Source organism: Hermetia illucens, chromosome 4 (genome assembly GCF_905115235.1).
Source record: "Hermetia illucens chromosome 4, iHerIll2.2.curated.20191125, whole genome shotgun sequence".
NCBI lineage: Eukaryota > Metazoa > Arthropoda > Insecta > Diptera > Stratiomyidae > Hermetia > Hermetia illucens.
Genome location: NC_051852.1, coordinates 67771551 through 68059908, shown reverse-complemented (window position 1 = coordinate 68059908; position 288358 = coordinate 67771551). Strand labels below are relative to the sequence as shown.

The window sequence follows — 288358 nt, the reverse complement described above, 5'->3', positions numbered from 1 at the left end:
ACAATTCAAAATCAGTTTTGCCGCCGCTCGCTTTCCAGAATTTTTCTTTATATTGTCTATATCCAGTTTAATACTTTCACGCTCTTCAAATTTTTTCAAGAAATTCTCTTTATCTACTTCTGTTTTACATTCTCTACTCCAACCGCTAGCTTCTTGCTTGATTTTAAAAAATGTGTTTACATATTCGGTGAATAGCCCACCATTTTGCGTTTTTGGGTCAAATATTGTGTAATCATATTTCCACACTTCAAAAACCTTAAGTATTTTATAACCTTGCTTAACTGCCAAGGCTACTTCAGGGATCACCCATGTGCCGGTAATTTGTCTTTCACATTCTTCGTGTATACATCTAAAGACATTATTATTTTCTGCACATTTTCTACAAAGTGGGAAATATAATTTATTGTCATATTTGTAAGGTAAAACGGGTAAGAAGAGATTATCAGGAGGGAGAACAGAGCAAGAAATAAATCCATGCATTTCTAAAATTTCAGAAATTGGTGGAGTTTGGTTTCTGAATATTATTGGATGCCCAATGGGGTATGGTGCGTATTTATTGATGTATGGATACAGACTTGTAAAATCTAAATAACGAATTATTTCATTTTCAGCATTAATTTTTGCATAAGTCCTAAATACTTCTGTTCTTCCCCCATAAATGGCGTCGCGGGGGGTCAAAGGTAAAGTAAAATATGCGAAATCTTCGGTTATTTGTTTGTCTACCGCGGGGTTCCTTTTTAAAAAGTCTTTAAAATCGCATTCCCAAATGTATTCCAAATTATAACCATTCTTCCTAATAGCGGAATTTTTTTTCATGACTTAACGTGTCACACTTACTACCCTTAATAATATCTGACGAATTGAATTTGAAACAGTCTAGGCATCCATGGTAAAAACAACCAAAAAATTCGTAAACAGTGTTTGTTTTTGGGTCAAACCCATCGACGAAGAGTCCGCCTTTCTCTAATTTCACTTCACCTGTATTTCAGCTTACAAAGACTGTTCCGCTCGAAACGTCTCACCATAGGGTCAAAGCTCTTACTGTACAAGACTATGATCTTGCCAGTCCTCATGTATTCTTCGGAAACTTGGGTTCTTAGCAAGAAAAATTGCGAACTCTTGGCCGCGTTCGAGAGAAGAATCCTCCGAAGAATTTTTGGCCCCCTACGTGAGGATGGACGATTCTGTAGCCTACACAATGACGAAATCTATGAGCGATACCATGACCGTCCGGTTGTGGATAAAATCCGGCTCAATAGGTTACGGTGGGCGGGTCACTTAATCCGTATGGATGAGGATGATCCCACCCGGAAAGTCTATAAGGGCAATATCTATGGTAGAAAAAGAAGACGAGGTCAGGGCGCCAGACAGCCGGAATGTCTGGAGTTCCTTATTGGGGCAGGCCTAGACCGGATACCGGTTGTTGCGCCGTTGATGATGATGATGTATTTAGTGCGGATAAAATTCCAACTGTAGTATTCATGCCTTTGAAATGTAGCCATTTGAGTGAAGCAAATGAAAATTGTTTTCCTTTCAAATATTTATTTTTTGCCATGATAGCCAAGGTTTGAGCTTTTAAGAAATTTTTTCGAAATACCAGCATGCAGGCAGATGCTATTGTTAAGGATTCTGTGAAAGGGTTAACCGCAGTTATTTCCAGAAATTCTTTCATAAATGATAAGCATCCTAAACGTAAAATAGTGACATCATTGATAGGGTACTTTAACATTTCATTTTTATTATCAAACATTTTTGTACAATTTGAACTGTACCATTCTAAGAATTTCTGTCTCTCTTTTTGCTTCATTGAATTGTAACCATATATTTTTGGTGTCGGGTATTTCCCAATATAATTAAAATTTTCCTTTGTATTGAAAAAGTATGGGTAGTAACCCTTATTATGATTTTCAAATCCAAACACATCAGAAAATTTGGATGAAGGAAATGGCAGAAAATTTAAAGAGTCAATAAAACTAACATTTTTACAAGTTAGTTTCATTATTTTAATGCCATTCATTACAGGATTAATGGCGAATTTTCTGTTCAAAAGTTCTAATATTAGAAAGTGTCCATCGAAGCCTTGAAAATTATGCGCAACGCAAATAATGTTTGTCACATAAGATCGCGTCATAAACACGTAATTGATAAATTGCTTCACAACATCGATGTCTTCATTATATTGGAAGATATGCTCTCTTTTACCACAATTGACACAATCATTTGATATCTCAGAGTCATTATAACATGAAAAACACACTTGATGGGCAGTTATTAAATTTACAATATGTAAATGTGTATCTGGAGATGCACCGTAAATAGTATCTTGTGTGGTTTCGCAGTCGAAAAAAATAATTAGAAAACGTGAATTACCTTTCCCCCGGTATGGTTGAATGTAACATAGATGTTCTTGTGGAACTACTTTATAACATGTTTGGCAATAGTACTCATTACATGTATGATCTCTTTTACCTCTAATAACAAAGTTCAAGAACTTGTTACATATCTTACAGATTTGTAAGGAGTCACAAACACTATCTTTACGAATTTTATTCTGAATATGCTGTAGATAACAGTGTTCTCCTCTAAACGATCGATTACACTTTAGGCAATCCCTCAATGTAGAAGTAAATTGGCAAGGAGGATAGCAATAACAGTATGGACACTTCATTGCACATTTATGAAATCTGTAATTGCTGACATTATCGCAATAATTGCAGGTATAATTCTTATTAAAAAAGTCTGTAAGCGATTTGATAACGTAGTAATGGTTTTGTAATGCGGAATAATACAGGTAAATTTTTTTTATTTCGGTCATAAAAAAATTATATGGAATTTTAAATAGTATAGAATTTGGATCAGTGATATCATTGTTTAGAATATAATCAGAATAAGTCTTTTTAAGAAATATAACACATACTTTATCTAGAGTATAATATTAACTCGCAATAATTGCATGCAAGGTATTAGTTTCGATTGTCAACAACGATGGTAAAGAACTCGCGTTAAAAATGTATTGAACAAAATCAGCGAAAAATACATTGCATGAGAAATTGGTTGACATAGCGTTTTTTTTTGTAATATTCGTACCTACGGCTTTTTAGTCTACTAAGAATTTTACCTGTAAGCAAAAATTTTGTATATAATAAATGTTCAAATGCAATAAAATTTCAATATGGTTCAAGCACACAAGCCTTTAATTTGTTTAAAGCTTAGGTGAGACTGCCTAAGCACTTGGCCATATTCAGTTTGATTTTTTTTTAGAAAAGTCAACATTTTCTGGTCCGTCGAGCCGGATACTGAACGAGTTGGAGAAATTGTTCTCTACCGCAATCTTTGCGCTCAATATTTTCCACCGTGTAAATTGAACAAATCAATTTGGTGCAAAAGAGTGGCAAGACTCCGGTGCTAGAGAGCTTAAAAGTACCCATCCGTCAGTATCCTTGTAGATCCGTGACGTCACAAGATGACCAAGGAGGTGATCTTAGTACAGCGGGATAATTTCGCCAGTCTGAACAGACTGAGCCGAAATCATTTGAAGGACAGAAAGGAGAGGCATTCCCTTGGCTATTTCCAAGCCAGAACACAACGTCTGGAGGAACTGTGGCAGGCTTGCCAGGAACGACATGGAGCAGTCCTGGATGACCTTTCAGGAGATTCCAGTAAACAGAAGTCCTACTTGGAAGACTATGAGAGCGCCGAAGAAACGTATTTGGATTTGCTTACTCGTTTCAAGTCGGGCTTGGCGGCATACCAGCCAACCACGCAACATATGAACAGCAGCGGTTCAGTGGCGACGAACCGGGTGCAATTGGAAAGATTGACTATCCCGAAGTTTGATGGGAACTACAGTCAGTGGCGCATGTTCAATGACATGTTCAATTCGTTAATTCACTGCAACGAGACGCTGTCTGCGGTTGAAAAGATGCAGTACTTGAAAACTCATGTTCAAGGTAATGCTGCAAGAGTCATTCAACATCTGGATGTGAACAACGAAAATTACGAGGCAGCAAGGCAGATGCTGCGAGAACGGTATGACAACAAGCGAGCCATGGCATGGAATTACTTGCACAAGTTCCACAACTTGCCAATGGCAAAGGAAGATTCTGATTCCTCTATCAAACGAGTAATGGACGCCACCGCAGAGTTCATCGCTAATATGAATAGCATCGGCGTCAACACTGAGCATTGGGACTTATTGGTCATTTTCGAAACAACTCAGAAATTGGACCAACAATCTCGACGATTATGGGAGGCATCACTGGGTGCTAACGCAGAGTTACCCACCTTGAAATCGTTTTTGGAGTTCCTGACGAGTCGGTTCAGGGCACTCGAGGCGTTGAACATTCCTCGGAAAACTTCTAAGGGTGACTCACTGACGACTACAACGACAAAGGCATGCAGCATTTGCACCAAGGACCACTACGTGAATCAGTGCGACAAGTTCAGAGAGATGGCCGAGCAACAACGGAAAAATGAAGCAAGAAAACTAAACTTGTGCTTTAACTGCTTGAGGAAGGGACATGGCGTCAACCAATGCCCCTCGAGTGGCAGGTGCCGAACATGTTCGAAGAAGCACCATTCGTTACTACATAACAGTGAAATCACAAGCATCTCAAAAAAATTGACAGTTGATGCTAAACCGTTCATCCCGACTACCCAAACGTTGTTGGCTGGAGATGGAACGCTGGATCAAACAGTACTACTCGGAACCGCTCGAGTTGATGTACAGAGTGTTTCGGGCGAATTTGTGACTTTGAGAGCTTTAATAGATTCTGGGTCGCAAAGGAGTTTCATCACGGAATCAGCGGTTCAATTGCTTGGTCTACGAAGGCGATTCTCAAAGATACATATATGCGGAGTCGGAGCAAGTACAAGACTGCAGACCAGAGGCAGTGTGGAGTTAGTGATCAAGGCAAAGTATGGGGACTTCACAACCAATGTGTCAACTTTAGTACTACCGACCATAACGAACTTGCATTCGTCAACCGAAACCCCAGTCAAGCTACCAGCGGGACTATCAGTCAAAAAATTAGCTGATCCCCAATACGGAACTCCAGGGCGAATCGACATTCTGCTTGGAGCAGACATCTACAACGAGATCGTGTTAGCAGGGTTCAAAAGGGGATCTCCTTGTGTAGTGAATACCAGATTTGGCTGGATTTTACTCGGTCCGACTTTTGCTCGAAACAATCAAGAGGGAATATTGACATTTATCGCTACTGAAGACAGCACGATAGGCTGGTCAAGAGGTTTTGGGAAATCAACGAGATACCGAGCGAACAGCCGGTAATAAGGGACGAGCAGGCAGCTATGGAATGGTATCAGCAGACCACCAGGAGGGACGAGTCTGGCAGATACATTGTTCGGCTCCCGTTTAAGCAAAATGAGGATCCCGGAAAAAACCGTGTGCAACTCGCAGCAAAAGGCGTATATTCGTTTCTCGCAATAGGAAAAACGATTGAACAACGACGATGACTTAAGGAATCAATACGTAGCATTCATGGAGGAATACCTTGAGCTAGGCCACATGGTGGAAGTGCCAGTCGCAGATAAGTTTACAAAACAGACATATTACTTGCCTCACCATGCCGTACGCAAGGATGACAGTACCACCACAGAGCTTCGAGTCGTTTTCAATGCGTCTCAAGCAACACCAAGAGGCAAGTCACTCAACGATATCTTGCTCGTCGGTCCCAACATTCAGAATAGCATCACTCATGTATTGATGAGATGGAGAACGCATCGATACGTGATAGCAGCTGACATAGAAAAGATGTACCGACAGATAAGTATACATCCTCAGGATCAGGACTATCAACGAATCCTGTGGCGAAGTCATCCATCCGAACCGATTAAACATTTTAAGTTAACAACAGTTACATATGGCACGGCCAGCGCCCCGTACTTGGCGATGCGCACTTTGCATCAGCTATCGGATGACGAAAGGATGCACTATCCAAAAGCGTGTCGAGCCATTAAAGAAGACTTTTTTGTGGATGATGTCCTAACAGGCGGAGATACAATCAAGGAAGCGCAAACCTTACAGCAAGACCTTATCAAAGTGCTACAAAAGGGAGGGTTTAAATTAAGGAAATGGGCAGCAAATCACGATAGTCTGTTGGAGTCAATTCCTGTTTCCGATAGAGAAGCGAACCCACCGTTAAGCATCGACAACGAAGATCACATCAAGACGCTAGGACTACGATGGCATTCAGCAAGGGATTGCTTCTTCTTCAAGGTTACCTTAGAGGAGATCACAGGTACTGTGCTCACGAAACGACAATTGCTTTCTGAGGTAGCCAAATTATTCGATCCAATGGGATGGTTGCAGCCGTGTATTGTCGTAGGGAAAATAATGATGCAGCAGTTGTGGTTACAACACAGAACCTGGGATGAACCAATCACAGAAGAACTTGATGCGAAATGGCGAAACTTCCGTTCACAGTTGCCGGTTCTCCAGGAAATTACTATTCCAAGATGGCTACACTGTAGTGATACTGTAACTATTCAAGTCCATGGATTTTGTGACGCCTCAGAAGCAGCATATGCGGTAGTCATCTATGTACGCATTGAGGAACATGACGGTTCCACAACTGTTCAACTCATAACGTCGAAGTCCAAAGTCGCACCGTTAAAGGTCCAATCGATTCCACGGTTGGAGCTGTGCAGCGCTGCGCTCTTGTGCGACCTGATGTCAACTACGTTAGAAGCCCATAGTTGGAAGGATGTCATTCCCTATTATTGGACAGATTCGATGATCGTACTACAATGGCTCCAAAGTCCAGCAGCTAAATGGAAAGTGTTTATCACCAATAGAGCCAGCCACATTCATTCCTCCTCCGATTCCAAACAATGGCGACATATAAATAGCAAAGCAAACCCCGCAGATGTCGCATCCCGTGGAATTTTCCCTAACTTTTTAAAAAATCATGTACAGTGGTGGAACGACCCGGACTGGTTAAAGGAACATCAAGACAAATGGCCAAAATCCAGATTCATATGCAACAAAGCAGTCACCAATTTAGAAGTACGACAAAAGGCAGTATGCTTCACAACTATTAAGGCAAAAGAAAAGGAGAATTTAACGCAACGATTCTCATCATTCACGAAACTCGTAAGAGGATGACTCTTACTGCTTACTGCAGAAGATGGAGGTCTAACTCTCACAACCCATTTTTAAAGTCAGATGAGCTCCGACAAGCGGAAACCGCTCTCATTAGGATGATTCAGCGAGAGGCATTTGCAGATGATATCAGTCTACTCAACACCAACAAACCCTTGGCCAAGACTAGTTCGCTGATTAGGTTAACACCGTTCCTCGATTCAGACCAGATCTTGCGGGTTGGTGGGTGCAGCAGAGTGCTGCAAATTTCGATACAAAACACCCTATACTACTACCCCGAGGACATATGGCTAATCTGGTCATAAAACATTACCATCATCTAATGCTGCATGGTCCTGCTCAGCTAGTACACTCGACGATTCGTACGAAGTACTGGATCATTGACGGGCTCACGGCCGTGAAACAATTCGGGAGGAAATGTACCCATTGTTTCAGAATGAACGCCAAACCGAGTCAACAACTGATGGGAATACTGCCTCAGGAACGAGTACGGCCAGGAAAACCTTTTGCTCGGACAGGAATTGATTACGCTGGGCCAATCACAATTAAATGGAGTAACGGTAGAGGGACCAAGACCACCAAAGCATACATAGTTGTGTTCGTATGTCTACCTACAAAGGCGGTACATCTTGAGCTCGCTAGCGATCTAACAGCGAAAACATGCATTGCAGCAATCAGACGGTTCATTGCAAGGAGGGGTATGTGTCACACCTTGATAAGCGACAACGGCACCAATTTTGTAGGGGCTGACAAACTGTTGCGTGAGACAGTACGAAAGATGATTGAGGAAGCACAAGGAAAACTAGCTGTAAACAACATCAACTGGAAGTTTATTCCACCGGGAAGTCCTCACTTTGGAGGGATCTGGGAGGCAGCAGTCAAAAGTATGAAGCGCCATTTGATCAAAACCATCGGTGCGCACTTGTTAAACGTGGAAGAAATGTTCACGCTGCTAGCACAGATCGAAGCATGTATGAACTCGAGGCCCTTGACACCATTGAGCACTGATCCACATGACCTTACCGCTTTGACTCCTGGACACTTCTTGACGGGGGAACATCTGTTTGAACTGCCGGATGGAAATACAGAAGACAATGTTACAAAAAAGTGGCAACTAGTACAAAGGCTCAAACAACAGTTCTGGCATCGATGGAGTTTGGAGTATTTGACACAGTTGCAGCAACGAGCAAAGTGGTTTAGTGAGAATCGAAAAATAAACGTGGATGATCTAGTCCTCATTAAATGCGAAAATCAACCGTCTGGCCGATGGCCTCTAGGAAGAATTGTGGCAGTTCATCCTGGAAATGATGGAATAACTAGAGTAGTCACGCTGAAGACCGAAAATAACATAATCAAACGACCTATTTCGAAGATTTGTCCTTTGCCAAACAACGGGGAACGTACAGTAGAGCCAACGATAGCTGACATTGGTATCCACCCAAATCGGCAAAAAAGGAAACAAGAATCCCGGTCTGGGGGAAAGACATAAAAAATGTCCTAACTGATGATAAATTTAATCGCTTTATTAGTTTGTGTCACAGGGGCAAAAAGCAACTATACCATCAAGCACCCTGAACCAGGGATATATGTCGAGCATTTGGGTCAGGTCCGACTAATAAAGGGACAATTCCGGTTAGACGTCAATATCTCTAGTGAAGAGATCATGTCTGACCTAGAGCACACTCGACAGATATATCAGAATATGTCCAATATCTGTAGAGAAGGCCTACTATTACACCCAGATATACGGTGTGCGGAGCTTGTGACTCAACTTGAACATGAAGTCAACATAACAATAGACGCTATCAGTCCATGGGTTACAGTGAGGAGTCAACGCGGTTTCCTAGGAAATCTACTGCAAGGAATCTTCGGAGTGAACGACGAAGTCTACGCAGACATCGACAAACTGGATGAAAATCAAAGGCAGGTCATCAAGACTTTGGAACACCACGGCAACCTGTTGTTAAGCACTACCGCACTTGTGAAAGAGACACGGCAAGCTCTTACCACTAAATTACACCTCATCGCTAGGAAAGTAGATCACGCCTATAAGACAATGGCAGAAATGGCCACCTGGTACACCAATCACAACAGAATCAATATTCAACTCTTGGCAGCGTATCAGGCAGCATTCACTTGGCTGGAGCACACTCAGAAGCATTATGAAGCGATTTACAAAATTAAATCAGGAACAGGAAGCTTTTCGGTAATACTACCAGCATTAACCATAGTGACTACCCTCTCTCGGATGCAAGAAAAGCTAGGAGGTGAACTGATCATAGTTTCACAAGAAGTAGGCAAACCTGGCATTTCTACCCAGGGAAACGGAATTACGATTTCCGGCTGGTTCCACATCGTTGAATGAAAGAAATTCGAGCTCACGCATTTCACCGGAATTCCACAATTTAGGAAATGGAAAATTTTCAGTTCCCGATATCGCTCAAAATTATCTTGGAGTGAGGTATGACGACCAAACGTACTTCACGCTGACTCCGGAACAATTTAATCAATGCTTTTTGCATTGATTGAGCAAGTAACTGAATTTCATTGTTCAGTCACCATATTGTCGAGCATCGATGACCACCCGAATTGCATCTTGGACGAGATCTACAACAGATTCAATAAGACACCATGCCCGCAGCACATCATTCATGTGAAGAACATGTTGTGGAAACAGTTAATACGACCCAACACTTGGCTGTTTCTTGCTTCCACCACGAATCCTGTCGTCCTCACTTGCAAGGGACAAAGACAATACCTAGAACTCGAAGGCGTAGGCATCTTAGAAATGGACCCAAGTTGCAGTCTGAACAGTTCTACAGTTATTCTTCGAACCACTCCCACCGATATCAACAACGCCATGGTCCAGTACACCTACGTGAAACCCGTCATCATCCAACGACTTGACACAATCAACACGACAGTTGTGTACGTACCATCAAAGACAATTCTCGAACGAGACGACAACTTCATTGAGGAGACTCAACATCAAGAAGCCCAACTTCGAGCCGATATGAAGACTACTACTTGGCACCATCTTAGGCATCAGACCATCGTATTAGGGTCCGGGCTCGGTTTCGGGTTCCTGATTACCAGCATCATCATCACGGCGCTCCTTTGCAAATTCTGCAAGTCACAAAGCTTTCAGTCAACTTCATCACCCAGAACATCTCCTGAATCCACGGTCCAGTGGTACGACCACGATAAATAGAAGAACCAGTGGTTCTTAGCTGGACAGAATATTTAGAATATAATCAGAATAAGTCTTTTTAAGAAATATAACACATACTTTATCTAGAGTATAATATTAACTCGCAATAATTGCATGCAAGGTATTAGTTTCGATTGTCAACAACGATGGTAAAGAACTCGCGTTAAAAATGTATTGAACAAAATCAGCTAAAAATACATTGCATGAGAAATTGGTTGACATAGCGTTTTTTTTTGTAATATTCGTACCTACGGTTTTTTAGTCTACTAAGAATTTTACCTGTAAGCAAAAATTGTGTATATAATAAGTGTTCAAATGCAATAAAATTTCAATATGGTTCAAGCATACAAGCCTTTAATTTGTTTAAAGCTTAGGTGAGACTGCCTAAGCACTTGGCCATATTCAGTTTGATTTTTTTTTAGAAAAGTCAACAATCATTGAACACAACAATCTGATAATTGTTGAGATACTTTTGAAATTTGTACAGATCTAGTAAGCTACAGCCATTTATTTCACTCACATTTACATTTGCAAGTTTACAAAGTTTTTTAGCTGCCTTGCTTAAACTATTTTTTGCTATTTCACTATCCAAAACATAGCAAATACTTCTCGAAAGACAATGGACATCCCCTTCTTTGCCAACATCTACAACGCTAGTTTTTTTCAATAGGACGTCAGCTTCACTTAGCATTTTTGGATTAATTCTACCCTTCCCAAATGGAAAATTGACGATATTTGCATCAATCTGTATAATATCGTCTGAAAGAAATGTTGAATTTGACTGATTAATGCTTGATATTAATGATAGAATGTGTTCGCCATTTAGCTCGCTTACAGGTCTTAAACTAGACCATATAGGTTTCTCGTGCGGCGAGTTTGGCAATGAAATATACATTGAAATTTTACTACCCTCCTTAGAATTTTTCACGATTTCATTTACAACTTCGTTAAAGGTATTTCTAAGACCTTCCAAAATATTTTCCTCAGGATCTTTAAACTCATTCAGTCGGAAAACCATTTTTACTCCCATCACATTAAATTTGTCACTTTTTTTGAAATTAGTTCAATTTTTTCTTTTAATCCTGAACCGACTTGATAATTTTGATTATTGCTATTACTACGCGCATTCGTAACAGTAGTAGCTACAGATATCGATGAAGTGGAAACTGCTGGTGTATTTATACTATTGCTTATAGTTGAACAATCTGACAATTTTACACACTCATCTATAATTCTGAAAAATTTATGAAAAACTACGTCATCCTGATTTATTTTAAACTCCTTGGAACATTCAAGAAGAATCTTGAAAAATGAATTCTTTTCTTGCACTGTTATTGAAACTTTTTGTTTCTCCAGGTAACTAATAACAGTGTTCATCACCTCAAAGCAAAACTCTTTACCCAAAGCAACAGAATTTTGTAACAGCTGAATTAAATTAAAAGTGAAAGACATTTTTAGAAAATTTTATTTTACTGTATGCTTCTTTTATTTTTGTTTCTGTTTTCTCCTAATCTATACTATAATCTATTTCTCCTAATCTATACAATAATCTATACAATCCAGAGCAATAAAACAAGCTATATTAATTTCTTTTTTTTTCAGGCTGGGCATTTTTTTTTGAGAGATCGATGTAATCGTCTCTCTTCTTTTAGCTTGTTTATTTTCTTTAGAATTTCTACTTTATTTCCCTTTTCGGCAATGGCTGCGAATCTGTACAAATCAGCCAGCTCACGCCTTATTCTATGGTGAAGACCGGTTCGAAGGGGCTTCTCCTTAGCCTCTGCAAAAGCAGCTGGTTGCGTTGGAGGCTTTTGCAGGTTCCTTGCCCGGTACTCCTCAATACAAATTGGTCTGGGACCCGCCCCGCAGTTTTATCCTTGAGTGCTTCTTGGAGACTCATCTATATAAATAAATATTTATATATATATGAAAAGCTCATTATCATTCAAATACTTTAGCTAATAAGCCAACGGTACTGTTTCTCTATTTTATTATTGGTTTTATCTGAATCTGAAATAAAGTTAGAAAACCTGTTAATAATTGTTAAATAAATTTTACGAAAGACTCTTACCCACTGCTACCTTCCTTCCTGATAAAAGAATAAAAGATCAAACTATACTGGATAAATCAAATCATAATGTTCACAAGCAACAAATCTTCATTATCGCAATCTCTTGGTTCCGTGTATTTTTTCATGGGAAATATTGCAATAAATCAACAGACAAATGAAATTGTAAGGAGTTTACATTCGCAGATGCTGGGTAAATTAATTGTGGACTTAGGATCCCTCACTTATCCTAAACAATTAATTTAGCTTTAGCCAGTTCAGGCTCAAACTATCGGTTTCTACTGGATATAATTCGCACCCTTGGCGTGTTTTCCTAAACATATAAATGGAGCGTTTTCCATCCGATGCCACTCACGGTCACGCTGCTCCCAGGGCAGAGGTGAGGCAGCGTCTGAAGAGTTGCCTCTGCCCTGGACGAAACCGTTTGTCCTACAATTGTGAAATAAATTTCTAGAGTCATTGTTTGATATCGAGAAAGATATATAAATAAGTGTACACATATTGTTAATTCTAAAGAATATTGAATGTATGTATGTATGTGCAAATAAGTATAATAAAATAAATATTTGAACTTTAACGAACTTTTTCATTTAAACTTAATCCCAAGTCCCAAGTCAGCAATGATAACCGCAAAATCTGCATCGGCCAGCCAACCACCTCAAGCCCGCGGCGAAGCCTACCACCTAAAGCCCGCACCATAGCCACCCGCCGTGAACCCCACAAACCCCACTTTAACTAAGCCACTCACTGAAAAGGCCGATACCCAGGCAAATACATCGAAACAGCTTAATAACCCACAAAAAGATCGATACCCCATAAAGGCACCAAATAAAACTTAACACTCCCCGAAAACACTTGAAAAAGATCGCTATCTCAGAAACACACCAAAACATACCCAAGACACACATCAAAAACAAGAAAAACAGCAATAGAGCTTAATATCCCCAAGACACAAACCACCCACCCCAAGACAGGACCCCGACAAAAGCACAGGCCCCCCACGCAAAGCAACACCCCGTTCCCAAGTCGCAAACCCAAAGGTTCCAAAGCACGCCCCTCACCCAAGGCACACACCCAGAGCCCCCACTAAAAGCACACAGCCCAAAGCCCCCAGCACAGGCACACACCCAGAGCCCCCCACTAAAAGCACACAGCCCAAAGCACCCAGCACAGGCACACACCCAGGGCCTCAATAAAAGCACACTCCTTATCCAAGGCACACACCCCTTACCCAAGGCGCGCACCCAAAAGCTCATAGTGCGAAAGAGACGGAGCGAGCGAGATAGCATGAAAGCTTAAAAGCTCTATCATGTTATCTCCCTCTAACACACAGAGCCTATGGGGAGGGTACATCCCTTACTACTGCGATGGTCCAACGTCTCACACGCCGAACCACACATTCTGCACTGGTCGTTCTCCACCCGTCCTTTCATGATGAGCTTTTTATCAGGGGTCGTTAGCGATGTTTAAACGGGTCGCTTACGATACGGGGTATGACGTCCCCGAGGTGTCCAAGTAAGTAGTTCTGCCCCCTAGCTGGCAGTATACCTGCGTCCTAGATAGTAGCCTCGAGAAAGCTTCTCGGTGAAGAACGAACCGCGAATGACCGGTACACGTCGGGACACACTGGGAGTCTCCGGAGCCGTCGACAACTCTTTGTCGGCATCCACGGGGTGATGTGGGCGTAGCTCTGCCAAGGTGGTAGTTGCGACGTGTATCAGGAGCCAGCCCCTTCGGGACCCTGGTCGGGAAGTGTGCATTGAACCGGTGTTAGTAGACCGCGTTGCCCCGAGTGAGCGCTGATATGACCGTGCGGAAATGGCAACTCCAATACCTTGCAGTGCCCCTGTTCTGGAAGTAGGCTCAGTTAGAATCGCTAGTCCTGAGCAGATGGATTTCGGCACAAATAGAGCGCATTCGACCGTCCTCGCTAGAGCCGAAGAGGAAAGGCTCATCGGAAAGTGCGCAGCAGTGGTGAAACGTATGCGGTCGGCAACGTTCCTTCAGAGGAACGTCAGCAAAGGCGTCAAAAACGGGCTGATGGAATTGGAGGAACCACTGGACCGCATTTCCTCTTATAGACGAACGTGGAGAGCAGCGGAAGACGATTGTTGAGCAGAAACAGTCGCACTCCCCGCTGAGAATGCTGCTTGCGTCAAACGGACCGCAGATAGCCCTCTGCAAAGTGAACTGGGGAAACAGCGCAAAGAGGACGACGTGCTTGAAGGAGATTTTATCGAAGTAGTCTCCAGGGCCCAAAATAAGAAGGCGAAAAAGGAAAAAAAGAAACAACGGACTCCGTCGCCAGAGACACGTCTGTCCAAAAACAAGAGGCTGCCAACCAAAAGCCAGGAGCGGAAAAAAACGAGGAAACGAAGAAGGACTAGACCGTCGGCTATGCTCATTAAGCCGACGGAAGGCAAGACATTTGCGGAAGTCCTTAATGAAATCCACTACAGGATGAAACCCGAAGAGAACGGAGCAGAGGTGTCTTCGATACGGAAAACGAGGAGTGGTGGAGTTCTCGTCGAACTGGGCCCAAAGACGACCAACACGAGCACGTTCTGCGAAGCGGTCAAGGGGCTATTGGGGAAGAAGGCTCTTGTTTCCAGCCTAGAACCCATGTGCTCTCTAGAAATACGGGATCTTGACTGCCTCACAGAAAAGGCCGAAGTAGAGGAGGCGCTAAAGCGTCAATGTCCAGAGGTGAATAATGCCCGGGTAGGTATTACCTCTGTAAATGCTCGAGGCCAAAAGCTCGGTGTGGTGGAAGTCCCCGAGCAATATGCAAGGAAACTCCTTAACAGCGGGAGAATCAAAATCGGATGGGTAGTATGCAGGGTGCGAATAGTCGCCACGGATAGTCCCCACCAAGTGCTACAGGTGTCTGGGCTATGGACACACGTCAGCAGCTTGCAAGGGTCGGGACAGGAGGACAGCATGCCGGAGATGCGGCCAAGCGGGTCATCAAGCGAAGACTTGCAAGGAAAGCGAGAGTTGTGTTCTCTGCAGGGATCGTGGCGCGTCTGGCGAAAGCGTCGCACACACTGCGGGCTCGGGACGGTGTCCGATCTTCGGGGCAGAATTGGAGAGGACTAGGGTGCGAGTGCCATGATCCGCATTTTGCAAATTAACATGCACCGGAGTGCAACCGCTCACCAGTTGCTAGCACAGTTCGCTGCGGAAGTAAATGCTGATCTAGTGCTGATTAGCGAGCAATACCGAAACAAGGACCCGTCCTCATGGTATCTCGACTTATCGGGCACCGCTGCCATCTGGGTTCGGGACGACGTTCGACTTCGGGTTCTTGCCGAAGGCCGGGGGACGGATTTGTCTGGATCCGGTGTTTAGGGATAACGTTTTTTAGCGTTTACCTGACGCCGAATGAGTCGATTCCGGACTTTCAGCGCCGGCTTGATGCTCTGGAGGATGCCGTTTCGAGCACGGAGGGACGCATCCTGGTTGGCGGTGATATTAATGCCAGAGCTCTTGAATGGGGCATGCCTCAATCAGACTCCAGAGGGAAACGGATTCTGGAAATGGCGGCGAGAACCGGGCTCGTAATTTTAAACACCGGATCCACGCCAACGTTTCGGCGCCCAGGTTGTGAAGGAAGCATTCCTGACATCACTTTTGCGTCGGAATCTCTAGCATCATCGGTGGACGGGTGGCGAGTACTAGAAGACTTCTCGGCAAGTGGTCATCAGTACATTGCGTTCGAAGTGTTTGACGCTACTTGCCGGCGAGTACCAACACGACGTTCCCCTGCGTGTGGAATGTCGCGAGGGTGAACATCGGAAGGTTCGTCGAAGCTCTTGGAGCAGGTAGGGCCGCGCTGGGGGGCACTCCGGGGGGTGGTGGTGTCGCAGCTGACACCGTTGTAAATTCAGAGATGAATCTGATAACGACGGCGTGTGAGGCTTTCATGCCCCGGAGAGGCCCCAGGCGCGACAAGCCTTCTATGTACTAGTGGACGGCGGAAGTTGCCGACCTACGGAAGGAGTGTCATAAGCTTCGCCGTTTGGCACAACATTTGTACGCCAACGAGGAGGCATGTGCCATAAAGGCACAATATAGATCAGCAAAAAGGAGACTCCGCAGCGCTATAAATAAAAGCAAAACTCGCGGCTGGCAAAATCTTGTTAATGAGGTGAATGATGACTCGTGGGGACTTGGCTATAAGCTTGGCACTCGGAAAATCGGGGCTCTGCATATTGAGCACCGACCAGATGGACCGCATTGTGCGGGAATTGTTCCCCAGACACCCTGTACGGGTTGATGTGAATAGCGCGGAAAACGCCGTGGATTGCCCCTTTTTCACAATGGGAGAACTCGAAGAAGAGACTCTCACTATGAAAAACAGGAAGGTGCCAGGTCCTGATGGCATCCCGGCGGAAGTTTACAAACTGGTGTTCCACCAACGGCCAGAATTGCTGCTCGAAGCGTTCAACGCCTGCTTGAAGGAGGGCATTTTTCCTTGTCGCTGGAAAGTGGTCAGACTCGCGTTGATCAGTAAGGGTAAAGGAGACCCGGAGCTCCCGTCTGCATATCGACCGCTGTGTATGCTTGACACGGCCGGAAAAGTGCTCGAGAAGCTCATCAGAGGTAGACTCGCTGAAGCGATCCGTGCTGCTGGGGACTTATCCACAAGGCAGTTCGGGTTCAGAACAGGGAAATCTACAGTGGATGCTGTTATGGAGGTCGTAGATGCGTTTAATCGAGCCGGGGCACACAGCCGCCGATCTCGACGGATAGTGCCCCTCATAACGCTTGATGTCAGAAATGCCTTCAATTCTGTAAGATGGACAGATATGCTAGGCACACTAGAGAACTCCTTTCACGTGCCAAGCTATCTCTTGCGGGTATTGAGGGATTATCTGAAGGACCGCTCTCTGTTCTATGAGACGCTAGAGGGCCAGAGGAGGATGGAAATCACGTCGGGAGTAGCGCAGGGATCCATCCTAGGGCCGGACCTCTGAAATGCTTCCTACGATAGTCTGCTGAGACTCGATATGCCCGAAGAGTCGCGTCTGGTCGGTTATGCAGACGACGTTGTGGCACTTGTTGCCGGACGCACTGTTGAACAGGCGCAAAGCAGACTTGGCATATTGATACGACGGGTAAGCGGATGGATGACTGCTCACGGTTTCAACCTTGCGCTGGAAAAACCAAAGTAGTCATCCTGACCAGAAGGAGAATCCCGACCTTGCGCCCCATATCGATCGGCGAGTTGACTATAGAGACAAAACCAGCGATTAAATACCTTGGTTTAATGCTCGACTCGAAGATGAGCTTCTTCGAGCAAATCAAAGCAGCAGCCGACAGGGCTGCAGCAGGAGTCGCGGCCTTGAGTCGGCTAATGGCGAATGTCGGTGGCCCTATATCAACTAGGAGACGTCTCCTCATGGGAGCAACGCAGTCCGTCCTTCTCTATGGTGCAGAGGTATGGGCTGATGCCCTTGACAAGGAGGTGCATCGTAAACGCCTCGCTCAAGTGCAGAGGCGGGGAGCTTTGCGAGTGGCGTCTGCTTATCGCACCGTCTTCGAACCGGCTGTGATGGTGATTGCGGGAGTGATCCCCGTTGCCCTCCTTGCCAAGGAGCGCAAAGCTATCTATCGCCGTAAGGGCGAAAACTTAAGAGAAGTGGTTGCCCGTGAAGAACATCAACGCACCCTTAACGAGTGGCAACTTTCTTGGCAAAATTAGCCAAGGGGCAAGTGGACTGCGCGGCTCATCGACAAATTAGACCCATGGTTGAACAGAAAGCACGGTGAGATTGATTACTTCCTTACCTGCACAGGATTGGGAAGGCGCGATCTCCTGATTGTGTATTCTGCAATAGAGTGGCGGATGACGCTGAACACACCTTTTTCTCTTGCGAGAGGTGGGACGGCCTCCGCCAGCAGTTTTATGCAGACACAGGGGACAGACAACATTGTCAGAGAGATGATGAAGAGTGCTGGCAGCTGGAATCGTATTGCGCATTATGTTCGGGCTCTTCTTACTACGAAGAAGATTGAACTCGACCGGCTGAGGGATCGGACGGTAAGGGGTTCCCTGAACTAGCAACTCCCTTCCTCCCCTCCCCTCCCGTTGGTGAAAGGAATTCCCTGACTTGAAGGCTCCCAAAGCCGGGAGAGCGGGAGGGCTAGCCCGAAGTAATGTGTCAAACGGTTCCAGGCTAGTTCTCTGATGACAGGGAGGTGTTTAGTTGGTAGTCCGCCAGCGTGCTGTTGCGGGAGTCCAACACTCTGTGCGTAAAATCATTCACCTACCCTACTCCCAAAAAAAAAAAAAAAATGATGAGCTTTTTTTAAGCACGGGTGGCGACGACGCGTCCTGAATGGCACACATGAACCCCTTCGTCTCAGCAAGGAGCTCGCCAGCACACAGTCATCTGTTCGACAAATTGCTGCCAAAGACAATTCACGTGTTTACCGTGCATTGCCTGCGATCCGCTCTTGGTCGGACTTCAACCCACTCAGAAGATTGAAAAATCGTTCCTTCAAGTTAAGTGGAATCAGTATACAGTCTGCCTTACAGACAGCCGCATGCAAGGTATAATTAAAACAACGTGTCTCAGTGAAGACGAAGAAAAGACTGTCGAATTTATTTTCATAGACAAAGGTGTAAAGAACGCAGACAACTTCAGTACACATATTTTATACAAGATGGCGCTAGTAGTAGATACACATCTATATTTTCCTACTACAATACTCCCACTCAAAATATATATAAGGACAATGAAAAAAAAAACAGATTACAATTTAACAATTCCTAAAGCGTTTAAATGCTTATAATGTTTAACACCTGGTAAACTTTTGGTAAACAAATCAGGAGGATATTTAACACTTACAATGTTTTCATTATTATTATCATTATGGAATACAGGGTTCAACAATAATTTCTGTGCGCTCACAGATGGGAACTATGAAATCTCACGCATACAGCGAGTGGCATAAATTTAGGTGGAGTTTAAAGGGGGCTCCCCATACATGCAAAGGGCATTAGTTTTGGCGTGAGTAAGGAGTCAAAATGCACGCATTTTCGGAAACTACCCAACCTAAAAATCCGAAAAAAATCAGGGTGATGCGCTTAGATGAAATCTAGGCCTCAAAATATATCCCATTCCGATATCTGCTCAAATAAACTTACTAATAGTATATTACTACTTTTTAGAAATTTACTGAAAACCCCCCCTTAAATTCATCCTAGGACTTCCGAATTTTGCACCAGCATAGGGGACAATATTTCGAATATACGTGCTAAATTTCATGGAAATCAGGCCATTAATGCCAAAGTTTAACTCCTTCCAAAGCCATGCAAATAAGATGCTCACGACATAATTAACGGGAATAATTGACATTCGCGTGAAATATTAAAGTCGCATTTATGAGGAATCTACTTATTAGCAGCCCTTTTTAAGGTTTTGTGTAAAATTCTTATGTGAAATCTAATCTTCGTGAGATGTCCCATTCCGGTATCTGTTCAAATAAATTTACTAGTATACTATCAACTTTTAGAAACTGACTAAAAAACTTCCCTTTAGTTCATCCTAGGTATACTAAATTTTGCACCGACATAGAGGACAGCGTGCATACACGTGCCAAGCTTCATGAAAATCCAACTATTAGCGCCAAATTCATAGCAGTTCAAACTTATCAATTTCGTGCGAATTACCAGCATCCTAAGCCATACAATAATTAATTATTATTATTAATTATATTAATTATAATTAATTATGCTGACGTCATAATTAACGAGAATAATCGACATTCCAGAGAAATATTAAAATTCCATTCAATTTTAATTCTCCCCAGCCTTTTTTAAGGTTTTGTGTGAAACAAAACCTTATCAGAATCGATTCGATCCCTGTGTGTCCGTCTGTCTGTCTGTTTGTTTGTCTGTCTGTCTGTCTGTCACAGCCGATTTAGTCGGAAACGGCTGGACCGATTGTCACGAAAATTGGTAGGGGTATGTGATCTGCGGTTCCCTTTACATTCAGTAAGTGGCGCCATCTTGTGTTAAGTTTAAGGGTTTTTTCACAGAATGTAGCCATGTGGGGTATCAAATGAAAGGTCTCAATTAGTACTTTTTGAAACTGGTTCGATATTTGATATTGGGTGAAACATAGGGGAGTGAGGGCTCAAAGTATGACCATCAAAAAGTGTAACAGGTCTCGTTCTCAGAACCTATCCAACCGAAAAATCTGAAAAAAATCTCAGTAGTGCATCTCTATAAAATCTAGGCCTCAAAATATATCTGGTTCCGATACCTGCACAAATAAAGTTAATAATGGTATATTTCCACATTTTAGAAATTTATCCGGCACCCCCCTTATGTTCATCCCAGAAGTAGAAAATTGGCATGCGTATAAAGACGAACATAATGCACAATTTGGCCAAGTTTGAAGAACATCAAACTATTATTAACAAAGTAATAGGGGGTAAAACTTCACAATTTTTTGTGAATTTCGTGCACTCTACAACCTGCATGACGTCATCATCACATATCAATTCGTCAATACCACACGAAGTAAGTTCGTATGAATTGGGTGGAAAAGAATTATTTTGTTTGAGTTTTTTAATCATATCAATTATTCCAACGAGACATGTGTGTATGAAGGTATATAGTATATGCGTGCTAATGGAGTTCGCGGGTAGTGCCTAATTCAGATAGGTATAAGAAGTAAATCGGAAATATGGGTACGATCAATTTATATATAATACACGCCTATATGTGTACAGTATTCGAAAATATGCAGTTTGTTTGTTTAGGGTGAGCGTAACATCTACGGCTGTAATATGTACGTATGTCTCGTAACTTTGTAGCTGTATACGGATAGAAAAATGTTAGTTGAAATTTCTTAGATAAGATGAACACAAAACCTTTCTACTCGAAGCGCGAGCTTCCGGTATTCCGACTTGTTTATATTTGATGTAGGTTACATTCTTGGCATTTGCCAATAATATTAAACTCAGAGCATGAAGCGTATGAGGTTCACTATTATCAATACAGGGGTTTCCATCAAATGGTTTATTTAAATCGCTTTCTAAAAAATAGAGGGCAACGGAATTTTTAACTATGTGACACGGAGCTGTCGTGCACTCGTCGCTCCTCACATCTTTTTCTTTTTCTTCAGCGTTTGTTACGTTCACAAGCTGACTTCAATGTTCAGACCAATAGTGGTAAATGCATTCTCGTTAGTGTGAATTACGTGACCACACCATCGAAAACGCCTCTCTCGCAGTTTTTCCACGATCGGTGCAAACCCATATCGATCGAGGATATCATCATTTCAGATGTAATCAAAACGTGTCCAACGCAACATCTTCGTCTCCATTACCGCAAGACGTCGTTCATTGTCTTTTATATTCGGCCAACATTCTGAACTATAGAGAGCAGCAGACGGGCGACATTGCGGTCAATTTTGGATTTGAGACGTCGATCATAGAGAACAGCAGTTGTGGATTGTCACTTCATCCAGGTCGCCTTAATGCGTGAAGCAAATTCATTACGCAGTTCTCCATTGACTGATAGCGTTGACCCGAGATACTTAATGCGCTCAGTACTGGGCAGGTTAGTGAAGCTGGCAGCACTGAGCAATTTAAATATCTGTAGTCAATGTCGTCAGCCAATGGAGAACTGCGTTATGCTCCTCACATAGGGAAACACAAAACCTTTTATACCTGAAGCGTTTAGCTTCCGGTTTCCCGACTTGTTTTGATTTATGAAGATAACATCTCGACTGGTTAAAATGGCCTTTATTGAACGATTATGTAACCTGTACCCTTTGACATCCTCAGGGTAACCAACCAGTATGCATTGTTCTGACTTCTTATCCCACTTATGTCTTCTTTCTTTGGGTATATGTCTCATGACAGTACTACCAAATATCCTTAAATGACTGAGGTTAGGTTTCCCTCCAGTCCATAACTCATACGGTGTACAGTCGATCAATCTTTTCTATTCTACTTCTAAAGACATCTGGATTTTTCTATCAGAGTTCTATTCATGCGCCCACAAAGCCCGTTTTGTTCAGGAGTGTAAGGATTTGATTTTTGATTAATTATACCCATATGCTTCAAATAACCATCAAAATCTCTATTATAGAACTCTCTGCCATTATCACTTCTCAGTACTTGTATTTTATTTGATGTCAAGTTTAACTCTTGCTTTATATTGTTTAAAATATTGTAAAGCCTAATTTTTATTTTTCAAAAAATAAACATATGCCATGCGGCTGTGATCATCAACAAAGATGAGAAAATACTCCGATCCTCCTAAGGATAGATTCTCCATTGGGCCACATATATCACTGTGTACTATTTCTAATAGCTTTTCTTTACAGCACACTAAACAGTTAGACTTGTTAATGTCTGCCTTCGCAGTTAATTTGACCCTCTCCACAGCATCGTGCCTTTTATTCATGTTATAACTGTTGACGTGCCTCAATCTACGATGCCAAACCTCTGGAGATTCTGCTACTACTGCCACCAAACAAGTGGAAGTATTCAGTTTATAAACTCCATTTACAAGTGATGCAGTGACTACTAGAGTGTACGGTTTATGAAACATCTAGTATCTTTCGCTTGTAAAATGGACCCTGTTCCCCTACCTTATCAACTGGCTTACTGACAATAGGTTAGTAGATAACTTGGGCACACAAAAAACGTTTTTCACAGTTATGTTATAGTCACAGTCTTTCTGACGTTTTTAGGTTTATGTTTCCACAACATACCACTGGAATTTTATTCTGGTTAGCCACCACGATTTCGTTCGTAAACCCAGAATAACATTCGTCAATCATCCAATCTTTATTGCTCGTCAAATGCGAACTAGCGCCGGAGTCGACATACCAATCATTCTTGTGAAATATTCTGTTAAAAAACATGGCGCTAACTGCCTTACTCGTTTTTGACGATTTATTTTCTGGATCCTTGTTGCATTTAAAAGTGCACTGATTGCGATAGTGGCCATGTTGTTTGCAATTATAATTCTTACGGAAACAAGCAAACACATTGTTGGCATCACTGTCTTCCAGTTCCACATCCATTAATTTCCCTTTAATGGCGTCGGTCATGATTACCATGCCGGAAAGCTCGATTGCAATTATCATCGGTATATACTTTTCAGATAATCCAGCCAACATGATCGAACCAATCCACTCGTCGTTTATGCCAAATCCCGTGTGTTAGGTATGCTGTAATCGAAGTGGAATTTTCTAATCGAATAGATATTAAATTCCTCAGACAACTTATTTTTCTTGTAAATCCCGGCTCATAGAATAACATCTTCAATTTATTCTACAATTCTTTCGATGCTGCGATGTTCTTTATATGTATATAAAGAGCCGGGTCGATTGTTAGGATCAACATCGCTTTTGTTTTTGCAGCGTCTGGAGCTGCTGGAGTACCATTGTGTTCAACTTTGATACATCCAACCATTTCCTCTAATACAAGGAAATGTTTAGCTGCGAAACACAATTCGCCGTAATTTTCGGCCCCTTCAATTTCGGCACACTGATGAGTTAGTTCGAACTGGACGCCATTATTTTAGATGCCACACGATAACACAAGAACAAAACAAAATTGCTCAACTAACACACATTTCTATTCTGCCACGAATTATATCATTTATTTTACAACGGATTATCCCGAATTGTCGCGAGAACATTAAAACAACGTGTCTCAGTGAAGACGAAGAAAAGACTATCAAATTTATTTTCATAGACAAAGGTGTAAAGCACATTATTCAGATCACCAAATCGAGCAGGCTCCTTGTAGAATTCTTAGGTACTTCTAGAAGTCTATCCCGTACTTTATTGCAAAACCATCCCCTCTAGCATCATTCAGTAGCATGAAAGGGGGTTCAATGCCGTGCAAAACCAAGGGGAACTCAACGAATCCACCTGGAAGATGCCCCTCCGTATACGAATGGGCTCTGAGGGATTAGCACCCTCAGATGTACGGACTGATAAGGTGGTAAGCAAGTAATCACTACTAGCGACTAAAGAGGTTTCTTTGGGATCTAGTTACTTGTCCTACAACTATCGAGTAGATAACGAGGTGCTCTTTGTAACCCCTTGACTCAACTCGACAGCGCTTCTGCTCCTCGGAGAGAAGGTTGGTGGTCTCGTGGTGTGTATTGATCTTTACACTAATAATGGACGTTATGAAGTTGTAGAGGATTGGTAAGCAACTAATCGGTCTTGTGTCAGCGGAGTCCTGCACCGTGGCCTTCTTACGGATAAGGTAGGCAATCCCCGCAATGGGGAAGGGTGAGAATTCCTCCGGCCGACTCATGATCTGATTTATGCTCGCTTGTGCCAAGCAACCATGTTTAGGGGTGAACTTTTTGTTCCAGAAGTTCTGCACCCGATCCAGGCCTCGGGTCCTCCAGCTGTTCGAGATATTTATGGATTGTCGAACTTCCTCTTCGGTAACATCCGCAAAATTCATGCCAAGCGTATTGGTATGGTGGGTGCCTTTGGCGATGATCCACTAAGCATGCTGGGCAGGTAACCCCCAAAGTCCACTCCAATATTCTCTCGCTCCCGTCCTCGAGGACTGTACTGTCTGGACGCTCTGTTGAGATTCGTTCAGAGATCTGGAAAAGTTCCGCTGATTCCTCGCGTATGTTGCATTTTGGACCAGTCTGGAGTGACTTTCACCATATCGTCGTAACCGACTGCATTCGATAGAAAGTTGCTGCTTTAGTGTGTCCAGAATTTCAACTATGGGTTTCTCACTAGTTCCTGTGTTTACAGGGACTCACTTTATTTCTCACACATCTGTTGGCATTGCCAGTGCTGAACTGAATCAGTCTAGCAATGTCTGCCTTGGCGAGTCCCGCCGATGTTCCAGAAGAATTCTCCATGGTGGATCTCTTCGGTAACTCAGACCAATAACGCGGAAGCGAATACATAAGTGATTGTAGTTGCAGCAACGACATAGCAGCACACAGTCGAGATGCATTGATTTGAGATACAATTCTGGGAGTTGCTGGGGTTGCATACAGCCAGGGAATATCTGGTCTATTGAAAGGATCCATTTTCGAGAATTTTACACACGCCCTTTGCAATTCGTCCCAAACCTCATCGGCAACCTCAGTTGGACGGTGGGGAAGAATGCTTCGGCGAGTATTGAAACTGTTGCCTGCAGTGCGGTGTGGTGTTGTTGATACCGCCGCCTCTGTCCCATCGACTATTAGTTTCGGATCAATGCAATACAGATGTAGGATATCGATTATCCAGGTATGCAGAACGCTATCAAAGCCCTTGGCGTAATCGATATAGCAACTAAAGAGGTTTCTTTGGCCTCTAGTTGCTTATCTTACAACTACCGAGTTGATAATGAGTTGATCTTTGCAAACCCTTGATCCAACTCGGCAGCCCTTCTGCTCCTCGGACAGAATGTTGGTGGTCTCGAGGTGCGCATTGATCTTTCCACTAATAATGGACATTACGAATTTGTAGAGAGTTGGTAAGCAAGTAATCGGTCTTGTGTCTGCGGGGTCCTGCACCGTGTCCTTCTTAGGGATAAGGTAGGCAATCCCCACAGTGGGGAAGGGTGGAAATTCCTCCGGCCGACTCATGACCTCATTTATACTGCGTGCTAACCGACTGTGTACGCTGGTAAATTTCTTATACCAGAAATTCTGCACCCGATCCAGACCTGGGCCCCTCCAGTTCTTCGAGCTGTTTATGGCTCATCGAACTTCCTCTTCGGTAACATCCGCAAAATTCATGCCAGGCGTATTGGCATGGCGGGTGCCTTCGGCGGTGATCCACTCAGCATGCTCAGCATGTTGGGCGAGTAACCCCCAAAGTCCACCCTAATACTCTTTCGCTTCCGTTACCGAAAATTGCACTGTCAGAGCGTCCGTTGGGATTCGTTGAGAGATCTTAAAAAGCTCCGCTGGTTCCTCGTGTATGTTGCATTCTAGACACGTCTGGAATGACTTTTGCCATACCGTCGTAACCGACTGCATATGACAGAAAGTTTCTGTTTTAGTGTGTCCAGAATTTCAACTACAGGTGCCTCACTGGTAGTTACGGTAAACCCTCTGCACCTTATTTCTCAGCCGTCTGCTGACATTGCCACTGCTGATCTGCCAGATGGAGAAGAGTGGTTCGGCGAGTACTGAAACTGTTACCTGCCGTGCGGTGTGGTGTTGTTAATGTCACCGCCTTTGCTCCCATCGACTCTCGGTCACCAATATCCCCGTGGTGGCCGGGATTGTGTCGCTGCGAGAAATAAAGCGGTACTGGTCTCCGACTCGCTGCACAGTCACGTGCGCGAATTGCGGGAAACGCTCGACGAATCTCAGGTGCAAGAAGGAGCGGTAAGATGTTGTACCCGCCTCCGCCGTTATTTCGTAGTAGGAGCGGATGATGAAGAGGTTCATCTCTTCAGTCCATTTCATCCGTTGCCTACCCGAACCTGCTGAAGTGGTCGCCACAGATTGTGGCGAAACAGCTGCAGCGGACGGAGCTGTGCTCCTGGTCATCGTAGCGCCTAGACGTCGAACCGCCCCACAACTAGCGGTTACGACGCCGTGCTGTCCATTATGGGAGCCCGACCCAGTCACCAAGTCAGACGACTCAGCCTTAAATTTCTTCTCCTTGTCATATATGGATTTGCATTTTAAAGCTATGAAGCTACCAATCCCTCCTCCTTTCACAACCAGCCTTGGGAACGGCCGCACCGGAGTTATTTTATTTATGTTTTTTTATTATATATATTATATATATTTTAGTATATCCTTTTCATTTATTCCCTTTCTTATAACTTATACTTATTCTTCTTTTTCAATTGAATTGAATATAGCATTTTTTTTTCGTTAATTGTTGAGAATATATTGTTTAGCATAAATCTCATTTAAATTCGCACCCCACCATACATCTAGGGCAGGAGGAACATTAATCAAGGATGTGATTCAAGTTTGCCTGGCGTGAAGTCTGTTCGGTAGGTTCGCGTGAATCCCCTTGTTTGTTTATTTTTCATAATCAGGTGCGGACCCACGTATCGGAATAGGCACGTGCATTTTTGTACAAGTGACGGATCGAATTGCTCATGCTGCATACGAACTCCATATTGTGGTATTGTCGTCATATTTTGTTGATGTTGATTGCAAACGAATATGTAAGCATATTGATGATTTTGAAACTCTGAACAATAATGTTATATGTGTGACGACGAAGGTTACCACCCTGTTCCCTCACCACGAAAATAGGGGAAGGCGAATGGTTAGCTCAAAGGAATATTCCCTGTCCAGTGGAAAAAGCAAAAGTTGGTGTTGCTTTCGAAACCTGGCAAACGACCTGGAAACCCACCATCGTATCGTCCTATGTGCCTGTTGGATACAATTGGGAAGATGATGGAGAGAGTCATCTACAACATACTCCTACCCATCGTCGAAGCCAGCACTGGTTTGTCGGAACGCTAGTTTGGTTTCTGACGTGATTTCTGCCGGCTGCTGTTCGCGCTGGATGTCAAAAACGCATTCAACTCGGTGTTGGCTGACATAAGTGTCCCTGGATACTTCGCCAATTTGGTGAAAAATTACCTCTCAGAGAGGACTTTCTGGTACGGGATGGATGAGGGCCCCAAAGAGTACATTGTTCAGCTGGGGTACCACAGGGATCGGTACTTGGTCCCCTGTTGTGGAGTATCATGCATAATGGGGTGCTTGTTCTTCTCGTTGATCGCATATCAAAGCCAGCTATAAAATACTTGGGAGTAATAGTTGACACCAAATTGAGTTTTAGGGAGCACCTAGAGTATGCATGCCAAAAGGAAGCCAGTGCCACTACGAACTTGCAATAATGTTGCCAAATATTGGTGGGCCGAAACACTACGGAGGTTGGTGTTAACTGGAATGGTGCGCTCTATCCAGCTCTACTCGTCACTTGTGTGGGCAGAGGCGCTTGCAAACTCTCAGAGACGGAAGCAGGTGAACTCAGTTTACCGGCGGATGGCTTTGAGGGTTTGCAGTTCTGGTAGTGGCAGGCATGATCCCTGTTGACATTCTGGCTAAAGAAATGAGTGTGCTGTATCATATGTACGGAGGGGAACGCAGAAATGCGGCAAGGTTAGAGTCGCATGATCTCTGGCAAAGCAGATGGGACGAGTCTACGAAAGGTCGGTGGACGCACAGGTTCATTCTCAACAATAGGGTGTGGTTTGAGCGGAAACATGGGGAGACCAACTACCGAAACTGCGGATAAGGTAATGCTCAGCGAATGTGTCATGGCCATGCACATGCACGCATCCGGAGATGTGCGTGTATGGGCATGTTTATGCGCAGGCCGGGTAGGTGGGAAGTAAACGCCCACCCGTGGATAAAAATTGGCTATGGGAAGGATACCCAGAAATAAAACCAAACATGGAGGAGCAGAAGAAGAATGGGTTTTGGGAGTGAGCAAGCGGGCTCCCGGCCGTTGATATCTAACGACCGCAGTGCCTCAGTAGTGGGAACCTTGGCCACTGTGGCATCTAATGTTACAAGCGTACGGGAGGAACTTGACCTGACTCTAGTGACGGACCCGTTCAGAAGGAGCTCGATTTTTCGCAGATCCCCTCCCACACGGGCACAAGCCTCCACAATCGTTACCCCCAGTGGGAAGCGTATAGCGGGAGTCTTCGATGAGGAAGAATCACTGACGCCGATTTACCCGAGCGATATTTTGGGCAATGACCAGTCTGGAGCTGCCTTTACTGCCCTCGGTAAAAAGATCATGGAGCTGTGTGAGTTTATAAAGGAGCGCAGGAAGATTCACTAAATTACAGGGTGCGGCAGCATAACTTCCTTTTTTCAAAACTCAATAAAAACTATTGTATGCATCGGAAAATATTTATTTATTTTTTATAGTGTAGGTACATGTCTAAAGTTTTTATTTACATTGTTTTGAAGGTCAAATCTGTTAGGTGACGTCCACCATTCTCCATACATTGCGTAAACCGATTTCTGGCGTTTGTCATGACTCTTATTAGCATAGCAGGTGTTATGTTGGCAATTTCTTCTTGGATGTTGGTCTTCAAATCTTGTAGGGTTCTTGGACGGTTCACATAAACACGGGATTTCAAAAAACCCCATAGAAGAAAATCACAAGGGGACAGATCGGGAGAGCGTGCCGGCCATTCCAAATCGCCTGTAATTGAGACAAGGCGCTCTGGAAAGTGTTCCCTCAAAACAGCCATCCATGCTCTTGAAGTGTGTGCTGTTGCACCGTTTTGTTGTTCTGAAAGTTCCTGCACTATCGCCATCTTATAGGGATGAAAATGAAGATCATCACGAAGAATTCTTCTCACAGAACGATCGGATAGTCCAAGGGAAGATGCGTGTTTGCGCGCAGAACGCCGTGGCGATCGCAACATTGACGCTCTCACTGCTTCAATGTTCTCAGGTGATCTAACGGGCCGAGGGACTCCAGTTCTTCCTTTTGTCCCACTTGCAGTTTGTCTGAATATAGTGGAGTTCGGTTGCAATAACCGAACATCCGCTTGAAAAGTAAACCTCAATGGCAAAGGCACGCTCCTCACTATTCCAACGCATGATGGCGACTGAACCGTGTCGGGACAAAACTTTACAGTATCCCCTCTTGAACGAGACCACTAGCGCTCCGCTATGATATCAACTAACTGAGTGGCGGGTATTTTAAAAAAGGAAGTTATGCTGCCGCACCCTATAACTATAAGCGCCATGATAAGAGGCATCCGTTTGACGTACGGCAAGGCCCAGGATGAACGAGTAGTGAAGTCGCCGATTGGAAAAGTGAACCAGGCAACTCAAGTAACGCCGGTTCAAAACACAAAAGGGGAGAAACCGGGGAAGAGGCTGTGCGAGAAACTGAATGACTCAACAGGCCAGCAAACCCCGAAAAGAAAAAAGGACTCAACTCCCAAAAAGGCGGAGTTCATGAAAAGTACGTCTGAAGCTGCCAGTGGAAATACTGCAGTGGCTACTTCAAGAAAAGGAATCAAACCTTCAAAGGTGGATGCGGAAGCTTGGAGGAAGATAGAACCCCGGAAAAGAAATGATCGGAGGAAGATAAGACCGGAGGTGATTTTCATTTCCAAACGAGGCGAAGGGTCATACGCCGACATTCTCAGGAAAGTGAAGGCAGACCCCGAACTCACCAATTTGGGAGACAACGTCAGCTGCATTTGACGGTCGCAGAAGGGAGATCTTGTGTTGGAACTTAAGAAATCCAAGGATGTAACCGCGGACAAATTCTTAAGCCAAATCGGGAAGACTTTAGGGCAGGAAGCCGACATAAGAGCTAGCAGGCCAGAGATCACTATAATCTGCAAAGATATGGATGAAATCACGACGAAGGAGGAGGTTCGCGAAGCGTTGGAGAAACAGTTCGATCTTGCCGGACTACAAGATTCAGTGGTGAAAACGCTAAGGAAAACCTATGGGGGAACACAAACCGCCATCATCAGCCTACCAGTGGAGAACGCACTCAAACTGTTAGCAGCAGGGAGAGTGAGAATAGGCTGGGTTATGTGTCGCCTTAGGGAACAGGTGGCGTTAAAACGGTGCTTTAGATGCCTTGGCTTTGGTCACATTGTGAAGGCATGCACTAGTCCAAATGACAGGTCAAAGCAATGCAGGAGATACGGAGTGGAAGGCCATATCAGCAAGGACTGCGGAGCTGACCCAAATTGTCTACTGTGCATAGGAAAGGAGAGTGTGGACCATCGATACATTGCAGGCAGTAGCCCGGAATACAGGAGAGCCCATAGCACAAATCGCAGATGAGGTTGATACAAATCAACCTCAACCACTGCGAGGCGGCTCAGCATCTACTCGCGCAAACCATCCGCGAGAAAAACATCGATGTGGCCATACTAAGCGAACCATACCGAAACCACGGTGGTAGAGTTTGGGTAAAAGACCAAAGGGGCCAAGCAGCGTGGAGAACAACCCTTCTATGAAATAATGGAGCACCCGGAGGAGGGCTTCATCAGAGCGAAGGTGAAGGGCATAAACATCTACAGTTGCTATGCTCCACCCAGCGCTACACTCGTCGAGTATGAGCGGATGCTTGCCGCTCTTGTTTTAGATGCAAGAGGACGTTGGCCGATTATAATAGGAGGCGATTTAAATGCGTGGGCTCTTGAATGGGGCAGCCGGATAACTAATGCCAGGGGACGTGTTCTCCTCGAAGCATTCGCGGAGCTAGACGTGGTACTGGTGAATGTTGGGTCTTCGTACACTTTCGGGGGAAGGGGCCTGGGGTCTATAGTGGACCTGACATACTATGCCCAGAAGGCAACCCAACTACTGGTGGAACAACGGAATCGCAAGTTTGCGAGCCGCATGTTTTCGGCCAAGGAGGCTTTGCCAGAGGTTTAAGGGAAAACCCGATGGCGACGGTTGAGAGGAGGCACACAAGCAATTGCGTGGCCGCCTAAAGGAAGCCATTCGGAGGAGGAAAAAGAACTGCTTCAAACAGCTGTGCGAACATGCCGACATAAACCCTTGGGGCGACGCTTACAGAGTGGTGATGAAAAGGCTGCGGAAATCACCCCAGGTGACCTGTCCGCGTCTCTTGAAACAGATTGTTACCACTCTGTTCCCTCACCACGAAAATAGTCCAGCTAAATGACGGCATAATACTGCCTGTTACTGTGGAGGAGCTGCGGGAAATATGTGGTAGTTCGGTGACAACAAGGCCCCAGGTCTGGATGGTATCCCCAACCGAGCTTTGAAACTGGCTAGGCCCAACCTTTTCGCCAACACCTTCGAGGCGTGCCTAAAAGAGGTTATATTCCCTGCCCAGTGAAAAAAGCAAAAGTTGGTGTTGTTTCCGAAGCCTGGCAAGCCACCTGGAAACCCAGCGTCGTATCGTCCTATCTGTTGGATACAATGCCTGTTGGATACAATGGGGAAGATGATGGAAAGAGTCATCTACAACAGAATCCTGCCCATCGTCGAAGCCAGCAATGGTTTGTCGGAACGCCAGTTTGGTTTACGACGCGCCCACTCTACGGTGGACGTAATTAACATGGTGGTAAACCTGGCAAAAGGTGCACTGATTTCTGGCAGCTGCTGTCGCGATGTCGTCAGAATATGCTCATGTGTGTCCATCACCGGTACTGTGGTGCTGGTGACGACATAGCTTGAAAAACAAGCCGGAACACGGAATCGCTTGCAAAGTGGGACATTAGCACATGGACAAGGTTACTAATGTTTGTTTTGAAATTGGAGCAGTCTGCGACGTACGCTGACCTTGCAGCAATTACTGCCGATGATTGCTGACAATGTTGACACGGACTTAGTCGGTCGATGGCTTGTGGTAAATCGCTCAAACAGGAGTATCTGCGGGAAGAGTGTCCTCAATTGCCGGGTTGATTTTTAGCTTAGAGGACGGTTCAAGCGTGGAAACGAAGGCGCCGGTAGTCAAGCGAGTTACCAAAGGAGTCTTACTCGTCCACCTAGGGGCATTAGTTCATTGTTCCCAGTGAGGGGGCTGGCAGATCCGGTTTCAGATCATGTTTCGCATGTTCCGGTTCTTCTAGGTTCCAATGTCCTTGCTCAATTATTTCTGGAAGGAGTGTAAGTTGTGGAAGGATTTGTAGCTCAAAATACTCGACTTGGTTGGGTAGTATCTGGTTCTGCAGCACTGCCTGCTTCTAAAGTTACAGCATCATATGTCTCCTTGGAGGAACTTGATCAAAACCTAAGGTTTTTTTGGGACATGCCAATTGACAAAAATGAGAGGGTTGAACTGAATGAGGAGCTATGTGAACATCTATTCCAATCACAGCACTATCGAGCTGAGGACGGTCGGTATGTTCTACCAACCCCGGGGCGTCAGGACGATATTCAGTTGGGAAACCCGTTTAGCAAGGCAGTTCAGTATTTTCTCGGCGAAGAGAAACGGTGGTTAAAGAACGCCCAACTCAAAACGAAATCGGGCGAGTTCATGTCAGAATATCGTGACTTGGGCCATATAGAAGAGGTCCCTACAGCACTCCGAGGTGGAGACGTTTACTATATACAATATCTGAGTGTGATCCGCAAGGATGCCACCACATCGAAGCTCAGGAATGTTTTTAACGCCTCCAGTCAGAAGTCTAATCGCATTAGTCTTCATCAAACAATTCTTCCTGGGCCAATTCTTCCTGGGTTGCAAACCCACATCTTTGACATTGTTACCCGTAGGCGGAAATTTGAGTTTGTTTTCTCCAGTGATATTTCCAAAATGTATCGCCAGATTTTGCTAAGACCATGCTGTGTCAAGGTTGAGGGGAAAAGAGCGTTCGGGGCACCTGCGGCTAAGGGGAAACCGAAGCGGCAGCAGTCCTCGGACAATCTTAACTCTTCGACGCAAAAGGCAGCAAAGAGGGCTCGGCCGACAACGGTTAGGCCTTCATTTGCAGTCAAAGCTATCGAAGCCGATGGATGGGTCCTGTATGACGACTCTAATCCATCCGGCTACGATACTGAGCAGTGCGAACAGCTTAGGAAGACACTCCTCCTAGCTGTAAGGACTGCGTCTGCGCAAGGCATTAAGCTTTGCTTTGAGTCGGTAGGTGTATACCGTAAAATGTTACGGATGCACTTTGCCGACGAAGACACGAAAGAGTGGCTCAGGCAGTACTGCTCCTCCCTTAACGATGTGTGGGAGGGTGCGCGACTAACCTTGAAAAGGGTCTCTGAGCTTCCGTCGATCAAAAAGTGCTTTCTCTGGCTTCCAGGAGAAGAGCGAAATGGTGTTGGGATTGTGGATGTTCAGAACAACCTCTCTCCTGGTTACTGCTAGGAAATAGAAGGAAACAGGAGAGAGAACCGATAGGCCGGGAACTTTTCTCACTATCGGCGTTCCCGAACCCGATGTTAAGAAGATTCGGGAAAAATCGGGTTGCCGGCTCTACTATGGGCTGGAGACCGTCACGTTACAAGTGTCGGCTCCTAAAACCATTGAAGGGGACATGCAGCCCCCGGCATCTACATTTGAAACGTAGACGAGGTGCCACATTTCCCAAGTAAATTTGCAGCATTGTAAAGCGGCGACTGCACTTATCAGTCGTCGGATCAATAGCTGCAAGACATTTATATACCACATGCAAGAACCGTGGGTTGTTGGTGGGGCAGTCAGGAGCCTAAACTTCCAACATGCTGACCTATTGTATGCCAATGGAAGCGATCGACCCCGCACCTGCATGGTAGTCTCCAAAGACTTCCAGGCTAACCCGGTTAACAACCTATGTGATGGCGACACCACATCGGCTAAGCTAACCATAAAAAGTCAACAGGGAGATAAAGAGATACTATGGTGTTCTGCATATTTCCCCTGACATCGCGGCTCTGATCGGAGAGTGGAGAGTATCAAACGACATCACACTCTCGGATCACAGACGCATTGATTTCGTTATGGGCATGGATCCACCTCCACCAACTCCATTTCAGAATCTGAGGAAAACAGATTGGGTAATGTATCAAACAGAATTGAGCGCCCGGGTCACGATCCCTGGGAAGCGCATCAAATATATTGCTGGAATTGAGAAGATAACCCAGATGATCACAACTAGCATGAGAGAAGCTTTCGAAGAAAGCTGTCGACTCAAGATGGCAAAGAAGGGTAAAACACCATGGTGGAACTCGGATTTGGCAAAACAGAGGAGAACGACAAGGATGCTCCTCAATCGTGCTCTGAAGGGTGAATCAAGCACTAGCTGGAATCGCTATAAAGAGGCGCAGAAGGCTGTAAAGAAGAGCATAAGGTCGGCTAAACGATCATCTTGGAGACGCTTTTGCGAAGAGACTAACTCTCTTGAGGCAACCTCAAAGCTGAAGCGGATTCTGCTCAAAGAACGTAGCCAGAAACTGGGTTATTTACGTTTACAGAATGGGAAGTACACAGAAAGAGATGAAGAAACGGCAAACCATTTGCTTGAAGTACACTCCCCAGGCAGCATCCAAAATCTAATCTCGGGGCCAACAGGTGAATACAGTCCTCAACCGAAACACTGGAATCTGGCATGCAAAGTAGTATCACTGGGGCGAGTGAAATGGGCATTTAACTAGTAGTAGTAGTAGTAATAGAAAGAATGGATGCCCTGGGTCTACACATTCGGAATATATATCGTGCATGCCTAGCACACGCCTATATTCCAATTAAATGGCGAGGTGTTGTTCATTCGCAAACCAGGAAAACCCACCTACACAGACGCAAAAAGCTTTCGACCGATCAGCCTAACGTCCTTTCTGCTAAAAGGACTAGAAAGACTAGTAGATCGGTTCATAAGGGATACACACATTCCTAAGTGGCCACTTCACCCTAGGCAACATGCCTACCAGAAAAGGAAATCCACAGAGACAGCTCTCCATGAACTTACGGCAAAAATTGAAAAGGCGATGTCCGAAAAAGAATACGCCTTAGGCGCATTCATGGACATCGAAGGCGCCTTCAATTATGCTTCATTCGCGGCAATTTGTGATGCGACAAGACAGCATGGAATCGAACCGCTGCTAATTAGTTGGATCCTTCACATGCTAGAGTGGAGGCAAATCGACATATCGGTCGGCCAGAAGTCTATTGAAGCAGGATGCCTCAGGGGCTACCCACAGGGAGGAGTTCTCTCTCCACTGTTATGGCTCTTGGTAATGGATACCTTGCTGTGGTTCCTGGAGAACAAAAAAGTTTTCGCACAAGCAATTGCCGTCAAGCGGCCAACGACGCATATAGGTTCGATACCATTGGGGCGTGGAAAGTCGGCCAATCAAACGGTCATGCGTCTATCTGGAAATTCCTTGAAAAACATCCGGTAGTCCTGATGCCGACCGATCATATGGTTTCCAGATTCGTCTTTGAAAAGACATATACTGTCGTAATCACCCAAATTGAAGAATGGTCGATAAGTGGCCATGACTCTTTTCAGATTACAGACATAATAATCTTCACCGACAGGTCGGTCATGGAGGATGGATCGGGCACAGGGGTGTTCTCGGAGAATCCGATTATAGAACTGGCCCGACCCCTCGGAAAAATGACGACCATATTCCTGGCGGAGATATATGCCATTTCATTGGCAGCAGAAGAATGTCTGCGACAAAAATGGAGCGGTCGCACCATTCAAATCTGTTCCGACAGTCGGGCTGCATTATCAGCACTAAATGGCAACAATGGAAAAGATTGGGGTAGTGGTTTCGGCTGTGTGCAGCCAATGTGAGGAGGAGGAGGAGACGGCCCTGCACTTTTTATGCAGCTGCCCGGCATCCTCAGATCTCAGACGAACACACCTTGGCACCTCTGGAGAATGTTCTAAGATCCGCTAAAGCCTACGAACACCGTATGTGGGAAGCCATTGAATAGGCAACTTATGGAGATAGTACAATGGGCCTTACAATGCCCGGAGTGCTCGGAGCTGCGGCTCCCCCCAGTTAACCAAACTAAAACTAAAAACGCCTTCTATATGGATGACTTGTTGTATGGGACAACAAGCGTTGGTGCTGCCAAGGATATGATTAAAAAACTTTCGGTAACGTTGGAGAAAGGGAAGATGTCCCTAGCGAAGTGGGCCAGTAACCATAGGGAGGTGTTGGAAAACATAGATATACCGCGGCAAATTAATTCCTTTGTAGAGTTGCAAAAGGCCGAGGGTGATTTAAAGATCCGGGGGTTGCACTACAATCCTCAAAAGGATTGTTTTCAGTATAGTATCAAAGAGAGAAAAATTATTACGTTCCTAAAAGAAAAATCCTGAGTGTGAGTGCATTTCTGTTTGATCCCATCGGCTGGCAACTGCCCGTTATTATGAAACCGCTAGGTTGTGGCTAGAAGGGTTTGGGTGGGATGAAGAGATTTCAGGAGTTGCCCAAGAACAAATAACAAAAGTGTTTTCTTCATTAGGGGATTTGAATCAGGTCCAGAACCCTAGGTGGACTGGGTACGGTAATGAGAGCCACGTAACAGAGTTAGTTGGTTTCAGTGATGTGTCGGGGGATGGATACGCTGCCGTTATTTATAGCAGAGTCAAGACACATCGTGGGTATGTCGTCCGTCGTATTGTATCAAGGGGGCGAGTTACCCCCCTGAAGGCCCGGGTTGGCCAAGTCGAAGGGCTTTGTACCATTTCCAAGCTCGAACTGGAAAGCGTGGTATTATTAGCCGAATTATTAAGGGATGTTAAAAAAAGCTTAGGGGCAATTCCCCCTTCCGGAGTCAGAAGGAAATTGAAAATAAGGCTGTGAAGCGTAGAGTCGCGTCAATTCAAAAGGTTCTCGCTCCTTTCGAAATTCATCATGTACAGTCGAAGTGGAACGCGGCTGATTGCGCATCAAGAGAAATGCACCCCCGAAAATTTATCAACCATGGGTTATGGTTTGAGGGTCCTCCTTTTTTGCAGGGGGATATACCCGTCACTCCCTTTGTGATAAAAAATTCAACAATAAATTGCGTCGCTTTAGATCATGGGGAGCCGTTGCGTGGTGCCTGAGGTGGAGAAACAGGAAGCCAGGCTTTCTTTTGGCCATGAAGTTACAGCAAGCGGAAGTCGCGGCGACTAAATGGCAGCAAATGAAGCTATTTGGAAAGCAAATTGCTAGGTTGACGCACAGGAAGGAAGTGGTCTTCTCAGGGTGGGAGAACGGTTGAGTAACGCTCGATTACCATTTGAGCAGCGGCACCCCTTCATTTTGAGGAAATACCATTTGCTGGATTTCCTCATCAGATAGGTTAATGAGGGCAATGATCATTGTGGGATTGGACTCACCATGACTATAACTTGAGAAATTTATTATATACCTGCCTTATAATAAAGAGTTAAGAAATGGATAAGGGCGTGTAGCAGGGCGGTAGCAGTAGCATTCTGGTTTTAGGGTACTGCCTCTCCATTTCTTCGCGCTCTTCTTGCACGTGCTTTTCTCAGGAGCTGGGTTTGTATCCACACAATTGTGTGGATGACCGAAGCCTAGTTTCCCTTCGACCTTAGCATTTCCCGGATTAAATTTTGGGGGCTCCCGGTTCAGGCTTCTTCTCTCCTCCCGGTATCTCGGGCACTCAAACAGCACATGCTCCGGATTCTCTGGGATCCCACGATATCTGCAGATACGTTCGGCAGCAACCACCGTATCCAGTAGGAAACTGCGTGAGGTGATAGTCTACCTCCCCGTACTGTCAGTCAAACCTTTCCCTAACATCAGGGATAAGCTTGTATGTCCATCGACCTTTCGAAGACTCGTTCCACAGTCACTACCAGAGTCTATGCGTCTCCTCTCTTTCCGTTCCCCGGTGATCTGCTTCATGGTGATCTGATAGACTCGCCTGCCTCCGTCCATACAGGCATCGCATCTCTCTTGCTAACAGGGCAATAGGGACCATCGATTACGAGCACCGCATCACCCGAACTAGTTCGAAATACGCTGCATACCCTCAGTGCAATCAGACGGTAAGCAGAATTTATCTTCCTCCAATTCTGTACGTTATCCAAAGCCTTCACCCACAGAGGCGACGCGTACAACAATATGGAATGCACCACCCCAGCTATCAGCCGCCTGCTATACTGTTTTGGCTCATCTACGTTCGGCATCATCCTGGGAAGGGCCGTGGTGGCCTTTGCAGCTTTTTCACAGCCGTACGATATACGACCTTTGAAACTCAACTTGGTATCGAGAGTCAAGCCAAGGTATTTGATGGTCGGCTTTGAGACGATCATATGGTTTCCGACCTGCAGACTGATCGTATTTCTCCGTCTTTTCCTCCACCATGCGCTTGGCGGAAGGCACGCACGCCTCGAAGGTATTTATGAACCAATCAGGATGATACCTGCTCCCCGTATGGTGAGGAAAGAACCTGGTTATAATTTTTTCTAGAAGCCGTGGACAGCCTCATGCAACTTATTCACAACCAGCCTGAAGGCCATGCCCCAGGGGTTTATGTTCGCATCCACACACAGTCGCCTAAAGCAATCTCTTTTGCTCTCACGAATGGCCTCCTTTATTCTGCCACGCAACGTCCTATAATCTCGTTCGCACTTCTCGCTATCGGGTCTTCCTCTGGATCGCTGTAACTGCCTTCTTGCTCGATGGCATGCCGATCTTAGCTCCGCGATTTCGCTATTCCACCAACAGATTGTCTGTTGCTTGCAAACTCTCGCCTCCGGGGCATAGCAGCTTCGCATGCCTCAGTCACCCATCGCGTAATTCTCGATGTCATTTCGATCGTCGTGCCATTCAGGTCGTCATGATCCGCCAGAGCTTCAGAGAACGTATCCTGCTTGAACGTCCTCGTTGTCCAGCCCGGCATCCCTACTCGCTTTCTGCGAGCATTCAACCCGCAACTTAGTCCACTAGCGACTTTAATAAAGATCGTCTGGTGGTAACTGTGGGTGTAATGCTCACTGGCATTCCAAGTTCCCCTTGCCAATTCGGTGCTCACGTACGTGAAGTTGACGATAGAGCCCAGGCCCCATCGTACCACTCAACACCTTAGCCATTCGCGTTCTTCTATTGACTTTCGGTGTTATACAGTGAAGTAATACGGATTTAGAGAGAGAAACGCATTCACGGAGGTCACATTGAAAATTTGTTGTTGTCAGGCATTGACATCGAAGCCTCCAACAAATGGTTGACAGATGATGTACTTTTCTATGAGACCGAAGCATTCCTAACTACAATTCAGGATGATTCGCTCCTAATAGAAAATTTGAAACGGCACATCCCTCAGAACTCCTCAATCACAAACTCCAGTTGTAGGTTATGCAACTGTGAAGAGGAGACTAACCAGTGCATAACATCAGCGTGTAGGATGTTGAGCAGTACGGAGGACACCAATCGTCATAGCTCCGCCTGCGAGATTCTCCATCAAAACCTTGCGTTGAAGTATAACATAGTGGCAACCTTCCATCCTTATTATAAGTACACTCCGCGGGGAATCTCGGAAAATGATCGAGTCAAACTATTGTGCCACCACACTATTGCCACCGACCACAGTGTTAGCAGACTCGATCTGGTTCTGCTTCTCAAGGAAAAACGAGTGCAACCGCACCGTTGGACCGGAACACTGTTGAAAAACAGCAAGAAAAAATCCGGAACTACGGCTCTTTGGCGGACGCTATCAAGCAAACTTGGAGTAGTAAGCAGACTTGAAGTAGTCCCAGTATTTATTTCAGCGACGGGATTAGTCCTGCAGAATTTACATAAACCGCTTCAAACATGGAGATGCAAACAGCAGTTATCCTTGCAGCCTGTGCTATAGTCCAAAGAGTCCTGTCCGGTAACAATATGACCTAGTGGGCTTCAGTTTTGATTCGTACTGTCTTCCATTTAAGATCTATGTCTCTGTAGTATAGAATTACCACGTCACTGCTTGAAGTGTTCGGGATGTAGTAATACATTTTCGCATGGTCGTACACACTTTGCATTGAAACGCATCATCGCCGTGATGTTGGCCTTTGGATGTTGCATTCAGCTCATCTCTCGGTAGGTCGCCCCTCGGTCTGGTTGGACGGGAAGAGCGTCCGTGGGCTTTTTTAGCGTTATGTATGGCATGGTATATGTAGATATTTTTTTTTCTTCTTACAAATTCTTAGAAAGAGACATCCAGCTCCGTCTGGTGTCATCAGCTTACCGGACTGAATAAACTGAATACTCGACCTATAAGGTGCTCCATGAACTCAGTGATCAGGAGAAGCTTTTCTATAATAAGGCTTTGCCCTCATTCCAGGTCGCATTCAGAGAATATGCTGCCATTCTCCTTGACGCTAGGCCAAAGATCCCAAAACTAAAGTTGACTTCAACACATTACAACAACTACGAATATCATTGCTGCCGTTGACTGAATTTTATTGATCGTTTGGCTAGTGAGATTACTGCGATAGAAGTTCACAGCCTGGTCTACGTTCAAGCTGCCACGGTGATTCGCCTCCATAATCAATAACTTGGAGCGAATAACAGAGGTATGTGCACGAGGAATTTATAGTGCAGTGTATTGCGGCTCAACAAAAGGATCGAAAAGTTGAGAAAGGAGATTGGTCGTGTAATCTAAGCACTTCTTGGAAATCCATCTCCAAGAGTGCCCAGATTCGTTGCAAACACCATTGGAAAGTATCATCTGTCCAATGATATGCCAATCGAAGAAATCCTCGAGGTGCTGAAGCAGAAACTTGCGGTATGTTCCAATCGCATCCGTGGGTATCAAAAAAACTTTCACCGAAGAACAGACAACACCTTGTTCTTCCAAAATCAACGGCGATTCTATAAAAATCTCACTAACTCAAGTCGTGAAAATAGCCTCGATCTGGATCAGACTTTTGGAAAAGTGTTTGAAACGAACCCAGCCGTTACAATTTAGAAGCAGCGTGGCTCCCTCACCTTATGCGTTCATGCTCTCCCCGAAATAAGCATGCCTGACATAACTGAAGTTGATGTAGAAGCAGCAGCGATTCAAGAGCACTCACAGGGTATTTGCAAATCATTTTAAATGGATGATTGTCGATCCGAAATAAGTTCCACAATTTTTCAGCAAGGGGATAACTTTTCTCATCCCTAAGGAAGAGAGTGCCTCTTGCCCTTCAAAATGTCGATAAATTATTTGTCTTCCTACCATCTACAAGGTCTTGACTTCAGTCCTGTCCGCGAACATCTCAAAATATTTTGATTCATAAATTGATAGCTGAGGAGCAACAAGAATGCCCAAAAGGCTCCCGAGGCTGTAAAGAACACCTTATAATCGATATGGTCGCTGTAAAGCAGGCCGTCCACCAAAGGCAAAATATCTCGATAGCCTACATCGATTATAAACTAGCTTCTGATTCCATATCCAATTCGTGGTTACTACAAGTATTCCGCTTGTACAAAATTAATCTGAATGTGGTTCTTCTCCTGAGAACTGTAAACATCAGGAGGGATACCGATCAGTCGTGGCATCTTCCAAGGCGACTCTTTAAGCCGACTATGGTTTGTTTGGCTTTGAATTCACTATCCCAACTTCTTCCAAGTCAAACATGGCATATTGTCGAAATGTACATTAAGCCATTTATTGTATAGTGACGACATCAAATTGTATGCCAAAAAGGTAAACCAACTTCATTCCGTGCGGGACATCACCATCCTTTTCAAGGATATCGGCATGCAGTTGGGTTTGGAAAATGTCGCATAAAAACAATTGTTCGGGGAAAACACACCGACAACGAAGGACACAGCCAGAATAACATCCAACATATGGATTCGGACAACGTCAACAAATACGTCAGCATATTGCAAGCAACAATACCTGCTGTGGGAATAATTAAAACTAAATTGCTGGGGGAATTTGAACAGCTTTGGGATCCTGTCATTAAAATTGAGCTGTTCGAGAAAAATAAAGGCATGTCGATCAACACTTTCGCCATTCCCGTCCTTCTTTATACTTTCGGTGTGATACAGTGGAGCAATACGGATTTAGAATCTGTCAATACACGGGTAAGGGTAGTTCTTGCAAATAACAACATGCACAATGGAGGTGTCGAAAAACTGAGGACCACTATCCCATGTCACCAGGCAGGACATTGCACTAACTAAATTATCTCCTTTGAACTTGAAAAGCAGAGAATGGGATCCCATGTTGAATATTACTTCGTCCATCAGAAAATCGGCATGTGGAAAGAGAAACCCATTCTCGGAGGTCATATATAAAATTTGTTGATTTTTTGCAAATTTTTCACTGTCCTAGGTTCTAGTCGCCGATTTCTCTTGACATTACTGCACCTAGTGGTGTAGCATGTCCTCATTTCCAAGGAGCTTCGCCTTCCTTTGAAGTTCCTTCTTCGGCTGCTGGCTTGAAGCCTTCTCATGTTTCCAGGCACTAAATGTAAACTTTCCATTGAGTCCGAAAGCATGCCTTTTACAGATTTTTCCGTAGGGGGATTTAGTGAGGCGCCTCGGCTGCGATTCGAAGTCTGTGACTTCTTACCACTTGGTGAGTTAAAATCCGTAGCATCAATATTCATGTTTGGACGCCGTTAGTGTAGTAGTAAACTACTCCAAACTTCCCCACCAGACAAAGTGGTGAACAAGAAACATTAAACTAAAATATGAAATAGGAATAGTACGATCGGGTAGAATTGAATTAGATTGAAATCAGAAGCACGACAGAGAACCATAGAGGGGGACAATGTAAACGACATTGCGCTAAATATTAGACTTTAGACATTCATTGATACAATAATCTCAAATAACGCCATATGTGGAACGCCACTTCATTCAAGTTGCGCTGATTTGTGAAGCAATTTGATAACGCAGTTCACCATTGCCTGATAACATTGACCCGAGATATTTATATTGCTCAGTTCTGCGAAATCATCAAAAGACACTCGCCTGGAAACACCAGTGTGTGGAATTTTTACCCACTAAAACCATTCCCGACTCTCTCTCTGCCCCGCGCAATCACCATAAGGTATTACATCACAGGGTTCAGTCACCTTTCTTCTATATGCGTCGTAAACAACCGCACTTTTCTCCTCTCCTCTGCCTTTTGCAGCTTGTTTTGGATAGATCCAATCGTGGAGTTGACCGCATCTCAATTCTCTTGATGTGCTACCATTTTGGGCACCAGATTTTCTGGTACCTCTCCTAGAGTCTCCACTAGATGTTTCCTTTCTTCCACAAATCTCGGACAGTGGAAGAATACATGCTCTGGGTCCACTGGGACTCCGTCGCAATTTGGACAGTCGGGTGAGGTCTCCAATTTAAACCTGTGTAGGTATTGCCGATATCTTCCGTGCCCCGTGAGAAACTGGGTGAGATTATAATTAATCTCATCGTATCGTCTCTCCAACTACTCCTTGATGGTAGGAGTGAGCCTGTGAGTCCACCGACCCTTCCCCGAATGTTCCAGCCGCTCTAGATGGATCTCTGCCTCTAACAGAGAAACTGGCATGGCATTGTATATGTTCGCCATATCATATGCCAATATGTCAATCTGGTGAGAGCGTCGCACACACTGCGGGGTCGGGAGGCCATGATCCGCATTTTACAAATTAACATGCACCGGAGTGCAACCGCTCACCAGTTGATAGTATAGTTCACTGCGGAAATAAATGCTGATCAAGTGCTAATTAGCGAGCAATAACGAAACAAGGACCCGTCCTCATAGCGTCTCGACTTATCGGGCACCGCTGCCATCTGAATTTGGGACGACGTTCCGCTTCGTGTTCTTGCCGAAGGCCGAGGGAGGGGGGGTTTGTCTAGATCCGGTGTTGAGGGATAATGTTTTTTAATATTTACCTGACGGCGAACGAGACGATGCCGGAATTTCGGCGCCGGCTTGATGCCCGGGAGGACGCCGTTTCGAGCACGGAGGGACGAATCCTGGTAGGCCGAATCCTGGTGATTTTAATGCCAGGGCCCTTGAATGGGGCTTGCCTCAGCCAGAATCCAGAGGGAATCGGATTCTGGAAATGGCGGCGGGAACCGGGCTCGTAGTTTCAAATACCGAACCGCCAACGCTTCGGCGTCCAGGCTGTGAAGGAAGCATTCGTGACATCACTTTTGCGTCGGAATCTCTTGAATCATCGGTGGACGGGTGGCGAGTCCTAGAAGACTTATCGGCGAATGATCGCCAGTACATTGCGTTCGAAGAGGTTGACGCTACTTACCGGCGAACACCAACGCGAGGCTCCCCCTGCCTGTGGAATGTCGCGAGGGTGAACTTCGGGAAGTTCGTCGAATATCTTGGAGCAGGCAGGGCCGCGTTGGAGGGCGCTCCGGGGGGTGGTAGTGTCAAAGCTGACACCGCCGTAAATTCAGTGGTGAACCTGATAACGACGGCGCGTGAGGCTTCCATGCCAGATTCGCGCTGATCAGCAAGGGTAAAGGAGATCCGGAGTTCCTGCCTGCATACCGACCGCTGTGTATACTTGCCACGGCCGGAAAAGTGCTCGAGAAGCTCATTAGGAGTATTTTCGCTGAAGCGATCCGCGCTGCCGGGGACTTATCCCCAAGGTAGTTCGGGTTCAGAACAGGGAGACCCAGAGTGGATTCTATTATGGAGATAGTAGATGCGGTTCCTCAAGCCGAAGCACACAGCCGCAGATCAATTCCGTAAGATAGGCGGATATGCTAGGTACATTAGAAAAATCATTTCACGGGCCAAGCTATCTCTTGCGACGAAGTTGCGGTAATTGTTGCTGGACGCACTATTCAACAGACGCAAAGCAGACTTGGCATATTGATGCGACGGGTAAGCGGATGGATGGCTACTCACGGTTTCAGCCTTGCGCTGGAGAAAACCGAAGTAGTCATCTTGACTAGAAGGAGAATCCCGACCCTGCGTCCCATGTCGATCGGCGAATTGACTATGGAGCCAAAACCAGGGGTTAAATACCTTGGTTTAATGCTCGACTCGAAGATGAGCTTCTTCGAGCAAATCAAAGCAGCAGCGGCAAGGGACGTTTCCTTATGGGAGCAACGTAGTCAGTTCTGCTCTATGGCGCGGAGGTATGGTATGATACCCTTGACAAGGAGGTTCATGGTAAGCGCCTTGCTCAAGTGCAGAGGCGGGGAACTTTGAGAGTGGCGTCTGCTTCCCGCACCGTCTCCGAACCGGCTGTGATGGTGATTGCGGGAGTGATCCGCATTGCCCTCCTTGCCGAGGAGTGCAAAGCTATCTACCGGCGTAAGGGCGAGAACTTAAGAGAGATGGTTGCCCGTGAAGAACGTTGGAGGTTTTCAGTCTTACCTGCGCAGGATTAGGAAGAGGCGATCTCCTGATTGTGTGTTCTGCAATGGAGTAGCGGACGACGCGGAAGACACTTTTTTCTTTTGTGAGAGGTGGGATAGCTTTCGTCAGCAGCTTTAGACAGATACATTGGAGCTCTCTCCAGACAACTTTGTCAGAGAGATGCTGAAGAACGCTGGCCCCTGGAATGGTATTGGGTATTAAGTTTGGGCCTTTCTTGCGAAGAAGCTTGAACTCGACCGGCGGAGGGATCGGACGATAAGGGGTTCCCTGAACTCCCTTTCTCCCCTCCCCTCTCGTTGGTGAAAGAAATTCCCTGATTTGAAAGCACCCAAAGCCGGGAAAACGGGAAGGCTAGCCGAATTAATGTGTCAAACGGTTCCAGGCTAATTCTCTGATGACAGGGAGGTGTTTAGTTGGTTGTCAGATAGCGTACTCTTGCGAAAGTCCAACTGTCTGTGCGTAAACGCATTCACATACCCTACTGACACAAAAAAAAAGATGTCAATCGGCAACATTACAGAGATAACGAACGTTGCATCATCTGATACCGTCCTGAAGGCAGAGCATGCCCTCAGGGCTGTCATCCTGTAGACTGCCCTCAATTTATTAGCGGTCACTAATATCCGCAACGCCTCCCTCCAAACTGGGGTCGCATAGAGCATGATTGAGTTCACCACCCTGGCTATGAGCAACCTAGATATATACCATAGCCCTCCCACGTCCGGCATCATCCTTGCCAGGACCATACCTGCAGTGGATGGTTTGTCGCAAATATATTGCACGCGTTGCCTATAGCTGAGCTTCCTTGCAATCACCACTCCCAAGTATTTGATGGTTAGCTTGGAAGTGATGATATGATTTCTGATTCCAATACAAGCGTAATTTCTCTTGCGGCGCTTAGTGGCGAGGATCGCTTCCATTTTTTCCTCCGAAAGTGTCAGACCAGAGCTCTCTAGCCAACTTAGTACTGGTTGCCTCGCCTGAGAATATTCAGCATCTTCGAAATGCTTTGCGACAGCAACTAGCGCTATGTCGTCAGTGTAACGCACCATCGTGGCTTCCCTCGGAAGCACAATATGTTCCACAGTAGTGGGCCCAATACGGAGCCCTGCTGCGCATCCGCGGAAACAACGAGCTCCTGCGGTCCACCATCGGTGTTATACTAGAGCCTTCTTTTAGCTAAATAACTATCGACGATATCAGCGAAATAGGCGGGAGTGTCAACCTTCGCCTGGGATTCCGGTATTAGATTCCAATTGGTCGTATTGAATGCATTTCTCACGTCCGGGGTTACGCAATATTTGCTGGTACTACCCTTTCCGTGAATTGCATCTTCGTCCAAGTCAGTAACCAATTTAATAACATCAGTGGTTGATCTGCCTTTACGGAACCCATACGGCCGGACATCCGAACAGCTCAGTGGTTAGAGCACTAGGCTGTCATACGGAAGATCGCGGTTCAAATCTCACTGGTGGCAGTGGAATTTGTATCGTGATTTGACGTCGGATACCAGTCGACTCAGCTGTGAATGAGTACCTGAGTCAAATCAGGGTAATAATCTCGGGCGAGCGCAATGCTAACCACATTGCCTCCTATAGTGTTCTGTAGTGTACCGTTACGGTCTTGAATGAAGTGCTCTAACACACTTCAAGGCCCCGATCCAATATGGATTGTTGCGCCAACGATTATTATTATACGGCCGACCTGAAAGGCCGCCTTGGCTCTCAACAACCGGGAGCAATCTGTTACAAATTACCAGCTCTAACATTTTCCCCACAGGAGGTTACCAGGTTAAGGCAGAAGTACCAACTTCTGCTGCTCCCATGCCGCTGGAAATATTCCCTCGGACATGCACGTTTATCTGTTTCCGTTTTCCGTTTATCCTCTGACGGTAACAGGTGCCATGGGGGAAAGGGGTTCGGAGCGCGCAATGAAGCTGGCGAGCGTATAATCGATTTTGCGGACATCCATGACCTTGTACTTATGAATACATGGTTCATCAAACGATAGCATTTATAGTGGGAACAATAAAACGCAAATCGACTATATTCTCATAAGACGCCAACATTTTACCACTGTCACTGATTGCAAAGTCGTTCCCTATGAGACCATCGCACCTCAACATCGGCCGTTGATTGCTGTCTTGCGAATTAAGCCACCGATAAAACAGCGTGAGGAACGCACTGGCCCGCCGCGCATTAAATAGTGGCGATTTGGTGAGAAGAAAGAAGAAACAATCTCACTCATACGATTGCCAACCATTACGAATGTGGAAGAATCATGGAACCAAATGAAAGACACGATCCACAAAGCGGCCTCTGCAACCTTCAGGGTCACCAAGCCGGGTAAGCGGTACATCAACCGAGATACTTGGCTTTGGAATGATGATATTGAAATGAAGGTCCGTGAAAAGAAACGCCTCTACCACAAATTTCTCGACGATAAAACGCCTGCTAATTGGCAAATTTATAAGAATGCCAACCGGGAAGCAAAGAAAGCGGTTTCAAAAATCTTTACGATAAACTGGACACTCGGGATGGCGAGAGAGATCTGCATCGACTTGCTAAAAGCCGTGATGAACGCATACAGGATATCGAATACTTCTGTTGCGTTAATGTCAAGAACGGTACTTTGCTTACTGATAGTCGAGCCTGCTCATCCTCCACTTCCACAATCATTGCCGACATTTGGAGCAGTTCCACCAGTCAGCGCAACTGAAGTCGAGGAGGCAATAAAACAAATGAAATCGGGGAAAGAAACAGGACCCGACGACATCGTATCAGAGCTCTGGAAAGCGAAGAGCTGGGACCCAACACTGTGGCTCAGTGAATTCTTTAACCGGGTTATTCAGGAAGGAAGAACACCATCTGACTGGCAAGAAAGTACCACTGTTGTACCATGTACCAATATGGAAAAAGAAAGGCAGCCCAGCAGAATGTTCAAATTACCGTCCGAACCGGTTACTTTCCCATACCATGAAGATTTTTGAACGCATTCTTGACAACCGTATTCGCGAAATCGTTGAAATAACCGTGAATCAAGCCGGATTTGTCAAGAACTGCGGAACTACTGACGCAACACGCTGCGCGGTTACTCATGGAGAAACACCGTGAGAAGCATCGCCCTCTTTACATTACCTTTCTGGATCTAGAGAAAGCGTTTGACCGTGTACCACACGAACTCATCTGGTATGCTTTACGACAACACTTGGTGCCAGAAGAACTCGTGCGCTGGGTTCAATTGCTCTACCACGATCCGAAAAGTAAAGTTCGAAGTATGGCGGGTGTATCAAAACCGCTTCGTGTCTCTGTTGGAGTTCATCAAGAAAGTGCCCTCTCATCACTCCTCTTTGTCCTTGTTATGGACACCGTCACACGGGATATCCAACGTCCAGCGCCCTACACACTGCTTTATGCAGATGATGTTTTCCTAGCATCTGATAGCAAAAATGATCTCGAGCAACTTGTTCAAAAATGGAACGATCGCCTCATACAACACGGTCTCAGATTGAATTTAAACAAAACTGAATTTTTGACGACCGATCCCCATGAAACAGGCACAATCACTGTCAGCGGCAGTGATCTGCCCAGAACTGAACGATTTAAATACCTCGGGTCAACGCTATCAGCCAATGGAGAGCTGCGTTATGAAATTGCTTCACGCATTAACGCAACCTGGATGAAGTGGCGTCCCACAACTGGTGTCCTTTGCCATCGACGTATCAACGAACGTCTCAAATTTAAAATTTACCGCAATGTCGCCCGTTCTGTCGCCCTCTATGGTTCTGAGTGTTGGCCGACCATAAAAGACAATGAACGGCGTCTTGTGGTAATGGAGACGAAGATGCTACGTTGGACTAGTGGCGTCACACGTTTAGATCACATCCGAAATGAGGATATCCGCGATCGTTATGGGGTTGCACCGATCGTGGAAAAGTTGCGAGAGAGGCGTCTTCGATGGTATGGTCACGCAATTCGTGCAAACGAGAATTCACTTGCAAAGATTGGTCTGAACATCGAAGTCGATGGTAAACGACCAAAAGACAGACCTAAGCAACGGTGGCTTGATACGCTGGATGGGGATTTGAAAGCCTCGAGATTGCACCCAGATCAGGCATTCGATAGAGCCAAATGGCGAAGCCGATTACGACGAGCCGACCCCGCTTGTGAACGGGACAAAGGCTGAAGAAAAAGAAGTTTTCCGTTTATCCTCTCCTTCTATTACTTCGCACAATAGGCATCCAACGTCCTACGCCCTACACACTGCTTTATGCAGATGATGTTTTCTAAGCATCTGATGGCAGAAAGATGTCGAGCAACTTGTTCAAAAATGGAATGATAACCTCATGCAACACGATCTCAGATTGAATTTAAACAAAACTGAATTTTTGACGACCGATCTTTATGAAACAGGAATAATCACTGTCGGCAGTGATCTGCCCAGAACTGAGCGATTTAAATACCTCGGGTTAACGCTATCAGCCAATGGAGAACTGTGTTATGAAATTGCTTCATGCACGCAACCTGGATGAAGTGGCGTTCCACAACTGGTGTCCTTTGTGATCGACTTATCAACGAACGTTTCAAATCGAAAATTTACCGCAATGTTATCTGTCCTGTCGTTCTCTATGGGTATTGGCCAACTATAAAAGACAATGAACGGCGTCTTGCGGTAATGGAGACGAAGATGTTACGTTGGACTAGTGGCGTCACACGTTTAGATCACATCCGAAATGAGGATATCCGCGATCGTTATGGGGTTGCACCGATCGTGGAAAAGTAGCGAGAGAGGCGTCTTTGGCAGATCTAAACAACGGTGACTTGATACGCTAGATGGGGATTTGAAAGCCTCGAGATTGCACCCAGATCAGGCATTCGATAGAACCAAATGGCGAAGCCGATCACGACGACAAAGGTTGAAGAAAAAGAAGAAGAGTAGGCATTTGGGGTCCTATTGCACTCCCTGGCAATATGGCCTTTCTCCCCACACCTCCGCATCGACTGGATCGATCAATGCTATTGGTGCGTGCCTTCGCGAAGTGTCCAAAAATGAGGCGCTTAAAGCACCTGTTTAATGTAGTTTGTTCTCTTAAACGGCAGACTACCCATACAATCCGAACTTTTCCGGCCGCCAACAACATCTGCGCTGCCTATGGTACTCGTATTTTGGGCGCTTGAGTACCGCCATAGGCTTTGCGTAAACCTACAACAGACTCCTCGGTAGGTTCTTCCAACTTGAATTGCTTTTTCAAAGCAGTGCAAATTTCTCCTTTCGATGTCACTTCATCAAGATCCTTACATTGTATGTATGTCTGTCTGTCCGTTTATCGGTCACATCTGATTTATTCGGAAACGGCTGGACCGATTGTCAGAAAAATTGGTGAGGTCTATTGTTCCCTTTACATATAATAAGTGGCGAATTTTTTTCATAGTATATGGCATGTGGGGTATCAAATGAAAGGGCTCAATTAGTATTTTTGGAAACTGGTCCAACATCGGGTGAAACGTAGGAGAGTGTGAGCTCAACATATGAATCTCAAAAAGAGAAACAGGTTTCGTTCTCAAAACCGATCTAACCGAAAAATCTGAAATCTAGGCCTCAAAATACATCCCGTTCCGATATCTGCTTAAATAAAGTTAATAATAGTTTATTTCCACATTTTATAAATTTGACCGGAAACCCCCTTAAATTCATGCTAGAAGTACAAAATTTGGCATTGAAATAAGGGATAATATAAGGCATAACTTTGGGAAGTTTGAACGAAACTATTATTGACAAAGTTATTAAAGATCAAACTTTTGCATTTTGTGTGAATTTTGTTCATTCTAAAACGTGTATGACGTCATCATAACGTATCAATTTGTCAATACTACAACAACGTGAGCTCACATGAATCAAAATCCTATGTGTGTATTTCTTGTAGTTTGAAAAAATATGAAGGACTATTTTGGGTCTTTAACCATATACGAATGGATAAATGTGCCTAGAAAGTTTCTGACATAATCATCAAAACCTCTATACCCGAAGGACCGACTTGTTTCTATTTTCAACCTCCTCTCCCAATTAATTTTCAAAGACACAATTTCTGAAGCGCTAAGAGCCGATGGAATTACAGCCGAATTGGTTAAATATGGAGGCGACCAGTTACACCAAGTGGATCATCAACTTGTGCTCAAGGTTTCAGACAGCAAATCAATGCCTGACGACTGGCAACGAGGCATTATCTGTCCCATACATGAAAAGGAAGATATCACACAGTGCAGCAATTATAGAGGCATCACGTTGCTGAGTACCATCTATAAGATATTTTCCTCTACCTTGCTAGGCCGGATAGCCACATACGCCCAGAACATCATTGGCCCATACCAAAGAGGCTTCACTGCAGGTAAATTAGCAACAGATCAGATTCTCTCTTTGCAACTGTTGGAATATGGACAACAGTTGCACCATCTATTCATCGACTTTAGAGCCGCCTATGATAGCACAGCCAGGGTAAAACTGTACACGGCCATGAGAGAATTCGGTATCCCGACGAAATTGATAAGACTGACTAGACTGACCCTGGCCAATATGCGAGGCCACATAAAAGCAGCAGTATCACTCTCAGGACCATTCGACATCAACAACGGTCTAAGGCAAGGGGATGCCCTATCATACGTCCTCTTTAATTTGGCCCTCGAGAAAGTGATTCGTGATGCTGAGGTACGATCCTCTTTAAGTCCATGCAACTACTGGCCTATGCTGACGATACAAACTGCCTTCATCCTGATCGAGAAGGCGGCACAAGATCTTGGACTGCACATCAATGAAGACAAGACAAAGTATATGGTGGTAACGTCAGCACCGAAAAACCACCAGCCAACAACATCAAACCGCACTGGCCAAACGGGAAGAATAAAGATAGGAGAATACAACTTTGAGACCGTTGATTCTTCAATCTAGGGTAGAAAATCACTACCGATAACAACTGCGATGACGAAATCCGCGCACGGTTGTTGTCAGCCAACAGAGCCTATTCCAGCTTACAAAACCTGTTTCGCTCAAAACATTTCGTCATAGGGTCAAACCTCTTACTGTACAAGACAATGATCTTGCCAGTCCTCATGTATTCCTCGGAAACTTGGGTTCTTAGCAAGAAGAATTGCCAACTCTTGGCCACGTTCGAGAGAAGAATCCTCCGAAGAATGTTTGGCCCCCTACATGAGGATGGACGATTCCGTAGCCTACCTAACGACGAAATCTATGAGCGATACCATGACCGTGGGGTTGTGGATAAAATCGGGCTCAATAGGTTACGGTGGGTGGGTCACTTAATCCGCATGAGGATGATCAAGCCGGGAAAGTCTATAAGGGCAATATCTATGGTAGAAAAAGAAGACAAGGCAGACCCTGCCTAAGGTGGAGCGATGGCGTAGGTCAGGACGCCAGACAGCTTTTAGTGATATCGAATTGGTGGACTTCGGCGCAAAACTGGGGATATCTGGAGTTCCTTATTAAGACAGACCCACACCGGATACCGGTTGTTGCGCCGTTGATAATGATGATGATGAATTTTCGTTATGAATATTTTGTCTATACTGGTTATTATTGGCATTGTTATTGCTATTATTGCCATTGTTGTAATTGCTATGTTTATAACCGTTGCTGTTATTGTACTTTTTAAGGTTTTGTTTGTAAAACAAAACCTTATTAAAATCGGTTTACTGTCTGTCTGTCCGTCTGTCTGTCTGTCTGTCTGTCTGTCCGTCACACGCATTTTTCTCGGAACCGAACTATAACCGATTGACACCAAATTTGGTAGAAAGGTGGGAACTGTGAACGCTCATGCATATAGTGAGTTACATCCTCTTACGACGAATTCAAGGGGGGGTCCCCATACATGCAAAAGGTGGGTGTAAATTTTTTTCTCATCAAATATAGTCATGTGGGGTATCAAATTAAAGGTCTCGGTTAGTACTTTTCGAAGCCGGTATTAGTTTTGACTTTTGCTGAAAAGGTGGGGAGTGCGGGGGGTTGAAAGTGGTCATTTTTTTAACGAACCCATTCTCAGGAACCACCCAACGGAAAAATCTGGAAAAAATCAGGGAGCTGCCACTATATAGTGCCGAGGCTCCGAAATACCCTCTATATCGATACCTGTTCAAATAATAGTATATTACTATAATTTTTAGTAATTGACAGGAAAACCCCCCTTAAGTTCACCCTAGAATCACATCCACGGCGACGCCTGTTTTTAAGGTTTCGTTCACCCTAGACTCACGAAATTTTGCAACAATGTAGGCTACGGTATAGATCATGATCCTGCCAAATTTGGTGAAAGTCGCACTATTACTAACAAAGTTATACTAGGTCAAATCTGCATTTCTCTGCAAATTCAAGACTATGAATGTCAATATCACTTGAAAGTGGCTATTTTCACATAATATATGCATATTTTACTTGCTACATGCTAATGGGACAAATACACACCCAAATCTCTTTATAAAAGGAATACACAAAACCTTTCATACCTGAAGCGTCTAGCTTCCGGTTTCCCGACTTGTTTATTATAGCGCTTATTACGCCTTTTATTGTTCTTGCTATAGGTATCACTGTTGCTGTTATTACAGTCCTTGTTGTGATTGTTATATTTATATTTATTTTGTTTTTTGCTCCAGTTGCCCTTGATGTGCAACATATTGGATGCGGATAGTGTAGTATTTTCCAATTCCTGGGCATGTGATACAGCGTCTAATAAAGTACTTGGTCTTGCCGAAAGCAAATGTTTTGTTCATGGGCGGAATTATCATACTTTTTTGTCGGTTTCAGATGCCTGTGTACCACGCTCTTGTATTTGAAACTGGTTTAATTCATCGACTAAACGTAAAATTTTGCCTTTATAAACGGTGATATTTAATTTTCTCTGATACATGTTGTTCAGCAGGGTATGTATTTGAGGTACTGTTGTTTTGGTATTTTTGAATTTATTTATAATTCAGTCTTAAGATCATTGAAACTAGATATGGATGAACTCCATATGGATAACCTAACAGTAGCACTCAATTTACATTGGTGATAAAGTCTATTAGCAGTGGTTTTGCCGTGGTAGTCAAAGTGGAATACAAAATTTCAACGATTTTTGGGAATGAATCCAATTTCTTGTATTTTCCATCATAGATGGGAACTATTTGCATAGCTGTTTCTAAGTTGAGTTCAGCCATGTTGAAATCCGTATGAAGAGCAGGTAAACAGGTTTCTAATTCTTCACTTATACTGTCTTGTAATATCCCTTCTTCATAAAATCAGTATTTCCCAAGCTGTAACCAAAGCTGTCCTTCAATGATAGATGATTCTGCGTTGAAGTTTAGTTTAAAATCAAGTAGTTCCGGATTTTCTTCACCTAATAAGTTCAGGAATCTATTGAATTTTTCTTTCCTGTCCTTTAACTCATTCAATTAAGCAGTGAGGGTTTCAAAAGTGTACTTTGAACTTTTTTTTAAAATTGGTTTTCAATTACCAAATCCTCTAAAAGATCCGTCCAGGACGAGAGAAATAATTCGAATGAAAAGACATGCTTATTGCCCTAGTAATTTTTTGGCAATGTATTTCTTATTATTTCCGAGTTATCACAATCTCGGTAGATGCCGGATTTTTCCCTAATACTAGCACTAAGTGCCAAGCATTTAGGTTCGGATGATCCTACCTACTTAAAAACTAAAGGGGCGCTGGTGGTAGTGGCCGGTGGTAGGTCAATGGGAGAAACCGTCCAGTACTCCCCGCAACATCGAGCACGTATGCAGAATGGTGTACTTCTGCATGGTTTGAAGCAGACTGTGCGAAAGTCTCAGGACATCAAGGGAAGCCGTGAGTGATTTAGGTACAATACCTATAGCTGACAATATTATGGGAACTACAACCACCCGCTTGAGATGCCAAATTTCTTTGATTTCCCGAGTCAATGGCTCATAGTTCACTTTCTTCTTCACGTTCCGATCAATGTTGCTCTAATGGGGGATAGCAACATCAATAACATATGCGGAGCGACCCGTCTTGTCAACTAACAGTACGTCGGGCTTGTTGTGTAGAGTATGGCGATCAGTCAGAACTTGCCCGTCTCAATACATGCTGCAAGCAGAACTATCAAGTACTGCTTCCGGCTCATATCGGTAAACCGGACATGTTTCCGTGATCAGCCCATGCTTGTTTGCAAAGTTTTGATGGATAAACTTACATGCAGCATTATGCCTGGCGGTGCCATAACTGTATAGATAGAAATGAGATGGTCCAACGTCTCTAACGCCGAACCACACATTCTACACTGGTCATTCTCCACCCGTTCTTTCATGATGAGCTTTTTAAAAGCTCGGGTGGCGACCACGCCACCCTGAATCCCTTCGTCTCAGCAAAGAGCACACCAGCACACAGCCATCTGTTCGAGAAATGCAAATCGACAAATGGTTGCCGAAGATAATTCACGTGTTTACCGTGCATTGCCTTCGACTTCCATTCATCGATCCGCTCTTGGTCCGACTTCACCCCACTCAGAGGATTGAAAGATCGATCCTTCAAGTTAATTGGGGTGCAGTCTGCCTTACAGACAGCCGCATGCAAGGGACTCGCCTGCTCTTTGCTGTAAAAATATTGGGTGAAAGAGAAATTTACACCGCTCTTTTTCATATATGATGACTCCACCTTAAATTTCACATTTCCACTTGCTCAGCGAATTTGATGTCAATCGGTATAAACGTTTCTGAGAAAGTGCATTTGACAGACGGACCGAGAAACAGACAGACGGACGGACAGACAGTAAACGGATATTACACAAAACCTTAAAAATACCAATTTAAATTTTTTTTATTTAAATAATAAATAATTATTTAAATAATAAATAACTTTAAAATGTTCAGCGTCACACTATATAACTACCTCAAATAAAAGTATGAGCAATTTATAAATAATAAAATTTATTTTTTCATATGAATGCATAATATGTTTACCCTACATAAAGCAAAACATGCGGAACCATTATTACAAAATATTACAGAGTGCTTAATAGTTGGAGCAAATGCACACTGTTGTTTTGAAGATTCTAAAATCAGTAATCAATGTTTTTTAATTGAGTTTATGGCACAAACTGGATCGGAGGAATAACGTGTAATGCCCTTGCTGTAGTTGAACCAGGATTTTCCAAATCTGAAATTACAACGGAAAGAATAAATTAGATAAAACCACAAATAGCAAAATCGAAGATAAACGCTGCAAAATATTGGACATTGCGTGTTTGTTGCAGCCGATTTAGTAGCTTAAGCCATTAAACTTATTGTAAGCGAGCGAAGCTTGTTTTCGTTTGGAAATTCCAAATATCATGCAACCGCTCCAAATGGTGATATGATGGAAAAGGATTTTGATATCCTTAATGATTGTAGAAAAATATCAGATTGTGGGCAAAAGATAGCAGTTGAGAGGCAATTATCAAACCACATGGTTACTGATTGTTGTTTATTTGAAACAACCTTACTTAAATGATGCAAAATATGAATATGACTCGTGAGCTACGATTAATTAATTTTATTTATTTTATTTTAATTGATAGCCCACATATTCCCAGATTTGACATGTGCAAGCTTCTTCTCGGGCCCAGAGTTTTCTTAAGGAGGTCAGAATGGAGACTTGAACAAAATTAGGTCAATTGTTCAGTTTAAAATAGGGCCCCAAAATGTTCACTTCAGATCTGGATTTTCTGCCTTTTACCACGATCTAACTACAAAATTTAATAAATTACTTACGTACGTATATTTAACCTGGGTAATATGGTTTTTGTTTGTTGGAAGTTAAGCCAAGGAGGTTGTAAATTGAAGCAATCTTGACATACCGAAAACAAACCCAAACAACGATTTATAAGTTATTTTCCGCCCAACCGTCCGGAGGTGCGACCAATCTAAGTGAGTGTGGGTTGAAGGCATGCGACCATGCGAAAATGTATTGCTTCATCCCGATTGTCGCAAACATTTCAAGCAGTGACGCGGTGATTGTAAACTATAGACAAATATTGATGTTAAATGAGAGACAGTACGAATCAAGACGGGAGCTCACTAGGTCAGACCCTTAAACGACAAGACTCTTCGGACTACAGCACAGGTTACAAGGATGACCGCTCTTTGCACCTCCATGTATAGTCCAGCTCATAGATAGGTCGTCAGTGCTTTATGTAAATTTTTCGGGACTAATCTCGACGCTGAAAGTACGATTCGGACTATCTCGATTTTTATAGTCTCTAAGTTTGCTTCATATCGTCCGCCAAAAAGGCCGTAGTTTCGGATTTTTTCTAGCTGCTTTTCAACAGTATTCCGGTCCAACAGTACGGCTACATCGATTATGAAGCACACCCGTTCTTCATTGAGAACCAGAACTAGATCGGGTCTATTGTAATTAACACTGTGGTCGGTGGCGATCATTTTCTAAGATTTTCTGCGAAGTGTACGTATAATAAGAATATTAATGTTCCACTGCGATATATTGTACTTTAATGCAAGGTTTTGATGGAGAATCTTGCAGATGGACGGCTGGTGCGCTCGGTACTGCTCAACATCCTGCATGCAGATGTTATATGCTGGATGGTCTCCTCTTCACAATTGCCTAACCTACAACTGGAGTTGGTGATTGAGGAGTCGTGAAAAATGTACCGTTCATGGTTTTTTGTAGGGAGTGCAGCATTGTGAATTGAAGTTAGCAATGTTTCCGCCTCATAGAATAGTACACCATTAGCCAGCCAATTGTTGGAGGCTTCGATGTCAATCTTTGGTAAAAACGAATTTTTCATATGACCTCCTTGAACATTCGGCGTTAGATCTCATTATTATTATTATTCTGATAAGGGGAAGTCGCGCTGCGTCCTTAAAGAACTATTGTGTCCCTTTTATTAGTTATAGTGTATCTATTAACTATATAATGTCAAGCGAGCCTACTATAGCCGTTTAGAATTTGTGTATATTCCCTACTTCCAAGTGCTTCAACTTTGCATCTGGTATTAAGTATTCGCCCACGTGCCTTAACCTACTTCGCACAAGTGCCGGGAATTGTCCCACAACGTTTATAGAAGTTTCGATACACTCCGCGCAGAACCTGCAGGCAGTGCCCGTAGATACCATTAACTTGCGTAGGTGATAATTTAGTCAGCAGTGACCAGTGAAAATTCCCACTATGATTCGCAGGTTCTTCTTGGTGAGCTTTAAGCAGTCCTTTGTGCGTATGGGATCGTATCCCCCAATTAGCACTCTTGACTGCTCCATTCCTGGTAGGCGCACCCAGTATAATTCCCTCAGCCGCTTCCCTTAATTTTGTAAATATCATGGCCATGAACCCGCTTCCAATTCCACAGAAGAGTTCTGGCCCGTGTAAACGCGTCCCTACTCCCTCCTTGGCCAGTTCGTCCGCTGCCTCATTTCCTTTCAACCCAATATGGCCTGGACCCCAGAGACCTTATTATGCGAGCCGAGCGTATTTAATCTCTCAAGGCATTCCAATACTAGTTCACCTAGTTGGACTCAAAAGGGTCATTTCGTGTGAAGGCCGTTTTTTTTGCCTTTTTTGAAAGATTATTTTGGAGGAATCGATAAAGATAGAAACGTGATTTTTTCACCATATGGTTATTGATATCTCTAGTATATGTGATAAATTTTTCAGCTCGATATCGTAGCAAGTTTTTAGAAGACGTGTCAATTTCTGCACCTATTTCCAAAAAAAGGTGTTTTTCTGTTGCCACGCTGGAGGGCGCTGTGTTCATCTTAGGAAAAAAACTAAACGGCACTTTAATGTGGACAATATTCCACGGTCCGCAAACTCGGATAATTAGAAATTATTAAAAGGTAAATTAACTTAATTTTTTGGATTTTGGTGGTTTGTTATGGCTTTTTTATGGATAAAAAAAACGACCCGTCCGATTGCAATTATCCTAGTTTGCGGACCGTAGAAATATGTATTAAAGAAGTCGCAAAAATTTCAAAGAATTTGGTTGGATAGATTTTGAGCTATGGTGGCAGCCGATTTTCAAGATGCAGTTTCGAGAAAAACGCATTTGAAAATTTAAATGTGATTATCAACAGTAAAATTTTAACTCACCATTAATCTGCTGTACCTGGTCCATAGAGAGCACCCTCCGTTTCTTCAAAAAAGTCTTGTAAGGCCGATTGTTGCTCTCTGGTTTCAATTCTGGCTCTTTTAGCGAGGGTCAGTCGTTCGGACAGCCAAATTCGCGCTTCATTAAGACGGTCGGCACAAACCTGACATATGTGACCAAATTGACATCCCATTATCACTAGGATTTTGAGAATGCCATTGAATCCTTCATTGAAAATAATTACAGCCAGAAAAGTGGCTATTTCTACGACCTTGGCCCCAGAATGAAGGAGCGAAAGTCCAGATCAATGCATTTAACGACTCATTGTTATTCTGGGTCTCTGCTCCTAAACATCTGTTCAAGAGATCATCTCGTGACAAATCTTCGTAGATTGGTTTGATGACTGCTTGAACTTCTTCAGTCAAAGATGCTTTCTCGTGGTGGAAACTATCCAGTTCTACTTTAGCTTCCGCTTTGCGCCATTTGCATCAACTGTCCTCGGCTGCTGGACAATTTTGATGTTGAGGATTTTCGTCTGTAGAACATTTATGGAAGAAAGTTTCCCAAATTTCTTACTTCATTCCTTCTATCGCATTTGCGTGTCGACGAATAGCTAGCCCAAAATATGTAGTGAGGTCGTTAATAACCTTATCAGTAAGTTTTCCAGCCCCTTCTCCACCAATGCCTTTGTGATTCTTCTTTGCATTTCTAAGCCGCGTTCCCATTTCTTTCTCGACATGTCTTACGCATTGTTTGTAAAACAAAACCTTATTAAAATCGGTTCAATGTCTGTCCGTCTGTCTGTCTGCCTGTTTGTCACAGGCATTTTTCTCAGAAACGGCTATACCGATTAACACGAAATTTGGTGAGAAGGTGGGAACTGTGGACCCCCAGACATGCAGTGAGTAATATCCTCGTACGTTGAGATTTAGGGGGGTCCCCATACATGTAAAAGGGGCGTGTAAAATTTTTTTTCACCAAATATAGTAATGGGGGGTATCAACTGAAAGGTCTTGATTAGTACTTTTCGAAGCGGGTCTTGGTTTTGAGATTTGTTAAAAAGGCGGGGAGTGGGAGAAGTGCAAAGTGATGATTTCTTAAACGGAGCCATTCTCGAAAACTACTCAACCGAAAAATCTGAAAAAAATCACGAACCTGCCTCTATACGGTATCAAGGCCTCAAAATACTCTCCATATCGATATCTGTTCAAATTAAGTTAATAATAGTATATTACCGTATTTTTGGGAAAATTGATGAAAACCCCCCTTAAGTTTATGTTAGAATTATACAAGTTGGTAATAGTATAAAATATAATATGAAGCATATTATCTCCAAGTTTGATCAAAATCATACTATTAGTAACAAAGTTACAGTAGCTCAAAGTTGCCTTACCGCGTAAATTTACAACCCGAAGTACTATTCTTAACGGGCTACGTACAAATGGGATAGTTTTAGACTCAAATATACTCACACAAGAAACAAACAAAACCTTTCATACCTGAAGCGCCCAGCTTCCCGTTTCCCGACTTGTTTACTACTACGTATATTGTATTATTTGCAGAAATTTGCAGAAATACCGAAGAAAACTCCAGCGAAATCCAATATACAATATACAAAACTTGTCGTAATTGGAACACCCATCTTCATGCTTGCTAAAAGTTTCTTTGCTGATGTTGAGGCGAAGTCCTTTTTCTTCTCTGAAAAGTATCGATTCCCATGAAATACTCGTTTTTTTGTGCAAGCATGATGTTGAATGTTAAAGCGATCTTCCTTCGTACGATCCATTAAAAAAATCACTGAACACACAAACAGCACAATACTTACAGCAAAATATAACTGAGTATAGCTTGAAAGCCTTTCAGTGCTCACTCTAGACTGGATTATCCTTTTTATTCCAAACAGCAAATAAGTTTAGACAATTGATTGGTTTTCCATCTTTTTATATTTATACCTGTGTTCGAATTTATAAGGCTCAGGTAAAAAACTAACAGGTAAAAAAAAGATTCGATGCTCTTTCTCATCGCGTACTCTAGCCGCGGCTGCAAACTTCTTACCTGTTTAACACTGTAATTTCTGAACGACTCGGAATATCGGAAAATCCCTTTGCCCACATATTCTTAAAAAAATCGATTTCTCCAACCCGACACACGGGATCACCCCCTTAAGTGCCTTGCTCGCCGCTTGCCTGTCAGTCAGAATAGCAATATTCTACCCCCTGTTATTCTTGATCTTTAAAGCAGGCACATCCGCCTGTTGCATATATTTCCACCTGGAATATGCTAGTGTGGTTACCCATTAGCCCCAAGCACATTTTCCTTGGGTCGATGACCCCGGTGCCCGCTCCCTCTGGTGTGAGCAATCCGTCAGTCTACCATGTAATCAGTTGCAGGTTCAAACCGTATATCATTGCCACGTTCTTCCAGTTTGCTTTGTTACTCCAATGTGTTTCAAAGTTCTTATCGAAGTGAAACCTAGTTGTCATGTTAACCCTTGGTATCAATAATCCGGGGTACATTCTAGAGAGAATTCCTTTGATTTGGGCAGCTCACCGCCCCTCCCCCCCCCCCGCCATCCTGAAGATTGCCATCCTTTTTTTTTCCTGCCTGCAATGTCCAGTTGGAGATGATTTAATTACGGAAGGACCCCCAAGGATGCCATTGGGCATGTCCTCATTGCCCCACTGTCCCCCAGGGATCGTCAACGATCCTTCACGGGTCGTTTACGATTCGGGGAGTGGCGTCCCCGATGTGCCCGAGCAAGTAGTTCTGAGCCCCTAGCTGGCATAATACTTGCATCCTAGGTGTAGCCTCGAGAAAGTTGCTCGGTGAAGAGCGAACTGCTAATGACCGATACATGCCGGGCCACACTGGGAGTCCCCGGAGCCGTCGACAACTCCCTGTCGACGTCGATGGGGTGATGTGAGCGTAGCTCTGCCAAGGTGGTAGTTGTGGCGTGTATCAGGAGCCAGCCCCTTCGGGACCCTGGTCGGGTAGTGTGCATCGAACCGGTGTTAGTAAACCGCGTTGCCCCGAGCGAGCGCTGATCAAGGCCTAAGGGAACTGGGGTAGGGGCTGTGCCCCCGAGGGTATACCCGTTCTTGATTATTGCGGCCCGTTCTCTTGCACACGATGCGCTGGTAAACAATTCAAATGGAGAATAAAAACGAACGAAACGAGGAGATAGTAGAAATGTAGAGTGAGCTGGCTGCGTTTATTCGGAGCACGAAAATGCGCCGTTCGCCCCAGCGCCCAGCGAAGGACGCAACAAGGACTGAAATACCCGACGAGACATCGGGAGGCGCAGACGGAGGGAAAGACTCGCAAAGTGAGGCGGCACCTACAAAGCAGATAGGAACCCAGACCATACCGCACAGTGCTATATAATTGCGGAAAGAGGCATAGTGAAAACTGCCGAAACTAATCAAATAGTTTCGAATATAAGCCGAGTGGGAGGACTGTCGACTACTCTGGTGCAAGCTGAAGAGGAAAGGCTTATTAAGAAATGCACCGCAGTTGTGAAGCACATGCGATCTTCGACGTTCATCCAGAAAAACGTCGGAAAGGGAGTGAAAAACGGGCTAATGGAACTGGAAGAGCTCCTGGACAGGATTTCATACTATAGACGAACATGGAAAGTAAGACAAAACAGAAACAACCGCGTTTCCCGAGGAGAATACCACGAATACCAAACGGATCGCTGACAGCCCACTGCAGAGCGAACTTGGTAAAAAACGAAAGGAGGAAGAGACACCTGAAGGAGACTTCACTCAGGTACTCTCCAAAGCTGAAAAGAAGAAGGCAAAGAGGAACAAAAGACAACAACACGTCGCGTCATTAGAAAAACCTCTGCCTAAAACTAAGGCGGACACGAAGGACGGAGTACCAAAATAAAAGGTGGGGAGACGAAGGAGGAATAGACCGCCAGCTTTGCTTATTAAGCCGACGGAAGGCAAGATTTTGCGGAAGTCCTCAGCGAAATCCGTTACAAAATTAAACTCGAAGACAACGGAGCGGAAGTGTCTTCCATACGTAAAACGAAGGGTGGTGGAGTCTTAGTCGAACTAGGCCCGAAGACCATAAATAAAAGCACGTCACGGAAAAGAACTAGGTAGAAAAGGCCACCAAACGCGAATGCCCGGAGGTAACCAATGTCCGGATTGGTATCACCTCGGCGAACTCCCGAGGCCACAAACTCGCTGTGGTGGAAGTTGCCGAGCAATACGCGAGGAAGTTTCTAAACAGCGGGAAAATTGGTTGGATAGTGTGTAGGATATGAATTCGGGCCGCCCCAACCAAATGTTACAGATGTTTGGATTGGGGGGGCACACATCTGCAAACTGTCGGGGACCTGACAGAAAGGCAACATGTCGTAAATGCGGTCAAGCAGGCCATAAAGCGAACACCTGCAATGAAAAGGAAAGCTGCGTCCTATGCAGGGATCGTGAAGTGACTGATGAGAGCGTTGCGCACACTGCGGGATCGGGGTGGTGTCCCGTTTTCAGAGCAGAACTGGAAAGAGCTAGGATACGGTCAACATGATTCGCATCCTACAAATCAATATGCACCGGAGTGCAACCGCTCACGAGTTGCTAGCGCAGTTCGCTGCGAAAACCAAACCTGATTTAGTACTCATCAGTGAGCAGTACCGAAACAAGGGCCCAGTTTCATGGCACCCAGACATATCAGGTACCGCTGCCATCTGGGTTCGGGACGGCACCCTCCTTAGGGTTCTTGCCCAAGGCCGAGGGGATGGCTTCATCTGGATTCGGTGTTCAGGGATAACGTTTTTTAGTGTCTATCTTACGCCGAATGAGACGATGCAGGACTTTCGTCGGAGGCTTTATGCTTTGGAGGACGCTATCTTAAGCACGGATGGGCGGATCCTGGTCGGGGGTGACTTCAATGCTAAGTCATTTGAATGGGGCATGCCTCACACAGATTCCAGAGGGAAACGAATTCTGGAAATGGCGGCGAGAACAGGACTGGTAGTTCTAAACACCGGATCCACCCCAACGTTCCGGCGCCCGGGCTGCGAACGAAGCATTCCAGACGTAACCTTCACGTCGGAATCACTGGTGGACGGGTGGCGAGTTCTGGAAGGCTTCTCGGCAAGTGACCACCAATACATTGCTTTCGAAGTGGTGGACACAAACTCCCGGTGTGTGCCACCCCAGCGATCTTTCTGTGCATGGAACATCGCGAAAGTGAAGACCGGGAAGTTTGTAGAAACTCTGGGAACAGGTGGGGCACCCTGGAGGGTACTCCTGGAGGCAGTGGCGCGGCAGCTGATACTGTTGTAAATTCAGTTATGAACCTGATAACGACGGTCTGCGGAGCCTCCATGTCCAGGAAGACATCGAGGTGCGGCAAACCTTCCATGTACTGGTAGACAGTGGAAATCGCAGAGCTCCGGAAGGAGTGTCACAGGCTCCGCCGCTTAACACAACGTCTAGGCGACCGGAAGGAGGCATGTACCATAATGATGGAGTACAAATCAGCCAGAAGGAGACTCCGCAGCGCAATAAACAAAAGCAAAGCTCGCTGCTGGCAAGATCTGGTCGACGAGGTGAACGGGGATTCGTGGCGACTCGGTTACAAACTGGTAACCCGAAAAATCGGGGCTCTGCGGAAACCCTGTTCGCTTAAGGCCAAGCAGATGGACCGCATTGTAAGGGCATTCTTCTCTCCGTACCCCCTATGGAATGGTGATTTCGGCGCGGAGAGCGCAGAGGGCTGTCCACTTTTCTCTATAAAAGAGTTGGAACAGGCAATCCTCTCTATGAAAAATAAGAAGGCAACAGGACCCGATGGCATTTCAGCAGAGGTATACAAACTGGTATTCCAACACCGGCCAGACCTACTGCTCGGCGCATTCAACGCTTGCCTGAAAGAGGGCATTTTCCCTGCTCGTTGGAAAGTTGCGAGACTTGCGCTGATCCATAAAGGGAAAGGCGACCCCGAATTGCCATCTTCATAGCGCCCACTATGTATGCTTGACACTGCTAGGAAAGTGTTCGAAAAGCTCATCAGAGGTAGACTCGCCGAAGCGATACGCGCTGCCGGAAATTTATCTCCCCGGCAGTTTGGTTTTAGAGCAGGGAGATCAACAATTGATGCTGTCATGCAAGTCGTGAACGCCGTTCGACGAGTAGAGGCACATAACCGCCGAACTCGACGCCTTTACTTCCGTAAGATGGAAAGACATTTCAGGCACACTAGACAATACTTTCTTACGGATTTTGAGGGACTATCTGAGGAACCGCTCCCTGCTCTATGAAACACTAGAGGGTCAAAGGAGGATGGAGGTCACGTCGGGGCTAGCACAGGGATCCATCCTAGGTCCGAACCTCCGGAACGCTACCTATAACAGTCTGCTTAAACTCGACATGCCAGAAGAGTCGCGCCTGGTCGGCTACGCAGATGATGTCGCAGCGCTTATTGCTGGACGCACTGTCGAACAGGCGCAAAGCAGATTCGGCATATTGATGCGACGGGTAAGCGGATGGATGACTACTCATGGTTTCAACCTTGCACTGAAAAAAACCGAAGTAGTCATCCTGACTAAAAGGAAAATTCCGACCCTGCGTCCCATATCGTTCGGCGGGTCGATAATCGAGTCAAAATCAGCGGTAAAGTACCTCGGGTTGACTCTTGACTCAAAGATGAGCTTTTTTGAGCAAATCAAAGCAGCAGCGAACAAGGCTGCGGCTGGAGTTTCGGCGTTAAGTAGGCTAATGGCAAACATTGGGGGTCCTACGTCTCGTAGGCGACGTCTCCTGATGAGTTCAACGCAGTCTGTCCTGCTCTACGGCGCAGAGGTATGGGCTGGCGCTCTTAAATCGTAAACGCCTCGCACAAGTACAGAGACGGGGAGCTTTACGGGTGGCGTCTGCGTACCGCACTGTCTCTGAACCGGCCGTGATGGTGATCGCGGGAGTGATCCCCGTTACCCTTCTTGCTGAGGAGCGCCAGGCCATATACAAGCGCAAGGGAGATGAGCCAAGGGAGGTGGTTGCTCGCGAAGAACGGCAACACACTCTAGAAGAGTGGCAGCTCTATTGGCAAAATGAAACTAGCGACTCATCGGCAACTTAGTTGCGTGGCTGAATCGGAAGCATGGTGAGACTGACTATTCCCTTATTCAATTTTTAATTGCGCATGGAAGTTTTCAGTTTTACCTGCACAAGAATGGAAAAGCGCGTTCTCCGGATTGCGTGTTTTGCAATGGAGTTGTGGACGACGAACACCACACTTTTTTTTGTGGAAGGTGGGATAGGGTTCGTCAGCAGCTCTATTTAAACACAGGGGATCTCTCTCCAGACAACATTGTCGAAGAGATGCTGAGGACTGCTGACAGGTAGAACCGTGTTGCCCATTACGTTCGGGCCCTTCTCATTGCTAAGAAGATAGAACTCGACCGGTGGAGGAGCCGGATGGCAGGGGGTTCCTTGAACTGACAGTTCCCTTCCTCCTCTCCCCTCCATTGGTGAAAAGAATTCCCTGATTTGAAGGCTCCGTAAGGCGGGAGAGTTCGGGGACTAGCCCGAAGTAATGTGACAAACGGTTCCAGGCTAGCTCTCTGACGATGGGGAGGTGTTTAGTTGGTAGTCCGACGACGAACCGAATCGGGAGTCCAACACTGTGTGCGTAAATGCATTCATCTACCCTACCCCAGAAAAAAAAGATTGCCCCACTGATGCGCACACAAGCCAGTCTTTTGGAGTTCTCCCTCCCTGGCTAGTATACCGAGTTCAGTTCTTTCTGTCCAGATTACCGCCCCATAGGTAATCACTGGCCTTACTATTACAATCTATATCCAAGTCATCAGAGCCCTCGTAGCTTTCCGACAAGCGTTTCCGACATGCATCTTCCAGAGTAATTTTTTGGTCTTTCGTAATTCCCAAGTTTTTATTTCACTTCCATGCCATGTAACCTTATAGCTCTCAGGTGATCAAGTTAAGCTTTCCTAGTGAATGGTACTAAGGTAGTTTTGGCTGGATTGATATGCAGCCCCGCCAACCTGCACAAGATACTAGTTACTCTTAATCCAGTCCGCATTGTATCTAATAGGGTATCCTCATATTTGCCCCTACAGATTAAAACAATATCATCAGTGGAACCCTCGACCTGTATTACAGTATTTGTTAGCTCGACCAGGAGTTCGTCCACTACCACACTCCACAAAGCGCTGATAGTACCCTGCCCTGTGGACAACCTTGAGTAGTATTCATGGCAATGAAATTCGCGCCTGTCGGTAATTCTATTTGCCTACTTTCTAATGTTTTGCCCATCCAGAAAGCCAGGGCGTTTCCCACTACCTTGCGGATCAAGGCATCTTATATTTCTGTGTGCGATGTGTCATCGAATGTTCTTGCGATATCCAAAAACGCACGTAGTGCTATTTCTTTTGCTTCTATGGAATCCTGTAATACATCCGCCAGCTGATACAAAGCGGTTCTGGCTAACTGCCCCTCCCGGTAAGCGTGTTGACACTGATATAAGGGATTATCCATAAGAATGTTAGTTCTAATATAGTTGTTTATGACCTTCTCCACCGTTTTGAGTACGAAAGATGTTAGGCAAATTGCTCTGAAAGATTTAGGGTGGAAAGGATCCTTTTTACCCGCTTTCGGAATAAAGACCACTTTCCATGCCTCCATGCCCTTGGTATATATTCCAGAACTATGCAGCCCTTTACCACCTTTAGAAGAGATTCTAGGATGATTTCTAAGCCTCTTTCGACCCCAATCTCTGCTTCTCAAATTCACATTATTTATTATCTGCTATGACGCTAGCCTGATGTAATTGGCTAGAGGATTGTTTCTGGAAGAAAAACTCACGAAGAGAATGCATTCGATTGTAGTGCATTGTTGTTAACTCAAGCACCCCCTTCCTCCCTGATGATTTTGTACAAGCGTAAAACCTGTAGTAACCACGAATGGGATATGGAGTCAAAGGCTCATTCATAATCAATGCAGGCTGTCCAAATATTTCGTTTTTGGTGGACAGCCATAGCTTCACAGAGCTGCTTTATGAGCTGCTCCTAAAGCTTCGAGAGCGTTTTGCGCATCCTTTTTACTTTTCAGCTATCAATTTACGCACATCAAGATGTTTTGAGATGTTCGCGAACAGAACTGAAGTGAAGACCTTGTAGATGGTAGGGAGAGAAGCAATTGGTCGACATTTTGAAGAGCAAGAGGCACCCTGTTCCTGGGAAGGAGCAAAGTTGATGCCTTGGTGAAAAATTGTCAAACTAATTTTTAATCATCTGATTAAAATAATTTGCCAATACCCTATGAGTTTTCTCAAACCGCTTTAGCTAAAAGTTATGAATTTTATCCCCCAGGAAGAAGGAAAGGCTTTAGCAAGACAAAAACAGACAAAATGGAAACGTTCTTCTTGTCTTCGCCTATTTATTTATAAGATTAACTAGTGAAATTCGTAGCTAACCCAATGGGTCATGTCATTATCCACAACCCACGACACATGCCTGGTCAACACCCGACGCGTTCCAATTACCGGTCTTTTCAAGGGCTGCTTCTACGTCGACTTCAGTTACATCAGGCATGGTTATTTCAGGGAAAGCCTCGCATGAACGCCTAAGGTATGGAGGCCACACTGCCTCTACATTACGACCACTGGGATCGCTCCAAACATTTTTCCAGACTACTGCATGATTTAGGCCTGAGGTGCTCATACTTTTAAAAAATTCCCTTTGGTTCTGGATCCTTCATCGTTGTTCTCAGAAGAAGAACAAACATTCGGGTTGATTTTATATAAGCGTAATACTTGTTGGAACCTCGAATGTGATATGCGGGCAAAGGCTGATTTATAGTCGATGAAGGCTGTCGAAATATTCCATTTTTGGTGGACAGCCTGTTTCATTGCTACTGTATTGATTATGAGCAGCCTCGAGAACCTTTTGCGCATCCTTTTTACTTCGCAACTGTCACTTTATGAACATTAAGATTTTCTGAGATGTTCGCGCACAGAACTGAAATGAAGACCTTGGCATTAAGACAATTAATTGGTGGACATTTTGAAGGGCAAGAGCCACCCTGTTCCTTGGGGGTGAGAAAAGTTATCCCTTTGGTGAAAAATTGTAGAACTAATTTCGGATCGACAATCATCTGATTAAAATGATTTGCAAATACCCTGTGAGTGCTCTTGAACCGCTTTAGCCAGAAGTTGTGAATCTTATCAAATCCTGGCGTTTTCGAATTACCTGCCTTTTCAAGGGCTGCTTCTACGTTGACTTGACTTATGTTAGGCATGGTCATTTCAGGGAGGACCCCGCATGAACGCATAAGGTGTAAGAGTCACGCTGCTTCTAAATTGCAACGACTGGGTTCGTTTCTAACAATTTTCAAGAAGTCTTCTGCCTAATCTAGATCGAGATTACTTTTACAACTTGCATTGGTTAGATTTTTATAAAATCTCTGGTTCTGGAAGAACAAGATGCTGTCTGTTCTTCGCTGAAAGATTTTTTGATAATTACGGATGCAATGGTAACATACCGCAAGTTCTTGTTTCAATACCTCGAGGATTTCTTCGACTGGCATATCATTGGACAGATGGTAGTTTCCAATGATATTGGCAACGCATTTGTGCGCTCTTGATGATAGACTTCTAAGAAGTAGTTATTGTTTCGATGCTTGTAGTTCTTCTAAATAAAAATAAAACTAGGTAGCTTGCTCCTACTACAAGCTTAAGTACTGAGGAAGAGAGTAAGTAGCTTTCGAAATACGTATCTATTAACTATTAAAATATATTGTAGTAGGAGCAAGCTACCTAGTTTTATTTTTATTCTAAGAAGTGTTTAGGTGACACGACCAATCTCCTTTCTCAACTTTTCGACTCTTTTGTTGAGTCCTCCTCTGCATACCTCTGTTGTTCGCTCCAATATGTTGATTGCTGAGACGAAAAACTGTGACAGCTACAATGTAAACCAGGCTGTAAACCTCCGCCGCAGTAACCTTTCCAGCCAACGATCAGCCAAAATTCTATCAAAAGCAGGAAGGATGTTGGTAGTTGCCGAAATAAACTTTAGTTTTGTGATCTTTGGCCTAGCGTCTGGGAGAATTTCAGCATATTCTGTGAATGCGACCTGGGATGAGGTCAAAGTTTCATTATGAATTGGGTCGACATCCCCAGTTACTAAGCTTCTCCTGACTAATGGGTTCATAGAATGCCTTACAGGTGGAGTACTTGAATTGCTCCATTGACTAGTCCGATAAGTTTATAACTCAACACCAAACTCCAATGAAACATCGTCAAAAATTTGCTTCCCAGTTGGAAGGGCAGCTTGGTTGTTATCTATTATCACCCGGTGCTGGTTGATGACGTTTTGCCCCGTAACATGACTTTCTTCGAATTTTCCCACGTCCATGTTAAAAAAAAATATACTTAACGCGCCGGGTTAATCTCGACCTAAGTGGCAAATGCAGGCCGACAGGTGACCAGGCATGTGTCATGGGTTGTGGATAATGGCATGACCCATTGGGCTACGAATTTCACTAGTTAATCTTGTAAATAACTAGGCGAAGACAAGAAGAACGTTTCAATTTTGTCTGTTTTTGTCTTGCTAAAGCCTTTCCTTCTTCCTGGAGGAGTAAACCTGCTTTAAAAATCCGTAATCTGGGATGATAGAATCGACGTGCCTATCGGATGAATTGTAGTGACGTTACATTGTATTTCACGGCTCTCCTCCAAAACTATCAATAACTTTGGAGGTAACCATAAGGAATTCTAATATTGGGGCTCTGTTGCAGGATTTGCTGTTTCCCCAATACTCATGGTAAAAAATTGAACGCATTTTAAATAATTTTAGTGGGACACGGAGGTAGTACCCAACACGGTTAAGAGTCGCTCAACAATATCAGAGCGGCCCTTTGCTCTTGGACGTTTTGGCCCCACCAGGGGCGGTAGACCTAGGCGTTGTATGGTTTGGGCGAACCAACTCAATGAATTTATTGTCCGCGCGTATTAACGTGTCACAGATTCGGAACGGAATCCATCAGGGTGCAGACACCGGCTACATGCTTTCCGTAACTAAGTCATATTCCCGAACAGAACGTCTTCAACCAATACCGGTTGACAGTGAATAACAACCGAGTTGCCCTACCACTTACGCAACAAATCTTTCAAGAATTTTCACTTGAGCTCATACGGTTACTGCAACGTGTCCGTCCCAATTAGGACATGCATATAGGATTTGAAATCCCTGGGTATGTCAGGCACGGTTTTCGCATGGTTGGCGGAAGGGGGCGGCTTCAGCATTGCATCCTTGAGCAGACGCCACAGATTAAGTCCTGATCAGATGTCGAGAATAGGGTCACTGGTTCTCGCCGTATACCGCTCAGCGGCACATGCAGCAAATTCTTTTCAATTGGCTGCCTGGAGGCCAAGTAGAACGAGTGGGGGGACCTGCGACCAAAAAGGGTCATATTGGGTCATTAAAGCCGCCTTCAGCGTCCTGTGCCATTTTTCGAGCATCCTATTGAACTGCGGGTGGTAAGCGGTTGTCCGGTGGCGTTTTAAGTCGAGAAATTTTCCCAACTGTGAGAAAAGGGAGGACTCAAACTGCATTTCCCGGTCTGTTATTATAATTACCGGCACATCAAAGTGTGGAAGCACGAGATTGTGAAGCGATGTATTTCAGAGTTATCGCATAAGGCCATCATGTGAATCTTTCCATAATTGTGAAACAATACCTGAACCGTGCGAGTCTCGCAAAGGGTCAATGATGTCGAGGTGGATTTTGTGGAAACGCTTGGTGGACCGAGGTAACACTCTTTCCTCACAGGATTTGTAGTCTTGCACTTTTGCATGTGATCCACTGCGTGTTCATAGGCGACCAGAAGAATTTTGCGGTAACCGATTCGTTGTCTGAATGCCAGAGTACCAGAGTACCAGATGATGAACGGTCGGATATGGATTTTGAGCCAAAGATAGAAAAGTTCCTTAATATGTATTTGGAGTTGGTTCTCAAGCTTTGAAGAACTGCGTCATCCTTCTTCGCCTCCACGATTGCCGGAAAATCCATAGTGGCGGAAACCTTGACCTCTGCAACACGTGACAAAGCATCAGCAATAACGTTATCATTTGAAGATACTCGTTGAATGTCGTAATTGGACTGACCGAAGTTGGCAAGCGTCCCGGTCGAGCTTTTGCTTCAAAGCAAAAGTGAGTGACTTATTGTCCGCGAACACTGTGAACGACCTGTCTTCAAGGGAATACCGAAAGTATTTAATTGCGAGGTACGCCGCTAATAACTCACGATTATAGGTGCTGTAGTTCCGTTGAGTGGAATTCAGCTGTTTGAAAAAGAAGCTCAACGGCAGCCAAATTTCTTTCAGTTTTTTTGTGAAGAGCAGTACCAACGGCAATATCGGAGGCTAGGGGAGCATCTTGCTGAGCGGATGCCAGAAGTATAATATCCATCACCTGTTGCTTGATAGTCCCAAAGGCCTGGACAGCTCCTGGGAACCACACAATCAAGTAGTCGTCTTTGGTATTCGGCTCAGACAGGGTGTTAAGGATCGACCGATGGTGGGCGGCCGTAGACAAGAAATGACGATAGAAGTTTAACTGCCCAAAAGCCTTCGCTGATCCTTAACAGTTTTTGGAAAGGGGAAGCTCGAAGTCGTTTGCATCTTGACTGGGTCCGATTGGATGCTTTCAAGGGTAATGAGGTGCCCAAGGAATCTCACCCAGCCCAAAAGTCATTCTTGTGAACTCAAAGAATTTGAAAACTGTGCATCTCACCGCTTCCGGAACGTCTTCGGGAGCTACAGGGGTCTGATGGTATGCCTTGACTAAATCCAAGGTCGAGAAAACACGGCACGGTGGTATGAGGTAGCCATCTGGAATGGTCAGAGCATTCAGACGTATATAAACCAACAACTGTTTGAAGGTCTGCAAATACCCTGCTTAAGAAGTTCTTCGAACTTTTTCCGCGCAATTGCGAACTTCTGCGGTGGTAGTGGACGCAATTTAGAAAAGAATGGGGGCCAGTAGTGTTGATGTGGTGCTGAACATCATGTTTAACGGGCTTAGAGAGACTACGCTTGGCAGTGATCTTGGGGATTTTTTAAAGAAGTGCGCGAATAAGTGGGTCGAAAACGTCTTCAAAAACGATGGAAAGAGTGTTGGGTGAGCAGGATGAGGTTTTTCCTGATGACCTATGGGAAGTTGTGAGGCCAAAGAGGCGCCTTTTGTGTAGATCCAATCCCAATACATAGTGGAACAGCTGAGCTATTTGGCTTGAGTTATTGCGGGAGGCCTCACCAACTATGCGTCGCACGTTGACCTTATGAGTATTACCCGTGGTGGCGGCTAATGTGTTCACAGACCTCGAATCCGCACATTCCAGGATGGCCTCTGTGCTCTCTGGGATCCCATACATCATCAATATCTTAGAGTAAATAACAGAGGTATACGCAGAAGGACTTTACTGTTCTGAGTGTTCCGACTCAAGAAACGATTCGTAAAGTTGAGAAAGGAGATTAGCCGTGTCACGAAATCCACCACCAAGAGTGCACAAATGCGTTGGCAACATCATTAGAAACTATTATCTGTCCAATGACAAACCAATAGAAGAAATCCTCGAGTTGCTGAAGCAGAAACTTGCGGTGCATTTGCAGGTACCAAAAGGGTTTTCCGCGAAGGACAGACAACATCCTGTTCTTCCAGAACCAAAGGCGATGTTATAAAAATCGCAGCAACTCAAGTCGAGAAAGTAACCCCGATCTGGATCATGCAGAAGGCTTCTGGAGAAGTCTTTGGAGCGAACCCAGCCCCTATATATGTGTGGAGTTGCCAAGTATCCCATTAGGCGCATTCCTTAGCGCGAAAAAGGGAAGGCTCGCGGATGTTCATCGGTATATGCACTCATCCAGAGATGTGCGTGTACGGGCATGCTTATGCGCAGGTTGGGTAGGTGGGAACAAAAAGCATACCCGTGGATAAAAATCGGCTATGGGAAGGATCATCATCATCAACGGCGCAACAACCGGTATCCGGTCTAGGCTTGCCTTAATAAGGAACTCCAGGCATCCCGGTTTTGCGCCGAGGACCACCAATTCGACATCCCCAAAAGCTGTCTGGCGTCCTGACCTACACCATCGCCCCATCTTAGGCAGGGCCTACCTCGTCTTCTTTTTCTACCATAGATATTGCCCTTATGGACTTTCCGAGTGAGATCATCCTCATCCACACGGATTAAGTGACCCGCCCACCGTAACCTATTGAGCCGGATTTTATCCACAACCGGACGGTCATAGTATCGCTCATAGATTTCGTCATTGTGTAGGCTACGGAATCGTCCATCCTCATGTAGGGGGCCAAAAATTCTTCGGAGGATTCTTCTCTCGAACGCGGCCAAGAGTTCGCAATTTTTTTTGCTAAGAACACAAGATTCCGAGGAATACATGAGGACTGGCAAGATCATAGTCGTGTACAGTAAGAGCTTTGACCCTATGGTGAGACGTTTCGAGCGGAACAGTTTTTGTAAGCTGAAATAGGCTCTGTTGGCTGACAACAACCGTGCCGGGATTTCATCATCGTAGCTATTATCGGTTGTGATTTTTGACCCTAGCTCAGCTATCAGTTCAGATGTTTCGAGATGTCCGCGCACAGAACTGAAGTGACCTTATAGATGGTAGCAGGACAAGTAATTGGTCGACATTTTGAAGGGCAAGGGGCATACTGTTGCTTCCGGATCAGGAGAGTTGTCTCCTTGATGGAAAATTCTGGAACTAATTCAGGATCGGCAATTATCTGATTAAAATGATTTGCCAATACATTTAGAGTGCTCTTGAACCGCCTTAGCCAGAATCTTATCAACTCATGGCACCCTTAAAGTGTCTGCCTTTTCGACGACTTAAGTCACGTCAGGCATGGTTATTTTGGGGAGGGCCTCGCATGAACGCATAAGGTGTGGAAGCCATATCCAAACATTTCTCTAGGAGTCTTATGCCTGATCCAGATCGAGATGACTTTCACGGCTTGAGTTGGTGAGATTCTTATTAAATCTCCCTTTAGAAGGATATGGCTGTGGCGCAGCAGGATTCGCGGCATTCGAAATTTATTTCGAATGTTGCGAATGCGAACAAATAGATGGCGTGGAACTCTCCACTTTTAGAACTCGCCACGGGAGTGGAGGACTAGCGGTGAGAAAGTGCCGTTGGTTGGGACAGGGAAAGACCGCATGGAAATAAGCCGATCTTTTCTGTCTCAACCACCAAGAAGGATAGGTGTTAGCTATTGCGGTGCTGCGCCTCATAATTTCTTTACATTATTAACACAGCAATATCATCCAATCTAGTCAGAATGGACAATGCCACTTATCACAAAAAGAATTGCAGTTGGATGAAGTTCACGAATTGACGGCGGGACTTGTTGGACTTAGATTCCCACGTCGTTTCACTTTAATTTGGCTCGTGATACTCCACGTCTTTATACGTGGCTCAGATAACAGCTCTATTGTAGCGAACTAGCATATGTGTAATTAAACATAAAATGGCTTTGTCTGTCCTTCGCTGAAAGCTCTTTGGATACATACGGATGCGATTGGGGCATACCCCACGTTTCTGCTTCAACACCTCGAAGATTTCTTCGATTGGCATATCATTAGATAGAGATCTGTAAAAACACCTGGAGCGGTAAATTTCTCCTGCACGTATCTCTGCAAGATTTTGATTATTAAGAGGAATAACCGTGCCAGTTACAGCGTCGACCAGACTATGAATCGCTTTCGCAGTAATCTACAGCAGCAATAATGCTCGTAGTTGCCGAAGTAAACTTTAGTTTTGGGATCCTTGGCCTAGTGTCTTGGAGAATCTCAGCATATTCTGTGAATGCGATCTCCAAGGTGGTCTAAGTGAATTGGGTCGACATCCCCAGTTACTAAACTTCCCCTGACTCCTGGTTTGTTAAAAACACCACACCCAGCTCAAATGAAACTTCGTGCAAATTTTATTTGCCTAGTTGGTAGAGCCCTCCGATTATTGTTTACTCTCACCCGGTATTCATTGTCAACGTTCTGTTCAGAAACATTACTCAGTTCTGCAAAGCAGGTTACAAACGCGTCATGGAGTCAGTGTCTCCACCCTGATGGATTCCAAAATCAGTGACACGTTAATAGGCGGGGACGATAAATTCGTTGAGTTGCTTCCTCCAAACCATACGACGCCTAGGCCTCCCTGGGCCCTGGCCTCCCTATATATATAGTTAAAGAAGCCCACGGACCCTTTTCCCGCCCAATCGAACTGAGGGGAGACTAACCTAAGGATGGGCTGAAGGTAACATCCAAAGGCCCGCATCACAGCGATGATGTGTTTTAACGCAAACTGTGTGCGATCATGCAAAAATGTATTACTACATCCCGGTTGTGGCAAACCCTTCAAACAATGACGCGGTGGTTCTAATCTACAGAGCCTTGGATCTTAAATGGAAGACAGTCCGAATCAAGACTGAAGTCCACGAGGACAGATTGTTACCGGACAAGACTCTTCGGACTATACCACAGGTTGCAAGGATAACCGCTTTTTGGATCTCCATATATAGTCCAGCCCTAAGATCGAACGTTTTCAGCGCTTTATGCAAAGTTTACGGGACTAATCCCGTCGCTGAAATTACCACTGGGACTACTTAGATCTTTTGTAGTCTCCAAGACTGCTTCATAATGTCTGCCAAGGGACCGCAGTTCCGGATTTTCTCGTGCTGTTTTTCAACAGTGTTCCGGTCCAACGGTACGGCTACATCGATTATGAAGCACGCTCGTTCTTCCTTCAGAAGCAGAACGAGATCGAGCCGTTTGTGATTAACACTGTGGTCGGTGGCACAAGTGTGATCCCACAGTAGTTTCACCCAATCATTTTCCAAGTTTCTCTGTGGAGTATACTTATAATAAGGATGGTAGGTTGCCACTAAGTTATACTTCAACGCAAAGTTTTGATGGAGAATCTTGTAGACGGAGTTATGACGATTGGTGTACTATGTACTACTCAACATCCTATACGCAAATGTTATGTGCTGGATGGTCTCCTCTTCACAGTTGCATAACCTATAACTGGAGTTGATGATTGAGGAGTCGTCAAGAGTGTACCGTTTATAAGTTTTTGTTGGGAGCGAAGCATCCTAAATTGAAGTTAGGAATGCTTCGGTCTCATAGAAAATTACACCATTATGTGTGGGATACCGCACTCCAAGTCGCATTCGCAGAATATGCTGAGATTCTCCCGGACGCTAGGCCAAAGATCCCAAAACTGAAGTTTACTTCGGCAACTACTAACATCATTGCTGCTGTGGACAGAATTTTGGCTGATCGGTTGGCTAGCGAGGTTACTGCATACAGAGGTTCACAGCCTGATCTACTTTGCAGGTGCCATGGTTATTCGTCTCCATAATCAACATCTTAGAGCGAATAACGGAGGTATGCGCAGGAGCACTTCACCGTTCAGGGTATTTCGACTCAACAAAAGATTCGGAAAGTTGAGAAAGGAGATTGGTCGCGTGACGTAAGCACTCCTTGGAAATCCATCACCAAAGGTGCACAAATGCGTTACGAACATCATTGGAAACTACCATCTGTCGAATAATGTGCCAATCGAAGAAATCCTCGAGATGCTGAAGCAGAAAATTGCGATATGTTCCAATCGCATCCGTAGGTACCATAAAAGGGTTTCAGCGAAGGACAGGCAACACCTTGTTCTTCCAACGGGGATTCTATAAAAAGCTCACCAACTCAAAGCGGCAAAGTAACCTCGATCTGGATCAGGTAGAAGACTTCTGGAGAAGTGTTTTTCGGAGCGAATCCAGACGTTGCAACTTAGAAGCAGCGCAACTCCCACACCTTATGCGTTCATGCGAGGCCCTCCCCGAACTGACCATGCCTGACGTAACTGAAGGCGATGTAGAAATAGCACTTGACAAGCCAAGTAACTGGAAGACGCCAGGAGTTGCCAGGATTCATAACTTCTGGCTGAAGCGGTTCAAGAGCACTCACAGGATATTGGCAAATCAATTCAATCAGATGATTGCCGATCCTGATTTAGTTCCACCATTTTTCACCAAGGGGATAAATTTCCTCATCCTCAAGGAACAGGGTGCCTCTTGCCCTTCAAAATGTCGACCAATTACTTGTCTTCCTACCATCTACAAAGTCTCCACTTCAGTTCTGTGCGCGAACACCTCAAAACATCTTGATGTTCATAAATTGATAGCTGAGGAGCAAAAAGGATGCACAAAAGGCTCCCGAGGCTGCAAAGAACAGTTTATAATCGATAGGGTAGCTGTAAAGCAGGTTGTCCATCAGAAACGAAATATCTCGACAGCCTACATCGGTTAAGAATCAGCCTTTGACTCCATATCACATTCGTAGTTACTACAAGTGTTACGCTTGTATAAAATCAACCCGAATGTCGTTCTTCTTCTAAGAACAGTAATGAAGAATTGGAGTACGAAGCTATCGGTATCCTCACAAACATCAGGAGAGATACCAACCAGGCGTGGCATTTTCCAAGGCGACTCTCTAAGCCCACTGTGGTTTTGTTTGGCTTTGAATCCGCTATCCCATCTTTTGCATGAAAACAAATACGGGTTCCATTAAGCCATTTAATGTACATTGACGACATCAAATTGTATGCCAAAGACGACAACCAACTTCGCTCCTTGCTGGACATCATCATCCAGTTCAGCAGGGATATCGGCACGCAGTTGGGTTTGGAAAAATGTCGCATAAAAACAATTGTTCGGGGAAAGCATACCGACAACGAAGGATACAGCCAAAATAACATCCGAATTGAGGGTATGAATTCGGACGACGTCTACAAATACCTCGCCATATTACAAGCAACAACACCTGCTGTGGAAATAATGAAATTTAACTTGCTGTGGGAATTTGAACGGTGTCTGGAACTGTTCGGGAAAAATAAAATCATGGCAACACCTAAGTCATTCCCGTCCTTCTATATACTTTCGATGTGATACAGTTGAGTAATACGGATTTAGAATCTGTCAATAGGCGAGTAAGGTTAGTTCTTGCAAACAACAACATGCACAATAGAGCTGCCGAAAAATTGAGGATCACCATTCCACGTCATCAAGGAGGAAGGTGGGTACTTGATTTAAAAACATCGCAGTACAATCAAGTGCATTTCCTCTCTTTTCTATGAGAAACAATCCTCCAGCCAAATACATCAGGCTGCCGTCATGGCAAATAATAAATTATCTTTTTTGAACTTGCGGAGCAGAGAATGAAATCCCATGTCGAATGTTACTTCAGTCCAACAGAAAGCCAACAGGTGGAAAGAGAAACCCATTCACAGAGATCATATAAAAAAGTTGTTCTTGTCAGGCATTGACATCGAAGCCTCCAACAAATGGTTTACTAATGGTGTACTTTTCTATGACACTGAAGCATTCCTAACTTTAATTCAGGATGATTCGCTCCCAACCAAAAATTATAAACGGTACATTCTTCACGACTCCTCAATCACACAGCTCCAGTTGTAGGTTATGCAACTATGAAGAGGAGACCATACAGCATATAACATCTGCGTATAGAATGTTGAGCAGTACCGAGTACACCAATCGCCATAACTCCGTCTGCAAGATTTTCCATCAAAACCTTCCGTTCAAGTATAACTTAGTGGCAACTTACCATCCTTACTATAAGTATACTCTGCAAAGAATCTTGGAAAATGATCGGGTCAAACTATTGTGCCATCATACGATTGCCACCGACCACAGTGTTAATCACAATAGACCCGATGTTGCTCTGCTTCTCAAGGAAGAACGAGCGCGGTTCGTAATCGATGTAGCCGTACCGTTCGACCGGAAAACTTTTTAGGAACAGCAAGAAAAATTAAAACGACGGACCCGGCAACGACAACGGATCAATAATTTGCGCATTTTCTCATGGAACGTGCGCTCCCTGTACAGAGATAAAGCTGATGAGCAGCTAGCCGATACCCTGTCCCAATATAGGGCTGATATAACAGCGTTACAAGAGATGCGATGGACAGGGATCGGTTTCCTGGAGAAGAGCCACTACACCATATATTATAGCGGTCATCCAGTAAACCATGTGCTCGGAGTAGGTTTCTTAGTCAGCCGAAAAATGAAACCTGCTATTATCGGCTTTGAAAACATAAGCGAACGGCTATGCACTCTGCGCTTGCGAGGCAAGTTTAGAAATATAAGCCTCATTAACGTTCACGCCCCTACAGAGGAGACTGCAGAGTCGGAGAAGGATATCTTCTACGAGGCAGTAGAACGAACCCTCGAAGCCTGTCCCAGATATGATATGAAAATCATACTTGGGGATTTTAACAGCCAAGTAGGGAAGGAGCACGTATTCAGGCGATACGTTGATTCCCATAGCTTACACGAAAAAACAAATGATAACGGACTGCGGATTATTCAATTAGCAGGGTCACACGAAATGATTGTTGGAAGTACCTGGTTTGCGCGGAAAGCGGTCCACAGACATACGTGGGCCTCTCCAGACGGGACCACTTTCAACCAAATTGACCCCGTGTTGATCGAACACCGCCACCTCTCAGCCTTGATGAATGTCAGAACATATAGGGGGGCCAATATAGACTCGGATCACAATCCCGTTGGCATGGTGCCCCGGGCTCGAATAACAATACCCCCTAGAATCCCCTCTGACAATCAGGTGAGAGTGAACACTGAAGCCATCCACAACACGACCCTCCGCGACACCTATTAGAGGGAAATGGATGCCGCAATAACCGCAGTCAACAGAGGACCTCAACAAATGATCTTCACAATCACCTGAAGAACGTTATCACGGCCACAAACATACTTGGTTCCAGCCGCAAAAGGAGTCGGAACGGCTGATTTGACGATAAATGTAAGCTAGCAACGGAACGGAAGAATTTTTAGCCCCCTACATGAGGATGGACGATTCTGTAGCCTACACAATGACGAAATCTATGAGCGATACTATGACCGTCCGGTTGTTGATAAAATCCGGCTGAATAGGTTACGGTGGGCGGGTCACTTAATCCGTATGGATGAGGATGATTCCACCCACTATGGTAGAAAAAGAAGACGAGGTAGACCCTGCCTAAGATGAAGCGATGGCGTAGGTTAGGGCGCCAGACAGCTTTTAGGGATATCGAATTGGAGTTCCTTATTAAGGCAGGCCTAGACCGGATACCGGTTGTTGCACCGTTGATGATGATGATGATGAAGAAAAATTCATAACTACGGCCCTTTGGCAGACAATATGAAGCAGACTTCGAGACTACAAAAGATCGAAGTGGTCCCAGTGGTAATTTCAGCGACGGGATTAGTCACGGAAAATTTACATAAAGCGTTGAAAAGGCTCGATCTTAAGACTGGACTATACATGGAGATCTAAAAAGCAGCTGTCCTTGCAACCTGTGGTATAGTCCGAAGAGTCCTGTCCGGTAACAATTTAACCTAGCGGGGTAGTGGGGACTGTCTTCCATTTAAGATCTATGTCTCTGCAGTATAGAAACACCGCGTCATTGTTTGAAGGGTTTGCGACAATCGGGATGTAGCAATAGATTTTCGCATAGCCGCACACACCTTGGGTTGAAACGCACCATCACTGTGATGCGGGCCTTTGGATGTTACCTTCAACAAATTCTTAAGTTGGCCGCCACTCGGTTCGGTTAAGCGGTAATAGGGCTTTTTAACTATATATATATAGCCGGGGAACGGGCAGGTTAATCCCGACCTGAGTGGTAAATGCAGAGCTGTATGCAACCAGGCGCGTGTCGCGGGTTGGGGATAAATACATGGCCACCGGGTCAGCTACAAACATCGCAAGTTAACCGTGTAAATAAGCAGCCGCGGACAAACAGAGTGTTTTCATTTGCGTTCCTTGTGGGGGAGTAGTCCGTAAACCGGGGCGAAGGAATCGACGCGCCTATCGGATGAATTGCCATGACGTTGCACTATATTTCAGTGGCTCCCCTCCAAATACCTTCCCTACCTTTCGGGGTAACTATGGGGCATTGTAACATTGGTGTTCTGTTGCAGGGTTGACTGCTTCGCAAATTCTCTTGAAAATAAAATTGGAGACATTGTAGATAATTTTAATAGGACCCCAGGGTCACGAAGGCAGTACTCGACATGGTGGAGAGTCGCTCTACAACATCAGAAAGCCCAGGGGTCGTATGGTCTGGACGAACTTGAAACGGAATCTATCCAGGTGCAGACACCGACTCTATGACGCGTTCATAACCAGATTTCCGGAACTAAGTCATGTTCCGGAGCAGAACGTCGTCAACCAGTACCGGGTGGTAGTGAATAACAACCGATTTGTCTTACTATCTAGGCAACAAATCTTTCAAGAGGTTTCACTTGAGCTCGGTGTGGAGTCATCAACTTACCGGACTAGGCAAAGGAGCAGTACAAGTACTCCATCTGTGAGGGACCCCATGAACCCAGTAGGCAGCAGAAGCTTAGTAACTGAGGGTCTCGTTCGCATTCACTAATTATGCTGAGATTGTCCAGACACTAGGGCTAGGATCCCAAACCTAAAGTGTACTTCGCCAACTACTTACATCACTGCTGCGTTGGCTGAATTTTGTCTGATCGTTTTACCAGCGGGATTACTACTACATGGGTTTACAGGCTGATCTACGTTGCAGCTGCCACGGTTATTCGCCTCCATAATCAACATCTTGGAGCGAATAATAAAGGTATGTGCACGAGCAATTTACCGTTCTGGGTATTCCGGTTTAACAAAAGATTCGAAAAGTTGAGAAAGGAGATTGATCATGCCACGAAGGACTTCTTGGAAATCCATCACCAAGAGTGCACAGATGCGTTGCCAACATTATTGGAAACTACTAACTCTCCAATGATATGCCAATCGAAGAAATCCTCGATGTGCTGACGCAGAAACTTTCCGAATGCTCCAATCGCATCCGTAGGTATCAAAAACGCTTTCACCGAAGGACGGAAGAATTTTTCACCAAGAGGATAACTTCTCTCATCCCCAAGGAACAGGGTGCCTCTTGCCCTTCAAAATGTTGACGAATTACTTCTCTTCCAAGCATCTACAAGATCTTCACTTCAGTGCTCTAACACACTTCAAGGCCCTGATCCTGATCTGGAGAAATGTCGCATCAAAACAATTGTTCGGGGAAAACACATCAACAACGAAGGATACTACCATAATAACACCCAAATATGGATTCGGACGACGTCTGCAAATACCTTGGCATATTGCAATTAACAACCCGTGCTGTGTGTAATAATGAAATCTAAGTTGTTTGTTACCGGACAGGACTCTTCGGACTATGACGCAGGTTGCAAGGATAACCTCTTTTTGCATCTCCATATATACTCTAGCCCCAAGATAGAGCGTTTTCAGCACTTTGTGTGAATTTTACGAGACTAATCCCATCGCTGAAATTACCACTGCGTTTTGCTTCATATCGTCCGCCAAATTGTTGTAGCTCCGGATATTATCTTACTGTTTTTCAACGGTTTTCGGGTCCAAAGGTGCGGTTACATCGATTGTTGGTGATAGCAATTGTGTGATCCCGCAGTAGTTTGGCCCAATAATTTTCCAAGATTCTCTGTGGAATAAACTTATAATAAGGATGCCACTAAATTACGCTTCAACGTAAAGTTTTGATGGAGACATGGAGAGGGAATTATGGTGATTGGTGTAATCGGTACTGCTCAACATCCTGTATATTTATAGTGCGGATGGTAGGTTGCCGGTGTCCGGATAGTTGAGTGGTTTTAGGACAAGGCTATCATACGGAAGGTGGCGGTTCAAATTTCATTGATGGCAGTAGGATTTGTATCGTGATTTCATGTCAGATACCAGTTGACTTAGCTGTAAATGAGTACCTGAGTCAAATCAGGATAATAATCTCGGGCGAGCGCAATGCTGACCACATTGCCCCTTACGGTGTTACTGTAGTGTACTGTTACGGTGTTCACTGAAGTGCTCTAACACACTTCAAGGCCTGATACAATATGGATTGTTGCGCCAATGATTATTATTTCCGAGTTACCGCAATCTCGACAGATGCCGGTGGTAGGACAATCAGAGAATTCGTCGGGTACTCCCCGCAACATCGAGCACATATGCAGAATGGTGTATTTCTGCATGGTTTGTAGCAAACTGTGTGAAAGTGCTAGGACATCAAGGGAAGCCGTGAGGGATTTAGTTAAGGTACCTACAGCTAAGAATATTATGGGAACTACAACCACCCGCTCGAGATGCCAAATTTCTTTAATTTTCCGAGGTAGTGACTGATAGTTCACATCCTTCTCCAAGTATTTCCATTCGATGTCGCTGTTATGGGGGATATGTATTGTACCACCTTATATGTATTGTACCGGTGCCATAAAAGTAACAGTACAGCAAGAAATGAGATGGTCCGACGTCTCTTACGCCTATCCACACATTCTGCACCGGTCATTCTCCATCCGTTCTTTCATGATGAGCTCAGCAAAGAGCTCCCCAGCACACAGTCATCTGTTCGACAAATGCAAATCGACAAATGACTGCCAAAGACAATTCACGTGTTTATCGTGCATTGCCTTCGACTTCCATTAATCGATCCGCTCTTGGTCCGACTTCACCCCACTCAGAGGATTGAAAGATCGATTCTTCAAGATAAGTGGATTCAGCCCACAGTCTGCCTTACAGACAGCCGCATGCAACGGCTCGTCTGGTCTTTGCTGTAAAAATAAGCGCGCAGCGAGTCGACTTGGCGATGATGCTGTGCCGCCACGTTAACCACGCCCCTACCTCCGATGTCACGACGCAGGTTCATCCGCTCCACGGCAGAGTTTTGATGATGCATTCGGAATTTGGACATAGTTGTCCGTATCCGCCGCTGGACGTTTTCCAGATCGGTCTTCGTCCACGGCAATATTCCGAATGCATAAGCCAGTGAAGGGATAGCGAATACTTTCAATGCTGAACATGTCTATTATTCGCAACAGACTTCTAAGATGGTCGTCAGTACCAGCATACAGCTGGTGTGTCAGTTCGTACTTAGCACGTAGGCCATACTTTGTTGCAAAACCGTGCCCTCTAGCTTCATTCAGTAGCCATGAAAGGGGTTTCAGTGCCATACAAAACCAAAGGGGACTAAGCGAATCCCCCTGGAAGATGCCTCTCTGTATGCGTATGGGCTCTGAGGCATTAGCACCCTCAGATGTACACACTGATAAGTTGGTATGCCACCCTTCCATGACTGTCGCAAAAAAACTTATTAGTTTTGGATCAATGCGATACAGATGTAGGATATCGATTAGCCAGGTATGCGGAACGCTGTCAAAAGCCTTGGCATATTCGATATAGCAACAAAAGAGGTTCCTTTTGCCTTTAGTTACTTGTCCTACAACTATCGAGTCGATAATGAGTTACTCTTTGCAAACCCTTGACCCAACTCATGAATTTGTAGAGGGTCGGTAAGCAAGTAATCGGTCTTGTGTCTGCGGGGTCCTGCACCGTGTCCTTCTTAGGGATAAGGTAGGTAATCCCCGCAGTGAGGAAGAGTGGGAATTCATACGGCCGAGTTATGACCTCATTTATACTGCGTGCCAATCGACTGTGTATGCTGGTAAATTTCTTATACCAGAAATTCTGCACCCGATCCAGACCTGGGCCCCTCCAGTTCTTCGAGCTGTTTATGGCTCATCGAATTTCCTCTTCGGTAACATCCGCAAAATTCATGCCAGGCGTATTGGCATGGCGGGTGCCTTCGGCGGGGATCCACTCAGGATGCTCAGCATGCTGGGCGGGTAACCCCCAAAGCCCACCCCAATACTCTTTCGCTTCCGTTACCGAAAACTGCACTGTCTGGACGCTCTGTTGGGATTCGTTCAGAAATCTGAAAAAGTTCCGCTGGTTCGTCGCGTATGTTGCATTCTGGACACGTCTGGAATGACTTTCGCCATACCTTCGTAACCGACTGCATATAACAGAAAGTTTCTGCTTTAGTGTGTCCACAATTTCAGCAATGACATAGTTCCGGTAAACCCTCTGCATTTTATTTCTTACCCTTCTGCTGGCATTGCCAGTGCTGATCTGAATCAGTCTAGCAATGTCCTGCCTTAATGAGTCACGTCGACGTCCAGACGAATTTTCCATGGTGGATCTCTTTGGTCATTGAAACCAATAACACGAAAGCGAATCTTCTGACCGTGCAATCTGATAGCCGCAACTGCACCACAATACACAAGTGATTGTAGTTGCGGCAGCGGCATATCAACACACAACCAAGATGCAATCTCATCATTGATTTGAGATAGAATTCCCGGAGTTGTTGAAGATGCATAGAACCAAAGAATACCTGATCTATGCAAAGGATCCATATCCGAAAATTATATACACACTCTTTGGAATTCGTTCTGGACCTCAGCGGAAACTTTAACTGGACGGTGGAGAAGAGTACTTAGGCAAGTACTGAAAGTGTCGCTTGCAGTGCGGCGTGGTGTTGTTGATGCCGCCGCCTCTGCCCCCATCGACTCTTGGTCACCAATTTCCCTGATGACCTCAAGTCGAACACGCCCTTTGATGATGGTCGGGATTGTATCGCTGCGAGTAATAAAGCGGTACTGGTCTGCGACTCGTTGCGCATTCATGTGTGCGATTTGCAGGAAACGCTCGACGAATGTGTAGTGCAAGAAGGGCCGGTAACATGTTGTAGCCATTGCCCCCGTTATTTCGTAATACGAGTGGATTCATTTCTTCAGTCCATTTCATCTGCTGCCTACGCGAACCTGCTGAAGTGGTTGCCACAGGTTGTGGCCTAGACGTTGAATCGCCCTACGAACAGTGGTTTCGGCGCCATGCTGACGTCAGACGACTCCCGCCGGTTATCCGTACCGGACCTCAAATTTCTCCTGCTGCTCATTTCATGCATTTGCATTTTATACCTAACTACCAGATGTGGGGATAGCTTTCTCAGTGAGTAATCTGCAAAACTGCAAAGTTCCTGAACTTTCCTCACCTACCCCCTGAGACGCTGCGGTAGCTATCCATCCTTCCTCCTTTCACAACCGGGCTTGGGAGCAGGTACGGCGGAATTATCATTGTTATTATGGTACATTGCGGGTTATAATTATTATTATGGTACGTTACCACGATTCGTGTACTCAGTACTGCTCAACATTCTGCACGCAGATGTTAGGTGCAGGAAGGTCTGCTTTTCACAGTTGCATAACCTACAACTGGAGTTGATGAGGTGATTGAGGAGTCGTGAAGAATGCAACATTTATAATTTTTTGTTGGAAGCGATGCATCCTGAACTGAAGTCAGAAATGCTTCGGTGTCATAGGGAGGTACACCATTAGTCAACCATTTGTTAAAAGCTTCGATGTCAATGCCTGGCAACAACAAATTTTTGATATGACCTCGGTGAATGGGTTTCTGTGTCCACATGTCGATCTTATGTTTAACTAAAGAAACATTCGACATGGGATCCCATTCTCTGCTTTTCAAGTTGAAGAGAAACAATTTAATATCTGCCATGACGGTAGGTTGATGTAATTGGCTAGAAGATTGTGTCCTAGAGAAAAACTCACGAGAGAATGCATTTAATTATACGACAACGTTTTTATGTCAAGTACTCCTTTCATCTCTGCTGGCGTAAGATAGTGATTTTCAATTTTTCGGCACTCTATTGTGCATATTGTTGTTTGCAAGAACTACCCTTACCCACCTATTGACAGATTCTAAATTCGTATTACTCCACTGTATCACACCGAAAGTATATAGAAGGATGGGAATGACGTAGGTGTTGATCGCCATGATTTTATTTTTCCCGAACAGCTCTCTTTTCAGGACAAGATCCAAACACCGTTCAAATTCCCCCAACAACGCAGATTTCATTATTGCCACAGCGGGTGTTGTTGCTTGCAATATGCCGAGGTATTTGTAGACGTCGTCCGAATCCATACAGTCAATTTGGATGTTGTTATGGCTGTACCCTTCATTGTCGGTGTTTTTCTCCCGAGCAATTGTTTTCATGCGATATTTCTCTAAACCCAACTGCATGTCGATATCCGTGCTGAACTGGATGGTGCAACAAGGAGCTAAGTTGGTTCTCGTCTTTGGCATACAATTTGATATAATCAACATACGTTAAATGGTTCAATGTACATTTTGATAATATGCCATGTTTGACTAGGAACCCGTATTTGCTTTCATGCACAGGAGTTGTATTTGGACGCGAAAGATAATAATAGGATTTCCACCAAACGTTCCAGCGTGATACTTCCGATACAAGGCTACCCTACGTTATGGTGATGCTTCCGATGCAAGTCTATCCTACGTTATGGTGAACTTAACAGGGGCTCGCATTAAATTTGCAAAATATAGGAATATACTATTATTAAGTTGATTGGAGCAAATACAGAAATTTTGAGGCCGTGGTATCTAGGCATGGACCACCATGATATTTTCAAATTTTTAATTTAAGTAGTTTTTGAGAATGGGTCCTTGAAATAATTAATGTTTTTCGGACCCCCGCACTCATCCTGTTTCCAACCAATGTTGAAATTAATATCTGACTCAAAAAGTGCCAATTGAGGCCTTTCTTTTGGTACATGACATGACATGTTGTATGCATGGGGTAAGGGCGATGTTTATTATATTATAAAACAGAAGAAAAATATAGGATTGTATCTGGAACGTGCGGTCGGTCCGGAATTCAAGGAATTTATTAGTTTTTAAAGTTTTTCACTTTTATTTTACAGTGCCAAGATCTAGGCAGACGATGTAATTAATATTATAAATGAACTTTCCAGCAAAGCCATTACTTCATAGAGTTTCTTTAATCTCATCCAAATCGACATCAGGCTCAATGCGTTTCATTACCATACCTGTGTAGATATTTATTCTTGTAAGACTTGTTAGCACTGATGAAGGGAACAAGTGGTTCCCGAAATATCGGTATTTGCAAGAATAAATATCTACACCAACGAAAAAGAAACAACATTTTTTAAGGTTTTGTGTGAAACAAAACCTTATTAGAATCGATTCGATGTCTGTCTTTTTTTTTTTTTTTTTATGGATGGAGGTGGAAATCTTAGAAAGACACTGCCGCGCCAGGTTGCAGCAGTGTGTGGGATTCTCACCCACTAAAACTTTCTCCTTTTTCCTTCCCCGCGGGACCGCCGCAAAGCATTACTTCGCGGGGTGGATTGCGCTTTACGCGACCACGCCTTCCGTTCTTCGCGTCCTCCTTGCGCGCTCCGCTCTTGCCAATTCCTCTTGTATTCGTTTGATGGCGGTGTTCACCGCACACCAGTTTCCCTCCGATTTCAACATTTCCATACCATACCATACCATTTCCAACCGACGATGTTCTGCGGGCTTAGAGTGGTTTTCAGGGAGTTTTTCTCCAGCGACTCTCGCCTTGCCGCTTTTCGGCATTCTGCATCCTTTTCAAGAGGATTCATTTTCCTTGTCTCGTACAGGCAGCGTGTCTCACTTGCCAGAATGTCTATCGGGATCATTCCCGCAATAACACACGCTGCCTCGCCTGATATTGTTCTGAAGGCGCTGCACACCCTTAGCGCCACTAAGCGGTAAGTCATATTCACTCTCCTACGATTACTCTCACACGCTAATGTTTCCTCCCAAACTGGTGCCGCGTATAATAGTGTAGAGCGAACCACTCCGGCTACAAGTAATCTGCGACTGTACCTTGGACCTCCAATGTTAGGCATCATCCGCGCTAATGATACGCTGATATTTGCCGCTTTCTCACAGGCATAGTCCAGATGTCCCTTGAAATTGATTTTAGCGTCAATCATCACCCCTAGGTATTTGATATCCGGCTTCGAAATGATGACGTGACCACCAACACGAATATTAATCGTATTCCTCTTCCTACGATTGGTAATCAAGACCGCCTCCGTCTTTCGTTCCGCAAGGTCAAGCTGAACCATCTCCAGCCACGCTTTTATGGCGCTAATGGTTCCGTTAGCGCACATTTCAACGTCTTCAGGTTCTTTCACGACGACAACCACAGCTAGATCATCTGCGAAACCGATTATCGTGGCCTCCTTTGGCACGGGAAAGACAAGGACCCCATTGTACATGACGTTCCACAGGAGAGGACCCAACACTGAGCCCTGTGGTGCTCCTGCGGTGACGGTGTACTGCTTGGATCCCTCATTCGTGTCGTACCACAGTGTCCTCTCCGAAAGGTAACTGTTGAGGAGCTTAGTCAAGTAACTAGGGACACCCGTTTTAGCCAGTGAACTTTTTATCCACTCCCAGCTTGCGGAATTGAACGCATTTTTGATGTCCAACGTCACTACGGCACAGCATTTTTTAGACGACATAGCGTCTCGAGCCAGCTTCAAAACAACGTCTACGGCGTCGATCGTCGATGTCTGCCTGTCTGTCTGTTTGCCGTCTGTCTGTCTGTCACATCCAATTTATTCGGAAACGGCTGGACCGATTGTTCCGAAAATTGGTGAGAGTATGTAATCTTGTGTTCCCTTTACATGCAGTGAGAGGCACCATCTTGTGTTAAGTTTAAGGGGGGCTCCCCATACATGTGAATGGAGGGTGCACATTTTTTTTACACAGAATGTAGCCATATGGGGTATCAAATGAAAGGTTTCAATTAGTACTTTTCGGAACTGGATCAATATATGATATTGGGTGAAACATAGGGAAGTGAGGGCTCAAAATATGACCCCCAAAAAGTGCAACAGGTCTCGTTCTCAGAACCTATCCAACCGAAAAATCTGAAAAAAATCACAGTGGTGCATCTGTACGAAATCTAGGCCTCAAAATATATTCGGTTCAGATATCTGCACAAATAAAGGTAATAATAGTATATTTGCACATTTTAGAAATTTACTCGGCACCCTCCTTATGTTCATCCCAGAAGTGCAAAATTTGGCATGCGTGTAATGAAGAACATAATGCACAGTTTGGTCAAGTTTGAAAAAATCCAACTATTATTAACAAAGTTATAGGAGGTGAAACTTTACAATTTTTTGTGAATTTCGTGCACTCCACAACCTGCATGACGTCATCATCACCACAACGAAATGAGTTCTTATGAATTGGGTCGCAGAGAATTATTTTGTTTTAGTTTTTTAGTTATTTGTCAACCAGACATTGTGTATGTAGTTATATAATATATGCGTGCTAATGAACTTTGCGGGTAGTGCCTAATTCAAATAGATATAAGAAATCGGAAATATGGGTACGATAAATTTATATATTTGCATATATGTGTACAGTGTTCGGAAATAGGCAGTTTGTTTGTTTAGGGTGAGCGTAATATCTAAGGTTGTAATATGTACGTATGTCTCGTAGTTTGGAAAAATATGAAGGATTATGTTGGATTTGTAGCTATATACGGATAGAAAAATGTGCGTTGAAATTTCTTACATAAGATGAACGCAAAACCTTTATACCTGAAGCGCGAGCTTCCGGTATTCCGACTTGTTCAAGTTTAGGTTTCCCGGGTTTTTTCACCAGGAGAAAGTGCTCCTTCGCTACATTTTCCTGCCCCACTTTGTAGAGTTTCATGTCCTATCCTCGGTAGTATACTTCAAGAGTTGATAATTTCTTGTGTTTGTCTTTGAGACTTAGCGATTGCATTCCTCTGTATCTACGAACCTTTGCAGCTATATGCTGAAAGGTATTGCCGTCCGAGCTTCTGAGAAGTGTCCTTCCCTACCTGTTAAACGGTTGTTAATTTTGCTTCCGCCAAGCAGACATTGAATTTGAAGTTGAAGGCCAGTGTCGGTGGAATCAGAAATGAATGGAACCGGGGCCGGCTGACTGGGTGGACAGCTGATTAGCTGGACACAAGCGATTGTTTTGATTCTTCGAATCATGATGACGGAAGAAGCCGCTGGTGCGGTGGAGTCGATTTTAATTGGTTGCTTCACGTCCTTTTCAAGTGGTAGCGTTTATTTTTACCGGTAATTCGTGCATATGTTTTGGATCCTCTTTTCTCCCGGAACAATTCTCTTAAGACGAAAGTCGGTCTGTATTTAGATTCACTTCTTTTGCTGGCATTGAGGATAACCTCTCTGGATTCATTTGCTAAAGCAACGACAACAATTCTGGGCCAGAAGATAAGAATCTGTCGTTGAAGAAGGCGAAGTCATCAAATGAACCAAAGAAAACAGACAGCAAAGATTGAGTGAATTTCTGGCGGCTGAAGTGGATTGAAGTGCTTCGATCCCATAATTGAATTGGGTGACCGATTGTGAAGAAATTGCAACTGGCACTTTGGTTTCTCCTGAATTCCTGGTGCGGCGAAAACTCAATTCAATCTTGAATTTCTTTTGCGCATGTGTGCTTGATATTATCGCATAAAATCACATATCACACAACATCACATATATTCAATGATGAACCGTGTGCCCCAATGACTAATGTTTTTGTGAGCGGATAAGTTTTTTTACTGGGGCTGAGTAAAAAAGAAGATTTATCACTTGATTTGGGCGCAATAGTTTGTGAAGCGTATGAGTTATTTGTGGTCTCAATTTACCACCATAACATATTTCAACCTAAAAACCTTAGGATTATAAAACCAAATTAAGTAAGAAAGTGAGTCGTGGAAGATGCGTAACTGAATTTTTGACGTTTTCAAATAATTCGTGGAAAATCGGAAAACATTTGGGCATTTTTGCCTAAAATGTAAACATTCCTAGCAATAAATTGATATGAAATTATATAAATTATAAATAATTTATATATTTTGATTTTTTTTATGAATTTAGTAATTCCTTGTACCAAACCCTTCAAGGGCGCGGAGAATGTTTTCAATCGAAAAATTCCTAGAGATTTTTATTATATTTTTATTTTATTATTTTTATATTCTTCTCATTTCTTTGCTTGACTTGAGAATCTTGGAGGGGGAGGAACATTGATCGAGGACCTTGTTTACGGCATTACGAAAGTTAAATCAATCGTCAAGATTTCAATCAATCATCTCTATTCATCTCGAAAATTTGCACGAGAGCATCACTTTTCATGATATAACATTCGAAGTTTACAATATAGTTACCACCTTCAATAATTAAAAGCGACCGCATATAATCGCCCAACTCAACAACATTGTGAATAACTGCTGAAAGTTATTTCCGCAAAATGTACGAACTTTCTTCCGTGCATGGAGGAAATGAGCAAATAATTGTGTAGGCAGAACATCAAGCAAATATAAAGTTTGGGCCATGTGTGCTACGGTTTGCTGTCCACCTGGAAACCAACACCCAACAAGTTATCGAAGCAAAGGTCCGTTAGTGGTATAGTATGATTAAGTGTACATGTTAGAGTTAACAATTTTGTCAATAAATATTTCAATTTAACTGTTGCAGCAATTTCAGGTGGCAGTATTTGGGAGGAGCAGCCAGAGAAAAGTCTTTTCGCACTAGCACGAGCGAGCCAGGTAACCAGAGGCAGATGATTCCCCCAAACAGATGTGATTCGTCGTGGATCCTCCCTTCCATTCGCAGCACTCAGGTCCGGAGTTTTAAGGCTCTACACGTACATTCGAGCCGTTACTTTTTTAAGGTTTTGTTTGTAAAACAAAACCTTATTAAAATCGATTTACTGTCTGTCTGTCTGTCCGTCTGTCTGTCTGTCTGTCCGTCACACGCATTTTTCTCGGAGACGGTTGTAGCGATTGGCACCAAATTTGGTAGAAAGGTGGAAACTGTGAACGCTCACGCATATAGTGAGTTACATCCTTTTACGTCGAATTTAAGGGGGGGTCCCCATACATGCAAAGGGAGGGTGTAAATTTTTTTTTCATCAAATATAGTCTATACTATCAAACTAAAGGTCTCGATTAGTACTTTTCGAAGCCAGTCTTAGTTTTGACATTTGTTGAAAAGGTGGGGGGTGCGGGGGGTTGAAAGTGGTCATTTTTTTAACGAACCCATTCTCAGAAACTACCAAACCGAAAAATCTGAAAAAAATCAGGGGGCTGTCACTATATGGTGCCTAGGCTCCGAAATACGCTCCATACCAATACTTGTTCAAATAAAGTTAATAATAGTACATTACTATAATTTTTAGTAATTGACAGGAAAACCCCCCTTAAGTTCACTCTAGAATCACAAAATTTTGCAGCAATATAGGCTACAGCATAGAGCATAATCCTGCCAAATTTGGCGAAAATCGCAAAGTAATACTAGGTCAAAGCTGCGCTTCTCTGAAAATTCGAGACTATGAATGTCAATATCACTTGAAAGTGGCTATTTTCACATAATATATGCATATTTTACGTGCTACATGCTAATGGGACAAATGCACACCCAAATCCCTTTATAAAAGAAACACACAAAACCTTTCATACCTGAAGCGACTAGCTTCCGGTTTCCCGACTTGTTTACTTTCTAGTTTAGCTCGTATGATGCTATTTCGTTAGGTGCAAGCGAATATCCCTGCTTGTATATTTCTCAGGATCTCGTGCTGGCCCACGCATCGAAAAAGATTCGTGCATTTTTGGGCAGTGACACGTGAAGGTTGGAAGGAACCCCCCTCCACAGTCCCGAGCCTGGCTAGAACAAAGGCGTGGCATGTATCTATGGAGCACTTCGATGGAACTTCAATATTTATGGGCGGACCTCTATGATCAATTTCGCCATCTTTTTAGGTTTTTGGGAAGGATCTTCTCTCTTGCTCACCTCCGGTCATTATCTTTATACCATCGCAATGCATTCTGTCATTAAAAATCCTTGTACATGTGTCCGAATAGTTGAGTGGCTAGATTACAAGGCTATCGTAAGGAAAGTCCCGGTTCAAATCTCACTGGTGGCAGTAGGAGTTATATCGTGATTTGACGTCGGATACCCATGGACTCAGCTGTGAATGAGTACCTATGTAAGTCAAATCAGGGTAATAATTTAGGGTGACTGCAATGATAGCCACATTGCTTCCTACAGGGTGTTGTTACATTACAAGTGTGTGTCTTGAAATGCTCTAATACACTTCAAGCCCCTGATCTATTGATTGCTGCGTCAACGATTATTATTCTCCCGAGTTGTCAAAATCTCGGCAGATGCCGGATTTTACCTAATACTAGCACTAAGTGCCAAGCATTTGGGCTCGGACGATCCTAGCTATCTAAACGACAAAGAGGACAAAGGGGCGGTGGTGGTGGCCGATGGTAGGCTAATGGGAGAATCCGTCGGGAACTGCCCGCAACATGAGCACGCATGCAGAATAGTGTACTTCTGCATGGGTTGAACCAGACTTTGTGAGATTCCCAGGACATCAATTGAAGTCGTGAGAGATTTAGGCACAATACCTATAGCTGACAATATTATGGGAACTACAACCACCGATTTGAGACGCCAAATTTCTTTGATTTCCCAAGTCAGTGGCTTATAGATCACCTTCTTCTCCACGTACATCCGTTCAATGTTGCTATTATTATTATTAAATCATAAGACTGCAATATTAGTAAGAACTTGCGGACTATATCGACGATACGCTTCGCGAAGGTTCCCTTTCGGGCAAAAAATACTTGATGCCACTTCTTGTCGAATAATGGAGAAAAATTTCAGCCGAAAATATCAAACATTTAGTCAAATCCGGGCCACCGAGTATAAACTAGTATTTTTTTTTCAAGTTTTTAGTTGTAGCTGTTAGTGTAAGAGCTCCTTATCCCCTTTCTGAACATTGTCTGGATTTTAATATTCTTAACTGTTGTACAGAAAAAAATGGAATTGCGTGAACATGCCTTAGATCAATTTCGATGAGAAAACGACATGTTTGAACATGAAAAACTCGAAAATTACCACTTCTATGGAAAATCTGCATAAAGCATATTTTGCTTAGAATTGACCATTAAATCTATTGTGTCGCCCCTCTAAATTCAATTAAATAATTTAAGTTAAGTTCAAAAAATAAAAATAATCAATATATTTAAAACTAATAAAATAAGCGCGGAATAACATCCAGATACAACCGTATTGATAATAAAAATTAATAATTTTCTAATTCTGAATAAATAAAGTCAGATAAAAAGCATCTAACAAAACCTCCCTCGACGATTACCTACCTTGTCGTGGTGAGGGAGCTCAGTAAGGAAGATCCTCCAGGAAACGAGAGGTAACACCTGAAGCCAAGCGGTAATCAAAACCCCAAGCCAAGGTGTGACTACCGTGCCGAGGGCTGAATGGTCCCAGGGGTTAAGATGTAGCCGTAAACGGTGAACTCTGGGTACCAGGCGACCCCCAGTTTCAACTAGCCTTGTCTCGGCAAAAAGGGGCTCTGCCGAGATACTTACTTTCCCCGGAAAAATCTAGGCCATGGCAGCCAACTATGAAAAAACAAAAAAAAACATAAACCTATTAAGCAAACACAGTTGAACTTCGATCGTGACGATCCAACCCCGAGTGAAGGGGCAACCCTGAGCTCATCAATGGAGAACCTGAGTCTAGACTCGGATTCCCCACTTATTCAAGTGGGAACCAATTCAATTGGGACCTAGCTCCTAACGGACGAGCCGAAGCAGGCTCCTTCTGTCAGTACTCCTAACCCCAGGCTCCAATCGGCGCTACCTGCTGAGGCTAAAGTCTTGTCCATGGGTAAGCACCTGTCCACGGACAGCAAACTGCCTTCGGGCAAACAGCCTCCGGGCAAACCGCCTTCGGGCAAACCGCCTCCGGGCAAACCGCCTCCGGGCAACGCACAACCAAAGAGCTGTGCCAAGGTTGAGGGGAAAGAACCATTCGGGGCACCTGCGGCTAAGGGAAACCGAAGCGGCAGCGGTCCTCGGACGATCCTAACTCTTCGACACAAAAGGCAGCAAAGAGGGCTCGGTCGGGAACGGCTAGGCCTTCATTTGCAGTCAAGGCTATCGAACCCGATGAATGGGTCCTGTATTACGACTCTAATCCATCCGGCTACGATACTGAGCAGTGCGAACAGCTTAGGAGGAAACTCCTCCTAGCTGTAAGGACTGCGTCCGCGCAAGGTATTAAGCTTTGCTTTGAGTCGGTAGGTGTATACCGTAAAATGTTACGGATGTACTTTGCCGACGAAGGCACGAACGAGTGGCTCAGGCAGTACTGCTCCTCCCTTAACGATGTGTGTGAGGGTGCGCGACTAACCTTGAAAAAGGTCTCTGAGCTTCCATCGATCAAAAAGTGCTTTCTCTGGCTTCCAAGAGAAGAGCGAAATGGTGTCGGGGTTCTAGAACAACTTGGTGTACAGAAAAACCTTAACACTTCTACCTGGCTGCTGCTAGGCAGCAAAACAGGAGAGAGAACCGATAGGCCGGGAACTTTTCTCACTATCGGCGTTCCCGAACCTGATGTTAAGAAGGTTCGGGAAAAATCGGGTTGCCGGCTTTACTATGGGCTGGAGTGTCGCCTCCTAAAATCATTGAAGGGGACATGCAGCCCCCGGCATCTACATCTGAAACGTAGATGAGGTGCCACATTTCCCAAGTAAATTTGCAGCATTGTAAAGCGGCGACTGCACTTATCAGTCGTCGGATCAATAGCTACAAGACATTTGTATACCTCATACAAGAACCGTGGGTTGTTGGTGGGGCAGTCAGGGGCCTAAACTTCCAGCATGCTGACCTATTGTATGCCAATGGAAGCGATCGACCCCGCACCTGCATGGTAGTCTCCACAGACTTCGAGGCTAACTTGGTTAACGACCTATGTGATGGCGACACCACATCGCCTAAGCTAACCATAAAAGTCAACAGGGAGATAAAGAGATACTATGGTCCTCTGCATATTTCCCCTACGACGCAGAAGACGTTCCCAATGGAACATTCATCAGAGCTATCCAATATGCCAAAAAGAGAGGCATGGGGATGGGCATGGTAAGAGCAGGATGTGATGTCAACGCTCACCACATATGCTGAGGAAGTTCGAATATAAATGCAAGAGGATCGAAACTACTGGCGTATCTAGTAGGAACCGATTTGCAGATCCTAAATGTGGGTAATGAACCCACTTTCCTCAACATGATCAGGCGAGAGGTCATCGACATCACGGTGCCATCTCCTGACATTGCGGCTCTGATCGGAGAGTGGAGAGTATCAAACGATATCACACTCTCGGATCACAGACGCATTGATTTCGTTATGGGCATGGATCCATCTCCACCCACTCCATTTCGGAATCCGAGGAAGACAGATTGGGTAATGTATCAAACAGAATTGAGCGCCCGAGTCACGATCCCTGGGAAGCGCATCAAATCCATTGCTGGAATTGAGAAGACAACCCAGATGATCACAACTAGCATGAGAGAAGCTTTCGAGCGGGAAGACAGCATGGAATCGAACCGCTGCTAATCAGTTGGATCCTTCACATGCTAGAGTGGAGAAAAATCCACATATCGGTCGGCCAGAAGTCTATTGAAGCAGGATGTCTCAGAGGCTGCCCACAGGGAGGGGTTTTCTCCCACTGTTATGGCCCTTGGTGATGGATACCCTGCTGTGGCTCCTGGAGGACAAAAAAGTCTTCGCGCAAGCATTTGCGGACGACCTAGCCGTAATAATTACCGGCAAGTTTGCGGACACAGTATGCGACCGCTTGAATGCAACTCTGCATGTAATCCACAGCTGGTGCCTCCACAATGGACTCACGGTGAACGCTAGGAAGACTGGACTAGTTATGTTCACTAGGAACATCAGGTGCTACCCACCTTAGCAGGGGCGGAAATCCAGCTGGCATAAACAGTCAAATACTTAGGAGTACATTTCGACTCCAAGTTAACGTGGAAGCATCATATCCAGGAACAATATCAAAAATCCTGCAGATTGCTCTGGTGCTGTAGGAATGCGATAGGTAAGACCTGGGGACTTTCACCTGAACGGATATACTGGATGTATACATCCATAATAAAACCCATTTTGATGTATGCATGCATCGTCTGGTGGCCAAGACTGAACTTTGCTAACAGTAGGAAGCTGCTAACGCAGATTCAGAGACTTGGTTGCCTAAATATTACTGGAGCAATGAGTACTACGCCGACTGTGGCACTTGAAGCTATCCTAAATTTACCCCCCATTCACTTGGAGGTGAAACGGAAAGCGGCCAACGACGCATATAGGCTCGATACCATTGGGGCGTGGAAAGGCGGCCAGTCCAACGGGCATGCGTGTATCTGGAAATTCCTTGAAAAACATCCGGTAGCCCTGATGCCGACCGATCATATGGTTTCCAGATTCGTCTTTGAAAAGACATACACTGTCGTAATCACCGAAAGAGAAGAATGGTCGACAAGTGGCCATGAGTCTTTTCAGATTACAGACCTAATAATCTTCACCGACGGGTCAGTCATGGAGGATGGATCGGGTGCAGGTGTGTTCTCGGAGAATCCGATTATAGAACTGGCCCGACCCCTCGGAAAAATGACGACCATATTCCTGGCGGAGATATATGCCATTTCATTGGCAGCAGAAGAATGTCTGCGACAAAAATGGAGGGGTCGCACCATTCGAATCTGTTCCGACAGTCGGGCGGCATTATCAGCGCTAAATGGCAACAACATATCAAGCTAGTTGGTATGGAGTTGTCATCAGGTGCTGCTGAAACTTGGCCGACTGAACGAAACATTCCTGCTGTGGGTGCCGGGGCACTCTAATATCGCCGGTAATGAGGAGGCTGTTAGGCTGGCTCGCCGAGGGTCTGAGTCCACAATGGTGGGGCCAGAACCAGCTCTTGGAATCCGACCATCTACTGTCAAGTCTACTCTGAAAGGTGAAATTGCAAGGATTCACGCAACCGAGTGGAAAAATTTGGACTCTTGCCGACAAGCGAAAATCCTTGTGAAAGAGCCTAGGGCCACTAGAGCGGCATTTTTGTTGTCCCTTAAGAAGTGGGACATGAAAACCCTAGTAGGGCTTTTGACGGGACACTGCCCCTTAAACTAGCATATGGAAAAGATTGGGGTAGTGGTTTCGGCTGTGTGCAGCCAATGTGAGGAGGAGGAGGAAACTGCACTTTTTATACAGCTGCCCGGCATCCTCAGATCTCAGACGAAGACACCTTGGCAAGGTTTTCTTCAATGAAGAATCTGCACACTCTCTGCCTCTTGAGAATGTTCTCAGATTCGCTAAAGCCTGCGAACACCGTAGGCCGGAAGCCATTGAATAGGCAACTTACGGGGATACTACAATGGGCCTAATAACGGCCTGAGTGCTCGGAGCTGCGGCTCCCCCCAGTTAACTAAACTAACTAACTAATCTGACAAAAATAAAAGAAAACAGTTTTCTAATTATCTTTTCCTTTCGTTCGGCTTTTAATTTATTTCGTTTTAATTTAAAAAGGAAATTACTTAAATCGCTAACTCAAAAACTACATTGAAGAGAAAATCAACTGCTTGTCTCTGGTTTTTGCACGCGGAAAGTAAGAAATGTGGTATTCCACTGAGCAATGGCAAGTCTGCAAATCACCCAAGTCACTGGACGAGTCACCTTCGTCATTGTCCAATTCAGGTTAAGAGTCCAGAATGGTAGATTTAAATCAAGAAACAGCATTCTTTGATTGAAACCTAACTTTCGGTAGCGCCTATATTCACAAGAAAAGAAAGCTAAAGGAAAGGAAAGGAAGAAAAACAAAATTCTCAGATCCCATTACTTTTTTGACCGAGAGCAGTTCCTTTCCAGTGACCGAGGGCGTTCAACAGGTGGCGAACGCGAAAATTGAAAGTGTCGCCTATTCGCACCGTCAGAAGAGTCTACCACCGTTGTTGCAATTCTCACTCACAGCAGCGAACCTGCCAGGAAATCCAACGAGTGCGACCACTAATCAACATTCGCAGGAGAGTATCCCAAGGTTTTGTGTTCATATTATTTGAAGAAGTCCCTGTGAATGGTTTTCTATTGGTACATAGCTAAAAACTCTAAATTTTCCTTCATTAATTGCTAAACTCATCACACACACATTAATATTTTGCTAATACCACTGACATGTACTAACCTACACACATGCCTATTTTATTGGGCAATATCGGCAAACTTAATAAGCACTTTCATATCCATACGCAGGTCTGCCTCGTATAATTGATACTGATATACAAATAACTAAAAGAGGAAAATTAAAATGTTCCAATGGATCCCGCCGTTCATATAACTTCACTTCTCTTTACATGCAAACGTTTCAACGCCAATAACTTTGTTAATAATATTTGCTTTTCATTTAACCTCCCCAAACATACAATAATGCCACTTGTCATATGTAAAGGGGTTCCTTCTCACCAAATTTCGTGACAATTGGTTCAGCCATTTCCGATTAAATGCATGTGAGAGTCAGACAGATAGACAAACATTGAATCGATTTTAAAAAGGTTTTGTTTCACATAAAATCTTAAAAAGGGGGCAGAAGCAAAACATGTATTTTGCCCACTAGATGATGCGATGGCGTAGTTTGTTTGAGTAATGTACAAAGAGAGTCTGTAATGACAGCAACCTTCTCCTCACCCATCCTGAAAGTTGATGGCCTGAAGCAAAAGGTTCAGCCGTCAATACCGAACTAACATCCAAAAATGTGAGACTTGCGATCGGACCAACCACCGCGCAGGCAGACCAACCACACATGAACGCAACATAAGACGATTGCTACCACAGTAGATCTACTATAGGCAGTACCCTTACAAAAATGACCCCACTTGCGAATGTGCTTGCAGAAGCTTATCTGTACACATCAGATAGTTGAATAGTTGAAATTCTAGGCACACTAAGCAGAAACTTTCTGTCATGTTACGGCGGTATGGCGAAAGTCACCCCAGACATGTTCAGAATGTAATGTACGCGAGTAACCAGCGGAGTTTTTTTCAAATCCCAAGAGTGTCCAGACACTAAAGTTTTCGGGAACGAAAGCGAGACAATATTAGGGTGGTCTCTACCGCCCAGTATGTTAAGCATTCTGGGTGGATCGCCGCCAAAGGCAAATGCCATGCCATGAATTTTATGGATGTTACCGAAGAGGAAGTTCGACGGGCCATAAATAGTTCGAAGAACTGGAAAGGCCCTGTTTTGGATCGGGTGCAGAATTTCTGGTATACGAAATTTACCAGTATACACAGTCGGTTGGCACACAGCATAAATTAGTTCCTTAGTCACTGGAAGAAATTTTTACCCTACCTCACTGCGGGATTTACCGTTTCCCTAAAAGGGCACGGTGCGGGACTTTGCGGACACAATACCGATTACTTGCTTACCAACCCCCTATAAATTCATAACGTCCATTATTAGTGGAAGGGTTAATGCACACCGTTGAGCCCCTTTAGTTTTGCATGGCGCTGAACCACCTCTCATGGCTACAGAATAATGCTAGAGGGCATGGTGTGTAATAAAATATAGCCTATGTGCTAAGTGCGAGTTGAAACACTCACTGTACTTAGATGACGTCAAGCTGTATGCTGGTACTGGAAAGCACCTTAGAAGTCTTTTCGGAAGTAGACATATTCAGTCGTGATATTCGCACGGAGTTTGGATTAAACAAGTAAAGAAGAGATGAATTTATAAGGTCTGCAGTCCGGAATATGAAAAAGTGTATATTAGTCAGAGTAAAAGGCTAGTGACCACAAGATTCAAGGGACACATAAGAGAATATACCAAATAAATAAGGAACGACGCTCGAAACTTTAAGTCAATGGTAGAAAGGATCATGGTGAAAGAGGGTTATACTACAACGATGGATAATGTGCATGTTATAAAGCGGGTGTGAAAATCCCGTATTTTTTGATGCAGTGGAAAGCATATGCATCATCAAAGGGAGGAGGTGGATACCCCTGAATCACGACGAAGGAAACTGAGCAATTAGTTTAGTAAAGAAGGCATGCACACAAGAGAGTAGCAGGTAATAAAAATTGAAGAAAAAACTGTGGGTCAAAAATGTAACAATTATATGGTAATTAGTATGCTTAGAAGCTACGGTATAGATGGGCATAGTTTAATACAGATCATTTAATTAGGTATTAGCACTGGTCCCCGAATCAATTGTAGGCTATAAAAAATAAAAAAAATACAAAATAAGGAAAAGACCCAGTCCTTTTTCAATCTATATATAGTCGTTTTCTAACGTGGGGAGTCTATTCTTCGAGAATACAATGTTCCTATTCTCGAATTAAATTGACGAAAGGGAGGACACTTTTAAATGATTGTGAGGAGAGTTAAGGACTCATAAAGGATCACAAACAAAAAAAACGTATGGCATACGGATCACACCCAAGATTGCACATATCATACTGACCATAAATGACCAACCGAGATAAGAAGAATCCCAAAGCAAAAGCATAACAAAACAATATAAGATAAGCATGTAACTTACGTAGGCATAAGATAAACGGAGAGTATAAATACACTGAATACGAAACGGACATTAGTCGTTCTGCTTGACTAGTATAATCTTAACATAGTTATGCTTGGCTAGTATAATCTTAAACAACAATATTGTAACAATATCAGAAAGTCTACAGCGCAATATCTATCATCATCATCGTCAACGGCGCAACAACCGGTATCTGGTCTAGGCCTACTTTAGTAAGGAACTGCAGACATCCCGGCTTTGCGCTGCGGACCACCAGTTCGATAACCCCAGAAGCTGTCTGGCGTCCTGATCTGCACCATCGCTCCATCTCAAGCAGTGTCTGCCTCGTCTTCTTTTTCTACCATAGATATTCCCCTATAGACTTTGCGGGCCAGGGGATTCTTCTTTTGAACGCGGCCAAGAGTTCGCAATTTTTCTTGCTAAGAAACCAGGTCTCCAAAAAAACATAAGGACTGGCAAGATCATAATTTGTACAGTAAGAACGTTTTTGTTAGCTGAAATAGGCTCTGTTGACTGACAACAACCTTGCGCGAATTTCATCGTCATAGCTGTTATCGGTTATGATTTTTGACCCTATATAGGAGAAATTATCAAGTTGAAGTCTCCTATCTTTTTCCTTCCCGTTTGACCAGTGCGGTTTGATGTTATTGATTGGTTGGTTTTTGGTGCTGACGTTGCCACCATATATTTTGTCTTGCCTTCATTGATGTGCAGCCCAAGATCTCTCGCTGCCTGCTCGATCTCTCCTCTCCTCCTATCTTTATTGTTTTCGTTTGACCAGTGCGATTCCATGTTGTTCGTTCTTTGTTCTTTGGTGATGATGTTCCCATTGTCCTGCCTTCATTAATGTGTAGCCCGAGATCTCGCCCCACCTGCCCGATCTGGATGAAGGTAGACTGTACATCTCGGGTTGTTCTTGCCATGATGTCAATATCATCAGCGTAGGCCAGTAGTTGGGTGAACTTGAAGAGGCTGGTGCCTTTTGCATTGGCACCTGCATCGTGAATCAGTTTTTTCCAGGGCCACATGATAGGGTATCCCCCCGTCTTACACCGTTGTTGATGCTGAATGGTCTCGAGAGTGATCCTGTTGGTTTTATCTGGCCTCGCACATATTGGTCAGGATACCGAATTCTCTCATGGTCGTATACAGTTCTAAGACCCAAACGCAATAGCGGAGTAACTGCGTCCGTTCGGAGTGAGTGAGCTGTCACGGACTTGTATGAGGCAATATACAAGTCCAAAGCACAATGCGGCACACAAAAAGGTACGGAAAATTAAACTTTCGCGATGCGTGCCAGATAATTGTTTGTTGCGCCATAGATAACTATGTTACACCGTCTTCCGAGCAACTAACCAACATTCGCCATTTTTTCTCTATCACCTATAAGTTTATCGTCACATAATTTCTACCGAAGACATTGTCGCTCTCGAAATCAAACTTATCTTCCAGAAATAAATTTACTTTCATAACATTTTTACGTCAAGTTAATTAAGTTTAAAAATATAAATATTGAAGCAAAAATGAGGAGAGCGAGGTCCGTTTTACCCCATAGTCCCAGTAGTCTTAATAGGAGCCACTTATCAACAATGGATGAAATTAGATTCCATATGAAATCGTCATCAAATATTACAAAGCTGATCATTATCAAGAATAAGAAAATTATTTGAAGACGACTGTGTTACTAATAGTGATTTATTTTTAACCAACTGTGCCTGTCTGTTTGTAAACAGAATTGTTAGTTAAACTTACCTTTTATAATTGATTTAATTCTTGAAGTGACATCGTTTCGTTTGACTTCTTTTTGTTCCAGCATCCGAGTCATTAGAATATGCAGCTGTATCTCCGCTGATCGTTTTGAAGTCGCAGATAATTCTTCAATCATTTTTTCACTGTATCCCTAAGAAATTTTTTTTATTAAAATAGGAAATTCAAGTTAGAAAACATACTTCGTATATAGTTAGATTCAGCGATTTAGCTTCCCGTTTCAGCAAGTCGTAAAGCATAAGGAATTCCACATATGGTTTCGTTGGTGGAATCCGTTTTTTGCCACTGATGGGATGATATCTACCGTATGAATCATCATACACCTTTAGAAATTCGTTCACATTATCAATATCTCGCAATGCTGGTAACTCTGATTTTTCCTTCAAGATATCGTGAATTAAGTTTCCGGGGTATGGGTCGAGCATAGAGAAATCGTATTCTGTCGTGATGAAATTTTTGGGTAAGTTGCTATCTTTCAAAATTAGTTTTTCGTTGTCTTACCAATATCGTTTGGAATTACTTTTGATTTTCCTTGCAATAACCAATCTAAGAAGTTGGTATCGGCCGCTAGAGAAGGTGTATCAAAAGGCCAATTAGAATCTTTACGAGTTGTAGAGGATTCCTTTCTGGTTGTTAAAGGAGGCGCGGCAGTAATAGTGTAAACTTCGTTGCCTTCAGCGTCATTATCGGTATCATCCACACTTTGAGTCAAATATTCGTTCAGGAGAGCGTTGTGAGATTGTGCAGGGGCGAAGTTTCCAGGAAAATGAAATGGAGTTGTTTCTACCAGACCAACTCCATTGGTTGTATACAACGTAGGTTTTGAAACCGGTTTATTGTTACTAGCAACGAAAGATGGAGAGTTCCACCAAATCGATGTGATAGGTTTTCTGGTGGTTGTTGTGTACCACCACGGCTTGTCAACTGATGACGAGGCTTGCCACCAGGGTTTTTGTGTAGACTGCCAAGATACTTGAACGCTTGGACGCTTAGTTGTAGATTGTTGCCACCACTGAGTTGATGGTCTGCTGCTGTTCCACCAGTTCTGTGTTGTTTTGGTCGACGACCACCATCCTGTTAGCGGCTTCTTTGTACTCGTAGTTGATGGAAAAATATCTCCTGGTCGGCTTCCCCACCATGGTTTTTTAGTTGCGGTAGTTGTCGAAAATTGTAGCCACCATGGTTTCTGAGTTGAACTAAAATGAATGGGCTCAGCAGTACTTTGCCATGGAGCAGATGAAGTTGGTTTAGTGAAACTGGGTTTGGAGGAAGTTTGCCACCACAATGTTGACGACGGTGGCTTCGTAGAGGTTGATTGCACTTGAACCCACGATGAACTTGGCTTTCCATTTGTCAGCCCCCACCAAATTGCGGATGTAGGCGGTTTTCCAGTTGTAGTGACCTGCCACCAGGGCTTCCGAGTAGTGGGTGTAGTTGTACGAACTGGCTTTGGAGTTGTGGGCCACCATGTAGCTGAAGTTTTCGATGTTGAAGTTGATAAATGTGTTGTGCTCGATTGCCACCAAGGGATAGATGCATTTGGAGGCCCTTTCGTCGACGTGCTTGTTTGCCACCAAGGGGTTGATGTCGTTGAAATTGTTGCTGTGGAGGTCCCGTTTACTTGCCACCACGGTTGAGATGGTGTCGTTGTCGTGACAGATGTTGGCTTCCACCATACACTAGAAGATGGCTTTTGTGTTGAACTTGTAGAAATTTCTCCGGGTTTTTGTATTACTATTGTCGCGCTGCTAGTTGTTGTTGGCTTTTGCCACCAAGGCATTGAAGTAGGTTTTTGCGTTGTAAGTAATATTTCAGGTTTTTTGGTTGTAGACGGCTGCCACCAAACGTTAACCGTAGTAGAAGGCGTTTGTGTTATTGATGAACTAATAGGATAGGGAGTTGTGGAACTTACTCCTAATGATTCGGCACCTTGAAAAGGTGGCTCGATTGTGGTTCCAGCAAGAGGTTCATATTGAAGTAACTCTATATGATATGCTAAAGCTTGCATTACGGGTGCCAAATAACTATCCAGCAATTTCGGCCGGCTCGGTAATAATTGGTTCCCAGCAGAAAAATGTATATGAGCAGCGATATCAGCGTTGTTAAGGAATCCCGACGTCGATTTTAACTCTAATCCACGTGAGTTCAACTGCGTCTGAAAGTTGAGTATTTTATTAAAAGCAAAAGCATTCTTTAATTGGGGAAACAAATATTTGGTTATGCGATATATTTGCTTAATATCACTAACTAGCTCATTAATTTTTTTTCCACAAAATCCTAAAAACTGCTAGTGCTACACTTTTATGATAGACGTAGGTTAATGTAGACTCGTCGAAAACAGCGAGCATGTTTTCAAAATGGTGCATTTTTATATGGTTTAGACCATTACTGTACAAGAGGTGAAAGGGATCTGGAGAAGCTGGTGTTATACATATGATGAGTGGCAAGTTTGCCATGTATTAAATGTTAAGATGCAGGGTCATTTTGCGTATGTCGGTCAAGGCTCTCGATCTCTATTTCAAACGAAAGGAATAAATCTTTCCATGGTCCATGTTCTCGGATAACAGGACTGAAAGATTTCTTGCGAAATGTTCACGCAAAAGTTGTATTTACCAAAATTTATACCTAACCAAACGGTTGGGCCGATGATATGATGGTTTCCTGCGAGTTGCTGAAGGCAGCTTGCTTCTGTCGTGGTTCTTAAATTAAGCACCGCGCAAGTATGGATTCGAGGAAGTTGATCCTATCAACCTCTGGCGCCAGAATATGCCGTTGCAACTTGCAATGACTCATAAGAGGGGGGGGGGGTTTGACATACCGCCCGGACTTGCCAATGTATTGGTGAGATTGGCAAGTTTTTGTCTATGGATAAGTGAATCCGTGAAACAACTTTTTGCTATATGGGTGAGCACGCCGTAGTACCAGAATAGCAAAAGCTCACCGATCTCTTCCTTACCAATACGATTTGACGAAGATTATGCCTTTTCCTTGTTTAGCGTCTCTGATATGTACAGATAAGCTTCTGCAAGTACATTTGCAAGTGGGGTCATTTTTGTAAGGGTACTGCCTATAGTAGATCTACTGTGGCTTTTGCTATTCTGGTACTACGGCGTGCTCTCCCATATAGCAAAAAGTTGTTTCACGTATTCACTTATACATAAGCAAAAACTTGCCAATCTCACCAATGCATTGGCAAGTCGGGGCGGTATGTCAAACACAGCTGATCGGGTTTTCGGTACATCTCGCTCATGCTCAAGGGCAAAACAATTTGAAATCGTGTGTATTCGCACTGATTTCCCCCCTTGAGGGGCAAGGGGGAGTAAGGTAGCTGTCTAGTATCTAACTGTGATCCTTTATGCAATGCATGAGAGTCAATAGAACCCTAAGCGATAAGCCGAGCGGAGCCGGGAGCTGAAAAACAAACTAAAGAAGGCTTCAGGCATCATGCGTAATCATCTATGGACCTTGCATCGATGATTCAGTGTGAGCTAAGCCGATAAACTCGCTTGTGAGCTTTTCAATCCAAATTTTTTGGCGTTCAAAACTTCAAAGCGTTTTTCCTACAACTGACGTTTTCAAAGCCGGTGCCCCTAACAGTTCTAAAATTACTGAACCGATTCTTTTGAAATTTTGAATACTATTTCTGTGGCAGTGAGATTTGTATCGTGATTTGGTGTCGGATACTAGTCGACTCAGCCGAGAATGTGTACCTGAGTCAAATCAGGGTAATAATTTCGGGCGATCGCAATGCTGACCACATTGCCTCTTACGGTATAGTGTAGTGTACCGTTACGGTCTTGAATGAAGTGCTCTAACACACTTCAATGCCTGATCCAATATGGATTGTTGCGCCAACGATTATTATTATTATTTCTGTACATAATTTACGAGGTAACGCTGCAGAGTTTTTTGAATTTTTTGATTTCGGTTGATCCAGTGCCGAGTTATGAGTGCACCGCAATTTTCCGGGGATGCCTTCGAATAATTGCTGCCATTTCCTTATTATTCTTACTACCTTAAAGGTTTTAATGAATACATTTTTGATTTTTTATTTATTTAACGGACAACAAACAGAGTAAACTCCAATTACTTATTGTCCTCAGGAGGAGGAGAAAGCAATAATCTTATCCTATGCTTAAAACTACTTAAAGTAGAGAAGTTAGAAGGACCAAGCTGTTGTGCGTTGCATTTTTGGCAAAGCCTAGGGACCAGCAAATGGAAGTACACTTCGAGTTTTACGAAGGGCACGTTGAAAATATCTGCGTTACGTATGTTATAAGACCCAGGACGGCAGGTGATCTCGTTAGCGGGGGAGCAGTCCATCAGCAGACCCGAGGAAAGTTTAAAAAATGTGCATAGATTCAGATCGGATCTACGCAGTTGTACGAAGGGAAGTTTCAAAAAGCGGAGGTAGGAGGGGTAGTTCGCACCAGGGCAGCTTTTCTTAAAGAAGAGGGAACGGATGAATTTACGTTGCACATTTTCAAGGACTAGACAATCACAGTTACGGGAAGGTGACCAGATACCGGAACAGTACTCGAGGGTATTCCTCACGAGGGAGTTGGATGGGGTCAAAATCAGAGGAGCGAAGTATAAAGCCTGACAATTTTGCTGCTCGATTGGTGACTTCGAGGCAATGGGGGTCAAAGCGGAGCTTATTGTCGAAAGTGACTCCGAGGTCTTGAGTGGAATTTAAGCATGATAAGGAATGCCCGTTAAGAGAGCAGGAGAAAGAGTCAGCTGAGGTGAGGATTTAAGCCAGTAACACATAGAATGACACTTTCTGACGTTTACGGCTAATCATTAGTCGAGCACCAACGAACCAGAGTGTCTAGGTTAGATTGAAGGGAAACTCAGTCCATAGGCGACGATATAGCGGAAAACAGCTTAAGGCCGTCGGTATAGAGCAAACAAGGAAAAGTAAGGAACGTGGAAGGTCGTTAATAAAAAAAGAAAAAGGGAGGGGAAGAAGGACCGGGAAGTGCAGCCTTCAAAAGAGACGCGGCAGGATCGGTTGGAGAGGTATGAGGCAAGTTATAAAACAAGTCGTGTGGGAACGCTTGAAGACTAGAGTTTGGATAGAAGTAACTTGTGATTTAGAGTGTCGAAGGCTTTAGAAATTAGACATTTGGGGACAAAGTTGGTTAAGTCTAGCAGGTTGGAGGCAGTAGGCCTACGCTTAACAAAGCCTCTTTCACTATGTGGTGGCCAAAGTGGGCGGACAACCAATCTCTAAAATACTTTTCCAGAATTTTGGAACAAGACGAGAGGAAGGAAATGGGACGGTAATTCTCGGCAAGCGTACGATCTCCATTTTTCTGTATGGGAATGATGAGAACCTCTTTCCACAAGCCTGAAAAGGATTCTCTTCGAGGTTTTTGTTGAAAATAAGAGATAGGGGAAGGGAGATGGACTTACCAGTTTTGAACAAAAAAAGTTTTTGAAGACCATCGTCGCCAGGTCCGATATTGACATCAAGTTTGCCAATGAGGTACTCAGCAAGGAGGGGAGTAATAAGGGGAATGGTAGGCGATGCGGGGCTGGCTATATCCACTAGCGGGGGGGGTTGGGAGGAAGGAGGGGGAACATAGACTGAGGAAAAGTAGCGGCAGAGTAAATGACATGATAGTTGGAAGGAGTTAGCTGAGGAAGCAGAGAATTTAATGGAGGGAGGGGATAGCTGAGAAGGACAGCGGGAGTTGCGAATGTGGGATCAGAAAATTTTCAGGTTTGCGCGCTTTAGTGAGTCTTCCACTTTGGTCAAATATTTGTTTCTGGGTTTACATATTAAGGATTTGACCGAGGAACGTAGAGATTTGAAAAAAAAGCTAAGTCAGCATAGGTTCTAGAAGAGAGGAATTTTTTCCTCGCAATGTCTTTTTGACGTAGTCTTTTATGGATTTTTATGGAGAACCAGACAGGAGAAGTGCGTAAGCACGTTGGAGAGGAGGGGACGTAACAAGGAAGAAGATCAGATAAAATGGTATAGAAAGTGTTGAGTGCTGGGTCACACGTAAATAGAGAGAGGAGGGAAACCCAGTTGTTTGCAACCAGGGGCGAGCGCAGACCTTCGAAGTTCACCTTACGAAAGTTGAACTTGGTAGGCTTGCGAGCGACAGGAGAGTGGAGTCGGGATATCTGAGCATCGAACTCAAGAGCAGGATGATGTTCGTCATGGGTAACGTAAGACAGGGTACGAGGGGATTGGGAAAGACAACGTAAAGGAAGGTTAGAGAGGACAAAGTCAAGAGTGCGATCTAAGTGATTTCTAGAAAGGTTAAACTGGAGTGCGGAACAGGTGTACATGAAAGTGGACAGAGGAAGGGAAGTGTGAGTGGAGTTATTAGAGAGGAAGAGAAGATGATTTCAGCACGGAAAGGGGACTTAACAGCTATTAGGACACCACCGCCGGTTGTCTTGCCAAGCGCAGCGCAGTCTCTGTCACAGCGAAAGGCAGAGTAACCTCCGAGGAGCTCGAAATCTAAAATCCTGTCAGTCAGCCAGGTTTTAAAAATGCAGATGACGTGATGTTGCAATGCTAAGGCAGACAGTTTGAGATCCGACAGCTTGGTCCTTAGACCCCTTACATTTTAATAAAACAGTGTAAAATTTTCAGCACCATTTAAGCTCGGCGAGGCAGGCGGGCGGGCCGGAAATTTTTACGAAGCTTAGTCCTCTGATAAGGCTTGACGAAGACCCCCTTTGGTCAAAAGAAAGATTGGACGATAGCATCGAAGTCGTGGGGAATACATCACTTTGAAGGAAACTATCATTCGTTCAGGAGAGCCATTCTTCGTCGGGTTGGCACATGAAAGAAGTGACAAAGTTGAGTTGGATTATCTTCTGATATAGATCAGAAATTCGTCGGATGTGGTGGAATACGTTAGCCTTGGCACGAACAGCTGTTTCGGCGGCAAGACGACAATTGGAGGGAGCGTGTAGTGGTGCTACATAATGCAGCAACAGTAGGACAATGGTCAGAAGTGCGCAGTGTAGCCGATGCTGAGTAGAAAACCTGTCCCTCGGATGGAGGATGATTGTTAAGTTGATTAACGGACATCGTCGGGTATAAGCAGAGCCAGTCAGGCGACCCAGAAGTTGAGGCTACACTGGAGCTTCATGAAGCAGCAGCTTGGGGGAGCAGAATTGACGGTGATTTTGAAACTGCATGTTGAATCGACGCTAAAGTCACCGTGTGTTGATGCAGGAGTTGAATTGCATCAGATAGCATGGTACAGCAGCAGGCGTTACAAGGATAGGTAACGCCAGAAAATGTTACGCGTATTTCTATCAAAGCCGAGGGAATTCCCAAACATTTGGCATGGAAGGTCGTACCACAGTACCCATCGCAGTCTAAAAATTTGTACACAGAATACCATAAATCGTCGAGGAATTTGCCATAATAAATTTGAAAAATCGATTGAGATACACAACCACGGAAACTAATGATGCACCATGTAGCCACTATAGTTTATCGTTGGCAAAATGAAATAGAATTGAAATCACGCGCACTCAGTATATGATAGATTCGGCAACAGTATATGTTATTAGCGGGAAAAAGTGGAAACCGCTACGCCGCGGAACGGAACTCAGCACCTAATGTACAATAGGCAAGCGTGTTGTCACAGTACCAGACAACATTTATTGTCTACTGGACTGCGGGGAAACAGGAATTTAGTATCGAAGTTCGCCCAAATATATGCAAAGAAAGTCAGATTTGTTTACAAATCATTGCACTTGCAACACTTTAATGTAATTGACCGGGGAACAGTAATTACCAAGTTGAATGCAAAATATTGTCGCCGGAACAAGATTGTAAGTCTGAGAAAGCATACAAGAAGCGCGAAAATTAGCCGTTTCACATGCGTGAGGTATTGACACAACGCACAGCACCAGATTAATCGGAAAAGGCTCAAAGAACAAGGTAAAGGGAAACTGCAGAATATTCGCGATAAAAGTCCGTGTAACACGTCCGTTCGACTCGAAGTTCGTCAAACTGTGTCTTAAAAAAATCCCAAAATTGTGCCTTTTTCCGCCAATTAACGACCTCCTCCCCCCTCGATACCTCAACCCTTAAACCTATTTATTCAGTAATTAATTTCCCGTGGTCAAATGATATATTCTTCAATATCTGTTCAAATATAGTTAATAATAGTATATAATTGTAAAATTTTGCAGAAATATAGTCTACTATATACCAATATACTCCGCGTTCGGTGAAGTTTCTACTATTGCTTACGAAGTTATAAATTTACTCCAACCCAAGGCATTTAATGTCAATCTCACACAAAAGTGAGTCATCTGATATCATCGTCATCAACGGGCCAACAACCGGTATCTGGTCTAGGTCCGCCCTAATAAGGAACTCCAGACATCCCGATTTTAAGCCGATGTCCACCATTTCGATATCCCTAAAAGCTGTCTGTCGTCCTGACCTACGCTATCGATCCATCTTAGGCAGGGTCTCCCTCGTTTTCTTTTTCAACCATAGATATTGCCCTTATAGACTTTCCGGGCTGGAGCATCCTTATCCATACGGGTTAAGTGACCCGCCCACCGGTCATGTTATCGCTCATAGATTTCGTCGTTATGTAGGCTACGGAATCGTCCATCCTCATGTAAGGGGCCAAAATTCTCTCGAACGCGGCCAAGAGTTCGCAATTCTTCTTGCTAAGAACCCTATTTTCCGAGAAATACATGAGGACTGGCAAGATCATTGTCTTGTTCAGTAAGAACTTTGACCCTATGGTGAGACGTTTCGAGCGGAACAATTTTTGTAAGCTGAAATAGGCACAACTATAGGCTGACAACAACCTTGAGCGGATTTCGTCATCGTAGCTGTTATCGATTGTGATTTTCGACCCTAGATAGGAGAAATTATCAATGGTCTCAAAGTTGTAGTCTGCTATCCTTATTCTTCTCGTTTGACCAGTGCGGTTTGATACTGTTGATTGCTTGGGTTTTGGTGCTGACGTTGCCACCACTTATTTTGTCTTGCCTTGACTGATGTGCAGCCTAAGATCTGGATAAAGGCAGTTTGTACGTCTCGGGTCAGCATAGGCCAGTAGTTGGGTGGACTTAAAGAGGATCGTACCTCTTGCATTTACTTCAGTACACCTGGATCACGGATCACTTTCTCAAGGGCCAGGTTAAAGAGGACGCATGATGGGGCATCCCATTGTCGTAGACCGTTGTTGATGTCGAATGGTCTTGAGAGTGATCCTGCTGCTTTTATCTGGCCTCGCACATTGGTCAGAGTCAACCTAGTCAGTCTTATGAATTTCGTCGGGATACCGAATTCTCTCATGGCCGTGTGCAGTTTTACCCTTGCTATGCTATCATATACATTAATCAATTACTTTATGGTAATGCAGTGGAATCCCGATAATTCGCATCGTGAAGGGACTCACGATTTGGTATGAAATATCGGGATTACGAATTATCGGGACCGTAAAATAAAGAAAATTAACTCCGGGGACCGGTAGATTTGTACGCATTAGCTGCAAACGATGTACGCATTATCCGGATTCCACTGTATAAGAAATACATAAGGCCCTTCATACCTGAAACCACGAGCTTCCGGCTTTCGACCTGTTTATTTTATATGCATATTGTGTGTATTAGGACGCTGAACCGTTTTGTCCAATTCAATTGCTTTGTGTGTTTTTCGTTTAAGTGGATATGTAACATGCCGGAGTGGTGGTGGTCATATGCCGTCAATGCGAGGAGGAGGAGGAGATGTTTAAGTAGTTATGTAACAGGTCGGAGTTGTGGTCTCCGCCATATGCAGTCAATGCTTGGAGGAAGAAGGGGTGGCCCTCTTGAATGAACACTAGCACGAACAGTTGCAACTTGTGTGGTGCATTGCAGGTTTTAGATAAAGGTGCCAAAGCAAATCTAGAGCTGCAAATGTGTCGGAAAACATGCAGTTCGGTGCAACCGTCAGCTTCACATTAATGCAGATAGTAGAATGCGATGACCCGTTATACTGAGAACCTTGATTTTGTTGGTGTTTATCTTCAGTCCAACTTCAGTTGTCTTTTTTCTACATCCACATCCATGAGAGAGTACACAGGTGTTATCAGTACTAGTGCTTGTATGTAAGGTTTTGAAAAAAAGCTTTTCATGCCGCATAAAGTCTGTGCGTTTAATCAACCAGCGCTATTGCAGAATAACCAGAAATGAGATGACTGGCATTTCTAACGCGGAACTGCACATTTCGCAATGACCGTTTTCCACTGGCACTTTGGTGTTAAGCTCTCTATAAGTAGAGGTAGCGGCCACGCCATCCTGGGAGGTCAACATGAATCTCTCTGTCTCAACACTTTTCAATTAAGTACAATTCCTTTCGGTGGGTGAACTTACATTTTCTGTTACCAGCAAATTATGTAACTATTATTGTAATATTATGTTCATAGTTTTCTGTTTACTATTTAGAGTATGCATGCATTTTAAGGGTTTTGTGTACAATTATATTACTACAATCGATTCGATGTTGATCTGTCTGTCGGTCACACCCGATTTACTCGGAAACGTTACACCAATTGTCAAGAAGTTTGATGAGAATTTATAGTCTATGGATCAGTTTAGACACAACGGTATCGTTATACACAGGGTCTGAGCGAGGGCATACATGCAAAAGGGGGGTGAGCATTTTTTTTTATAGAATATGGTATTATTTTGAGTTTGCCGGATTTTACCTAATACTAGCACTAAGTGCCAAGCATTTAGGCTCGAACGATCCTACCTACTTAAAAACTAAAGGGGCGTGGGTGTGTACTTCTGCATGGTTTGAACCAGACTGTGCGAAAGCCCCGGGACATCAAGGGAAGCTGTGAGGGATTTAGGTACAATACCTGTAGCTGACAATTAAGCCAGCCGTTAAAACTACTTCAAATTCAAGCGAACATTGAGTTTGTGTGTTGAATATCATCCTGGTTGAAATAATAAAACTTGTTGTTTCTTTTTCGTTGGTGTGGGTATTTATTCTTGCAAATACCGATATTTCGGGAACCACTTGTTCCCTTCATCAGTGCAACTTGTTTGAATAATAAATAAATAAATAATAAATACCCACACCAACGAAAAAGAAACAACAAGTTTTATTATTTCAATTAATTAATCGTTGGAAACACCGCATAATTTCACTCTGATCATCCTGGTTCTGAATAGATCGGTCATCACCTAATTTGAATACATTTAAATTCTGTATTTCCGCTGAAGAAGGCAGAAAGTGGCTGCCGGAATACGTATACATCATTGACTATTTTCAGTCGAAGAAATTATAAGAAATATAGTTCAAATGGATAGACCATTGAATATTAAGTTTCGAAGGAACCACTGCTTGAATTCTGGGTTTCAAAAGTTCAGTGCGGGGCATTCGAAGATAATAAAACCCATACCGCAGCGTCAACCATACCTCGGAGAGAAACTGCTTGAGCTGAGGGAGTTTATCTCTGTAGAGTGAATATCAAAGTCGAAGAATCTGGGCAAGAGGAAAAACAGATCTTCATGCAATTACGACCACAACTTGGTATCAGGCATCAATACGGTAAAACAACTTACCTAAGTTATCGCCAATTAAATCCAAAACTTTACAGGGGATTATAAGGATTAGATTTCCTTCCTTGACGTTTTTTCAAATGCAATTCATCAGAATCCATGTATGAGCAATGTCGGAAAAAATATAATATCTTTTTGCTTGTCTGGTGCAAAGCAGGCAATCCATCATCTCTAGCTGTCCGACAGCAATTATAAAATGGCTTTACACCTCATTCAAGAGGGCATCTCTATAATGTATACAAAGAATGTTGGATGTGCTGGGGATGATATACCAGGAGTCCACATAGTGTTTTTCTGCCAAAAGCTGCGATAATAGAAACGGAAGACCTTATGGGCCTCCTAATCGCCCAGAATGAAGATCTCCATACCCGACTATGGAGTCTTCAGAAGCAAGGTGGAGGCCAAGGGTAAACTTCTCACGATCGGGGTAGATGACCGATCCCTGGAGGCAATCAAACATCGGAGTTGCCATATCAACTACCAATTTGGCAGAAGCAGGACGACCTAGACTTAGGACCCATATGGCTCAGGGTGGACAGCGATGCGCAGCAAAGGGCCATGTCGGAGGAGGGGGACGATATTGAGACAGTGGAGAAGAGCTTCAAACAAAAAAAAGATAAACCTCCACCATGCGAGAGCTGCATCTGCAGTGATTGCAAGGGTAAGTTCCAAGGAGAACATTGGAATAGTGCTGGCTCAGGAGCCTTGGGTGTACCGGGGGCAGATTCGCGGTCTGCAAGGAAGAAGCATGCAGGTAATTTGGGACTCCTCTTGTGAAAAACCAAGAGCTTGCATAATTCTTAAACGAAATTTAAAATACATATGTCTTTCAGAGTTCTTAACCGGGGACCTTGTGGCTATCCAAGCCTCATTGGAGGCCGGGAGGAGCACTCGAGAGGCAGTCGTGGCTTCGGGATACTTCCCAGGAGACGAAATTCGGGCTCCACCGGAACAAGTCGCAGAACTGGCGAAGTATTGTGAGAAGAGGTCGTTACCACTTCTCCTCAGCTGCGATGCCAACGCTCGCTACGAAGTCTGGGGAAGCAGCGACACCCATTGTAGAGGTGAGTACCTTCTTGAATTTGTTCTTAGCAATAAGTTAGAAATATATAACTTAGAAAACACTCCAACATTTGTGACCAGCATTAGACAGGAGGTGCTAGACATAACTGAACGGAATGGTCAGGAAATGGAAGGTGTCGGATGAACCCTTTATGTCTGATCACAAGATAATAAGATTCGACATTGAGTTACCCTCAATCCTACCTCCGAAATAGAAAGAATAATAAGGAATCCCAGGAGAACGGATTGGAAATCCTACGCAATGCACTTGAGCAACAACATTGTCCACCTTCAAAGGGGCGGTTACATCATGAGCGAACTGGAACTAGAAACAGTAGTGGAAAACTTCAATATAGTCGTCATTGACGGATATGGGGCTAGCTGTCCGGCTAAGACAGTTAAGTCAGCAAGGGATGTACCATGGTGGAACAGCAACCTGGCTAGAATAAGAACAGAGGCACGAAAACTCTTCAACCGGGCAAAACAAACCGGGGACTGGCGGAGGTACAAAAATGCACTGACTGCGTATAGCAACGCGATCAGGGAAGAGAAATGGAACAGCTCTAGGGAATTCTGTGAAAGGATCGAACAGATCACAGAAGCAACCAGGTAAGGGGGAGCATAGCACTGGAATACATACCAAGGACATGGAGATGGGCAAAAGTGGTCTTTATTCCGAAAGCGGGTAAAAAGGATCCTTTTTACCCTAAATCTTTCACAGCGATTTGCCTAACATCGTTCGTACTCAAAATGGTGGAGAAGGTCATTGACAACTATATTAGAAGTGACGTTCTAAAGCGTAATCCCCTACATCAGTGTCAACATGCTTACCGGGCAGGACGGTCAACTGAAACTGCTCTGTATCAGCTGACAGAGGTACTACGCGATGCCATAGAAACAAAAGAAATAGTACTGTGCGCGTTTTTGGATATCGAAGGAGCATTCAACAACACATCGCACACACACGCATACAAGATGCCCTGAGCCGCAAGGGAGTGGGAAACCCCCTGGCATTCTGGATGGGCAAAATGCTAGAAAGCAGGCAAATAGAAGTACCGACAAGTACAAATTCTATTATCATGAACACTACTCAAGGCTGTCCACAGAGAGGGGTACTATCACCGCTGATGTGGAGTATGGTACTGGACGAACTCCTGGGCGTGCTGACAAATACTGGAATACTAGTCCAGGGTTACGCGGATGACATTGTTTTAATCTGTAGGGGCAAACATGAAGATACCTTGTGTGATAGAATCTAAACTGGTCTAAGGGTTACTAGTGCCTGGTGCAGGAAGGTGGGAATGCGGATCAACCCAACCAAAACCACCATAGTACCATTCACTAGGAGGCATAAGCTCGATCACCTGACAGCCATAAAATTACATGATATGGAGGTGAAACGAAAAACAGAGGTCAAATATTTGGGAATTACGCTAGACCGAAAATTGCCCTGGAAGAAACATGTCGGAAACACTTGTCGGAAAACCACGAGGGCTCTGATGACTTGTACATCCATAGCAGGAAAAAAATAGGGTTGGAGCCCGAAAATACTACTTTCGATATATACTGCAATAGTAAGGCCAATGATTACCTATGGAGCGGTAATCTGGGCAGAAAGAACCCAACTCAGCACACAAGCCAAGGGATTACATAAGCTCAAAAGACTGTCTTGCGTATGTATAAGTGAGGCAATGAGGACATGCCCAACGGCATCCCTGGAGGTTCTTCTGGGATTAACCCCTCTCCCTCTGCACATACAAATACAGGCAGAGGGCAATATTCAGGATGGCAGGGAGTATGAGTGAGGCTGCCTCAACCGAAGGAAGATTGATATTCTTTCTTGGCGGTATCCCGAATTACTGATACCAAGGGATAACATGGCAACGAGGTTTCATTTCGATAAGAAGTTTAAAACACGTTGGAATAACAGGGCAAACTGGGACAGTGTGGCTGCGAAATACGACTTAAACCAGCAACTGATTACTTGGTATACTGACGGATCCCCCACAGCAGAGGGAGCGGGTGCCGGTGTCATTCGTCCAAGGAAAATGTACTTTGAGCCAATGGGCAGGTACGCTAGCATATTCCAGGCGGAAATATACGCCACAGACAAATGTGCCTCCTTTAATCTCCAAAGGAACTAGAGGGGACAGAACACAAATATTGTCACCGATTGCCAAGCAGCGAACAAGGCACTTAGGTCCAACCAGGTGAATTCTAAACTGGTGTGGGAATGCATCGAGAGACTGAATACACTCGGCTCGTCCAAACAAGGTCTGGATATTTTTGGTTCCAGGCCATGCTGGGTTGAAAGACAACGAGAAAGCGGACGAACTAGTTAAGAAGGGAGCAGGGATGCCTTTACACGGGCCAGACCCTTCTGTGGAATCGGAAACCATTTCATGGCTACGACTCTAACAAATGAAGAGGAACGGTTGAGGGAACTATGCTGGGCGGGCCTACCAGGGATGAAGCAGTCCAGGGTTCTTATTGGAGGATACGAACCCATGCGTACAAAGGATTGCTTAAACCTCACCAAAAAGAACCTCCGAATCATAGTGGGAATTCTCACTGGTCATTGTCGGCTGAACTATCATCTAGGGAAGCTAGGGATATCTATGGACACTGCCTGCAGGTTTTGTGAGGAGTATGACGAGATGTCTATATACGTCCTGGGACAGTGTCCGGCACTTGTGCAAAGTAGGTCGTGGCATCTGGGAGAACACCTAATACCAGATGCAAAGCTGAAAGATCTGGAAGTAGCGAACATACTAAAGTTCCTGACGGTTATAGGCCTGCTTAAGATACTATGATCAATAGGTATACTATAACCAGTAAAAGGAGCGCAATAGTTCTTTAAGGACGCGGTGCGACTTTCCCTTAACAGAATAATAATAATGTTGAACATCACTGTCTAGAGCCTAGAGGCCTTAAAGAGACACCAGTATAAAACAGATGAGACGAGTTCAATAGTGATCTGTTTAGTGATGATTTAGTCACGAGAGCCTCAGATTATGCGAAGAGAGTCTTGCTCTACCCAAAGAAATACCTTGAATAGATGAATTAATGGCATTCCTTGAGAAGCGATTCCAAATTCTGGACTCAATCAAAAGCAAGAAATCTATCCAACATGACGCAGTAAGCAAACCGAAAATATTCGCGATCGAAACTAATCAGCGTTCCATATTCTGCTGCCATCAGCACAGCATGCTTGGAATTTAAGTGCTTGAATATTCCAGCCGGGTATACTTTTGCGAAACAAAAGCTCTTCATTAACTGTATGAGCCATAAAGCCGACACTGCTGCAGGTCAAACAAGTGTTGATATTTTTCCAAAAAAAATGCATCATATTCTAATTCATAATAAAGGGGAATTTAGTGCACCCTCCTCGTAGAGAGAGGCCAAGGGTCTGAAGTTCAACCATGAAAATCCCGAACCCATCGAAGCAACTCCTTCCCAGAGCAATGACGTGGTATCACTGCACCAGAAAATGAATACCCGGACTGTTTTGCCACTAACTGCGATGGTTAGAATCCGTAACATATTCAGACAACCAAAGCTGTACAAGCCATTAAAAATGCACCACGAACCTTAAAACTCCCCAGAGAGCGCATCTCATTCACGAAGTTGGTGAATCCGACATGGCCAAATCCAAAAGTAAGTCAAAATTACTTTGTAACTGTGTGACGAAGAAAACTAACTGACTGAGATTTGAAAGCATTAGTGATAAATAAATTGAATTCGATGTTACCAGCGGCTCCTTCATTAACAATTAATGTGAGGAAAATCAAAAACCTGGTACTGGCGACTTTTAATATATCTAGCCCAATTGATATACTTCTTGGTGCTGAAGTTTAGGCAGGAATAGTCTTAAGCGCTTTCAAAGAAAGACAACCAGCAGCGCAAAATGCATAGATCAGGTGGATCACCTTTGAGGAGTTGGCAATGCAACTCGTGAGGCCAATACGGTGTCAAGCTTTTTCTGTATGGAAGAAATCGACGAAAAACTACAAAAATATTGGTAAATCGAAAGTAATACCCGAAAGCACAACAATAACGAATGCCACGAATATTTCAACTCTTCACAACCGAACAAGGCCAGAAGACAGTTCGATTACCATTCAAAAATGATCCTAAGCAGCACCTCGAGGATCTCAATGATTGCATATTTTTCGAGAGATGCTAGCGTCCATTGATGTCTGCAACACATCTGTGCATTCCTGATGATGGATTTCTAAGATGTGCTTGCGAGACGCTCTTAAGCCCCTTTCTCAACTTTTCAACTCCTTTTTTGAGTAGAAACCCCTATAACGGTAAAGTCCTCCTGCATACACCTCCGTTATTCGATTCAAGATGTTGATTATTGAGGCTATGAACCTCTGCCGCAGTAACCTCGATAGCCAAAAGATCAGCCAAATTCTATCACCGACAGCAAGTAGTCGGTAGTTCCTGAATTAAACTTCAATTTTGGGGTCTTTCACCTAGCATCTGGGGGAATCTCAGCATATTCTTCAAGGTCTCACTTTGAATTGGTTCCTAAGTCTTTCCTCGCAACTGGGCTTATAGGTCTAGTATTTAAGCTGTTTCTTTGACTAGCACGGTAAATTGACGATTCCACACCCAGCTTGGTAGCCCACACACTCAATACGCTGTTGGCATTGCATCTTAGAGGGTTTCCGTGATACTATCAAAGAAGTCGAACGATTTGATGATCGGCTGATGAAGTTCATCATTATATCAGCTGATCGCACTATTCACACACGTATACGCACCACAGACAGGTCGACCTCATTCCGAGAAAAATGTCTTCCTGCAAATTCTCGGTGCCTGCTGATGACTATATTATCATTGTCGGCGATCTCAATGGTCATGTGGGTGAAAAGGTAAATAGTTTTACGTGCCATGGGGGAAAGGGGTGTGGAGCGCGGAATGAGGGTGGCGAGCGTATAATTAATTTTTCGGACACCCATGACCTTGTGTTTATGAATACATGGTTCATAAAACGATTGTCTCATCTTCATACATTTTATAGTGGGAACAGTAAAACGCCAACCGGCTATGTGCTCATAAAACGCCGACAGTTTTCCATCGTCACTGATTGCAAACCGTTCACTATGAGATTATCCCACCTCAACATCGACCGTTGATTGCCATCTTGGGATGCCACCGATAAAATAGTATGAGGAACGCACTGGCCCACCGCGATTTCATGAGAAAAAGAAAGAAGAAATCATCTCACTTGCGTCATTACCAATCATTACGAATGTGGAAGAATCGTGTAACTAAATAAAAGAAAGAGAGATATCCACAAAGCGGCCTCTGCAACCATCGGGACCACCAAACCAGCTAAACAGTAGATCAACGGAGATACTTCAGGATGACGCCTCTACCACACATTTCTCGACGAGAGAATGCTCCTCAATTGGAACATTTATAAGAATTCTAACCGGGAAGCAAAGCGATCGCTGCTACCCGAGCGGTCCATTAGATCTTTACGATAAACTGGACACTCGGAATGGCGAGAAAGATCTGTGTAGACTTGCCAAAAGCAGACACGAACACACACAGGATATCGAACACTTCTCTTGCGTTAATGAAAAGAACGGTACTTTGCTTTACCAGCTACGACGGGTAGATGGCGAGAATATTTCAAGCAGATTCTAACTGAAGAATTTGTTTATCCTCCATTTCCACAATCATTGTAGACATTTGGAGCAGTTCCACCTGTCAGCGCAGCAAGCAGAGCGAAGCAATAGGACCTGATGACATCGCATCTGAGCTCTGGAAAGTGAAGAGCTGGGACCCAACACTGTGGCTCAGTGAATTCTTTAATCGGGTTATTCAGGAAAGTAGAACGCATTCTTGACAACCGTATTCGCGAAATCGTTGAAATAACCGTAAATCAAGTCAGATTTGTCAAGAAACGCGGAACTACTGACGCAATACACGCTGCGAGGTTACTCATGGCGAAATACTGTGAAAGGCATCGCCCTCTTTAAATGCATTTCTGGACGTGGGGAAAGTGTCTGATCGTATGCTACACGAAGTCATCTGGTATTCTCTACGACAACACTGAGTGCCAAAAGAACTCATGCGATGGGTTCAATTCCTCTGTCACGATCCGAAATGTAAAACTCGAAGTGTGGCGGGTGCATCAAAACCGCTTCGTGTCCCTGTTGGTGTTCATTAACGAAGCGCCCTCTCACCACTCCTCTTTGTTCTTGTCGTGGACACTGTTACACGGGACATCCAACGTCTAGCACCCTATACACTGTTTTATGCAGATGATGTTTTCCTAGAGTCTAAAAGCAAATATTACCTCCAGCAACTTATACACATATGGAATGATCACCTCATGCAACACGGTCTCAGATTGAATTTAAATAAAACTGGGTTTTTGAAAACCCATGATGGTGGTCAAAAGGTAGTATAGATCCCAGGTCCCGTGGATTGGTACCCACGATGGAGAATAAAACCTGGAAAATGCCTGCTGAAACAACACCAACAGCTCTACTACCAAACCCTATCTCCACCTCCACGTGGTGACCGCTGGGAGCTCTTTCTTAACGAAAAGCTGCAGACGGAGATGGACGAAGGCGAGTCTCCCGCGCCTAAAAACCGGACAAACTGTATCAACTGGTCCTCCAGGTTGGGGGTTGGGTAGGGCTGACAACCCTACACGGAAAACCGATGTTACGGTTGCCACGAAAGGAGCCTCGGACAGGATAGACTTTACAACGACGAACCCGGCAACGACAACGGATTAATGATTTGCGCATTTTCTCATGGAACGTGTGCTCCCTGTACAGAGATAAAGCTGATGAGCAGCTAGCCGATACCCTGTCCCAATATAGGGCTGATATAACAGCGTTACAAGAGATGCGATGGACAGGGACCGGTTTCCTGGAGAAGAGCCACTACACCATATATTATAGCGGTCATCCAGTAAACCATGTGCTCGGAGTAGGTTCCATAGTCAGGCAAAAACTGAAACCTGCTGTTATCGGCTTTGAAAACATAAGCGAACGGCTATGCACTCTGCGCTTGCGAGGCAAGTTTAGAAATATAAGCCTCATTAACGTTCACGCCCCTACAGAGGAGACTGCAGAGTCGGAGAAGGATAGCTTCTACGAGGCAGTAGAACGAACCGTCGAAGCCTGTCCCAGATATGATATTAAAATCATACTTGGGGATTTTAACAGCTAAGTAGGGAAGGAGCCCGTATTCAGGCGATACGTTGACTCCCACAGCTTACACGAAAAAACAATTGAAAACGGACTACGGAATATTCAATTAGCAGGGTCACACGAAATGGTTGTTGGAAGTACCTGGTTTGCGCGGAAAGCGGTCCACAAACATACGTGGGCCTCTCCAGACGGGACCACTTTCAACCAAATTGACCACATGTTGATCGAACGCCGCCACTTCTCAGCCTTGATGAATGTCAGAACATATAGGGGGACCAATATAGACTCGGATCACTATCTCGTTGGCAGGGTGCCCCGAGCTCGAATAACAATACCACCTAGAATCCCCTCTGACAATCAGGTGAGAGTGAACACTGAAGCCATCCACAACACAACCCTCCGCGACACCTATAAGAGAGAAATGGATGCCGCAATAACTGCAATCAAAAGAGGACCTGGAGATGAAGCATGAACAAATGATCTTCACAACCACCTGAAGAATGTTATCATGGATACGGCCACAAACATACTTGGCCCCAGCCGCAAAAGGAGTCGGAACGGCTGGTTTGACGATGAATGTAAGCTAGCAACGGAACAGAAGAATGCCGCATACCGAGTAATGTTGCATTTTCAAAGAACGCGGGCACTCGCAGAGACTTATAACGAACTCCGTCGAGTGGAGAAGCGACTTCACAGACGGAAAAAGGAAGCCTAGGAGAACCAACAAGTCTGGGAACTGGAAAAGTACAGGGAGCAACCGCACCAGGCGCGCAAGTTTTACCAACAAGTCAGCAGGATGAAGCCTTATACACCTCGATGCTCATCCTGCCGAGACAAAGAGGGAAATCTGATTTTCGACAGAATGGGCATATTAGAGCGATGAGTTGAGTACTTTGATGAGCTACTGAACAACCAGAACATCGGCGAGTTGGAGGTCCCGCCAACTGAAGACGACGAACAAATACTGCCACCACCAAGTTTAGGAGAAACAGTCCGTGCAATTCATCGGCTAAAAAATTATAAGTCGCCAGGAGCCGATGGAATTACAGCCGAATTGGTTAAATTTGAAGGCGACCAATTACACCAAGTGGTTCATCAACTTGTGCCCATACCAAAGAGTTTTCACACCAGGCAAATCGGAAACAGATCAGATTTTCTCTCTCTTTTCAGCGATGGAAAAACGGTTTTAATATGCGCCATCGGTTTATCGACTTTAAAGCCGCCTATGATAGCGTAGCCAGGATAAAACTACACGGCCATGAGAGAATTTGGTATCTCGACGAAGTTAATAAGACTGACTAGGCTGACCCTGACTAATGTGCGAGGCCAGATAAAAGCAGCAGGATAACTCTCAAGACCATTCGACATCAACAACGGTCTACGACAAGGGGATGCCCTATCATGCGTCCTCTTTAATCTGGCCCTCGAGAAAGTGATCCGTGATGCGGAGGTAAATGAAAGAGGTACGATCCTCTTCAAGTCCACCAAACTACTGGCCTATGCTGACGATATCGACATTATGGGAAGAACCACCCGAGACGTACAAACTGCCTTCATCCACATCGAGCAGGGGACGTGAGATCTTGGGCTGCACATTAATGAAGGCAAGACAAAATATATGGTGGCAACGTCAGCATCGAAGACGAATCAACCAACAACATCAATTCGTACTGGTCAAACCCGAAGAAGAATAAGCATAGGAGAATACAACTTTGAGACCATTGACAATTTCTCCCATCTAGGGTCGAAAATCACAACCGATAACTGCTACCATGATGAAATCCGCTCATGGTTGTTGTCAGCCAACAGAGCCTATTTCAGCTTACAAAGACTGTTCCACTCGAAACTTCTCACCATAGGGTCAAAGCTCTCACTGTACAAGACTATGATCTTGCCAGCCCTCATGTATTCCTCGGAAACTTGGGTTCTTAGCAAGAAAAATTGCGAACTCTTGGCCGCGTTCGAGAGAAGAATCCTCCGAAGAATTTTTCGCCCCCTACGTGAGGATGGACGATTCCGTAGCCTACACAATGACGAAATCTATGAGCGATACGTCACATTGTGGATAAAATCCGGCTCAATAGGTTACGGTGGGCGGGTGACTTAATCAGTATGGGTGAGGATGATCCCACCCGGAAAGTCTATAAGGGCAATATCTATGGTAGAAAAAGAAGACGAGGCAGACCCTAAGATGGAGCGATGGCGTAGGTCAGGACGCCAGACAGCTTTTGGGGATATCGAATTTGTGGACCTCGGCGCAAAACCGGGATGTCTGGACTTCCTTATTAAGGCAGGCCTAGACCGGATACCAGTTGTTGCGCCGTTGATGATGATTCCCATGATAAAAGCAAAGTCACTGTCAGCGGGAGCGACCTGCCCCCTAGCCAATGAGAACTGCATTATAAAATTACTTCACGTATTAACGCAACCTGGATGAAGTGGCCTTCCACAACTGGTGTTTTCTGTGTTCGACGTATCACCGAACGTTTCAAATATAATCTAATCTACCGTCCTGTCGCCCTCTATGCTTCTGAGTGTTGGCCGACTACAAAAGACAATGAACGGTATTACGATAATGGAGACGAAGATGACTAGTGGCGTAACACGTAATGAGAATTCACTTGCCAATATTGGTCAGAACATGGAAGACGATAGTAACTGACCAAAAGGCCGGCCGAAACAACTGTGGTTTGATGCGGGGGGGGGGGGGGGGGTTTGGGGGATTTGAAAGCTTCGCGATTACATTCAGATCAGGCATTTGATAGAACGAAATGGCGAAGCCGATTCTGACGAGCTGACCCAGCGGGTACCAAAGCCGGAGCTTTCATAAAGATTCATTTAGGATTAATGGTAGTCGATCTTAATGGAACCAGCGAGTGAATGATGCTTTAAAATTAGTTTAAAGGATTGTTCTTTAAACCGCGCAGTAAAAATATTTCTTCCTGCTGGGAAACTCCAAACATGGGATGTGAGCTGCAACTCAATGAACATTGCACGTCGACGAAGTTCTTTCCAAGCCGAAAAGTTTCGCTCACACAGCGCATTTCACCCCACTCCTTCATCTCGGACGTGCATAAACCAATGGTATTGCAAAACCTCCACGCTCCCCCATTATCACAAATACCTGAGCAAAGTGATCTGGTGACACAATAAAAGTGCCATCAAAATAAACCTTATGGACTAAATGAGCCCAATCTCCAATGAGTTTCTTGTCAAAAATTAGAATGCGATTATCACCGCCATAACCTGAATCGGCTATTGAGAATTGCTCCTCATTGCATTGCATAACATATTGTAAAGGATGTAATTTGGGAAATTTCCCGGGTGAGAGCTATAATGGTTTACTCTGCTACCTGGGGTAGCTTTTGGGTTAATTTATTAATTATATTCAATTTATTCAGATGATAGTGGCCCATGCCGCCACACTCATTAAATATAATATTTGTAAAACCAAGCCTTACGAAATTTCAACGGCTTTACTTCTACCCACATATACACCTTATACAGTAGGCTCTCGAAATAATATATAAAACATACTCGCTCTTTATTTCAAATGTGGTGATGTATGCTTTCAACTCTCACATTTTTCAGTTAGAATGAAGGAATATTGTCCTGGTTGTGATCTTTCATATGATTGTATCTAAAAACTTTATCCCATCATTTTGCGACTGTTTTCTGGCTGACTTTCTCCAAAGCTGAATGCGAGTAACATATCATACCAATCATCGTTAGTTTCTCTAACGCTTCCTCTATCCCAATTTTTTTTTTGGCATAACAGTTTTTGACAATAAAGCTATCACATTCGGTCGCTAAAAACTTACATGTCATAACTTCCTATTCTCGATTCTTTCTCAGAAGAAGAAAGGTTTTCTGAATCAAGTGGAAGATAGCCTATTCCGGCTCACAAATTCGTTTGGTGGTGTCGGATAGAGAATCAATAGATTCTCAATATTGTTCCCGGCTAGGCTCCACGTACACTTGCCTTCAGATTTCTAGTTTTAGTTTTCATGCCTTTTTCCCCGGAAGCAAGTGTTCCTAAGCCTCATTTTCCTTTCCCACCTTGTAACGTACAGTTTCCTGCCCTATCCTTGGTAGAATAACATAAGAGCTAGTCGTTTGTTGTGTTTGTCTTGAGATTTAACGTCTCGTAGGTGATTGCCTCCCAGAAGCCTCTGGATCTACGGGCCTTTGCGGCTACAAGCTTCTGAGGAGTGTCCTTCCCTACCTTTATGTGAAACGGCTATCTCTTCGTTTCAGGATGTGAAGAAAATTAAATATTCTTTCTTCTTTGTAGGGATGAAGTGACGGGTGAGATGAGTCCTTGATGGATTACGGAGGCAGTCGGCTATATGCTGTGCCCTTCCGTCCTCAATGATTCATCTTCACTTTGTTCTCTGACTCCAGACGAGAAAGATTGAATTCTCGCGATCCCTTTTTGCTTGTTTTTTTTATTAATATTCTGCGACGGGGAGCTGCTCGATTGTTGTCTCTTCTTGAAAAAAAAAAAAAAAAAATGATGAGGTTGGGATGGCTTTCTGGTCATCCGAAAGTTCTGCGGGGGTTGAATATGGAGTAACATTTAGAGAGGGGGGAGTCCTCAGGGTACATTTTTACTGCACTTTTGATCTTGCTGCATTTTATTTTTTTTTTGGTTTTGCTTGACTATTATTTTTTTTTGTGTTTTCTTCTTTTCTTTTTCTTAATATTTTCCGTATTTTTGCTGGGATTTACTTGGGTTTTTTCTTTAAAAATGTCCGAGAACGAAGGTGACTCAATGCCGAATGGAGATGAACGAGAGGCAGGGGCCTGGGCGTCGACCCATAATCGAGGGGCACGAACAAAGCAGCGTTGGATTTCGGCAACCTGGGAGGACTCAGCTTATCCAGCGACAGACAACACCCAACAGGGAACTTCTAGCACGGCGACTCAAGCTAGAGGACCATATGATGTGACACCGGAATCGCGGTCGGTGTCATATCTAGAAGCCCGACTAATGTCGCGGTTAAGTATGTTTGTAAAGGAGGTGTTGGGCGAGGAACAGCGTCCTTCCACGCTTAAAAATCCTCCGAAAGTGGATCGCCCCCCTGCCCCTGTTTCTCTTTCATTGCCATTACCCCCGTTAACTCTCCCATCCAATTCATCGGGACGGCTACGCAGCATGATGTCCCCGGACAAAATAACTCACATTGTGAATTCTTGGGGTTTAAAATATGACGGCTCCGAGGGATCGCTGCCGATAGAGAAGTTCCTTTTCAGAGCCGAATCTTTGACTCATTCGACTCTGCAGGGGAACTTTTCTATTCTCTTGGAGTTCGCCTACACGTTGTTCTCTGGAGAAGCGGCAGACTAGTATTGGGAGTATCGGCAAGGCAACCCTGACGCTCAATGGACGGATCTGCGGGACGCTCTCCGAGATCAATTCCGAGATCGTTTGCCGGACATTGATCTTTGGGAGCGGATTCGGAGCCGGACTCAAAAGGATCGAGAACCTTTCAATGAGTTTTATAAGGACATCCGACGTTTGGTGTCTCGACTCCAGCAACCGCCTAAAGAAGCTGAACTAGTCGAGACTCTACGGCGCAATCTCAGACCGGAAATCATGCGGGCTATTTTCCCCATTCACCTAGCTACAATTCGTGAATTGCGTGAATGGGTTGAAAAGTTTGAGAATCAGCAAGACCGCTTAGCCGTGCGCCAGTTGGCAAAATTTTCGGGTCCAAAGCGACATTTGTCGGAAGTGGACGCTACCGAACCTTCTGGCGTACGCAGCAGCCCGAGTCGCCATGACATGCTCGAAGCAGAGGTCGGAGCGGTACAGCCCAGGGATTGTTGGAACTGTAGGGATCTAGAACACCAATGGCAGGATTGTATGGGGGAGTTGCGTCGATTTTGCTATGGTTGCGGAACTCCTAATATCGTGAAGCCACAATGTCCCCGTTGTTCAGTGCAAAAAAAAAAACTGGACAAATCGCTCCCCTCGGGGAAGGGAGTCGCAAACCTCATATGCCACCCCAACACCAGCCTCCTCGACTCTCGGTCCGCCCTTCGTGTTGAAGCGGTCCGATAAACCAGATTTGACCTACCCGGATTCGACCCCACCACCAATTGTTTCAAGGAAACCGATGCTTTCGGTTCTGAGGCCGTTGCACGTAAGACTGCAACAATATCAAGCGGCCAGAGAACGGAACTTCGGAACAGCAGAGATGGCGACGAAAAAACCGAAGCGCTCAACTCTTCGCTTACGCCAATATTGGATGCGAATAATGCGAAACCGTCGTCTTTACTACTCTGCCATTCTCACGAGTCGGCCCAATAATGATATTCGCCCGTATGCGGATGTCACAGTCTTGGGTGAGCGTGTTTCAGGACTGATTGATACCGGAACCACTGTAAATTGCTTAGCTCCGGATTTCGCCCGGAAAATTATTAACGACGGTCGGTACAAGTGGGAGAGATTACGCATCGATCTCAGGACAGTTGACGGGACTCGCCACTCAACAGTAGGCAGAGTGTCGGCTGACATCACGTTTCGTGATCGGATGGAATCGATGTCGTTCCTCCTTATCCCGTCGTTAACGCAAAATCTTTACCTTGGAGCTGATTTTGAGCGCTAGTTCGTCCTCGCCCAGGACTTATTTGTACTTTCCGTTTGTTCAATCGAAAATGTTGAGAACGTCAATCAACACCAGTTGACGACACACCAGCGAGCAAGACTCGAGGAGTCATTGGCAGTTTTCCATCTTTCGAGTCGGAGGGCTTAGGACGTACAAGTCTCACGACACACGTCATCGATGTTGGCGGTAACAAACCGATTAAACAGAGACACTTCTCAGTCTCTCCCGCCATCGAAAAGCTCCTCTACGAAGAGATTGATAGGATGCTGGCTTAGGGAGCCATCGAAGAATCGCAAAGCGCCTGGTCTTCGCCAGTTACCCTTGTGGTGAAACCTGGTAAAGTGCGACTTTGCCTTGATGCACGTAAAGTGAATAGTGTAACAGTGAAGGACGCTTATCCTTTACCTCTCATCGAGGGGATCTTCAGTCGCCTCCCGAAGGCTAGATTCATTACAAGTCTAGATCTGAAGGATGCGTTCTGGCAAATTCCTCTGGATGAGGCGTCCAAGGATAAGACTGCCTTCACCGTCCCAGGTCGGCAACTCTATCAGTTTGTGACCATGCCGTTTGGGCTCTGTAATGCACCTCAAACCATGCAGCGACTGATGGATAAGGTCATCCCTGCCCACTTACGTCATCAAGTCTTTGTATATTTAGATGACTTGCTGCTTATTACAGAGACCTTCGACCAGCACCTGCTGCTCTTAAGCGAAGTGGCTCTCTGTATGAGACGCGCTGGCTTGATGTTGAACATTCGGAAGAGCAAGTTTGTCATGAAGGAAGTTCGATACTTGGGGCATATCATCGGTAACGGGACGATTTGTACCGATCCCGACAAGGTACATGCCATCAAAGATTTTCCGCGGCCGAAGACCGTCAAGCAACTGCGGCGGTTTCTTGGGATGTGTGGGTGGTATCAGCGATTTGTGCCAAATTACGCTTCGCTGACTGCACCGTTGACAAACATACTTCAGTAGAAGCGTCAGTTTTGTTGGTCTGAGGAAGCTATCTCGGCCTTCGACGCTCTGAAAACGAGTCTCTCCTCGGCTCCAGTTCTGCATAGCCCCGACTTCTCCAAGCCTTTCGCCATACATTGTGACGCAAGTCAACATGGTATAGGGCGGTGCTGATGCAGAAGACAGAGGAGGGACATGAAGTTCCTATAGCTTATATGTCGAAGAAGCTTACACAGCCTCAGCGAAACTACACTGTCACTGAGCAGGAATGTCTGGCAGCGGTGGAGGCAGTGCGCAAATTCCGAGGGTATGTTGAAGGCACCACATTCGAAGTGGTAACTGACCACGCTTCGCTCAAATGTCTGATGAACCAGTCCGACCTTCACGGCAGACTGGCCAGATGGGCATTGAAGCTTCAAGGATTCTCGTTCATCATTAAACACAGAAAGGGATCACAACATCTGGTTCCGGATTCTCTATCTCGAATGTATTCACCAGCGGAGGTGGATGCTTTGGAGAGAAGTGGGAACAACGCAGACGTGGATTTTGATTCACCACATTTTCGGTCTGCGCACTATTTGCAATTAATAGATCGTATTAGGGAGAATTCCAACAAACTCCCTGATCTGCAGGTGTGCGATGGATTGGTATACAAGCGAACCAATCATGCTTCAGGATGATCGACCTGATCTCCAATATCCACTCTTATCATTACATATACTCCGCAGAGAATCTTCGAAAAAGATGAATCTTCGAAAATGAATTTTTCGGCAGCTCTATTGTGCATGTTGTTTTTTGCAGGAACTACCCTTACCCGCCTAATATTTTTTGGATGTTGCTTTCAATCCATCCTAAGGTTGGTCATCCTGGGGCCCAATTGGATAGGATGAAGGTTCGTGGGTTTTTAACCATACATATACTGCGCATCCAAAAAGTCAACAATAATACTTAACCTTCATACGTTCTTCTGGTCATTTCTGACCAAAATTGATTTTTCGTTGACTCTGTATTAGCTGTTTGTTATTCAATGAACTTTAAATATGGTAACTGATAATTTATTTTCTTCCTAAACATGTTAGACACCAGAGTATTTTTAAAAAATGCTCCGTTCTTGCACAGTAAAAAATGTTACGTTTAAGTTCCTTGGGTCAAAAACGACCAATCGAATGAATTTTGCGAATTCTGGGGATAAATTCCAATAGGAAAATTGTTTTCTTGTATTGCATAGCATCCTATATGTGTTGCAATGTATTTCATCATCTTATTGCACATAGCGTGCAATGTATTGCATCATCCTCGAAGGGCTATAAAAGCGCGAGGTCATTGAACAAGTGTATCATTTGGTAAATCGTTTAGTTGCATAAAAGCATGGACTTTATCGAAGTAGCGGAGAGTTTTAGTGACGAGGACGAGGAAGTATCCGAAATTGAAGATTATGAATCGGGCGATGAAGAAATTGAAGTTTCGGACGACGACCTTGAAGAAATTATTCTGGAAGACCTACCCGAATATTTATCTAGAGACAAAACTATACAATGGTACGAACATCCTTTCCGACATTCACGAAGAAGTACAAACCCATCACTACAACCCGGAATAACACGCTACGCCGCTTCAAGGATCTCTGATATTCAGTCATCATTCGATCTATTTCTACCACCGCAGTTGGAAACGATAATTTTGCGAAATTCGAATCGGGAAGGACGTAGAGTCTTAGGAGCCACTTTTGAAGATATCGATACGCCAACTTTGCGAGCTTACATCGGACTTTTGATTCTTGCAGGAGTGTACCGATCTAACAATGAAGCAACTGAAAGTTTGTGGGATGCTGAAATAGGACGTCCAATTTTTCGAGCCGTCATGTCGAACAAAACGTTCAAGAAGATCTCACGATTCATTCGTTTTGATGATCGGTCCACGAGGAGTAGCCGCCGGGAAACAGACAAGTTTGCACCCATCCGCGAGCTGTGGGACTCGTGGGTAGATATTTTACCAAAACTCTACAATCCGCAAAAGAATATTACCATTGACGAGCAGCTGGTTCCCTTTAGGGGCAGATGTCCTTTCAGGCAATATATGCCAATGAAACCTGCTAAATATGGAATGAAGAATTGGGTAGCTTGCGACAGCGGTACAAGCTACGTCTGGAATATACAACCTTACACCGGAAGAATAAACAATACATCAGAAAGAAATCAAGGAATGCGAGTCGTTCAAGACCTGACTGCTGGATTGAAAGGTTACAACATTACGGTAGATAATTTTTTTACATCCTATGAACTTGCACAAAAGCTCTTGAAACGAGGGATGACATCAGTTGGAACAATTCGAAAAAATAAACCTTCGATTCCGAGAGTTCTTTTGGAATCAAAGAAGTGGCCTGCACAAAGTTCGAAATTCGCATTTACCAAAGATACGACGTTGGTTACGTATGTACCAAAGAAAAATCGAAGCGTTATTTTACAGAGCACACTACATACTACTAATTCTATAAATAATAAGGAGAATAAAAAACCGCTTATCATCGAAGATTATAATGCGTCGAAAGGTGCGGTAGATACTTTGGATAAACTTGTCGCTTGCTACTCAACGAAAAGAAAAACTAAAAGATGGCCAGTAGCAGTTTTTTGCAACATTATTGATATATCGTGTTATAATGCATTTATATTGTTTACTCAGGTAGAACCGGATTGGAACAAAAGTAAACTCTACAGGCGGCGACTTTTTTTGGAGCAGCTCGGTCGCGCACTGGTGAATCCATATATGCAGATGAGGAAGTCTCTTCCTAGAGCCTTAGCGTCTGCAGACATTGTATTGAAAAGCAGAAATTTAACTGATGACACCAATAACACTACAACAACAAAAGAGGAATCTGCCAAAAGAGGACGATGCAAATTTTGCCCTAAAGACATAAAAACCTCATTTACTTGTAACAATTGTAAAAGGTATGTGTGCAAGCGACACTTTATTGTAAAGTGCAAAGACTGTTAAAACAATATAATGTTTTGAATACTAATAAAAATTATTATCGTTTCTTGAATTTTTTTCATGATTTCTTTACATTTTCTTCATGTGGTCAAAAATGACCATAGGACCTTCAACGCTAGTTGAAAAGAGGGTCGTATGAAGGTTAAAGGGGTGGTAGAATAATTCACAAAGATCCAGAAAAGCATTAAATGACTAAAAGTTGTTGGTTTTCGGAATATTAGCAATTTAATGGAATTGGAATGTCACTTCTAAAAAAAATTATATTTTTAGATTCCAATTTGAGTTTTTCTATAATAATAATATAAGTAATTTTCTATGATAATTAATCAAATAGCAACATTGGATTTCAAATTCAAAATTTTTAATAATAACTCTGTTTTCAACTGAAGTGTGACTATTTCTTTTGTTATTTACTTCGTTTTTTCGGCTTATTTTATAGTTGGGACTAAATTTGCTTTTCAAATCTCGAATGCTCATATATCGATATTTCGAGGACCCCTTCCTCAGTAACTTTTAGTCTGAAGTGCTTATCAAGATGTTGCTGTCAGGAATGATATATGTATTTAAAGATTTTTTTATATTTCACAATTTTTTTTCTTTTTGATGAGCGAAATGAACATAAGAATACAATACAAGAATACAATATAATAAAATATATAATTCATAACGACCGGAGGTGAAAGTAATACTCGTGTAATATTTATATTATTTACATAGTCCCACCAAGAAACAAATGGCAGAACTGAGCACGGCCACCGCTAACCGGCATCCCGCAGCCACCAGTACCAGGATTTTTCTTTTTCATCACGCTTAATATCAATTGCTCTCGCTCTGGAATACTTCCAGTCGAATCCCAGAGCCCCCCCCCCTCTCCCCCCCCCCCTCTGTCAAGTTCCTGGGGTATTCTATCCTTTTGTCCGTGGCCCGTCTATGTATATGATACATAACCGGATCACCGGCAAAATTAAGAATTAGACCGTTCCTATCAAGATACACGAACGCTTCGGGAGGAATAAAGCCTGTCGTGAGAGTTTTCTCAAAATACCCATCATTTGGGTAGAACGGCTGCGAAACCCAAGGGCTCTCGCCATGCGAAGCAGGTCGCACTATATGATTCCGAATCAATCTGACGATAACTGTGTCGATTTTCGGCACAGCAGCAGCTGTATACATCACTTCATTAGTTAGATAGTGCTCATAGTTTGATGAAGCAGTCCTATTAAGCCCCGTGCAAGCACGTAGATATTTCCTTTGAAAGATCTTTATTTTCTCCATTTGGCTAGTACTCAAATTAAACCAGATAGCACACCCGTAGGTCAGTAGCGGTCTAACCAAAGTAAGATAGCAAATAATCTTAACCTTCCGGCGAAGTTGTGGAGTATAAAAGAGTCTTCGAAGAGACATGAATGCCTTGCGCTCAGAACTATCCTCGTTCGCGATAATGTGCAAATCTCTCCAATTTCTTTTGAAGTTCCTACTGGCATACGCCAAAGAATTTCGCAACAGAATCGTTTCACACTTTTGCACATTGATTTCCATCCGCCAACTATTCGTAAAGAACTTAATATCATTGAACATCTTCTGAAGTTCAACTTGCACCTCAGTTACCTTCTTGTGTGCCGTGTAGGCTATCAAACCGTCAGCAAAGGCAACCAACGACCTTTTAGGAGATTTATTAAAATCGAAAGAGTTGAGTAATTCGCCGACAAATACCGCAAAAAGTGTAGGCGCAGTCACTGTTCCTTGCTGTAATCCATTCAGAACATGAAATTCTCTGCTAGTAGTGAGATTTCCGACTGTAATGACAAAGCACTTGCCATACAGCATACTACACATCATCGCTACGAGGTGGGTGGGAAACTCATTCTTCAGGAGCCTGAAAATCAGTCCATCCAACCAGACGGTATCAAAGGCTTTCTCCATGTCTATAAGGCAAGCGGATGGTTAATCCGCCAGCAAATATCAGACGTTACCTTCGTTATTGCATGTATTGTAGAATGTCCAGGTCGAAATCCGAATTGCGCATTCGACAATAATTCCTTCTTCTTGACATGCCCGTTCAAGGCTTTCTATACCCAAACCTCAAACACCTTGCTGATGTTAAGCAGCAAACTGATTGGGCGGTAGCTCTTAAGGCTGGATGAATGCTTCCCTCTTTAAAACCGGGAACACTCGGGCTTTCTTCCATTGTCCTGGAGAGAAGGAATTGTTCAATAAATTATTGAACAAAATGCAATAATTACGCATGGCAATATCTGGTAAATGCCTGAGGACCACGTTGGGAATGCCATCCATACCGGATGATCTCTTATTGTTTACTCTTCTGAATATGGAAGTTAATTCTACACATGAGACAAAGTAATCAAGCAGATTATCACTCGGTATGAGATCAGCCTGCAATGCAGAGCTAAATTGGAGAACTGTGGTGCCGTTCAGGCTATATTTGAAATTGTGGACATCTCGTTCTACAATTTCCGGAAGTCGCGTTGGCTCTAAGTCCGTTCTGGGCCATGCACCGATTCAAAGTGCTCCCCTATAAGTTCGAGTTTCAGAGCATCATCCATCATGATGTAATTGCCTTGTGTATCAGCAGTTACACTATTGGTATCTATACCTGAGTCAATAAGGGGTTGTATCTCGCTGCCACCAACTTTAATTCTCGGCACAGTTATTCGTGACTTCTTCCGGAGTAACGTATTTATCTTAGTTAACATGGAATCTGAATCGCTTGGTGAAATACCCTTTAACTTCTCCCGCCATTGGGAATTCAGTAATATTGACGGATAAGATCCCGCGCGACCTTTAGAAGTAATTTGGACTCAACCAATATGGGATGATGATATTCCCCATATCTCCGATAGATTTTGTTGACGCGAGTGAGCAGAAGGCTTTTCACTTTTTTTAACCATTTTATGGTTGCAGTTTCATATCCTTCCACATTATTGCGAGGTTTAATCTTAGGGACGACTTGTTCAATTGTATCCAGCGTCAAGTTCTCCAGCTTGAGAAGATACTGAAGTATTTCCTCGGTGCTCAAGTTCCTGTCACCTGGCGCAATTGTACTATCGTTTTCCCCATCAAGAGGTGGGCATTCCTCTCGATATCCCCGAGTAAACCTCTCTTGGGATTTGTTCCAAACTCTTTGTTTCAAGTTCAGCCTGTGGACGCCACTGTCCATCGGCAGAAGGCGAACTCTTCGTCCACCAAACAGAACTTCAATAAGAATAGCGTTATGGTCGCTATGGTAAGGAAGAGTCTGCAGTTTCCGTTGAGGATTCCTAAAATTAAAGTTCAAGCGCGCGTCAGCAATGCACAAATCCAGATAGGAATTTTCCCTGGGCCAGGTTGGACTCTCTGACCCATATAATTCGCATTTATACTCTATCTGGTATTGCTCTATCCAAGATTTGAGGAATACCCCTCTGGGATTGTTTGTGGCGTTTAGCCACGAGGTATGCTTAGCATTCAAGTCGCCAGCTATAATATAATAATTATGCAGCCTATTCAGTTCGAGTATCGTAAACAGAGAATGGAATTCCTCCTTGAACTTGGCTCGGTTGTTTCCCACTGCATAGACTGACAGAATGTATAAATTCCCTCCTCTAGGCAGTGAAAACAGAATACATGAGACTTCGATACACTCAAAGGTTTCAAATTCAGGCCTATTAATATGCCTGAAACGATAATGGCGACCCACAAGTATTCCGGTACCACCTCCCGATCACAATTTCGTCTATCGTTCCTCACGAATTCAAAATCCTTGAATGTTGAATGCCTCGGACTGAGGTGGGTTTCTGAAATCAAGACAATGTCAGGCTGTTGCCTGGCAGCGAAATTAAGGAGCTTCGCTCTTCGATGGATTCCTACGATGAAATTCACATTAATCGCGATATCCGGAGTGACTGCAGACCTAGCAGCAGGCATGCTGTTTGTGTGACCTGGGCACCATATAGAGGCAGCTTTACGATTTTTTTCAGATTTTTCGGCTGGGTAGTTTCTGAAAATAGGACCGTTAAAGCAATCATCGCTTTCGACCCCTCCCATTCCCCCCCATAAATCTGAAAACTAAGACTGCCTTCGAAAAGTACTAACCGAGACCTTTCATTTGATACCCAACATGACTATATTCGGTGAAAAAAAATTTTACACCCCCTTTTGCATGTACGTAGGAGAATATCAGTCACTGCATGTCTCGGGGTCCACAGTTCCCACCTTCTCACCAAATTTCGTGCCAATTGGTATAGTCGTTTCTGAGAAAAGCGCTTGTGACAGACAGACAGACATACAACCAGACAGACAGAATTGAGCCGATTTTAATAAGGTTTTGTTTTACAAACAAAACCTTAAAAACACGCTATAGGGGCAACTCAAAATTCTATCGAGAATTTGCTTTTTTTCGAAATTTCAAAGGATTTTTAAACCAAAAGAAAACATTTTTTTTAATTCTACGGCGGTGTTACCCCTTAAGTGACCTCTTTCTAACCTCCCATTTTCTCTCATTGCAATTATTTTAAAAACTCATTCCTGCTGGAAAAGTATTGGCGACCTTTCATTTAATACCCGACACGGCTATATTCAGTAAAATCGTACGCTACTCTTTTGTATAGGGACTCCCCCTTAAACGCAATGTTAAATATGTAATTCTGCGTAACGAAGCGGTTTCACAGCTCCAACCTGTCCACAAAATTTCCCATCAATATATCTCTCCATTTCTAGAAAATGCTTCTGAAAAATATACAGGCAGACAGACGAGTAGCCCAACAGACAGACAGTAAACTGAGTACAATAAGGCTTGTGCGTGTGTATGTTTGAAGTGAGGGAGAGGCAAAGTCTCTGAGCAATTAGGCCTTAGTTGTCCATTGTACTCGATTCCCTCGTCTAACGTCTAACTATCCCAGATTCGTTTATGTATCGCAGGATTTCCGTTAGCGTGTTGCGCAGCAGGGTTAACTTATTCGAACTCGCCACGAGAGTGGAAAGCCAGTGGTGAAAGTTCCGTTGGTTGGTAACAAACGGGCCTCGAGAAAAATCAACCGCTCTCTTCTGCCTCGACCCGCGGGATGTGAACTAGAAACTAAAAGTTGAAAAAAATAAAATAAAGTTTTTTACCAGTAATTTAAGCAGCTATTCGGGGCGAGAAGTGACAGACTAAAAAGTGGTGACCCCGAAGAACGCGTCCGGTTCTAAAACAGTGGAAATTGATTTTGAGACGGTCGAGCACGGCGATGGCAATCTTCTCCAACACGGAAGGAAAATTCACTGGCCGCGAAGAGTGCTCGCGTATATCCATTTCGCTGCGGGTATGCGCCAATAGTAACACCCATCAGTCGTTGGGCGGACGTACAACGACACCTCCGCCAGTGCGCCCAAATAAATGGCCAAGACTTGAGCGTCAGACGACATCGTCGCAGCAAGGCCAGTCCGGCCTGTTTAGTGTATGCCGCTCGTTGCGTATGGTGGGTAAATAGTGTCCTAGAAAGAACCAGACGCAGCTGACATAGCCAATCACGTAGTTGAATTCTGCCGAGGACGTCCCGTATCAGGGCCGATCGGAAGAACTGAAAACATTTTTCAGTCCGTTGAGCTGCCGTCAATTGCTCGTCCAAAAGTCCAGTGCGACCGAGTTTCCCGCAACCGAATGAGGACGAAGGATTTTGGTGGGCGCGTTTACATTTTTTAGAAGTGCACTCGAGAGTTCCGTCGTTCCCGACCTGCAGCCACTCAGTGGAAGCTGTCTTCGCCGACGTCATCGTAGGGAGCCGGAGCCGCCGACTTGGATCATCCGCACGCTTAGGAACCCCAAGCACGAGTTTCCGCTCTTTTGGCGAGTTATTTTTTATTCGTTTTGGTCTGCGCAGCAAGCGTCTGCTTCGGGGTGCGTCATTGGTGTCTCTGTTTCGCTCGAGCGGGCATTTGTGGGTGCGGCCTGGCGCGGTCAAAGTAGGGCCTTAGAGAATTCGATGTCGCCGCGGCTTCGACAAAAACTCGCGTCGGAAAATCAGCTTTGGATATGTCGTTCGACAATAAAGCTATCAGATGTACTCTCCCGTTTAAATTCGCGCCTACCACAAAAAACTGGGTCCACGGGGGTCCTGGCGTTGGCCACCCAGAACGCAGGTTTCGGTTCTTCCTGTACCCCGGCACCATCGGCTATTTCCTCAGCCATTGAAACTTGCGGCAGCGAATTCCTCCCGAATCAACACCTACGGGTATAGGCAAGTGGACGTGAGTCTTGGCTTGCATAAGACGTTTTCGTGGCGATTCATCCTTGCAGATGTCAGCTTCCCTATACTAGGCGCAGACTCCTTGTGTCTGTGTGTGTGTGTATGGTGGGGGAGAAGCTACAGCTTCTGAGCACTCAGGCCGTGTTGGCCCATTGTACTCGCCACCCCCGTCTAACGGAATATTCCGCATTCGTTAACGTATCGCAGGATTTCCGTTAGTGGATGTGATAGGGGAGATTGTGGCGCGGCAGGATTATCGAAATAAATTTCGAATGTTGCGAATGCGAACGAATAGATGGCGCGGATCTATCCACTTTGCGGAGCTCGCCACGGGAGTGGAGGACCGGCGAGAAAAGTGTGCCATGAGTTAGGGGCAGAAAAGAAACACATGAAGCGAGAGACTCTCTTCTGCCTCTAACGAGCAAACAGTCACAGTCACACAAATTATTTAATAAAGTCTAATGGTTAAATCTATCGAGTATTGATTGTAAAAACCCAGTCTATGTTCCGGTGTACCTGAAAGTGTGGTTTGCAAAGAAATTAATATTAAAGTTAAATTGGTGACCCCGACGTACGCCCAATCTTGGCGGCCGTTCAACCACCGTCGGATGAGGTGGGTGACTTGAGGCGCGAGATAGGCGCTTTAACAGCCAGTGTGGCCGAGATGCGGGCGACGTTGGACGCTCAGCGTTCGGGCGCCAGATCGCGAGCACGCTCGCGGTCTGCCACCCGAAAAGGGCGATCAGGTAGCAGGTCGTCAGGACAGTCCGCGGACCGAGGGATTTGCGGGTACCACCGCAGATTCGGGGATAAAGCGACAAGATGTACGCTACCGTGTAGATTCGCTCCTACCGCAAAAAACTAGGTCCGCGGGGGGTCTTGGCAACGGCCACCCAGAACGCAGCGCCACGTCGCCTAACTATTTTCGACCGCCCCAGCAGGCGCAGCTACCTCATCGATACTGGTGCGGAGGTTTCGGTTCTTCCCGTACCTCGGCAACATCAACTTTTCCCACAACCGCTCAAACTTGCGGCAGCAAATTCCTCCCGCATAAACACGTACGGGTATAGGCAAGTGGATGTGAGTCTTGGCTTGCGTAGGACGTTTTCGTGGCGTTTCATCCTGGTGGATGTCAGCTTCCCCATACTAGGTGCAGACTTCCTGTGTCACTATGGATTGTTGGTGGACTTGCAAAACAAGTCTCTTATAGATTCCACGACCAACCTTAATTCGTCGGGACAAATGGTATCTCACCCAGGCAATAATCTTTCCGTTCTTTTAGAAGACATTACCGACTCTCGCGTTCGGGCACTTCTCCAAAAGTTCAGCCAGATTACTACCAAGTGTAGTCTCTCCAAACCAGTGAAGCACAATGTGCAGCACCACATTATCACTACTGGTTCCCCGATCTTCTCGAAGGTGCGTCCTCTACCATCCCAGAAACTGGCTATTGCACGGAAAGAGTTTGAGCAACTCGTTCAACAGGGTATCTGCAGGCCCTCAAATAGCTGTTGGTCTTCCCCACTGCATATGGTCCCTAAGCCAAACGGCGAATGGCGCCCATGTGGGAATTACAGAAGGCTAAATGCACAGACTGTTCCTGACCGATATCCAATTCCACTCATCCACGACTTTGCGCATCACCTCGCGAATTGCCGCATCTTTCGACCTTGGACTTAACCAAGGCTTATCACCGAATCCCAGTAGCTCCTGAAGACATTCCAAAGACGGCAATATGCACACCCTTTGGACTCTTCGAGTTCACCCGGATGACTTTCGGATTGTGCAATGCGGCGCAAACCTTTCAAAGGTTCATTCACTCAGTCCTGCGAAACCTCGAGTTCTGTTTCGTATATTTGGATGATGTTTTGGTCGCTTCTTCCACTGAGTCTGAGCACTTAGCCCATCTCGAGTGCATTTTTCAACGTCTCCTTGAGGCCGGTTTAGTCCTAAACGTTGAGAAATGCAAATTTCTCCAAAAACAAGTGAGATTCCTCGGCCATTTCATTTCCCCTGAAGGAATACAGCCCGACCCAGACAAGGTGCAAGCGATAACAAGCTTCCCGCGTCCAAGTTGAGGAGGTTCTTGGGCATGCTGAACTTCTACCGTCGTTTCCTGCCCAAGGCCGCCCATCACCAGTCCATTTTGAACGCATACTCGTCTGGCCCCAAAACTAAGGTCACACGAGAGATCGTGTGGTCTGAAGAGGCTATCTGCGCGTTTGACAAATCCCGTCAACAATTGGCCGACGCTACACTCTTGGCATTCCCTCTGCAAGATGCACCCCTAGCCGTTTTTGTTGATGCCTCTGACATCGCAGTAGGTGCTGCCCTTCACCAAAAGGTGGATCAAGTTTGGCAGCCGTTGAGCTTCTTCTCGAAGCAGTTGAATTCCGCTCAACGGAACTACAGTACCTACGATCGCGAACTGCTCGCCGCGTATTTGAGAATCAAATTCTTCCGTTTCTCCCTAGAAGGCAGGCCGTTCACAGTGTTCACGGACCATAAGGCTCTCACGTATGCTTTGAAACAGAAGCCCGACAAAGCGTCCCCTCGTCAGCTTCGTCATCTGAGCTTTATAAGCCAGTTTACGTCAGACATCCAGCACGTGTCCGGAAAGGACAACATTGTTGCTGACGCTTTGTCTCGTGTCTCCGAGGTTAACATCCCCGCCTCACTCGATTTCTCGGCTATTGCCAAGGCGCAGGAGGATGACGCAGCATTTCAGAGCCTCAAATCCAACCCCAAATACAAATTTCGGGAGTTGCCCATTTTCGGCTCAAACCTCTCTCTCTGCTGCGAAGACTCGGAAAAGGGACCTCGGCCATACATTCCGGCCACATTTCGCAAGGAAGTGTTCCACGCAGTTCACGACTTGGCGCATCCCGGCATCAGGACAACAAACCGGTTAGTCACCGGAAAATACTTCTGGCCCTCCATGAACAAGGATACCAATTCCTGGGCCAGACAGTGCATCGCATGTCAAAAGTGTAAAGTCTCCAGACATGTAAGGAAAGAAGTGGGCTCATTCCCCCGCACTACCAAGCGTTTCCACACGATACACCTCGACATAGTAGGGCCTTTGCGAGACTCGCACGGTTATAGGTATTGTCTCACAATCATCGACAGGTTTACGCGGTGGCCTGAGGCAATACCTCTGAAAGACATTACGGCGCAATCATGTGCCGAAGCCCTCTGTCGAGAGTGGATACCTCACTTTGGCGTCCGTGCAGTGGTCATCACTGACCAGGGAATGCAATTTGAGTCCACTCTTTTCTCCGAGTTAGGCAAACTCCTTGGTTTTAAACGCCAGCGGCCTACTGCATACCACCCGCAATCCAATGGGATGCTAGAACGTTGGCACCGGACGCTGAAAGCCGCCATTATGGCACGTGACGATCCGTCCTGGTTCCAAGTCTTGCCTCTCGTCCTACTCGGCCTACGTACAACCCGACAAGAGGAATTTGCTGCCAACCCCGCAGAGCTGGTATACGGGGAGAACCCAAGACTCCCAAGCGATCCGGTCTTCGACAAGAGATCGGGTCTCACGGAGTCGGGGTTTGTGCGTCTGCTGAGGGACAATCTCCGACGCATCAAAGCGCCACCACCCACTCGACACTCGTCCATACCTGTTTGTTCGCCCAAGGAATTGGACACATGCACGCACGTGCTGATCAGGACGGATGCCGTCCGGAAGCCGCTGCAACCTCCATATGAGGGCCCGTACCGCGTTCTCGAGCGGGGAGAACATTTCTTCCAGCTCGAGATCGGTGGACACAGGAAGGCGGTCTCTCTGTCCAGGCTGAAACCCGTGTCCGCCCCTAGGTTTCATCTGGGGGCGGAGTTATATGGCGCGGCAGGATTCGCAGCATTCGAAATTTATTTCGAATGTTGCGAATGCGAACGAATAGATGGCGCGGATCCATCCACTTTGCGGAGCTCGCCACGGGAGTGGAGGACCGGCGAGAAAAGTGTGCCATGAGTTAGGGGCAGAAAAGAAACACATGAAGCGAGAGACTCTCTTCTGCCTCTAACGAGCAAACAGTCACAGTCACACAAATTATTTAATAAAGTCTAATGGTTAAATCTATCGAGTATTGATTGTAAAAACCCAGTCTATGTTCCGGTGTACTTAAGAGTGTGGTTTGCAAAGAAATTAATATTAAAGTTAAAAGATTGACCCTCTTTCGCTAAAGCATCCGAGATTTCATTTCCCTCTATGCCACAGTGACCAGGTACCCAGAGTAGTTCCACCGTATTGAATCTAGACATAGAGTTCAAACGGTTTCTGCATTCCTGAACGATTTTCGAGGTGATCAAATTACTGCTCCATGGCCTCAGAGCAGCTTGACTGTCACTGCAGATTGCGATGCGCCTGCCCTTAAACCGCTCGTCAATCACTCAGTTTGCCACCCTTAGGATCGCATAAACTTCGGCTTGAAAAACCGTTGCATATTGTCCCAAAGGAAAAGCCCACTTCTCGTTTTTATTCGAGAGGTAGACTCCGGCTCCAGAACCCTCTTCTGTTTTTGGGCCATCGGTGTAGAAGGCTTCCGTATATCCCGCCACGCATTCCTCTGGGTCTTCCCAGTCCTCTCTACGTTTCAGAGTAACTACATATCTTCTACCAAACAGATGTATGGGGACACGAGAATCGGAAGGCATTGTAAGAACTGAATTCAGTCCTCCCAGTAACTCTTCCAATGCTCTGTGCCCCCCACATCCGTTGTTTTCCCATAGATCTAACCGAATTAGCCTATGAGCTGCTCTCATTGCAGTGCTTTGAATAAATATATCCAGTGGCTGCAAATTGAGTAGTGCATTCAGAGCTGCGCCGGATGTCGTGCTCATGGCACCAGTGATACCCAGACAAACAGTTCTTTGCAGTGCGGCTAGTTTACGGTGAAAACCTTTTTGTCTCACCTTAACGCACCACACTACGGATGCATATACGAACATCGGCCTAATGATGGCAACATATATCCATATTACCACATGAGGCCTGAGTCCCCATGTCGAGGCAAAGATCCGTCTGCACAGCCCATAAGCTGTGAGAGCTCGTTTCATCTTTACCTCTACATGTTTGTTCCAAAGAAGTTTTTTATCTAGAGTGACCCCCAGATATTTCACTTCTTCGGAGAGTTGAAGGGTAGTACCTCTCATCTCAGGGAGACAAAGTCCATCCAGTTTTCTCCTTTTTGTGAATAAAACCATTGTGGTTTTATTTGGATTAACTGACAAACCATGTCTAAGGCACCAGCTGCCTATCAAATCAACGGCACGTTGTATATTCCTACACACCGTTCCAAGATCCCGATCAACAGCAAGTACAGCCACGTCATCAGCATAAGCTTGAGCGTGTATTGGCAAATTTTGCAGTTTGCATAGCAGTGAGTCGATCAGCATACTCCACAGAAGCGGCGAAAGCACACCTCCTTGGGGGCAGCCCTTCGTTGCTTCCGTAGTCAGGTAGCGATCGACCCCTACCTCAGCGCCCAACAATCTTTGCGTTAGCATAGCATGGATCCACTTAATTAAAGCATCATCAACACCATGCGCTCTGGCTGCATCACAAAGTTTTTGAAAAGGCGCACAGTTAAAAGCCCCTTCAATGTCCACGAACACCCCCATCGCGTACTCACCATTCAAAGTTGCATCCTCTATCTTTGTGATCAAAGAATGAAGAGCAGACTCACAGGACTTTCCACGTTGGTAAGTATGTTGGTGTGACCTAAGTGCATTTCCACGAATGTGACGCTCCACCAGTCTCTCCAAACCTGTCAGCAAGAATGAAGTCAAGCTGATTTGTCTGAAATTCTTTGGATTAGAATAGTCATCTTTCCCAGGTTTCGGTATGAAAACTACCTTAACCTGTTGCCAAGAAGAAGGCACGTAGCCCAGAGCAAGACCTCCTCGAAAAATATTTCTTAGAGGTCGCTCTAAATGCTCGATACCCTCCTTTAGCATTGCCGGATAGATGGCAGCTCTCATCTTTTCATGGGTAACAACCGCTTTCGCAGTGTTCCAGTTCCCCTTGCAACACTTGCGTGTTGAAGGGGTTGCAAGAACCGTCAACTCTCCCCCTACCACTTCTCTCACCCGTTCTCCCGGGTGGTGTACTTCCAGGAGGGTCTGTACTGAGTCCAGTCTGGCGCTCGTGAAAGTACCGTCGGGTTTTCTAAGAGAATCCAACTTGGCCGACTCATCCTTTTTGAGGACTCTGCACAGCCTTGAAGTCTCCCTTTCGCCTTCCAGTTCCTCACAGTACGCTCTAAAGGAGTCTCGTTTCGAGCACCACACTCCTTGTGTCACTATGGGTTGTTAGTGGACTTGCAGAACAAGTCTCTGATAGATCCCACGACCAGTCTTAATTTGTCGGGCCAAGTTGCATCTCACCCAAATAACAACCTTTCCGTACTGTTAGAGGACATTACCGACTCTCGTGTTCGGACACTCCTCCAAAAGTTCAGCCAGATTACTACCGAATGTAGTCTTTCAAAACTAGTGAAGCACAATGTGCAGCACCACATTAACACCACTGGTTTCCCGATCTTCTCGAAGGTGCGTCCTCTACCACTCCAGAAGCTGGCTATTGCGCGGAAAGAATTTGAGCAACTTGTTCAACAGGGTATCTGCAGACGTTCAAACAGCTGTTGGTCTTCCCCATTACATATGGTCCCTACACCGAACGGCGAATGGCGCCCCTGTGGGGATTATAGAAGGCTAAATACACAGACTGTTTCAGACCGATATCCAATTCCGTTATCCACAACTTTGCTCATTATCTTGCAAATTGCCGCATCTTTTCGACATTGGATTTAGCCAAGGCATATCATCAAATCCCTGTAGCTCTAGAAGACATACCAAAAACGGCAGTGCGCACACCCTTTGGACTCTTCGAGATCACACGGATGACTTTCAGATTGTGCAATGCGGCGCAAACTTTTCAAAGGTTCATTCCCTCAATCCCGCGAAACCTCGATTTCTGTTTCGTATACCTAGATGATGTTTTGGTTGCTTCCTCCACTGAGTCTGAGCACTTAGCCCATCTCGAGTGCATTTTTCAAAGTTTCCTTGGGGCCGGGTTAGTTCTAAACTTTGAGAAATGCTAACTCCATCAAAAACAGGTGAGTTTCTTCGGCCACTCCATTTCCCCTGACGGAGTACAGCCCGACCTAGACAAGGTGCAAGCAATTACAAGCTTACCGCGTCCGAAGACAGTGAAGGAGTTGCAGAGGTTCTTGGGCATGCTAAACTTCCTGCCCACGGGCGCCCAACACCAGTCCGTTTTGAACGCGTACTTGTCTGGCCCCAAAACAAAAGACGCACGAGAGATTGTGTGGTTTGAAGAGGCTATCCGCGCGTTTGACAAATCCCGTCAACAACTGGCCGACGCTACACTCTTGGCATTTCCTCTGCAAGATGCACCCCTGGCCGTTTTTGTTGATGCCTCTAACATCGCAGTAAGTGCTGCTCTCCACCAAAAGGTGAATCAGGTCTGGCAGCCGTTGAGCTTCTTCTCTAAGCAGTTGAACCCCGCTGAACGGAACTACAGCACCTACGATCGCGGACTGCTCGCCGCGTACCTGAGCATCAAATACTTCTCCATAGAAGGCAGGCCATTCACGGTGTTCGCGAACCATAAGCCTCTCACGTATGCTTCAAGCAGTGCACTGCAGGATAGACTGATGCGAAACATAGCTCCCTGAGGCCAACCTATCTCTCTCTAAGGATGAGTTGTCTCTCCTCTGGGACGGTGTGTGCTTTTTCAGGGGCCAAGCCTCTCGTCTACCAAGACCGTTAGTGAGTGGTAATAGCCACACCCTGTACGAGATGACCCTACTATTAACAAAACGCTACGGATCTAGACTGGGGGGTCGAAAAACAGCTCCCCCAATCCAGGGTGTCATGCGAACCGTGCCCATTGGATAGTTTGCAGTCGGGGGTAAATGTCTGTATTCGAACGGAGCCTCACTGATACTTGGTCGCCTCAGTGAGTAAGTTAGACCTTACCGTGCTACGGGGGGCTATGGAACGGCGGACCTCTTAACCCCTATACTCGTGGTAATCAAATGCGTACAAAACTAGAAAAGAAAACAAAAACCAAAAAAGCGGGGCCCCGTACCGCACCAAAACTGGTTAATCAGGCGGAGGCACGTCTCCGAATTACTGAGAGCCAGGTGACTACACCCAAGAAGGGAGAAGTTGGGACGTCAAGCAGTGGATCCAAGGTGAGCATTGGTATACTGCGTGGACTACAGCCAACGAACACCACTGCTCAAAGAGCAGGGACCAGCAAAGGCACGTCTGAGATAAATATAACAGACGTCAGGAAGGAGACAGTTCTCAGTGACGCCGGTGTTAAATGGTACCTGCGCTATCTGAAGGAAGGCCTGAAACCAGAAGAGGCCCTTAAGAAGGCTCTGGACAGACCTAAGCCATCTCTACCGGAGCCGAGAAAGCGGGGAGCAGCAGAGATCAGCCCGCATGAAGGGAATGCTCCCAAAAAATCCAGACCTGAACCCACGGGAGGAGAAAATCCGGGCAGGTCAGGAGTGAAGGCAGGACCCAGGAAGCCTGGCATTAGCTATGTTAGTGCGGCCAAGGGCATTCGACTGGCCATACTGCCAAAAAGGTTTCCCGAGCAAATACTCTCTCGGGAGGAACAGGAAATCATCGAGGAACTTGTCGTCAAGCAGATGATCAAGGGTTGGACGCCGAAACTGGTGTTCACCGGGATACGCTTTCGACCAGGCCTTATACTGGTGGACTGCGCGAGGGAAGGCACCGCAGAATAGGTTAGAACCATAATTCCTAGATTGCCAGGCTGGGAAGGGGTAGAACTGTCAACATGTGCGGGGGATGATATACCAAGAGCCCACATGGTGACAGTTTTTCTGCCAAAGGCCGCGGCAATAGAAACAGAAGACCTTATGAGACTCCTAATTCCTCAGAATGAAGAGCTCCATACTCGACTATGGAGAGTCTTCAGAAGCAAGGTGGAGGGAAAGAGTAAACTCCCCACGATCGGGGTAGATGACCGATCCCTGGAGGCAATTAAACGTTGGAGTTGTCATCTCAACTACCGATTTGGCAACATACCCGTGCATGTGCACAAGGAAAAGCCAGGGAAAGAGACCTCGGAGGAGGCATCGGGTGGAAAACTTACCGAGGTCCCTGAAGAAGTCTCGGAAGCCATAGAGGCGGAAAGAACTGGATCAACCAGGGAAATAGACCTGCTGCCCAGTAAAGAGCAGAAGCTGGACGACCTAGACCTAGGACTCTTAGGGCTCGGGGTGGCCAGTGACACGCAGGAAAGCGCCATGTCGGAGAAGGAGGGTGACACTCCGACAGTGGAGAAGAGCTCCAAACAATAACGGAGCCAATGGCCAGCACTAGGATAGCCCAGATAAACCTCCAACATGCGAGAGCTGCATCTGCAGTGATTGCAAGGGCAAATTCCAAGGAGAACATTGGAATAGTGCTGGCTCAGGAGCCTTGGGTGTACCGGGGGCAGATTCGCGGTCTGTAAGGAGGAGACATGCATGTAATTTGGGACTCCTCTTGTGAAAAATCAAGAGCTTGCATAATTCTCAAACGTAATTTAAAATACATATGTCTTTCAGAGTTCTTAACCGGGGACCGTGTGGCTATCCAAGTCTGATTGGAAACCGGGAGGAGCACTCGAGGGGCAGTTGTAGCATCGGGATATTTCCCAGGAGACGAGAGCGGGGCTCCACCGGAACAAGTCACAAAGCTGACGGAGTATTGCGAGGAGAGGGCGATACCACTTCTTCTCGGCTGCGATGCCAACGCCCACCACGAAGTGTGGGGAAGCAGCGACACTAATCGTAGAGATGAGTACCTTCTCGAATTCATTCTTAGTAATAAGTTAGAAATATACAACATAGGGAACACTCCAACATTTATGACCAGCACCAGACAAGAGGTACTAGATATAAATCTAGGAAATACCCTAATGAACGGGATGGTCAGGAATTGGAGGGTGTCGGATGAATCCTCTATGTCTGATCACAGGATAATCAGATTCGACATTGAGGGTAACTCCGAAATAAAAAGAATAATAAGGAATCCCAAGATAACGGATTGGGAATCCTACACAACGCACCTGAGCAACAACATTGCCCGCCTTCAAGGGGGCGGTGACATCAGGAGTGAATTGGAATTAGAAACCTCAACACAATCGTCATTGACGCATATGGGGCCAACTGTCTGGCCAAGACACTCAAGTCATCAAGGGATGTACCATGGTGGAACAAAAACTTAGCCAGAATGAGAACGGAGGTACGAAAACTCTTTAACCGGGCAAAACAAACCGGGGACTGGCGGAGGTACAAAAATGCACTGACTGCGTATAGCAACGCGATCAGGGAAGCGAAACGGAACAGCTTTAGGGAATTCTGTGAAGGGATTGAACAGATCACAGAAGCAACCAGGCTGTACAAGGCGGTAGCCAAAGACGGGGGAATATCCTCTGTCTGCTTGAAAAAGGAAGATGGGACATTTACCGAAAATGCGGAGGACATGGTACAACTGCTTCTCAGAACCCATTTCCCGGGGTCCTACCCCTCGGTGGCAGGTGACAACAATCTGCTTGACACCCCAACAACGAATGAAAGGGGAAGGAACGAGAGCTGGAAACTAGCAAAAGAGGTATGCTCAGAAGCTAGGCTAAGATGGGCAGTGGGAACTTTTAAACCAATGAAATCTCCCGGAGTAGATGGCATTTTCCCAGCACTTATCCAGAGAGGCCTAGGAACTATCTTAGAGTCTCTTCTGAGGGTGGTAAGGGGGAGCATAGCACTGGGTTACATACCAAGGGCATGGAGATGGGCAAAAGTGGTCTTTATTCCGAAAGCGGGTAAAAAGGATCCTTTTCACCCTAAATCTTTTAGACCAATCTGCCTAACAACGCTCGTACTCAAAACGGTGGAGAGGGTCATAGACAACTATATTAGAACTAACATTCTAAAGCGTAATCCCCTACATCACTGTCAACACGCTTACCGGGCAGGACGGTCAACTGAAACTGCTCTGTATCAGCTGGCAGAGGTACTACGGGACGCCATAGAAACAAAAGAAATTGCACTGTGCGCGTTTTTGGATATCGAAGGAGCATTCGACAACACATCGCACACACACGCATACAAGATGCCCTGAGCCGCAAAGGAGTGGGAAACACCCTGGCACTCTGGATGGGCAAAAGCTAGAAAACTGGATTAAGGGTTACTAGTGCCTGGTGCAGGAAGGTGGCACTGCGGATCAACCCAACCAAAACCACCATAGTACCATTCACTAGGAGGCGTAAGCTGGATCACCTGAAAGCCATAACATTACATGATATGGAGGTGAAACGAGAAACAGAGGTCAAATATTTGGGAATTACGCTAGACCAAAAATTACTCTGGAAGACACATGTCGGAAACACTTGTCGAAAAGCCACGAGGGCTCTGATGACTTGCAGATCCATAGCAGGAAAAAAATGGGGTTGCAGCCCGAAAATACTACTTTGGATATATACTGCAATAGTAAGGCCAATGATTACCTATGGAGCGGTAATCTGGGCAGAAAGAACCCAACTCAGCACACAAACCAGGGAATTACATAAGCTCCAAAGGCTGGCTTGCGTCTGTATCAGTGGGGCAATGAGGACATGCCCAACGGCATCCCTGGAGGTCCTTCTGGGATTAACCCCTCTCCATCTGCACATATAGATGCAGGCAAGGAGATCAATATTCAGGATGGCCGGTAGTATGAGTGAGGCTGGGAGCTGCCTAAATCGAAGGAAGATTAATATCCTTTCTAGGCGGTATCCCGAATTACTGATACCGAGGGACAACATGACAACGAGGTTTCACTTCGATAAGAAGTTTAAAACACGTTGGAGTAACAAGGCAAACTGGGAGAGCGTGGCTGCGACATACGGCTTAAACCAGCAACTAATTACTTGGTACACTGACGGATCCCTCACAGCAGAGGGAGCGGGTGCCGGTGTGATTCGTCCAAGGAAAATGTACTTTGAGCCAATGGGCAGGTACACTAGCATATTCCAGGCGGAAATTTACGCCATAGACACATGTGCCTCCTTTAATCTGCAAAGGAACTACAGGGGGCAGAACATAGCTATTCTTACCGATAGCCAAGCAGCGATCAAGGCACTTAGGTCCAACCAGGTGAACTCTAAACTGGTATGGGAATGCCTTGAGAGACTGAATACACTCGGCTCGTCCAACAAGGTCTGGATACCTTGGGTTCCAGGTCATGCTGGGTTGGAAGGCAATGAGGCGGCGGATGAACTAGCCAAGAAGGGAGCAGGGATGCCTTTACACGGGCCAGAACCCTTCTTCCGAATCGGAAACGGTTTCACGGCTATGAATCTAAAAAACGAAGAGAAACGGTTGAGGGAACTATATTGGGCGGGCCTACCAGGGATGGAGCAGTCCAGGGTGCTTATTGGGGGATACGAACCCATGCGTACAAAGGATTGCTTAAAGTTCACCAAAAAGAACCTCCGAATCATAGTGGGAATTCTCACTGGTCATTGTCGGCTGAACTATCACCTGGGGAAGCTAGGGGTATCTACGGACACTGCCTGCAGGTTCTGTGAGGAGGAGGACGAAACCTCTATGCACGTCCTGGAACAGTCTCCGGCACTTGTGCAAAGTAGGTCGATACATCTGGGAGAACACTTAATACCAGATGCAAAGCTGAAACTTCTGAAAGTGGGGAACATACTAAAGTTCCTAACGATTACAGGCAGATCCCCGCCGCACTCAACTTCTCGGCTACCGCCTAGGCGCAGGAGGATTACGCAGTACTTCAGAGCCTCAAATACAACCCCAAATACGAATTTTGGGAGTTGCCCATCTTCGGCTCAAACCTCTCTCTGCTGCGAAGACTCGGAAAAGGAACCCCGGCCATACATTCCGACTACTTTTCGCAAGGAAGTGTTCCACGCGGTTCACGGCTTAGCGCATCCAGGCATCAGGACAACAAATCGGCTATTCGCCGAGAAATACTTCTGGCCCTCCATGAATAAGGATATCAATTTCTCGGCCAGCGAGTGCATTGCATGCCAAAAGTGTAAAGTCACCAGGCATGTAAGGAAAGATTTGGGCTCATTCCCCCGCACTACCAAGAGGTTCCACACCATACGCCTCGACATAGTAGGGCCTTTGCGAGACTCGCACGGTTTCAAGTATTGCCTTACAATCATCGACAGGTTTACGCGGTGGCCTGAGGCAATACCTCTGAAGGACATTACGGCACAATCCTCTGTCGAAGCCTTCTGTCGAGAGTGGATCTCTTGCTTTGGCGTCCCTGCAGTGATCATCACTGACCAGGGAATGCAATTTGAGTCCACGCTTTTCTCGGAGTTAGCCAAACTCCTGAGTTTCAAATTCCAGCGGACTACGGTATACCACCTGCAATCCAATGGGATGCTAGAACGTTGACACCGGACGCTGAAAGCCGCCATTGTGACACGCGACGACTCGTCCTGGACTCAAGTCTTACCTCTCGTCCTACTCGGCCTGCGAACAACCCGCCGAGAGGAGTTTGCTGTCAGCCCCACCGAGCTGGTATACGGGGAGAACCTAAAGCTCCTAAGTGATCCGGTGTTCGGCAAAAGATCGGGTCTGAAAGAGTCGGGATTGCTGCGTCTGCTGAGGGACAATCTTCGACGTATCGAAGTCACACCTCCCAACCGACACTCGTCCGCACCTGCCTGCGCGCCCATGAAACTGGACAAGTGCGCGCACGTCCTGGTCAGGACGGATGCCGTCCGAAATCGGTGCAGCTTCCATATGAAGGCGCGTACCGTGTTCTCGAGCGGGGAGAGCTTTTATTCCAACTCGAGATCGGAGGACACAAAAAGGCGGTCTCCTTATCTAGGCTGAAGCCCGTGTACGCCCCAAAGCAACGTCGTGATGGGGAACGCAGTTCCGGGTTCAGTCGTTGAAACCCCTAGGTTTCATCTCGGGTGGAGTGATATGGCGCGGCAGGGTTAGTTAATGCGAGCAGATAGATGACGCTCTCCGTGGCTTATTTGAACTCGCTACGAGAGGCCAAAAAGCCAGTGGTGAAAGTTCCGTTGGTTGGCAACAAACGGGTCTCGAGAAAAATGAACCGCTCTCTTCTGCCTCGATCCGCGGGATGTGAACACGTTCTTTGTTAGAAACTAAAAGTTGAAAAAAATAAAATAAAGTTTTTTACCAGTCACTTGAGCAGCTCTTTGGTTTGCCATTCTTCAACCTGTCTTTGTCTTGAAACGTATTTGGCATCGACATTCGATTAGTTTAAGTGCTCATAAATTAAGTGGTGCACGAATCCTCAATGCGAATATTAGGTGCGAGAAGTGAAAGTCTCAAAAAGTGGATGTGATGCTACCCGCTGCCGTTGTAGCACGTCAGCACAAAAAAATTGATGTCTGATGCGTCCATAGGCGGGGCACTCACATAGAAAATGTTCCGCAGATTCCTCTTCCTCATTACAGGATACGTATCATCTAAAATAATTCCTATTCTGAACATATGCCCAGCTAGTAAATTACGGCCTGTCAGAATGTCCACCATACTTCTACAAGTCTCCTTGCTTTTCGACAGAATAAACTTTGCAGTATGTTTATTTGGTTCTGGCAAGAAAGACTTTGCTTTAAGAAAAAAACCTTTTAAAAGCTATTCGATTCTTCGACTTGGCCTATTGTATAAATATGGTAATCTATAATACATAAGGCCTTAAAAATATGGATATATGAATGAGAATGCAGACTGAAATGCAAAAAGCCAACATTATTGTAACGTAATCGTATGTTAGATATTAATCTATAGTGCTGCAATACGAACTGTGACGCCAATTTTACCTCCAACTTTATTGGGACGGCTGATGAGTTCTTTGGAAATATTGCTATTTAACATAATTATATAGATGTGCGGGCGGGTGCGTTGATGTACACATTTGGGATTTATTTCCGCGTACGTACATTATTTAATCCGAATTCTTTACAAATACTTACCTCTCCTGCAATCGCTGCAGCAATTACTAGTAAGGTGCCTATGATTATTTGATGACGCATGGTTGATAGTGTTGTCCAAATGTTATTTTGCGATAAAACCAGTGCGCATTTATTGCCACGACAGACTTCCTTTAGGGGTTTAATTTTGAATCATGCAAGGGTCCCTGTAGTGCTTCAGGGGAAATGTTGACTACATTTGTATAAGAGTATGTATGAATCGATCGTCTGTTTTGTTGTTGCTATAAGTTCGTAAAATTCTCCAAAAAGTAGAACTTCGTATGGAGTATTCCGCATATATAATTCATCTGTAAATATAAGGAAACAAATATATACGTCCACTGAGTTATGACAATTAAAAAAGAAATGGATAATGTATTCAAATAACAACACTAATTTAAGTAATCCCGCGACCCTAATTTGAATTTCAAATTTTATCTACTCGCATTAAACTGGAATCAAATCGCATGCTGTGAAAGATCTAAATTTTTCTCCGACTTTGCTTGAGAGCTAGAAGTTCATTGAACTTGTCTAAAAATTTGAAAAGCATTTGTTAAGACGGTCAACTATTCCAGCTACACAGTTTGCTGGTTTATGTTAATATTATAGTTTATCATAGTCTGAAATGATGAGCTAATATCACTGAATCTTGAGTATAAAGCTTGTATTTCAGGCAAGCATCTTGCGGGTGTTTATTGCCTTGAACTATAAGTAAGTGAAAACGTGAAATCTTCAATTCTTCATGAATGTATGTACATATATACATATGTATTTGGTTTAACGTTGAAATGAAAACGTAGGTAAGAGTAAGAACAAAGGAATTTATTGAATACTTACAGTGGGTCAAAGTAAATCTCGGCCATTAAAGTTTTCTTTCTTTATGAGTCTACCAAAAGCGTAAGCAAACAAATTTACATATTTACAGAACTTTATTCATGGAAACATCCATCCTTAATTGAATTTTAACAACAACAAATGAGCAGATCTGATCTCAAAATGAAGTTTTAATTATATATGGGTTCGTATGATATAATTTTATTAGATTTTAATATTTTGTTGGTAGCCCTTCTTTTCTTCTGACAACTTGCAATCTGCTTAGCATCGAGTGTACCAGTTTTTTTGCAATAAAAGGAATCAATGCTTTCTCATTCGTATTTGAACACGTTCTTTAAGCCTTTCGTGTTAGAAATCGAGTGGTTTTCCAATCTTTACTTCAAACATGCCCATAAATGTTTGACTATATTTAAGAGTCAACACGCTAAAAGGGCCACACAAGCATACACATTTGCACGTAAATTAAATTCCGCACTGATTTTCATCTTATCGAACTACCCGCAAACTTTATTAGCACAACATATACATACACATGTCTATTTTTACTAGTTGATACTGCTATACAAAACACTAAAAAAAGTTAAGAGAGGAAAACTAAAACATCCCCATAGAACCCGCCGTTGATAAAAGTTAATTTCATATGTTATTTTGATGATGTCATATCCGTCTTAGCGGGTAGTAAATTTACGTAGAATGCGCAACTATGACCTTCTATAACTTTGTTAATATTAGGTAGGTTGCGAAAGTATAACCTATATTATCGCTATTGCAGTATACAGTATGTCTGTTTGGTTATAATAGAAAAAGTTTGGTGTGTTTAGCAGCTTTAAGGCCACCCCACTTGTCATTATGGGAAGCGTGTTCTCAGTTTTTCATAGTAGTATTAACCAATTTCTGGTTCCGGTCCGGGGATCGGTAAATTGAACTCTTCTTAAGCGTCTGAGATTTAATTTCCCTCTACACTGCAAAGACCGGGTACCAAAAGTAGTTCCACCGTATTGAACCGGAGAGTTTAATTGGTTTCTACCTCCCTGGACGATTTTTGAGGTGATGGAAGGACTGCTTAACGCCCTCAATGCAGCTTCACTATTACTACAGATTGTGATCCGCCTGCACTTCAAACTTTCCTGAATCACCCAGGTTGCCACCATTAGGATCCCATACACTTCAGCCATCAGACTTAACCCTATTGTCCCAAACAAAAAGCTCCCTTCTTATTTTTATTCGAGAACTTTGTTCTGCTTTTGAGCCATCGGTGTACACGATGTCAGTATATCCCGTCACACATTCTTTTGATTTGCTCCAATTTTCTCTCTCTCTCTCTCTTTTCTACCAAACAGATGCAGAACCCAAAATCGAAAGATATTGGCATTGGCTCCAATGCTCTCATTGCCGTCCTCTGTATAAACAAATCAAAGGACTGGAGAGCAAGAAGAATTGCGATACCATGACCGTCAGGTTGTGGATAAAATCCGGCTCAATACGCTACGGTGGGCGGATCACTCAATCCGTATGGATGAGGATGATCCAGCCCGGAAAGTCAATAAGGGCAATATCTATGGTAGAAAAAGAAGACGAGGAAGACCCTGCCTAAGATGGAGCGATGGCGTAGGTCAGGACGCCAGAAAGCTTTTGGGGATTATCGAATTGATGGACTTCGGCGCAAAACCGGGATGTCTGGAGTTCCTTATTAAGGCAGGCCTTGATCGGATACCGGTTGTTGCGTCGTTGATGATGATGATGATGAAGGGCTGAAGATTGAATAATGTATTTAGAGCTGCCCCGAATGTCGCGCTCATGCCGCCGGAAATACCAAGATATATAGTTCTTTGCAGTGTGGCTAGGTTTCAGCGAAACCTGTGTGGAGTTGCCAAATCTCCCATCAGGCGCGTCCCTTCGTGCGGATAAGGGAATGCTCGGCGAATGTGTCATGGCCATGTACATGCACGCATCCGGAGATGTGCGTGTATGGGCATGTTTATGCGCAGGCCGGGTAGGTGGGAAGTAAACGCCCACCCGTGGATAAAAATTGGCTATGGGAAGGATACCCAGAAATAAAACCAAACATGGAGGAGCAGAAGAAGAATGAAGTTACGGTGCAGGGCTTCGGAAACCCAGTACCGGCGGCTTTTGGGAGTGAGCAAGCGGGCTCCCGGCCGTCAATATCCAACGACCGCAGTGCCTCAGTAGTGGGAGCCTTGGCTACTGTGGCATCTAATGTTACAAGCGTACGGGAGGAACTTGACCTGACTCTAGTGACGGACCCGTTCAGAAGGAGCTCGATTTTTCGCAGATCCCCTCCCACACGGGCACAAGCCCCCACGATCGCTACCCCCAGTGGGAAGCGTATAGCGGGAGTCTTCGATGAGGAAGAATCACTGACGCCGATTCACCCGAGCGATGTTTTGGGCAATGATCAGTCTGGAGCTGCCTTTACTGCCCTCGGTAAAAAGATCATGGAGCTGTGTGAGTTTATAAAGGAGCGCAGGAAGATTCACCAAAATATAAAGGCCATGATAAGAGGCATCCGTTTGACGTACGGCAAGGCCCAGGCTGAACGAGTAGGGAAGTCGCGGATTGGAAAAGTGAACTAGGCAACTCAAGTAACGCCGGTTCAAAACACAAAAGGGGAGAAACCGGGGAAGAGGCTGTGCGAGAAACTGAATGACTCAACAGGCCAGCAAACCCCGAAAAGAAAAAAGGACTCAACTCCCAAAAAGGCAGAGTTCATGAAAAGTACGTCTGAAGCTGCCAGTGAAAATACTGCAGTGGCTACCTCGGGAAAAGGGATCGAACCTTCAAAGGCGGATGCGGAAGCTTGGAGGAAGGTTGAACCTCGGAAAAGAAATTATCGGAGGAAGATTAGAACGGGGGTGATTTTCATTTCCAAACGGGGCGAAGGGCCATACGCCGACATTCTCAGGAAAGTGAAGGCAGACCCCGAACTCACCAATTTGGGAGACAACGTCAGCCGCATTAGACGGTCGCAGAAGGCAGATCTTATGTTGGAACTTAAGAAATCCAAGGATGTAACCGCGGACAAATTCTTAAGCCAAATCGGGAAGACTTTAGCGCAGGAAGCCGACAGAAGAGCTAGCAGGCCGGAGATCACTATAATCTGCAAAGATATAGAAGGTGAAGGTGAAGGGCATTCACATCTACAGCTGCTATGCTCCACCCAGCGCTACACTCGCCGAGTATGAGCGGATGCTTGCTGTTCTTGTTTTGGATGCAAGAGGAGGTTGGCCGATCATAATAGGAGGCGATATCAAAGCATGGGCTCTTGAATGGGACAGCCGGATAACTAATGTCAGGGGACGTGTTCTCCTCGAAGCATTCGCGGAGCTGGACGTGGTACTGGCGAATGTAGTGTCTTCGTACACTTTCCGGGGAAGGGGCCTGGGGTCTATAGTGGACCTGACATACGTGAGTGCCACTTTAGCCAGTAGAATCGCTTGGCATGTCAGTGAGGACTATACTCACAGCGACCACCAGGCAATCTGCATAGAGATCAAGGGCGGATTGAGCTCGAAAAAGAGTTTTCGCAGAATTCCGGGTGGTATGCTTGGCTGGACAGTGAAAGCTTTCGAGGGGGACACGTTTTCCGCGGTGCTCAAATCCGACATATCCCTGAATGGTACGGCTGGAGAGAAAGCCACCCAAATTACTCGATGGGTGACGGAAGCATGCGATGCTACTATGCCCAGAAGGCGATTGCTCCCCAGTAGGCAACCCAACTACTGGTGGAACAACGAAATCACAAGTTTGCGAGCCGCATGTTTTCGGGCAAGGAGGCTTTGCCAGAGGCTCAGGGGAAAACCCGGTGGCGACGGTCGAGAGGAGGCACACAGGCAATTGCGTGGCCGCCTAAAGGAAGCTATTCGGAGGAGCAAAAAGAACTGCTTCAAACAGCTGTGCGACCATGCCGACATAAACCCTTGGGCCGAGGCTTACAGAGTGGTGATGAAAAGGCTGCGGAAATCACCCCAGGTGACCTGTCCGCGCCTCCTGAAACAGATTGTTACCACTCTGTTCCCTCACCACGAAAATAGGGGAAGGCAAATTTTTGTCCAGCTAAATGACGGCATATTACCGCCTGTAACTGTGGAGGAGCTGCGGGAAATATGTGGTATGTTCGGTGATAACAAGGCCCTAGGTTTGGATGGCATCCCCAACCGAGCTTTGAAACTGGCAGTGAAGTCTAGGCCCGACCTTTTCGCCAACACCTTCGAGGCGTACCTAAAAGAAGGAATATTCCCTGCCCAGTGGAAAAAGCAAAAGTTGGTGTTGCTTCCGAAGCCTGGCAAGCCACCTGGAAACCCAGCGTCTTATCGTCCTATCTGCCTGTTGGATACAATGGGCAAGATGATGGAGAGAGTCATCTACAACAGACTCCTGCCCATCGTCGAAGCCAGCAATGGTTTGTCGGAACGCCAGTTTGGTTTCCGACGCGCCCACTCTACGGTGGACGCAATTGGCATGGTGGTAAACTTGGCAAAAGGTGCACTGATTTCTGGCGGTTGCTGTGCCGTGGTGGCGTTGGATGTCAAAAACGCATTCAACTCGGCCAACTGGAATAGAATTAAAGGGGCGTTGGCTGACATAGGTGTCCCCGGGTACTTAGCGAATTTGGTGGAAAACTACCTCTCAGAGAGGACTCTCTGGTACGGGACGGATGAGGGCCCCAAAGAGTACATTGTTCAGCTGGGATACCACAGGGATCGGTACTTGGTCCCCTGTTGTGGAATATCATGTATAATGGTGTGCTTGCTCTTCCCGTCCCAGAGGGAACTACGATTGTCGGCTTTGCTGATGACCTAGTTGTGGTTGTTGCAGCAAAACACCCAGAAGATGTGGAGGTTTACGTAACAGAAACGGTGAGAGCGGTAAAGTCCTGGCTAGAAAAGGCCGGGCTGACCTTGGCGGACGCGAAAACGAAAGCGGTCTTAATAACGAAATGTAGGAAAAATAACACTGTAAAAGTGGAGGTCGGTGGACATACGATCGTATCAAAGCCGGCTATCAAATACCTGGGGGTAATAATTGACACCAAATTGAGTTTTAGGGAACACTAGTCCTAGAGTATGCATGCCAAAAGGCAGCCAGTGCCACCACGGCACTTGCAAAAATGTTGCCAAATATTGGTGGGCCGAAACATTGCCGGAGGTTGGTGCTAGCCGGAGTGGTGCGCTCCATCCTGCTCTACACGTCGCCTGTGTGGGCAGAGGCGCTTGCAAACTCTCAGAGACGGAAGCATTTGAACTCGGTTTACCGGTGGATGGCTTTGAGGGTTTGCAGTGCTTTTAGAACCACATCAGATGAGGCAGTATTGGTGGTGGCAGGCATGATCCCGGTTGACATTCTGGCCAAAGAAATGAGTGTCCTGTACAATGCAAGACATATGGAGGGGCATGCACAGCGTAGAAATGCGGCAAGGTGAGAGTCGCTTGATCTCTGGCAACGCAGATGGGACGAGTCTGCGAAAGGTCGGTGGACGCACAGGCTCATTCCCAACATTGGGGTGTGGCTTGAGCGAAAACATGGGGAGACCGACTACCACACTACCCAGTTCCTCACGGGGGACGGTGGTTCCTACAGGCAGTATCCGCACCGCTTTGGGTTGGATGATTCTCCGAACTGTCCCAGATGCGATGGCATACCGAAGGATCCAGAGCATGTGATGTTGCACTGCCCACGATTTGCGATGGAGACAAGGAGCTTAAACCAGGTGCTGGGCAGGAGCGGGACCCCGGAGAGCTTGGTTACTGAGATGCTGGAGTGCGAGAAGAAGTGGCTTGCGGTTGGCTCCGTAATCATCCAAATGCAGGAGGAGTTGCTTAAGGAACAAAGAAGGAGGAAAGCTGCAAATAAGAGAAGGATGAGTGCCTAAGAGCAAATCTACCCCGCGAAGTAATACCTCAATGGTGGTCCCGCGGGGCTGGGGCTGGAGAGACCGGGGGTGGTTTTTAGTGGGTGTGAATTCCACACGCGCCCTCTGTATTTCGGGCGTTCTAGACACGAAAGCAGTGGCTTTCAGCACTACCCCTGTTGTAACCTTTGCTACGGAGTCGTTAGTGTCAGTGGTCAAACGGTGGAAGGTACTGGAAGGTTTTACGGCTAGTGATCATCAGTACATTTCCTTTGAAATGACAAATGGCCCTTCTTACTATTCTGACGTCCGACAAACACCTACTGGGTGGAACATAAAGAAAATCAACGTTGGAAAATTTGACGGAGCAGGAATGCGCCGTTACATACACGTGGTGCGTTTCTATGGCTGTGCGTGATTTTAATGTTTTTTTACGCAAACCTATAAAAACGGAATAGCGATACATATTGACAACCACCTGTTTTGGTGTTATGATTATTAAAATTTCGAAATTGCTGTTTCGTTTGTATTCAATCAATCTCATGGAAATTTTCCTGTCAGTTCTATCAATAAGCAAAAACAATAAGGAAAGGCTAAGAAACATATTTTTTAAGTTTGTCAATTTTTATCAGAAATTGGGTTTTTGGATAAATAAATACTTTATGTAATATCAAAGTTTTCTGTTGTTGTACGCAATTCGTTCTGAATGTCCTTTCATTTTTATCCATCGATGCACCGTAACGGGTCGAGTATTAATCATTTTGCTTCGTTTTTAAGGTTTTATTAGTAAAACGAAACGAATCAACAACGTTGAATCATTTGTTGATAACTTTATCTTGGGCTATTAAGTACCTTATTTATTACAAGTAATGAAGTACTCAATGCATAAAAATTGCTGAGTTCCTTTTGTTGCAAAGACTAACCACTCTCAAGCGGATAAGATTTACGTGGATATAGCACGCCCGACGAAGAATGCGGTGATTCAAGTGAATTCGTATTGCTCGTTCTGCCTATAGTAGATCTACTGTGGTCCAGGTCACAGGAGATCTACTACAGGCAGTACCCATACTAAAATGACCCCACTTGCGAATGTGCTTGCAGAAGCTTATATGTACACATCAGAGACGCTAAACAAGGAAAAGGCATAATCTTCGTCAAATCGTATTGGTAAGAGAGAGATCGGTGAGCTTTTGCTATTCTGGTACTACGGCGTGCTTACCCATATAGCAAAAAGTTGTTTCACGTATTCACTCATACAGCAGCAAAAACTTGCCGATCTCGCCAATACATTGGCAAGTCCGGGCGGTATGTCAAACTCAGCTGATCGGGTTTTCGGTACATCTCGCTCACGCTCAAGGGCAAAACAATTTGAAATCGCGCGTACTCGCACTGATTTCCCCCTTGAGGGGCAAAGGGGAGTGTGGTAGCTGTCTAGTATCTAACTGTGGTCTAGGTGTTGGAGTGAAGGTGACGCAGTCCATTGGAGATCTCCACGTCACGGATAACGACAAGTAAAAGTACCACTAGCAACAAGCAACCCTGACTCTGATTTGTCATGTATTAGGAATGAACGCGATTTTCTTTCCACGTCTGGTTCTTCTGCTAGGTTGAAATTACGTTTGAATTGTAGGCTCGTTTTACTGATTGCATTATAGTGGTGTCGCTCATAGGGTGAGCTGCAAAAACCGCAAGTTAATCATGTAAATAAGTACCCGCGAATAAGCAGAATGTTTCCATTTATGTTCGTCGTGCTATATCTCTATTCTTCTTTTTGAGGGAATAAACCTTCTCAGAAAAAATCTGTAATCCGGGGTGAAGAAATCGATGCGGGCATGGAACAAACTGCGTTTCTGCACGAGTTAATTTACTCATCTCTTATGTTCATAAGCGCATATGGTGCCTGCAAAAAAAAAATTAATTTACCTCAGCATAATATTTTTCAACTAAAGATATGCGAGTAATTTCTCACGTTGACTCGAAATGCCTTCATATTACAAAAAAAAATTAAACTGTTTTGCAAAAGAGTAAATATTTTTTCTTTAGTCAACTTTGTTAGTATTTCACATCCACGCATAAATGAAGAATTTTTGTGTTTTATCACAACTAAAATAATTTAAGCCCTTATTTTCTTCAGTGAAGCTGCTGGAGACTTTGAAAGTACTACACTTAATTTGATGTTTCACCAAAATCTAGGAGCAAGTACAACGGAGGACTACTTTACATCGCGATTAAACCAACTTGAGGAGATATGGACTATGGACTATTCTCAGTAAGAAACGATGAAGTCGAAGAGCTAGCGGATTTTTTTTCCAAAGCAACCATGTTTCGGAAAACAATACTTGGCGTCGATGCGACGTGAGTGCAACAAGTACAAGGATGAGATAGTATAACGATTTCATGACTTAAAAGGTGTGTCGAGCCACAATCCTGGACTTGATATTACTGGGATTTATACGTCATTTTTCAACTACCGACGAAAATTATGACGTGGCATGGAAGACGCTAACGATACGTTTCTCGTCTTCCCTGAAAGACGCTTCCAATCTTTAGAAACTGCTTGTAGTGAGAAGAAAATTGTAGCTCAGATCAAACGCACGAACAACCGAACTTCGGTTCTAATATTCACCAAGGACAGTCAAACTCTCCAGTGCAAAAACTTTAAAGGGCCCTATCGAATCTATACATGCGAAGCAATTATCCATCTGGGATCGAATAGTGCAAAAACTGTAAAGGGCCCTGTCGAATCTATGCATGCGAAGCAATTATCCATCTGGGATCGAATAGCTGAAATCAAATAGGTTATGTACGAAGTACACAATGAAGCGCAGAAAATTGCCTTTAATGTGTATGCGAAGGTCGAAGACTCTGCAGATGCCAACTATTCCATTGCATTATCAGTTGAGATATCTGCACCTGAGAAACCTCTTTTCCTGTTAACTCAAGATAATAAATCAAAAAGGAAAACCAATAGAATTAAGAGCCTTGCAGGATTTTGGCTCTGAAATCTACATAATTACAGTAACTGCCCTAAAAAAACTGAAATTACGGTCTACCATACCACATACATATTCGAGGTCTGGGTGGACCACAGCAATAATTGCAGCGAAAGATTACATTGTTATTTAAATCCCAAATCATCACATTTGGAAGAAAAATAGATGTTATAGTCTTGCCACGTGTAATTTCCTCTTAACCTGCAGATGGAATGGTTGATTTATCGTAAGGAGGCGCAAAAGCTAAATAAAATCCATATGTCTCGTCATATGTTTGGAGGAAAGGTGCCTAAAAGTATATAGTCATATGTTTTTTTCGGATGCTTCGTGGAAGCATATTTGCGAACGATTCATTCAAATGAAGTTCAACTGTTCATCTTTTATGTGCAAATTCGAAGGTGGCAGCATTCAAAATAGTGACCCTGGCGAGATTGGAACTGTACTGAACTCGGTCATCGGTTTAACCGTGATATTGAAGTCCCTGACCATGCTTGTTCTTACTATCCTGACTCCAAAATCGTTCTATATTGGATTAATGCGGAAGCATCGTCATTCTATATGTTTGTAGTTAGTCGGGTCGTTGCTAGGCAACAAATATCCTCGTCAATACGATGGAGGCACGTTCATTTAAAGGAGGGTCCAGCAGACTTGGTATCAAGAGGTGCCACCCCCGAAAGACTACAAAATTACGCCCTTTGATTCTGCAGGCCTATATTCCTCCATGGAGCTGAGGACTAAGACAACTGATGCTAATAACGATAACATCGTCAAAGGATGTCGTGCTGCGCCTTAAGAGAACTGTAGTGCCCCCTTACTGGTGTAGTATTTCTATCTACAGAATGTCCTTTAAACCTATAACCGATAGAAACTTTATTATGTGCTTAGGTTCGTTTCCCCCTATGAGTACCCTGGACTGCTCCATTCCTGGTAAGTTCGCCTAGTAAAGTTTCCTCAGCGGTTCCTCTTCATTTTTCAATGTCGTAGCCATTAACCCATTTCCCACTCCACAGAATGCTTCTGGCCCGTATAGAGGCACCGCTGCTCCTTTCTCGGTTAGCCCCTCTGCTCTTTCATTGCCTCCTAACTCAATGTGGCCTGGAATCCAGAGTATCCGCACCTTATTGAACGAGCCGAACGTGTTCAGTCTGTTACTTCTATACCAGTTTGGATTTTACCTGATAGGACCTAAGTGCCTTAAGTGCTTGGTTAGAATTCCTTTCCAGGTTGAAGGAGGTGCATCTGTCTGTGGCGTATATTTTCACCAGAAACATGCTGGTTCAAAGTGCATTTCACTTCGATTAACGACCCCGGCACCTGCTCCTTCTGCCATAAGGAAGCCGCCAGTGTACCAGGTAATCATTTGTTGTGTTAAGCCGTATGTTAATGTCACCCTCTTCCACTTGACCTTGTTGGTCCAACGTGATTTAAACTCCTTATCGCAGTGGAACCTCATTGTCACGTTATCTCTTGGTATCAAAAATTCGGAATGTCGTTTCGAAAGAATATAAATTTTCCTCCGGTTTAGGCAGCTCCCCGCTTGGTGGAGTACCAACACATTCTCAAGATCGGCTTGTTTCCCTGCATTTGCACGTGGAAATAGAGAAGAGTCAATCCCAGAAGGACCTTTAGGGATGCCGTTGGGCAAGTTCCTGTTGCCCCACTGATACCTACGCAAGTCAGTCTTTGAAGTTTGTGTAATAACTTATATTTAACAAGCAGTTAAACAACATTGATCGATTAAGTAGTCTGTATCCATTTTTGGACGATTTTGGACTCCTAAGAGTTGGTGATTGGTTCGAAACTTCAAGCTTAATTTATGATACCAAGCACCCTATCATCCCTCCTTGTGTAACGGCTACGTTACAAGATTTATTTTGAATGACCTGCCTCATAAGCATCTTCATGTCGGACCACACGCATTACTGGTGAAAGCGAGACAAAGATTTGGGCCTATCAAGCAGCTATCATATCAATCGTACAAAACTGTTTGAGATGCACAAGTGCTAAACCTAAACTCATAACATAGTTTTTGGGAGGCTAACCAACTCACCGAGTGCAGTGGACCACTCAGAAATACTGGGATTGACTTTGCCGAGCCCCCGTGGATCCACCTCAAAGGCAACCGTCAGCAAAAGGCTTAACATGTTATTTTTTGTTGCTTTGCGGTTCACCTAGAGCTAGTAATAAACTTAACAATATTAATGCTATTGATTTCCATTTCTTCCTACCAAGATCTCCACATTTCGGTGGCCTGGGGGAACACTTGCAAATTTTATATACGAAGAAATAGCAACTTTGGTAATCGAAATGGAAGCTCGGTCGAAAAACCATTAACGTCTTTATCAGCTGATGCCACGGACCTTACGGCTTTGATTACAGGACATTTCCTAATTGAAGAACCACTAACACACCTAATACATATCCAATGCAGTAATGGCCAATTTACCTGAAAAAGGAAGGAGATCAATGAAATAAAAAATAGTTTTTGGCAAAGAGGGTCGCGCAAATATTTGTTGGAATTGCAACAGCATCAAAAATGGAGACAAAGTTGCGACAACATAAAACTTGGGATGTTGCTGGCTGTCAAGGCAAACAATATCCCTGCTCTGCAGTACAAATTGGGACGAGTAATTAGGGGGATAAAGTGTCGAAATGGTTTAATAAGGGCAGCCAAATTAAAAACATTCCCAGGACTCCTGCAGATTCATAAGCTAGCATCGTTGCTAGTAAAACTTGGAAACCGAGAAGGATTTTGTTTAACAAGAAGCATCATTGCTGCGAAGAAAACAACTAAGTACTGACTAACAAGATAAAAAAATTTCACGCACCCCAATAAACTTGTCTTGGACTAGTTTAATGTTACTGGTTCTAGCCAACCGACCGCGAATCGCATCTTTTTAATGTCCGCTTTACTTCGAAGGTTTAGGAACAGCTCATTTGATCGTAAATGATTGGAATTTGATAGTATATTACAGCTTCACATCATACTGAAAGAACATGGAAAACTTTCAAAAGTTGAAGTTGAAAAATTCCATAGTATTTGTAATCAACTGCCCAACCGTCACCGAATTGTATAATATCATGACTATTTAAGTATGCATCATAGCAGGGTACAGTATCTTCCGATTAAAACTAGAGTTAATATCAGTCGAAACTTGCAAGCTATTCTGTATTGTACTAGTGCCAATTCCTACCAATAGAATCGTCACTATAATTCCAACGACGCAACGTTACCGGATCACTAGTTGGGATCGAAACCAATACTACCCGTTGTCTGAACAGGAAGTGAAGCATTGCCTTCGAACACGGAAGTTGCACTATGTCTGCAAACAAGGGCATCCCCTATATTGAATAGAATCAAAATAAATGAATGGAAAACGAGCTTATTTAGTCACACTGCAAAATGTCGAAATTAGACCACCCACCACGGTGGATCCAGTTGCCAATCGCAAATCATTGGATCTATTTTATAGAAGACAAGATAAATATAGCTTTGCGTGATGGTTGTACTATAAATTAATGTCAGCTACATTGGGCTATGCAGTATCTTGGCCCTGATAATTTATCATTATTGGAGACATAAACGTAAAACATTCAATGATACCACTATCACGAAACCGATACCTCCACCCCAGACTCTTTCGAAAGCAGCCTCCACGATTGCCGTCGATCAAGAATAACGGTTGACCTAACGATCAACGGAGTGGAGGATGTTTATGCACGACTAATCTCTTTTAATAGTTAGGCTGAAAAGTTCGTAGGTTAACATAGAAAAAAAATTTGATGAAATTTTATTTGCACGTACAACGATTATATCGGTCATACAACCAACACCAAGAAGTAAGCAGGATGAAGCTTTATACACCTCGGAGTTCATAAAATGTTAGATATCGCCTTTTGTTTGTAGTTAAGTCTAAAATTAATAGACCATTAGCTTAATCCCAACTACAATTTTATTTTATTATGTATATATATATTTCGGGAGCAACTTACTCCCTTCATCAGTACAAAGCTAAATGCAGTTCATCCTGCCGAGATAAAGAGGGCAATCTAATTTCCGATAGAATAAGCATATTGGAGCGATGGGTGGAGATTTTGAGGAACTGCTAAACAATCAAAATATCGGCGAGTTTGAGGTCCCGCCAACTGAAGACGACGGCAAATTCTGCCACCACCAAGCATGAAGAAGCAGTCCGTAAAATTCGTCGGCTTAAAAACCATAAGTCGCCAGGAGCCGATGGAAATTCAGCCGAATTGGTTAAATATGAAGGCAACCAAGTACTCCAAGCACTTCATCAACTGATGCTCAAGGTGTGGGACAGCGAATCAAATGGCTGACGGCGGGCAAAGCGGCATTATTTGTCTCTTACATAAAAAGGGGAATATCACGCAGTGCAGCAATTATAGGCAAGCAATAGAAAAACTGCTGGAATATGGGCATCAGTTGCACCCTCTTTTCATCGACTTTAAGGGCGCCTATGATCGCATCGCCAGGGTAAAACTGTACACGGCCATGAAAGAATTCGGTATCCTGACGAACTTGATAAGGCTGACTCTGAACAATGTGCGAGGCCAGATAAAAGCGAGACCAACATCAACAAAACAAGGTGATTCCCTATTATGCGTTTCTTCACCCAACTACCGGCTTAGGAAAGTACAGACTACCTTCATTCAGATCGAGTAGGCGCTGCGACATCTCGGGCTGTACATTAAGGATCAAAGAACCAACAACATCAAATCGCACTGGTCAAACGAGAAAAATAAAGATAGTAGACTACAGCTTTGAGACCGTTGAAAATTTCTCCCATCTAGGGTCTAAAATCACAACCGATAACAGCTATGGCGATGAAATCCGCGCACGGTTGTTGGCTGTCAAGAGAGCTTTGCGAACTCTTGGTCCCGTTCGAGAGAAGAATCTCCCGTAGATTTTTTGGCCCCCTACATGCGGATGGACGATTCCGTAGCCTACATAACGACAAAACCTATGAGCGATACCACGGCCGTCTGGTTGTAGATCAAATCCGGGTCACTTAATTCGTATGGATGAAGATGATCCAGCTCGGAAAGTGTATAAGGGCAATGTCTATAGTAGAAAAAGAAGACGAGCCAGACCTTGCCTGAGATGGAGTGATGGCGTAGGTTAGGACACCAGATAGCTTTGAGAGATATCGAATTGGTGGACTTTGGCGCAAAATCGGGGTGTCTGGAGTTTTTTACTAAGGCACGGCTAGACTGGATACTAGTTGTTGCGACGTTGATGATGATGACGATGCCATTTTTGTTTTTAGCCTCAAAGTATGCCTCAGTTTCGGCGATTACATCTTCATCGGCGCAAAATATCTTTTCAGTGAGCCTCCCTTTGAGATCTGGGGGCCAGAACTGGAGAATTCCGTGGATACGGAAGTAATTAAAAGCCCAATTCATGCAATTTTGCAATCGTTTTTATTGATGTGGGACACGGTGCATCGCCTTGATCAAACGGCACTTTCTTTTACTTCAAATGGGACCGTATTCCGCGACTTCATCTTTCAAACACTCCAATAGCACTATGTAATAGTCACTCTTAATCATTTTTCCCTTCTCATGATAGTCGATGAATATTATACCATGCGTATTCCAAAACACTAATGGCATAGCCTTGCCAGCCGGCTGTTGCGTCTTTGCACGCTTTGGAGTTAATTCACCACGTGCAGTCCACTCAGATTACGATCGTTTTGATTTGGTGTGCAGTATTTGAGCCATGTTTCGTGCATTGTTACATATCGAGGACACATACTCAGAACCGTCAACTCGTTATTGCTTTTGGTTGATTGGTAGCTGGCGCGGCACCCACTTGGAGCAGAGGTTTCGTATACCCAAACATTCATGCACGGTGCGTCCAACACGTTCCTTTGATATCTTTATAGCCTGAGCTATCTCGATCAACTTCACTTTGCAATCATCCAAAATAATTTGCTGGACTTGTTTGATGTTTTCGTTAGTAACAGATTCTTGGGGGCGTCCACTTCGTGCATCATCCCCGGTGCTCATTTTGCCTCTTTTAAGCTTAGCAAATTACTACTCAATGGTTGATTTTCCAGGTGCAAAGTCCGAATAATATTTATCAAGCCAATGCAATGTTTTATTCACACACGAAATTCCCTTTTATATATTTCCTGCAAACTAATGAAAGCAGCTTTACAAAATGTTCTATCCCCAAAACTAATAGTGTGACAGCTGGTGCTGGTAGTGCCATCTGTATTTTAGCCAACGAACTTTTCAGCCCAACTGTTATTCATAAGCGCATACGGTGCATCCAGAAAATAACTCATTTACCATAGCCTCATATTTTTCAACCAATGATATAACACCTTATGCTTTCATGAGCGGCTCTCCGCGGGAAGACAAGCTGACATTGGAATAACTTTTGAAAAGATAGAGAATTTGAAGGTGCCACCAGTTGATAAAATTCCAAATTTCTGGCTAAAACGAGTGAGCAGTACTCATAGAGTATTGGTAAATAATCCATTAAGAGGATAATTTATCTCATACCGAAGCGATCTCAAGCAATTCTCTAAGCATGCTATGGTTTTGTTTCGCTTTGAATCTGTTGCTCCATCTTTTGCTTGAAAGTAAATACGAGCTCGAAATCAATCATTTAATGTCTATTGACGATGGCAAATTGAACGCCAGTTCAGTAAGGATATCGGTATATATTTGGGTGTAGATAAATGTCGTATGAAAGCGATTATTTGAGAAAAGTGAACCAACAATGAAAAACAGAGCTACAAAGATATCTATATTTAAGGTACGGATTCGGAGAACGGGTACAGATACCTTGGCATATTGGAACTAAGAACATCTGCTATGGTAATTATTAAATCCAAGTTGCTGAGGAAGTTAGAATAGCGTATGGACCATAACCTGAATGAAAATTCCAATTTGGAAGTAAAGCGAACCCGGGAATGCTAAGAATGCGCTAAAAACTCGATTATCTACAAGAAAAACCGTTCAAAATTATCAAACTGCAATTTTATCAGTAAACAATACTACTGATGATGCTTTTACCAAGATAACGACCCGAAACATAAAACTATCAATGTTAAACTGTGGTTACTTTACAATTGACCGTATGTTCTTGATTTTCCACCGTGTCCAGACTTAAATGTTGTCGAATATTTATGGGCATAGGTGAAGGAAAAAAACCTCCGCCACAAAACCACCCGATTTCTAACACGAAAGGCTAAAAGAACGTGATCAAATACGAATGGAAATGGATTAACCCTTCTTATTCCAAAAAATAGTGCACTCGATGTCAAACAGATTACAAGCGGTCAGAGAAAGTAAAGGGCTACCAACAAAATATTAAAATCTAATAAAATTCATATACATATAAGTAAAACTTTCGAATGTCCGAGCTTCAATTTCACATCAGATATCCTGATTTGTAAAAATTTAATTTTTCAAAAATTAATATGAACAATTATTGCTTTGTTTTCTAAGAATTTTTGATTTCAATTGCAAAAGTTTTGTAAATAAAAAATTACCTGTCCTTTACATTCTTTCTTTACACCCTGAATGGTCTGATAATCAAAAAACTTAGCGTCCGAGTTTCACTTTGTGTCAGTGTACATTCAATGTGATAAAGTTGGGTAATATGTATTTACAGTCAATCAACAGACGGGAAGCTGTCGAAAAATTGCGGATCACTATTAAATTTCAACAGGAAGCAAAGTCGGCGCTTGATTGAAAAAGATTGCACTACCATTAATATAAGGAACAGTCTTCCAGCCAATTACACTGGGCTACCATCTTTTTTTTGGAGTAGGCTATGTGAATACATTTACGTACACAGTGTTGGACTCCCGGTTCGGTGCATGGTCGGACTACCAACTAAACACCTCCCCATCGTCAGAGAGCTAGCTTGAAACCGTTTGCCACATTACTCTGGGCTAGTCCCCGAACTCTCCCACCTTGCGGAACCTTCAAATCAGAGAATTCCTTTCACCAACGGGAGGGGAGTGGAGGAAAGGAATTGTCAGTTCAAAGAACCCCCTGCCATCCAGCTCCTCCACCGGTCGAGCTCTATCTTCTTAGCAACGAGAGGGACCCGAACGTAATGAACAACACGGCTCCATCTGTCAGCACTCCTCAGCATCTCTTCAACAATGTTATCTGGAGAGAGATCCCCTGAGTTTGAATAGAGCTGCTGACGAACCGCATCCCACCTTCCACAAGAAAAAAAAGTGTGGTGGGTGTCGTCTACAACTCCATTGCAAAACGCACAATCCGGAGATAGCCTTCCCAATCCTGTGCAGGTAAGACTGCCCACTTAAAAATTGGATAAGGAAATAGTCAGTCTCACCATGCTTCCGATTCAGCCACGCACCTAAGTTGCCGATGAGCCGCGCAGTCCACCTGCCTCTAGTTTCATTTTGCCAAGAGAGCTGCCACTCGTCTAGAGTGCGTTGCCGTTCCTCACGAGCAACAACCTCCCTTACCACATAGGTCTTGCTCTTGTATAAGGCTTGACGCTCTTTAACAACCACGGGGATGACGCTCGCAATCAGAATCACGGCCGGTTCAGAGACAGTGAGTTACGCGGACCCCACCCGCAAAGCTCCCCATCTCTGTACTTGCGCGAGACCTTTACGATAGACTGCCTTGCTAAGAGCATCAGCCATATCTCTCCGCTGTTGAGCAGGACGGACTGCGTTAAACTCATCAGGAGACGTCGCCTGCTAGACGTAGGACCCCAATGTTTGCCATTGGCCTACTTAACGCCGAAACTCCAGCTGCACCTGCGTTCGCTGCTGCTTTGATTTGCTCAAAAAAGCTCATCTTTGAGTCAAGAGTCAGCCCCAGGTACTTTACTGCTACTCTCGACGAGAGCGGTTCCTCAGATAGGCCTTCAATATCCGCCAGAAATAGTTCGACATGCGGAAAGTATTGCCTGGTGTGCCTAGAATGTCTTTCCATCTTACGGAATTTGAGGCGTTTCTGACGTCAAGCGTTACGCGGTGCACCTTCCGTGGAGTTCAGCGGCTATGTGCCTCCGCTCGTCGAAGGGCATCCACGACTTGCATGACAGCATCAAGTGTCGATTTCTTTGCTCTAAATCTAAACTGCCCGGGAGATAAATCTCCGGCAGCGCGTATCGCCGAGCAGTAGGTCTGGCCGATGTTGGAATACCAGTTTGTATACCTCTGCTGGAATCCCATCGGGTCCTGTTGCCTTCTTGCTTTTCATAGAGAGGACTGCCTGTTCCAACTCTTTTATAGAGAAAAGTGGTCAGTTCTCTGTGCTCTCCGCGCCGACGTCATGATCCCATACGGGGTGTGCAATTAATAGTGTCCATACAATACGATCCATCGTCCTCAAATGAACAGGATTTCCGCAGAACCCCGATTGTTCGGGTTATCAGTTTGTAATCGAGTCCCCACGGGTCCCCATTCACCTCGTCGACCAGATCCTGCCTGCGGCGAGCTTTGCTCTTGTTTATTGCGCTGCCGAGTCTCTTTTTGGCTGATTTGTACTCCGTCGCTATAGTACACGCCTCCTCCCGGTCACTTGTGTGTTGTGTTAAGCAGCGTAGCCTGTGACACTCCTTCCGGAGCTCTGCGATCTCCCCTGTCCACCAACACATAAAAGGTTTACCACGTCTCGATGCCCTCCTGGGCATGGTGGCTCCGCAGGCCGTCCTTATCAGGTTCATAACTGAATTTACGACAGTGTCGGCTGCAGCGCCACCGCCCCCAGAAGTACCCTCCAGCGCGGCCCCGCGACGCGAAGGTTACGTTTAGAATGCTTCCCTCGTAGCCCGGGCATCGCAACGTTGGGGTGGATCCGGTGTTTAAAACAACCAGTCCTGTTCTCGCCGTCATTTCCAGAAGCGGTTTCCCTCTGGAGTTCGTGTGAGGCATGCCCCATTCAAGTGCCCTAGCATTGAAGTCACTCCTCCCATCTGCGCCCAAGATAGTGCCTTCCAAAGCATCAAACCTGCGTCGAAAGTCCGGTATCATTTCATTCGGCGTAAGATAGACACTAAAAAACATTATCCCTGAACACCGAATCCAGACAAAGCCGTCCCTCGGCCTTGGGTAAAAACCCTAAGGAGGGTGCCGTCCCGAATCCAGATGGCAGCGGTACCCGCAGTACCACTTGAATCATAATAACTCAATATTATGGTAGCTAGAGCATTGAAATAAAAGTTGAATCGTAGCTAAGGCTTCACTCTAGAAAATAAAAGATAAGATAATGTTATAAAAAGTTTATCGCAGTAAAAGGGAGATTAATTTTTTGGCACAAATTAGCACAGTGTATATGTTAAAATTCCAGGAAAATTGGGTTAAACAGTAGATTTTTTACACAACTTACTCATCTTTTTCAAATTAACTTTTGTTTTCTAGAGTGAAGCCCTTGCTAGGATTCAACATTAATGCCAATGTTCTAGCTAGTGTCATTTTTGGGTAATTATGATTTTAGTGGTTTATAGAAGTTAAAACACCACAAGCCCCTGGTCTGGCAGGTGTTGGCACTGCGCAAAGTGTCTGGCTGCTGAAGAAACATATTCTTCTTATAATTACACGAGCAAAATATATAAAATTCAACCTTTATACTATACCATAGATAAATCTACATTTTATTGGAACTTGGAGGTGTCTGGCAGGAGGTTGCTACTATGATAATTATCTGGTAATATAAAACTTTATTTCTGACACTATCCCAAAAAAAAGGATCATCATCACCAACGGCGCAACAACCGGTATCCGGTCTAGGCCTGCCTTAATAAGGGACTCCAGACATCCCGGTATTGCGCCGAGGTCCACCAATTCGATATCCCTAAAAGCTGTCTGGCGTCCTGACCTACGCCGTCACTCCATCTTAGGCAGGGTTTGCCTCGTCTTCTTTTTCTACCATAGATATTGCCCTTATAGACTTTCCGGGTGGAATCATCCTCATCCATACGGATGAAGTGACCCGCCCACCGTAACCTATTGAGCCGGATTTTATCCACAACCGGACGCTCATGGTATCGCTCATAGATTTCGTCATTGTGTAGGCTACGGAATCGTCCATCCTCATGTAGGGGACCAAAAATTCTTCGGAGGATTCTTCTCTCGAATGCGGCCAAGAGTTCGCAATTTTTCTTGCTAAGAAATACATGAGGACTGGCAAGATCATAGTCTTGTAAAGTAAGAGCTTTGACTCTATGGTGAGACGTTTCGAGCGGAACAGTAACAGTTGGAAGCTGAAATAGGCTCTGTTGGCTGACAACAACCGTGCGCAGATTTCATCATCGTAGTTGTTGTCGGTTGTGATTTTCGACCCTAGATAGGAGAAATTGTCAACGGTCTCAAAGTTGTGTTCTCCTATCCTTATTCTTCTTCGTGTCTGACCAGTGCGGTTTGATTTTGTAAGTTGATTCATCTTCGGTGCTGACGTTGCCACCATATATTTTGTCTTGCCTTCATTGATGTGCAGCCCAAGATCTCGCGCCGCCTGCTCGATCCGGATGAAAGCAGTTTGTACGTCTCGGGTGGTTCTTCCCATGATGTCGATATCGTCAGCATAGGCCAGTAGTTCGGTGGACTTGAAGAAGATCGTACCTCTTACATTTACCTCAGCATCACGGATCACTTTCTCGAGGGCCAGGTTAAAGAGGACGCATGATAGGGCATCCCCTTGTCGTAGACCGTTGTTGATGTCGAATGGTCTTGAGAGTGATCCTGCTGCTTTTATCTGGCCTCGCACATTGGTCAGGGTCAGCCTAGTCTGTCTTATTAACTTCGTCGGGATACCGAATTCTCTCATGGCCGTGTACAGTTTTACCCTGGCTATGCTATCATAGGCGGCTTTAAAGTCGATGAACAGATGGTGCAACTGTTGTCCATATTCTAACAGTTTTTCCATCGCCTGCCGCAGAGAGAAAATCTGATCTGTTGCCGATTTGCCTGGTGTGAAGCCTCTTTGGTATGGGCCAATGATGTTCTGGGCGTATGGGGCTATCCGGCCTAGCAAGATAGTATATCTTATATATCTTATAGATGTTAAACTCCGCCATGCTATTAACATAGTATGCTGGTCCCAAGCCCAGGTAAAGGAGGAGGGTTTGAGGCAACGTACTCTGTACTATCCTCAGTAAAACAAAAATAAAATGCTGAGATCAGGGAAAGAGATAAATAGAGTATAGTTGGAGTTATTCTACTATGCTAAATCCTACCTGATCTCTGTTGGTGACAGGCCCCGCGACAGGTCGACCAAGAAAATGCATAGAATGTCGTTACAAACATGATGATCGGATTAAGTCACAGGCCTCGGAGAAATGCTAGGGCGTCCACCTCAGTCGACGCGGCAGGACGGGCCCCGGTCCTGTCGAGAAATGGTCAAGGGTTCTTGACGCATGGACGGCGTCAGGACGTAAGCAAGTTAGTCCGCACACAACGAACAAAACAAATACGTGTCTGCACGCTAAATGTTGGTACCCTAACTGGAAAGACCGAGGAACTCGCAAGAGCCCTTCGGAAAAGGTGCATTGACATCTGCGCTCTGCAAGAAACCCGATGGTCTGGTGCCAAAAGCTGCGACATTGAACGTGAACGCGGTAAAAATGGCTACAAACTTCTCTATTTTGGTAACCCACACACTCAATATGGTGTTGGCATTGCCATCTCAGAGGGTTTCCGTGATGCCATTAAAGAAGTCGAACGATTTGATGATCGGCTGATGAAGCTCACCATCATATCAGCTGATCGCACTATTCACTTCTTCACCGCGTATGCATCACAGACAGGTCGACCTGATGCCGAGAAAGATGCCTTCTGGCAACTTCTCGATGAAAAGACTTGTCACGTGCCTGCTGATGATTACATAATCATTGCCGGCGACCTTAATGGTCATGTGGGTGAAAAGGCAGACGGTAACAGGTGCCATGGGGGAAAGGGGTTCGGAGCGCGCAATGAAGGTGGCGAGCGTATAATCGATTTTGCGGACACCCATGACCTTGTACTTATGAATACATGGTTCATCAAACGATTGTCTCATCTTCCCACATTTTATAGTGGGAACAATAAAACTCAAATCGACTATATTCTCATAAGACGCCAACATTTTACCACTGTCACTGATTGCAAAGTCGTTCCCTATGAGACCATCGCACCTCAACATCGGCCGTTGATTGCTGTCCTGCGAATTAAGCCACCGATAAAACGGCGTGAGGAACGCACTGGCCCGCCGCGCATTAAATGGTGGCGATTTGGTGAGAAGAACGAAGAAACGGTCTCACTCATACGATTGCCAACCATTACGAATGTGGAAGAATCATGGAACCAAATGAAAGACACGATCCACAAAGCGGCCTCTGCAAGCCTCGGGGTCACCAAGCCGGGTAAGCGGTACATCAACCGAGATACATGGCTTTGGAATGATGATGTTGAAATGAAGGTCCGTGAAAAGAAACGCCTCTACCACAAATTTCTCGACGATAAAACGCCTGCTAATTGGCAAATTTATAAGAATGCCAACCGGGATGCAAAGAAAGCGGTCGCTGTCACCCGAGCGAACCATTTCAAAAATCTTTACGATAAACTGGACACTCGGGATGGCGAGAGAGATCTGTATCGACTTGCTAAAAGCCGTGATGAACGCACACAGGATATCGAACACTTCTGTTGTGTGAATGACAAGAACGGTACTTTGCTTACTAATCGTCGAGCCGCAACGGATAGATGGCGAGAATACTTCGAGCAGATTTCAACTGAAGAATTTGCTCATCCTCCACTTCCACAATCATCGCCGACATTTGGAGCAGTTCCACCAGTCAGCGCAACTGAAGTCGAGGAGGCAATAAAACAAATGAAATCGGGGAAAGCAACAGGACCTGACGACATCGCATCTGAACTCTGGAAAGCGAAGAGCTGGGACCCAACACTGTGGCTCAGTGAATTCTTTAACCGAGTTATTCAGGAAGGAAGAACACCATCTGACTGGCAAGAAAGTACCACTGTTCCAATATGGAAAAAGAAAGGTAGCCCAGCAGAATGTTCAAATTACCGTCCGATCCGGTTACTTTCCCATACCATGAAGATTTTTGAACGCATTCTTGACAACCGTATTCGCGAAATCGTTGAAATAACCGTGAATCAAGCCGGATTTGTCAAGAACTGCGGAACTACTGACGCAATACACGCTGCGCGGTTACTCATGGAGAAACACCGTGAGAAGCATCGCCCTCTTTACATTGCCTTTCTGGATCTTGAGAAAGCGTTTGACCGTGTACCACACGAACTCATCTGGTATGCTTTACGACAACACTTCGTGCCAGAAGAACTCGTGCGCTGGGTTCAATTGCTCTACCACGATCCGAAAAGTAAAGTTCGAAGTATGGCGGGTGTATCAAAACCGCTTCGTGTATCTGTTGGAGTTCATCAAGGAAGTGCCCTCTCACCACTCCTCTTTGTCCTTGTTATGGACACCGTCACACGGGATATCCAACGTCCAGCGCCCTACACACTACTTTATGCAGATGATGTTTTCCTAGCATCTGATAGCAAAAATGATCTCGAGCAACTTGTTCAAAAATGGAATGATCGCCTCATGCAACACGGTCTCAGATTGAATTTAAACAAAACTGAATTTTTGACGACCGATCCCCATGAAACAGGCACAATCACTGTCAGCGGCAGTGATCTGCCCAGAACTGAGCGATTTAAATACCTCGGGTCAACGCTATCAGCCAATGGAGAGCTGCGTTATGAAATTGCTTCACGCATTAACGCAACCTGGATGAAGTGGCGTTCCACAACTGGTGTCCTTTGTGATCGACGTATCAACGAACGTCTCAAATCTAAAATTTACCGCAATGTCGTCCGTCCAGTCGCTCTCTATGGTTCTGAGTGTTGGCCGACCATAAAAGACAATGAACGGCGTCTTGCGGTAATGGAGACGAAGATGCTACGTTGGACTAGTGGCGTCACACGTTTAGATCACATCCGAAATGAGGATATCCGCGATCGTTATGGGGTTGCACCGATCGTGGAAAAGTTGCGAGAGAGGCGTCTTCGATGGTATGGTCACGCAATTCGTGCAAACGAGAATTCACTTGCAAAGATTGGTCTGAACATCGAAGTCGATGGTAAACGACCAAAAGGCAGACCTAAGCAACGGTGGCTTGATACGCTGGACGGGGATTTGAAAGCCTCGAGATTGCACCCAGATCAGGCATTCGATAGAGCCAAATGGCGAAGCCGATCACGACGAGCCGACCCCGCTTGTGAACGGGACAAAGGCTGAAGAAAAAGAAGAAGATCTTATAGATGTTACTCAGCAACGTGGTACCTCTATAATTGCTGCACTGTGTGATATCTCCCTTTTTATGCATGAGACAGATAATGCCTCGTTCCCAATCGCCAGGCATTGATTCGCTGTCCCATACCCTGAGCACAAGTAGATGAACCACTTGGTGTAACTGGTCGCCTCCATATTTAACCAATTCGGCTGTAGTTCCATCGGCTCCTGGCGACTTATGATTTTTTAGCCGATGAATTGCACGCCTGTTTCTCTTAAACTTGGTGGTGGCAGTATTTGTCCATCGTCTTCAGTTGGCGGGACCTCCAACTCGCCGATGTTCTGGTTATTCAGTAACTCATAAAAGTACTCAACCTATCGCTCTAATATGCCCATTCTGTCGGAAATCATATTTCCCTCTTTGTCTCGGCAGGATGAGCATCGAGGTGTATAAGGCTTCATCCTGCTGACTTGTTGGTAAAACTTGCGCGCCTGGTGCAGTTGCTCCCTGTACTTTTCTAGTTCACAGACTTGTTGCTTCTCCCAGGCTACCTTTTTCCTTCCGTGAAGTCGCTTCTTCGCTCGACTGAGTTCGTGATAAGTCCCTGCGTGTGCCTGCGTTCTTTGAGAATGCAACATTACTCGGTATGCGGCATTCTTCCATTCCGTTGCTAGCTTACATTCATCGTCAAACCAGCCGTTCCGACTCCTTTTGCGGCTGGGGCCAAGTATGTTTGTGGCCGTATCCATGATAACGTTCTTCAGGTGATTGTGAAGATCATTTGTTGATGCTTCGTCTCCAGGTCCTCTGTTGACTGCGGTTATTGCGGCATCCATTTCCCTCTTATAGGTGTTGCGGAGGGTTGTGTTGTGGATGGCTTCAGTGTTCACTCTCACCTGATTGTCAGAGGAATTCTAGGTGGTATTGTTATTCGAGCTCGGGGCACCATGCCAACGAGATAGTGATCCGAGTCTATATTGGCTGAGAGGTGGCAGCGTTCGATCAACTTGTGGTCAATTTGGTTGAAAGTGGTCCCGTCTGGAGAGGCCCACGTATGTTTGTGGACCGCTTTCCGCGCAAACCAGGTACTTCCAACAACCATTTCGTGTGACCCTGCTAATTGAATAGTCCGCAGTCCGTTATCATTTGTTTTTTCGTGTAAGCTATGGGAGCCAACGTATCTCCTGAATACGGGCTCCTTCCCTACTTGGCTGTTAAAATCCCCAAGTATGATTTTGATATCATATCTGGGACAAGCTTCGAGGGTTCGTTCTACTGCCTTGTAGAAGGTATCCTTCTCCGACTCTGCAGTCTCCTCTGTAGGGGCATGTACGTTTATGAGGCTTATATTTCTAAACTTGCCTCGCAAGCGCAGAGTGCATAGCCGTTCACTTATGTTTTGAAAGCCGGTAACAGCAGGTTTCATTTTTTGGCTGACTAAGAAACCTACTCCGAGCACATGGTTTACTGGATGACCGCTATAATATATGGTGTAGCGGCTCTTCTCCAGGAAACCGGTCCCTGTCCATCTAATCTCCTGTAACGCTGTTATATCAGCCCTGTATTGGGACAGGGTATCGGCTAGCTGCTCGTCCGTTTCATCTCTGTACAGGGAGCACACGTTCCATGAGAAAATGCGCAAATCGTTATTCCGTTGTCGTTGCCGGGTCCGTCGTTTTAAAATCCGTCCTGTCCGAGGCTCCTGTTGTGGCTTCGTAACAAGTTGTTTTCCGTGTAGGGTTGTCAGCCCTACCCAATCCCCAACCTGGAGGACCAGTTGGTACGGGAGACTCGCCTTCATCCTTCTCCGTTTGCAGCTTTTCGTTAAGAAAGAGCTCCCAGCGGTCACCACGTGGAGGTGGAGATAGGGTTTTGTAGTAGAGCTGTTGGTGTTGGTTCAGCAGGCATTTCCCAGGCCTTATGCTCCACCGTGGGTACCAATCCACGTTTCGCCCTGGGACCTATACTACCCTTTGACCGACTTTGATATAAGTCGGGAAACCGCAAGGTCTCCACTTCAGGTGTGGAAGGTTTTGTTTGTTTCTTCAGTGAGTATATCTGCAGGACTATCCCATTTATACGTAGCCCGTAATGTACATGCATTTAGCATGTTAGACTACACACTTTGGTGTGATATTGATATTTAGTATAATACATGGGTTGCAGTAAAATTACACAGTAATGACAATTTTGAGCTACTGTACCTTTGTTAGTAATAGTATGATTTTGACCAAATTTGGGGATAACATGCTTCATAATATAATCTATATTACTACAAATTTTCATAACTCAAGGAACACTTCTGGGGGCTTCTACTCAATTTCCCTAAAAATATAGTTGCATATTATTATTAACGTAATTTGATCAGATGTCGATAGAGACCTACATTCGGTGATAAAATAAATTAAACCTCATTTTTGCACATGCAACATACATATTCAGCACACATTTCACCAGCAATTTCCCGGGTCTCAAAAACTAGAGGTTCGAGCGACGTGCATTCGAGGGCTGAGAAGCAATTGAGAGGGGAAACCATATTGGAATGTTTTCAGAATAGAATCCTTTCCAACCTTATTAGAATCGATTAAATTTTTGCCTGTATGGCACATCCGATTTACTGGAAAATAGTTGAACCAATTGTCATGAAATTTGGTGAGAGGATACAACGGGTGCTGGAATTAAAAGGAGCTCTTCATACATGCGAAAGGGCTCCATTAGTACTTTTCGAAACTGTCTTTCTTTCTTTCTTTCGATTATTTTCACATGCATTGGGTTCACATTCTTAGAAAATAAGTTAGTAATGTAAAATTAAAATATTTTCGGTTTTAGATAATAATTCTAGTTGCTACAAATTCCCCAGTTTTAGAATTCTACTTACGAACTTCAGCGGTCTCATGCCGCAGAACTCGGTTATTTTTACCTCAAATTGATTATTCAAATTCTCAAATGCTGTTTAAACTATTACTAAAATCATATCCAAATTGAATTTGAATTAATTTTTCCCACTAAACAAAAATCGCAAAAAAGTACGTGAATATAAGTTTTCTAATGTGCTTTCCTCCTTAAGTTAGGTAGTGATTTTAGTGTGAAAGTAAAGCAAGGGAGAGTTAACTGTATTGCGAAGTAAAATAACAATATTTCGTATTGGTTACCTCTGGACATCAAGATCTCCGATTTTGGGGGGGTTCAAAATACATGTGGGGGTTGCAACATTTTTTTCATAAAATGTCGCCATGTGGGGTATCAAACCAAAGGGCTCAATTAGTACTTTTCGAAACTGGTTCCATATTTGATATCGGATGAAAGATAGGGGAGTGAGGGCTCAAAATATGACCATCAAAAAGTGTAACGGTCTCGTTCTCAGAACCTATCCCAACAAAATTTCTGAAAAAAATCACAGTGTTGCATCCTTATGAAGTCTAGGCCTCAAAATACATCCGGTTCCGATATTTGCACAAATAAAGTTAATAACAGCATATTTCTACATTTTAGCAACTTACCTGGTCACCCCCCTTATGGTGATCCCAGAAGTAAAAACTTTGGGGCGGATGTAAGGGATGATATAATGAGCAATTAGGTGAAGTTTGAAGAAAATCCAATTATTATTAACAAAATTATAGGGGGTGAAACATTTTTTGTGAATTTCGTCCAACGTATGTATGTATATGTATGCTTCGTCTCGAAAAGTAACTACAAAAAGATAAAAGAGTGGTGACCCATGGGGCATTAACCACAACCGCACCTCACGCTTTACTGTCCGCTGAATTGTGATTCAACTCCTTCTAGCACTTCAAGAGAGCCCTGTATCCTTCCATTACTGTTCTGCACCAAATTCTTTTGGGGCGATCCACCCGCTGGCCATCTCAGGAGAGAGGGTTCCACTGCAAGACGTAATTGGCAATGCAATTGTCGATTGTCACATCCGCCCCCTGATCACATCGCCTATGGGAAACTGATCTGTGATTCAACCAAGTTCTCTCTTTGAATTAATGTCAAGCCAGCGTACTCCGATAAAATGTCGGACCTAAGTGCTTACGAAGGCTTGGAGCTCTTGCGTAGAAGATAGGGGTCACTTTCCATGCCCTACTCACATATATAAAGACAGAAAGAATATTAGCACAGCACAGTCTTAACTTGATCTTGGTACTGAGATAACTGTATTTCCAGATCGCATCATAGACAAGGTAGCAAAAGCAATTCTAGCGCTATTAATGTGCGACTCCAGTACGGTGCTAACTTCGTCAGAAATCATGCTTCCTAAATATACTAACTGATCAACCTGACCAAGAAAATGCATCCAATGTCGTTAGAAACAACACGATCGGACCGAGGAACAAGCCTGGGAGAAATGCTACGGCGTCTACCTCAATCGACGCGGCAGAACGGGCCCAGTACTGTCGAGAAATAGCAAGTTCTTGACGTATGGACGGCGTCAGGACGTAACTAAATTAGCCCGGGCAAAACAAATACGTGTCCGCATTCTAAATGTTGGCACCCTAACTGGAAAGACTGGGGAACTCACAAAAGCCCTTCGAAAAAGGCGCATTGATATCTGCGCTCTGCAAGAAGCTCGATGGTCTGGTGCCAAAAGCTGTGACATTAAACGCGAACGCAATAAAAATGGCTATAAACTTCTCTATTTTGGTAGGCTACACACTCAATATGGTGTTGGCATTGCCATCTCCGAGGGTTTCTGTGATACTATAAAAGAATGCGAACGATTTGATGATCTGCTGATGAAGCTCATCTTTATATCAGCTGATCGCACTATTCACTTCTTCACCGCGTATGCACCACAGACAGGTCGATCTGATGCCAAGAAAGATGCCTTTTGGCAACTTCTCGATGAAAAGACTTGTCACGTGCCTGCTGACGATTATATAATCATTGCCGGCGACCTTAATGGTCATGTGGGTGAAAAGGCAGACGGTAATAGGTATCATGGGGGAAAGGGGTTCGGACCGCGCAATGTGGGTGGCGAACGTACAATCGATTTTGCGGACACCCATGACCTTGTACCTATGAATACATGGTTCATCAAACGATTGCCTCATCTTCCTACATTTTATATTGGGAGCAGTAAAACGCAAATGGACTATATTCTCATAAGACGCCAACATTTTACCACTGTCACTGATTGCAAAGTCGGTCCCTATGAGACCATCACACCTCAACATTGGCTGTTGATTGCCGTCCTGCGAAATAAGCCACCGATAAAACAGCGCGAAGAACTCACTGGGCCGCGGTGCATTAAATGGTGGGGATTTGGTGAGAAGAAAGAAGAAACGATTTCACTTACGCGATTACCGACCATTACAAATGTGGAAGAATCGTGGAACCAAATCGAAGACACGATCCACAAAGCAGCCTCTGTAACCTTCGGCGTTACCAAGCCAGGTAAGCGGTACATCAACCGAGATACTGATACTTGGCTTTGGAATGATGAGCGGCTCACTACAAAAATTTTTACGATAACCTGTCAGCACAAATGAAGTCGAGTGAGTTCTGTATCGACTTGCTGGAAACCGAAACGAACGCACACAGGATATCGAACACTTCTGTTGCGTTAATGAAACGAACGGTACTTTGCTTACCAATCGTCGAGCCGCAACGGATAGGTAGCGAGAATATTTCGAGCAGATTTCAACTGAAAAATTTGCTCATCCTCCACTTCCACAATCACTGCCGACATTTAGACCAGTTTCACCTGTCAGCGCAACTCGTGCTCAGAGGTGGCGGTGAGGAAGACGGGGCGGCAACCCTGTCGGTCAAACCAAAATCAAGTGGCCGAGGAGAACCTCTATAGTGGTGGCACCGGAAGACGCTGTACTCACTTTGGTTTGCCGGCCGTGATGCAGTAGGCGAATGCTCGAAAGGCCTAATTAGGGCGATCAGACCCGAGTCTGCACGGGAATTCATCTGAAGTGGCAATTTGGTCACGAAGCCTCACCAGGAGTATACTGGTACCATGGGCACCGGGATAGCCCTGGACTCTCATACTTCAAGTGAACTACCGTTGTATGTGAGTACAACTCGGTTGTTTGCGGTTGGCCCTCTAGTGGGGGCTTCATGGGGGTTGTTGGTTATGCTCAAGCGAGAAGAGACTTTCGGGCCTCGGCGTGCTATTGCGTTTCAACACGGGTGCATTACTCCTTAATTCGGTAGATATTTAGGTAGGTCTTGCATCCACCAGTATAAATGCTAAGCCATGCACTTGGTATAGACTGGTACCGTTGTTGCTTGTCACAGCGGGACTCTGATTGGGGTCACAAAATCATTCCGTGTCTTAAGACCGTTCCAATACGGAAAAAGAAAGTTAATCCAGCAGAATGTTCAAATTACCGTTCGATCTGGTTACTTTCCCATACAATGAAGATATTTGAGCGCATTCTTGACACCTATATTCACGAAATCGTTGAAATAACTGTGAATCAAACCGGGTTTGTCAAAGAACTGTGATACGACTGACGCAATACTTGCTGCGGCGTTACTCATGGCCAAACACCGTAAGAAGCATTGCCCTCTTAACACTACATTTCTGGATCTGGAGAAAACGTTTGACCGTGTGCCACACGACCTTATCTGGTATACTCTACGACAACACCTAGTGCCAGAAGAATTCGTACGCAGGGTTCAATGGCTCTATCACGATCCGAAAAGTAAAGTTCGAAGTATGGCCAGTGTAACAAAACTGCTTCGTGTCTCTGTTGGTGTTCATCAAGGTAGCGCCCTCTCATCACTTCTCTTTGTTCCAATATGGGGTTGCACCGATCGTGGAAAAACTGCGAGAGAGCATATTCGATGGTATGGTCACGTGATTCGCGCTACCGAGAACAACGACCACGAGACGACGTATTGCTCCGCCTGCTGCAGCTGTTTCGCCACAATCTGTGGCAATCACTTCAGGTTCGCGTAGGCACCATATGAAGTGGACTGAAGAAATGAACCTCTTCAGCATCCGTTGCTACTACGAAATAACGGCGGGGGCGAGAGCAACACCTTACCGCCCTTTGTTACACCAGATATCGATTGTCGAGCGTTTCCCGCAATTCACGTACGTGACTGGGCAGCGAGTCGCAGACCAGTATCGCTTTATTACTCGCAGCGATACAACCCCTGTCATCATAAAGGAGCGTGTTCAACTTCAGGTCACCGCGGAAACTGGTGACCAAGAATCGATGGGGGCAGAGGCGGCGGCATCAACAACACCACCCCGCACTGCAGGCTACAGTGTCAGTACGCACGAAAAACTCTTCTCCACCGTCCAGCTGAGGTTTCCGCTTAAGTTCGGGAGGGATTCCAAAGCGTATATAGAATTCTCGGAAATGGATCATTTGCATTGAACAAGTATTCTCAGGCTCTATGCATCTCCAGCAACTTCGACAATTCTATCTCAAATCAATGATGAGATTGCATCTTGACTGTGTGCTGATATGTCGTTGCTGCAAAGACAATCACTTCTGTATTGTAGTGCAGTTATGGCTATCAGATGGCACGGTCAATAGCTTCGCTTTCGCGTTATTGGTTTTAGTCACCGAAGAGATCAACCATGGAAAATTCGTCTGAAATGTCGGCAGGACTCACTAAGGTAGGACATTGCTGCACTGATTCATATCAGCTATGGTAATGCCAACAGACGGGTAAGAAATAAAGTGCAGAGGGTTTACCGAAACTATGCCATCCCCAGTGAGATATCCATTGTTGAAATTCTGGACACACTAAAGCAGAAATTTTTTGTCACATTCAGTCGGTTACGATGGTATGGCGAAAATCACTTCAAATGTGTTCCGAATGCAACATGCGCGAGGAACCGGCGAAGCTTTTTAAGATTTTTCAATGAATCCCAAAAGAGCATCCAAACAGTAAAGTTTTCGGTACCGTAAGCAAAAGAATACTGGGATGGACTTTGGGGGTTACCCGCCCAGCATGCTGAGCATACTGAGCGGATCACCGTCGAAGGAACCCGCCATGGCAACACGCCTGGCATGAATTTTGCGGATGTTACCGAAGAGGAACTTCGACTAGCCATAAGCAGCTCGAAGAACTGGAGGGGCCCAGATGTGGATCGGGTGCAGAATTTCTGGTATAAGAAATTTAACAGCGTACACAGTCGGTTGGCACACAGCATAAATCAGTTCATGACTCAGCCAGAGGAATTTCCAGCCTTCTTCACTGCGGAGATTACCCACCTTATTCCTAAGAAAGACACGGTGCAGAACCCCACAGACACAAGGTCGATTACTTACAAATTCATCATCAAGACGGTAACTGCAATCAAGGTTCCACTTGGAATAAGGTGGAAAAGAAGAAAAAGCTGCAGAAGAGAAGCAGGCCCGATGCACTAATAATAACAAAAACAAGTGAGCTTACGTACGCTGATATTCTGCGCAAGGTCAAAACAGACACCTCGTTAATGGAGCTAGGTGAAAGTGTGAACCGCATAAGGCGAACACAGAAGGGCGACCTATTGTTGAAATTCAAACCAGGCGAAAACAAGTCAGAAGACTTGCAGAAAAAAATCGAGTCGTCACTGGGTGAGGCAGCAGAAGTGAAGCTCAGTCAAAATCGTGTGGTTATTGAGTGTAAAGACTTGGACGAGATCACAACGAAGGAAGAAATTTGTCAAGCGCTACGATCCCAGTTGGAAATACAGTCGGTCCAGGAGCGAGATATTCTACGGCTAAGAAAGGCATATGGCGGCACACAAACTGCATCCATAAGCCTAACATTTGAATCGATCAAAGGAGCTATCACAGCCAGTAAAGTTCGGATTGGTTGGGTTGTCTGCCGACTACGAGAGCAGATAACTCTGAAAAGATGCTTCAGGTGTTTGGAATTTGGGCACGTGGCGAAGAAATGTACTAGCGTTCATGATAGGTCCGACCTGTGTCGTAAATGCGGAAATAAAGGCCACATTGCAAAAGCTTGCGAAGAAAAACCCAATTGTCTGTTTTGCAGGCAAATAAACGACATTGACAGCGTCCATGTCACAGGCAGCAGCACATGTCCGGTGTATAGGAAGGCGATCAACACTATGCGCAAGTGAGGTTCCTACAGCTAAACCTGAACCATTGCCAAGCGGCTCAGGACCTGCTCTCCCAGATGATATTGGAAAACATAATCGACGTTGCTATTATCTGCGAGCAGTACAAAAACCTAGACAGTGGAGTATGGGTCGTGGATAAGAGCGGAAAGGCAGCGATATGGACATGCGGAAATCGGGCCATAGAAGGAACCACCAAGATCCTCGAGAATGGCTTCACTAGAGCAAAAATAGGCGGAATATCTATTTACAGCTGTTATGCGGCTCCAAGCCCTACGACAGAGGAGTTCCATTCTTTGGTGGAGAGGCTAGCAACAGACGCACACAACCATAGTCCTAAGATAGTGGCTGGAGATTTCAACGCATGGGCTGAAGAATGGGGCAGCCGAGAAACGAACGCAAGAGGACGAATATCACTCGAAGCTCTTTTTTGTCTGAATCTTGTAGTGGCTAACATTGGATGCGTGAACGCTTTCCGTAAGAGAGAAATGGGGTCCGTGATAGATGTCACTTTTGTTAGCGAGGTTTTAGCTAAGGATCTGCAGTGGTATGTCAGTGACGAATATACACATAGCGACCACCAGGCCATCATTTTTGAAATCAGACATGGTAAACGAATGAAACGGTCTCGGACGAGAGCTGAAAGGTGGGCAGCTAATAGGTTTGACGAGGAGATTTTCGGAGAGGTTCTGCAGCAAAATACAGCGCTTGAAGGAAGCGCAGAAAATAAAGCTATGCGGATTGGCGAGAAGTTGCGACGAGCATGTGACGCATCCATGCCAAGGTATGTTGTATCACAAAAGCGAGTTCCGAACTTTTGGTGGAATTCTGAAATCGGAGAATGCCGCAAGGCCTGCCTCAAGGTCAGAAGGCGCAGTCAGCGAAATAGAAACCGATCTGGATACGAGCAATTACATGAAGAATATAAAAACGCTCGGAAGAAACTACATGTGGCCATCATGAAAAGTAAAAGCGACTGTCTAATGAAGCTTAGACGAACCCCTGGGGTGGCGCTTATAAAACCGTAATATCGAAAGTTAAAGGCAAACGCTCCCCACCGATCTCTTCCCCTACTCTGCTTGATGAAATAGTAACGGATCTTTTCCCACAGAATGTGAGTACCGCTAACCTTCCCACTGTCGAGATAGATACCGCCGAAGTTCCCATCGTAAGCGAAAAGGAGGTCCCCGAAGTTGCGGATAAAATTCTTGGAAATAAAGCACCTGGCTTGGATAGCATCCATAATAAAGCTCTGAAGGCAGCAGTCAAAATAGCTCCAAATATGTTTGCCTAGGCATTCTCCACATGCCTTAAAGAAGGAGTATTTCCTACACAATGGAAGAAGCAGAAATTAATTCTAGTCCCCAAGCCAAACAAACCTTTGGGTGAAGCTTCGTCCTACAGGCCGATATGCCTTCTAAATAATACTGGCAAACTATTCGAACGAGTAATCTATAACAGATTAATTCGAATTGCCGAAAAGGATGGCGGTCTCTCCGAAAATCAGTTCGGTTTTCGAAAGGGGAGGTCTACAACGGATGCACTTGTCCTAGTAGCTAACACAGTTAAGACCGGACTTGACGAGAGCAAATGTTGTGCAGTGATTACACTTGATGTGAAGAATGCCTTCAATTCCGCTAGATGGAGCAATATACTTGAGTCCCTAATTAGCTTAGGCGTGGCGAAGTACCTGGTGGGTATCGTTGCCGACTTCCTAATCGAAAGGATTCTGTGCTGCGAATCAGATGAAGGAATGAAATCCTACCAAACGACATGCGGAGTTCCACAAGGGTCTGTCCTAGGGCCACTCTTGAGGATTATTATGTATAACGGGGTACTGACCCTAGACCTTTCTACTGGTGTGGCCTCCATTGGTTTCGCGGACGATATTGGTGTGACGGTTGTTGCACGCCTTCTCGAGGAAGCCGAGCTCTATGCAAATGAAGCAGTCTATGAGATTAAATCCTGGTTAGAGAATGTTGGTCTACAGCTCGCAGAGCATAAGACGGAAGTAGTACTTATTACCAAGCGGAGAAAGTGCACTTCCATGAAGATTAAAGTTGGAACGCAAACATTTTATTCCAAGCCTGCCCTTAGGTACATAGGTGTAATGATTGACCAGAGGTTGAATTTCAGATTGCATGTGGAGCGTGCAGCAACCAAGGCATATAACATCGTGTAATGATTGACCAGAGGTTGAATTTCAGATTGCATGCGGAGCGTGCATCAACCAAGGCATATAACATCGGAGCGCTGGTTGCGAGAATGCTACCAAATATAAGTGACCCAAGGCCGAGCCGTCGACTCCTCATTTCAAGGGTGGTCAGTTCGATCCTACTGTAAGCAGCCCCAGTATGGGCAGATGCACTGGAAAATATAATAAATAAGAAAAATATTGGAGCTGCGTATCGCATAAGTGTACTCCGAAGATGTTACGGTGGTCAAAGGGTAGTATAGGTCCCGGGGCGAAACGTGGATTGGTACCCACGATGGAGCATAAAACCTGGGAAATTCCTGCTGAACCAACACCAACAGCTCTACTACCAAACCCTATCTCCACCTCCACGTGGTGACCGCTGGGAGCTCTTTCTTGACGAAAAGCTGCAGACGGAGAAGGATGAAGGCAAGTCTCCCGCGCCTAAAAACGGGACAAATTGTACCAACTGGTCCTCCAGGTTGGGGGTTGGGTAGGGCTGACAACCCTACACGGAAAACAACCGTTACGAAGCCACAACAGGAGCCTCGGATAGGACGGATATTAAAACGACGGACCCGGCAACGACAAAGGAACAACGACTTGCGCATTTTCTCATGGAACGTGCGCTCCCTGTACAGAGATGAAGCTGATAAGCAGCTAGCCGATACCCTGTCCCAATATAGGGCTGATGTAACTGCGTTGCAAGAGATGCGATGGACAGGGACCGGTTTCCTGGAGAAGAGCCACTACACCATATATTATAGCGGCCATCCAGTAAACCATGTGCTCGGAGTAGGTTTCTTAGTCAGCCAAAAAATGAAACCTGCTGTTATCGGCTTTGAAAGTATAAGCGAACGGCTATGCACTCTGCGCTTGCGAGGCAAGTTTAGAAATATAAGCCTCATAAACGTTCACGCCCCTACAGAGGAGACTGCAGAGTCGGAGAAGGATACCTTCTACGAGGCAGTAGAACGAACCCTCGAAGCCTGTCCCAGATATGATATGAAAATCATACTTGGGGATTTTAACAGCCAAGTAGGGAAGGAGCCCGTATTCAGGCGATACGTTGGCTCCCATAGCTTACACGAAAAAACAAATGATAACGGACTGCGGACTATTCAATTAGCAGGGTCACACGAAATGGTTGTTGGAAGTACCTGGTTTGCGCGGAAAGCGGTCCACAAACATACGTGGGCCTCTCCAGACGGGACCACTTTCAACCAAATTGACCACGTGTTGATCGAACGCCGCCACCTCTCAGCTTGATGAATGTCAGAACATATAGGGGGGCCAATATAGACTCGGATCACTATCTCGTTGGCATGGTGCCCCGAGCTCGAATAACAATACCACCTAGAATCCCCTCTGACAATCAGGTGAGAGTGAACACTGAAGCCATCCACAACACAACCCTCCGCGACACCTATAAGAGGGAAATGGATGCCGCAATAACCGCAGTCAATAGAGGACCTGGAGATGAAGCATCAACTAATGATCTTCACAACCACCTGAAGAACGTTATCATGGATACGGCCACAAATATACTTGGCCCCAGCCGCAAAAGGAGTCGGAACGGCTGGTTTGACGATGAATGTAAGCTAGCAACGGAACGGAAGAATGCCGCATACCGAGTAATGTTGCATTCTCAAAGAACGCGGGCACGCGCAGAGACTTATCACGAACTCCGTCGAGCGGAGAAGTGACTTCACAGACGGAAAAAGGAAGCCTGGGAGAACCAACAAGTCTGTGAACTAGAAAAGTACAAGGAGCAACCGCACCAGGCGCGCAAGTTTTACCAACAAGTCAGCAGGATGAAGCCTTATACACCTCGATGCTCATCCTGCCGAGACAAAGAGGGAAATCTGATTTCCGACAGAATGGGCATATTAGAGCGATGGGTTGAGTACTTTGATGAGCTACTGAACAACCAGAACATCGGCGAGTTGGAGGTCCCGCCAACTGAAGACGACGGACAAATACTGCCACCACCAAGTTTAGGAGAAACAGTCCGTGCAATTCATCGGCTAAAAAATCATAAGTCGCCAGGAGCCGATGGAATTACAGCCGAATTGGTTAAATATGGAGGCGACCAGCTACACCAAGTGGTTCATCAACTTGTGCTCAAGGTATGGGACAGCGAATCAATGCCTGACGATTGGCAGCGAGGCATAATCTGTCTCATACATAAAAAGGGAGATATCACACAGTGCAGCAATTATAGAGGTATCACGTTGCTGAGTACCATCTATAAGATATTCTCCACTATCTTGCTAGGCCGGATAGCCACATACGCCCAGAACATCATTGGCCCATACCAAAGAGGCTTCACTCCAGGCAAATCAGCAACAGATCAGATTTTCTCTCTGCGGCAGGCGATGGAAAAACTGTTGGAATATGGACAACAGTTGCACCATCTGTTCATCGACTTTAAAGCCGCCTATGATAGCATAGCCAGGGTAAAACTGTACACGGCCATGAGGGAATTCGGTATCCCGACGAAATTAATAAGACTGACTAGGCTGACCCTGACCAATGTGCGAGGCCAGATAAAAGCAGCAAGATCACTCTCAAGACCATTCGACATCAACAACGGTCTACGACAAGGGGATGCGCTATCATGCGTCCTCTTTAACCTGGCCCTCGAGAAGGTGATCCGTGATGCTGAGGTGAATGCAAGAGGTACGATCCTCTTCAAGTCCACCCAACTACTGGCCTATGCTGACGATATCGACATCATGGGAAGAACCACCCGAGACGTTCAAACTGCCTTCATCCAGATCGAGCAGGCGGCGCGAGATCTTGGGCTGCACATCAATGAAGGCAAGACAAAATACATTGTGGCAACGTCAGCACCGAAGACGAATCAACCAACATCATCAAACCGCACTGGTCAAACACAAACACGAACAAGAATAAGGATAGGGGAATACAACTTTGAGACCGTTGACAATTTCTCCTATCTAGGGTCGAAAATCACAACCGATAACAACTACGATGATGAAATCCGCGCACGGTTGTTGTCAGCCAACAGAGCCTACTTCAGCTTACAAAGACTGTTTCGCTCGAAACGTCTCACCATAGGGTCAAAGCTCTTACTGTACAAGACAATGATCTTGCCAGTATGTATTCCTCGGAAACTTGGGTTCTTAGCAAGAAAAAATTGCGAACTCTTGGCCGCGTTCGAGAGAAGAATCCTCCGAAGAATTTTTGGCCCCCTACATGAGGATGGACGATTTCGTAGCCTACACAATGACGAAATCTATGAGCGATACCATGACCGTCCGGTTGTGAATAAAATCCGGCTCAATAGGTTACGGTGGGCGGGTCACTTAATCCGTATGGATGAAGATGATCCCACCCGGAAAGTCTATAAGGGCAATATCTATGGTAGGAAAAGAAGACGAGGCAGACCCTGCCTAAGATGGAGCGATGGCGTGGGCCAGGACGCCAGACAGCTTTTAGGGATATCGAATTGGTGGACCTCGGCGCAAAACCGGGATGTCTGGAGTTCCTTATTAAGGCAGGCCTAGACCGGATACCGGTTGTTGCGCCGTTGATGATGATGAAGATGTTACGCTTACAGAACAATTTCCAATGAAGCAGCTTGCGTGATAGCAGGAATGATCCCGATTGAGATTCTGGCGAAAGAAATACAACGACTTTACGATTGAACGTACCTCACCGGAGAATCTCCTGCCCGTCGGCGACAGTTCGCACGAGCTGAAACTGTCACGGAATGGCAAAAGAAGTGGGACGAGTCAGAAAAAGGCCGTTGGACTCACAAAATCATATGGGATATCCGGAAATGGATCGAGCGACCTCACGGCGAGGTAGGTTTCGACCTAACTCAATTCTTGAGCGGACACGGAGGCTATCGAGCATATCTGTATCGATTTGGGCGTGATGATTCGCCACAATGCTCGCAGTGTGCAAACATTCCAGAGGACGCAGAACACGTCTTTTTTCATTGCCCCAGATTCGAAACCCAAAGGGCTACATTAGAAGCTACAACCGGGGAGCACTTTACACCCGAAAATATCATGGAGCATATGGTGAAAGCCAAGGGGATATGGACCGAAGTTGAAAAAGTGATTACAGCCATAGGAAAGAAGCTTAGGCAGGAGGAAGTCATCCGAAAGAATGAACGCGAGAGGAACACGAATGTCGACATGAGCGCAGAATAAATTCTGATCCAGCCCCGCGATGTAATACCAAATGGGAGTCCCGCTAGGAGAGTGGAAGGAGAAGGAGGTGGTTTTAGTGGGTAAGAGTCCCACATAACCGTGTGGCAGGAGCCTGCGGTAGCTTTTGAAGCTTTCCATCTTCCATCGGGGCAAAAAAACAAGTCGGAATACCGGAAGCTCGCGCTTCGGGTATAAAGGTTTTGTGTTCACCTTATGTAAGAGACGCACATTTTTCTGTCCGTATATAGCTACAAATCCAACATAATCCTTCATATTTTTCCAAGCTACAAGACATACGTACATATTAGAGCCATAAATATCACGCTCACCCTAAACAAACAAACTGCCTATTACCTACTGTACACATATATGCACGTATCTGAATTTATCGTACCCATATTTCCGATTTACGTCTTATATCTAACTGAATTAGACACTACCCGCAAAGTTCATTAGCACGCATATATTATATACCTACATACACACATGTCTGGCTGACAAATAACTAAAAAACTAAAACAAAATAATTGTCTGCGACCCAATTCCTAAGAACTCATTTCGTTGTGATATTCACGAACTGATATGTGATGATGACGTCATGCGGGTTGTAGAGTGAACGAAATTCACAAAAAAAAATAAAGTTTCACCCCCTATAACTTTGTTAATCATAGTTTCATTTTCTTCAAACTTGACCAAACTGTGCATTATATTCTTCATTACACGCATGCCAAATTTTGTACTTCTGGGATGAACATAAGGGGGGTGCCCGGTAAATTTCTAAAATGTGGAAATATACTATTATTAACTTTATTTGTGCAGATATCGGAACCGGATATATTTTGAGGTCTAGATTTCGTAGAGATGCACCACTGTGATTTTTTTCAGATTTTTCGGTAGCATAGGTTCTGAGAACGAGACCTGTTACACTTTTTGTAGGTCATATTTTGAACCCTCACTCCCCTATGTTTCATCGAATATCAAATATTGTACCAGATTCGAAAAGTACTAATTGAGACCTTTCATTTGATACCCTACATGGCTACATTCTGTGAAAAAAAAATTTGCACCCTCCATTCACATGTACGGGGAGCCCCCCCTTAAACTTAACACAAGATAGCGCCACTTACTGCATGTAAAGGGATCACCAGATTACATACTCTCACCAATTTTTGTGACAATCGGTCTAGCCGTTTCCGAATAAATCGGGTGTGACAGACAGACAGACAGACAGACAGACAGACAGACGGACAGACGGACAGACAGACACCGTCTCGATTCTAATAAGGTTTTGTTTCACACAAAACCTTAAAAAGACACAAGACCGATTACTTACAAATTCATCACGTCCATTGTTAGTGGAAGGATCAATGGGCACCTCGAGACCAACAACATTCTGTTCGAGGAGCAGAAGGGCTGCCAAGTTGGGCCCAGGGGTTGCAAAGAGTAACTCATTATCGACTCGGTAGTTGTGGGACAGGCAACTAGAGGCCAAAGAAACCTCTTTAGTTGCTATATCGATTATGCCAAAGCTTTTGATGGCGTTCCGCATACCTGGCTAATCGATATCCTAAATCTGTATCGCATTGATCCGAAACTAATAAAATTTTTGGCGACAGTCATGGAAGGGTGGCATACCACCTTATCAGTGTGTATATCTGAGGGGGCTAATACCTCTGAGCCCGTCCATATACGGAGGGGCATCTTCCAGGGGGGTTCCTTGAGTCCTCTTTGGTTTTCCATGGCTACTGAATGATGCTAGAGGGCATGGTTTTGCAATAAAGTGTGGCCTACGTGGTAAGTCCGAACTGACACACTTGATGTACTTATATGACATCAAGTTGTATGCTGGTACTGACGCCCATCTTAGAAGTGAGTTGCGAATAGGTGACATGTTCAGCCGTGATATTGGATGGAATTTGGATTAGACTAGTGTCGAATCTATGCTATCCGCAAAGGTCATCATGAGCCGCATGCGCGTTGGTGACCTCCATATCGAAGCTATGACCGAGACAGACTTCTACAAGTACCTAGGAATTCTGCAAAGAACGCATTCTCGAGTTGGTGATCTGAAGGATATTCTGCTGCCCCAATTCCTGCTGCTGAAATCGCATCTCTCGGGGAAGAATAAAATAAGCGCGTTGTATGTATTCCCTATCTTTTCACTGGCTTTTGCACTCGGAATATTGCCGTGGTCGCAGACCGGTCTGGAAAACGTCCAGCGGCGGATACGGACAACTATGTCCAAATTGCGAATGCATCATCAAAACTGCCATCGAGCGGATGAACCTGCCTTGTGATATCGGAGATAGGGGCGTGGTTAACGCGGCGGCACAACATCATCCCAAGTTGACTCGCTGTGCGTTTATTTTTACAGCAAAGAGCAGGCGAATTCCTTGCATGCGGCTGTCTGTAAGGCAGACCATGGGCTGACTCCACTTAATTTGAAGGATCCATCTTTCAATCCTGTGAGTGGGGTGAGGTCGGACCAAGGACGGATCGATGAATAGAAGTCGAAGGCACTGCGCGGTAACCCGCGAATTGTCTTTGGCAGCCATTTGTCGATTTGCATTTGCCGAACAGTTATGTGCTGGGGAGCTCTTTGCTGAGACGGAGGGGTTCATGTGTGCCATTCAGGACGGCGTGGTCACCACACGAGCTTCTAAAGATCTCATCATGAAAGGACGGGTGGAAAATGACCGGTGCAGAATTTGTGGTTCGGCGTTAGAGACATTGGACCATCTCATTTCTGGCTGCACTGTTATGACACCGGTGCAACACATCACCAGACATAATGCTGTATGTAAGGTCATCCATCAAACATTGTGCTCTAACCACTCAGCTATCCGAACACAAGGGAGACAAAGACTGAAGAAAAAAAAAAGGGCTCTGCTCATTAAGCCGACGGAAGGGAAGACATCCTTAGTGAAATCCGCTTTAGAAAACGAAGGGTGGCAAAGTCCTTGTCGAGCTCGGCCCGAAGACGACTAGCAAGAGTACGTTCTGCGAAGCGGTCAAGGGGTTATCGGGGGAGAAGGCTCTTGTTTTTGGTCTAGAGCTTATGTGCTTTCTAGAAATCTAGAGGTATTGACTGCCTGACAGAAAAGCTCGAAGGACTATGGATACACGTCAGCAACTTGCAACGGACCAGACAGGAGGACAGCGTACCGGAGATGCGGTAAGGTAGGTCACTAACTGAAGTCCTGCAATGGAGGCAAAATTTGTCTTATTTGCAGGGATTGTGCCACGTCTAGTGAGAGCGTCACGCACACTACCGGGCCGAGACGGTGTCCAATCTTCAGGACGGAACTGGAAAGGGCTAGGGCGCGAATGGTATGATCCTCATTCTATAAATTAACATGCACCGGACTGCAACCGCTCACCAGTTGCTAGCGCAGTTTGCTGCGGAAGTAACCGCTGAGCTAGTGCTAATCAGCGAAGAATAACGGAACAGGGACCCGGCTTCAAGGCATCTCCACTTATAGGGTACCGCTGCCATTAAGGTTCCGGACGACGTTCGACTCCGTTTTCTTACCCACTACCAAGGAAATGCATTTTCCTGAATTCTTTGTTTAGGGATAACGTTTTTTAGCGTTTATCTGACGCCGAATTAGACAGTACCGGACTTCCGGTGCCGGCTTGATGTTCTGGAGGACGCCGTTTCGAGCACGGAGGGACGAATCTTAGTAGGCGGTGATTGCAATGCTAGGGCTCGTCAATGGGGTATGCCTCAGACAGACTCCAGAGCTAACGTTTTGGCGCCCAGGCTACGACATCACTTTTGCGTCGGAATCTCTGGCATCATCGGTGGACGGTTGGCGAGTCCTAGAAGACTTCTCGACAAGTGATCACCAGTACATCACGTTCGAAGTGGTTGACGCTATTAGCTGTTGTGCACCAACCCGACGCTCCCCTTGCCTGGGAAATGTCACGAGGGTGAACACCGGCAGGATGGGCGAAGCTCTTGGAGCAGGTAGATCCGAGCTGGAGGGCGCTCCGAGGGTGGTAACATTCCAGCTGACACTGTCGTAAATTCAGTGATGATACTGATAATGACAGTATGTAAGGTCCCATGCCCCGAAGGGGCCCCAGCCGCGACAAGACTTTTGAATACTGGTGGACCGCAGAAATTGTTGACCTACGGGGGGGGGGGGCGGGGTTTGTTGGCCAACGTGGGCAAAATATAGGCTGGCAGAACCGGAACAACGAGGTGAATGAGCACCTGTAGGGACTCGGCTAGAAGCATCAAAATCGGAGCTCGACGGAAGTCCTGCACACTAAGTACAGACCAAATGGACCGGATTGCATGGTCGCTATTCCCCAGACATTTTGTTGTCAATAGCGCAGAAAGCGTCGAGGATTCTCCCTTTCCATTATGGGAGAGCTCGAAGAAGCGGTTCTCACCATGAAAAACAAAAAGGCACCAGGTCCTGATGGTATTCCGGCGGAAGTTTACAAAGTGGTGTTCCGCCAACGGTCACACTTGCTCCTTCGGGCGTTCAACGCTTCCTTGAAGGAGGGTATTTTTCCTTGTCGCTAGAAAGTGTGGCCAGATTCGCGCTGATCAGCAAGGGAAAAGGAGACCCGGAGCTCCCGTCTGCATACTAACCGCTGTGTATGCTTGACACGACGGGGAAAGTGCTTGAAAAGCTTATCAGGCGTAAACTCGCCGAAGCGATCCGCGCTGCCGGGATTTATTCTCAAGGCAGTTCGGGTTCAGAACAAGGAGATCCACAGTGGATGCTGTTATAATGGTCGTGAATGCCGTTCATCGAGCCGAGGCACATAGCCGCCGATTTCCACGAATATTGCTCCTCATAACGCTCGATGTCAGAGATGCGTTCTATTCCGATGAACAGATATGCTAGACACTTTAGAAAACTCATTCCACGTTCCAAGCTATTGCTTGCAGATATTGAGGGATTATCTGAAAGACTGTTCCCCGCTCTATGAAACGCTAGAAGGCTAGAGGAGGATGGAAATCACGTCAGGAGAGCTTCCTACGATAGTCTACTGAGATTCGATATGTCCGAAGAGGCGCGTCTGATTTGACAGTCTGTTGCCGGACGCACTGTTGAACAGGCGTAAAGCATAGATGACTGCTCATGATTTCAGTTTTGCGCTGGAAAAAACCGAAGTAATCATCTTGATCAGAAAGAGAATCCCGACCCTGCGTCCCCTATCGATCGGCGTGTTGACTAGGAAACGTCTTTTTATGGGAGCAACTTAGTCGGTTGTGCTCTATGGCGCGGAGGTATAGGCTAGTATTCTTAACAAGGAGGCCCATCGTAAGCGCCTTGCTCAAGTGCATAGATGTTGAGCTTTACGAGTGGCGACTGCTTATCGTACCGTCTCAGGGCGTAATGGTGATGGCAGGAGTGATCCCTGTTACCCTCCTTGCCAAGGAGCGTAAAGTTACCTACGGCCGTAAGGGCGAAAACTTCAGAAAGGCCGTGGCCCGTAAAGAACGCCAACGCATCCTTACCGTATGGGGACGCTCTTGGCGAAATGAACCAAGTGGCAGATGGACTGCGCGGCGGACAATTTAGACCTGTGGCTGAAACGAACGTGCAGTGAGATTTACTACTTCTTTACCCAACTTCTAAGCGGGCATGGAGGTTTTGAGTCTCACCTGCATAAGATTGGGAAGGCGCAATCTCCTGATTGTGTGTTCTGCTATGGAGTGACAGACGCGCTGAACACACGTTTTCCTCTTGTGGAAGGTGGAACGGCTTTCGTCAGCTGCTTTATGCAGTCACAAGGGAGGTCTTTCCAGACAATATTGTCAAAGAGATGCTGAAGAGCACTGGCAGCTGGAGTCATGTTGCGCATTATTTTCGAGCTCTTTTGAGTGCAAAGAAGCTTGAATTCAACCGGCAGAGGGACCCAATGGCAAGAGGTTCCCTTAACTAACGACGCCCTGCCTCTCCTCACGTTGGTGAAAGGAATTCCCTGACTTGAAGGCTCCCAAAGCCGGGAGAGCGGGTGGGCTAGCCCGAAGTAATGTGTCAAACGTTTCTAGGTTAATTCCCTAATGACAGGGGGTGTCTAGTTGGTAGTCCCACAGCGTACTCTGGGACTACAACACTCTGTGCGTAAACGAATTTACCTACCCTACTGAGAACTCTAGTTCTGTTAGCGTCTATCTTCAGTCCGATCCTATTAGCTTCTCTTTCCAAATCCAGCATCAATGTCTATGACCCGCTGAAAGAGCAAGTAAATGTAATCCGCTTATTTGGGGTGTTTGAAGACAAATGTCACATCTCTTTGAACTCCTTCGCGTCATCTAGACAAGACATGAAAAACGTCACTGACAACAAGAAGAAATATTATCGGTGACAAGATGCAACCCTGGCGGACTCCGTTGTGGTCCTCAAATTCCTTCTAGACTTTAGCTTGGTGCAGAACGTGACATTTTGGGCTACCATATTTCGTCCTGTCCGGATAGCCAAGTGGTTATCGCACAAGGCTGTCGTACGGCAGGTCGCGCTTCAAATCTCATTGGTGGCAGTGGAATTTGGATGGAGGAGCCGGTGCGGAAACTAGCCTGTTCCCAGCCGATCAAGTTTTCAGTATGCTTCTCGCCGCGTTCAAGCTCAGCTTGAGCCCTGATTTACTCCCTTTGAGTGCACTGAAGGCAGATATAATTTCCCATCTTTTTGGAAAAACATCTTCCGGTAAATAGCGATTCCATTCACAACAAGTGGAACTTCACTGGACGTGGTAAGGTTAAGAACTGAGGTGAAGTGTTCGTCCCACCTTTTCAGGCATTCATCACCGAGCAGTCAACCATTAACGTTCTTCAAAAGACCATCAAAGATTTATAACTGCATGTAAGTTCTTTCGGGATGCTGTATACACTTTTGAAATCATTGCCAGTTACTCAGAGTATCTGCAGTCCGATAAGCAAGATAGCCCTCCCACTGTCGAGCGACAGCTGCATCATACTAGCGGTCGATTTTGAATTTGGCGGGACGGTATCTCTTGAACCCTGCGAGTGGACGCAACACTCATGCCACCTTGAGGGTCCTTTCGCGGCCGATGTCAGTGCCTCTCGTATTACAGACATCTAGAGGACAACTTCTAAATCTACTGCTGGTCGCAAAGTGGTCAATTTGATTGCTCATACGGTGGCGGTGAGCTGAAACCCAATTGACCTTATAGCAAGCGTTGTGTTTCACCAATGAGGAAGCAGTGGAAACTGCAGAAATCCACAATTCTCCCACTATTATCACTACGGTCGCCAATATCATGCTTCCTCATCAGATATCCGAGAAAAAACAAGAGCCCACCTTGGCATTTAGATCACCCATTACGTTCACGATGTCACATCTGGGAAGCTCCTTCTGAACTGCGCAGTTACTCAAAGAAAGATCCTTCTTCACTATAAAGTGCGTACATTTCATTTTATACCTCACCGCAGAAAGCTTGCATAAGGTCAGATGCGGTTCAACTGGCCGCGACCGTATGAACAGTGAGATGGACAGCTTTGCAACCAGCAGTAGATTGAGGGGTTGTCTGCTGGATGTGCGTTACAAAAGAAGCGCTGACACTGGCCACGGAAGTGATCACTATTTGTGTTGCAGCCACAACTTCTCTCTGGGTTGGAGAGTTGCGACCCTCCGAGTTCAACATCGACCGTTTTATGATCCAGGATGGAAATTACATCAGGAGTATTACAGGGATCCATCCTAGGTCCGGACTTCTGGAACGCTTCCTACGATATTCTGCTGAGATTCAATATGTCCGAAGAGGCGCGTCTGGTTTGACAGTCTGTTGCCGAACGCACTGTTGAACAGGGGCAAAGCATAGATGACTGCTCATGGTTTCAGTTTTGCGCTGGAAAAAACCGAAGTAATCATCTTGATCAGAAAGAGAATCCCGACCCTGCGTCCCCTATCGATCGGCGTGTTGACTAGGAAACGTCTTTTTATGGGAGCAACTTAGTCGGTTGTGCTCTATGGCGCGGAGGTATGGGCTAATACTCTTAACAAGGAGGTACATCGCAAGCGCCTTGCTCAAGTGCATAGATGTTGAGCTTTACGAGTGGCGACTGCTTATCGTACCATCTCAGGGCGTAATGGTGCTGGCAGGATTGATCCCTATTGCTTTCCTTGCCAAGGAGCGTAAAGCTATCTACGGCCGTAGGGGCGAAAACTTCAGGAAGGCCGTGGCCCGAAAAGAACGCCAACGCATCCTTACCGAGTGGGAACGCTCTTGGCTTTTATGATCCAGTTGTTGCTCGAGAGTGGGTGAGCTTCTTTGCTGATCGGACGGCAGATACACTAAGTAATCTGCCTGAGAATATCGATGAGTATGGGCTACCATAAAAAATGTTCTTTTCTCGGTTACTAAGCATTTGTTATGTCCCAATTGGGTGTTTTAAATGTTTCCCAATTGAGTGTTTTAGGATCTGGGCTTCTGCGGAATCTTGGATCTGGTGAGACTCATCCACTTGTGGAGAAAATCGATAGTCGCCTTAACTTGCCGTAAAGCCGCTGGACTTGACGTCTACCTACAGAATTATTCATCACTGCCCCTGCAGGTAATATAAATTAGCTATTTTCACTCGTACGCAAATCTTGTTAATCCCAGCCCTTCCACAGAGAATGGAACAAGATTCCAAAGAAGGGGCGCCCGACAGATAGCAGGCTGGTTTCCGCTCCAGCTCCTCTGGCATTGACCACATCAACTGCCTAAGAATCACCTTGGAACTGGTTTAGATCCTCCTTTCAACTGCTCGATCCAAAAGTATGATATATCTGGCGTACTCTATGCCGGAGGGGCATTCCCAAGAAACTAATACCTGCTATCAGAGCGACATGTGACTGCGCAAAATATCCCTTGCTGCATCGAGCTAAACTCTCGGAGGATTTTCAGGTCCAGAGCGGGGTCCGCCCTGGTTACATCCTGGTACCAATATTATTTCTTCTTGTTATCAAGAAGATACGAAGGAGTTCAAAGGATTATAACGTCTGTCTTCGAACACCTCGGGTACGCTGATGACATGTTTGCTTTCTCACCGAGTCATCGAATTTGGCCAAATGGTTCTGGATTTAGAAAGAGAGGCAAATAGAGTTAGACTGAACATGAACACCAACAAAACCAAGGTCCCCAGTCTGACAGGTCATCGTATTTTCTCTATCTGCTTTAATCGGCGAAGCATTTTCTGCGGGCGGCGGCACCGAACTGGTTGTTGCCCGACGCGCCGTAGGGGGCATTCGAAGGCGGTTTTAGTGGGTGAAAATCTCATACACCGCCATATCCAAAGCAGTGCGTTTTGAAAATTTCCACCTCCTCAAACAAGGAAACAAAGGCGGACAGACATTTTTGCTAAAGTAAATAAACCATGTAAACTCGGCTCGGCGTTTGGGGCGGATTTTTTCCGTGACCGTTCCCAACGTTATGTCTGAGAGATGTAGAACTGTAGAATCTCCGTAGCTTCCTCTTGGCGATCTGAAATTTTATTCACTTCTCAGATTGCCAGGGTGCTATACTTTTTATGAGTCAGGAAAAGGTCGTATGCACCACTTCGAACTGACCTTACTTTATTTACCAGCGTAAAAATCGATTGTTCGATGCCGACGAATGAACATTTTTGCTACGAAACGTTACATTACCCGTACAGATGAAATTGTTTTCGTGAATTCAGATTTGAATTAACCTTAACCTTAACCTAATACTCTTGGGTTGGCTATAAACGTGGACGGCTGCACGGTGCCAACGCAGAACGAGAGGGAAGACTTGCAAACAGAACGGCTGGTCGTCATATTGGCTGCCTTCAGCGTCCGTGGCCAACGTTCTAGCATCTCATTGGTATGCAGTTGTCCGCTGGCGTTTGAATCCAAAGAGCTTCCCCAGCTTTGGAAAGAGAGTAAATTCGAATTGAATTCCGACGAGAACACCAAAGTGCGAAATCCATTCTGGAGAGAGGGCCTCATTCCATAGCTATACTGGAATGTCCTTCAGAGATATTACCTCAGGCCACAACGTAAACCGATCAATGATCGTGATGCAATACTTGCGGCCGTGCGAGTCTCACAAAGGGATCACATTGTGGAGGTGTATGTTGTGGAAACGCTTTGTCGACTTTGGAAATACTCTTATTTCCTTCTTAGCATACCTGGTTCTGGCGTGCGTTGGACTCTCTGGTCCAAAAATCCACGTCCTTGTTCATGGATAACTAGAAATATTTGCTGGAGATTTTCCGTTCGTTTTCCGAATGTTGGGGTGTGCAAGATCGAGTACCGATCGAAAGACTTGCTTACGAAGAGCGGCCAGAATATATGGCCTAGGTTCTTACTCGGGGTTTCGCAGCAGATAAAGGAAGGTGAACCGAAGATGGGGAACTCCTTGAACTTGTATTAAGAGTCCGACTGTAAGCTCTGAAGGATTACGTTATCCTCCTGGGCCACAGCGATTGCGGAAAAATCGACTACGGTTGGGATGTTGATCTCGGAGATCTGGGACAAAGCGTTAGCGACCAAGTTGTCTTTAAGAACCTAATGCTTAGATACGCGGCAGGTAATTCACGGGGCAGATATGGACAGTAAACGGCGATAGGTGTGTACCACACCCAAGACCATCTTTGGAAGCGGAAAGCACGCGACCATTTCCACCTTGTCTGGTTCGGTTTGTATTGTCAAAAGTAAGGGAATGGAAGTTTTACTACTGCTGAAGAAATCTGCATATTTCGACGTTAAGCCATTATCAAGGAGGAATTGAAAAATGCTCTCGAGATGTACCAAATACTCGCACTCAGTGGAAAAGGCTACCCGAACAAGTTATGTATCAGAATCATTAAATATGAATCATCATCCCTTTTGTTTTGGACCACGAGCGATAGCATACATATGTTAGGTAAACAAAACTTCAACATATAGTAGATAGGAAGTATCTTAGGATAAGATGCATTGCAAGCACATTTGATAGAACAAAAAAAGTAGCGATTGTAAATTAGGCAGCATCAAGCCTTGCTTAGTTAGTTCAGAGTTTATTTCTACTATAACTCACGTGTTGTATTCGCGTAATAAAGTCAACCTTCTTAGAAAATAAATCGGTTTTGTTTCCTCTAAGTACGCGCTAATTACAAAACTGGCGAAGTCGGTAGGATACACCCTTCAAATTACCGATAACAAATAAAATAATAGCAAAAAAATGTCATTGTAAAGTCTGAGCAGAATTGTAAGAAAAATCGCTTCTAATCAGTAGAGTTCGATAATAATAACGAACCACACAAATTAAAAACAGTGTCTAATAAACTGGGCATTGCAAAGCTCAAGATCAGAATTGTAACAGAATTCGACCCCCGTCCGATACGTAAAATCAAGACGGTTAATAGATACTTCCCAACCAATGGAAGTTAGTAAAATAATAGTGCGACAGCGCCAATTACCAACAAATTTGTAAAAATGGCGCAAATCAATTTACCCTTCGGTGTGCTAATGAAACTGGTGCAGAGGTTACCCATATAATACGGACGAGAGGAGTAGTCAAGTTAATTAAAAGTTGGAACAAGGAAATTGGCAACATTTTGAACCTAACGAACATCCAGGCTGAGAGAAATTATCCACTGGCATCCCAGCGAATCCAGGTGAAGACGTTGCAAATCGCCCAGAAAATCGACACCGTGCAGTGACCGGGTTTTGGACGTCGATTAATAAAGAAATTTGGAGAGAAGGATTGGTATGCCACGTACAATTATAAAGAAATAGATGTGTGTGTAGACTTAATAATAAGTATTTAGGGGATATAAATAACGAACAATATCCAGAATTTAATAGTCAGAGACATGAACAGTTTGCGTTGAACAAATTTAAATTTATCGTACTTGAACATAAACACCTACAACTCAGACGACTATAACGATCATAAAAAACAAAACAGACGTGACCGTGATAGAAAACAAACAAATCATCGTGGTTACAATTACAAAAAAACATTCATATAACAGACAAAACTACTATACTAATTCTGGTCCCAGTAGAAAGAACAGGTACAACAATAATAACAACAAAAGCACCCAACGTTATCACAATCAAGATAATAGTAGACATTATAACAGAAATTGTTGTGATCAGTATCAAAATCAGGTAATAACTCTAATCAATATAGACAAAACGAAAGATTCAATAAGAAATCATATCCAAAACCTGAACAAATGGATTTCAGTAAAATGAAAACTGAGGCAAATTTTCGTGTCAAAGCCTCGGAAGAACGCATAACCTACCAATAATCATCGAACATATCGATGGAATTCCAATTAAAACTCTAGTGGACAGTGGTTGTACAATTTCTGTAATAAATCAAAGTAACATAGGCACATACCCCCTAATAAAACCAGTAACAATAGACTTTGAACCATTATAGGATTAAAAAACATTAATTTCGAAATTAAAACCAAAATACCTAAACAAATTGGTGAAAGGGATTACATTATTTGGAAAGTAGCAGATTTGTCGGAGAATAAATTCAACTCCATAATTGGATCTAACATCCTAGGGGCAACAAACGGTAAAATTAATTACGAAATTCAAGAATTTGAGTCGAATGCAGTAGAATTAAAACCGAGAATGAAATAAACTATCAGGAAATATCTGAGTGTAGCCAAATAGAAAAATTGTTTGAAGGTCTTAACGTAGAGCAATCTCAATCACTGCGTAAACTAACAAAGTCATGCAATGACCTATCGTATAGGGAAGGTGATATACAATACTATCTTGTACAAGCTGAACAAAACACAATATAGTGACTAAATCGGATCGTCCCATATCCATATACCAAAATATATAGAATCCCACCAGTTCATGAAAAGGAAGCGGAAAATTAAATTAGAGAAATGTTAGAACAAGGCATTACAAGGAAGTCAACTTCACCTTATAACGCACCTACATGGGGCGTTTCGAAAAAATAGATGATTCAGGGTGTATTGTAATCGATTATAGAAAACTCAACGAGAACACTATCCAGGATAAGTTTCCGATACCCAATATCGACAAATTAGGGAAAGCGTTATATTTTACAACTTGAGATTTCGCTAAGGGGTTCCTCCATCAAATAGAAATCCTAGATACTGTTAGGAATAACACAGCTTTTTCTACACGCCAAGGGCACAATGAGTTTAATCGTATGCCATTTGGTCTAAAAAATTCCCTGCGACATTCCAACGCATGATAAACGAAGTTCTGGCAGAACAGATCAACAAAATTTGCGTAGAATATTTTTTTTTTGGTTTTGGGAGTAGGGTAGGTGAATGCGTTTACGCACAGAGTTTTGGACTCCCGCAACAGCACGCTGGCGGACTACCAACTAAACACCTCCCTGTCATCAGAGGGCTAGCCTGGAACCGTTTGACACATTACTTCGGCTAGCCTTCCCGCTCTCCCGGCTTTGAGAGCCGTCAAGTCAGGGAATTCGTTTCACTAACGGGAGGGTAGGGGAGGAAGGGAGTTTTCAGTTCAAGAAACCCCTTACCGTCCGCTCCCTCCGCCGATCTAGTTCGATCTTCTTCGCAATAAGAAGAACCCGAACTCCCCTGTGTCTGCATAAAGTTGCTGTCGAAAGCCGTCTCACCTCTCGCAAAAGAAAAAGGTGTGTTCAGCGTCGTCTGCCACTCCGTTGCAGAACACACAATCAGGAGGTCGTGCCTTCCCAATTCTGTGCAGGTAAGACTGAAAACCTCCATGCCCACTTAGAAGTTGGGTAAGGAAGTATTCAATCTCACCGTGCGTTTGGTTCAATCACCGGTCTAATTTGTCGATGAACCACGCAGTCCATATGCCCCTTGGCTCATTTCGCCAAGAAAGTTCCCACTCGGTAAGGGTGCGTTGAAGCAGAATATCTTGACGATATACTAATTTCACAACATCTCTACAAGAGATGAGCCAAAACATAAAACAATCTTTGATCTTCCGGAAATATTAACTTAAAATTCAATTAGACAAGTGGAAATACTTTGCGAAGGAAACTGACTATTTAGGTCACATCCTAACTACGGATGCAATAAAGTTGAACCCCGAGAAAATCAGAACTGTACAAACTCTAAAATAACTGCCACATAAAAGAAATCAAATCCTTTCTGGGAATTACGGTTTATTGCCGTAAGTTCATTTGTAATTATTCAAAAATTGCAACACCCTTAACAGACTCTTTAAAAATAAATCATGAAATAAACATACACTTGAGAAACTTAAGAAGTTAAGGAGTTAAAGTTGAAACTAACTATCCTACTTTACACAATCACAACTTCAAAGAAAAATTGGTACTAATAACTTTGCGTCCGACAAGGCAGTAGGAGCTGTATTTTCACAAAATGGCCATCCTATTTGTTACGCTAGTCGTACCCTAAAGGAACAAGAGTGAAACTATGTAAGAGAAAGAATTGTTAGTAATAGTGTGGGCTGCTAAGTACTGCTATCTTATCTTTATGGCGTAAAATTCACAATAAAAACCGATCATCGTCCTTTAGTTTGGCTAACTGGATTGAAAGAACCAAATAGCAAACTAATTAAATGTATAGTGAAATTGAACGAATTTAATTACGATATCGGTTCCATCAAGGGGAAAGAAAATCATGTTGCAGACTTTTTGAGTCGTATAAATGAAATAAACGTCATAAATTCATCTAAAAACGATGATAGTACAAGTAATGATAGTGGAAGGGCAACAACCCATTTTGGAGAGGAACAACTGAAATAAAACAGGGAAAAGTTAATATATATAAAACTCAGCTGATTATCAGAAAAACAAAGAAGCAGGAGGAATTTTATTATATACATAAACGTCGTAAAATATATATAAAATATATAAACAAGATTTAGACAACAGCAAAAAGGAAGACATCTTACGAAGGTACTTAAAAGACAAGTCGGGAAACCGCAAGCTAGACGCTTCAGGTATGAAAGGTTTTGTGTATTTCTTTTATAAAGAGATTTGAGTGTGCATTTGTCCCATTAGCATGTAGCACGTAAAATATGCATATATTATGTGAAAATAGCCACTTTCAAGTGATATTGACATTCATAGTCGAGGAGCGACAGTTTTGACCTAGTGTAACTTTCCTAGTAATAATGCGATTTTCACCAAATTTGGATCATGCAGGACCATGCTCTATACTGTAGCCTACATTGTTGCAAAATTTTGTGATTCTAGGGTAAACTTAAGGTGGGTTTTCCTGTCAATTACTAAAAATTATAGCAACATACTATTATTAACTTTATTTGAACAGGGTATCGGTATGGAGGGTATTTCGGAGCCTACGCACCATATAGTGGCAGTCCCCTAATTTTTTTCAGATTTTTCGGTTTGGTAGTTCCTGAGAATGGGTTCGTTAAAAAAATGGCCACTTTCAACCCCCCGCACTCCCCACCTTTTCACAAAAGTCAAAACTAAGACCGGCTTCGAATAGTACTAACCGAGACCTTTAATTTGATACCCCACATGACTATATTTGATGAAAAAAAAAATGTACATCCCCCTTTTGCATGTATGGGGACCCCCCTTAAATTCGTCGTAAAAGGATGTAACTCACTACATGTAGGAGCGCTCCCAGTTTCCACCTTTCTACCAAATTTGGTCTCAATCGCGATAACCGTCTCCGAGAAAAATGCGTGTGACGGACAGACAGACGGACAGGAGCCTAGTGTTCTACTGCACTTGAGCCATTGGGAGTACCTCGCTTATTGTTTAACGTAGGATTAATCCTACGGTCCTCTTAAGACGCGGATTGATTTTGTGGCCACAATCAGAGCCCCGCTGCGACAAGCAACAACGGTACCAGTCTATACCAAGTGCATGGCTTAGCATTCATACTGGTGGATGCAAGAATTACCTAAATCTCTACCGAACTATGGAGTACGGCACCCGTGTTGATACGCAACACCACGTCGAAGCCCGAAGGTCTCTTCTCGCTCGAGCACAACCACAGCCACCATGAAACTCCCACAAGGGGGCCAACCGCAACCAACCGAGCTGTACTCAGATACGACAGGAATTCTCCTGAAGTATAAGAGTCCAGCGGCTACCTCGGTTCCCATGGTACCAGTATACCCCTGGTAAGGTTTCATGACCGAAGCCACTTCAGATGAGTCCCCGTGCAGACTCGGGTCTGATCGCCCTTGCTAGGCCTCGAAGCATTCGCCTACTGCATCACGACCGGCAAGCCAATGTGATAAAGCGTTTCCCGGTGCCACCTCGTGGAGGTTCTTCTGGGCCACTTGGTTTTGGTTCAGCCGACAGGGTTGCCGCCCCGTCTTCCTCCCCTCTACCTCGGAGCACCAGACAGACGGACAGACAGACAGACAGACAGTTAACCGATTTTAATAAGGTTTTTTGTTTACACAAAACCTTAAAAAAGGTACTATTGGAATTTGTAGTGACCGCGGCTTCGCGACGGGAGCGGAATCTCATTCGCCTCTTCCTGAATTAATTTGCTCAAATAATGCAATCATGCTAATGTTCCCCGCAGTTTGCACATTATTGAATGCATTCGCGCGAATTAATCTTGACAGAGGGGAATGATCTGCCGCATCCGTAGGGGCACGCGCATCTTGTTGCCACATGAACTCAACAGAGTTCAAGGCAAACGTAGCGGCGAGAGGAGCGGTTCTTGGTGGAACAGCTGGACTGGCGGGCGACAATAGAGATGAGTTTGGCACTGGCAGCGGAGACAGCTGGAAGACAAGAGTTGACATTTGAAAAATTTTTACGGGAAACGGCTGGTGAAGCGGATCTTTTCCGACGGATACAGAGGCAGGAGGGTAAAAGGATACGTTGGAGCAAAGGGAGTTGCGGGTAATTTTAAAGGCGCCGATGTAGTTGTTATCCCTGTAGGCGTGCCACTTAAAAAAATCACGAAGTTGCCTTTATATGGGGCCCAGGGCTCAAAATACTCTCCATGTTGATATCTTTTCAAATCAAGTTAATAATAGTATATTACTCTATTTTCGGGGAAATAGTCTGTCTGATCAAAATCATACTGCTCTAACAAAGTTACAGTAGATCAAAATTGACTTTACTTGTTTTTATTTTCCAGTGTTAGCTCACGTTCTGGTTTTCATCGTTAGGTCGTCGCAAATTCTTTCGTTTGTTGCCTATTTTGAAATCCGGTGCGATCCCACACATCGGTATAGACACGTTAATTTTGTATTAATGACACCATATACTTTGTCTGGCCATCATTGATGTGCAGCCCAAGATCTCGCCCCAATAGCCGCCTGATCGATCTGGATGCATTTACCTCAGCATCACAGATCACTTTCTCGAGGGCCAGGTTAAAGAGGACGCATGATAGGGCATCCCCTTGTCGTAGACCGTTGTTGATGTCGAATGGTCTTGAGAGTGATCCTGGTGCTTTTATCAGGCCTCGCACATTGGTCAGGGTCAGGCTAGTCAATCTTATCAAGTTCGTCGGGATACCGAATTCTCCCATGGGCATATACAGTTTTACCCTGGCTATGCTGTCATAGGCGGCTTTAAAGTCGATGCAACTGGTGTCCATATTCTAACAGTTTTTCCATCGCTCGCCGCAGAGAGAAAATCTGAACTGATGCTGATTCGCCTGGAGTGAAGCATATGGGGCTATCCGGCCTAGGAAGATAACGGAGAATATCTTATAGATGGTACTCAGCAACGTGATACCTCTATAACTGCTGCACTGTGTGACATCTCCCTTTTTTGTGTATGAGCCAGATAACACATCGTTGCCAATCGTGGTGTGACTGGTCGCCTCCATATTTAACCAAATCGGCTGTAATTCCATCGGCTCCTGGCGACTTATGATTTTTAGCTTAGGAATTGCACGGACAGTATTTGTTCGTCGTCTTCAGTTGGCAGGACCTCTAATTCGCCGATGTTCTGATTCTTCAGTAACTCATCAAAGTACCAACCCATCGCTCCAATATACCCATTCTGTCGGAAATCAGATTTCCCTCTTTGTCTCGGTAAGAAGAGCATCCAGGTGTATAAGGCTTCATCCTGCTGACTTGTTGGTAAAACTTCGTGATAAGTCTCTGCGTGTGCCTGCGTTCTTTGAGAATGCAACTTTACTCGGTATGCGGCATTCTTCCGTTTCGTTGCTAGCTTACATTCATCGTCAACCAGCCGCCCCGACTCCTTTTGCGGCTGGGGCCAAGTATGTTTGTGGTTGTCTCAATGATAACGTTTTTCAGGTGGTTGTGGAGATCATTTCTTGATTTTTCATCTCCAAGAGAAATACTTCTTCCCAAAATTAATCCAAGCAATAACTAAATATATTAATAATTGCTATGTATGCAACTGTGTAAAATATGAACGAAAACCACTTAAACAAAAATTCAAATTAATCGAAACCCCAAGGGACACTAACGCAATTTTAGATAACAATATCTTTCAAATATGGGAAGTAAAAGACGTTCTTTTTACGGCAATAGATAGATTTTCTAGATTCTTATATAACAAAGAAACTATGGACAAAGACGCACCACCTTCATTCGACTAATCAGAGAAATGAATACAGTACTGGGGAAATCAAAACTTATTATTGCTGACAATTAATTTAACATGATGAATGTGAAGGATTTTCTTAAAAAGGAAAACGTTGAAATACATTTTACAAATCCCAAGGCTTATAACGGAAGTGCAGTCATAAACAGATGCCACAACACTCGCCACGCATATACGAACATTAACACTTACAGAACGATTATTAACATTAGAGGATCAAATGCTATAAGCTACTGAGTTCTATAACAACAAAATACATATCACTATAGAATGCAAACCCCTCAAAATACAATATGGAAACAAGGACAAGGAAAATCCCTTGATAAAGGTAAATAAGTTGGGAAGCAGTTCTCCAATGACCGATAACATTGACTCAAGATATTTAAATCGCTCAGTTCTGTCAGCAGCGGCGACCTACCCAGAACTAAGCAATTTAAATATCTCGGGTCAATGCTATCAGCCAATGGAAAATTGCGTAATGAAACTACTTCACGCATTAACGCAATCTAAATGAAGTGGCATTCCACAACCGTTGTTCTTTGTGATCGACCTATCTCTATACTTCTGAGTGTTGGCCTACTATAAATGACAATGAACGGCATTTTGCGGTAATGGGGACTAAGATGTTCTATTGGACTAGTGGCGTGACACGTTTTGATCACATCTGAAATGAGCATATCCGCGATCGATATGGGGTTGCATAGATCGTGGAAAAACTGCGAGAGGCGTTTTCGATGGTGTGGTTACGTAATTCCCGCTAACGAGAGCTCACTCTCCAATATTGGTCTGAACATCGAAGCCAATGGTAAGCAACCAAAATGCCATCCGAAACAACGGTGGCTTGACACACTGGATGGGGATTTAAAAGTCTCGCGATTACATCCAGATCAGGCATTTGATAAAATAAAATGGTGGAACCGATTTCGACGAGCCGACCCCGCTTGTGAAAGGTACAACGGCTGAAGAAAACGAAGAAGATGTGAGGAGTGACAAGGGCATGATAGCTCCGTGTCGGGTATAAAGGTTTTGTGTACATCTTATGTAAGAAACCTCAACGCACATTTTTAAGGTTTTGTTTGTAAACCACGACGGACAGACGGACAGACAGACATCGACTCGATTTTAATAAGGTTTTGTTTCACACAAAACCTTAAAAAGGGCTGAGGAGAAATATATTCTTCATGAATGGAATTTTAATATTTCACTCGAATGTCAATTATTCTCGTTAAATATGACGTCATCATATCATTTGTATGGCTTAGGATGCTGTTAATTCGCACGAAATTGACAAGTTTGGACTGCTATAACTTTGGCAATAATAGTTGGATTTTCATGAAACTTGGCACGCGTATGTATGATATTGCCCTCTATGGCGCTGCAAAATTTAGTATTCCTAGATTGAACTTAAGGGGGGCTTTTTAGTCAATTTCTAAAAGTTGGAAATGTACTATTAGTAATATTTTGAGAATGATGGGGTCCTAAGTCCGCATCAACTTAATGCTGGACCGGACCAAATGGGGAGCAACTTACTCCCTCTTTCGTGGTCCAGGGACCCCTTGCTTAGGGCTTGCACCCAAACTTCACAGAAATGTCAAGCGATGACGGCTTTACGGTTTCTTACCAGGGCAGAGGCAAATCGTCAGACGCTACTAGGTACTTTCAGTTCTGGCCAGCTCTGGTAAATAAGTCGGATTTGCGCTCAATATAATTCGTAGTCATGTCGTGTTCTACGAATTATATAAACGAGCATTTAACATCTGCGAGCCGCTACGGTCACGCTGTTCCCAGGGCAGAGATGAGGCAGCGTCTGACGATTTGCCTCTGCCCTGGTAAGGAACCGTAAAGCCGTCATTGCTTGACATTTCTACTATTAGTAAGTTTATTTGAGCAGATATCGAAATCGGACATCTCTTGAGGCTTAGATTTCACATAAATGTTTTACACAAAACCTTAAAATGGGCTGCAGATAAGTACATTCTTCTCTTCATTGAACAACAGGTATAAGGAAGGATTGATAAAATACCTAAAGGAGGAATATGAAAATAAAATAGAAGGCAAATTTGATGAAACATATCAATTGAAAGATTACGATAAAACCTCCAGCAAAACCGCGCTTATGATTGTGTAGTATATACATATAAAATAGCTCCAACGACTCCATTTCGGAATCCCCGGAAAACAGGCTGGACAATGTACCAAATAGAATTGACCGCCCATGTTATGATCCCCGGAATCGCTGGAATTGAGAAAACAGCCCACACATGGTCATAACTAAAATGAAAGACGCTTTCGAATAGAGGTGTCCACCCGAGATGCCAAAGAAAAGTAAAACACCATGGTAGAACTCCGATTTGCCAAAACAGAGGTGAACCACAAAGGTGCTTCTCAATCGTGCTCTAAAGTCTGATACAGTCGCTGGTTGGAATCGGTGTAAAGAGGTACAGAAAGTTCTAAAGATGAGAATAAAACGATTAGCGCTTTTACGAAGAGATTAACTCTCTTGAGGCAACCTTCAAGCTGAAGCGGATCCTTTTTAACAAACGTGAAGCCAAATCCACGCAAACATCACTCCATGAGCTCACTGCTATGTCCGAAAAGGAAAACGTTTTAAGCACATTCCTGGATATCGAAAGTGCCTTCAATTATGTCTCATTCAAGCCTTTGTGCCTTTGTGACTCGGCATGACAGCATGGAATTGATCTGCTGTTAACTAGATGAGTTCTTCACATGCTGGGCGGCTAGAAGTCTATTAAGGCAGGGTGCCCTAGAAACTGCCCAGAGGGAGGACTTTTCTACCCCCTATTCTAGGTCTTGTTGGTGGACACCCTGCTATGACTCCTGGGGGACACAAAGGTCTCCGCACAAACATTTGCGAATGATCTAGCCGCGGTAATTACCGGCAAATTTACAGATGCCGTATATAACCGCTGGAATGCAACTCTGCATGTAATCCACGGTAAACCTAAGGAAGGCTGAACTAGTTATGTTCACTTGGAACATCAAGTGGGGCAACTAAATGTTACCAATCTTAGTAGGGGCGGAAATCCAGCTGGTACAAAAACAATCAAGTATTTAGGAGTATATCTAGGCTCTAAACTAACGTGGAAGCACTATCTCCAGGAACAATATCTGAAATCCCGGAGATTGCTCTGGTGCTGTCGAACTCCGATAGGTAAAACCTGGAGACTTTGACCGCAACGGGTTCATTGGATGTTTAAATCCATAATGAAGCCAATTCTGATACATGAATAGATCATCTGGTGGCCAAGACTGAACTTTGCCAACAGCAGGTAGCAGCTAGCGCAGATACAAAGGCTCGGTTGCCTAAGTATTACTGCAGCAATTACTACTACACACCGACCTATCGGAAATATATCTGCCATTCAGTTGGAGGCGAAACGGAAATCAGTCAACGACGCATATAGACTCGATATCATTGAAGCATGGAAAGGAGGCCAATCACATGGTCATGCGTCCATCTGGAAGGTCATTGTCAAACATCCAGTGGCGCTGATGCCAGCCGATCATATAATTTCCAGATTGGCCTGTGACAAGATATATGCTGTTGTAATCCCTGAAAGAGAATCATGTTCGGTAAATGGCTAGGAGTATTCTGGGATTACAGAATAAATAACCGGCGGATGAAAGACTGGGCGCAGGAGTGTTCTGGAGTAATCCGAATATGGAACTGATCCGATCCGTCCGCAAAATATCGGCCATATTCCAGGCGGAGACATTATGCGATTTCATTGTCATTGAGTTGCACCATTCGAATTTATTCCGGCAGTCAGTCAACATTATCAGCACTAAACAGCAACAGCATATCAAGCCAGCTGGTGTGGAGTCGCCATTAGTTACTGCTGAAACTTGGCCGACTAAATGCAACATTCCTGATGTGGGTGCCAGGGCACTCAAACATCGCTGATAATAAAGAAGCTGACAGACTGGCTCGCCAAAGATCCACAACGACGGGACCAGAGACAGCTTTTGGTATCGGGCCATCCACTGTGAAGTCTACCCCGAAGGATGAATTTGTAAGGATTCACGCAGCTAAATGAAGAAATTTGAACTCTTGCCGGCAGGCGAAAATCTTTATTAAAGAAACCGGGGGCAGATCGTCACGCCCGCCAGAAGGTCCGTGACCTCATTTTTACGGCGGAACGTTGAAAAGGAGTAACACTACCAAGTCACCAGAGGACAATCCGGAGCAGAGTGAACGTAAAATAAACTAAGACCATGAGCTAGAACTGAGAAAAAAAAATCAGCCCCGTCTCCTCCAGCCTGCATTGTTTCCTGAGTTGTCACAACCTCAGCAGATTCCGGATTTTATCAAATGGTAGCACCAAGTGCCAAGCATTTAGGCTCGGACGATCCTACCTACTTAAATTACACAGGGGCGCTAGTGGCAGTGGCCGGTGGTAGCTCAATGGGAGAATCCGTCGAGAACTCCCCCAAACATTGAAGACGTATGCAGAATGGTGTACTTTTGCATGGTTTGAACCAGAGTGTGTGAAAGTCCGAGGACATCAAGGGAAGTCCTGAGGGATTTAGGCACAATATCTGTAGATGACAATATTATGGGAACCACAACCACCCTCTCGAGATGCCAAATTTCTATGATTTCCCGAGACAATGGTTCATAGTTCACCTTCTTTTCCAAGTACTTCCCTTCGATGCTGCTGATATGGGGGATAGTGACATAAATAATATACACAGAGCGACCCGTCTTGTTGTGTAGAACCTTGTGTTGAACGAGTCAAACAGTTAGAGCTTGCTGGTTCCAATACATGCTGGAAGTAAAACTTTCGTTCGATGTTAATGTTATGGGAGAAAGGAACATTAATAATTTATGCGGCGTGTCCCGTCCAGTCAACTAGCAGTACGTCAGGCTTTTTGGGTAGAATATTGCGATCAGTCAGAACTTCATCATCATCATCAACGGCGCAACAACCGGTATCCGATCTAGGCCTGCCTTAATAAGGAACTCTAGACATCCCGGTTTTGCGCCGAGGTCCACCAATTTGATATCCTTAAAGCTGTCGGGCGTCCTGGCCTACCCCATCGCTCCATCTTAGATAGGGTCTGCTCGCCTTCTTTTTTTAACATAGATATTGCCCTTATAGACTTTCCGGGCTGGATCATCCTCATCCATACGGATTAAGTGACCCGCCCACCGTAACCTATTGAGCCGGATTTTATCCACAACCTCATAGATTTCGTCGTTATGTAGGCTACAGAATTGCCCATCCTCATGTAGGGGGCCAAAAATTCTTTGGAGGATTCTTCTCTCGAACGTGGCCAAGAGTTCGCAGTTCTTCTAGCTCCGAGGAATACATGAGAACTGGCAAGCTAATTGTCTTGTACAGTAAGAGCTTTGACCCTATGGTGAGACGTTTCGAGCGGAACATTTTTTGTAAGCTGAAATAGGCGTAACTGTTATCGGTTGTGATTTTCTACCCTAGATAGTAGAAATTGTCAACGGTCTCAAAGTTGTATTCTCCTATCCTTATTCTTCCTGTTTGACCGTGCGGTTTGATGTCGTTGGCTGGTTCGTTTTCGCTGTTGACGTTGCCACCATATATTTTGTCTTCATTGATGTGCAGCCCAAGATCTCGCGCCGCCTGCTCGATATGGATGAAGGCAGTTGGTACGCCTCGGGTGGTTATTCCCATGATGTCGATATCGTCAGCATGGGCCAGTAGTTGGGTGGACTTAAAGAGGATCGTACCTCTTGCATTTACCTCGGCATCACGGACCACTCTCTCAAGTGGCAGGTTAAAGAGGACGCATGATATCCCCTTATTGTAGACCGTTGTTGATGTCGAATGGTCTTGAGAGTGATCCTGGTGCTTTTATCTGGCCACGCACATTGGTCAGGGTCAGCCTAGTCAGTCTTAATTATTTCGTCGGGATACCGAATTACACAGTTTTACTCTGGCTATGCTATCATAGGCAGCTTTAAAGTCGATGAATAGATGGTGCAACTGTTGTCCATATTAAAACAGTTTTTCCATCGCTTGCCGCACAGAGAAAATCTGATCTGTTGCTGATTTGCCTGAAGTGAAGCCTCTTTGGTATGGGCCAATGATATTCTGAGCGTATGGGTATCCGGCCTAGCAAGACAGCGGAAAATATCTTATAGATGGTATTCAGCAACATGATACCTCTATAATTGCTGCACTGTGTGATATCTCCCTTTTTATGTATGAGACAGATAATGCCTCGTTGCCAATCGTCAGGCATTGATTCGCTGTCCCATACCTTGAGCACAAGTTGATGAAAGACTTGGTGTAACTCGACTTGGGTCTCCTCCATATTTAACCAATTCGGCTGTAATTCCATCGGCCCCAGGCGACTTATGAGTTTTTAACCGACGAATTGCACGGGCTGTTTCTCCTAAACTTGTTGGTGGTAGTATTTGGCCGTCGTCTTCAGTTGGCGGGACCTCCAATTCGCCAATGTTCTGGTTGTTCAGTAGCTCATCAAAGTACTCAACCCATCGCTCCAATATGCCCATGGACAAATGGCTGTCAAAGATCCATCCTTGGTCCGACCTCCCCCCACTCACAGGATTGAAAGACTGATCCTTCAAGTTAAATGGAGTCAGCCCATGGTCTGCCTTACAGACAGCCGCAAGCAAGGGACTCGATTGCTCTTTGCTGTAAAAAAAGCGCGCAATGAGTCGACTTGGCGACGATGTTGTGCTGCCTTGTCAGCCACGCCCCTACCTCCGATGTCACGAGGCAAGTTCATCCCCGCCACGGCAGAGTTTTGATGATGCATTCGGAATTTGGATAGTTGTCCGTATCCGTCGCTGGACGTTTTCCAGATCGGTTTTCCGCTACGCAGTATTCAGAATGCATAAGCCATTCAAAGGATAGCGAATATATTCAATGCGCTTATTTTATTATTATCCAAGAGATGCAATTTCAGCACCAATTTTATACGCCGCGGGAATTCGGACCGCAGAATATCCTTCAGATACCAACTCGAGCATGGGTTCCTTGCAGAATTCTTAGGAACCCGTAGAAGTTTATCTTGGTCATAGCTTCGATGTAGAGGTCACCAATGCTATGTCCGGCATGCGGCTCGTGACGACCTTTGCGGATGGCTTAGATTCGACACTAGTCTATTCCAAATTCCATCCAATATCACGGCTGAACATGTCACCTATTCGCAACACACTTCTAAGATGGGCGTCAGTACCAGGATACAACTTGATGTCATCTAAGTACATCAAGAGTGCCAGTTCGCACTTAGCACGTAGGCCGTACTTTAGTGCAAAACCTTGCCCTCTAGCATCATTCAGTAGCCATGCAAAACCAAAAAGGACTCAACGAATCCCCCTGGAAGATCCTTCTCCGTATATGGATGGGCTATGAGGTATTAGCACTCTCAGATGTACCCACTAGATAAAGTGGTATGCCACCCTTCCAATGACTGTCGCCAAAAACTTTATTAGTTTCGGATCAATGCGATACATACGTAGGACATCGATTAGTCAGGTATGCGGGATGCTGTCGAAACCTTTGGCATAATCGACACAGCAACTAAAGAGGTTTTTTGGCCTCTAGTTGCTTGTCGAGCCAATATTGAGTTGCGCTTTGAAACCCCTTAAGCGAAATCGGCAGCCCTTCTGCTCCTCGGTCAAAATGTTGTTGATCTCGAGGTGCCCATTGACCCTTCCACTAATAATTGAGGTTATGAATTTGTAGAGGGCTAATAGGCAGGTAATCGGGCTTGTGTCTGTGGGGCCCTGCATCGTGTCCTTCTTAGGGATAAGGTGGGTAAGCCCCGCAGTGAGGAAGAGTGGAAATTCCTCTCGCCGACTCATGACCTGATTTATGCTGCGTGCCAACCGACTGTGTGTGCTGCTAAAGTGCGGCTCAGCATACTGGGCGGGTAACCTCCGAAGTTCATCCCAGTATTCTTTCGCTTCCGTTACTGAAAACTTCACTGTCTGGATGCTCTGTTGGGATTCGTTGAGAGATCTTAAAAAGCTCCGCCGGTTCCTCGCGCATGTTGCATTCGGGACACATCTGAAGTGATTTTCGCCATACCATCGTAACCGACTGCATGTGACAGAAAATTTTTGCTTTAGTGTGTCCAGAATTTCAACAATGGATGTCTCACGCGGGAAGGCGTAGTTTCGGTAAACCCCCTGCACTTTACTTCTCAACAGTCTGCTGGCATTATCAGCGCTGATCTGAATCATTCCAGCAATGTCCTACCTTAGTAAGTCCCGCCGACGTTTCAGACGAATTTTCCATGGTGGATCTCTTCGGTCACTCAAACCAATAACGCGAAAGCGAAGCTACTGCCCGTGCCATCTGATAGCCATAACTGCACACAAGTGATTGTAATTGCAGCAGCGACATATCAGCATACAGTCAAGATGCAATTTCATCATTGATTTGAAATAGAATTCTCGAAGTTGCTGGAGATGCATAGAGCCTGAAAATACCTGGTCTATGCAAAGGATCCATTTCCGAGAATTCTATATACGCTTTGGAATTCGTTCCGAACTTAAGCGGAAGCCTCAGCTGGACGTGGAGAAGAGTTTTACGTGAGTACTGACAGTGCGGCGTGGTGTTATTATTATTATTATCATTTTATATTATTATTATTGTCAAGTTGCCACAATTGTGGCAAATGACGGATTTTACCTGATACTAGCACGAAGTGCCGAGCATTTCGATCCCACCTACTTAAATTATAAAGGGGCGCTGGTGGTGGAGGCCGGTACATGGAGCACGTATGCAGAATGGTGTACTTCTGCATTATTTGAACCAGACTGCGTGAAAGTCCCAGGACATCAAGGGAAGCCGTGAGGGATTCAGGTATAATAGCTGCAGCTGACAATATTATGGGAACTACAACCGAGCCAGTTGCTCATAGTTCACCTTTTTCTCCACGTATTTTCGTTCAATGTTGCTATTATATGGGATAACAACATTAATAGTATACACAGAGCGACCCGTCTTGTCAACTATCAGTACGTCAGGCTTGTTGTGTAGAGCGTCTCGAATAGTTAGAACTTGCTGTTTCCAATACATGCTATAAGCAGAATTATCAAATACTGCTTGCGGCTCATGTCGGTATACCGGACATGTTCCCGTGATCAGCCAATGCTTGTATGCAACGTTTTGATGGATCACCTTAAATACAATATTATGCCTGGTGGTGTATTATTATTGTCAAATCAACAATTGTTATCAAATAATTTGTTCATACTTCACCTTAAGCTTAAACAAGTGAATGGAAATCATTTCTTTAGATTAACCTAATCAAACTTCCTACCAGAGAGAGAGAGAGAGTTTTTGGAAAATAACTGTTACTTTTTAATCATACGTATTTCGAATATAATTCAGATCCAAACGCGTTGGAAAGCGCCACCGGCATGTGAAGGTGGAAGCTAAACTGAGATATGTCAACTACAAATTACCGTTAATATTCACCATTTGCATTCTGCCTACTGCATCTTCTTCATAGCTTTCGCATTTGGACCTAAAAGTTAATTTATGTACAATATGACCGAGATTTACATAAATTTAATTGTAACTTAAATATTACTTTGCCTTCTGTGATTATTACTTATAAATTAAAAATAGAAACTAAATCAAAATAAGAATTAAATGGAATATTAAGTTTTCTATGTGACGATTTAAAGCAATCGATTCTTTCCTTTATATATCTTTTGAAAGCAGAATTTGTTGGTAGTATCATCATCATCAACGACACAATAACCGCTATCCGGTCTAGACCTGCCTTAATAAAGAACTCCAGACACCCCGGTTTTGCGCCGAGGTTCGCCATTTCAATATCCCTAAAAGCTGTCTAGCGTCCTGACTTACGCCAACGCTCCATATCAGGCAGGGTCTGCCTCGTCTTCTTTTTCCACCGTGGATGTTGCCTTTATAGACTTTCCAGGCTGGATCATCCTCATCCAAACGGATTAAGTGACCCGCCCACCGTAACCTATTGAGTCGGATTTTATCCAGAACTTGACGGTCATGGTGTCGCTCATAGATTTCGTCTTAATGTAGGCTACGGAATCGTCTATCCTCATGTAGGGGCCAAAAATTCTTCGGAGGATGCTTCTCTCGAACGCGGCCAGAAGTCCGCAATTTGCGCGGACCGTGCGCGGATTTCATCGTTGTAGTTGTTATCAGCTGTGATTTTCGACCCTAGATAGGCGAAATTTTCAACGGTCTGAAAGTTGTAGTCTCCTATTTTTATTGTTTTCTTTTGACCAGTGCGATTCGATATTGTTGGTTCTTTGCTTTTTGGCGCTGACGTTGTCACCATATATTTTGCCTTCATTGATGTGCAGCCCAAGATCTCGCGCCGCCTGCTCGATCTGGATGAAGGTAGACTGTAAATCTCGGATTGTTCTTCCCATAATCCCAATATCGTCAGCATTGGCCAGTAGTTAGGTGGGCTTAAAGAGGATCGTACCTCTTGCATTTTCCTCAGCGTAACGGATCACTTTCTCCAGCGCCACGTTAAAGAGGACGCAAGATTGGGTATCCCCTTATCGTAGACTGTTGTTGATGTCGAATGGTCTTGACAGTGATCCCGTTGTTTTTATCTGACCTCGCACATTGGTCAGTGGCAGCCTAGCCAGTCTTATCAATTTCGTTGGGATACCGAATTCCTTCATGGTCGTGTACAGTTTTATCCTAGCTATGATCTCATAGACGGCTTTCAAGCCGATGAAGAGATGGTGCAACTCATGTCCATATTCCAACAATTTTTCCATCGCTTGCCGCAGAGAGCAAATTTAATCTGTTGCTGATTTGCCTGGAGTCAAGCCTTTTTGGTATGGGCCAATGATATTTGGGGCGCATGGGGCTATCCGACCTAACAAGGTAGCAGAAAATATCTTATAGATGATACTCATCAACGTAACATACCTACCTACATCTATAAATGCTGCAATGCATGATATCCCCCTTTTTAGCGGATGAAAGAGATAATGCCTCGTTGCCAGTCGTCAGGCATTAACTCGCTTGACCATTAGTTGCTGAACCGCTTGGTGTAGTTAGTCGTCTCTATATTTAACTAATTCCGCTGTAATTCTATCGGCTCCTGCTGATTTATGGTTTTCTTTCTTTCTTTGTTTCTTTCCCATTCTGCCACAAATCAAATGCCCTTTTTGTCTCGGCAGGATGAGCATCGAGGTGTATAAGGCTTCATCCCGTTGACTTGTTGGTAAAACTTCTGCGCCTATTGCGGTTGCTCCATGTACTTTTCTAATTCACAGACTTGTTGGTTCTCCCAGGCTTCCTTTTTCCGTCTGTGAAGTCGTCTTTCCACTCGACTGAGTTCTTGGTAGGTGTCTGCGCGTGCCCGCGTTCTTTGAGAATGCAGCATTACTCGGTATGCAGCATTCGTCCGTTCCGTAGCTAGCTTACATTCATCGTCAAACCAGCCATTCCGAATTTTCTTGCGGCTGGGACCAAGTATATTTGTGGCCGTATTTATAATAACGTTCTTCAGGTAGTTGTGGAGATCATTTGGTGATGCTTAATCCCCAGGGCATCTGTTAGCTGCGGTTATTGCGGCATCCATTTCCTTCTTAAAGGTGTCACGGAAGGCTGTGTTGTGAACGGCTTCACTATTCACTCTCACCTGATTTTCAGAGGGGATTGTGGGTGGTGTTGCATTTCCAACCCGGAGTACCATGCCAACGAGGTAGTGATCCGAGCCTATATTGGCTCCCCTATATGTTCTGACATTCATCGAGGCTGAGAAGTGCTCCCGTTTTTAGAGGACGACGTATGTTTGTGGATCGCTTTCCGTGCAAACCAGGTGCTTGCAACAACCATATCGTGCGATACTGCTAACTCAATAATCAGACCGTTATCATTGGTATCCCTATATAAGCTATGTGAGCCGACGTATTGTCTGAATACGGGCTCCGTCCCACTTAACGGTTGAAATTTCCAAGCATGATTTTGATATTTTGGAAGTATAATGCAGAAATATCAGACCGAAATTTGAAATAGAAATTTTTAACCGCATTTTTCTCGAAACCACATTTTTTTAACTGCCGAGAAGCGCAACTAAAATTCGGTTGAACTGAACGATTTGAAATTTTTGCATATTATTTTATACACTAATAGTGCTGGCCCGTCCCCCGGTAATGTAATTTCGTTAATAATTTCTTATTTTTCTTCTGGATTGTGAATAAAAAATTGTCTGGATTTTTTTAAGATTACGGACGAAACAGGCAAGTAAACAGAATAAGAAAATGTTTGAATTGGTTTCACTGGAAAAAAGGGCCATTTTTGCGAAAATGGTTCTGAGGTGTTTTCTTCGATAAGAAAGTTATCTAATGAATCTTTTCTAATTTGTACTGGGTTTATTGACAGTTAAGTTAAACGTAAATGGGTAAATATTGCTATATTTAATTAAATAAGGTGCAATGAAAATTTTGAGCGAATTTTTTTAAGACAGTGTAGTGGCCGCGTCTTTGCGATGGAAGCGGAATTTCATTCGCTTTTCTTCTGAATTCATTTGCTCAAATAATGCATTTTATAGTGTACAGTTACCTTAAATTTCGCCACATATTACACATTATTGAATGCACTCGGACGAATTGATCGTGACAGAGGGGAATGATCTGTCGCATTCGTATGTGGAGGTAAATGTTTTTTACTGTTACAATTTGCTTTCGATATAGAAAAATTACTGTTTCAGTGGGAAAAAGGGAGATTTGCTGTCCGGTCGAATGTTGGGAGTTTGGAAAAAGAAAGTTCGTCGGTGATCACCATGGAGTTCACTTGTCAGGGGGAATTGAGGCCTTACGCCAGCCTGGTGTCGAGGTGTTTGTTGTTTCGTGCGACAAGGAGTCGGGAGGACATATTCTGGAAAAGAGTAGGAAGATTTGAAGAACTTCTATAGCAGCATTGTGGAAGTAGTCGAATTGAGTTCTACCGTGATTGTTCAGTGTTTCGCTTAGGCGGCCTGGAGGATGCGGCGACTCGGTAAGGCAAGTCTAAGTCCAGGTGAAAACCCAATTTGGATTCTCTTCAGTGGCTCAAGTCCACTTTGTTTAAAAAAAAATTGTGGCTCAAATGCACTGCTTATAAAAAAAAAATTTGTAACTAATTCCAAATCAAAGTCAAGCATAAACCCTCAGAAGGGCTATGGCAGTAATCAGAGACATAGATAGAGTGGGAATTCCCGAACTGGGTATAAACAAACACATAAATCATGAAGCACAGAAATTATGAAGAAAAAGTGAATTAACGTTAAAATTTTCTAAAGTCTATATGAGTTTTTTTATTATCTTTGTTTTGATTCGTAAAAAGCAAATAAGCAGCGTTTTGAAATTTTTGAAATCTTTGGGGAATATTTATGATTATGAATTACTATTAGGATAAGTGAGGGATCCTAAGTCCACAACCACTTGTTGTTGGACCGGACCAAATGGAGAGCAACTTACTCCCACGTTTATTTGGTCCGCGGATCCCTCGTTTGGGGCATGGCACCCAAGCATTAAAAATTGTAGGACAAACGGTTTCGTCCAGGGCAGAGGCAACTCTTCAGGCCTCACCTCTGCCCTAAACAATTAATTTAGCTTTAGCCAGCTCAGGCTCAAACTATCGGTTTCTACTGGATATAATTCGCACCCTTGGCGTGTTTTCCTAAACATATAAATGGAGCGTTTTCCATCCGATGCCACTCACGGTCACGCTGCTCCCAGGGCAGAGGTGAGGCAGCGTCTGAAGAGTTGCCTCTGCCCTGGACGAAACCGTTTGTCCTACAATTTTTAATGCTTGGGTGCCATGCCCCAAACGAGGGATCCGCGGACCAAATAAACGTGGGAGTAAGTTGCTCTCCATTTGGTCCGGTCCAACAACAAGTGGTTGTGGACTTAGGATCCCTCACTTATCCTAAACAATTAATTTAGCTTTAGCCAGCTCAGGCTCAAACTATCGGTTTCTACTGGATATAATTCGCACCCTTGGCGTGTTTTCCTAAACATATAAATGGAGCGTTTTCCATCCGATGCCACTCACGGTCACGCTGCTCCCAGGGCAGAGGTGAGGCAGCGTCTGAAGAGTTGCCTCTGCCCTGGACGAAACCGTTTGTCCTACCATAGTCTATATTACTGGAACTCTCTGGATAAACTTAATGGAAGTTTCTAGTTAATTTCCCAGAAACATGGTAATATACTATTTTTTCAGTTTTAATAAAAAAAACCTAAAATAAATTAACCCGCTTAATATTCTATTTCAGAAAGTGGATGTGGACAGTAATTCCAAGGGGCAGAAATCGATTGGATCCTCAACGGAACTGCCAACTCTGGATCAATTTACAAAATTTCTACAGCAACGATTTGCAATGTTGGAAGTAGTACAAATTATAGTACACAGCGCAAAACTGTCAAAGTAGGAGCACCTTCAGCACAAGTTAAAGAAGTGTTACATCAATTGAGCAAAGGAGGGCACAAAATTCATCAGTATGACACATTTTCCAAGTCTGATATAAGTGGAAAAAATCATTATTCATTATTATATCAAACGTCACCAAGCAAGGGTTCATCTCCATCTCAGCAAGTTTCTTCCCTAAATGCTGTTTACAGTGGTATTCAAGTTCCTACAGTACTATTGGCTACAGCAAAAATTTGGGTGAGAAACGATCAAGGATTATCGTTCCTTCACAAGTGAAGCAGCAGCGCCTTTTGCAATTATCCATGCGGAGCTACAAATGAGACAATTCATGGTATTGGAACTCATTCAACCAAAAGCAGGGATATGATATCCGCACAATGCGGTCAACTGGACGTCGAAGTGCTTTAATTTGTTCTTACTTGTGGTGCAATACATAACAGAGCAGACAACTCAGTGCAACCTACCATATAATATGACAGAGTTAAATGGGAATGATTTAACTGATTCATCATACTATACCGCTGGGAAGATTGATGGCTTCTTAGGCGATAATTCGAAAAAGATCTACGAAAATATTTGCACAAAAAAAAAACGGGATTATCAGGTCATGTTAATCGCTTGGTACCAGAAGTAAACCCTTCAATCAGTGTGGTTAGCGCAAAGCAATTGGATACCGATATAAGCAAATTTTGAGAACATGAAGAATTGCCCCAGGAACGATTCCTCACCCAAGAGGAATCAGAATGTGAGAATCATTTCAAAAGGACCGTTAAAAGAAATCCTTCTTAAGATTGTTAAATGGTAAGATTACTTTTTAAACCTGACACAAACCCCACTATCGTGTAACAACCATTACTGAAGAAAGCTATTGGCCGTTTGCGTCAAACAGAAGCTACCCTCGAAAGAAATCTAGAACAGTGTTAAGATTTTTTGAAAGAATTTTTATAGTTGGCCATATGAGTGAAATTTCACCCGGAGAAATATTTAGCAAACATTCATATTACTTATAATAATGCCGTAAATAAAAAAGGGAGCACCTTCACCACGCTTTGGGTTGCTTCCAACGCTTCCCACAAAGCGTCATTTTTTTAAATGGCGGGACTAACAATTCAAAATTCGATGTTTGGTATATTGCTGCTTTAGAGGAAACACAAGTACGTGCTGCAGATATCGAAAAAATGTACAGCCAGATACGAGTTGATCCACAAGATGCGTACTTGCAGCGCATTGTGTGGCGGCCAGAACCATCAGATCCAATAAAACAGTACAGATTCACCCCTTTCAGGCTATCCGCACACCGAGACGGATTGCTGAAGTTGAAAAAATTTCATCACCATCGGCAAGTGCATGCATCCGAATGGATTTGTTTGTTGACGACCTATTAACTGGAGCATCAGAAATCGAAAACACAATACAACTACAATGTAATATCGTAAAACTGCTAAGTAAAGCAGGAATGAACATTCGGAAATGGTCCTCAAATTGGGACAAATTCTTAGAGCACATGAATTCAGCTAATCGCACAGTATCCAGCGTGGTGTCTATTACTCGTAAGTTGGAGAATACGGTTAAAACATTTAGCTCCAATGGATTTCTCAGGACGATGTATTAATATTCAAAGTAAAGATGGCTGATCTCATTGCCATTATCACGATTCCGAATACCTCGTCATATTCAAACTTCCAAATATGGAAACTTGAATTTCATCGTTTCTGGGATGCATCAATGTTGGAATTTGGAGCAGTTGTGTATATGCGTGTAATACATGTAAACGTCACAGTGAATTTATTAACGTCGAAATCAAGGTAGCCTTAAAGGTGCAATCAATCCCTCGACTCGATTTAAGCCGTGCAGTTCTCCTATGCCGACTTATTGAACACATTAGACCTGCTTGCGAATTTCCCAGTAAAACACAAGTCTTTGCAGCAAGATGGGAAACGTACGTTGTAAATAGGGTGAGGGGAGGGGGAGGGAAAGATTCAGACAAAAAATAACTCTATTCAATGAAAGCATGTAGACAGGGCCACCTAGCAGATATCGCCTCGCGAGCCTTTCATTTTATCAAACAAAATTTATGGTAGAAAGTACGGGATTGGCTACACCAGAATCCTATCGAATATACAGCCAAGATAATTGAGACAGCTACCACGTTGGATGGGAAAACTGGAGCTAAATGCAAGGTTCCCAAGGTTACCACCGAAAGATATTCAGACTTTATATAGTTGGCTAAGATAGTAGCCTAATGTTTACGATTCAAGTTACCTTTTGCTTAGCGGCCTCAATTTTTAACAACTGTTAAGCTAAATAATGCCAAAATGGTTTGCGTACGCCTAGAACAAGCAATGCGTTTCAAAGAGGAAATAGAAAAACTACAAAGCCAGCAAACAATATAATCTAAATCCAAACTGCTTCAATTGGCGCCTTTCCTCGATTCAGACGATTCAGCTTGCAGCATTATTTAAGGAGAGTAAGCATCCAATAATTTTAAGTTCCGTTTGCAAATTACCGGAACTGATCACGTGACTTCCTGAAGTAGCAGTCAGGATACATTACTAGATATTACCATTATCGAAATTGGTAAAAACATGCATACATAATGCAAAGCTTGCTTCAGATCGAATGTTGGAACAAAAGAATTTCTTTGCGGATTTAAAACAAGGAGTTGGACTTTGCTGGACCTATTCAAGTATAGTGGTCGTCTAGCTGAGGCGGAAAAAGTATCAAGTCACACATACCACTTTTCATATGTTAGAAAAAAAAGGCTGACTGATTTATCTGAGTGAGCATGCGTTGCAGCCGTCAAACGATTTGTGTCCTGCGGTGGAATAAGTTCGGGCCTATACTCTGATTGTGGTACAAACTTTATAGCAGCTAGCAAGGAGCTAAAACAATACTACATGCAAATGTTGGCAAAGGCACAGTCCATAGCCGTTAACAATTAAATTAATTTGCATTTCATACCCCAAGTAGTCCTCGTTTGGAGGAGTCTGGGAGGCTGCAGTAAAATCAATTAAGCCACATTTCCAAAAAAAAATCGGCGAGAATTTAACATCAATAGAAGAAATGTATACAGTGCTCACTCAGATCGGAGCAGTGTTTAATAGTAGGTCTCTTATGCCAATCAGCGAAGACCTAAATGAGTTAGAGGCCCCAACTTCCATAGGCGAACCACTGGTAACTGTTCCTCAGGAGACACCAAATAAGAAAGTTAAACTTTTGGAAGCATGGAAGCTAACACAACAGATCGTGCAACATTTTTGGGATCGTTGGTCGAATGAATATATCTCCAGATTACAGCAAAGGCCAAAGTGAATGAGAGTCAAATCTATCATGGAATTGGAACAGCTTGTATTAGTCAAGAATGAGAACTATACCCCATCGGTATGGTCATCCATTTTGTAAGTAAATCCTAGAGTTGATGAACTTGTTCGCGTAGCAACAATTAAGCTGAATGGGCGCATTACCAAACGACCAATTAAAAAATTAGCAGCTCTACTAATTGCAAATCATGAACCAGTAACTATTCCCGAACCATCACACGTGTCCGGATAGCTGAGTGGTTAGAACGCAAGGCTGTCGTACGGAAGGTCGCGGTTCAAATCTCACTGGTGGCAGTGGAATTCGTATCGTGATTTGACGTCGGATACCAGTCCACTCAGCTGTGAATGAGTACCTGAGTCAAATCAGGGTAATAATCTCGGGCGAGCGCAATGCTGACCACATTGTCTCCTACAGTCTACTGTAGTGTACCGTTACGGTCTTGAATGAAGTGCTCTAACACACTTCAAGGCCCTGATCCAACATGGATTGTTGCGCCAACGATTATTATTATTATCACATGAAGACGAGGATTTTCCAACTTGCCTAACGTTCCCTAAAGTAACAGAAAATGAAGATCTTCGAGACAGAGTAATGATGAAACTACCACTGCTGCTGCGAAAGATCGCTGTCACCATTCATTTGTATGTTCATCATGTGTTTGATAACATTCTTTCCTCCATTATGCAATTCAGCTATAAATATAACATCCACTCCTACGTTGAGCATCTGGGATTCACATATATGAATAGAGATTAAGCTTAACAGTGCTGTGGAACGAAATAAAGAAAGACAGCCTCGTCAGCAACTCAAAGGATAAATGAAATGTGCAACTTAGGAAAAATTGATACATCAATAATACAGTGTAAAGATCGTCAGTTGAAAAAGATCAACCAGGAAGTTCAACAGAAGATAGATACCTTGTTATTCATGCATCCAAGAAAGAAGCGTGGAATATTAGGGGACATACTAACGACACTATTCGGGGTAAATGATAAAGTCTACCACGACATTGACAATCTAAACTCCAATAATCAAAGGCTCATTCAAGCCAATCACCAACATGGAAAGTTAATGCTAAACGCTTTGCGAACCACGAATCGCAAAAACAAAATCATTTGCTTGAAACTAAAGAACTTTAACCACTACCTAAATTCTGGCCTAAAGACAGCCAGCTGGCCACAACAAGATCAACCTACAATTTATCAACACATCAACACGTATCAACGAGCAACAATATTTCTTTTTTAATTAAACCAGAAATATTTATCAATATTAAACGCTCTGTATACGAAAATTGGGATTATAAAATGCCTAGACTTTGAAGATTTACATCAAGTCATCGATTGCACCAGGCAGATATTACCAGCACAACATAAAATATTCTGCATACCACTGAACCGTATTGATACTGCACATCCAGAAAAGGAATTGTTGATTTTCGCTTACTTACAAATCAATCAGTTTTTGCTTATAACATCAACAACAATTCCTAAGCGAATCAAAAATGATAACACCTTAGCCTTTCCACCAAAATCCTTAGCCATCGACTATAATAAACAACTTTACTATGAAGTCGCTGAAGCTATCGTTAACGGAGCAACCAGAATCAACAACACGCTGTCTATATGAATTCAACGGAAGGAAAAACTGTATAATACATGAAATATTCAGTTCAATGCACGGTGATAATTAACAGTCGAGGTTATTCACGCTGAAAACCACCGTTCACTGCATGCACTTCATGATCAAAATACGTAGATCTCTACAGCCCCTTACCCTAATACCACAATTAACCTAATAGAATGGAATCCGCCACAAATACGTATTGAAGGATATAGGCATCATACATATACCGCCTGCATGTTCTCCCCAGAAGTCACAGTTTGTTCGAATTTTAGGATTGTTTAGAATAGTTTCCATATCGATATCTACTAAAAATTAAGTTTATAATATTCAGTTAGTTTCTGAGAATGGGTCCCCGCCTTTTTAACAAATGTCAAAGCTGAGACTGGCTTCGAAAAATACCAATCGAGATCTATCATTTGGTACCCAACATGACAAATTTTGCACCCCCTTTCTGCATGTATGAAGACTCCGCGATGTCGTCCGTCCAGTCGCTTTCTATAGTTCTGAGTATTGGCCGACTATAAAAGACAATGAACGGTGTCTTGCGGTAATGGAGACGAAGTGGCGTCACAAGTTTAGATCACATCCGAAATGAGGATATCCGCAATCGTTATGGGGTTGCACCGATCGTGGTAACGTTGCGAGAGAGGCGTCTTCGATGGTATGGTCACGCAATTCGTGCCAACGAGAATTCGTAAACCAAAAACAAATTAGAAAGATCAGATATATAACATTTTTTGTCGGAACCACCTACACGCAACTTAGCTTTTTTTAACCGCTATTGTATATATCCATATTAATCAATTGGACACTACCCGCAGCATATACATATACATATGTCTGTCTCGAGTAATTGATACTGATATATAAATAACTAAAAACAAGTCGGAATATCGGAAGCTGGACGCTTCAGGTATATAGAATTTTCTAAGCATGTTTTTCTTTTCTCAAAAAGCTTCAAATTCAAAGTATTCCTGCGTATATATATTTCAAAACTTTCAGGTATATGTATGTACATATTAGAGACATAAATATTATGCTCATCCTAAACGAACATTGTCTATTACTGCATACTGGTGTGTACATACCATATATATATATGTGCACCATTTTTTTCGACTTTACTGCATGCACCAAAGCATATATGTACATATATAAGTACAAAAGATGAATACCGCCGGTACTAAAGTATAGTATGTTAGATATGCATCCATCGATGGAACAATACCCACAAAAAATGTTTGTGGCTAGTCGGTTTCGGCGGGTGGAGGCGATCTAACGCCTCCACACTGAGGAGCACCTTGACCGAAACCCGCTACATGTGGCATTTTGCTCTACTTTGTTTAATTCAAAACTCGATAAGGATATGAATTACTGTTCAAAAGCGTCAGGTTTGCATCTGGACTGATGGAGCCCGCTTCTACTGAAGTGGGGGGCCTACCGAGTTGCTGCGCACTAATTTGAGTGCGGCCGGCATTCAGTAGATGACGTGTGAGTTGAGTGAGTTCAGTTTATGGGATGGTGACGATGATGAATTCACTTGAAATATAGAAATTTGAACTTGTATAATTTTGTTAGTAATAATTGGACTGCATTGAAACTTTCGGGAATTTTGTCTTATATTATCACTTATACTGGTGCCCAATTTCGTACTTCCAGAATGAACTTAAGGGGAGTTCGCAGGCAAAATTCGCAAATACAGTATATGCTATTATTAAGTTTATTTGGTGAGGGGGGAATTGGATGTATTTTGGGGTCTAGACTTTGTATAAGTACATCACTTTGACCTTTTTTCGGATTGTTTTGAAAACGGGACCAGTTTCATTTTTTGGAGCGCACATTTTAATCCCGCACTATCCTGGGTTTCATCCAATGTCAGAAATAAAATCATTTATGACAAGTACTAATTAAGCCCTTTTCAGTTGACATCCCACATGACCACGTAAAGGGACACACAGACCAGATGTTCTCAGCGAAGTTCGTGACAATCGTTTCAGCCATTTTCGAGTAAATCGGTTGTGATAGACATACATACAGCTACACGGACAGACCAACAGGCAGACATTCAATCAACTTTGATAAGGTTTTGTTTCACACAAAGCCTTAAAAAGCTAGAAAAGTAAACTAAAATATTCCTATACACTCCGATGTTCATTTGTGTTCATTTTATAAGATGATGACGTCATGCACGTCTTAGAGTGCAATACATTCAAGTGAAATATAAAATTTTCACCTTATATAACTTTGTTAATAAGAGTCGGTTTGCCTGAATAGGAAAATCGCCTTTTTGTGTCCTCCGATCTCGAGCTAGAAGAAATGCTCTTCCCGCTCGAGAACACGGTACGGGCCTTCATATGGAGGCTACAGCGGCTTCCGGATGGAATCCGTCCTGACTAGAACGTGCGTAAACGTGTCCAGCTCCTTGGGCGCAAAGATAGGTGCGGACGAGTGTCGGGTGGGAGGTGTCGCTTTAATGCGTCGAAGATTGTCCCTCTGCAGACGAAACAATCCCGACTATGTGAGACCCGATCTCTTGTCGAACACCGGATCACTTGGGAGCCTTGGGTTCTCCCCAGTTCCGCGGGGCTGACAGCAAACTCCTCTCGGCGGGTTGTTCATAGGCTGAGTAGGACGAGAGGTAAGACTTGAGTCCAGGACGTATCGTCGCGTGTCATAATGGTGGTTTCAGCGTCCGGTGTCAGCGTTCTAGCATCCCATTGGATTGCAGGTGGTATGCAGTAATCCGCTGGCGTTTGAAACCCAGGAGTTTACCTAACTCGCGTGCGAGTCTTGCAAAGGACCTACTATGTTGAGGTGTATGGTGTGGAACCTCTTGGTAGTGCCGGGGAATGAGCACATTTCTTTCCTTACATACCTGGTGACTTTACACTTTTGGCATGCAATGCACTCTCTGGCCGAGGAGTTGACATCCTTGTTCATGGAGGGCCAGAAGTATTTCTCGGCGAATAGCCGATTTGTTGTCCTGGTGCCTGGATGCGCTATGCCGTGAACCGCGTGGAATACTTCCTTGCGAAAGGTAGTCGGAATGTATGGCCGGGGTTCCTTTTCCGAGTTTTCGCAGCAGAGAGAGGTTTGAGCCGAAGATGGGCAACTCCCAAAATTTGTATTTGGGGTTGTATTTGAGGCTCTGAAGTACTGCGTAATCCTCCTGCGCCTAGGCGGTAGCCGAGAAGTTGAGTGCGGCGGGGATGTTTAGCTTGGAGACACGTGACAAAGCGCCAGCAACTATGTTGTCCTTGCCGGACACGTGCTGTATGTCTGTCGTAAACTGGCTTATAAAGCTCAGGTGTCGAAGCTGACGAGGGGACGCTTTGTCGGGCTTTTGTTTCGAAGCATACGTGAGAGGCTTATGGTTCGTGGACACCGTGAATGACCTATGGAGAAGCGGAAGTATTTGATGCTCAGGTACGCGGCGAGCATTTCTTGATCGTAAGTGCTGTAGTTCCGTTCAGCGGGGTTCAACTGCTTAGAGAAGAAGCTCAACGGCTGCCAGACCTGATTCACCTTTTGGTGGAGAGCAGCACTTACTGCGATGTTAGAGGCATCAACAAAAACGGCTAGGGGGGCATCTTGTAGAGGAAATGCCAAGAGTGTAGCGGCGGCCAGTTGCTGACGGGATTTGTCGCATGCGCAGGCAGCCTCTTCAGATCACACAATTTTTCGTGTGTTTTTGTTTTGGGGCCAGACAAGTACGTGTTCAAAACGGACTGGTGTTGGGCGCCCGTGGGTAGGAAATTTAGCATGCCTAAGAAGCTCCGCAACCCCATCAAAACCAGTAATGCTAACCAAAAAATAATAGACAAACTAAATTTTGGAAACATTCGGAATTACGTATTAGGTGATCTCAAAAAACTTTGTCAAAAATACACTGACATCTATGGAACAGATAACACAACCCTATCTCATAATAATTTTTACAAACAGCCAGTAACCCTTCAAGACTATACAACAGTCGATGCCAAAAACTACCGTATCCCAGAAACACATAAATCCGAAATAAGCAAGCAGGTTGCCAAAAGTTGAGGGTTGGGATAATAGAACCACCGAATTCCGAATTTAACTCCCCAATTTTACTTGTACCTAAAAAAACATAATAACAATCAAAAATGGCATCTAGTAGTAGACTTCAGAAATTTAAACAAAAAAATACTTGGGGGAAAATTCCCTTTACCCCGCATCGACGACACACTAGACCAGTTGGGCAAAGCAAATTTTTGGGCAAGGCGATTCTCTAAGCCCACTGTGGTTTTGTTTGACTTTGAATCCACTATCCCATCTTTTGCATGAAAGCAAATACGGGTTCCAACTCAAACATGATATATTGTCGAAATATACATAAAGTCATTTAATGTCTATTGACGACATCAAATTGTATTTCAAAGACGATAACCAACTTCGATTTAGAATCTGTCAACAACATGGCACAATAGAGCTGCCGAAAAATTTGAGGATCACTATTCCAAGTCATCCGGGAGGAAGGGGGTGCTTAATTTAAAAACATTACACTGCAATCAAGTGCAATCTCTTCGTGAGTTTCCATGAGAAACAATCCTCTAGCCAATTACATCAGGCTACCGTCATGGCAGATAATACATTATCTCCTTTGAACTTGAAAAGCAGAGAATGGGATCCCATGTCGAATGTTACTTCAGTCCAACAGAAGATCGACATGTGGAAAGAGAAACCCATTCACGGAGATCATATAAAAAATTTGTTGTTGTCAGGCATTGACATCGAAGCCTCCAACAAATGGTTGACAAATGGTGTACTTTTCTATGAGACCGAAGCATTCCTAACTTCAATTCAGTATGCTTCGCTCCCAACAAAAAATTATAAACGGTACATCCTTCACGACTCCTCAATCCTCCTCTCCTGTGAAGAGGACACCATCCAGCACATAATATCTGCGTGCAGGATGTTGAGTGGAACCGAGTACACCAATCGTCATAACTCCGTCTGCAAGATTCTTCATCAAAACCTTGCGTTGAAGTATAACCTAGTGGCAACCTACCATCCTTATTATAAGTATACTCCGCAGATAATCTTGGAAAATGATCAGGCCAAACTGCTGTGGGATCACACTATTGCCACTAACTACAACGTTAATCACAAAAGACCGGATCTGAGTTCTACTTTTCAAGGAATCACGAGCGATGTAGCCGTACCGTTGAATCGGAACACTGTGAAAAATAGCATGCAAAAATCCGGAAGTACGGCCCTTTGGCGGACGATAAGAAGCAAACTTATAGACTTCAAAAGATTGAAATAGCTCCAGCCGTGATTTCACCGAAGGGATTAGTCCCGCAAAATTTGCATAACATGCTGAAACGGCATGATCTTTTGCCTGGATTGTGCATGCGGAAAAATGCAGTTATCCTTGCAACTTGTGCTACAGTTCGAGAGTCCTGTCCGGTAACAGTTTAACTTAGTAGGCTTCAGGCTTGATTCTCACAGTGTAATTTTTTCCAAAATACCTAGATAGTTTCTGAGGACAAAACTTGTTTTACTTCTTGGGGCATACATTTTGAGCCCTCACTTCCTCGTGTTTCATCAAATATCACTTTCAAAAGGTACTAAGCGTGCACTTTCATTTGATACTATATGACCATATTGTATGAAAAAAAATTTGCACCCCCTCTTTCGCATTCGCCATTTGCTGTGTGGAAAGAAATTCACGGACCACACCTTCTTGCCAAATTTCATGACAATTATTTCAGCCGTTTCCAGGTAGATTAGGTGTGGCAGACAGACAGACAGACAGATAAATATTGAATCGATTTAAATAAGGTTTTGGGTGAAATTGTTGTTTTACAAATTTAAAAAAATTAAATTTAGTATTTTGTGTTGTAACCATTGGCTTTTCAAACTGCGAGAAGTTTTCTCTTTATCAAGTCTTCAAGATTTTCGGAAGCCGCTGCAGAAATAGAGCTGTGTGATTTTCCAAGTCCCATTGCGGGTCATCGGAATCGAGAATCTTATTTTGCGAAGTGAACAAGCGGAGCGCTGCCCATAGATATCCAGCGTCCGCAGTACCCCAGTAGTGGGAAGCTGCGCTATTTTGGCATCTAATGCTACTACGGATGATCACAGGTGCTCCTTGGTATATGAAAAACGAAAACAACCTCAAGGACCTTCAAATCATTCCAGGTCACGAAGTATAAAGCAAGATACTGCTACAACAATCTAGTAACATTCGATTGTATAAACGAAACATTCTAGAATATAAATACAGTCTAACAAAACGTTCTGTATGTAGACTAATCTGTGATCTTACTTTGAGAAAAATGTATTCTGTAGCACTGGTTAGCCTGAATTTAACTTGAAATTGAAGATTCAATAAAATAAATATGTCGTGTATTGTAAAAGACGAACGCTGAAGTCGGAAAACTGGAACAGCGATTCTTTCACTGGGAGAATGCATAAATGAACTCTGGGAGTTCATCAGGGAGAGATGGAATAGCTATCAAAAATCAGGGCTCCTTCAAGGAGCATTAATATTCCTATATCAGGGAAGAAGAGGGGGACTTGGTACTTCGTGCATTACGGCATAAGAATTGACAAAAGGGGAAAAATCGGTAGTTTGTAAGCTCGAGCAATAGACAAAGGTGGGCAGTAAGAATTGGCAAAGGAAAAAAAGGAGATTCATGCGTAAATAATCATAATTTTCAAGAAAGGGATATGTGTCACGCCAATTTCTTTCGCAAAGTCAAAACGGATCCGGAATTGACAGACTTGTAAGTCATATCAGGCGTACGCAGAAAAGGGTTGAAGTTAAGCAAATCCAGCGGGAATACAGCGGATAGTTTTTGGGCCAGATGGGAAAATTGCTGGGTGAGCAAAGAGAAGTGAAAGCTCAAAGGCGATAATATTAATTTAGAGCAAGGACCTGGACGAGTTTATATCGCGGGAGGATATCTGCGCTAAGGGAACAATTTAAGCTTTACGGAATAGCAGGGAGTGCCATAAAGAGAATGAAGAAGGCATGGGGGTACGCAGACCGCTATTTTTAGCTTTTCGGTGAAATCATCGGTTAAGTTGATAACCGCGGGCAAGGTATGAGTAGGTTGGGTCGTGTGCTGACTTCATGCTTCTGATGCTTCAATTTCAATCACTTTGCAACATGCGCTAGTACGATAGGATGAAATGGTGATGGAAGTGTCGAGAAAAATATAAATGTAAAATGTACCTCATCGAAGATTGCACTGGAGATGCACGATGCATGTTGTGCAAAGGAAAAAAGAATGAAGCTGAATTGTAGATTGATACAAATCAACCTCAACTATTGCGATGTACCTCAAGATTTGCTCTCACAAACCTTTCGAGAGTCGAATATGGACGCCAGACGAGTGGACACCACTCCCACAGTCCATCTTTCTCGGTATTAGAGCCAGAGTCGAATGAGAAAAAATCATCCCAATTGACGTGACCGCAACTCTTGTTCAAAATAATCACAATCCTTTCTCCGCAGTGGGAAGAAAGTAGACTTCAGCCAATGGTTCAACAGGACGTCTTCCTAATCCCCGGGGTGACGGAGTAACAACTACGAGAGGTCTGTGAACGAATTGGAGATAATAAGGCTTCGAGATTGCAAGAGATACGATGGAGAGGGACCGGTTTCCTGGAGAAGAGCCACTACACCATATATTATAGCGGCCATCCAGTAAACCATGTGCTCGGAGTAGGTTTCTTAGTCAGCCAAAAAATGAAACCTACTGTTATCGGCTTTGAAAGTATAAGCGAACGGCTATGCACTCTGCGCTTGCGAGGCAAGTTTAGAAATATAAGCCTCATAAACGTTCACGCCCCTACAGAGGAGACTGCAGAGTCGGAGAAGGATACCTTCTACGAGGCAGTAGAAAGAGCCCTCGAAGCCTGTCCCAGATATGATATCAAAATCATACTTGGGGATTTCAACAGCCAAGTAGGGAAGGAGCCCGTATTCAGGCGATACGTTGGCTCCCATAGCTTACACGAAAAAACAAATGATAACGGACTGCGGACTATTCAATTAGCAGGGTCACACGAAATGGTTGTTGGAAGTACCTGGTTTGCGCGGAAAGCGGTCCACAAACATACGTGGGCCTCTCCAGACGGGACCACTTTCAACCAAATTGACCACGTGTTGATCGAACGCCGCCACCTCTCAGCCTTGATGAATGTCAGAACATATAGGGGGGCCAATATAGACTCGGATCACTATCTCGTTGGCATGGTGCTCCGAGCTCGAATAACAATACCACCTAGAATCCCCTCTGACAATCAGGTGAGAGTGAACACTGAAGCCATCCACAACACAACCCTCCGCGACACCTATAAGAGGGAAATGGATGCCGCAATAACCGCAGTCAATAGAGGCCCTGGAGATGAAGCATCAACTAATGATCTTCACAACCACCTGAAGAACGTTATCATGGATACGGCCACAAATATACTTGGCCCCAGCCGCAAAAGGAGTCGGAACGGCTGGTTTGACGATGAATGTAAGCTAGCAACGGAACGGAAGAATGCCGCATACCGAGTAATGTTGCATTCTCAAAGAACGCGGGCACGCGCAGAGACTTATCACGAACTCCGTCGAGCGGAGAAGCGACTTCACAGACGGAAAAAGGAAGCCTGGGAGAACCAACAAGTCTGTGAACTAGAAAAGTACAGGGAGCAACCGCACCAGGCGCGGAAGTTTTACCAACAAGTCAGCAGGATGAAGCCTTATACACCTCGATGCTCATCCTGCCGAGACAAAGAGGGAAATCTGATTTCCGACAGAATGGGCATATTAGAGCGATGGGTTGAGTACTTTGATGAGCTACTGAACAACCAGAACATCGGCGAGTTGGAGGTCCCGCCAACTGAAGACGACGGACAAATACTGCCACCACCAAGTTTAGGAGAAACAGTCCGTGCAATTCATCGGCTAAAAAATCATAAGTCGCCAGGAGCCGATGGAATTACAGCCGAATTGGTTAAATATGGAGGCGACCAATTACACCAAGTGGTTCATCAACTTGTGCTCAAGGTATGGGACAGCGAATCAATGCCTGACGATTGGCAGCGAGGCATAATCTGTCTCATACATAAAAAGGGAGATATCACACAGTGCAGCAATTATAGAGGTATCACGTTGCTGAGTACCATCTATAAGATATTCTCCACTATCTTGCTAGGCCGGATAGCCCCATACGCCCAGAACATTATTGGCCCATACCAAAGAGGCTTCACTCCAGGCAAATCAGCAACAGATCAGATTTTCTCTCTGCGGCAGGCGATGGAAAAACTGTTGGAATATGGACAACAGTTGCACCATCTTTTCATCGACTTTAAAGCCGCCTATGATAGCATAGCCAGGGTAAAACTGTACACGGCCATGAGAGAATTCGGTATCCCGACGAAATTAATAAGACTGACTAGGCTGACCCTGACCAATGTGCGAGGCCAGATAAAAGCAGCAGGATCACTCTCAAGACCATTCGACATCAACAACGGTCTACGACAAGGGGATGCGCTATCATGCGTCCTCTTTAACCTGGCCCTCGAGAAGGTGATCCGTGATGCTGAGGTGAATGCAAGAGGTACGATCCTCTTCAAGTCCACCCAACTACTGGCCTATGCTGACGATATCGACATCATGGGAAGAACCACCCGAGACGTTCAAACTGCCTTCATCCAGATCGAGCAGGCGGCGCGAGATCTTGGGCTGCACATCAATGAAGGCAAGACAAAATACATGGTGGCAACGTCAGCACCGAAGACGAATCAACCAACAACATCAAACCGCACTGGTCAAACACAAGCACGAACAAGAATAAGGATAGGGGAATACAACTTTGAGACCGTTGACAATTTCTCCTATCTAGGGTCGAAAATCACAACCGATAACAACTACGATGAGGAAATCCGCGCACGGTTGTTGTCAGCCAACAGAGCCTACTTCAGCTTACAAAGACTGTTCCGCTCGAAACGTCTCACCATAGGGTCAAAGCTCTTACTGTACAAGACTATGATCTTGCCAGTCCTCATGTATTCCTCGGAAACTTGGGTTCTTAGCAAGAAAAATTGCGAACTCTTGGCCGCGTTCGAGAGAAGAATCCTCCGAAGAATTTTTGGCCCCCTACATGAGGATGGACGATTCCGTAGCCTACACAATGACGAAATCTATGAGCGATACCATGACCGTACGGTTGTGGATAAAATCCGGCTCAATAGGTTACGGTGGGCGGGTCACTTAATCCGTATGGATGAAGATGATCCCACCCGGAAAGTCTATAAGGGCAATATCTATGGTAGGAAAAGAAGACGAGGCAGACCCTGCCTAAGATGGAGCGATGGCGTGGGCCAGGACGCCAGACAGCTTTTAGGGATATCGAATTGGTGGACCTCGGCGCAAAACCGGGATGTCTGGAGTTCCTTATTAAGGCAGGCCTAGACCGGATACCGGTTGTTGCGCCGTTGATGATGATGATGATGAAGGCTTCGAGATTGGACCGGAGTCCAAACAAAACCCTGAAGTTAGCTACTAAAATTTGGCCCGCATGGTTCATAAGCAGACTTGAATTTTGAAGGACGGTGGAAGAAGTATTTCCCGCCCAGTGGAAAGGACACAGGTTAGTTCTTCCACTGCAGCCCCAAAAACGACCTAGTGCATCCTCTTCATATCGCCCTATCTGCCTTTAAGACATTATGGGAATGTTGGAGAGTGTGATTTACAACAGGCGGCTTCCGTTTATCGAACGAGTGAGTGATCTACCGCTGCGGTAGTGTAGGTTTCAGTAGTAGATCGGTCGCGGGAGGCATTGTCCGTTAGTAAATGCTGCGCAGTGGTGACTCTAGATGTCAGAAACGCCTTTAATTCGGCTAAAGTAGGTGTCCCTGGTTACTGTTCTCATTGCAGGTGCTCCCCCAGGATTCGGCGTAACTGACATAAGTGGAAAATGTGCAAATATTCAGATGTATATAGTAAGCGGTAATGTCTGTTTGTTTAGGATTTGCACAATAATCATGTCTTTAATATGTACTTAAGTATACCTATGTGTCAGAGTTTGAAAATATGTATAGCAAGGAATATTCTGATTTCCGAGAATAGAAAAAGCAAGTTTTTATTATTTTAAATATATTTTAATGTTTTGTGTAAAATAAAATCTTTAAAAAATCGGTTTACTGCCTGCACTTTTGGCTTTGCTACACCGATTAACAGCAAATTTGGTGGGAACGTGTGAACACATGCAGTGGTCTAAATTGTTCTACGTAGAAAGGAGAATGTAAAATGATTTTTCACCGAATATGGTAATACGGGGTATCAAATGAAAATAACAATAGGATATTACTATAATTTTTAGTAATTGACTTTAAACCTTGCCCTATCAAGTATCAGGCATGATTCTACCAAGTTTGGCATTTCAGTGCAGATTCTAACTTTAAATGTCAGTAGTACAGAAAGTACTTTGTATCGGTTGTAGGTGTTTGTATCGGTTGTAGGTGAACTTCTTCACATTAAGTAATAACCTTGAACTCTTAGGGCGAAACGTATGCGGTTGACTATTGCGTAAATGTCTCTTAAAAAAATAAAGGGTAATTGAATTTTTAACTACATACACAAGGAACTATCATGGACTCATCTTTCCTCACATAGGGAAACGCAAAACCTTTTATACCTTTAGGTTTCCCGACTTGTTAATGTATGACCATAGTTCCAAACTAAGTTGCAGCCAACATTTGTTCAAGACGTCTCGTAAGTATGACTCTATTATTATCGTAGCGAATGACAGAAAATCATTTTGAACGTACCTGGCAAGAAATTGTTATTCAAAATAGAGCAAAGAACAGTGTCATGTATTTTTTTAAATAAATTTTGAAAGTAAAACTTATCTATTTATTAAAGGCAGATCAGACAAGGAGGAGTGGAGAATTGTTAATTTAATTTAAAAACAAGTCGGGAAACCGGAAGCTGAGCGCTTCAGGTATGAAAGGTTTTGTTTGCTTCTCCTGTGAGTATATTTGAGTGTAGTACTATCCCATCTGTACGTACCCCGTTAAGAAGATGCATTTAGCATATCAGATTTAGTACTTCGGGTTGTAAATTTACATGGTAAGGCAACTTTGAGCTACTGTAACTTTGTTACCAATAGTATGATTTTGATCAAACTTGAAGATATTTATATTATATATTATTATATTTTATACTACTACCAACTTTTATAATTCTGACGTAGACTTAAGGAGGGTTTTACTCAATTTTCCCACAAATACGGTAATATATTATTATTAACTTAATTTGAACAGACATCGATATGAAGAGTATTTTGAGGCCTGGGTACCGTATAGAGCCAGCTGCATGATTTTTTTCAGATTTTTCGGTTGGGTAGTTTCCGAGAATGGCTCACTTTGCACCCCTCCCACTCCCCGCCTTTTTAAGAAATCTCAAAACCAAGACTGGCTTCAAAAAGTACTAATTGAGACCTTTCATCTGATACCCCACACGACTATATTTGGTCAAAAAAATGTTTACACCCCCCTTTTACATGTATGAGGACCCCCCTAAATCAAAACGTAGGCGGATATAACTCACTGCTTGTCTGGGGGTCCACAGCTCCCACCTTCTCACCAAATTTCGTGTCAATCAGTATAGCCGTTTCTGAGAAAAGTGCCTGTGACAGACAGACTTGTGAGGAGTGGCCAGATCTTCCATCAGGCGCGACCCCAGCTGGCGGATTGGGGCATACCTATTGATGTGTAAATATGTGTTCATGCACTTTTCTTTTCTGACTGTGTATGGGCTAGTGTTTGCTCATCTCTGGTGCGCGGACCAAAATGGCTATGGGAAGGATACCCAGAACATAAAACCACCATGGAAGACGAGAGAAGGAGGAAACTTACGGTGCAGGACCCGGAACCCCAGTACCGGCGGTTTTTGGGAGTGAGTAAGCGGGCGGCGGTGGACAACTTGGCCACCTTGGCATATAATGCTACAAGTGATTTGAATCTGGAGAGGGAGATGTTCAAGCGAAGTACGACCTTGAACTAAAGGCAGCTTTTTGGACAACAAAAACCGTGACAACACCCACCGCATATATTCAAGATGCTCGACAGCAGGAGGTGCTCCAGGAGCAAGGAAGGGATCCATCCAAAAGAAGCTCATCAACTTTGAGATCTCCACCAATGCCAAAGATGATGAAGGATAAAGTACAGGCAAGAGAGCAGAGCCCCCGGAGCTATTAACCTTCACCCAGTTTCGGGAAAAAATAGTTGAGCTGTCAGAGTTTATTAAGGATAAACACAACGTGCACCAAGCCATAAAGAATATGGTGAGGGCTATTAAAGTCCTCTATAATAGATCACAGATGGAGGAAAAGAATAAGAAGAACACACCGAACCCCGCTGTGCCAACAGTATCACAAGCGACCCAAGTGACGCCTAACCGTACTACCATCGAATCCCAACGAAATAAGCGAGTACGAAAAAGAGGGGGATCCTTTAAATAATCAGCAGGCGCCTAAGAGAAAAAAAGGCGGACAGGACATTCTGAAAACCAACACGAACAGCTCAGAAGGAGGGCAACGTACAGCGAATCTAGGAAACACGAGCAGCGTTGCGAAGCCTAAGATGAACGAAAACAATGGATGGACTAAAGTTACTAACAAAAAAGCGAAACGAAAAGCAAAAGTGCGAACTCGTCCAGATGCAATTGTTATCTCCAGTAAGGGCAATCTGTCCTAAGCGGAGATACTCAAAAAGGTCAAAGCTGATCTCGACCTAAAAGATCTGAGCGGAAATGTGAACAGAATCCGAAGAACCCAGAAAGGGATCTCATGTTCGAGCTGAAAAGATCCAGCTGTGGCAAAACTGATGACTTTTGCACTCAAGTGAAAAACTCACTTGGAGAGAATGCCGCAGTGCGTGCCCAAAAACATGAGATCTATATACAATCTAAGGATCTCGATGAAGTGACATCGAAAGCAGAAATTTGTACTGCTCTGAAGGAGCAATTCAAGTTTAAAGAACTTACTGAGGAGTCTGTTGTGGGCTTACGAAAAGCCTATGGTGGTACTCAAACGGCCATAATACAAGTACCAGCGGAGGCAGCGCAGATGTTGTTGGCTGCCGGAAGAGTTCGGATTGGATGGGTTTTCTGCCGTTTAAGAGAACAAATTTCACTGAAGAGGTGCTTTAAATGCCTCATGTTTATTGAGTTCGCGAAGGCATGCACCAGCAGCATAGATCGATCCGATCGATGCAGAAGCAAAACAGGAACAGGATAACCGGCATATTGCCGGAAGTGGTAAATGTCCGGAATTTAGGAAGGCGCTCACTGCAATGAGAAAATGAGGTTTATTCAAATAAACCTCAATCATTGCAGGATCACTCAGGATTTACTTGAGCAGACCACATTCGAATCTGAGACGGAAATTGCCATCACAAGTGAACCATATAGAAACCGTCACGGTGGCATTTGGGTCACAGATTCGACTGGTGGAGCGGCGATATGGGCATGTGGTCGACAGGCCATACAATGTAATGCATGTCAGGCAGCCAGTGGCTTTGTGTGGGAAAAAATAAGTGGTGTATATGTATACACTATCTGAATTCGAGCAAATGCTTGATAATCTTGTTCTCGACGCAAGGGGACGAAGTCCGAAGGTGATTGCTGGTGATTTCAATGCTTGGGCCCTAGAGTGGGGCAGCAGAGAATCAAATGCTAGGGGGCGCAGTTTAATAGAAGCTTTCGTGCAGATGGACATAGTTTTGGCTAACGAAGGTGCTGTAAACACCTTCCAGAAAGGGGGGTCAGGCTCAGATGTGGACCTAACCTTTGTCAGCCCTTCGCTGGCACGTGGTATGTCCTGGCGCGTCAGCGAACGCTACACCCACAGCGATCACCAGGCAGTTTTCTTTGAGACATGTGTCGAATCTCAGGGCAAAGAGCTATCATGCCCGAAACCGAAAAAGGTTTCAGGCTGGTCTGCAAAATCTTTGGATGAGCAGAGCTTCTTAGAGATGTGGTTAGATCAACCTGATATAGCAGGCGCCTCTACGGAAAGAGCTGCCCATCTGGCTCAATGCATTGCCAAAGCATGTGACGCGTCCATGCCTAGGAGGTGCGCATTCCCCCGTAGAAGACCAAACTACTGGTGGAATGACGAACTGACCGGTCTTTGATCAGCCTGCCACCGAGCCAGAAGAGCGGCTCACTGGGCGGTAGGTAGAGTCGATCAGGGGCAGAAAGAGTGCGCCTATAAGGCAGCCCGCAAAACCCTCAAGCTCGCCACCCAGCGAAGCAAGAGGAAATGTTTAAGGAGCTCTGCTCAGAAGAGGACGTCAACCCGCGGGGGAGAGCTTATGGAATCGTGATGGGACGATTCAGAGGCCGTTCATCTCCGCAGATCACGTCTCCCACCCTCTTGCTGAAAATCATCCAGGGGTTATACCCAGGAAGAGGAGAGCACCAATACATTCCAGCCACCTCTGAATGTGACGGCAATCCCGCCTGTCACCAGAGACGAACTGCTGGAGATCTGCGGTAGAATAGGAGACAATAAAGCGCCGGGCCTGCACGGAGTACCGAATAAGGCCCTTAAGCTTGCCGTGAAATCCAGGCCGGACATGTTCGCTGAATTGTTCGAAGCGTGCATGTCCGAGGGAATATTTCCAGCGGCATGGAGCAGACAGAAGTTGGTACTTCTGCCTAAACCTGATAAACCTCCAGATGAACCATTCTCATACCGACCCATATGTCTTTTGGACACCTAGGGGAAATGTTAGAGCGGGTAATCTATAATAGATTACTCCCGGTTGTTGAGAGCCAAGGCGCCCTTTCAAATCGGCAGTATGGGTTCCGAAAAGCCAGATCAACGAGTGATGCCATTGGTTACTGGCTTGGCCGAAGAAGCAATCCACGGAAAGGGTAGTACCAGCAAATATTGCGTGTTAGTTACCCTGGACGGGAAAAATGCATTCAATTCGGCCAATTGGAATCTAATACGGAAATCTTTAGCGAAGGTTGGTATTCCCGCCTATCTCGCTGCTATCGTCGATAGTTACTTAACTGAAAGGAGGCTCTGGTATTACACCGATGACGGACCCCAAGAGTTCGTTGTTTCTGTGGGTGTTCCACAGGGCTCCGTATTGGGCCCAATACTGTGGGTTTCGTACGTTTGTGATAAATCATCCACTGCTAGTATGGCCCTGGCGAGGATGATGCCGAACGTGGGAGGGCCACGGCATACCTCTAGGTTGCTTATAGCCAGGGTGGTGACCTACCTCAATCATGCCCTATGGGACCCCAGTTTGGAGCGAGGCATTGCTGATGCCAGTCAACACTAGCAAACTGAATGCAGTCTACAGGAGGACAGCTCTGAGGGTATGCTCTACCTTCAGGACTGTCTTAGATGATGCAGCATTCGGCATCTCTGGAATGATGCCGATTGACATCTTGGCAGATGAGATGACGAATATATACCATGCGAAGCCGATCTCTCCCTTATTCCAGACGAAGAACGCTGAGAGGGAGAGATCCATAAATAGATGGCAAGAGTGGTGGAATCGCTCAGGAAAGGGTCGGTGGACTCACAGGTTCATTCCTGCCATCAAGGAGTGGTTGGAGAGACGACACGGTGAGATTAATTATAATCTCACCCAGTTTCTCACCGGACATGGAGGATATCCCCAAGCCCTTCACAGGTATAAATTGGAGACCTCACCCGACTGTCCAAATTGTGATGGAGCCCCAGAGGACCCAGAGCATGTATTCTTCCACTGTGCGGAAGAAAGGAGGAATCTAGAGGAGATTCTAGGAGAGGCGCTGGTACCAGAAAATCTGGTGCCGAAAATGCTAGCACATCAAGAGAACTGGTCAGATCCATGATCGCATCTATTCAAAATAAATTGCGAAAGGCAGAGGAAAGGAGAAGAACGTGGTCACGTGCGCCGGGTATAGAAGAAATAGGATTAATCTAGAGTGAACTAACTAAGGCGGTCAAAAGGTAGTATAGGTCCCGGGGCGAAACGTGGATTGGTACCCACGATGGAGCACAAAACCTGGGAAATGCCTGCCGAACCAACACCAACAGCTCTACTACCAAACCCTATCTTTACCTCCACGTGGTGACCGCTGGGAGCCCTTTCTTGACGAAAAGCTGCGGACGGAGAAGGATGAAGGCGAGTCTCCCGCGCTTAAAAACGGGACAAATTGTACCAACTGGTCCTCCAGGTCGGGGGTTGGGTAGGGCTGACAACCCTACACGGAAAACAACTTGTTACGAAGCCACAACAGGAGCCTCGGATAGGACGGATTTTAAAACGACGGACCCGGCAACGACAAAGGAACAACGATTTGCGCATTTTCTCATGGAACGTGCGCTCCCTGTACAGAGATGAAGCTGATAAGCAGCTAGCCAATACCCTGTCCCAATATAGGGCTGATATAAAAGCGTTGCAAGAGATGCGATGGACAGGGACCGGTTTCCTGGAGAAGAGCCACTACACCATATATTATAGCGGTCATCCAGTAAACCATGTGCTCGGAGTAGGTTTCTTAGTCAGCCGAAAAATGAGACCTGCTGTTTTCGGCTTTGAAAGCATAAGCGAACGGCTATGCACTCTGCGCTTGCGAGGCAAGTTTAGAAATATAAGCCTCATAAACGTTCACGCCCCTACAGAGGAGACTGCAGAGTCGGAGAAGGATACCTTCTACGAGGCAGTAGAACGAACCCTCGAAGCCTGTCCCAGATATGATATGAAAATCATACTTGGGGATTTTAACAGCCAAGTAGGGAAGGAGCCCGTATTCAGGAGATACGTTGGCTCCCATAGCTTACACGAAAAAACAAATGATAACGGACTGCGGACTATTCAATTAGCAGGGTCACACGAAATGGTTGTTGGAAGTACCTGGTTTGCGCGGAAAGCGGTCCACAAACATACGTGGGCCTCTCCAGACGGGACCACTTTCAACCAAATTGACCACGTGTTGATCGGATGCGGCCACCTCTCAGCCTTGATGAATGTCAGAACATATAGGGGGGCCAATATAGACTCGGATCACTATCTCGTTGGCATGGTGCCCCGAGCTCGAATAACAATACCACCTAGAATCCCCTCTGACAATCAGGTGAGAGTGAACACTGAAGCCATCCACAACACAACCCTCCGCAACACCTATAAGAGGGAAATGGATGCCGCAATAACCGCAGTCAATAGAGGACCTGGAGATGAAGCATCAACAAATGATCTTCACAACCACCTGAAGAACGTTATCATGGATACGGCCACAAATATACTTGGCCCCAGCCGCAAAAGGAGTCGGAACGGCTGGTTTGACGATGAATGTAAGCTAGCAACGGAACGGAAGAATGCCGCATACCGAGTAATGTTGCATTCTCAAAGAACGCGGGCACGCGCAGAGTCTTATCGAGCGGAGAAGCGACTTCACAGACGGAAAAAGGAAGCCTGGGAAAACCAACAAGTCTATGAACTAGAAAAGTACAGGGAGCAACCGCACCAGGCACGCAATTTTTACCAACAAGTCAGCAGGATGAAGCCTTATACACCTCGATGCTCATCCTGCCGAGACAAAGAGGGAAATCTGATTTTCGACAGAATGGGCATATTAGAGCGATGGGTTGAGTACTTTGATGAGCTACTGAACAACCAGAACATCGGCGAGTTGGAGGTCCCGCCAACTGAAGACGACGGACAAATACTGCCACCACCAAGTTTAGGAGAAACAGTCCGTGCAATTCATCGGCTAAAAAATCATAAGTCGCCAGGAGCCGATGGAATTACAGCCGAATTGGTTAAATATGGAGACGACAGTAACACTAAGTGGTTCATCAACTTGTGGTCAAGGTATGGGAAAACGAATCAATACCTGACGATTGGCAACGAGGCATAATCTGTCTCATACATAAAAAGGGAGATATCACACAGTGCAGCAATTATAGAGGTATCACGTTGCTGAGTAACATCTATAAGATATTCTTCACTATCTTGCTAGGCCGGATAGCCCCATACGCCCAGAACATCATTGGCCCATACCAAAGAGGCTTCACTCCAGGCAAATCAGCAACAGATCAGATTTTCTCTCTGCGGCAGGCGATGGAAAAACTGTTAGAATATGGACAACAGTTGCACCATCTGTTCATCGACTTTAAAGCCGCCTATGATAGCATAGCCAGGGTAAAACTGTACACGGCCATGAGAGAATTCGGTACCCCGACGAAATTAATAAGACTGACTAGGCTGACCTTGACCAATGTGCGAGGCCAGATAAAAGCAGCAGGATAACTCTCAAGACCATTCGACGTCAACAACGGTCTACGACAAGGGGATGCCCTATCATGCGTCCTCTTTAACCTGGCCCTCGAGAAAGTGATCCGTGATGCTGAGGTGAATACAAGAGGTACGATCCTCTTCAAGTCCACCTAACTACTGGCCTATGCTGACGATATCGACATCATGGGAAGAACCACCCGAGACGTACAAACTGCCTTCATCCAGATCGAGCAGGCGGCGCGAGATCTTGGGCTGCACATCAATGAAGGCAAGACAAAATATATGGTGGCAACGTCAGCACCGAAGACGAATCAACCAACAACATCAAACCGCACTGGTCAAACACAAACACGAAGAAGAATAAGGATAGGAGAATACAACTTTGAGACCGTTGACAATTTCTCCTATCTAGGGTCGAAAATCACAACCGATAACAGCTACGATGATGAAATCCGCGCACGGTTGTTGTCAGCTTACAAAGACTGTTCCGCTCGAAACGTCTCACCATAGGGTCAAAGCTCTTACTGTACAAGACTATGATCTTGCCAGTCCTCATGTATTCCTCGGAAACTTGGGTTCTTAGCAAGAAAAATTGCGAACTCTTGGCCGCGTTGGAGAGAAGAATCCTCCGAAGAATTTTTGGCCCCCTACATGAGGATGGACGATTCCGTAGCCTACACAATGACGAAATCTATGAGCGAGGACGCCAGACAGCTTTTAGGGATATCGAATTGGTGGACCTCGGTGCAAAACCGGGATGTCTGGAGTTCCTTATTAAGGTAGGCCTAGACCGGATACCGGTTGTTGCGCCGTTGATGATGACGATGATGAACTGGCTCCGCCCCGTGATGTTATACCTTAAGGTGGTTCCGCGGGGCAGGGAGGGAGTCGGGGGTGGTTTTAGTGGGTAAAAATCCCAGAAGCTGGTGTGTCCAGACGAGTGTCTTTTGAAGACTTCCACCTCCTCAAAAAAAAAAAAGACAGACAGACAGAGAGACAGACGGACAGACAGACATTGAACCGATTTTAATTAGGTTTTGTTTTACAAACAAAACCTTAAAAAGTAAGTTGAGTAATAATTGCGACAAAATAAACCGATTTCAGCTAAAATAAAATTAATATTTTTAGACGTTAAAAGCAATTAAATGCATTTGATAAACATGGACGAAATCGATAATTTCAATCTTTGATGTTTTGAAAATAATTTCATTTTTCACGTTCGATTTTTGTTGTGGTTCCATCAGCAAGTCGTGGAGGCTCCCATATCTCCCCGGTCGAACTATGAACAGCAAAATTGCTGACAAAAAATGTATTCAACCCAGCCCCGGTTAATACCCGCTTATAAATTCTAGCCAAAAACTGGTTAGCATTTACGTAAACATGCTATTCTCCGTTAGTAAGAATACATTTAGATTTTCACTCGCATTTTCTTCCAGTGCCACCGAAAAGTTCAGCAAAATGATCTTTTTCAAATCTTCACGGTCTATAAATTCGAAATCCTACCTATACCCTTTTAATCGCTACCTGCTTATCGGCAAGTGTTATTTCGCCCACCTCTTTCATTGATGACATCATTTGAGGAAAAAACCATGTTGAAGACAATACCAACGCTTCCGAGGTAAAAATAAGGCATATTCATACTAGGTACTGTAGCTCCAGCCATCAATAGTTGTTCTTCTGAGCGGTGCAAGCAAGTCGTCGACACACACTAGACTGCATCGCTCGGAATGTACATATATTTGTGTTTGTTTTCTGTATTACTTCACATATGGGCTACTACATCGACCAAGCCATCCTCACTTTCTAAATGATTATCCTAAACAAGTTTAACAGATAATTTCCATAGCATATTTCAATAGTTTCCATCAAAAAAAAAGAAACAACAAACAAAACTAAGTACGGTTTAATACAATTCGCCAAGTACTAAATGTTAATGGTTTTTGATGGTAATGTATTTGAAGATTTCCAATTTTGGAATGATACACAGGTAGGTACCTATCTTCATATACGTATTTATATATATCCAGTCACCAAAAGTAATCCAGATTGTTACCCATTCAATGTCAAGATCACAAGAAATGGCTTTTAGATACTGAGCTGCATTATACGAACAATGTACCGCACTGAACACTAATACGTTATACTAAGTTAATGATGTCGTCCGAGACATACTAACATCCCAGGTGTGAATCGATTGGAAAACGGCGGTATACTGTTCAAGCTCTTTACCTTGGCGATACCTGGAAACATAAAGAACCTCAAGCAGTCTCGGCGAGAACTGACTTCTTTATTTATTTCACAGTGGCAGAAGTGGAAATAAAACCACAATTTGGCTAGAAGGAAACAATTAAAAAAAACCTCATAGAAGTTCAATATTTACCGTACATAATATATATCAATAAGTGGACCACTGAAGTTAGAACTATAAACTACGTTAGTTGACATTAAAAGCGTAAGAAATAATAAAACTATCATTAGTGTATGTAGCAGATATGTTAAACAAATCAGAAATTTTAATGCTGACCTTAAATGCTAACCACCCAATGTTGTAAAGGTGGCACTTTGCCTGAGGTATCTATGCAAATATGTACGGGTACGCATTGATATGTGACATCTGCAAAAGAGATGACAAAATCGGCTTCAACCATGGTATGTGGTCATACATACAAATGTATTCACATACATATGTATGTACATACGCTCTCATCCAATTTTTCAACCAAGGATTTCATAAAATGTTCAATCCAGATTTAGGCCCTCATTTTAAGGTTTTATCTGAAACAAAACCTTACTCAAATCGATTCAATGTCTGTCTGTCTGTCCGCCCATCTGTCAGAAAAAGATTTACTCCGAAACCGCTCGGGCTATTGTCACGAAATTTGGTGAGAACATGTTGTCTCTGAACCGCTATAAGTGCAATAGGTTGCATCATTTTGTGTTGGCTTCAAGGGGGGCTCCCCATATATGCGAAAGGGAGCAACATTTTTTTTACAGAATATGGTCATTTGCGTATCCAATGGGTATCAAATGAAAGGGCTCAATTAGTGTTTTTCCTTGCTGATCCCATTTCTGATAATGGCTAAACGTAAGGGCATGAAAACTCAGAACGTCTGGCCTAGAAAGTGAAACAGGTCACGTTCTGAGAACCTACCTAATCACGGTGGTGTACCTACACCAAATGTGGGCTTTACAATATATTCCATTCTGATATCTGCTCAATTACAGTTAACACAGAACAGCTTATTACAATATTTTAGAAATTTACTTGAAAACCCTCCTAAAATTCATTGTAGATAACCACAATTTTGCAGTGATTTGGCATCAAACCGATAAACTACGGTATTACTATTGAAATTAACAAAGTTAGAGTACATCAAATTAGTCAATCATCAGAGAATTACCAACGACTATTCACTCATGACCACTTGGGGAGACATATTAGAACCCTACAAGAGGAATCAGTCCATAACAATGCCAACTGCTGAAATGAGTTTGCTTGCTATCTGAGCATTGGTCTGGCGTGGAAAACACGCCGCCGCATTAAGCAATTTCTGGAAGTTGTAACATTTTCATGTGGGCGATATGGAGTTTTTATTCTCATTTCTTTTTTGCTGTTACTCAGTTGTAAAATGAATTCCTATATAAGCACATGGCACCTTTAAATTTGATATGAATTTTACTACTATTTGGAGGTTTAATGTCGAATTTTCCTTTTTCGTGTGAATCTACTGCATTCTAGGTAAAACATCAAAAAACATCAGCACCACATTGGAGCATTTGATATTATCCTCACCCTAAACAAACATTTCCGAATTTTGTACATATATATGCATCTATATAAATTGATCGTAACGATATTTCCGATTTACTTCGTGCACAAAAGCATACATACGTGCACATATAGTACGTATATTAGATACTGCTGGTTTAATGAACAAATATAGCTATCTGAATTAGACACTACCCGCAGACTTCATTAGCACGCATATACTATATACCTACATACACACATGTCTGTTTGGAGTAATTGATATTCATTCATGATTAAATGACTAGAAAACTAAAACAAAATAAGAACTCATTTTGCTATTGGTATTGATGAATTGATATGTGATGATGACGTCATACAGATTGTAGAATGCACGAAATTCACAAAAAATGGCAAAGTTTTACCCCCTATAACTTTGTTAATAATGGTTGGCTTTTCTTCAAACTCCACTAACTTGCATTATGTCCTTCATTACACTCACGCCAAATTTTATACTTCTGGGATGAACACAAGGGGGGTTGCCGGGTAAATTTTTAAAATGTGGAAATATTATTACCTTTATTTGTGTAGATATCGGAACTGGATGTATTTTCAGGCCTAGATTTAGTAGAGATGCACCACTGTGATTTTTTCAGATTTTTCGGTTGGATAGGTTCTGAGAACGTGACCTGTTACACTTTTTGGGGGTCATATTTTGAGCACCCACTCCCCTATGGTTCACCCAATATCAAATATTTAATGCCCCACATGGCCACATTTTATGAAAAAAAAATGTTGCACCGTCCATTCACATGTATGGGGAGCTCCCCTTAAACTTAATACCAAATGGCGCCACCGGCTGTATGTATAGGGAGCAACAGATTATATACTCTTACCAATTTCCGTGACAATCGGTCTAGCTGTTTCCGAATAAAGCAGGTGTGACAGACGGACAGACAGCAGCAGCAAATAGATCCATTCAGGAGAAGCTCATCAATTATACGATTGCCTTCAATACCAATGCCGGTAAAAGGAAGTCCATGGGAGCTCAGTAATTGAAAAAGGCGAAGGAGTCAGTAAAGGAGTAATCTGGCCAAGACTCACCGAGAACAAAGCCCTGACCCAGAAGAACTACCTTTTCTGCAGTTTGGGACTAAAATAGTTGAGCTGTCCGAGTTCATCAGGGACAAGCACAACGTGCACCAAAACATTAAGAACAGGAAGAGGTATGAAAGCCTAAGGAAAAGCAGGATACCCCAGCTCCAACAGTGTCACAGATGACCCAAGTGATCTTCGGTCAAGTAAGCAAGTGCGGGACAAAGAGGGGGAAGCTTTGGGGAATCAACAGGTCCCAAAAAGGAAAAAAGGAGTCTCGACCAGTCCAACAAACGGAACTAAAAGTTCAGAAGACAAGAAGACAAGAAACCAAAGATGCGAATTCGCCCGGAGGCAATTGTAATCTCCAGCGGAGGATATTTAGGGTATGCGGAGATACAGAATAAGGTGAAATCTGAACTTGACCTAAAAGACCTAGGCGGAAATGTCAGCAAAATTCGGAGGACCCACAAAGGGGACCTTATGTTTGAGCTGAAAAAATCCAGCATAGGGAAAACTCACGGCTTTCCTAACCAAGTTTTAAACTCACTTGGGGAGAATAGTTCGTTCTCAAAAGCATGAGATCAATATCCAGTGCAAGGATCTCGATGAGGTAACATTCAGAGTAGAGATCTGCACTTCCTTGAACCAACAATTCAAGTTGGATGAATTCAGTGAAAGATCTATCGTGAGCCTAAGAAAAGCGTATGGTTGTGCTCAAACGGCCACAATGCGATTGCCAGTAGAGTCGCCGCAGGAGTTGTTGGTCGTGGGGAAGGTTCGAATTGGATGGGTTGTTTGCCGACTAAGGAAACAGATCTCTTTAAAGCGGTGCTTCGAATTCGCGACGACCTAACGAATAACGACCAGAACGCGAGCTAAAATTAAAAAATCGAAAAAAACGGCTCGACCGCGCGCTTGGAGCCGTAAGTCTCCCGACCCGAGTGCCGCGATCAAGGGAGAGGGGGGGGAAGATCCACGACGGATCACAGTCCCAATTATTGCCTCTTCTGCCTCAGATCTTGAATGAGGCGCAGCCCCTGAAGTTCCCCCCCGCCCTTGACATCCTCAGGCAATTTCTTCTTTTTGAGGATGTCCCTTTACAGGTTTTGCGGGACCAAGGAGGAAGCGAGAGGACGGAAGTCCTCAAATCAATAAAAAATTATTCAGGACTCATAATGTAATCTTATTCACAAAACAAAACAAATATATGAAAATAATCATAAAAAAAATTAAATAGAAGAACGTAAAAAAACTAAAAGAAAAACAATTAACTCCCAAACATAAAAAAAAAGAAATTTGAAAAACTTGATTCCTCGCAAAAATATCCAGATCCAAATCCCGTTTTTTTCACAAATTCCTCCTCCTTCAAAAAATATCAGCACCAAAGGCCACTCTTAAAATCACACGACAAAAATTAAACAAAACTTCACTTTTCACAAATTCCTCCTCCTTCAAAAAATATCAGCTTTAAATTCCGCTCTTAAAATCAACCGCCAAAAAACAAACAAAACTTCACTTTTCACAAATTCCTCCTCCTTCAAAAAATATCAGCTTTAAATTCCGCTCTTAAAATCAACCGCCAAAAAACAAACAAAACTTCACTTTTCACAAATTCCTCTTCCTTCAAAAAAATATCAACTCTAAATTCCGCTCCAAAAATCATCCGCCAAAAATCAAACAAGAAAAAGCTCCCCGGCCTTCGGCCTCTTGCCTTTTTTCTTCCGCTCAGAACCGCTTCACTTCCAGCTATCTCGCCTACAACCCAGTTCCGTTCATGTTGCAGCAACTTGCGCATGTGCCTCGGATGCGGCAAATCATTCGCCTCTATCAAGATTAATTCGCCCGAATGCATTCAATAATGTGCAATCTGCGGCGAACATTAGGATAATTGCACATTATGAAATACATTATTTAAGGGGGTCATCCCGTGTGTCGGGTTGGAGAAATCGATTTTTTTTTGCATGAATTGTATCTATATATAGTGGAGAATATGTGGGCAAAGGGATTTTCCGATATTCCGAGTCGTTCAGAAATTACAGTGTTAAACAGATAAGGAGTTTGCAGCCGCGGCTAGAGTACTTGATGAGAAAGAGCATCGAATCTTTTTTTACCTGTTAGTTTTTTTACCTGAGCCCTATAAATTCGAACACAGGTATAAATATAAAAAGATGGAAAATCAATCAATTGTCTAAACTTATTTCCTGGTTGGAATAAAAATGATAATCCAGTCTAGAATGAGCACTAAAAGGCTTTCAAGCTATACTCAGTTATACTTTGTTGTAAGTATTGTGCTGTTTGTGTGTTCAGCGATTTTTTTAAATGGATCGTACGAAGGGAGATCGTTTTAACGTTCAACGTCATGCTCGCACTAAAAAACGAGTATTTCATGGGAATCGATACTTATCAGAGAAGAAAAAGGACTTCGCATCAACATCAGCAAAGAAACTTTTAGCAAGCATGAACAGTTTTCTATATTGTATATTGGATATTGCTAGAGTTTTCGCCGGTATTTCTGCAAATAATAAAATATACGTAGTAGTAAAAAAGGAATGCGTAGGACACGTTGAGAAAAGAATGGGAACACGGCTTAGAAATGCAAAGAAGAATCACAAAGGCATTGGTGCAAAGGGGGCTGCAAAACTTACTGATAAGGTTATTAACGGCCTCACTACATTTTTTGGGCTAGCTATTCGTCGACACGCAAATTCTATAGAAGGAATGAAGCAAGAAATTTGGGCAACTTTCTTCCATAAATGTTCTACACACGAAAATCCTCAGCATCGAAATTGTCTAGCAGGCTAGGACAGTTGGTGGAAATGGCGCAAAGCGGAAGCTAGAGGAGAACTGGATAGTTTCCACCTCGATATGGCACCTTTGACTGAGGAAGTTTAAATAGTCATCCAACCAATCTACGAGATGATCTCTTGAACGGATGTTTAAGAGCAGAGACCCAGAATAACAATGAGTCGTTAAATGCATTGATCTGGACTTTCACTCCTAAACACCTTCATTCTGGGGCTAAGGTCGTAGAAATAGCCACTTTTCTGGCTGTAATTATTTTCAATGAAGGATTCAATGGCATTCTCAAAATCCTAGTGACAATGGGATGTCAAGGTGGTCACATATGTCAGGTTTATGCCGAACGCCGTAATGAAGTGTGAATTTGGCGGTCCGAACGACGATCGACTGACCCTCACTAAAAGAACCAGAATTGAAAGAGAGCAACAATCGGGCTTACAAGACTTTTTTGAAGAAACGGAGGGTGCTCTCTATGGACCAGGTACAGCAGATTAATGGTGAGTTAAAATTTTACTGTTGATAATCACATTTAAATTTTCAAATGCGTTTTTCTCGAAACTGCATCTTGAAAATCGGCTGCCACCATAGCTCAAAATCTATACAACCAAATTCTTTGAAATTTTCACGACTTCTTTAATACATATTTCTATGGTCCGCAAACTAGGATAATTGCAATTGGATGGGGAGTTTTTTTTTTATTCATAAAAAAAGCCGTAAAAAACTCCAAAAACCAAAAAATTAAGTTTAAAAGCCCACCAAAAATTTACCTTTTAATATTTTCTAATTATCCTAGTTTGCGGGCCGTGGAATATTGTCCACATCAAAATTCCGTTAAGTTTTTTTTCCTCAGATGAACACAGCACCCTCCAGCGTGGCAGCAGAAAAACACCTCTTTTGAGATGGGTGCACAAATTGACACGTATTCCAAAAACTGGCTACGATACCAAGCGGACAAATTTATCACATATACTAGAGATATCAATAAACATCACGTTTCTATCTTTATCCAGTTCTCCAAAATAATTTTTCAAAAAAAGGCAAAAAAACGGCCTTCACACGGGATGACCCCCTTAAGCAAATTGATTCAGAAAGAGCCGAATGAGATTCCCGTCCCGTCGCGTCCCGTCCCAAAGTCGCGGCCACTACAAGATAGCTGGGTTTCCGAGACCCGCTCGAGGAAAGACAACTGAAGACCAATGAGACAATCACTGCTGATAAGCGGCTGAGTATCGGCGTGCTTACGAGGAAAGGCAAGCAAAAGATCCAGGCATGAGTTAGGCCTTAAGGTCTTCCGCGTGAGTGACGCCCAAGTTACGACCCTCCATGTCCTCCAACTCGTATTGAACCGTTCCGACTCTACCGATGACCTTTGCTTTCACGAACTTCTGATCCAATTTAGCATTGTACCGCTTTGCTGCACTGGTTAAGTTGAAGAGCCGTTTATACACGATATCTCCGACCTGAAATTAACGTGTGTTTCTCTTGCTTGGAGGATGCGCCCCTGAACCCCTGCTCTCAGAATAGCAGGTTTATCTTGAGAACAGACCTCCAAGGTCGCATCATGCAAGGCGTTCAGGCGTCGTAAAAGGGCGTAGGGGGGTGACCATGCTTTGCCCAAAAACGACGTGATAGGGGGAAGTCCCTATTGAGACATGTTTCACTGAACGAAACGCACAGTTGATGGATGACAGCTTGTTATCCCAATCTCTTTGATCAGGACCGATATAAGCATGTATAGCAGCCAACAGTGAGCGATTTACTCTCTCCGAGGCGTTTGCTACAGGGAGTATAAAGCAGTGTAAATGTTTTGAATGCCATACTGGTTCAGAAGATCGTTGAAAGCCACGGATTCGAACTGCGCCCCGTTATCAGACGTGATCGATTTAGAGATTCCAAACACATGGAAGATTCTCTTCTTCAAGTATTCAGTCAGCACGTTCGCAGTAAACCGTTTAATCGGCTCCACAAATGAAAACTTCGAGAGAGAATCGAGAATGACTATTGCTCCTATATTTCCGTTGCGAGGTCTGGGGTATGGGAGATCGGAGATGAGCGCTTTTCCCATTAGAGGCTGGAGCGTTGTACGTTTCACAATTGCGGATATAGTCCTTGACCTGGGCAACCATTTTAGACCAATAAAACCACAACCGCAGTCTACCCAAGGTTTTACCAACCTCCCATGTGCACTCAAAGGATGATCATGGGCACGGGTGATCACCTCAGTCGTCAGCTCCTCCGGAATCCAAAGCTTTCAAGCCTGTTGTTCCTGCAGCTCATCTTGTGAAGCATGATTGGTTCGCTTGTATACCAATCCATCGCACACCTGCAGATCAGGGAGTTTGTTGGAGTTCTTCCTTATAGGCTCGATCAGTTGCAAATAGTCCGCAGACCGAAAATATGGTGAATCAAAATCCACGTCTGCACTGTTCCCACTTCTCTCCAAAGCATCCATCTCCGCTGGTGAATACATTCAAGATAAAGAATCCGGAACCAGATGTTGTGATCCCTTTCTGTCTTTGATGATGAACGAGAATCCTTGAAGCTTCAATGCCCATCTGGCCAGTCTGCCGTGAAGGTCGGACTGGTTCATCAGACATTTGAGCGAAGCGTGGTCAGTTACCACTTCGAATGTGGTGCCTTCAATATACGCTCGGAATTTGCGCACTGTCTCCACCGCTGCCAGACATTCCTGCTCAGTGATAGTAAAATTTCGCTGAGGCTGAGTAAGCTTCTTCGACATATACGCTATAGGAACTTCATGTCCCTCCTCTGTCTTCTGCATCAGCACCGCTCCTATACAATCTTGACTTGCATCACAGTGTATGACGAAAGGCTTAGAGAAGTCGGGGCTATGCAGAACTGGAGCCGAGGAGAGACTCGTTTTCAGAGCGTCGAAGGCCGAGATGGTTCCTCAGACCAGCAAAACTGACGCTTCTGCTGAAGTATGTCTGCCAACGGTGCAGTCAGCGAAGCGTAATTTGGCACAAATCGCTGATACCACCCACATATCCCAAGAAACTGCCGTAGTTGCTTGACGGTTCTCGGCCGCGGAATGTCTTTGATGGGGTGTAACTTGTCGGGATCGGTACAAATCGTCCCGTTACCGATGATGTGCCCCAAGGATCGAACTTCCTTCATAACAGACTTGCTCTTCCGGATGTTCAACGTCAAGCCAGTGCGCCTCATACAGAGAGCCACTTCGCTTAAGAGCAGCAGGTGCTGGTCGAAGGTCTCTGTAGTGAGCAGCCAGTCATTTAAATATACAAAGACTTGAAGACATAATTGGGCAGGGATGACCTTGTCTATCAGTCTCTGCATGGTTTGAGGTGCATTGCGGAGCACAAACGGCATGGTCACGAACTGATAGAGTGGCCGCCCTGGGACGGTGAAGGCAGTCTTAGCCTTGGAAGCCTTATCCAGAGGAATTTGCCAGAACGCATCCTTCAGATCGAGACTAGTAATGAATCTAGCCCTCGGGCGACGATTGAAAATCCCCTCGATGAGGGGTAAAGGATAAGCATCCTTCACTGTTACACTGTTCACTTTACGTGCATCAAGGCAAAGTCGCACTTTACCAGGTTTCACCACGAGGGTAACTGGCAAAGACCAGGCGCTTTGCGATTCTTCGATGACTCCCAAAGCCAGCATGCTATCAATCTCTTCGTAGAGGAGCGTTTCGATGGCGGGAGAGACTGAGAAGTGTCTGTGTTTTTGTACAAAGGATGGAAAACTGCCAATGGCAGCCTCGAGCCTTGCTCGCAGGTGTGTCGTCAACTGGTGGTGATTGACGTTCTCGACATTTTCGATGGAACATATGGAAGGTGCAAATAAGTCCTGTGCGAGTCCGAACTTGCGCACAAAATCAGTACCAAGGTAAAGACTTTGAGTTAACGACGGGATAAGGAGGAACGACATCGATTCCGTCCGATCACGAAACGTGATGTCAGCCGACACTCTGCCTACTGTTGAGTGGCTAGTCCCGTCGGCTGTCCTGAGATCGATGCGTAATCTCTCCCATTTGTACCAACTGTCGTTAATAATTTTCCGGGCGAAATTCGAAGCTAAGCAACTTACAGTGGCTCCGGTGTCAATCAGTCCTGAAACACGTTCACCCAAGACTGTGACATCGCAACGGGCGAATATCATTACTGGGCTGACTTGTGATAATGGCAGAGTAATAGAGACGACGGTTGCGCATTATTCGCATTCAATATTGGCGTAAGCGAAAAGTTGAGCGCCTAAGCTTCTTCGTCGCCATCTCTGCTACTCCGAAGACCCACTCTCTGGCCGCTTAGTATTGTTGCAGTCGTACGTGCAACGGCCTAAGAACCGAAAGCATCAGTTTTCTAGAAATAATTGGTGGTGGGGTCAAATCCGAGTAGGTCATATCTAGGTCATCGGACCACTTCAACACACAAGGCGGACCGAGAGTCGAGGAGACTAGTGTTTATGTAGCAAATGAGGTTTGCGGCTCCCTTCCCCGATTAAACGAGTTTTCCAGTTTTTGGCAATGAGCAGTGGGGGCATTGTGGCTTCATGATGTTAGGAGTTCCACAGCCATAGCCAAACCGGCTTAACTCTCCCATGCAATCTTTTCATTGGTGTCGTAGATCCCCACAGTTCCAACAACACTGGGCTGTTCAGCTTCGACCTCTACTCCGTGCATGTCCTGGCGACTCGGGCTGCCTCGTTCCGAAGAAGGTTCGGTTGCGTCCACTTCCAACAAATGACGCTTTGGACACGAAAATTTAACCAATTGACGTACCGCCAAGCTGTCTCGCCAGTTTTAAAATTTTTCGACCATTCACGTAACTCGAGAATTGTAGCTATGTGAATAGGGAAAATTGCCCGAATGATCTTAGGTCTTAGGCTGTGGCGCAGAGTTTCCACCAGTTTAGCCTCTTTAGGCGGTTGCCGGAGTCGGGACACCAAACGTTGGATGGCTTTGTAAAATTTCGCGAAGGGTTCACAATTTTTTGAGTCCGGCTCCAAATCCACTCCTAAAGATCAATGTCTGGCAAACGATATCGGAGAGCGTCCCGCAGATACGGCCATTGAGCGTCGGGGTTGCCTTGCCGATATTCCCAGTACCAGTCTCCTGCTTCTCTAGTAAACAAGGTATAGGCGTATCCCAATAAAATAGAAAAATTCCCTTGCAGAGTCGAATGAGCTAAGGATTCGACTCAGAAAAGGAACTTTTCTATTGGCAGCGATCCCTCGGAGCCATCATATTTTAAGCCCCAAGAGTTCAAGATGTGCGATATTTTGTCCGGGAACATCACGCTGCGTAGCCGTCCCGATGAACTGAATGGGAGAGTTAACGGGGGTAATGGCGACGAAAGGGAAACAGGTGCTGGGGGTCGATCTATTCTCGGAGGAATCTTAAGCGTGGAAGAACGCTGTTCCTCGTCCAACATCTCCTTAACGAACATACTTAACCTCGACATCAATCGGGCTTCTAAATATGACATAGACGGCGTTTCCGATGTCACATCATATGGTCCTCTAACTTGAGTCGCCGTGCTAGAAGTTCCCTGTTGGGTGTTGTCTGTCGCTGACTACGCAGAGTCTTCGAAGGTTACCGATAATGGGTCGGCGCCCAGGCCCCTGCCTCTTGTTCGACTCCATTCGATACAGGGTCACCTTCGTTCTCGGACATTTTATTATTGATGACACCAAAAGAGGGAAAATGAAAAAGAAAAAACCGCAAATTTAGCAACCAGAAAATGAAAAGCAAAATAAGATAAATCGTAGAGAGAAAATAAAACCAAGAATAATCGAATCAAGGGTAATGTCAATTCGCATCAACCGACATAAACCGAAAAAAAGAACGAAAAAGAGAGAGAAAAAAAAACCAACCAAAAGTAAAGTAAAAATGTACCCTGCGGACTCCTCTCTCCCTAATTGTTCAACTCCTTTAATTAATTGCCGCAAAACTCTCGGATGACCAAAATGCCATCCCAGCCTCATAATTTGTTTCATCTGTGTGCAGAAAAGAACATTAAATGAAAATAAAAGAAGCAAAAAGGGATCGCGAGAATTCAATCTTCCTCGTCTGAAGTCAGAGAACAAAGTGAAGATGAATCATTGTGGACGGAACGGCACAGCATATAGCCGAATACCTCCGTATTCTATCAAGGACTCATCTCACCCGTCACTTTATCCCTACGAAGAAGAAAGAATGTTTAATTTTTTCCCAAATGCTGAAACGAAGAGCCGTTTCACATAAAGGTAGGGAAGGACAAGCCTCAGAACTCGGACGGCAATACCTTTCAGCTTATAGCCGCAAAGGCCCGTAGATCTAGAGGCTTATGAAAGGCAATCACCTATGAGGTGTTAAGTCCCAAAGACAAATACAACAAACGACTAGCTCTTATGGTATTCTACCAATGATAGGACAGGAAACTCTACGCTACAAAGTGGGAAAGGAAATTGCGGCTTAGGAGCACTTGCTTCCGGCCAAAAAGGCGTGAAACCTAAAACTAGAAATGTGAAGGCAAGTGTACGTGGAGCCTAGCCGGGAACAATGTTGAGAATCTATTGATTCCCTATCCGACACCACCAAACGAAGTTGTGAGCAGGAATAGTCTACCTTCGACCTGCAAATAAGAATTAGCCCTGAATACAGGAAATGTTGGGCCCCACGTTGGGCACCATTTGTAATGAACTTAATTCGGTAAGTGGCCGACAACAACCTAGAGGGCAGAGCTATCTTCGAAACCTAAAATGTTGGCGAAGTTGACCGTGAAGGTCCTCCCGAAAAAATTGAAACTCCATGAAAATGCTCGGTCGACACGTTCTTGCACCCCTCTGTGCTAGCCAGGCTCGGGAATGTGAGGGTCCTTTGAGCTCTTTGATCCCTCACGCGTCATTAATAGAAAATCAACGTGTCTATACCGATGCGTGGGTCCGCACCCGATTACAAATTAGACAATGCAAAAGAATTCGCGACGGCCTAACGAATAACTACCAGAACGCGAGTTAAAATTGAAAAATAAAAAAAAAAACCGCTCGACTGCGCGCGTGGAGTCGTAAGTCTCCCGACCCAAGTGCCGCGATCAAGGGGGGGGAGAAGATCCACGACGGATCATAGTCTCAATTACTGCCTCAGATCTTGAATGAGGCGCGGTCCCTGAGGTTCCCACCCTTCCTTGACATCCTCAGGCAATTTCGTGCTTTTGAGGATGTCCTTTTACAGGCTTTGCGGGAACAAGGTGGAAGAGAAAGGGAGGAAGTCCTCAAATCACTCAAAAATTTGTTTTGTCTCGAACGGAGACGACAAAGGGTTCGCGCTGTTCACGTCCTTTATTTTTCAGTTTTCCCTGATTCGACTGTCTTTACAAATATTAACTGATTCCTCGCAAAAATATCCAGCCCCAAATCCCGTTTTTTCACAAATTCCTCCTCCTTCAAAAAATATCAGCACCAAATCCCGCTCTTAAAATCACCCGCCAAAACTTAAATAAAACTTCACTTATTTCAAATTCCTCATCCTTCAAAAAATATTTAATTCCACTCCAAAAATCACCCGCCAAAAATCAAACAAGAAAAAGCTCCCCGGCCTTCGACCTCTCGCCTTTTTTTTCCGCTCAAAACCGCTTCACTTCACACTACCCCGCCTACAACCCAGTTCCATTCGTGTTGTAGCAACATGTGCATGCGCCTCGGATGCGGCAAATCATTCGCCTCTGTCAAGATTAATTCGCCCGAATGTATTCAATAATGTGCAATCTGTGGCGAACATTAGGATAATTGCACATTTTGAAATGCATTATTTGAGCAAATTAATCCAGAAAGAGCCGAATGAGATTCCGCTCCCGTCGCGAAGTCGTGGTCACTACATCATGGACTAGCGGCATCGATCGGTCCGATCAATGTAGGAGTTGTGGGGAGAAAGGACATATTGCCAAGGAGTGCAATAAAGACCCCAAATGCATTTTGTACGAAGGAAAGGAAGGAAGTGGTAAATGCCCGGAATTTAGGAAGGTGTTAACTGCTGTGAAAAATGAGGTTAATACAAATAAACCTTAATCATTGCAGGGTCGCACAAGATTTGCTTGGTGTTAGACGATCTTGTTCACGACGCAAGGGGACGAGGTCCAAAGGTGATAACCGGTGACTTTAATGCGTGGGCTATCGAGTGGGGCAGCAAAGAGACTAACGCAAGGGGGCGCTGCTTATTAGAAGCATTAGCTCAGTTAGATGTAGTTCTGGTCAACGAAGGCGATGTAAACACTTATCGAAAAGGGGGAAGTGGTTGAATTGTAGATCTGAATTTTGTCAGCCCTACGTTAGCACGTGGCATGTCCTGGCTAGTTAGCGAGGACTTCACGTACAGCGACCACCAGGCTACCACCTTTGAACTAAGGACGGAGCCACAAGGCAGGATACCCGTACCCCGGAAGTCGAAATCCAAAAGAATACCAGGGTGGTCTGCAAAAACGATGGATGAGCAAACATTCATGGAAGTGTGGCTAGACTTGCCTAGCAAAGCCACGGATAGAGCCACGGATAGAGCTCTCCATGTTACACAAAGCATCTCTAAGGCATATGACACGTCGATGCCTAGGAGGTGCTCATTCTCCACTAGAAGACCCAATTATTGGTGGAATAGTGAACTTGCCAGCCTTCGATCGATTTGCCACAGAGCCAGACGCATGGCTCAGAGGGCAATAGGTAGGATCGATCAAGGAAAAAAGGAATATGCCTACAGGCAAGCTCGCAAGAACCTCAAGCTCGCCATCCAGCGGAGTAAGAGTGAATGTTTTAAGGAGCTCTGTTTGGAAGCGAACATAAATCCGTGGGGTTGCGCCTATTAAATCGTGACAGGACGATTCAGAGGCCGATCATCTCCACAGATCACGCGCCCTATGCTCTTGTTGAAAATAATCCAGGGGTTATTTCCCCAACAAGAGGGGGCTACTGACACTTTCCAGCGTGCCCTGAATGTGACGCCGATTCCACCAGTTACCAGGGACGAGCTGCTCGAGATCTGCAGTCGAATAAGCGACAGCGAAGCCCTGGGTCTGGACGGCATACCGAATAAGGCCCTCAAACTTGCCGTCAAATGTAGGTCGGGTATGATGGCAGAGCTGTTCGAAACGTGTATGTCTGAGGGTATGTTTCCAGCACCGTGGAAGCGGCAGAAGCTGGTGCTGCTGCCTAAGGCTGACAAACCTCCAGGGGATCCGTCCTCCTATAGACCCACATGTCTCCCAGACACTATGGGGAAAATGTTGGAGCGGATTATTTATAATAAACTACCCCCAGTCGTCGGGAGCCAAGGGGGTCTTTCAGATAGGCAGCATGGGTTCCGTAAAGCCAGATCAACCATTGATGCCGTCAAAATGGTTACTAGCTTGGTCGAAAATGCAATTCACGGAAGGGGTTGTGGAATGTATTCAACTCGGCCAGTTGGAACCTTATACGAAAGTCTCTGGCGACGATTAGTGTTCCCACCTACCTTGCCGCTATTATAGATAGTTATTTGCATTAGCGAACACTCTGGTTTAATACCGATGATGGACTCAAGGAATACGTTGTCTCCGCGGGTGTCCTTCAGGGCTCCGTACTGGACCCACTTCTGTGGAACATCATGTATGATGATGTGCTTAACTTCCTGGTTCCGGTGGAGGCCACGGTGGTAGGTTACGCCGATGATATAGCACTGGTTGTGGTCGTAAAACATCTCGAGGATGCTGAGTGGTCCTCAAGCGAAGCAATCAGTGTCCTTAAGGATTGGTTAGAAAGTGCTGGGCTGGCATTCGCGGAGGAAAAGACGGAAGTGGTCCTCATCACTAAGCGCCGCAAAAGAAATTATGCCCTCATTAGAATCGAGAATTGTATCATCACTTCCAAGCCGGCCATCAAATTCTTGGGGGTGATGATAGACGGAAAACTCAGTTTTAAGCAGCAGATAGAGCATACATGCAAAAAAGCATTCACCACGAGTATGGACCGCAGCATACTTGCAGGCTGCTCATAGCCAGAGTGGTGAGTTCTTTCATACTGTAAGCAGTCCCAGTTTGGGGAAACGCGCTGCAGGTTTTAGGCAATGCATATAAACTGAGTACGGTTTACAGAAGAACAGCCTTGAGAGTGTGTTCTGCCTTCAGGACCGTCTCAGACGATGCAGCGTTCGTCATCTCATGAATGATGCCAATTGACATCCTGGCAAAAGAAATGATGAACATTTATAACACCAGGTCCATCTCTCCCTTACCTGAGGTCAAAAAAGCCGAAAGGGGGAGATCCATAAGCAGATGGCAACAGATCAGTCAGAAAAGGGTCGTTGGACTTACAGGCTAATCCCTACCATCAGGGCGTGGCTGGAGAGAAAGTATGGCGAAATCAATTATAATCTCGCCCCTCTACCACAAATTTCTCGACGATAAAACGCCTGCTAATTGGCAAATTTATAAGAATTCCAACCGGGAAGCAAAGAAAGCGGTCGCTGTCACCCGAGCGAACCATTTCAAAAATCTTTACGATAAACTGGACACTCGGGATGGCGAGAGAGATCTGTATCGACTTGCTAAAAACCGTGATGAACGCACACAGGATATCGAACACTTCTGTTCTGTTAATGACAAGAACGGTACTTTGCTTACTGATCGTCGAGCCGCGACGGATAGATGGCGAGGATACTTCGAGCAGATTTCAACTGAAGAATTTGCTCATCCTCCACTTCCACAATCATTGCCGACATTTGGAGCAGTTCCACCAGTCAGCGCAACTGAAGTCGAGGAGGCAATAAAACAAATGAAATCGGGGAAAGCAACAGGACCTGACGACATCGCATCTGAACTCTGGAAAGCAAAGAGCTGGGACCCAACACCGTGGCTGAGTGAATTCTTTAACCGGGTTATTCAGGAAGGAAGAACACCATCTGACTGGCAAGAAAGTACCACTGTTCCAATATGGAAAAAGAAAGGCAGCCCAGCAGAATGTTCAAATTACCGTCCGATCCGGTTACTTTCCCATACCATGAAGATTTTTGAACGCATTCTTGACAACCGTATTCGCGAAATCGTTGAAATAACCGTGAATCAAGTCGGATTTGTCAAGAACTGCGGAACTACTGATGCAATACACGCTGCGCGGTTACTCATGGAGAAACACCGTGAGAAGCATCGCCCTCTTTACATTGCCTTTCTGATCTAGAGAAAGCGTTTGACCGTGTACCACACGAACTCATCTGGTATGCTTTACGACAACACTTCGTGCCAGAAGAACTCGTGTACTGGGTTCAATTGCTCTACCACGATCCGAAAAGTAAAGTTCGAAGTATGGCGGGTGTATCAAAACCGCTTCGTGTCTCTGTTGGAGTTCATCAAGGAAGTGCCCTCTCACCACTCCTCTTTGTCCTTGTTATGGACACCGTCACACGGGATATCCAACGTCCAGCGCCCTACACACTGCTTTATGCAGATGATGTTTTCCTAGCATCTGATAGCAAAAATGATCTCGAGCAACTTGTTCAAAAATGGAATGATCGCCTCATGCAACACGGTCTCAGATTGAATTTAAACAAAACTGAATTTTTGACGACCGATCCCCATGAAACAGGCACAATCACTGTCAACGGCAGTGATCTGCCCAGATCTGAGCGATTTAAATACCTCGGGTCAACGCTATCAGCCAATGGAGAACTGCGTTATGAAATTGCTTCACGCATTAACGCAACCTGGATGAAGTGGCGTTCCACAACTGGTGTCCTTTGTGATCGACGTATCAACGAACGTCTCAAATCTAAAATTTACCGCAATGTTGTCCGTCCAGTCGCCCTCTATGGTTCTGAGTGTTGGCCGACCATAAAAGACAATGAACGGCGTCTTGCGGTAATGGAGACGAAGATGCTACGTTGGACTAGTGGCGTCATACGTTTAGATCACATCCGAAATGAGGATATCCGCGATCGTTATGGGGTTGCACCGATCGTGGAAAAGTTGCGAGAGAGGCGTCTTCGATGGTATGGTCACGCAATTCGTGCAAACGAGAATTCACTTGCAAAGATTGGTCTGAACATCGAAGTCCATGGTAAACGACCAAAAGGCAGACCTAAGCAACGGTGGCTTGATACGCTGGATGGAGATTTGAAAGCCTCGAGATTGCACCCAGATCAGGCATTCGATAGAGCCAAATGGCGAAGCCGATCACGACGAGCCGACCCCGCTTGTGAACGGGACAAAGGCTGAAGAAAAAAGAATTATAATCTCGCCCAGTTTTCACCGACTGTGGAAGATACCGTCAATACCTGTACAGGTTTAATTTGGACACCTCACCTAATTGTCCAAACTGCGACGGGGTCCCAGAGGACCCAGCGCACGTATTCTTCCAATGTCCTAGGTTCGTGGAAGAAAGGAGGAACCTAGAGGAATCTCTCGGTGAAGAGCTATCACCGGAAAATTTTGTCCGGAGAATGCTAGCTTGGCAGGAAGACTGGGATGCGATCAATTCCATGATCGCTGTAATCCAGGAGAAACTGCGAAAAGCAGAAGAAGTGAGGAAGGAACAACTCCACGGCAAGACGGAAGGAGATCTAGCTAAAGTAGGCTAACTCCGCCGAGTGATGTAATACTTAAAGGTGGTTCCACGGGGTAGGGGGGAGTCGGCGGTGGCACAGCCACCAGTACCAGGATTTCTCTTTTTCATCAATTGCTCTCGCTCTGGAGTATCTCCAGTCGAATTCCGGAGCCCCCACTGTCAAATTCGGGAGGTATTCTATCCTTTTGTCCGTGGCCCGTCTATGTATATGATACATAACCGGATCACCGGCAGAATCAAGAATTAGACCATTCCTGTCAAGATACACGAACGCTTCGGGAGAAATGAAGCCTGTCTTGAGAGTTTTCTCGAAATACCCATCATTTGGGTAGAACGGCTCTGAAACCCAAGGGTTCTCACCATGCGAAGCAGATCGCACTATATGATTCCGAATCAATCTGACGATAACTGTGTCGATTCTTTGCACAGCAGCAGCTGCATACATCACTTCATTAGTTACATAGTGCTCATAATTTGACGAAGCAGTCCTATTAAGCCCCGTGCAAGCACGCAGACATTTCCTTTCAAAGATCCTTATTTTCTCCATTTGGCTAGCACTCAAATTGAACCAGATAGCACACCGTAGGTGAGCACCGGTCTAACCAAAGTAAGATGAGCATAAAAGAGTCTTAGAAGAGGCATGAATGCCTTGCGAGCACTCTCTAGCGCGACTTTAACGTGCTCGTTAAATTGGAGACGCTCGTCAAGACGCACACACAGGTATCTAACGCGCTTCTTATGAGGAATGCGCTCAGAACTATCCTCGTTCGCGACAATGTGGAAATCTCTGTAATTCCTTTTCAAGTTCCTATTGGCATACGCCAAGGAATTTCGAACCAGAATCGTTTCACACTTTTGCGCATTGATTTGCATCCGCCAACTGTTCGTGAAGAAGTTAATATCATTGAACATCTTCAGATCGTCAGCAAAGGCAACCAACGACCTTTTAGGAGATTTATTAAAATCGAAGGAGTTGAGTATTGCGCCGGCAAATATCGCAAAAAGTGTAGGCGCAGTCACTGTCCCTTGCTGTAATCCATTCAGAACAAGAAATTCTCTGCTAGTAGTGAGATTTCCGTCTATAATGACAAAGCACTTACCATACAGCATACTACACATCATCGCTATGAGGTGGCTGGGAAACTCATTCTTCAGGAGCCTGAAAATCAGTCCATCCAACCAGACGGTATCAAAGGCTTTCTCCATGTCTATAAGGCAAGCGGATTGTTAATCCGCCAGCAAATATCAGACGTTACCTTCGTTATTGCATGTATTGTAGAATGTCCAGGTCGAAATCCGAATTGCGCATTCGACAATAATTCCTTCTTCTTGATATGCCCGTTCAAGGCTTTCAATACCAAAACCTCAAACACCTTGCTGATGTTAGGCAGCAAACTGATTGGGCGGTAGCTTTGAGCGCTGGATGAATCCTTCCCTCTCTTTAAAATCGGGAATACTCGGGCTTTCTTCCATTGTCCTGGAAAGAAGGAATTGTTCAATAAATTGTTGAACAAAATGCAATAATTACGAATGGCAATGTCTGGTAAATGCCTGAGGACCACGTTGGGAATGACATCCATACCGGATGATCTCTTATTGTTTACTCTTCTGAATATGGAAGTTAATTCTACACATGAGACAAAGTAATCAAGCAGATTATCACTCGGTATGAGATCAGCCTGCAACGCAGAGCTAAATTGGAGAACTGTGGTGCCGTTCAGGCTGTATTTGAAATTGTGGACATCTCGTTCTACAATTTCCGAAAGTTGCGTTGGCTCTAAGTCCGTTCTGGGCCATGCACCGATTCAAAGTGCTCCCCTATAAGTTCGAGTTTCAGAGTGTGGCGCGGCAGGATTCACGGCCTTCGAAATTTATTTCGAATGTCGCGAATACCAGCGGACAGATGACGTCACCGGCGCTCCACTCAGTTCAGACCTCGCTACAAGAGTGAAGAACAGAGTAGGTGATGAGAAACGTCAGATAAGAAAGACAATAATTGAAGTTAAGAAAAAAGAGTTTTGACATGTAATTTTCAAACAAACTATATAATTATTGAAGTTGTGAAATTATTCCACTGAGCCAATTATTCCTTTATATCAATAAAATTATTTAAGCGGCGTTTTCTATGTTTATTTTAAAATATATTACCAAACTTTCAACATACTCGTTCTGTAAAATGTGTATGTTTAATTAAGTCGTACTAAGAATAAAAGAGCATTATCCGTAACGATGTAATTGCCTTGCGCATCAGCAGTTACACTATTCGTGTCTATACCTGAGTCAATAAGGTGTTGTATCTCGCTGCCACCGACTTTAATTCTCGGTACAGTTATTCGTGACTTCTTCCGGAATAACGTATTTATCTTAGTTAACATGGAATCTGGGTCGCTTGATGAAATATCCGTTAACTTCTCCCGCCATTGGAAGTTCACTTCATTTACGTAATGTTGGCGGATAAGATCCCGCGCGATCTTTAGAAGTGATTTGAACTCAACCAATATGGGATGATGATAGTCCCCATATCTCCGATAGATTTTGTTGACGCGAGTGAGCAGAAGGCTTTTCACTTTTTTCAACCGTTTTATGGTTGCAGTTTCATATCCTTCCATATTATTCCGAGGTTTAATCTTAGGGACGACTTGTTCAATTGCTTCCAGTGTCAAGTTCTCCAGCTTGAGAAGATACTGAAGTATTTCTTCGTTGCTCAAGTTCCTGTCACCTGGTGCAGTTGTACTATCGTTTTCCCCATCAAGAGGTGGGCATTCCTCTCGATATCCCCAAATAAACCTCTCTTGGAATTTCTTCCAATTTGTTTGCTTAAAGTTCAGCCTGTGGACGCCACTGTCCATCGGCAGAAGGTGAACTCTTCGTCCGCCAAACAGAACTTCAATAAGAATAGCGTTATGGTCGCTACGGTAAGGAAGAGTCTGCAGTTTCCGTTGAGGATTCCTAAAATTAAAGTTCAAGCGCGCGTCAGCAATGCACAAATCCAGATAGGAATTTTCCCTGGGCCAGGTTGGGCTCTCTGACCCATATAATTCGCATTTATACTCTATCTGGTATTGCTCTATCCAAGATTTGAGGAATACCCCTTTGGGATTGTTTGTGGCGTTTAGCCACGAGGTATGCTTAACATTCAAGTCGGCAGCTATAATATAATAATTATGCAGCCCATTCAGTTCGAGTATCGTAAACAGAGAATGTAATTCCTCCTTGAACTTGGCTCGGTTGTTTCCCACTGCATTGACTGACAGAATGTATAAATTCCCTCCTCTAGGCAGTGAAAACAGAATACATGAGACTTCGATACAGTCAAAGGTTTCAAATTCAGGCCTATTAATATGCCTGAAACGATAATGACGACCCACAAGTATTCCGGTACCACCTCCCTATCACAATTTCGTCAATCGTTCCTCACGAATTCAAAATCCTTGAATGTTATCGAATACCTCGGGTTGAGGTGGGTTTCTGAAATCAAGACTATGTCAGGCTGTTGTCTGACAGCGAAATCAAGGAGCTCCGCTCTTCGATGGATTCCTACGATGGAATTCACATTAATCGCGATGATCCGGAGACCATCCAGTGGTACCGCTGTGACGGCTGACCTAGCAGCGGGAATGCTGTTTGTGTAAATATTCTGTTATGCTATTTATTTTTGTATTGTGTACGTGTAGCGTACGCTGCATGTTTTCACACATGGTTAGTATTTTATTGAGGATAGTGTTCATCCCGCCACTTGTATCTTGTTGGGGCTTCTTAGCTCCCCCTTCTCGAACTACTTCTGCAAATGGGATCCCCGAGACGATTGGTGCCGAAGGGACGGCACCGTCCAACGCCGCTGACACCTTCGTTCTTTGGGCCGATCTCGGTGCCTGCTGCCTTGTGACCTTAACATTACGGTATGCAGGACATCCACGGTACGAAGCCGGATGCCCTTCGCTTCCGCAGTTGACACAGAAAGTTTTTTCCTTGCCATCTGCTTCAGTCAGCGAACATTCGGCTGCGGTATGGTCTTTCCCGCACTTTACACATCGTAAGGTCATTTGACAGTTCACTGCCGAGTGACCATAGCGCTGGCATCTTCGACACTGGACTATTTCGCCCCTTAGCAGGCGCTCAAAATGAATGGCGACCTGATGCCGATCAGATCGCTTCCCCGGCTCTCCGGGCTTATCTGCACGAGGAAGTGTGGCAGGATTCGTTTTTCCAAAACGGATCTCCTCGTACTAAACCGTGGCACTGAGAGGAACTTGACCTCAGTTCCCGTCTCCCGGAGCATTTTGAACACCTCATCGGGCTCTTCCTCCGCATCCAAGCCTTTCAGAAGGAAGGTTTGCACCTTCTCTTCCTTTGGAGTGTAGGTGAAGTGAGGAGCCTTCACTCAGTCGAGGACCTCGAGCACCCTTTCCCCCTTTTCTTTATTTCGGGTGCTAATTGTATCCCCAGTCGGACCATTTTTACAATTTTCACTAGTACTTGCATTATTTTTTACATTATTTAACATCTTGAATCTGGTTTTTTTTCTTTAATTTTTTGGAAACATAGAGCAAAAACTCACCCAATTTTCCATCTTTAGTACTACAACTTGCCTGGTTAGCACCCTCTTCTGGGACATTTCCATCGCCACCGTTGTCGCTGACTCTCGTATCGTCAGCTTTACTGTTCTCTATGTCCTCCATACGGACAAATTCGCTGCCGAAAACTTGTTCGCCCTCAAGGCAGCCCGGTTCCTCCATGACCGCAAAAGTAGTCGAAGAAAGCTTCACTTTTTTTTGGCTACCTTTGGAGACAGCGGGCTCGCCTCCCCAGCCATTAGCTGCTCCGTAAGCTTTCCATTTTTTTTTATCAATATCGTCATTTGATTTTTCAAATCTTCGAATGTCTTCGCCAGCTCGCCATTTCTTCTTTAAAGATTGGCTATCCTCACTTTGGCTATTTTCAAGTCGGGATCCTCCTCGTTGCGGACTCCACGACCGATCCGAGTGCCCCTAGGCCTTATGGTGGGGGGCCGGTCTGGTCCGCCACCCGCCGGCGGCTCGCCGCTCATTCTCGCCAAGCCAAAAAACCGAATTTTTTCTCGAAACTTTTTAAGGAAAAAGTAACTTAGATAACAAATCAAAAGTAAATTAGTTTCAATTAAGTTTTAAATTATATATTATTAATTAAGTAATATAAATATCTCTTTATATTCTTGATAAAAGGTAATTTAATTTCAATTTTAAATTATTGTTATTAATAATATCAATTATCAACTGTAGACACGCCCGTTCTCTACAAATGCCTTTTGGATGTTGCGTTCAGCCCACCCCTAGGTTGGTCGCCCCTCGGTCCGGTTGGGCGGGAAGAGGGTCCGTGGGCTTTTTTTAACTATATATATATATAATATGTGTGTGGAGTTGCCAAATCTCCCATTAGGCGCGTCCCTTCGTGTGGATAAGCGAATGCTCGACGAATGTGTCATGGTCATGCATATGTACGCTTCCGGATATGTGCGTGTAAGGGCATGCTTATGCGCAAGCGCATATCCAACGACGGCAGTGCCTCAGTGGTGGGAACCTTGGCTACTGTGGCATCTAATGTTGAAAGCGTACGGGAGGGACTCCAACAAGCTCCATTGATAGAACCGTCCAAAAGGGGCTCGATTCTTCGTAAATCCCATCCCACACGGGTACAAGCCTCCGCGATTGCTACCCCCAGTAGGAAGCGTACAGCGGGAATCTCCGATGAGGAAGAATCGCTGGCCCGGATTAACCCGAGCGATGTTTTGGGCAATGATCAGTCTGGAGCTGCCTTTACTGCCCTCGGTAAAAAGATCATGGAGCTGTGTGAGTTTATAAAGCAGCGCAGGAACATTTACCAAGGCATCCGTTTGGCGTACGGTAAGGCCCAGGAAAAACGAGGGAAGTCGTCGATTGAAAAAGTGAACCAGTCAACTCAAGTAACGCCTGTTTAAAACACAAAAGGGGAGAAACCGGGGAAGAGGCTGCGCGAAAAGCTGGATGACTCAACAGGCCAACAAACCCCGAAAAGGAAAAAGGACTCAACTCCCAAAAAGCTGGAGTTTATGAAAATTACGACTGAAGCTGCCAGTGAAACTACTCCAGTGCCGACCTCAAGAAAAGGGATCGGACCTTCGAAGGCGGATGCGGAAGCTTGGAGGAAGGTAGAACCGCGAAAAAGAAATGATCGGAGATAAGACCGGAGGTGATTATCCTTTCTAAATGAGGCGAGGGTCATACGCCGACATTCTCAGGAAATTGAAGGCAGACCCCGAACTCATGAATTTGGCAGACAATGTTAGCTATTAGACGCCTCCAGAAGCGAGATCTTATGTTGGAGCTTAAGAAATCCAAGGATGTAACCACGGACAAATTCTTGAGGCAAATGGGAAAAACTTTAGGACAGGAAACCGACATAAGAGCTAGCAGGCCGGAGATCACTATCATTTGCAAAGATATAGATGAAATCACGACGAAGGAGTAGGTTCGCGAAGCATTGGAGAAACAGTTCGATCTTGCCGGATTACAAGAGTCAGTGGTGAAAACGCTGAGGAAAGCCTATGGGGGAACACAAACCGCTATCATCAGCCTACCAGTAGAGAACGCACTCAAACTGTAGTAGCAGACAGAGTGAGAATCGGCTGGGTTATGTGTCCCCTTAGGGAAGAGGTGGCGTTAAAATTGCGCTTTAGATGTATTGCCTTCGGTCACATTGCGAAGTCATGCACTAGTTCAAATAACAGGCCAAAGCAATGCAGAACATTCGGAGTGGAAGGCCATATCAGCAAGGACTGCGGAGCTGACCCAAACTGTCTACTGTGCAAAGGAAAGGAGGGTGTAGATCATCGGCACATTGCAGGCAGCAGCAGGTGCCCGGAATACAGGAGAGCCCATAGCACAAATCGCAGATGAGGTTGATACAAATCAACCTCAACCACTGCGAGGCGGCCCGATCTTTTCCCCACACTTTTTCGAGGCGTGCGTAAAAGAAGGAATATTCCATGCCCAGTGGAAAAAGCAAAAGTTGGTGTTGCTTTCTAGACCTGGCAAGCCACCTGGAAACCCAGCGTCGTATCGTCCTATCTGCCTGTTGGATATAATGGGGAAGATGATTGAGCGAGTCATCTACAACAGATTCCTGCCCAACTTCAAATCCAGCAATGGTTTGTCGGAATGCCAGTTTGGTTTCCGACGCGCCCACTCTACGGTGCACGCAATTAATATGGCGGTAAACCTGGCAAAAGGTGCACTGATTTCTGGTGGCTGCTGTGCCGTGGTGGCGTTGGATGTTACAAGCGCCTTCAACTCAGCCAGCTGGAATAGAATTGAAGGGGCGTTGGCTAACATAGGTGTCCCCGGATATTTAGCGAATTTGGAAAACTACCTCTCGGGATGGATGAGGGCCCCAAAGAGTACATTGTCACGGCCGAAGTAACACAGGGATCGGTACTTTGTCCCCTGTTGTGGAATATCATATATAATGGGGTGCTTGCTCTTCCCGTCCCAGAGGGGACAACGATTGGCGGCTTTGCTGATGACCTAGTTGTGGTTGTTGCAGCAAAATACCCAGAAGATGTGGAGGTTTACGCAACGGAAACAGTGAGAGCGGTAAAGTCGTGGCTAGAAAAGTCCGGGCTGACCTTGGCGGACGCGAAAACGGAAGCGGTCTTAATCACGAAATGCAGGAAAAATAACACTGTAAAAGTGGAGGTCGGTGGACATACGGTCGTATCAAAGCCGGCTATCAAATACCTGGGGGTAATAATTGACACCAAATTGAGTTTAAGGGAACACCTAGAGTATGCATGCCAAAAGGCAGCCAGTGCCACCACGGCACTTGCAAAAATGTTGCCAAATATTGGTGGGCCGAAACACTGTCGGTGGTTGGTGCTAGCCGGAGTGGGGCGCTCCATCCTGCTCTACTCGTCACCTGTATGGATAGAGGCGATTGCAAACTCTCAGAGATGGAAGCAGATGAACTCGGTTTACCGGCTGATGGCTTTGAGGGTTTACAATGCTTTTAGAACCACATCAGATGAGGCAGTATTGGCAGTGGCAGGCATGATCCCTGTTGACATTCTAGGTACAGAAATGAGTGTGACGTATGGAGGGGCATGCACAGCGTAGAAATGCGGCAAGGTCAGAGTCACATGATCTCTGGCAACGCAGATGGGACGAGTCTACGAAAGGTCGGTGGACGAACAAGCTCTTCCCCAACATTAGGGTGTGGCTTGAGCGAAAACATGGGGAGACCAACTACCACATTATCCACACTATCTCACGGGACACGGTGGCTGCTACAGGCAGTATCTGCACCGCTTTGGGTTGAATGATTCTCCGAACTGTCCCAGATGCGACGGCATACCGGAGGATCCAGAACATGTGATGTTTCACTGCCCATGATTTGCGATGGAGAGAAGGAGCTTAAACCAGGTGCTGGTCAAGAGCGTGACCCCGGAGAGCTTGGTTACTGAGATGCTGGAGTCCGAGGGCTTACCGTTGGCTCCGCAATCATCCAAATGCAAGAGGAGTTGCTGAAGCAACAAAGAAGGAGGAAAGCTGCAAATAGGAGAAGGACTAGTGCCCAAGAGCAAACCGACCTCGCCAAGTAATGCCTTAATGGTGGTCCCGCGGTGCTGGGGCTGGAGAGACCGGGGGTGGTTTTTAGTGGGTGCGAATCCCACTCGCGCCCGCTGCAGCGTTCGGGCGGCGGAGCTGGGGCGGACGTGTCTTTCTAAGATTTTTCACTTCCGTGTGTGCACAAAAAATATATATATATATATATATATAATATATGTATATATTTATAAAGTTAAAAAAGCCCACGGACCCTCTTCCCGCCCAACCGGACCGAGGCGCAACCAACCTAGGGATGGGCTAAGGGAACATCCAAAGGCCCGCATCACAGCGGTGATGCGTTTGAACGCAAAGTGGGTGCGACCATGTGTATGTATACATCTATATATAATATATTCTACCTGGCGTACCAGGTTTATCCTCACCTGAGTTGCACACGCAGAGCTGCATGCGACCAGGCGCGTGTCGTGGTTTTCGGATAATGACATTACCCACCGGGTCAGCTACGAATATCGCAAGTTAATTTTGTAATTAAGTAGCCGCAGAGAAGCAGAACGTTTCCCTTTGTGTTCGTCCTTCCTTATCGATTCTTCCCTTTCATGGGGAGTAAACCTCCTTAACAAATCCGTAATCCGGGGTGAAGGGATCGACGCTCCTATCGGATGAATTGCAGTGACGTTACACTGTATTTCAGTGGCTCTCCTCCAAATACCTTCCCCACCTTTAGAGGTAACTTTGGGGCATGGCAACATTGGGGCTCTGTTGCAGGGTTGACTGCCTCCCCAACACTCGTGGGAACAAAATTGGGGATAATATTTAAAATTCTTTTGATGGGACCCCAGGGACACGAAGGCAGTACCCAACACGGTTAAGAGTCGCTCAACAACATCAGAGCGGCTCTTCGCCCTTGGATGTTTTGGCGGTTATGGCGTCAACAACCAGGGACGGGAGTCCTAGGCGTCGTACAAACCAACTTAACGAATTTATCGTCGGCGCCTATTACCGTGTCACGGATTTGGAAAGGAATCCATCAGGGTACAGACACCGACTCCATGACGCGTTCATAACCCGCTTCCTGCAACAATACCGGGAGATAATGAAAATAATCGAATTGCCCTACTAACTAGGCAACAAATTTTCCACGAAGTTTCACTTGAGCTCGGTCTAGGGTCACCAACTTACCCGGACTGAACAGAGGAGCAACACGAATAATAATAATAATAATCGTTAGCACAACAATCCATGTTGGATCAGGGCCTTCAAGTGTGTTAGAGCACTTCATTCAAGACCGTAACGGTACACTACAGGACACTGTAGGAGGCAATGTGGTCAGCATTGTGCTCGCCCGAGATTATTACCCTGATTTGACTCAGGTACTCATTCACAGCTGAGTGGACTGGTATCCGACATCAAATCACGTTACAAATCCCACTGCCACCAGTGAGATTTGAACCGCGATGTTCCATACGACGGCCTTGTGCTCTAACCACTCAGCTATCCGGACACATGCAACACGAATACTCTACTTGCACTCCATCAACCCAGTAATCAGGAGAAGCTTAGTGACTGGGGATGTCGACCGAATTTATAATGAGGCTTTGATCGCATTCCAGGTCGCATTCACAGAGTATGCTGAGATTCTCTTACACGCTAGGCCAAAGATCCCAAAACTGAAGTTTACTTCGGCAACTATGCCGTTGACAGAGCCTGATCGTTTGGCTAGCGAGATTACTGCTACATAGGTTCACAGCCTGATCTACGTTGCAGCTACCACGGTTGTTTGTCCCCATAATTAACATCTTAGAGCGCATAACAGAGGTATGAAATAACTTTACCATTCTGGGTGTTCCGACTCAACAAAAGAGTCGAAAAGTTGAGAAAGGAGATTGGTCGTGTCATGCAAGCACTCCTTCGAAATCCATCACCAAGAGTGCATAGATGCGATGCAAACATCATTGGAAACTACCATCTCTCCAATGATATACCAATCGAAGACATCCTCGAGCAACAAGAGCAGAAACTTGCGGTGTGCTCCACTCGCATCCGTAGGTATCAAAAAAGCTTTCAGCGAAGGACAGACAACACCTTGTTCTTCCAGAACCAACGGGGATTCTATAAAAATCTTACCAACTCAGATATGGAAAGTAACCTCGATCTGGATCAGGCAGAAAACTTCTGGGGAAGTGTTTGGAGCGAATCCAGCGGTTGTAATTTAGAAGCAGCGTGGCATTCATGCGAGGCCCTTCTCGAAATAACCATGCCTGACGTAACTGAAGTCGAAGTAGAAACAGCCCTTGACAAGGCAGGTAACTGGAAGGCGCCAGGAGTTGACAAGATTCACAAGCGGTTCAAGAGCACTCACAGGATATCGGCAAATCAATTTAATCAGATGATTGCCGATCCTGATTTATTTCCACAATTTTTCACCAAGAGGATAACTTTTCTCATCCCCAAGGAACAGGGCTCTCTCTTGCCCTTCAATTACTTGTCTTCCTACGGCGACTCTCTAAGCGCCTGTGGTTTTGTTTGGCTCCACTATCCCATCTTTTGCATGAAAGCAAATGTGGGTTCCAAGTCAAGCATGGCATATTGTCGAAATGTACATTAAGTCATTTCATGTACATTGATGACATCAAAGTGCATGCCAAAGACGAGAACCAACTTCGCTCCTTGCTGAACATCACCATCCAGTTCAGCAGGGATATCAGCATGCAGTTGGGTTTGGAAAAATGTCGCATAAAAGCAATTGTTCGGGGAAAACACACCGACAAGGAAGGATACAGGCAAAATAACATCCGAATTGAGGGTATGAATTCGGACGACGCCTACAAAAATCTCGCCATATTGCAAGCAAAAACACCTGCTTATTATGAAATCTAAGTAGCTGCGCGAATTTGAGCGGCGTCTGGATCTTGTCCTTAAAATTGATCTGTAGGGGAAAAATAAAATCCTGGCAATCAACACTTTCGCCATTCCCGTCCTTCTATACACTTTCGGTGTGATACAGTGGAGTAATACTGATTTAGAATTTGTCAATAGACGGGTAAGAGTAGTTCTTGCAAACAACAACATGCACAATAGAGCTGCCGAAAAATTGAGGATCACTATTCCACGTCAGCAGGGGGAAGGGGGTACTTGATTTAAAAACGTTGCACTACAATCAAGTGCATTCTCTTCGTGAGTTTTTCTATGAGAAACAATCCTCTAGCCAAATACATCAGACTACCGTCATGGTAGATAATAAATTATCTACTTTGAACTTGAGAAGCAGAGAATGGGATCCCATGTCAAATGTTACTTCAGTCCAACATTCCCATTCACGGAGGTCATATAAAAAATTTGTTGTTGTTAGGCATTGCCATCGAAACCTCCAACAAATCGTTGACTAATGGTGTACTTTTCTATGAGACTGAAGCATTCCTAACTTTAATTCAGGATGCTTTACATTCCAACGGTACCGCTACATCGCTTATGAAGCACGCTCGTTTTTCCTTCAGAACTCGATCGGGTCTGTTGTGAATAACAATGTGGTCGGTGGCAATAGTGTGATCCCACAGTGGTTGACCCGATAATTTTTCAAGATTCTCTGCGGAGTATACTTATAACAAGGATGGTAAGTTGCCACGAAGTTATACTTCAACGCAAGATTTTGATGGAGAATCTTGCAGACGGAGTTAAGACGATTGGTGTGCTCGCTGCTGCTCAACATCCTACACGCAGATGTTATGTACTGGATGGTCTTCTCCTGACAATTGCATAACCTACAACTGGAGTTGGTGATTGGAGAGTGGCGAAGAATATACCGTATAAATTTTTTGTTAGGAGCGAAACATCCTGAATTAAAGTTAGGAATGGTTCAGTCTCGTAGGAAAGTACACCATTAGTCAACCATTTGTTGCAGGTTTCGATGTCAATGCCTGACAACAACAAGGTTTTGATATGACCTCTGTGAATGGGTTTGATTGTAGTGCAATGTTTTCAAATCAAGTAGCCCCCTTCCATTATGATGACGTGGCGTCCCCTGCCAGGATGATCCTCAATTTCTCGGTAGCTCTATTGTACACGTTCTGCTTTGCACTACTCTTACCCGTCTATTGACAGATTTTAAATCCGTATTACTCCACTGTATCACACCGAAAGTATATTGAAGGACTGGAATGTAAAAGTTTTGATTACCATGATTTTGTTTTCCCCAAACAGCCCTCTTTTCAGGACAAGATCCAGACGCCGTTCAAATTGTTCTGAGGA

The 288358-nt window shown here is 44.6% G+C and overlaps 1 protein-coding gene across 2 annotated transcripts; it reads right to left on the bottom strand.

The window, feature by feature from the left end:
- Positions 1-57016: 57016 nt before the first annotated feature.
- On the bottom strand, positions 57017-257548 carry LOC119655143 (mucin-5AC-like). 2 transcript variants are annotated; one of them, XM_038060880.1, is made up of 6 exons: positions 257397-257548; positions 157852-158156; positions 106726-108379; positions 106407-106663; positions 106210-106357; positions 57017-57254 (listed from the first exon to the last, which is right to left on the bottom strand). In XM_038060880.1, the coding sequence occupies exons 2-6, from the start codon at positions 157909-157911 to the stop codon at positions 57184-57186; spliced, it is 2190 nt and encodes a 729-aa protein (XP_037916808.1). In that variant the 5' UTR covers positions 157912-158156; positions 257397-257548; the 3' UTR covers positions 57017-57183. The 2 variants fall into 2 exon arrangements, with proteins under 2 accessions (XP_037916808.1, XP_037916810.1); XM_038060882.1 differs by lacking the exon at positions 257397-257548 and adding an exon at positions 257339-257357.
- Positions 257549-288358: the final 30810 nt, after the last annotated feature.

What these genes read in the sequence shown, in the direction of transcription:
- LOC119655143 (XM_038060880.1), bottom strand. Translation starts at nt 157,911, where the DNA reads ATGCGTCATCAAATAATCATAGGCACCTTACTAGTAATTGCTGCAGCG. An exon ending in CTGCAGCGATTGCAGGAGAG is followed by an intron (nt 108,380 to 157,851) that starts GTAAGTATTTGT and finishes CTCAACTTTCAG; the next exon opens with ACGCAGTTGAACTCACGTGG. An exon ending in AATTAAATCAATTATAAAAG is followed by an intron (nt 57,255 to 106,209) that starts GTAAGTTTAACT and finishes TTGTAATTTCAG; the next exon opens with ATTTGGAAAATCCTGGTTCA.